This window comes from Nyctibius grandis, chromosome 2 (genome assembly GCF_013368605.1).
Source record: "Nyctibius grandis isolate bNycGra1 chromosome 2, bNycGra1.pri, whole genome shotgun sequence".
NCBI classification, from domain to species: Eukaryota; Metazoa; Chordata; class Aves; order Nyctibiiformes; family Nyctibiidae; genus Nyctibius; species Nyctibius grandis.
The window spans coordinates 57,195,858-57,484,215 of NC_090659.1; the positions used below are offsets into that span (position 1 = coordinate 57,195,858).

Consider the following 288,358-nt stretch of genomic DNA (forward strand, 5'->3'; position numbering starts at 1 on the left):
ATGAAGCAACAATATTGTGGCAAGAAATAGGTACGTAAAGAACGTAAGGCTATCAGCAGAGAACGATGTTGATCATACATGCTGTGGATCATTAGCTTACTAAGCCTTTTATAGTGGTGTAGAGACTGCACAATAACCACTTTCCATGTCATTGTCAGTAGAAGTATTACCAGGGTGTTTGGTAGCCTGTTTTCCTAATGGAACAAGTCTTATGCAATGATGTTGGCCATCAGCCTCACTGCTCAGTAACTTGTTGGCCAACATCAATCAAACTTGATAGCAGGGTAAGACATAAACAAACATGTAGTTACAGCTTCTGTAAAAGCTGGTATATAGACAGCCCAGACATTCAAATTAGTGTCGTCACTCAGGGAAATGTAGTCCATACCCAGCCTCTACGCATTTTGTTTGACAGAGCTGCTGTCCAACCAATCTGCACACAGTTCCAGATTAACCATGGCACACCTCCTGGCCCTGGAGAGCCACGGATGCAGAATGGCTGCTTATGGGGAAGAACGTGGGAAATACCCACAGGATCTAGGAGCCGTTACTACAATGCAAACTGTTCTGCAAAGTCGAGGCAGAGTACTAGCATGGAAGACAGGGAGTACAGGCTGGGAATTTTTACCAGGAAAGACTTTCCATGAAACATGACTCAGTTTTCCCTGTAGCCTTTTGCTGCATATTATCTGACCTCACTGGGTTATTTTCTTTGAAGAGACTTGCTAGGAATAGATAACCAAGGTTATAGTACAGAGTCTGCTCTCCCCAACACACCTCCCAAAGATCATAAACCTACATACAGGTCTATCTGCATAACACATCAACACACTAAAGTTCCCTGAAAGGTGTGTCATTTTTTTTTTTCCAAAGATGTACAGCACGAAGAAAGGAAGAAAGAAGCTGCAGCAGACCAAGGGAGTTAAATGATAAACCCAGGTTCAGGTAAAGGAATACAGGGGAAACTAAAATCTAGAACTAAGAAAACAGGAGACAAGCAGTGGGCAGGAAGGAGGCTGTTTGTGGCTGGTAAGGAGAGCTGTGATTGCCAGACTGGGGAAGCACCTGCAAGTCAGCCATCAGCCTGCATTCTCACACTTGCTTTCCCTCAGGAAAGGTTGGGCTAGATGACAGGGTGTCACATTTAGGAAAATTGCTTTTTAAATACATGTAACATGTCTGGATGAGGTATCTGAACGTTTAAAGTTAAACTGAGTTAAATGGGAAGGTTGAAGATTGGAGAGCTCCTACCTGTCTCTCAGATTCCTGCTGTTATTTTTGTCATTCCATAGAAGCTGCTATAGTTTGTTCCGAGGACGCTGAATTGCCAAGATCTGGGTGTTCAAAGTATCTTCCGAACATAGATGCACTACAGAGGAAATCTCTTTCTTTGCTACAGCCTGATGTCTTCCAACACCAGGTCATCTTCCAGGAAGAAATGTTTAGCAGCCTCCACCCTGTGGGCACAAATACACTCAAATACGTACATTGTGAAGCAAATGGCTCACATCAAACCAACAACTGGTTAAGACTGGAGGCTCAGCCAAATTCCATCACCAGCTATCAAAAAGCAATCAAATGCAGCTATTGTGCTATGAAGAAGTGATTACCATGGTGACTAATAAACTTACCTGTTTGGTTCAGCACATACAAAATCCCAGGAAGAGAAATTTGAGGAAATCAAATTAAAAATGAGGACCTGAGAAAAAGAGAGTCACGATCACAAGGCCTGTCGATCTCTCCCATAGCTTTTGATCCTCTGAAGATCCATTTCAGACCCATTTGGAAGACTAAAAATCTTCAGAGATCATTACATTCTCTGTAGGTTTGCGGGGTAAGGGGATGGGTGGAGATCAGCTGGATAAAGCAGAACAAAACCAACGCTCCCGTGAGCAGAAAGGCAGAACTGACTAGAAAAACCCTCTGCAGCAGAGCTGCTTGAGGTTATTTGGGGGTGATGATACAGTAGGGAACCAAAGTCACACATCACAGAAGGACAGGCTTCATTATTTCCACTGCTTGTGGAACAGCTCATTTTTAATTGCTACACCAGAGTAATTTGGCCAAAGAGTTCTAGTCTATGGCAATTAAGAAAAACTGCACATCTCAGCACTTTTAATCAATTAACATGGCTTCGTAAGGCAGAACCATTTCAATCATCTTCAGAATAACACCACTGCTTTTAATCTATTGTTTAAAACCGTTGAACCATGAAGCTGGGGTTCAGAAAGGGAAGGCATTAGAGAGTCACTGCTTGGTTTCAGTTACTGCATACCACTGCCAGCTTTCTGTGTGGATAAAGCCTTTGGCTGTTACATTTCTGTGAGGCACGTGCTCCTTTTTGTTTTAAAGGTGTAGTAAGATGGCTCTGATCAGCTTCCATATGCATAGAAAGTGAATTACAAGGTGAATGTATAATTAACACTAAAGAACAAACTACACAAACTGAAGTGCCACATTCTCACAAAGGCTAAGAAATTAATATTTAATATGCATCAAAGATTTTATTTGCATTAACTGAAGATTCAAATATTAAAATAAGTCTACATTAAATTACAATATTAAATATGTTTTAAATACAATAAACTAAACGTGTTTAGTTTCTAAACACAACGGGAACAAAAATAATTAAGAATGCAATACAATTAATGACCAGAGGACAGAATAAGGACTTTAATATGTAAATCCATGAGATGTCAACTCTTAGCAACGTTTAAGAAGAGGTGGTGGCCTTTTAATTGATGCACAAAACCCACGTTACATAAACTTAGCACGGTATCTCTCAAGAAAATATTGCTCAGTTAAATTCTCATTTATGCCATGATCAAAACTCCTTTGGTAGCTCTTTTTCAGAATGAAACACACCAGTATGCAAATCTGGAAAATAAACAGTCTTGTAAGTATTACCACAAAAGGTGTCTTCCTTATAGTTACAATTATCTAACAGTTCTACAGTGTCTTTCATTCTTTAATTCAAATCAACTTACATATGTACAATATGTAACAAAGTACTCACAAAATCCTTAGTCTTTCAAGACAAAAAACTACGCTTTCACAATATTGAGACCATAAAAGTCTTTTTAAAAAAAGGTTTTGTTTTTTTAAAGTGGAGCACGCTGTACAGTACGTTCCGTGTATGTTATTTTTCAAGGCAAAACTAAATGTTACGGCAATTACATAAACTGATATACACCGGTTGCCCTAAAATGAGGTAGGGCCTCGTGGACTCAGATCTAAACTTTGCCACCCAAGCCAGCAGAAGTAGTAATAAAATAATCCATATCTTAGCTAAATAATCCAACAACTCACTACACACATGAACACGGTTGTCCTCTTGGCACTTCAAGGATCTCACTTCAAAACCTGATTTATCCAAACCAGACTGAAGTTTATAATCATTAGAAAGAAACTTAACTGAACACAAGTTTAAGGGTTTTCATGGTACATAATTTCAAAAATTCAGTGTATTTCAACAACACTGCTTGTACATAAGTGTTCATCAATTAAGGGTTTTTAAAAAGTTACCCAAGTTGTCACTGTAGCTAAAGAATGCAGCATATAGGGTCTTCATGGATGCAGTTAGGAACACATAAATGAAGAAACCAGACTTGCATCCATCACAGAAGTATTTCTCACACACGTAATTTTACCTTTCCATCCAACTTCAATGACAGTGTTAAACAAAACTGTGAAACTAAATTCTGAAGAACCCAAAAGAACAAGAGAGTAATTAAAAGAAATAAAAACATGACGTTAAAAATTTGTAAGGGGTCTTGACAAGGACGATAAAATAACATGTTGTTTTGCTTCTCCTCCACAGCAGCGCATGCAGCTGGTTGAATAATATACATCAGCCTGATATCTGCTAAAAGGAAAGTCTGGAACAGCATAGGTATTTGGTGTCCTGAAGACATATGTGAATGATCTGGGGTTTTATTTTTTGGGTTTGTTTTTCTATTTTTTTAAAGTAAAAGTACTTCCTCTCCATTATGCAACATAGTGGTACTGATTGGGGTTGTCTTTGTCTCTCTCCATATAGTCTCTGTCAATGAGAGATTCAATCCTCTTTTTCAAGTCTCCAGGCTACAAGAAAAGATGAGATTAGTAAAACAGTTAGCAATATAAATGCAAATATATTTTATTTTAAGAAATAGGTCTGCTAACAGCTACATAAGAAAATGTGCCATAGTAAATATCTAAATATAATTTCCTACTGATACTCTGTCTCATTTCTGTTCACACACTCATTTTAATACCTTAATCTTTGGATTTGATTCAAAGATATTTCACATTTCTTACTCTTATGGACAAGCTGAATTGAAAAATATATTACGTATTTTTAGATAATCCTAGGATAGTTTGAAAAACAACATCAGTTACCTTTACGGGAAATTTCAGTTGATTATACAATTCAGAAACAAGGAGATTATGACCAAGAGTCTTTCTCATCTTCATTATTCGTACAATAGCAGCGTCAATCTGATACTGCCTGTCTTGAAATACTCTTTCAGTTGTGCTGACCTGTTCCTCGACCTAAAGAACAATACGACACCACAAATCATATCACCTTTTATTGCTATTTTTTTAATTATATTTCTGTAGTTAACCTTTCCAATGAGATGAAACTCATATATTCTTGATCATCTTTGAGACAGATGCATGCACTACTGCATGCAAAGAACTACGTGATTCTGAAGTGATTCTGAAGCAAGCCAAAGGTAAAATTAAGGATAATGTAAAGAAAAAAATAACATATATTTTATTTTAAATATATTTGATAAATTAAACTAAATCTTAAAAACTCACTTCAGATTTTGAGAGAACACATAACAGTTTGACAGCTCAAATACAGTAGTCTATCAAACTGCTCAACTCCAATTTGACTTTTAGGGATTTTAATATGCAAAGGCAAAAAGGAAACAACTCAATGTTGGTTAAAACATGTCACCTTGAGTCAAGAACTGGGACTGAAGTACAACAAAGACATCCACTGCAAAAACAGGGACAACACTGACTTTAATAACTCTTTTACCACTAAATAAAGAAGTGACATGGTGACATTTGATTGATGAGTTCAATATAGTACCAACACTTCAGCCATACCACGAAAACTTCTAAGATGGACTGAAACATCTACAAGATCGTATCAGTTTAATATATAAGCATTTGAATTTGCAAGCACAGGAAGGAACCTAAGTTGTTTCCATTTCAGTGAGTTTTAAAATCTTTATTGCCTCTGCGAGTTATCCTGACCACCAAAAAAATTAAATATCTGTTTCCTTTCTCCATACGCAAAAACTACGAGAGGAAATGCAGAGATTCTGTCTCTCCATGTGGGACATGTGGATAAACAGTTAACATGAACAGAATGAATGCAAAAAATAAATACATACTGTTTCTTTCATTTGGATTTGGTTGATCTTTATTCTAAACAATTTATGCTTGAAATCACCATTGAAGATGAATTTATCTCCATCTTCTACATCCTTGCCCTTTGGATTTTTTATCAATACTCGTGCTTTTCCACAAGCTAAAGACTGCAAGGTTCTCCTTAATTCACTGTCCTCTGTGAAGAAGTTCAAAGTATGGGAGAAAGCAGAAGAAAACATTAACATGAAGAGTTTTATGTGATTAATCTAGAAATACAATTGAGAAGTTACTGTTTTTATGTTAGTACCTCCTTCCAGCTAAGTTCCAATTAGGTAACAACTTACAGCCTTCAAGCTTAGTCTCACATCTTTCAGAGGTAAGTACTGAGAGCACGCACAGAATATTAGGAAGACAGACTCAGGCTCATCTCAGTGAGCTCTCAATCCAAAAGTAGTTTCAGAAAAGATTTCACATTAACATGAGTCTGGTTTTCACAGAATGGTAAGGGTTTTATTGCTTTAGTTTTGTTTGGTAGTAACAGGACTTTAAAGGAAAAAAAAAAAATCAGCTCATTATAAGAAACTCAAGCCACCCATTTTATGATTTCATCACTATTTTTAACACATACCAGAAAATATATAATAAAAAAAAAAAAACAGAAGAGAAGCCTAAATTGATAGGAAGATGTTTTGTGAGAAGGTACAGCTGACAGCTATTGTAACCACAAACTTCCCCCACAAAAGGAAAGTAGAAACAAGTGGGTGAGGAAAATTTTATCAAGTAAGATTTAAAGCTAAAAGCATTTGGACAAGTAGATAAAATAAAGTCTAAAACATTCTAATAATTACGTTGCAAAGTCTTGCATCAAGATTTTGCATTAAAGCAGCCTCTGCAATCTCTAGAATACTTTTATTCACAATATAAAATTATCACCAAATGTGTTGGATCTCCTGAACAGAGTTTTAGTCTAAAAATTATAAGAAAGGTTTTGCGTTCTAGTGCTGAAGTGCAGTGTAGCTGAGTAAAAGATTAACACTATTACTATTTCTAAAATACTTTCTAAAAACTTTCACACAGAGTGACCTTTTCCTTTTTTTTAAACCTCCAGCTGTTCCGTGATCACTAAAAAAAAGTTAAACCACATTGACTGAACAGGCATTTATGATGTTTCACACTTTTTTGGGTGTTTCACCTTCAGTAAATGCAGATTGTTGAGTGGTGGGGTTTTTTTTTCAAACAAAGGATGCTGTTAAAAACACTCGGGATACTTTGGAGCTTTGCTTCTGCCTTGCATGCAAAGTCGCAGGTTACAGTATGCCAAAAAGGGAAGGAATCTTCAATTACCTCTCAATCACTGAAGAAAAAGTAAAAACTACAGCTCCTAGAGGCTTTCCTGATAATGAGAAAGGCAGGTAAAAACATGGAGTGTATTTGGACAACACATCTCAAAGAAGCACGGTTACCGAAGAGAACGTAACCATTCTTTCTCTGAATGACAGTTTATGCATGTGCTAATGGTACTAATGTACCAGGGACAATCTCATCTCTTTAAAGAGACCTGGTGATAATTTATTGAAACAGTGACTGCAAACCACAAGTTCTGACTATGCCAGTTAATGCAGATGAAGACAGTGATATCCTAAAGGGGCAGCTTTAAGGCCTACCACTAATCTTAGGCAGCTAACTCGGTTTCAGTTGAGAACAACTACATTACATGTTACATGGATCGGATCAAAATGTCTGCGTCACCCAACACGGATTCTTTGACTTGGCTAGTAACAAATGGAGAAGCTAAAAGATGCCTCAATTCCTGTACTGTGGGGGTTAGTGAATTCACTATTCACCATCTCTAAGCCATTCATAATTCTACAGACTCTTGTCTTTCCTCCTTTTCACCCCCCTCCAAACTATCATGCCCCAAGTTTAAGAGATGAACTCTCCATCCTCTGCATAGGAACTGTCTGATAATGTCTGTATTTCTTCATCATCTTTGTCCTTATGTAATTCTACTCTACACTTTTAGAGATGGGATAACCTGAAATTTATGAAGTATCCAAACATAAGCACACACAAGGCACGATGATGCTTTCTGCTCTGTTCTCAGTAACTTCCCCAGAAGTTACCAGCACGCTGTTTGCCCTTCTGATCACTGATGAAACTTTCAGTTGATGTTTTCAGGGGACACAATGACTGTACAACTTCATTCTTGAGCAGTCATATCTAACCAAGCCAATCTCTTGACGTGTGGTTAAGGTTATTTCCCCACTACAGACATCCTTACATTAATCAACACTGGATGCAATTTGATCTCCTAATTGTTCAACAATGTGAGAGCCTTTTTAAACTTTTTTAGAAGTTTCAAATTTGACCTTCCTAAAGAATCAGCATCAAATTGTCACATCAGTATTCATCTTCTTCAGATCTTTGATGACTGTGTTGAATAATACCTGGGGATCCCAAACAGGAGCTTCCTTTCACTATGAAACCTGCCCATTCATTTCTACCTGTTGTTTTCTGTCTTTTAATCAATTATTCATCCCTAAGAGGAACTTCCCTCTCAAGCCATGAGAACTTAGTTTATTTTAGAGCTTGCGAGGAGCTCTTATCAAGAACTTTTTAAAACCCAAGTGCACAATTATGATTGTGCATATGCTTTCCGACTCCCTCAAAGAACTTGAAAGGGAAATTATGCATCACATAAATCATGCTAACTCTTCCCTAACACACAGTTATCCATGAGCCTACCAGTTCTAGTTCTTCCCAATACAGACCTGCTATCCTGCAGTAATCTACAGAATTACTCCATGAACTTAAAAAAAAAAAAAAAAAAAACAAACTAAAAAATTAGCATTGCTTTTGTCACTTGCCATTCTTAGCGCACCAAGGTTCACTTAAATTACAAACTAGACAAACTAATTCAGTATTTATATTGGACAGTTCCTGTAAAGCTTCTGGATTAATACTACCAGTTGTTGGTGGTCTAATTTACTGTTATTTACTGACCTATTCTAACCCCTTTACTGACACTTCAACTTGCAATATTTTATTCTGCCCCATGGCAGGGGCGTGGCTGGCTGCACTCTTCTGCAGTAAACACCAATGTGCAAAGACTGGTTAACACCTTGTAATGGGGTCTCAACACAAATGCATGTTAATTAAATAAAAACTGCACAAGGCTTTCACCGCCCCCCAGAACAAGCTGGCACATGTGAACACCAAAGTAAAGGAAGCAGTTAGATGCAATCCTTCAGAGCTGAGAGGTTCAGTTTAGAACTGAAGAACAGTCACCCTGGGTCAGAAGGTCCATCTAGCCCAGCATCCTGTCTCCAGCAGTGGTCACAAGTAGGTGAGCATAGGGCAGCATTTAAGAGCAAAGCTAATACAGCTTCACACTTCCCTGCTCTTCCTCCTCTCCTCATCCTACTGCTCTCTAAGTCCTCAATCACTTAGGGCTCAGGGACTTCCTTAGCCAGAGGTGGTTTCTATGCACTGAGAAACCTTCAGTGCTTTGCTCTTCCCTGAACCTGTCTCCTTGAATTCTGTAAACTTACAGCTTTTATAACATGGTCTTTGGTTTTTGTTTTATGCCCTTTAGCTTTTCTTTTTTTGAGTAAAAAAAAAAATCCCTATTCACCAGTTTCTATTTACCTTTTGGTCTATTTGGTTTAGTCCTAACATTTAGCTGTTTCTTCTAAAAAAGCTGCCACACGTCTTCCATCTTTATTCCCATTCTCTGAACTCTTCTTGGATCTACTGTTATTTTTAGATGATGGAGGAAGAAGTCTGACAAACCCTACAGACTTCCTAAAACATTTTAGTGTGCCAGCAGCTTCACTCCCTTTGGAGTTAGACAGAGCCCATCCTTCTTGTACAGGTTCCCCATTTCAAAGGCTTTCCTACTTCCTAACAAATCTAGACCCTCTTCCATATGTAATTTTTTCAAGCATACATTCCAATTCTGCCTGTCTAGCCCTGCACATGGTGTTCAGAACATTTAGAAGTTGTTTCTATGGCAACCCTAACACACAGGTTTTGCCCTCCAGGATTTCTACCATGTCCTATCTTATTTATATCCATGAGCTAGGATCTCTGGTTCATCCAGGTCGTCTTTGAGTCTGGCCGTCAGCATCTCTGCCCTTAGTGGTCAATTCACCAAGCAGCTGTATCACAAATTCAGCTACTTTTTCTAACTACTGTATGTCTGTTCTTTTCCAACTATCAGAGATACCAGCCTTCAGCAGGGTACCGATGAGGGAAAGTATCATCCAAGTAGCAGGAGGCAGGAAGGACGCAGTGTCAGACCTGTTTCTGAGATAATTTCTGATCATAACAGTTTCCTCTCCTTTAGAAGCAGAGAGATTGCTAGGTGGGAATGGGACCTCTCTAAAGCAGCTCTGAATGCCTTGCATAGGTAGAGCCTGGGAAGAGATTTTGTGTCATCCACTGTCCTGGTTTGGCCTAAACCAGGCCGATTTTCCTTTCAGTGATTTTTCAGTTCCCCTGGCCGTAGGGAACCCTGTGGGCCACGAACTGTCCTCACTACCTGCATTCCTACACTATTTCCCTATAAGGAAGAGAAAGAGAGACGTGGCACTCGTTGCAGTGACATAACATAACATAGGTAGCTCCCAACTATCAATCAAGTCTGGCTAGCTGCCTTAAAAAACAGTCTACTGAAATCCTTTCTATTGTGCTATAATGGAATGGATTTCCATGCAGCAGATTTTATCTGTTGCTGTCAGGCAGCCAGAATGCAAGCTCCGAGGTACAGCAATACAAGATGAGAAAGCAGGATCTGTTTAGTATCTTCATCAACAACACAGCCAGGAGGATGGAGCACACCCTCAGCAGGTTTGCAGACAACACCAGGCTGAGTGGTGCCGTTGACATGCCTGAGGGAAGAGATGCCATCCAGAGGGACCTGGACAAGCTCGAGAAGTGGGCCCATGTAAACCTCATGAGGTTCAACAAGGCCAAGTGCAAGGTCCTGCACCTGGGTCAGGGCAACCCCTGGTATCAGTATAGGCTGGGGGATGAAGAGGATTGAGAACAGCCCTGAGGAGAAGGACTTGGGGATACTGGTTGATGAAAAGCTGGACGTAAGCCGGCAATGTGTGCTCGCAGGCCAACCGTACCCTGGGCTGAATCAAAAGCAGCGTGGCCAGCAAGGTCAAGGGAGGTGATTCTGCCCCTCTACTCTGCGCTGGTGAGACCCCACCTGGAGTAGTGCGTCAAGCTCTGGGGCCCCCAACATAAGAAGGACATGGAGCTGTTGGAGCGAGTCCATAGGAGGGCCACGAAAATCATCAGAGGGATGGAACACCTCTCCTGTGAGAACAGGCTGAGAGAGTTGGGGTTGTTCAGCCTGGAGACCTTATTGTGGCCTTTCAATACTTAAATGGGGTTTATAAAAAAGATGGGGACAGACTTTTTAGTAGGGCCTGTTACGACAGGGCAAGGTAATGGTTTTAAACTAAAAGAGGGTAGATTTAGACTAGATAGAAGACATTTTTTATGATGAGGGTGGTGAAACACTGGAACAGGTTGCCCAGAGAGGTTGTAGATGCCCCATCCCTGGAAACATTCAAGGTCAGGTTGGACGGGGCTCTGAGCAACCTGATCTAGTTGAAGATGTCCCTGCTCACTGCAGCGGGGTTTGGACTAGATGACCTTTAAAGGTCACTTCTAACCCAAACTATTCTATGATTCCATGATCTAGATCAGGCTTGCGTGAACTTATGTTTGTTCTGTAATCATTGTGCTCTGACCTAATGAGCCTCTCCGGACTATCCTGATGCTTATCATTCATACTGGCATGAGTTTTCTTCAACTCCCTTAGCATTGATGGAGTGGATGACTAAGCAACCTGAAGCTTCGAGGCTGAGAAGCTGGAGCACCCGGGCTGCACTGCCTTCTGCAACGCATCATTCTGCCACAGGGATTCTTGATATCCCCATTTTACTGTACTTTAGTAAATATATTCACAATATTTTAATACTTGTGTATGTTTATACACAAATACTTTTTCAGCAGTTGCTGTACTGGGTCGACCTTAAGATTCAACATGTTAAGGGCTACTGGGTATGACCTGCTGATTGATACAGAAGTTCCAGAGAGTAAAGAGATGATAGCATTATCGTTTTTAATGCCAATGGCTTTAACTATTTCAAGCAAGTGTAAAAATTCAAAAGACATCACCCAAGAGCATAAAAACACAGAAGGTAGATACTACAGATGGCTAAAAAGAAAACTCTACTTTTCCCCAGTTTTCTATGTCCTTTCTGCCTTCAAGTTTCAAGTGCAGAGGGAGACAGCTACAAAGTACACACCCTAAAGGACACGGCTCTTCTTAACAAATCAGATCTGCTGTAAATGGGGCACTCCTGCAGCAGTAATGGAAAACGGGTGGGCAAGCTCTCAGTACAGCTCAATTGAAAATACTCTCAGTGACAGCATTCTACAACAGATAATTTTCAAAATATAATATTGAAACTGTAATAGAACAAAAATAACCTGTACATACAACAGCCTTTATCGCCACTTGAATTTTAAGAATTGCAATGATACATTTTGTAAATCTAATAGGTTGTTAGTAGTACCATACGCTACACACCTCTTACTCTTAATTTCCTGAAGCATCTATTTTATCTACACTAGGAAGTACCTGCAGTGTGTTTTCCTCACCTCTTTTCGTGTCTATATACTATTTTAGCTCATAAAGTCTAATGTTCATGGCAACTTTCTTAAAATTAGGCCTTTACATACCAAATCATAATTGGCAATCACTCGATGAATAAACTTAAGAATCAAAAAGTATTCTTCCTACCTACACCCGTGGCCATTTTAATTTCTTCAAAACTGAATTCATCTCCTTCATTAAACATAAGCAACACTAATGTCTGAAAGAGCGATACTTGAAATTCTTTCTTTCCCTAAAAAAAAAAATCAAATAATTATAAGGAATATTCAGAGCATTTTCTATTGTGTCCCCCAAATCTGACAAGTTACAGAAGCTATACATTCTTTTTTCTATTTCTAGAAGAAGAGATGAGCATTTTAGAATGCCGAGCACACAGAATAATCTGCCTGAATGCAGTATCGAGGAAACACGATATTTTTAAAACCTCTTTTTTTGCTTCTCTAACAGTAGCAATGCAGCACACAGCAGAAGCTCATTAGAATGGGCTTGTATTTACTTCACATCATTTACTTCATTTTAGTTACAATATATGAAATTCTGGCTTTGCCACCACCAATAGCAAATCTCTTCGTACTTCACCCAAGTTTCATTTTATAGAGATGAGCAAACCAATACAAAAGAATTCTTGGCATTGGATCAAATATGAAAGAAACAAAAGATAATTTTGGTTTACTATGATACAGAGTGACAGTATTATCAGTAGCAGAATGTTTCCACAAACAGGCAATGAAAAGGAAATAAAAACTCAAACTCTTCAGACAGCTGTAAACACTTCTGTCAATCGACAACTACAGTCCTATCCATCCTACCGTTACAAAATGCCTAAACCTCTAAGTTTCATATTCACAATGAGTTAGTAAAAGAATTCAGGTTTTTTTTGGTCTTTGCTCTGGCTCAATTAAGCTGCATTATTAGCAAGATATTCCATGAGACAAAACAAAACCACATTAAGAAACAATGTGGTTAAGACTTAAATAATTCAACAAGCATTTAAATTTTAACCACAGTCATTACATCACTAACACCCTTCAGTCTCTTTTTGCATCAGTAAAGCATTCTAAAAGTGTCACCAGTATTTCCATTATAGCAACAATTCCATATTAAAAAGATGCTGCATTTTTTTCCCTTTCATTAATTTCCTGCTTTATTGTAACTAACTTTATTTGAATGAGCACAATTCCTATCAAATACAAATGTTACCAAAAGGCATCGCATTGTTGTCTTCCATTAGCTATGTAGTATTTCAGTTTAATTATAAAAAGCCTACTTTCTATATAAAATAACAGTATTGAATTGTGATTGTTTCTCCACAAAACTGTTACTACCTTTATAAAAAAATACAATACATGGCTAGATTCCAAGTAATTGACTTAAATTTTATCCCAACAGGCTAAGCATTAAACAAGCAAACTTACTTCCTTAAATTCCGCCTTTAAGACAGCATGCCCTAAAGTGGTCTGCCACTGAAGCTTTCGACCGCTGTGTTTTCCCAGGTAAAAGGTTTTAAATACCTCTTGAAGCTTTATCATCTGTAAAGTAAAGAGAAAAAAAGTTTATTAGTGTTATACCAGTGCAGTGATGCCAGATGATTTCACACGTAATTTCTTTGGTTCTCCTCAACAATGTCTCATAATAAGTGTTTTTGTGTGAAAACCTAAATCCAAAGAGCAAAATTCTGCTCTCAAGTACACTGGTATTATTCTGCACAAAAAGTATATAGCTTTTAAATCAAATATAGCTTTTAATTTCCACCCCACCCTCTTTTTTTTTTGTCTGTCTGTTTGTTTTAAATAAAACAAACCCCCTATATAAAGGGTTTTAAACCTCAAAAATAAATTCTGTTTTTGTCCTGGACTTTTAATCTGACCAAGAAACCACAGGACAAAAAGCATACATCTCACATCTATACACTGACTCCTACCATCTGCTCCCAAGTTCTTCCTTTAGTTTGTCCTATACAGATTCAAGTCCGATTCCCGTACTTTATACCCTTTTATTTCCAAGTAAGGGGTTTTTACCCCTCCATTTTCATGACGTGTTGCTCAGGTTGGATCCTTCCAAAGTAGTCTGTTACTGAGGAAAAGATGCCACAGGAGCAAGAGCACAAAAGCTCCCACAGCTTCTGAACTGAATGAGAACCTTGCTGCCACCTTTGGCCTCTAAAGTGTTTCCCCTGACGCTGCATTTCAGATCAAGCCAGGTATTGCAGGAAATACGACTCCAAATACATATTTCAACTTAAATCGCTATTGATAGGAGCTTTGCAAAAATCAATTTGGAAGCAATCTTTTTTCAGGCAAATGCCATTTAAAGGCAGGGGCTAGTTTTCTGAGATACATTGCAGGGAACAGAGGAAGGATCTTACAGAAAAAAAGAACAGTGCAGTAACGTAACTATTGGCTAGATCAAAATGCCTAACCAATGTAGTTAAAGATTGACTAAATCAAGGTGAACTGGCCAGTTTTAAACTTTTAAGTGCTTGACTGTAAAATCAGTGTCCTATTTAACATTATTTTTATTAATTTTAGATTATTATTATTAAAAAGATGAAAAAAATTAAGTTAAACAATCACCACAAAAAAGTGGATTTTATCCATTACATTTTATTTTCTGCAATTTTGGAATCTTTAAAATGAGATAAACCTCTTAAATACCTAGCAGAAAAAACATTAAATGAAGGCATTAGTCCGCCCTATGAGAGTGATTATGATTCCACTCCATAAAGTGCGTTTTGAAGGAGAATTCGAATACTAACCTCTGAATTTAAGTGGACTTCCGTAGGTGTATAAGTTGGCCAATACCCCATAGTTAATATATTTACTGTCAGGTCTATATTTCCTGGGTCACTTTGGTTCTGCATATACTAAAATACAAGACACAAAAAATTATTCAAGTATACTGTTTGCATGCTAAATTAGAAAAGATATATACTTAAATTAGAAATTTAAAGTTGGTAGAATAATGAAAAATTTCTACAGGCCACATTCTTGGCTAGACACGCTCTACCAAGATTTTTTCGTTTCATGACTATTGCTCCCATCCCCAGTTTCAAAACACGGCAAGTGGCTGGAAGTAAAAAGAAAAGTACAACATGCCTTGAAGTATCCTAAACCACTGTCTTTACAGGATATTAAGGTCAAAGGAACTTCAATCACCCGCAAATAAAGCAAAAGAAAAACTTTTGATCAGAAGCCAGGGCAAGAACTGCCCTGGATCTTGCCTAAGATCAAAAGGATCCCCTTGGACTTCCACACGTCTGTTAAGACAACACTTTTTCTTATAATTTGAGCATAGCACCAGTCAAGCCAGGCTGCAAAGCCTGGGACAGAAAAGTCACTGGAGTATTTGATTACAGGAGCAGGTGTCCTCGGTCAGATCTCTAGCCCACTATCCGCTCTTCAATAAGGCCCCAAAACAGGCACCCAGGGAGAAGCGCAACAACAGGGCAAGCATATACATTATTTCCTCCAAGCATTCCCTCACTCACTGACAGGTTGGAAGCTTTGGGGCTGAGACATACATGGCTTCTGTGCACTTAGCAACCTTTAAAGAGTTTCTCTGATGTGTGTCATTCACAAAGAATTCATCAGAGCAGCAACAGTTTACAGAATTAATGGTTATGGACTTTAAAGGATGTCAGACAACTAAATTACTATGTGGTATTTAGACTATAATTTACTTAAAAAGGAATAAAATAAAACTTAAAGTAAGATTATCTCTGAATAGATATACAATAAATAAATTCTGTTCTATAAATAGAACAGTAAGTAGACTCTGCTACTATGAACAGGACCTGCTCAAAAGCTGTTTTGCTTAATTTTAGCTTAATCCAAGGTGTAACACCATTAAGTACTTCCCCATCAATACTGAAAATTTAGTATGCAAACAGAAGCTAAATGTACCTGCTTAAACTGAACCATGACATCTTTTGACAGTTCCATGTCCTTGAACATGCCCTCCAGTTTGCTGGTAAAAGCAGCGCCACATTCTGTCACACGAATTAAAGCAAAGATCTCACAATTACAAAGAAGCACAGAACAAGCAATAAGGGTTTATCCTGAGACAGTTGAGCCAGATTTGCCAGGGCACAGAGCACCCACAACTAGGTATATGTTTTAAGGATTTTGCTCCTCTGTAGGTACATTAAATGAACCAGTCACATATCTAAGAGGTCAGCCCAATAGTTCTCGCTGAGCACAATGAAAGCTGGGATATGCTCAGCTATTACTTAAAATCTGGCTTTTCACTTCTTAAAGGATGAGAAAATAAGGATTCCAATTTACATGCCAAAAAGTAATACAAATTTAACACATCTGAAGACGCCTACCATGTTTAAGCTTTGACAACATGGATTTCTCAGCATCTACTGATGCACTTTTTCCAACCAGCAGTCTTTTGGCCAAGTCTTTCTTATAAAATGCCTCAAACACATCTTTACCTGTATAGAAATTGGAACAAAAATAGAATACAAATGAAATCATACGTTCTATTTGCATCATTGTACTTCAGGTTTGTGACACAAGCCTTTCTCATGATGTGTTGATCAGCAGAACAATATTCACTACACAACAGCAAAGAACAACATGTAGACAACTAGTTCTTTCTATATGTGAATTATTTTCTTAATATATTTTGCAAGATTTTTACTTCTTCCCCCCACTCCGGAACATAGGCTGCCTTGTATTTCCCATTGGATCAGCTGCAAACCACATGAAATTATTCTGGGGTCCAGAACAGCATTCTCCCTCCAGTGGTCTGATTTATTAAAAATAAAAAAAGAAAAAGGGTTCCTATGTATTAAAGAAATAACCTTTAAAAGCCTAAGGTGAAGAAAAAGTGACAGAAGTCTTCTCACTTGGTTTGCCGATAGCCTTTTGAAATAAAGTCGTCATACAGGCACCCACAAACTTTCACACCTTAACCAGAGCTTCTGCAAATCTTTTCTATCAATAGTGCAAAGATATCAGCAAGTTGTTTCACTTTTAAGAGGAAGCAATTCACCATAACTCAAGGCGCTTTTTGTGCTGCCTACAGCTGCCCCTCCTAATTGCTTGTAAATGCCTTCCAATGCATCTGTAGCAGTATCTCTGGTGCTCTCCATCCTTCCCTCTAGTAACGTGCTGTTCCATGACACACCATCAAGATACTATCGAAAAGTCCAATGCCCAGAAACTAACTACTAATTATTATCTGCTCTTAAAAGGAGTCTTACACACTAGGTATCTCAAAATAAGTTTGCAATTTTAGCTCAGTACTACAAAAAATATTAAGAGAAAAAGACTTGGTCAAAGTTTCAGATTAACAGAAATTAATCTCTTAGGCTGACATGTTGCCAGAAATACTGTCTTCATTCACTATCTCCATCCAATACCCTTTGCATTTGACAAAAATCATTATGCAAATGATACTACTTTATGACTGGTTTCTTCTCCGCTTTCCCATTATATTGTACTTGTTTTGGATTTTAAGAGGAAAGAACCCCACAGATCTCAGAACAAACTAATACAGAATTGGGTAGTACCTGCTTATTCCACCCCAGCCCAGCATACATGTTCCACTTCCCTCAAAACAATGACCATGATCTCTATTGGACTCAACCACATACTTTTTCTGATATCCAACCTAGCAAAAAAAAAATTCTCCTAACACAATCAAGGGTTTTGCTCAGATAAGGACATACATTAGGGAAGTGCATTTCAAAGCCAGTAAAACACATCAATAACGTTTTTTCCCATCGTTCTGAGCCCTCCTCTGTGTTCATTCTCAGCTATGATGAGAAGAGACAAGTCATTAGTTGCTGGGTTTTCATGTACTTTGCACCTATGACGTTCTGAGATGGGCAGGGAAGAGAAAATCTGTACTAACCGTTCTGTTCTCTGTCATTAGAGGAGAGGTTGTGGTTACAGATATGGTTAATTTACGTGAAAAAAAACTTCCACCAACAGCTCTAACTCTTAGGTCTCCACTCACAGACTGTAAAAGGTCTGTAACTTTCCAGTCTCCATAGAACAGGTTTGTCCTCCTTGTTGTACTTATTGTGCTCCTTCAGATGTAAGGCAACCTGAATTCAAGACCAAGTCAAGCAGAAACTCATGCTAAAAAAAAGATCTCTTACATTCAGAGGAATGCAGTTCTGCTAGTAGCAAGGAAAACAGTTTCAGCTGCATCAACTGTGAACCAATTTTTCTTACCGTGAATGAATCTAAATATGATCATGATTTTGTCAAGGATTCTTTCCAACTCTTCATCTGTTGCTTCTTTATTACCAGCTCTCAACTTGGAATCCACATACTTTGCTACAAATAAACAAACAGTTTAACAGCTTTAAAAAATAACCTAAAATAACCAATTTAAGCATCTCCCACTTGAAATATTACTATATGTTAAAACATAGAATAAGTACTAAGTTTTTTATTTTCCCTTTTCCCATCCCTATGTTCAGTGGAATGATAGAGCTCTACTGTACTACTGCCATAATGGAAAAATATCACAAAAAGGAATCAAAAAAGGAAAAAAAATACAGTATAATCATTAAAATTAATGCATTAGAAATTCCCACATTTTGTGTTACAGTCATAGCAAGCACATTACTTGTTGAAAGATAATGTTTTGGAAGCGTACAATGTATATGAATGTATCTTATGAGAAACAGAAACAAACAACACAGAGAGGACTATATTTTTGTAGACCTTTACCATGTCCCTCATGCTCCCTTGGTAGGAGCATAACAAAATTTAAACAGAAACAATGCTTTCAAGTTAGTAGCTTCAGAATGCCAGAAATAAGGTTAAGCCATGAGTTTAGCTAAGTATTTATCAAGCCACATTAGTATCCTTATACAACTTTCTGCGTAAGAAGGAAACCTTTGCAGTAGCTGAGACACTACAATCCACAAATGAAAGCAGCCCGTATCATGGCTTTAACCTGTATCACTAAGTTGTCCAATTTGTGCTACATAAAGTTGGTTTCAGAAGGAAGCCACAAAACAAGTTGAATGAAGGCAAAAGAATGTACAGAAGAAAAAAGAAAACAAACTAGGAGTGGGATCCTCTCCTGGTGTAAAACGCCACAGCTCCAGTGGCTGCAGGCAAAACAGTCAGAACAGCTTTTGCCAGACCAGGGATAAACCCAGTAATAGTATTTTTAAGGAGGTTTTATTATTTCTCCTCTTAATGAGCGCTAGTTCCCGCTGCAAGGTAATGACTTTTTTTTTTTACTCTAAAACTCCTTGTATCTGAAGGCTTTCCAATTGTTCGCCCAATTTCAGCCTTCAAGGCAGATGGGCTGTATTTACTCCTTTCCAAGAGATCTGTAAGATTCAAAGAACTCCTCTACTACCACAATTAAAAAAGTTTACTTTTTTTTTTTTGCCACAGGTACTCTTCCCCCTAACCATTTACTCCACTCGTAGCATCAGCATTGCGCTCTCTGAGCAGTTGTTAGCACTAGGCACCGTGCAGGAAGCAGAGCGCAGGGACAGCAGAAGTTGGCATGCTCCGTCAGGACGCTGCGCGCACGCCTAACAGCACACCCGAGCTTTTCGAACCCGCAACGCTCCCAGGTTAACTTTTGCCTCATATCCCAAAAACGAGGCTCCTAAAGCAGAATGCGTACTGCATCACTATTGCACTAGCACACTCAGCAGCATTATCTTATCATGCTTTCTATAGATTTTTGAAATATTTTACAGAAAAATATTTGTGTACCTATCAATTCTGCAGGCTTATTTGGTCTCTTGTTGATAAATGTTTCAAAGGACTCCTTCATCAAGTTTATAAATTTTTCATTTTTCTGAAAGCACACTTCTATGATATGGTCCACTTTATCCTTAAAATCTAGTAGCTCTTGCACCATATCCTTGTCCTTTTCAGGATTAACCACTATTGTTGTCCCAAAGTTCTGTAAAACAAACACTTTTGATAATAAAATACTTTAGAGTGCTACCTATCTCCCCCAACAGACACATTCACCCTTATAAAATTTATCATTAGAAAGTAATTTTTTTTTACAGAGCTACTTATGTGACTTCAAGTTTTCAAAAAATGAGATGCATAGAAATTTAAAATAAAAACCCAGACATACATTAATGGATTTCAAACATTAGTGTTTGATTTAGAGATTATATACATTTAAGACAAAAGCTAAAAAAAAAAAACACAGTAGACATGACTGCATGAAGGGCAAGCTTACAGTTAGATATAGAACTATATGATTCATGTAAAAGAAAGTATATGGAAACTGCTTCAGAAATGTTAAGTGTAATGGGAAACTTTGCACTATTTTCCTTAAATCCACTAGAGAGCCCTACTGATGAAAGAGGTGGCGAAAATTCAACCGCTGCTCATCACTCCAAGATTTCTTTTTCAGCAAGGGCTTAAAAGCAAAAAACCTAGCTGACATGCAATGAAACAAAACTTTCCTATTTGGAAGAAGCAGCCACAGGCTTGACTTTCTTTTCTTGTTCCTACATTTATTATCTCAAAGTTAGAGATACATTACCCTTTGTCTAGCGAGCCAAAATATCCTGTAAGGGAGGATATCAGACAATTTTCAATTGCCTAGTAACACTGATCAGCGCCCTAGACAGAATGACCAGTTTTCCACTTCAGTATCTAATGATCCACTGTGATCTTTCACTGAGATCTTTCTCAAGTAACATTTCAGAGTGAAGCAAGACAAACACAAGGCTGCCCAAGGTCCTTAGATTCAGTATCACAGAATCATAGAATCATAGAATGGTTTGGGTTGGAAGGGACCTTAAAGATCATCTAGTTCCAACTGCCCTGCCACAGGCAGGGACACCTTTCCACTAGACCAGGTTGCTCAAAGCCCCATCCAACCTGGCCTTAAACACTGCCAGGGAGGGGGCAGCCACAACTTCTCTGGGCAACCAGTTCCAGTGTCTCACACCCTCACAGGAAAGTATTTCTTACTAATATCTGATCTAAATCTACCCTCTTTCAGTCTAAAACCATTCCCCCTCGTCCTATCACCACATGCCCTTGTAAAAAGCCCCTCTCCCGCTTTCCTGTAGGCCCCCTTCAGGTACTGGAAGGCTGCTAGAAGGTCTCCCCAGTGCCTTCTCCTCTCCAGGCTGAAGAACCCCAACTCTCTCAGCCTGTCTTCATAGGAGAGGTGCTCCAGCCCTCTGATCATCTTCGTGGCCCTCCTCTGGCCCCGCTCCAACAGCTCCATGTCCTTCTGGCTTCTTTCCTTCAGCCAGTTCACAATCCACCTCACTATCTGATCATCCAGACCACACTTCCTCAGTTTAGCTGCAAGGATGCTGTGGGAGACCGTGTCAAATGCTTTACTGAAATCAAGATAGACCACATCCACAGCTTTACCATCAAGCACAAGTATTTGTGCTTGGGATTGCCCCGACCCACATGCAGGACCTTGCACTTGGCCTTGTTGAACTTCATGCAGTTCGCACGGGCCCACCTCTCAAGCCTGTCAAGGTCCCTCTGGATGGCATCCCTTCCTTCCAGCGTGTCACCTACACCACACAGCTCGATGTCGTCAGCAAACTTGCTGAGGGCGCACTCAATCCACTGTCTATGTCGCCAACAAAGATGTTAAACAGGACCAGTCCCAATACCGACCCCTGAGGAACGCCACTCATCACTGGTGTTCACTTGGACATCGAGCCATTGACCGCAACTCTTTGAGTGCGACCATCCAGCCAATTCCTTATCCACCGAGTGGTCCATCTATCAAGTCCATGTCTCTCCAATTTAAAGACAAGAACGTCATGTGGGACAGTGTCAAATGCTTTGCACAAGTCCAGGTAGATGACATCAGTTGCTCTTCCCCTATCCACCAGCACTGTGTCGTAGAAGGCCACCAAATTTGTCGGGCATGATTTGCCCTTAGTGAAGCCATGTTGGCTGTCACCAGTCACCTCCTTGATTTCCATGTGCCTCAGTATAGTTTCCAGGAGGATCTGCTCCATGATCTTGTCAGGCACAGAGGTGAGACTGACTGGCCTGTAGCTCCCCAGGTCTTCCTTTTTTTCCCGTTCTTGAAGATGGGGGTTATGTTTCCCCCTTTCCAGTCAGTGGGAACTTCACCAGACTGCCACGACTTCTCAAAAATGATGGATAGCAGCTTAGCAACTTCATCTGCCAGTTCCCTGAGGACCCATTGATGCACCTCATCAGGTCCCAATATGTATATCACAGAATAATTTAGGTTGGAAGGGACCGCTGAAGATCACCCAGTCCATCACATCTTACACTTAGCACAATTTCCCCTTCATTAACACAGCATTTGGACATCCCACAGTCCTCATCAGTTACATTCATAAATTGAAGGGCATTCCCCCCCATTCTGCAAACAGCAAACCGAGCTACAGAAAGCTAAGTGGCACCTCTGAAATCAAAAAAAGATGACTATAGTAGAGCAGAGACCTTCACCCCAGTAATTTGTCACATGCTCTGTGCTTTTTCTTACACTGGCTCACAAGATAAACGTTAAGTTCTTGAAGCCTCACTTTAATGCATTCTGTCATACAAAATGTTTGAAAGGAGGAGATTTACTGACACTACAGAAAACCGTTTCCAGCTTTTTGAGTCTGTAAAAAAATTTCTTAAAAACAAGGCCATAAAAGGTCTGATTCTGTAAGATACAAGGTATGATAAGCCAATTTAACAACTTGCTGCTGTGAAAGGAGAGGTTCTGGTCCTCCTTCCCTTATTTTCCTACCTGTCCGAAACTCCTGCTTCTTTCCTTGGGCCAGCACCAGGACTTTTCTGCAAGCCTCTTTAGCTCACTAAACCTGGCATAAAACTGACCTTGCCCAGGTACTGTGTTAAAACAGATCACAAAAGAGTCTATGGAGTGGCAGGCAGCACAAGGGTTAAGTCAGCAGCGTGATCTGGGAGCAAGGAAGAAGAAAGTTTATTCCTTCCCACCCATTGCAAGCTGTTCAACTGGCCCAGCTCCCTATGGATCCACGGACTGCATATGGGGACACTGGATGACTCCCTGTGGAGCAAACTCCAACTCGGTTCTGGGGACAGAGGGGAGACTATGTCCCACTCATGTGGGCTGCACACTGGTGCGCCATGAAGAACTCCAGACATGGGTGTGCAGGAAAGGCACCTCTGAAATGAACTGCTGTTGTGCACTTAGTCCTGAAGGTTGATGAACACATGGGCAATTCAGGAGAGAACTACTGCACTGGGAATTATCAACTCGAGAGAGAAATATCTTCTGTGAAGCTTTCCTGCTCTCATCTTGCAAGAGCACTAGAGTGCAAGTTCTCTGGGGCAGTGTACTACATGCATATTATGCCTAGGAAAACAAACTTGAAGCATCTAAATACGACTTTGATGATGGATTATTTACAAGAGAAGTATTCCATTCAAAATAGCTTAAACATTCATCAGCATTGCTGTAGGCTAGTTACATCTAGCCCTGCTAACCTGCAGTGGAATAGCTATATTCTGATGTTCCACTGATTTTGCAGATATGTAAACAGTTGAGTATATTTGTAGCAAAACACAACACGTAGTACAATCCAGCACACTCTAAACGTGTGCATGTAGCTCTATTTAAAAGCAAAGCAAACCAAAATAACTTCTCGTGTAACATTCAAACCTATAAGGAAAGCAATTTCCAAGTAAAAATTTAAAACCAAAACTTAGGTGTTGCTGTTTCTCATCATGTGACTGTTATTGGCGGGAGGGGGAAGTATTAACATCCCTCCCCATACTTGCTTAAAATAGAACATTGATGCATATACCTACATATTATTCTTGTTTATGATAGAGGAAATATATAACATAATGAATTTTTACATTAGTAAGAGATCTTTGAAATACCTTGATGTATTCACTCCAGTGTTGCAAAAGGATCTGCTGCCCACCTTTTACCCGGCTGAACAGCTGGTATGTCTGGGTTAAATCTGATATTCTATTTTCATCAAGCAGGTTATCAAGTCCTAAAAAAATAAAATTAGAAGAAAGATAAAATTTGAATACAGTTGCATAAATACAGTAGAAATATATTAGAAAAACCTCTACGAAATACACCAAAAGACAAGACTCTCCAAGTGTGCTTAAAAAGTACGAACTTTTTAAGACTAAATTTCTGACAGGAAGTGATATGCTCAGGGTTAACCTGTCCCCTTGCTTAAACTGGCTGAAATGATTTACGGTATAATATTTTAAAACTATTTCAACTGAAGTACATTCCCAAAGTGTTGACTGTAAGCCTTCTGCAGAAGGTTTACGAACAGTGCTTGACCTGAAGGGTAGTTTTATCAAAGAGATCTCACAGAACCCCTAGAGAAAGTCAGAAAACAGTAAGCCACGTGAAGTGCCCCAGGTTTAAAGTAAAGATAAATACTTTGCAAGATTTTTTTCTGTGGAGCATGGTGAGCCATGTTTTTAGATTAAGAATGTGCTACAAATTGTCTATGCTCATACCGATGGAATAACACAAGACTACAAATTCCTTCCATGCAACTTTTGCCTTTATCAATTCACCCTACATGAGACTAGACCTTGGACTAATGAATGGAGAAGCGACACTCAAGGTAAAACATGCAGCATAACAACTACGTACACATTTTTACATTTGAGAATATGATGAATATAGTCCCAGTGTAATCAGAGATACATTGTCTGGTGTTGGTGACAGAGGCTTTAGTAACATGGGAGGGTAGCATCAAAGATTTATGGTATTTTTTAAAAACCAGAAAGCTTAATTTTACACAGGTTGACAATTCACATCACGAGTGTAGCTGACTGTACCACTGTCCTACTTCACAAAATATACTTCATTAATTCCATTTTTAAAATGGTATTAGATAACAAAGGATTTCCAATCACTACTGAATTATCCCATTTCTACTATATTTTTCATCTTAAAAATACTTTCACTGTATATTACAACTTACACGTTCAGAAAGGCAACCAAAGAATGATGGCAGGTAAACTCCTGCATGGTATTTTGAGATTTGCTAAACTCTGAGATATGCCTAAACTTTTGAGATATCAGAAGAATGGACATACTTTAGAAGTATGTAACATGACAGATTATAAAGTCTTCAATACATGTGACTGGTGTTATTTTGGCACTGAACAGGGAATTAAGAAATGCCCAAGCATCACCTCCTATTCCTTTAAAGACACCAATACACTAACTGCTTTGTCGTAACCTGGATTATAAAGTTTAACCTCCCTTCTTCCTCTGGCATATGAGCTGTGTGACTTAATTATTTTGTCACATACTTGACAAATGAAAAAGACCGATAGGAAAGTCCTCTGAGACAAGGCTTCACACAACTTCCAGAAAGTACTGCCACAGCCTTGGAAAATTTTATTATACTCACAATGAAAACACACCACCAATATCTAGTCAATGGCAGTTGTAATAATACAAGAAAAAAAGTTTCTTATAAATATCCCGCATTTGTAAGCCCCCCCCACTCCATATCAAACTGACTACATCACATGCTTTCTCCTAAGGAACAAAACCTACAAAAGGCAGTATCTTCTTCTGCTTTCACTGAATACTAGCATTTTACAAGGGGATTACAAAGTGCCCTGGATCAAACAAATGCAGAAAGTTGCATCAGTCAAGTGATGCTAGACTTAAAAAAAAAAAAAAAAAAAAAAGTAAGTACAGCCATAATGCAAAAGCTGGTCAAACAATACTACAGTCCTAAAATGTACTAACTAGAAAAATGTGCAACTCTCTCCGTATTTACATGGACTGTGCATATACTTTATAAACCAAGAAAAAGTTTAGATTAAAACAAGAACAGTTATTTTCTGGTTAAGCCAACTGATAAACAAACACATCTGTGGAAAAGTTATCTTAAAATAAGACTTGAATTAAAGAGCAAGCAAAATTGACAGATATCAACAAAAAATTAATTATCCTTTCCTTCTGTCTATGATAAGCTTAAGAATAGCTAAACTGGAGTGACCACACTTGTTTTTATAAATTTATTGAAAGCAGTGAAATAACTTATTCCCACAGTAGTTCAGAGAAAAATATGAGCACACCTCTATTTTTAAAAAGAGGGCAATGAAAGAAGTGAAAGTGGTATGTACAACCCAAAAGTATTAACAAACATGGACATGATGGAGCTCAAAGATACCAGACTGCTAGGGACATCTGTTTTGCAGCAGTAAAGGAAACAGAGATGTAAGGGTAATTTGCTAGAAGATCTAAAACTTTAAAAGATGCCTAGTGCAAGAAAAGAAAAGGATCATTTAAAGTTTTAAAAGATCAGGGAATACTGACCAAACCCAGAACCTCAGTAAAAAAACATTAAGAGGAACAAAGAAATGGTGACTTGAAGACACTGATGTCTGAATAAGGACTTCCTAGGAAGGCTGCAGCTCATATCTGAAATTGCCGGACAAAAGGTAAAATACGGACAAAAGCATATGAAAGTGCATTGCCTTGGAATGTTGTCAGTTCCAATAACTCATGATTCTCAAACTGTACAATCACAAGAATACGTGAAGCTATTGCTCGAGCTGTGCGATTATCACATAAAAGAAGGTACGACAGTAACTGCAGTTCTCATTTAGAAGTTTATATAACTCTAGGAAATCAGCAGTTCCAAAGGTTTAATTCCTAAGCCCCCTGCTGCAAGTCAGAGGAGATTTACAGGGTTTAGCAACCTTTAAAAATATGGAATTATATTTTACATATTTGTTTACACATATACAATTTACTTGTCACAGTGGGTGTAACAGTGTCATAGGGTTGGCTTTCTGTATCTGTGGAAGTTTTTTCTGTGACCAATAAACCTCCTTAAATAAAAGCTGTGTATTCTATAGTTATTGCAGAGTATGAGAATCTGTTGCTTATCAGAGATCACATAAATTTAAAAAAATACCTTTTTGCAAAATAGCTGATAAGTGTTCTCCTAGTAGCTGTTTCTCCACACAAGCAATGAGTGGTTTCCTAAATAAGGCAAGAAAAGTGTATTAGAAGTACTAGAGTATAAGGGAATTGCCTCCTGTCACAGCGTAGTTGTGAATAACTCACATTATAATACAAAAAATCATCATTTTTCTACTTAAAAGAGGCTACAAATTAAGACAAAAATGTCACATGTGATATAAGCCAAGAAAGAAAACATTAAACCACGTATGTAATTGAAAACGAAATTCAGTTTGAATACTAAAAACCAAGTTCTTACACAGTAGAAAAGAGAAGCTTAGATACCAAAAATCAGCACAAAAACGTTTCTGAAGAATAGTAAAACTGACATTTTCCTGGAAACAAACAAGTCAACAAACAAAACAGAATCCTCCAAGGGTTTGAACACCAAAACAACACAATACATGTTAGTGGTGTTCAAAACTCAAACTTTTCATCCAATTGTATTATGCACCTACAAAAGCATAAATTGAGCTAGAATCACAAGACTCAAATTTGCAAAACACTTTAAATTTGTCCTTGAATTTTCCCTACTTTTTACTATTACTAAAATATTTGTTTGATATATTCACTTTAGACAGGACTGAAAAATAATGGCAAGTTTTCCTTTCCATCCTTTGTATCGTAAAAGAAGAAAGAAATGCCTGAAGCGCAAAGGGATAACTGATTTAAACATTTAAACTTCTTCCATTGTTTACCATATGACAACAAAAGACCAACCACTTCTTTTTGCACTAAGTTTTATAAAACTGGTTGTCAGACCCTTAATTTAGATTTTCTAAAAGAGAGGTGCTCAGCTCGGATTGATGGAAGCCTTTTATGTAGCAGCATCCACTTTATATCCCTTCCTTTGCTAAAACACCACCTTCCCTGAAACAGCCCACTAATGATTTACCTGACCTTCCATACCGTATAGCTTTAGTCCCTTAATCTCAAAAGATTGAATTAGAATTTGGAAAGGTTCAGGGAAGGGAACAGGGATGATCAAAGTAGCAGCAGCTACAAGGGAAACAACTGCATGTGTTAGGACTCTTCTTTCTGGAAAAGAGATGACTTAGCAGGGACATAGTGCATTGATAGGCAGGGAAAAGGTGAAAGGGAACTGACTGATCCCTTCCCCTTCCAAAACAAGAGCTGGAGACATCAGTGATGGTATTGGGAGCCAGACTTAAACAAAGGGAGGCGATTTATCATGTGGTGGCTAGTGCACTGGTGGAACGCCTTGCCAAAGGCTGGCACAGGTGTAAAAGCCTATGTGAATGCCCGTGAGACACTGCAAGTATTAGAAAGAGATCCAAACAGATAAACCACATCAGCTTCAGAAAATACGCTGTGCTGAAAACAGGCAGATACTAGGAGAGTATCAGGGCATCACATATACTTACTCTGTTCCTTCCCTTCAGTGGTTGTAAGTGAACATGAAATACAAGTTAGACAGACCCCTAGTCTTAACACATACAGCCATTTTTATGGTTACTTTCATATTCCCTGAGATTTCCAACCGCTGCTATCTACAGCTGCTGTCTCCAACAGTAGAAGGAGTCAAGGTTGTATAAAATGCCATTCTTTGCCCCAGAAGACTTATTCTGCCTACAGAGGAAGAAAGAACAATTTGTCTGCTTGAGACTGAGAGACACTACTATTTCCTAGAAAGCAGACAGAATGAGTATTTACCCTGACTGCTAGCTGATGAATGAGCCTGAAGGTACCTTCTGTATGGCCTCAAAATCATCTACCTTGGTCATCTACTGACTGACCAGGAGACGCAGATATTCTGGTCAGCCATACACAAAGAGGCATGCACTGATGGGCTCAATAAATCCCTCTATGAGCTGCAACACCGCACACACTCCATGTGCTGCATAAATCTGGTTTGAAGTATTTTTAACAGTGTTTCCCATGACGGTTTTGTCCTAAAAGTATCATTTCCATCTCAAGATCAAACCTAGTAACTAAATTTAACATGCTTTCTGCTCTTTTCAAGCACACCTGGAGAGATAGTATGACCTGAGGACAACTCAAGGGCACTAATTTTAGGTGCTGCTGTTTTCTTAATGCAAAGAAAGGAAATTAGTGCAAAGCCTTCTAAAAGTAGGTTTCTAAGCCTTTAACTAAGGATTAGATTCAAAGCAAGGATGTGATGTACATCTAGACGCATTGAAAATATAATGATATCAACCTATTTTTTTACTTAAGTAGTAAATAAATATATTTATATGCTTTAACTTTATACATAGAAATAGTTCCATATATTTTAGTGCGTCTGATTTTGGCTGAAGAAGCTAGTCACCCTGCAATTAGCACCTACAGAAAAAAGAATCAAGTTCAAATCTGTACCACGACACGCAAGGCATGTGCAAGTGTGTATATATATGTATATATAACATATGTCTGAAGAAAATAGTACGTTAAAAAGATAATTTTCATTCAGTTATCCTTTTAACACCCAATGAAGTGCCAATATGTCATCTAGTAAATGAAAAAATAAAATAAAATGTTATGTTCTTTATTAAAAAAATGCAACAGCTTACTGCAGGACGAATTATATGTGGATTTATAGCACGTCATTGACTCTGCAGTACTTCCTGAATGCACATTCATAGCGTAGCAAAACACACACTATTTCTCAACACCTGAGTGAAAAAAGGACAAGCTACCTTGCACAATACATTGGCAGCAGCTGCACCAAAGCTGATGTACTGTAAATTCACATCCTGGACTGCTCATGAATGATGTTCATGGCCTGTATCCTTGCCGTAAGTTAACTTTTTCTTTCCTTTTTTTTTTTTTTCCTAATGAATCTTTCTTTCCCTTAAGTGATTTGTAGTTAATTTTATTATCAGCACATGAACGGTTAAAATAAGCTACTACTTTGATAATGCAAATTTGAGTTATTACATAATGTTAACTTCAATTTATACTGATAAATCTTTTTGGACAAATTTCTCCCCTCGCACTCAAAGTATATTTTGATTTTAAAGAAACCAGTTTTGATAAAAATAGTCTTACAAAACCCAAGCTCTATCACAAGTTCTGTCAACAAGATAATATCTGTAAGATAACATAGAAATAATCTCTCTGTCTCTACAACCATGGATAATCATGCTATTTTATGATGGATGCTTGACTTATGCTAAGAATGACAAAATTTGTACTCACTGTGTGCTATGGTCTAAATATGTTATTACTCTGTCTCCTTCTTCTTCCAAACGTTTATTAACATGGTGAAGATATTCTGGGACCTAGCAAGACAAGAGAATGACAAGTTAAACCTGAAAAGTATGAAAGGCAGATAATCTTGTTCCATTACAATTATTTTAAATTACAAATTTAACGAGAGTACAAATTGGAAAGGACTATTCCACCAGAATGTTGTTATATATTACATAATGTGTATTTTCATTAAACAATGTTAGTTCATACTAGAAGTATTATAACCACACCTGACATGAAGGAACAGAAAAAGAGAAATCTGAGAGTTTTTCAGACGAAGTTAACTTTTTCTCAGAACCCTACCTACTAAGTTAAGCTAACCCTTAAAATATCATGGAGCAGATTTTCAGTTGGTGTGAACTGTGTCATTCTATTATTTCAATGGCAGTTTCTCCAGCAGATTATCTGTCCCTATGGAGAGTTGGCACATTTATCACATATTATGACACAGGTATGAAACTCAGGCTTCAAATAATCAAAAAAGTTGTGCATACACATACATGTATGCACTGACATTCACATGCATGTACATATGCAGGTATATGCATATATGTGTATGCATTATGTGCATATGCATAAACATGTACATGTATACACTGTATAAGTTAGGGCCTCCTTTTGTGTTTTCCCACAGCTTTCCCCTAGGCATATAAAAGCAGTACGACTCCTGGTTTCAAAATCTCTGTTGAAGCATTTCACCTCAGGTCCCAGTGGAATGCCACGGAATGAGGTGACTGGAGCAGGATTAGACACAAGGATTCACCTCAGTGCAACATAAACAGGTGTTTTCAAAATGTCTGTAGTGACTCAGTATTAAAATGGAATTAATAAAAGCAGTCTTCTGTATTTTAGACCACCAAGAAACATGTCTTTTGATATACATTTTCAGAGATAACCACATTTGCAGGCTGCCCACTGCACAACATAATTTTATTTCAAGAGGACAGAAAACAAAAATGTCTTTAGTCTATTTAACTAGTAAGGGAAAGAAATAAACCAGCAAAATAAATGCAACAAAATAGTAAAAAGTAAACCATTTACTTAGGTATTAACCATATAGGAAAATGATGCTAGTGGATATTTGACAGCTCTTGGGCAAAAACAACATTGATGGCACACCTTTAAGCTTTATGTGGAAATTACTTTTTGGTAGTGTGACTTTACCTACACCACGTGTCTGGGTTTCTCCACCCTTAACTATATATTTCAAGCACCAAGGCAATCTGGAGTCTGCTCTTCCCTTTGACACAATACCGTGGCTCCCATCAAAACACGTGAATGTGTACATGTGTACCTGGGTACCAGTGAATTTCATTGAACATTAATACACCCTGGCACTACCAGAAGTTCTTACGTAGCAGATAAAACTAACATAAAAGCAGTCATCTGCAGCATGCACCTACCTCTCTTTCTTGCATTAACCTTTGGCCTTCTGCAGCATATAAGCAATTTGTCTCTTCCAGAAACCTCTGTTCAAATGATTCCTTGTAAACCTGCTCAAGAAATTAATTTAGTTACTTACATTAAGCTGCCAGAAAAGGTAGCATATTTTGGTTGTTATGCACAGAGGGCAAGTAAAATCTCAAGAACGCACACAGTTATGAGAAGTGTCTTAGTGACATTGCATTAACACAGAAGTTCTCTGTTTGCCCAGCGGTTTTAGAAAGACTGAGATCCAAGCTGACTGCCCAGCACAGCAATAGCGTGTTTCAGTCATCAGTACTCAAATAACCTAAATCGAAAGGCTTCTGTTTAAGGCACACAGCCCAACACCAGTACCCAACATCACAGCACAGCAATGACATCCAACCCACCTGAGCTCAAGACTCCCACTGATACTTCTGCGGCAAAAAAAGGTAATAAAATACTTCCAACTAGTGAAACATTGGCACAAAACAGGTAATTCCCATCAGCAAAATAATAATACTCTCAGTAATGTGTCTTCAGATCTGCCAGGTTTATCTCAGTGGCCCAGGAAAAAGGAATTATACCAAATAAGGTGAACTCTTTCTCCAGGGAAGGAGTAAGGTATGTAAAAAAGGGCACCAACAACAATCGCAGACATCAAAAAAATTCAGCATAATGATTAACAGTTTAGTATAGAAAGGAAGTAAGTTAGAAAGGACAACTATATAAAATAGTTAAAACAGTCTGAAGAAGGTAGCTGGGGAATAACATGTAAACAGAGGGACAGTTAGTGAAAAGAAAAAGGAGAAATTCTTTGCATGTGGTGGAAGAATAGAAGAAAATATTTCTTCCAAAAGATACAGCAGAGCTGTAAAACTCGTTACGTTCTGACCATTTTTTTCTCCTAAGGACTTTTAAAAGCTTAATTTGTTTTCAATGCAAACTTAAATATGAAACCTCTGGCTTGACAAGCATTCAGAGCATGATAGCTCACTAATTCAGCACCACAAGTAGACATCAACTCATTGTTTCAGCCTTCTCTTTACATTAGCTCTTTACACTAGAATCAAATACTAGATTTCATTTCTTACCTTCCTTTCCTTCAAGATAACTGGAAAAACATTAACATAACAGTATACGGAACTATTTTTTGCATAGAACCTCTACATAAAACCAAATCGCAGACATAAAACCTCTACAATAGGAAACAGCTATAGAACAGGACTTATGCAACCAGGAATGAGCTTTCAGCAGCTGGTCCTCAATTGCATAATTGCCTAAAAATCAGGAATAAGTAGGAGCTTAATTGTTTTCAAATTAAAGATAAGATTTGCTTTATTAATTAATCTTTCTCCAGGAGCTAATTTCTGTCGAAAGAGGGAGAAGTAGAGATCCTGGAGTAAAATTACAGGATTATAAGCACATCTCTATCTCAATGAAGTGACAGATATTATAAAAAACTAGATTAGAATAGGTTAGTTTCCCTAGTGAAAAAAGAAAACTACACTTTTGAACTAATGAAGGAGAATGCAGACCTAAACCCAATTCTGTAAGAAGGATCCAATAAAGGGGTATCTTTATCTTTAGCAGAGTACATTGCTAAAAAAATAATGTTAAAAGTCAACACCTACAAGAATCTGATGCAGTTAGAGAAGGCAAATAACAATGGGAAAAAAAAGTGGAAAAAAGCACACGAATCAGAACGGCACTTTCAGGTTATGTGAGCTGAAAAATCATTGGCAGAAGTTTGCCTTCTCTCTTGAACAGGATAATTAATTTTTTCTGGTACACTAGAGACAGTTATGGATGAAAGTCAGGACATTTAACATGAAAGGCAGAAAAGCAGGTAAGCTGCCTGACCAAAAGGGACTATTTAATAGTGTTCTATGCAGTCTTCCTCTTCGAACTCTTTTTTAAACCTTCAGCCACTTTTCTAACACGACACACCACTTGGGAACAGACCAACCTCAACAGTTTCTAAGAATGAAAAAGAGCTCCTAAGTTTTACTGCACATCACACAAAGCTGCAATGTTGACCAGAGAACAACATACACCAGAGTCAGAAGCACAACATTTTTAATTCTATTTGGTTGCTTAGTATCCATGCTAATACAAAGTTCCAGTAAGTTACAGATTGACCTTATCTATCTGAAAATGTTGGCCTTAACTTTGCATCTCATTCTATCCTTGGCATCTCTGCTAAGAAGTTGCCAATGCAGTGATGTTTTTGTGACGCAGACCCAGGATCTGGACTCCAAAAAGCCTTTTTACAGTGAGGGAGATGGTCTTTTTTGGTTGCTACATTTAACCAGCACTAGGATTAGAAAACCAGTGAATAAGACAGACAAACTATTACACATACTAAAAGACTTGCAAACCTGTTAAAGAGTCTGTAGGCCACTATGTCAGCTACGAAAAACAGGCAAAGAGGTCTCATTGACAAACAAAGAATGAAAGACTGTGCATCGGATAAAGAAAAGGCAACCTTATCAAGTCTAATAGCTAGATTTTTGAAGCACATTTACTAGAAGCATAAAATTATTTCTGTACAACACACAAACTAGAAGAGTCCAAATGCTGTTTCTAAATGTAGGTGTTATTAGTAAAGTTTGCTGTACTCACCTGCAGATCAGAGAGCATGCTCAACAAACTCCGCAGCAAACTTCTGTCCACAGCTTCACCATTCCGTTCTCGTTCGATCAACAGGAGGATTCCATCAATAGTCTTGTTTTGAACTTGCTTGTCACTAATGACGTGATTTCTAAATAACTCTAGCCCCATATCCCTGTGTGAATATTGAAAATTAATAAATCACACTGTTGATTCTTTCCAAAAAATCTGTATCTCAGTTTGAGAAAAATAAATACATATGAAATATATATAGTGTATATATGTTATACAGAAGGAGAATATGTATATTCTCCTGGCGCTGCTCACTAAGAAAAGTATAACAAGAGTTATCACAGTACCAGGCCACATGCTACCAGACGCATAAGGTTCAGCTAAGAACTACGACTAGCCTGACCGTATTTCACATAATACGGTGAGTGTAACATTCTCTGTTTATTAAAAAAGTAATAAAAAATCTGAACATACACCTTAAGATTCCCTGGATCAGCCAGTCTATGTGTAATGTATGTTTTGTTTTAAAGCATGAATTCTCTGTATGTTTAGGACCTTATGATCACCTGTATCAGATTCTTATTTCATTCTAAAAAGATGAGGAAGAGGGCCTCTATGCCATGAAGAAGCCAATTACTAAACGTTATCTTGCCAAAGCAAAACAGAGGAATCTTAGGTAAAACTTGTTATCTCCAATGTCCTCACATGCATCAGGATTTCAATAAAGGAAATTTTCCCAGTATGAGGAAGAAAGACACAAAGTATGAACAGACCCCTTCAACGACATTCAGTAAAAGGAAGCCTAACACAAAGAGTTGGAGGAAAATTACTGCAGATATCTGGAAGAAAGACATCCACAGGACAAGTGAGGGGCAGAAGAAGAATGCCAGGTTTCTCAGACAGCTGAGGAACTCCCAAGAGCACAGAAGCCAGCCAGGCAGGGAAAAGGCACGCTCTCACTTCAGTACTTTATCTACATGTTTTTTTTTGCTTTAGATGGAGTAATGATACCAGAAGTTTTTGGCAAAGCCTGGGTTTGTTTGCTGAGGCAATGATATAAAATGCCCCTCAGGAGGGATGCTGAAAAACAGAACGCCCAAAGACGTGACTGGGGTGTCCTGAAAGTACACCAGCATCTAGGGGAGCTGGCTTTCATCTCAATGCTGAGCCACAGGTCTCGACTCTCAAGAGGCCAGGGTTGGAAATATGATCTGCACTTTGTCAGTGTATCTGACTTAAAAAACAACTGAGCAAGCTGAACGTTGAATTTTGTCAAAACCAGGAGTACGTAAAGTAATGCTGGGCCCAGGGTTAAGGTAGAGAGTCATCAGCCCGAGGAGGGTCCCCACACAGCCAGCCTCACCCAGGCTGTGACAGCTACAGCTATATATATATGCCTTGACTTTTCAGCATATGTTCACAGACCTTTTTCTTCTTTTACTCTCACTTTACAATGAATATTCCTGGGGAATGAGGAAATGACACATGCACATGCCAACACATGTATTTCCATAAATTAACACAAAATTTTAGAGACCTATTACACAGATCAAATATCATGTGAAAAATTTATTTTCAACCCTTACAAATATAATAGCATGCTCAAGCTCTAAAGATTTGAGGAATACTTACATGGATACCTACCATATAGAAGGAAGCATTGAATTCTGAAGTACATATGTACGATCCAAAAATAAGAAAATGCTTCTGATCATGATCTGAAAATATATAAAGAAAATGTTTCTCTTCATCATCATGTGGTGTTTTAAATCATAAAGCAACTTCTGAAAAACTACATCACACAGACATGCACCTTAATTGCCGATGCATGTATTTTCCACTTTTGTAGTGACTTGTACAGCCAGTTATGTAATTTACTGATGTTAATACTATTATGAAGCAGTATTACCAAGTACATCCAAGACAGTTTTCAAATTCATAACCATTAACTAAATAGTTTTATTAGCCTATTATGAGTTTTAGTGCTACTGTGATACATAAGCCATTCAACCAGTACCACCAAGACATTCAGTAAACACCCTGAAATAGCATGCTGCCATGGGTTTTGCTTTTTAAAAAAAGAAGCTTTCAGCAGACAGTAATAAGCTGTGCAACAGATCATTTCACAATAAAAGTTAGCTGCCAAAATTCATGAGAAAAATAGAGATACATTAATTCTAACATGGAAAAGAAAGTATAAAAATGTATTTTTTTTTATTAAAAAAGTGGGAGAAGGAGGTGGTTTTTTAGCTTATTACTCTTTCACATTCAAAATCCATTTTTAACTTTGCTCATAAAAAGGCTGCCCAGCTTTCAGTTTAGCATAACTCAGGATGTCAGTAACGTAACTCGCCCCCAGGCCAGCTACAGAGATTTCTATCCCCAGCTGTCCACCTACTCCTCCCCTAAAAGATTTCATTGCTTCTGAAGCAATTCTCAAGCTGACACAGTTTCTGGCCAAGCATATTTAAGTAAAACAGCAGTGAGGCTGATTTTTTTTCTTAAATACCACAAGTGCTAACTCAGCACATGGGCAAGAAAGCCACTTGCTACAGGTTGTTGATTTGAGGAAAAAAAAAAAAAGAACACTGAAAAGTAAAGTGAGTAGAGTTCACAGTAAAAGCCTTTTTATAAAAACACAGGTCCAGTTTGATTACATTTTCAAGGCAATAAAATTCAACTCTATTTTCATCAGACCACTGAATTTGTTTTGAATGGTTTCCATAAAGCTTTCCATTTTTATTTCAGATAAAAAAACACATACCTCTGCCCATCCCCCAAAGGGGAGGAGAGGAGGGTGGATTCAAGGAATGAAAATAGAAATTCAACTATTTTGGGCATCTGTAGCCAAAGCTAAGTGACAATGAAATGAAAACTCATTGTAAAATGTTGGTTCAGAACTATAATGAAGCATTCTTAAAGGGACAATTCACATGAAGTGTCTCTGAGAGAGGATCTTTTTCTGTAACATAATTCATCATGGAGATAAGGGACAAGAAGGGCAGACATAAAGAGAGAGAGAGTTTTAGTTCTTTAATCTTCCCGTTTCTTAGCCCTATATTCAGGATAATCATCTCTGCCTTGCAAAAAAAAAAAAAAAGTCACAAATTAACCCAGCTTTTGGAGCGGTCTGAAAGCAAAGACTGTGGATTCTCCAATTACTTAAAATTACAAACAGCAAACAATTTCAACATAGCCTACTTAGTTTTTCTTTCCACCCATAGAAAACAGGTGTCAATATATTTCTGAGTGATATTCCAACTTCATATGAAACCTATGAAAGTCAAGAGTCAAAAGCACAGCAGAACATAAAACAACAAAACCACCCCCAGCTAGCAAGGGGAAAGTGAAAAGCTATGCTGAAACTTGGAGGAGGAGGTGCAAAGTAGTCTCAAGTTAAAACCATGACAAACTCCTTTTCGCCAGACTTCAAATCTCAAGGATGTGCAGTTTGAACAAACATTCAACTTACCATTTGTCTGCAATGATCTTGCCAGCATTTATTTATCTTCTTGAGAAATAAAAGACTATCCAGAGAATCTGTACAGCACCTATTAAGGAAAACTAGCTTGCCAGTATCTTTTGAGGCCAGATTCTGGAGATGATCTTTGCCAGCCATTAAGCGAAGCTGCTCCATGGATATTCCGATGTTACTGGGACCGCCCAGGGATAAATGGTTAATAGCAGAGCTTCTGCCCAGCAGAGGGGCTGTCAGTTCTCCAAAAGGCCCCACTATGTTTTCAAGGAATAAAACTCGATGCTCTTCAGTAATACCATCCAGTGGCTGTACTGTATAGCTCTGATATAGATACAAACAAGAAACCCCACCAGTGTCGAAAACAACCTTGTCACCAATTGAGGTGAGAGCGATAGAAAGGTTTGTTTTGTTTGTTTAATGAGTTCACACTGTGCACAACAGGAGTGACCCTAATCTCTTAAAAGCAGTTACTGTTCTAAATAATCCTCAACAAATCCAAGTGCCGCTCTTTTCCATATATCTTCAGGTCTCCCTAACTAAAGTATAGAGTTTTCTTCATCACACAACAGATCCGACTGTTATTTATGAATAACAGAATTCTAATGTACCATATGAGTAAATCCAAGTGTGGCTTTACCTTCCTTTCCTGCACAGTATCATGTCCAACTCCCTCTGGCCAAATCTGATTAATCTGATCTCATGCCCTTGGGATATAAAGTGGTACACCTGTAAAATATAAAATTCTCAACTCTCCAAACCACCAGTTCTGTCAGAGGTGGGGAGAAAAAGGTTTAAAATACCAGTTGTAAAACATCTCTTTAGAAGACCACCTGAAGTCTGAAAAGCCAGGGATGCGAAAATTGGTTGACTGTACTGCTTTAAAGTAGACTATAAGATTTGGTTCTTAGAGATCAGCTATGTTTAAGAGACTTCTGTACTGACTAATGTACTTTTTTAGTTAGATGTGATTTTAAATGCATCAAAGTAAATGTAATGAAAAAATCAGCTGCCATATAAAAGGTGAATTCACAATGCTGATTTATATACCAATGTTTCGTATATGCTATGTAGAAGCCACCCCCCTTAACTAGGACTCAAGAAAACCAAACCAAAACCATGTTGGGACTTAGCTACATAACAGGGGAAAAAAACATTAATAAATACACTTCTGAGTGTAGGCACTTACATGGGGAATGCAGTGAACTGAGAAACTGAGAGTCACAATCCAAAGCACATTTAAGGCCTTCACCTGGAAAGAAGGTTCTTTCTGGGCCCCAGTCCCTTGCTTCTCTATATTTTAACCTATCATTTTATTTTCTGCTAATAAAATACAGAGACCTAGGAAACACTGCTAGCACCCGAAGTACTGTAGTATCTGTTCAGTGTGGCACTCTCCAGCATCTGTTTGAAAAGGCACTTGCCAAGAACACAGGGACAGCCAGGTGGGCATAGACTCTATTTATCTACTGCCTGAGCAAGCACAACGCCTAGGCTATTACACAAAAGACAACTATCACATGAAGAAGGGTCTCAACATGAAAAGCACAATGGGATTCAGAAAACAGGGCTGGCTGTTCAGGGCTACCTGTTCAGGGCTGAAGTGTTCAGAGAAGATCTACAGGCACTTCTGCGACCAGTTCAGCCAGAAGAAAAGCCCAGCAATGTAACTTGAGAAAACTATGGGGAAACTTACCATAAAACTTCACGTTACTGTGCGTCCCAAGACAGCCAAGTGATCTCCTGAACTTAGAGCTCTCTCCCAAGAACCTCCCAAGGTATACATGAGACATCTGAAGGGCTTGTTGCATGCCTCCGTGACACATCGCTCCTGAGCAGTACTTATTACTGGTCAAATGGGTGTGCTTTATGTTTGAGAATTCTTTTACAGAAGACATGGTTGTTGACAACTACTGTGGTGATTTTTTTTTCCTTTTTTAAACCATTGCTGCTGTAAGCATCTCCATTACTCATCTGCCATAAAAATCCAATCCTGCTGTTAAATCTCATAGCGCTACTGAAAATTTCTAGATCAGGCGTAAAATTTTCGTTCCTATTAAAATGATAAATAAATTATTAATAGCATGCTACTTATCTGCACACAAAAACTATTCATCCAGATGACTAAAGTTGCTTATGCCTGACTCGAAAATACGCAAGTGATCAACAAAGAACCTCTTTAACACACTGGCAATTACTGGTGTTAATTTTACAAAGTGGTGTTTTAAAAAATAATGATTTAAACTAACCATTCTAACCATTTCTGTGCACGAGAAAAGGATATTCTCTAAATTGAAGGATTTGTGCTTTCACATGATCTTCACAGACTTGTCGCAGCTGTTTGTACAGCGTAGCAGAGACTTTGTAAGAACAGAGATTTTCAACAGCCTAAAAAACAAAAAAAAAGATTATGAATGATATAAAAAAAAAATTCAAATTTTTGTGCCTGTGTAACCAAGGCCAAAAACAAAGAGGAAAAAAAAATCAGCATTATCTGTCCAAGCAATGCCCAAAACCAAAATATCAAAAAGAAATTATCCAAAATATGTAGAAAAATTAAGACTTCATGATTCCTTTCTGATTTTGGTCTCTTCTTATACTGTCAAATTTTGTGTACAAACAAGGTCCACCGTCACCATCTGTATCATATTTCAGATGTGCTGTTAAACTTTACAAGAATTTTCATCCCATGAATACTGCTCAGCAGCAACACTCCTGCTGTAGGTCCATTTTGTGCATCCTCCAGCACATGCACTCACACACTTTTTTTGGGGAAACACAATCATACCAAATATTTTCATTTCTTAATAACTTTAAGGTAGACATTTCAACCACTGTCTCTAAAGGGTAAATGAAGCTTTTCATTCATATAGCTGTTTTCCTGTCATTTTATTAACTTATTTCTTTCCAAATATTTCCACTGATTCACACACTCATGCTAAGGTATATAAATTGAGGGAAAAAATAAAGAAAAACAAAAAACCCCCCACGTTAATCGTTAAATAAAGACCTGAATTGATTTATTAGGACCTCACGGGATTCAGTTGAGTATTTATCCATAGCTGACCAAGAAGACTGATTCTGCCCAAAACCAAACGTTCTTGTGGTCAGTAAATTAATGTAAATCGAGTTGTTATGCTGCTGACCTAGGCTACGCTGAGACAGCTCTGGCCATCTCTAGAATACTGCTGTTCAGCTATACAGTAATTATGTTGTCTTACACTAAGATTTTTTCCTCACAAGAAACTCAATGAGAATGCCAAAGAAAAAACGTAGCCTTGCTTGATACCACTGCCTATATTTAGACTTTGTTCTAAGCACACTTCATTTTAACTTGTGTGCTGTAGTCCAATAAATTATTTTATTAATAGACCACATCATCTGAAATGAATCACAATGAAGACAGCCAAAGGATCTGTGAGAACTGTAAAGTTTACAGTAAGTATTTTTGGCCATTCAGTGCTTTATACAAAATTATCCAAAGGAATTGGACATGATTTTCAGAACTAAAATTCCAGCTGTCTCTTCCTTTAACTTCACCTCAACAGCCTCTATGCTGTGAGGTGATACTGCAGAGAACATTGCCTAAGGCTTAAACCACTATTTCACCTGGGCAACTAAAACTGACCCAACAATGCCTTCCTTTGCTCCAGAGGATTTATAGTGTTATATTTTGTTGACAAATTTTCTGACAGCATCAATGAACTTGGACAAAGTTTCAGTATTTTCCCAGTGCTTGGCCTTTACTCAGTTTTCCCCAAATTTCAGCTTTTTCTGGTGTCTTATTTCTTTGTAATATGAAATGTTATAGGGCTTAATGCCAGCATGTAACTCCTTGTCAAACCATTAGGAAATGTTCTTCACTCCGTTTCAGTTTAAGACCACCCAAACACATGAGCTAGCAAGTGCATGGGCCGACAGGTGCGGGGGAAAGCAGGGCTGCTTCTTTGGGCAGCAGTGCTGGCTTAAAGTGTATTTCAAACTGCAGCCGTATCACCTCAGTGCCACCTCTACTAGCTGTTTCTGCTTTTTTTGATGGGGGAGGCGGGAATAAGATCCAGTAATTTCTCCTTCTTCACCTTCTGTTTTGTTCAGAGTTTTTGCTGCCTCTGTTTCTGAAGAAATTTGATTTGACTTTTATTCATCTCACACACAATTAGTCTGGAAAAAAGCTACAGTAATTATCACATCTACAAGGATACAAGACAGACAACACTTTTAGACTCTTCACCTACACAAATCTAGTAAAAGTTCTGTTTCAAATCAACCTTTTAATGGCTTGTTTTGAGCAGAGTCTTCTGTTTTAACATTTAGCACACAAATTATTTCTACACTTCTTCTATTATTTCCTCTATAAGTTCTAACATCCTGAATAGTTTGTCTTCCAAAACACAAAGTGAATCTGCTTCCCAAAGATCTCCCCATGGGGCACTTCTAACCTACCTGATGTCATTTTATTTAAATGCACATCAACTATGGCTTTATCAATTTTGATAGAATATTAAACCAAGCAAACAAAAAAACCATCAAGCAGTGCCTACGTTATGTTAGATAACAGGTAAGTAAAATGACATCTTCGACAAGCAGTATTCACACGTAATTTGCAGATAATTTGTTATGTTTCCTATGACATAGCCCTTCCTATCCATCCATCCAAATAAAAGTCTGGTCAGGACTCTCATAATTTTTTTTCCTTCACTACTACACAGTCCTACTCTATGTCCTCCAGAAGGACAGTGCTGCCCCATTTCGGGTTATTTAGGACCTTGCTGCAAAGGGAATTTTCTTTTTCCATTATTTTTATCACTCACTCCTCACTCGGCAATTCTTTGCACTGCCCCACTTTCTCTATCCCATCAAGCATATGCTACTTCTATCAAAATCTGTGCAATCTACCACCAATCCCAGACATCATTTCTATTTTAGTCACTAAAAATTGGCTGCCACCCTCCCATTGCTCACTGACTATGTCTTTGCCAAGCACCTTCATGCCTGATCCCACGCTGCCTCTAATGCCTGGAAAGGAGTATCCTTCGGGCCTCCCACAAAGCCTCGTCATTGTTCTTCAGTTTTTCCTCGGCCACCGTGCCAAATTAAATAAATAAATCAGAAAGTTCAAAGGCAGGCTGGTACACCAGCCTGCTCACCGCACTGAACTCTAGTAGGCCTCTCACTTCCTCCCATAATGTCAGATAAAAAGGCAAAAAAGAAAAAAAAAAAAAAAAAAAAGCCTGACAGTAAGAACTGATGCACACAGAGAAATTTTCCCCTGTGGATGACTCGGTGCTCATCAACAGGCAGCTAAAACGGATCTGTAAGTACAGATCAGGTTTCCGACGGATGCTGAACTTCACCTTTTATTCCTTTGGCAGGAGGGTAAGTACCTATGTATGCGTAGGCACACTGACCGCCACCACCCACTGTGCAGAAATCTTGCTGATTTGCACCGCTGCCTTACAGACCATCAGACTGGCCTTGCGCAGTTTTACCAATAAGCAGGCAAACAGAAAAAGCAAGAAGTACAGTTCTCCCTTCGCAGTTTATCTGAAATCTCTCTCCTCGTCTTCTGCCAAAACTCAAGTCTGTACCCTGGCGATTTTGTAGCCATATTACTATAATCTCATTTCTGAGCCTCTGAAAACAAGTTAGGTAACGCTCAAAGCATCTGTGGGTTTGTTTTTTTTTAACTAGGCATGAAAAAGCAGGATTTTTCAAATGCTGAGTTTAAAACCATACAATGTATTATGTAATTCAAACTCTGCAAACCTGCGAGTATTAATAGATGAATATATCACACAGTAAAGTTATCTGTTTAAAGGGAATAAATTATATTAAGTCAATATGCATTTACATAATCAGCCATTTTAGACCCATATATTATATACCCTAACTAATCCCAGAGACAAGTATACTCAGCTCTCAAATTCATCCTGATTTTCTTGAGCATGAACCCAATACGGACTGCTGGCTTTCTCTTCTCTCACAGTCTGCACTTTGCAGACAACATCAAACCTATCTCAGCTGAACATTTAGAAAATTTTAGGTAAGCACAGTAGTGTCTTACGTCCTGATCTGGCAATAAGATCCACATCTGCAGATCAAACACCTGCACCCACAGAAAACTCGTAACTAACTTAAGCTATGTAGTACAAATTAGTGCATCAGTAATTTTTTATAACATGATCACTGTAAAAACTTACTACTTCAGTTAAGTATCTCAAAGCACATACATTTAAACTAATACAAAACTAAACCATACAGAAAGGAAGAAATGGTTCATAAGTATTTGTCTCTTTTACCCTCCCTAGCCCCTGCTCTAGGAGTCCAGATGTTCCAGAAATACTTTTTCACCATTTTGATAAAAAATTTAAGATCCTGATTGTTATGAAAATGTAATAGTAATCTGAAGCACACGTAAACTGACAGTTTGTTGCCTGCTCAACCAAGATTCTTCTAATTCCCCAAAGGGTATTGATGCTGAAGTCTAACAGTTATTACCTAATAATAAATATTTCAACACTACTGTTCACAAGAGACCAAAGCACTACAGAAGATAAATCATCGTAAAATATGTATCTGCATAACCCAGCAAGAGTAACATCCTGTTTTCAGCATCTTGGGTAGGCACTGAGGAGACTGAGACTTAAATCTCAGCCCTGCCCAGGCGCAGCTTTCCACTTCTCCCAACATAAACTGCTTTTTCATGGGCCCAGATCCTGGTAGCTCTCCAAGGAACTGACTATATATAAAACTGCAAACTGACTAGAAACAGAGTATGGAGCAAACAGTTCAGAAAATATAATCAGCTTTTAACTAATCAAAATATATTAAGTCTATAGCTCTGTGAAAGTCCCAAAGCAGTTAATTCTCCTTCTGTTAAACTGAAAAAAACCCTACACGCCTTACCTGGTAGAGCTCTTCAAGATTGTATTTAATGGAAATGCTACTCTGTATTGCTCCCACTGCTTCGTGAAGTTTTTGCCAAGTGTCCTGAGTATAATTATCTGGTAATTTGGGTCTTTCTGTGAAGGAAGATACAGGTAGTTGAAAACCAGCCGCCCAACGGGAGTCTGTAGCCGTCCTTCTCGCCCTGCTTCACCGCGTTCTGCCAAGCCGTGTTGTGCCTGATCGTTTTAAGTTTGGCACAAGCAGAGGGTTACTCACCCCACCCAAGGCGACGAGACCTTTGCGCGGCGCGTTTGACCCCGCAGCCGGCCGGCCCCGCACCCGCCGGGGCGCCCGGGGCCGGAGCGCGGACCCTGCCCGGCAGGGGCAGAGCCGGCACCACCGCCCCGCCGGCGGCCTCGGGGCCGCTCCAGCCGCGGGGCTATTGTGTTTTACACCCCCCACCCCCCCCCCTCCCCCGTGTTACTTTTAGCAAGGTAACCCTCGCCTTGCTTTAATTAGTTGTGACACTAAGGTGGCTTTCTGCCCGCTGCCTACAGGACGCGAGTCGTCGCTGCGCTGCTCCTCCCGCTGCCCCCACGCACGGAGTCCCACGCGTGTCCCTGTAAGCCCTTAAACCAGGATGGTGACGGCAGTGGGGAGGGTTATCAGCCCGGCGGCAGCCTCCCCTCGCCCAGATAAGGCGGCGGGGCGGCTGACAGCACCGAGGCCCCCCCGGCCCGGCCCGGTCGCCGCCTGCCTGCCGCGGGGAAGGGGCGGGGAACAGCCGGGCCCGCAGTAAACAAAGGTCGGGAGAGGGCCGGGTGGCGGGGCAGGGCGCACCTGGGGGGCAGGGGGCCCGGCCCGCCCCGCACCCACCTCTGAAGTTCTTGATCACGAGTTTCTTGGAGGAGGCGGTCGCGCCTCCCCCTCCTCCTCCTCCTCCTCCCCCGGCACGGGTGGCGGCGGCCAGCGAAGCGGGCTTGGTGAGCCCGTTGGTGTGCCCTACCAAGGCCGACAAGTGCGGCTTCTTCTGGGGCTCGTCCGCCATCTCCGCCCCGGGCGCCGTCTCCGGCCGGGGCAAGGCTCTAGGCTGGGCTGGGCCAGGGCCGGCTGGTCCCCGCCTCCGCTCCCCTCCTCCTCCTCCTTCTCCACCACCCAGCCGCCCTCCCCCACCGCGCCGACTTCCCGGCCCTGCCCGCGGGTGGCTGCCAAGTGCCGCCGGGCCGGGAGTCACCGACAGCCGCCTGCCACCACCCTTTCCGGGGCGCCCCGGCGGCCGGCTCGCCGTCCGCACCGCCCAGCCTGGGTCCGGGCCGCCCGGGCAGCGCCAACCCCCGCTCACAAGATGGCTCCCGCGCCGGCCGGCGACCAGGGCAGCCTCCCGCGGGGCCGAGAGGGCAGCGGCTCCCCGCCATCGCCTCGCACGCCCCCGCTTCCCCGATTCGCCTGACTCTGTTCGTTGGTACCTGGCGCGAAGCGGCACCGCACCCAGGGGCGGCCGGAGCAGGAGCCGAGGCACAGCAGCGTTGCAGCCGCGTTTCCCACCCCTGACCTCGGTTACCCGCACAGAAGAGGCACCAGCCCCGAGAGGCCGCCCGCACCCTGGTCACCAGCGACCCCCGTTCCAGGCGGGGCACGCCCGGGCCTCACGCTTGGCCGAGCACAGGCTGCCAGGGCGCTGAGCGTGCCCCTCGCTTTACACGCCTCCCGTCAGCGCCTTTCAGAGCGGTGGTTTCAAGAGTTAAAATACTCGATACAACTTTTTGGACGCCAAGTTCACAGGGGCTCCCCGCGGGCACCGAGGTGCCCAAGAGCGCGGAAGCAGCCGGCAGGGCGGGGAGGCTGGTGGTCAAGCCCGGGTGCTCGCCGGGGAAGCTACTGTCACTGTGGCCCTCTCTCATGGGTAGCGCAGGGCCCGGGGCTCACGGCCGTTACCGCCCGCCTCCCTTACGCGGGGAGGGGACAATGGCGAGCTGGAGCGGCCGTCTCCGCACTGCCGATAACCACGGCGGGCGACGCACGACCGCCCGCCCGCGAACGTGCAGCACGCCCTACCGCACGAGGCTTATCGCTGACGCACGCCCTCGGCCCCGCCCATCGCGCTTTTCCATTGGCTACCGGGGCAAAGCCACGCTCCCCCGGGCGCCGCTGTGGGCGGGGAAGACGCGCGGCAGCAGCTATTGCGGGTGGGGGAGCTGGGAAGCGTCACGTGACTCGCCGGGTTTTTCCCACTGCCCCTCGGAGGCGGGGCGCGCGCGCCGGTTGGCGGCTGGTTCGCGCCCGTGCCTTGCTGGGTACCGGAAGTGCAGCGGAAGTTGCCGGAAGCGCCAGTACCGAGTGTCGGAAGTGCCGCACGGTGGCCTGAGGGTGGGCGTGAGATGGGGCAGGGCAGGGCCGGGCAGGCCGGGGCCGCCGGGGGTGAGGGGCGGGGGGGCCGCCGGGGGTGAGGGGCGGAGGGGCCGCCGGGGTATGCTGGAGGGTGCGGGCGAGGCCCGGGCGGGTGTCCATGTGTGCAGCCGTGTGCGAGTGGGGCCGCGTCCCCCCACCGCGCTTCTGCCGCTTCTAACGTCTGCCCTCCGCTTTCGGCAGCCGCCGTTTCCAGGGCGCTCCGCCCTCCTCGGGGCCATTGTGCTAGGGTTCCTCCTCCGCACGGAGGTTCCCCTCGGCAGGCAGCGTGTGTCTGTGCTCGGCTCTGCGTTCCCTGCGGCCGCGTCCCGGTATCCATAGGCTGGCAGCAGCTGCCCGCCAGCCGGAGGTTTGGTAAAGTCACCCTGTGTTTCCCCAGGGCGAGGAGGGAAAGTGCGTGAGATACTGTCGCTTCGCTGTTCTCCTAAACTCCTGTTCGTTTTGCAGAACGTGATGCAACTGCATTTTATTTGGGACTCCTGCCTCTTCAGCTTTAATTTTAATGGCACACATCACCATAAATCAGTATTTGCAGCAAGTAAGCAAAATTTATTTGTGGGCACTGTTAGATTATGTGGATGTGTTTTTCTTTGCTAGAAATTTGTTACCTTATTTAAGAAATAAATCAACCTAGAATGTGTGATGTGGTAAACAAATACACTTTTAAGGCTGTAGTAAGTATACCACTGTCTGCCAAGGATGTATTCCTGGAATTTCTGAAAAGTGTGATGGTTGCTGATATAATGGATAGTGAAGTAATTTTTCCATAAGGACTAACACATTGGGATTGTGTGTGCGTGTGTGGTAGCAAATGCAGCTCAGGGATTTAAGAAGAAGAGAAATGTGGAGACACTGTGTGTAAGACATAGAGGATGGAGAGACAAAAACAGGTCACAAAGGTACCAGCTGGACTGAACTTTCAGTGTCAGGCTTTTAGTGTGACCGCTCTGAAACATCACATTTTCATCCTTGTTACCATCTTAACCCGCTTCAGTCAAGATCAGTCAAGTCAGCTGAGTGAAGGGCACAAAAAGAGAGTAATTGTTTGGTTTCTAGTCTCAAAAAATGGAGTGACTGAGATCTCTCAGGACAGTGATCTGCTATGAAAAGTCAGCATCTTCTCCAGCTGACAATCCTTGTGATCCTCTGTCTCCACCCTCCATATCATATACAGTGTCTGTGCATTTAAACTGTTTGCATTTTCTTAAGTTTATGCACACCCCTCACCAATACCGTACCTCTTATGAAAAATTTTGCTCTGTGTCGAACTCGGACGCTTCACTGATGGAATGGACGCTCACTAGGTGAGGATGGAAATCTAAAGCAACGGGTAGTCCTGGCAGTGACAGGAGGATGCGTAACGCTTAAAAATGAAGACAGGCAAATTAAACACGTAGCTATCGTTCTAAAGGCAATGTCTGATATTAGACTGTCAAGACTGTAAATGTTATATTCTGTGGGAGAAAGGTTTAATTCTGCTTCCTGCTAAAGATAACTCTTTGTTTAAAATAATCTGTCTGAGCAGCTTATTGTGATATCAAGCTGGATATTTCTTCAGTTGTGGAAGTAGTTTTAGATATTACTTCTTAGGAGTTCCTTTCCCGCTGCTTGTGCTTTGTTTGTCATATTTTTGTGTCCTGATAGGAAAAAGATAAAATCTTTGCTGTACGTAAAGCCCATACCAAATGGGAAAAGTCATAGATTAAAATAGCAAGGGAAGCAGCAAAAGAGGGAAAATCAACTGCTTAAACTCTTTCAGAGATTGGTGGTTTTTTTCCCTAAGTCAAGGAGAGCTAATTTTGCATTTTGAAAGTAGTTTCTCTTATTCAATGTTAAATTCATATGAAATATATTTGCGAGTCCTGATTCATGACATGCAAATTCCATCTGCATCGTTACAAACAGTAATAATCAAAGGTTGTCCATGAGTTCAACGGGAATTTTAAAAAGCTTAACCAAATCTGGTTCACAACTGCTGTTTTACAATGCGAAACCCATCGAAGTTGTTTGGAGATTCTATGGTTTGCCCATATCCTACAAATAAAGAAAAAAACACAATAGTGTTCACCTCACCTTCTCCCTGTTACGTTTTTGTAAAACAGATATGTTGAAAGTACAATATTGATTCATTCAGTTTTAAACCTTTAAAAGCTCACATATGGGTTGGTATTAATGTGGATGAACAGTGATAACCAGCAGGTGGCTTCTGTAGTCATGTAAATATGTTGTACGGCTGTTGCTGGATTTTATTCTCTAATGTGGCTGTTTTCTTTGGTAGGTACAAGAAGCCATTGACAGCAGAGATGGACAGTTTTGTGCAGAATTGGTATCATTTAAACATCCGCATGTTGCAAACCCAAGGCTACAGGTGAGAATCTGTGTTTGACGTTTCTTTTGTTTTGCTTTCAGTTTTCTTAGCTGTCTCTATGAGTTCCTTTCTATTGGAGATAAACCTCAGAAATCTCTTTCACAGGCCAGAGCAGGATCCCCTTGTAGGTTTGTTTCCCTTTTCTTCTTAAAAGGATATTATTTACTTAATTTTTTTTCCTGGATGGCTTTTTGTGTTCCACTTTGAATTGTTTTCTGGAAAGTCTCTGCTGGCCAGATCTACATTAGTTGGTAACGTGGCACAGTGGAAGTGACTATAATGTTCTGTTTCTGGTGCATTGGATGTTCCTTTAATGTTTCATTGATTTATTCTATACTTAGCTTCCGTCTCCAGAGGAGAAGTGTCAGCAAGTTTTGGAACCACCATATGATGAAATGTTTGCAGCCCACTTAAGGTAAAGATGGACCAGGAATGTAAAATCAGTTGTGAGGCGTCCAAGCAGGGATGGGGAAGGATATCCTTAAGTTTACTTAGTTATTTGAAAGGCTTACATCTGAAAACTCGGTATTTATTACTCCTACAAATAATGCTAGAACTGCAGGAAATAAGACCACCTCTTTTCTCTCCACGTAAAGTTTGCTTTGTGTAGCTGGCAGTCATCTGCATATAGCCATTGACACAGCTTTGGTTTTGGTGTTTGCTGTTCCCTTTGCTCTTCATTTACTAGCTACACAAGAATTTAGAGTGAAATAAGTAAGGAAAATAAATATTTTTGAAAAGGAATTTTAGGCATAAAACTATTCTTAAGACAGCTTTAGGACCTAAGTAATTCTGTGAGGCTTTTATTTTAAAAAGTTCTGCGTTAATGCAGTCTTTAGTTCAGTTTCAACAGTCTTGGAATTTTTTTTATCTATGCCAATCTTGGTGACAGTTTCAATAAGCATTAACTTATTACAGTTGATACTGTACTTATTATAGAAACAAATCCCTGTTCTCTCAGATCAGTTTTCTACAATTATCAGGCTTAGTGCTGTGTTAAAATACTTGTGCCATTTTGTTAGGAACATTTCTAATCATATTTCTGTGTCTCTTTTAAATAAACTCTAAAGCTCTATGCCTGTTAAAAGGCAAAAAGAAATATTTGTCTTACGTATATGATATTTTCTGAGGTACTAATGCACTTTTTCTTTGACAGGTGTACTTATGCTGTTGGAAACCATGACTTTATAGAAGCATACAAATGCCAAACAGTTATTGTCCAATATCCTTTTCCATAAATCTTGTATATTGTTTTCACATAAACTGTGTGTCTTCTTGTAGAATAAGTTATCTTTATCCCTTTTAAACTTTAATAGAATGTGGTCTGCTTCCAAATACACTTCAGCTGTTTAGGTTCTTAAGCAAGGAAATACAGATACACTCTTCTTTCAACTTTCTGTAGGACCAAGAAGGAATCTGTCATTTGGCTCTAAAACAGAAAATGAATTTTTGCAGAGTATAGGAGACCCTCAGATCTTTAATATACATCCCAGTTTGTACTTGGCTGGAGAGGAAGGTACTGATAAAGCAAGCTGCTATCTTATCTCTAAGAGACCAATGTTTCTCACGGCTACTGCAGCACCAAGGAGTGCATGGCTGTGCTCGCATTCTTCCCTACTGCGTCTTTGTATCCTGACTCCTCATCTACTTGCTGCTTTGTTGACTTCTGCCCTTTTATGTAGTGATATGTGGTACTGTACAACTGCTGGTTTTTATATCTGTGCTTCTGGACAAACTGGCTGCCCGGGGCTTGGATGGGTGGACTCTTAAATGGGTTAAAAACTGGCTGGATGGCCGAGCCCAGAGAGTGGTGGTGAATGGGGCAAAGTCCAGCTGGCGGCCGGTCACTAGCGGTGTTCCCCAGGGCTCAGTTCTGGGGCCGGTGCTGTTCAATATCTTTATAGATGATCTAGATGTAGGGATTGAGTGCACCCTCAGTAAATTTGCAGATGATACCAAGCTGGGTGGGAGTGTCGATCTGCTGGAGGGTAGGAAGGCTCTACAGAGGGATCTGGACAGGTTAGATAGATGGGCCGAGACCAACGGCATGAGGTTCAACAAGAACAAGTGCCACGTCTTACACTTCAGCCACAACAACCCCATGCAGCGCTACAGGCTGGGGGAAGAGTGGTTAGAAAGCGGCCCGGCAGAAAGAGACCTGGGGGTGCTGATCGACAGCCGGCTAAACGTGAGCCAGCAGTGTGCCCAGGTGGCCAAGAAGGCCAATGGCATCCTGGCCTCTATTAGGAATAGTGTAGCCAGCCGGTCTAGGGAAGCGATCGTCCCTCTGTACTCGGCACTGGTGAGGCCGCACCTTGAGTACTGTGTTCAGTTCTGGGCCCCGCACTTCAAGAAAGATGTTGAGGTGTTGGAGCGAGTCCAGAGGAGGGCGACCAAGCTGGTGAAGGGTCTGGAGGGTCTGACCTACGAGGAACGGCTGAGGGAGCTGGGGTTGTTTAGCCTGGAGAAGAGGAGGCTCCGAGGTGACCTTATTGCAATCTACAACTACCTGAAGGGAGGTTGTAGTGGAGTGGGAGTCGGCCTCTTCTCCCGGGCAGCTAGCGATAGAACAAGAGGGCACAGCCTCAAGCTTTGCCAGGGGAGGTTCAGGTTGGACATCAGGAAGCATTTCTTTTCATAAAGGGTTATTAGACATTGGAATGGGCTGCCCAGGGAGGTGGTGGAGTCACCATCTCTGGATGTGTTTAAGAAAAGACTGGACATGGCACTTAGTGCCATGGTCTGGTTGATAGCGGTTGGACTCGATGATCCCTGAGGTCTCTTCCAACCTGATTGATTCTGTGATTCTGATTCATTTAATAGCATTTTAAATTCTCCTAAATACAATACATCTTTCCTGCGAGCGTTTCAGGCACATAAAGAGGAAAACTGGTGAGTATGCTGTAGAGAGCTGCTAGAAACTAGACTCTCATATTTCACTATCATAATACCATAGTAGTCAAACTAAAATTATGCCTATAGTTTTTATTTGTCCTCAGCAATACTTAAATGCAGCCTAATTGTTTTTGCTTCCTGTTTGAGTTTTTAGATTCAGAAGTGTGAAAGATTTAGTTGAAAACTAAATCTCTAGGCTTAATTATGTAGAATGGTCCATAAGTAAACATGTGAAGAATTTGTTCAAGGTGAGATGGTATTTTATTAAAGCCACTGTAAAAAATGTTTCTTAATTAATTATTCCTCCAGTGTAGGATTGCTGAAATGCTGAGATCTTGAAGACCTTTACATTTAAGAAGTGCATCCTACTTTATTTAAAGACTAATGTATACTTTTCTAGTTTTATGACCAGCTAGCAAAAAAAGTAATGCTTATTTCTCATGTCTTACTTATTGCATGATTTGCACATACTAAGTATACTATGTTTTACTTTTCCAGGGCTTTACCTATTATGTATGCTGTAGCCCTTGATCTTCGAATTTTTGCTAATAATGTAAGTAGATCTGATTAACAGCCTCATTACTTTTATCTGTTAGGCATTTCCATGGTGGAAATATTTTAGACTTTATTACATAGCCTAATTTTGCTCAGTACTGTTTAATTCCTTATTTAAGATTTTGTTGACACACTAAATTCATTCAGTCCTATTGAAAAACTAGGTTGCTTAGCGTGCCCACCTCCCATTTACAGCTTGAACTAGAAGGTTCTGAGGATCTGGACGCAACTCACAGCAGTTGCTTAGAGCATATGAAGTGATTAAGTACTGTCTTTATAGAGCAGTATGGTGGCACAGCTTACTATTTCCATGTGTTATCCTTGGGATTTAGTGGAATCTTTATAAGGGTGATATCCCAGACAACTGAGCTGATCCAACCGCTTACCACATCCGAAGAGGGAAGTTTCTGCCTCCTTTCCCCTCTGTATGTGCTGCTGTATGTGCTGCTGTATGTGCTGCTGTATGTGCTGCTTTTGATGCTCATTGGAGCCCCTGCTGAGCCCACACAACTGCTGACAAGCAAAAAATAACCAAACAAATTCACATTATTTTTCTCAGGCTAGTGAACTAGCTAGGCCAAGGTAAGTGGCAGGGTCGTGATCTTGCTCCTAGTCACTTTACCTGAAGAGGTGAAGCTAGAGTTCAAGTTATGTTAGAGTTTGACAATATCAAGTATTTTCAGTGTTTGTCCCCTCAGCACTTTCTTATGCCTGCCCACCCACAGAACAACACATTTGGCATGCTTGCAGAGAATACTTCGTGTGTGTGTGTGCTTGCTCCATAACAGGTCTCGATTCTCAGTCTGAATGAGGCAGATTTGTATATTGGAGATGTATGAGAAAGGGGAAAGGGGGATCAGTCATGTTGGAAGTGTTTGAATTCTGTCTTCTAAAGTTAGTATATTCAAAGGATGCGGATACAGGAAAGACTTCTGCAGCAAAGGATGCATTTCTGTTTCTTTTCCTTACATGTCAGCTAGTGAGAATGCAAGCATTACAATAAAACCTTTAGAAAGCACATAGCAAATACTCGCTATTTTTTCCCCCACTCTTCTTTGTTGTTTAAATTCTGCATAAATCAGTGCATGGATCTTTCCCACGTGTTGGCAACTCTTTTTTTTTCTCTTGCTGCTGTAATATATGTTTTCCATTTCTTTTGAAAATCCCAGCTCCTAGCAGTGTGTGTTTCTACTAGAAAATGTTGAATATGGTTTAGAAATAAAATCTAGCCCTCGTGGCTGTGGAGAGAAGCTTAATTATAATTTCTAAAACTCAGACTCCATAACTGGGGAATCATTTTAGTTTGCTTTTGTTCAAAAGACTTTTTTTGCCACACTCTTGGTCTTCAGAAACTTAAGTTGAAGTGTTAACGCTCCAGTTCAGCTATCAGATGATCCTGAATTTAGGTTTCTGAGAGCTGCTTTAAGCTTAGTGGTGCAAAAGGTAGTAGAGGTCAGTGCTATTTTCAAAGAACTGTCCTGTGTGTTAGGTTTGGTACATGTTCAGGAGCCTCTCTGAGTGTTTTCTTTTATTCTGGGAGCTTGACTACCTTCTAGGCAGGCATGACAAATACACCGTTATAAGACTTCATAAAATGCTGTATTAAGAAACTAAATTGTTTACAACCCAGGGAACCAGGATGTAGAGTTACACATTGTTTCTTGCTGTGTAACGATAGGCAGATCAACAGTTGGTGAAGAAGGGGAAAAGCAAAGTCGGTGACATGTTGGAAAAAGCAGCAGAACTACTGATGAGCTGTTTTCGAGTCTGTGCCAGTGACACGTAAGTGAAAGATCCTCTATAGAACTTGCACTATTAAATTGTTAAGAACTTAATGAACTTTACATAAGATTTTTCCAATTACTAAGACCATATCTGGGTAAGAACAAACACTTCTGAGGCTCATTTCCTCTCCTTTATAGTCTGGTCTCTCTTGACTGTTAACTACAGCTGGAGAGGCCTCCCTTCAGGTTTAGCATTCCTGGCAGATGTTGTTGGGAGGGACTGATTATGTCCCTGTTTCTCAAGAAAGATCATTAACACTTTTGTGCCCTGTTCAGTTGTGAAGTTTGCTTCATTATGGTTAAATGGAAAAGAGGTGACTCTCTGCTTTCCAGTCTTAGCAATTTTAACACTTCTGAAGTGGAGAAAATGCCTTTTCCATCTTTCTTTCACCTTCAATATTATAAGCAAGTGCTATGCTAGTGTGTGTGTTACCTGCAGACTGGAGTGAGGACCCTGATGCACATAAATAGTATTTCGCATGACATATTTTCATTATGTTGAGAAGAAATGTAGCAGAGCTGTTTAAAATTTAACATGGGAACACATGTTCTGTTTTAACAGTGCTGGTATGGTTTAAGAGAAGGAGTTTGGCCTTGACTTTTATTTTCAGACACCTATTTTTACCCTAAAAATCCATAAAATATCTATGGAGTGAATTTGCCATAAGGACAAAGTCATTTTTTTCTTACAATGTTCAGTACTAGTAGGTTTTTTAATTTTTTTTTTTTTTTTTTCTTATGACAGTCGAGCAGGCATTGAAGATTCCAAAAAGTGGGGCATGTTGTTTCTTGTGAATCAGCTGTTTAAAATTTATTTTAAGGTGGGGTTCAAGTCTGGTAAGCTGCGTTTTGTATTTCATCTTTTAAGTCAAACCCACGCTTTTTTATATGATGCCATGAATCTACACTCTGAATAAAATGCAATTAATTTTTTTTTAACAGATCAACAAGCTCCATCTATGTAAGCCCTTAATTAGAGCAATTGACAGCTCAAATCTGAAGGATGAATATAGCATGGCACAGCGAGTTACATACAGATATTATGTTGGACGCAAAGCCATGTTTGACAGTGACTTTAAGCAAGGTACTGTGTGCCAGTAAGTTTTAAAGTCTTGCTGTTTGGTGTGAAATCTGGCTGATGTCGTGTGTGTGCTACACTTCTACTACACTTCTAATTGTAGTATTGCCCAGTTTTAAAATATTTGTGTCAGTGAAATTCTCTGTAGTCTTATGCATTGTGTGCAAGCATGATAAAATGTATAAGCAGCCAAAAGAATAGGTTCGTAAAAGATTTCACAAAGGAGGCTTTGTGACTTTCTTGTCCTCTTCAAGTTGCTGTATGCCACGTAGGAAATCTTCAGCAAACTGTAGTGTAGAATTAGTTTCTCAGTGCATTGATTTTGGAAGATGTAGAAACCGTATTTCTGAGATTTCTTATTCACTAATAGAAATGCTTCTAGAGCTGAGGTGTACAACTTTCATTGCTAACCAAAGCCCCTGACCAAAATCTGTCCTGGAGTTGGTTTTGTTACTCTAAACAGTGTCTTCTGCCTGCCAGGCTTGTAATTTTTTCTTTCTCAGTGAAAACTGATGAGAGATTTTCATGTTGTCATATTGTGTGATCTCACTAGCACATTTCTGCAGCTCAGCAGATGTGTGCGTCACGTGCAGCTTACATCCACTAATCTGTGAATTTAGAAAAGAGAGTTCTGTTTCGTCAGTGCTTCTTGAGATTCTCCCCTCCTGCAGTAGTAACACAATAATGTTACTGAAATGAGCTGAAAATACCAATATTGCTTGTAACTGTTACCTCTGACGTCTAGATCTTGACAAGTTTTCTTTGACTTTCTGAAGGAGGACTTATTTTTCTGGTAATACTTTGTATTTTCTGTGAATCTCCAATAATTCGTACAGCATTTTTCTTAATGTATTTTGATTGGTGTATCTATATCTTTTTTGTATAATTTCAGATATGTGTTCAAGCTACAGATGGACATTGAGCACACAACTTGGGTTACAATTTTAATCCATTTTTGTTGTTGACTTATGTTACTAGCACTTTTATTTGTGTCTGCAGCTGAAGAGTATCTGTCATTTGCCTTTGAGCACTGTCACCGCTCAAGCCAGAAGAACAAAAGAATGATTTTGATCTACCTGCTGCCAGTAAAAATGTTGTTGGTGAGCAGATGTTACTCATCTAAATAGTTTTTTGGGGGCAGATAACCAAACGGACGCTCAGTATGGTTCTTGTTTTTCTTTATTGGAATTCAGAGGCTATCTGTGCCTGAACCCTGTAAGAGCCAGTGTATGCTCACTTTGTTGTGTGGGGACAAAACCTGTTGAATTGTCATTTATAGCAACACAGGAAAGGAGAAAGGGGAAAAAAACAACCAACCAAACAAAAACCCCACCCTCCTTTCCCCTTACCTTCCTCCCACCCCTCCTAAAGGTGCAACCTGGGGTTACTTCTGTAATAAAGATAACTTTGAGCTCTTTGGAGAAGCACTTAACAGTGTAATGTGTCGTGTAGCAGAGTGCCTGTCTGGTGATTAACTGCACAGATGGGCCAGGGAAAGCATGGATTCACTAGTACAAATGTGTCTGCTTCTTTCACCTGGTGAAAAGAAGGAGGATGTGCAAACAGATGGCTGAAGACTGTTGAGGGGGTTTGCCACAGGAGCGAAAGGATTCCTATCTTTGGGTTTTTTATTTGCACCTTGTGCATTTGCCCATTCGAGGCATGTCAGAAGGGTCATGAAGCAGAGCATTTTGGTTTTGAACAAATCAATGAAGAGTGGTTACTATTTGATCATTTCATCTTTCTATTAAAAGAATTAAGCAGGTCTCTGCTGGTTGTTCCTGTCCTTTCCCATGTGCTGTGCTAACGTTTGTGTATCCCCGAGTTAGTGGGCTCATGCTAACAATCAATTCAGTGTAACTGGCAAGAACTAGATTTTAGAGTTTCCTGTTCCTGGCCATATTACCAAAGTTATCCACGGAGAATGTTGTTATCACCTGCTTCTGTGAGTTGCCATCTTCCACCTTTGCCTCAACCTGTTTATGACCATCCTTCGTTTTCCATTCAGTGCTCCTTTTTCAGTCCTTTGCAGTATCAAGTGGGTAAAGGGGGAGCATCGTGGGTATGATAATTGGCTTCTGATTTTCATTTTTTATTTATTGACTTTCATACTGGTTGCTTTCAGATCAATCAATGGTAGGGTTGATAAAGGAAAACTAACAGTCTTCCTAAAAACTTTGTCCCAGTCCTGACTGGGTGCCTTAAACTGGTGGGTCCGTTAGGGCCTAGAATTACTGTGGCTTTTCTGGAGCAGCTCTAGTGTACAAGAGGCACTAAAGAAACTAGATAAAGGTCATTGATTTTACAGTTGCTGTTTTTAATCAGAGCCCAAACATTAGCACTAACCTTAATAAACTGTACTAAAATAGCTTGGATGGGTTTTTTTATTCCTAGCAGCTCTCAGTAAACATGCAGCTGAGTTCTGCTCTCAGCTAATCCTCCAACCAGGAAAGGAGTTACCAACAGCATAGCATAATGGTAACTAAATTTAAAGTCTGACCCAAGTCAGTGTGCAATCTGATCCCTGCTGTGCTGGGGGGTGAAAAAGCAAAGTTTCTTTTTGATAGCGTAGGTGGTTCAGTCTTACCTGATCTAGCAATGAGAGTTAATTCTGTTTCTTTAAATTTAAACTTTTTATTTTTTGTTTTGTTTTTTTGAGAGGACATTTTTATTTCTACACGGAGGTATAGTGAAGAAAAAATCTGGTACAGACTGAGGTAGCACTTGACAGTGCTGAAGCACTGATTGTATTATTAGTAATGCTTGGGATTCCCACGGTTCTTCTGTTTGCCGATTAGATCGTACAGCCATGACATAAAATTTGGACCTGCCTATGCCTCACATCACAGGATCTTGATTTTACAAGTTTGATAACTGTTCCCCAACATTAAGAAGTGCTAAGGCTCCCTAAACCATTATAAATAAGTAGTTACCATGAGTTGAACTACAAGGTGTTTGGCGGTAACAAAGGAGTTGTCTTACAAATACTTTTATTCATCTCTTGTTCTGTAGGGAAGGGAAAAACAAAAAGTGGTTAAACATTTGTCTTTTTCTCTAACAAATGTTTTTGTAGCTTACTACATTACATGTAAAATACATTACATGTAAAACCCTGGAAAACTTGGAAACCATTTATTTTTCAGGGCCATATGCCAACAGTTCAGCTCTTAAAAAAGTATGACCTTATGCAGTTTGCTGAAGTAACAAAGGCTGTGAGGTACGATGATTGTTTTATTGCGTTGCGCGTTAGTTCAAAAAGTATTAAGTAAAAGGTATTTATTTGGGATGATTGAGGAAGGCGGGGGAGGGATATTTCTACAAAGTTGGACAATTTCTTTTCTCATTTGGGTGAGACCTTCTCATGTTTTAATTTCTTCACCCTTGTAGTGAAGGCAATCTTCTCCTACTGAATGATGCTCTGACAAAGCACGAGACCTTCTTTATTCGGTGTGGAATCTTTCTTATCCTTGAGAAGCTGAAAATCATCACGTACAGAAATCTCTTTAAGAAAGTGTAAGCATAACAAAGTCTACATTTTTGCAAAAGCACATTTAATACGGTTTCACCTAGGACTGAGACAGAAACATATAAGATCCTTAGTTCTCCCTGAGAGCGCTGAATTCATGTTAAAGTGAATTTATTGTAGAAAGGCCATTTTTCTAAGAACCAGAATTGTTATTGAGAAACAACCACTTAAAAGATTTTTTCCTGTTGTTTCTTTCAGATATTTACTACTCAAAACCCATCAGCTATCTCTGGATGCCTTTCTGATTGCCCTGAAATTCATGCAAGTAGACGATGTTGATATTGATGAAGTCCAGTGCATTTTAGCTAACCTTATATATATGGTATGTGCTGACCACTTCTTGTCTGGTCCTGCAGACTTCGGACAGTAAAAAATATTAGATAGAGAAAAAAGTTTATTACAAAAACCATGTCAGTAATCCCAGGTTTTCTTGTGTAAAAAAGTTGATTCACTTGTGCCCAAAGTGAAACGTTTTCATTTGCCCTGAGGGCTTCCTCTAGTTCCTGCCTCTTTTGCGAGAACCAGTTAAAATTGAAGTTGCATTTTACATTACAAATCCAGTACTGACATTTCTACATATGCATAAATACTGTTTTAAAAATACAAAAATTGTAACTGGGACCAAAAGGGATTTATTCTGCATTTGAAGTAGGAGACTCGTGACATTCTAACATTAGAAAATATTAATACCAGATTTCTTTGGTTTTGTTTCACATTTTGTCTTTTACTCTAAGTGGATCTCAACTACTCATGAACAGATAAAGACTTGAAATCAAGATATTTCTAATAAATCGGAGGTTTTGGGACAGCATTGCAGTGTCAGTAAGAAAATGAACCACTTCTCTGTTTCTGAAACAGATTATTTGGTGTGGTCTAGGAGTAACAGGGGGGGATTAGGTGTGATTAATTAAAATCCTAATTTTAAAGTGAGCAAGAGTAAATTTGGAAACACTTCTGTAGAGCTCTGTCTCTTCAAGGCAATATAAGCAGAGCAGTAGTGGGCTCTGGCAACAGGCTCTCAGTCTGACAGCACTGTTAGTATGCAAACATGGTTATGGTTCCAACTTTCCGCTTACTCTGTGAGTTGGCCCACTTACATAAATTGGATCCTTATAGATGTTAAGTACAGTAGTGCAGTGGTGATTGGGTATACATACATAGCTTTGCTTGAAGTAGTCTGAAGACAGCTGAGGTTATAGGCATTGTGTTACCAGCTTCCAGTACTAACACTGTCTTTTTCTCCTTCTGCCAGGGTCACATTAAAGGCTATATATCTCATCAGCATCAAAAGCTTGTGGTCAGTAAGCAGAACCCTTTTCCTCTGCTGTCAACAGTGTGTTGAGTATTGCGTCTTATCCATGCAAGTACTTTTCAGATACTCAGCTTGCCCAGTGGAGCTGCTCCTAATTGCCCTGAGAACATTGTAAATGACCTGATTCGTGTCCAGGATTGGAATACCAAGAACTGTTTGTGGCTCCTTTCCCAGAATGACTGAGGCTGCCAGTGTTACAAAGTGCGTTGGAATGAAATGTGAACTTTTCAATGATAGTTTCCGCAGGCTTTCTACATCATTCAAAATATTTCATGAGGAAATAAAGCAAAGCATTCCAAATTCCTTCTAAACTACTAGGAAACTTAAAAGTTCAGTCAGTTTTTAGTAAAATAAGTAGGGTTACTGCATTATGACTTTCAGTACTGTGTGTCAACAAAAGCAGGAAAGACAAGTGGGCTTTTCTGTGTGAGTTGGAGTTATATACATATCGTCACTGCAACTTCCATTGCTGCAAATAGAGAACCAAATGGGTGCACTTCCTTCCAAGCTTTTATAACGTGCTTTGTGTTACTATTTCTGCATTTATCTTTCAGAGAGGAGAAGTATCATCCTTTGTTACTGATGTTTTCTTTCATGGTTTAAATTTTTTTTTAAGTCTCTTCAGTAATCTTGCTGGTATTAAATACTTTCGTCAAGCCTTCTCTAAAAACTAGAGAAGTGCTTGACACGAAAAGCTTTACTGTGTCAGTGATACTTACGGGTTCAAGTAAGTGTGGGATTTTTGTCCGTAGGAGCCCATAGATGGGTTTGGGTTTTTTTTAATTCTGGTAATAACTTGTTTCACTTTTGTTACGATGAACAAAAGCTTATCTAAGTAACTTGTCCATGGTCTGTTTCATTCTGATTCTGGGGAAAACACTGCCACTGGATCCATTATTTTAAGTGTTACTATCTTGGGGGTTTTGTTTATTTGGGAGTGGTACAACATAACTTTGTCCCTAGTGATGGGATGGTAGTTTTGGGGTTTAAAAAATATTTTTAAAGGAAATAAAACATTTTTTTTTTTCCCCTCTTTGAGAGTTGGGTTTTATTTCACCCACTGGCTGACGTGGACATGATGCATAAGGGAAAACACAGGTACCATGTATGAGGGGAAGCATGTTTTGGTGTGATGAGAGTGTTAAGTCCTACATCAACATAGGCATTTAAAGGCTTGGAGTTCCCCTGGTCTTTGTAAGTTGTACTTGTGTGGATGCTGAAATAAGAATATGAATTTGCTGAATCAAACCTCAGGATCACAAGAATTAAAAATACTCATTTCCTTCTAGCAACACTTAAAATCCCAGAAAAACATCAACGCTTTTTGAGTTTTAGGATGAACAGTTCTAGGAAATTTAAAAGTTCAGTCAGTTTACCACATCATGGCTTGCAGTACTGTGTGTCAACAGAAGCAGGAAAGACAAATGGGCGTTTCTGCGTGAGTTGGAGTTATATACATATCGTCATTGCAACTTCCATTGCTGCAAATAGAGAGTAAAACGGGTGTACTGGCTGCATCCAGATGTTTCCTTGCAGTGACTGGTAGGGGTCTGGTGCTGGAATGTTGGTTGTGTTTGTGTCTTATTTCATTTTTTGTTTAAACCATACCATATACCTCGCGGTGTTAGTGAATAGAAGTGTTTCCCAGTCAGTGTCTTCTAGCGGCCAAGATCCCAGGATACCAGTCAGAAACCAAGTGCCCTTGTACTCGGTAGCTAAAAAGCTGCCCCCAGCCAGTTGTTTGTCTACGGCCTCCTGAAGGTGTCCACAAAACTGCCTGTTTGTGAGGCTTATGTTGAGTATTTGTTTGCAGTCCTCAGCAGGAAGGTATGAAACCTGCAACTCATCACCTTGAAGTTCATCACCTCCTATTCTCCAGCCACTGACTGTACCAGCCAATTTTGGAATTAAAATGTGTTCTGCAAAGTCTCTTTCAGGGATGCATACAGGAAGCTGGTGGTTGTTGCACTCAACATGCTCTTGGAGTTGTAGTAATGCGACGTTGTTCTCACCAGTGTCTTCATCATACCGGATGTGTATGTGTTTCTCACTAACTTGCATGATTTTCTCAGTTCCACTTGTTCCATTAGACCCTGTGAAGCAATAACATTTCACTGCTCTTAGGAATAATTTATCAGAGGCCTGAAAACTGCATGCAAAATGGCAACTGCCTAGTCATGCTGAGAAATACGTGCAGCAGAGAAACTAAAGGCACTCTTGAAACTGCTGTGGTAAAGGTAAACTAGGAATGATGTCTTGGGAGCTTTTTAATGCTGTGTAGAAGCATGTGTAATTTCAGAGGGAAGGACAAATACCCAACAAGAGAAATGAATTTTGGCATGTAACAAAAGCCACCTCTAAATCCACCTGGTTTAGGTTATTCCTAGGTGCTGAGTTCTGAATTGCATTTGAAAGGCAGTTGTGTCTCCGCTTGGCTTGTAGGGGGAGTATGGGGCAGCTGTAGTTCTAGTTCAAGATACTTAACTGAGATGCTTAAATGAGATGACAGCAGATTGTTTCCTTTAACAATATTTTTATGCAGCAAACATTTTAATAAGTTTTTTTTAAAATTAATTTTTCAATACTAAAATGTGCTACAACAAGAGAAAATGTTTGATCACCTACCAGCACCAACCCTGATTTCCAGATGGCCGTGCAGAAGGGCGCACTCTGCGGTCGTCAATACAAAATTACTTTTTAGTAGTACTCCTCCACAGAAGCCCTTCCCTTCTGAATTTAGCAGCAGGACCTAAGAAAATGCAAAAAGATGATAGATAGCACTGTCCATGTGAGGCTGAGTGATGAGTTTCATCAATTGCTAGAAATACCTGCCAAGGAAATCGCTCATCATGTCTCTTCCTGGTTTCACTTATCAGATTATCAGTGTCTTGAAGTCTGCCACATGCACATTGATCTAGCAAATGAATTAAAAAAAAAAAATCAAAACCTCATGCTTTATCATTTCAAGATTACTACGACCTGCAAATATCTTATTGCTTCCATGTTGACTTTGGGGTGTTGTTTTTGCACCAAGGAAGAGGAGAAGGACAATTTCTCAACTGGTGAAAACTGGAATAATTCGCTTGGCAGCTGTAGTCTAATAGCTTAGGAGGGCGCTGAACATTCTGGGTCATTGCGTTAGGCTTGTGGTGACCAGCTTTCACTGTGTCTGTAACTGATGAAATGAGGCTTCAGCACAGCTTGCTTCCTCACCTTTGTATCCTATATCTGAATTGCGCCAAATACCCAATAGCCGTGGCCTAATCCGGACAAGGTAAATCCTGGGTTTTCCTTGTCAAAGCTGTTACTCTAGGGGCACGTATACTTTTCTGTCTGGGTCAGAGAGCAAGAACGCTTTTCAATTGAATACCCCAGTTATCTGCATTTATCACACTTTCTGTTGACCTTGTGGCATGGTCTTGGGTCACACAAACTGAATTCTGTTCAGGTGAAGCTAAACCAGAAGACACCCTCCAGGAGCACATATAACGTACTCTCATAGCTAATGGGTACTTAGTCCACAGGACCAAGCTAGAGGTAGTCTGAAGTAAAGCCCACCTGAAATGTGCATTGAGGGTGGACATAAAGCCTTCATCACCAAAAGTGTGGCTCTACAGCTCAACTCCTATTCAGCTGCCCTACTGGCTAATATAGACAAGGGCTTAAGTATACTACTGTGTTTTTGGTAGACTGAGTACATAAGGGGATGAGATTGAATGAGATACCTGGTATGAGACTGAAAAAATGAAGAGGGCTACTGCTTCAAACAAATTAATATGGCAGCAAGTGTTGCCCTTCATTTATCAGACCATCAGGTGCCTGATGTGAATCGAACCTCATTCACAGACACATCTTCAGTGGACTTACTCTTAAATGAGCACAGGAGTGGAAAACCTGTCTCAGTGAGTGGTATGCAGGATGATGCAAGTCCTCTCTGCAGACTCCTGTTTAAATGTTCAGATCAAATACTGTTTCTTTTACCACTGCTCTGGCATTGTGGATGGTGGTCCCTAGATTCCTCCTTTTTCTGCCCAGTTTGGAAGGTCTGTAATATTCTCATCGTTTGAATCTCCAAGCAGGCTGATCGCATCTGGATATCAGATGGTGGCCTGACCACCCCAGCACTGAGCACGTCCCCCCTGTGTTTCCATGCTCACACCTACCTAAGGCGATGCACTGTTTTTTGTCCTTCCCGAGCTCGTACCCATCAGCACAGGAACAATGGTAGGAATTACTTCCTGGGTAGCAGAAGTGGTGACATCCTTCTTTTGCTCTGTGGCGACATTCATTTTTAGCTAAACAGAACAAGCAGAGGAAAAACATTGGGATCAGCCCTCCAGAAAGGGATTTGGAGGTGCTGGTTGGCAGCAGGCTCAGTATGAGTCAGCAGTGTGCCCTGGCAGCCAAAAGGGCAAACCGCATCCTGGGGGGCATCAAACAGAGCACAACCAGCTGGTCAAGAGAGGTGATTATCCTGCTGTATTCGGCGTTGATGCAGCCTCACCTCGAGTACTGTGTGCAGTTCTGGGCCCCACGATTTAAGAAGGATGTGAAGGTCCTTGAACGTGTCCAGAGGAGGGCAGCAAAGCTGGTGAAAAGGTTGGAAGGAATGTCCTATGAGGAGCAGCTGAGGACTCTGGGTTTGTCTAGTCTGGAGAGGAGGAGGCTGAGGGGTGGCCTCATGGCTCTCTACAGCTTCCTGAGGAGGGGAAGGGGAGAGGGAGGTGCTGAGCTTTTCTCCCTTCCATCCAGTGATAGGACACGTGGAAATGGTTCAAAGCTGCGCCAGGGGAGGTTCAGACTGGACATTAGGAAGCATTTCTTTACTGAGAGGGTGGTCAAAGACTGGAACAGGCTTCCTAGAGAGGTGGTCGATGCCCCGAGTCTGTCAGTGTTTAAGAGACATTTGGGCAATGCCCTTAACAACATGCTTTAACTTTTGGTCAGCCCTGAATTGGCCAGGCAGTTGGACGAGATGATTGTTGTAGGTCCCTTCCAACTGAAATATTCTATTCTATTCTATTCTATTCTATTCTATTCTATTGGCATTTTCTTGCATAACTTGAGTCCTCTTTACTAAGCATTTTGAGTTTACTCGCTTTGTGTGGAGGTGGGTAGGGGCTCTGGCTTGGTTTTCCCCTTGTTAAGCACAAAATGGAGACAGCTGAGTCTCTGCACCTTCCACGGACTCATTGCAAACTGTGCTCACCCAGTTCCTCCCTGCACCAGACTGCCTACACCTCTTGAGTTTTGGGGAGCGTTAGTAGCCTAGGCCTTCCGTGTGAATCCATGAAAGGATGCCATGGGTTTTCTTTCTGCTCTCTTAAACAAAACACTAAGTATCTGCAGTGGGGGGAACTGTTGTACATGCTAGGAAGGCAGGTATTGCTTGAGGAAGAAGGTGGTTAACGCTTTCTGCTTTTCAGCAAAAACAAGCGCATAGCTCTTATTTCTCATGCTTCTGCTAAGAAAGTTAAAATTAACAGCTGCCAAATATAAGAAAAAAAGAACTGGAGTATTAATCACCTTTGAAACATGCTCAGTCAACTTTCCATAGCTGAGCAAACACTTAAGCTTCAGCACAAAGCAACAGGAGGAACAGCCATTTGATGGTGGATCTAGCTCACAGATGGAGAAGTAGCAAAAAACCCCACATAAAGTGGCTCTCTAAGGCTCATGCTGAACCAGTCTGGCTCCCAGTGCTGGTCCAAGCTGTGTCACCTTCTGTGCTCCCCAAGCAGCTGGTCTGTCTTTGTCCAGTCACACCCCTTATACAGAAAATGACCCTGCCTTGTGGCACCTGGGGCATCTCCCACCCCAGGGGACCTCCAAGCCAGCAGAAATACTGATGTAAGGGCTGGAATGTATGACCTGGCAGATGTAAAAATGTAAGATCTGGCCCAGGGTGTTTTACATGACAGAAAGCGTCCGTTTTGCTTTACTACTCTTACACTTCCACTGAAAATGGTTTGTTTTCTGGAGTCCCTCTGTCCTGAGGGACTGTCTTGTGGGCGCATGTGGCCTTGGAGGCAGTGGGGTGGCTGGGAAGCCACCACGGCACCACAGCCCTGGTTCTTCAGGCCACGTGGCGCCTGGGACCGTGGCAGGACAAGCGGCTAGGGAGCATGGGTGACAGTGGGCAAGGCTGCCTTTGGAGCCCACTCATGAGGGGGACTTGCTTCAGCCCTTTTGCTGCATCCCCAGAGAAAGGATGCTCAGGGGGAAGAGGCAGCTTGTGAAACCTCGGGGTGCCGTAACGTTTCAGTAGACAGGCAGCACACACCACCCCTGCTCTGCCAAGAACTGTGTGTTTTAACCTGAAAACTGGTAACTGGCCGTAATGGGAGAGCTGTGTATGGTTTCCCGGGGACCCCCTACAGCAGGAGGAGATAGGGCTTCTCAGAAGAGGGGGCGATGCCTTACCGAAAGCACAGTTCTCTCCCTCGTAGCCCTCGGCACAGGTGCAGGTGTAGCTGCGGATGCTGTCCTCGCACACGCCGTTGTGCTGGCAGGGGCTCGACGAGCACATCCTGCCGCCTGCAGAAATGCCGCAAGAGACGGACGAGTCACCGCCACCGCTGACCCGAAATACGCAGCTCCCTTCCCAGCACACGAGCCGCTCGCAGAAGCATTGCGAAAAGCAGTTTGGAAGGAAATGGGCTGTGTCTCATCAAACTGCTCCTCGGGAGTAATTTTAGCTCCTCAGGAGTAATTTTAGCCCAAGCCTCTGCTTCCAGAGGTGCGCCTGCAGCCCCTGGCAGGGAGGCTGGGAGGTGCCCAGAGGCAGAGCCCGCTTCTGGAGGATGGATGCTCTGCTTCAGGGAAAAGCACTGACTTACAGTTCATGGACTCGCTACAAACGTAATGAGACTGGTGGTTTAGGTCTCCCATGTTAAGTTGATATGCATATGGATAAAAAAATTATTACATGCATATGTGGATAAAAAAACGTGGAATCAAGATTATACAGTGAGAGACATCAAGCTAGGAGGAAATCTGGCTTTTACATATCCGTACAATTATGATACAGCAGCTTGGACACTAGCAAGCTTAGTCTTCCTGACGAACCAAACGTTGAAATGAGAGGATGCCTCACTACGGGTGAAGCACCAGGCAGAGCTGCCAGTTTCCCTTTAAGCTGCCCACTGGAAAGACTCCAAAAGAGTTTGGAAATGTTCTCCAAATAACATCTGCTTATTGAAGACATGAGCTATCAGGAAGCAAGCCAGAAAAGCGTAACCTGGGACATGCTCTCCAACCTTTCTTAAATTTAAAACTTCATCAGAGAGGTTAAGTTCAGTCAGCGGGCTGCCATAATTGGTAGCAGGGACAGAAAGGTGAAAACTCTGCCTGGTACTGGGGGAAAACCACCAACCACCATCTCATCAGGCTATGGCATGTGTATCTTTGAGTGTAGCTGTACTAAAATACCGGCTTAAAGTGGTTACCACCTTCAGCCCACCTGCCATCAGGTGCCACCAGCATACCCTGGCACAATTTAGGTCTCCTGGGAGGGTTTTTGGGTTGGTTAGGAGGGGTCTGAGCAGGCAGAGTTGAAGAGTGAGGACCTCCAGCAGCAGTGGTGGGTGGCTGGAGCTAAGGAAGGGCTATACCTACAGCCTTAAGCAAGTTGGGCGGTTTCAAGCCTCCGAAACGGATGCTCAAATATAGGTAAGGAAGTCTCAAAAAATGTCTGGGGTCAGGTGAGGTTCTGTAAGACTGGGAAAAAAGTAAACCTAGTGGCTAGCTTTACTAAAGAAGGAAAGAGAAGATTCAAGGAATTATAAAGAAATCAGCACGATTTCTGTTACTGGAAAGCCGCTGGAATGATTAAACTGTTTTTAAGCAACCAGCAAAATAAGAAGGTGATAAGTAACAACAAACATGCATTTTTCAAGATCAAATAATCCAAACCAGTTAAATCTAATTGTATTAGAGGATAAGGGACCTAGCGGGGAATCAGTTCACATCTTGGAATAGAAATGTCTCGGATGACATTGTTAAGTGAGCTAAGAAAACACAGACTACTATAAGGCATGCACAAAACTGGAAAATGTTTAAAAAGAGGTTATCAATAGTGAAGTTTATACTGTTAATAAAAGAGGGTCAGGGACAAGTGTGACCTCAGGCCAAGTGCCCTGAGAGCGTACATCCACGCTAGAGCAAGATGCTGCTAATCAGCTTTGACTTCAAGAGACCAAGGTGGAGCAGTACAAAACAGAGCCAAAGGGTGAGCCAGCAGTTAGGTGGGTGCTCAGCCTTTCTCCCCAGCCCTCTTTTATTCAGTATGCAGATTTACCCACTGTATGCTGGGCTATGGGGGGAAAGCAACACGCATGCCAGAGGTCTAGAGAATGAGACTTTGGAAGACAGAGTGAAAAAATGGGTCTGTTTAGTGAGGAGGAAAAAAGCCATGGAGATGCACAGCAACACTCTTCAAAATGTTAGAAAAGGTATAACGAAGATATGCACACTGCTGTTCTGTAGGAATAAGACAGGACACAATGGCTTTTAATTATTGCAAGGAAGCCACCCCTGAGGCCAAAGCCAGTAATGTGTCCTGATTGTGGCTGAGCTTGTTTGGATGGACCGTTCTCAACTGGTTGCCCCTCTCTCTTCATAGACTAGAGAGGAAACCTGCATGATGTGCTTAGTGCAAACATCCAATGACTGAAATTAGGAGAAGTGAATCCCACCCTCACAGAAGTAATGAAAGGCCAGATATTTAGCATAATTCTTCATAACATTTACATCACTGATGGGATTCTTCTATGTAACTGTTCCCTGGACTCAGTGTTTTAGCAGCTTCTACAGAAAATTAATACTAACTGCTGGTTTTGTCACCTCCTTATCCACTGTCTAAACCTAAGATTAGAAAGTAATAAAAGCCAAGTTAAAAACAAGAGAAAAACTTAGGACGAGGCATGCAGAAAAGAGGGAGGGAATAGGGCATAGTCACTGTAAGCTGGTGCCCCAGGCTCCTTGTTCAGGAGGCACCCAGCTACATCAGCCCTCAGCTTTTATAAGTTTGTTTCTTGCCTGGAAGGCTGCCAAGGGATGATGCAGTGCCAGCATCCAGAGTTTGCAGACAGCCCGGTAGCTTTTAACACCTATTTATCTCGCTCAGGGTTAAGTACTAGGTTTGTGTTTGGGAGGTTTTGCTGGTAAAGCGGTGCTGCTCTATTATATCAGCAAAGCAGACTTTCCCAGGTCCCAGGTTGTTTCAGAACAGCCTTAAGTTCAGGAAAAGAAGTAACCCATTTACTATGATAACATCTACTCACCTTCAACTTTTATTCACTTTGCAGTCTTAAATGTTTTCTCCTATTTATTACTTTTTTAAATCTTTCACATCAACACTTTTCCTCCTGCTTTATTAGAAATATGACAAATAGTAACTGGGTGTTTCTTGTAGGATAAACTGCTAAAAACTCTCAGAAAAAACCAGCATTGGACTGAATCATAATGTTCAAAGTGTGATACTGCTATGAAGGAGAGAAATCAAGAGGCCGACTTACCATAGTAGGCATCCCAAAATATTTTCTGGAAAAAAAAAAAGGGAAATTAGATTTTAATTCTCAAATAATAAAATCTTTCATAGATATTTTGGTAAAACAAAAACATTACATGAAAGAATACATACTATGGTTTAACGTTTACATGGTTGCACAATTACAAATTCTGTCCTGCCAGCAAAAATTGAATGGGATGGGAGGGGGTTTGCATCCTGCTTATTTTATTGTTTCTTAAAAGCTATAAGGGTAAAGAAACACTTCACAGGCAAGAGAGGAACAGCTGAATAGGGATGGCTTCCTGGAAAAGCTGCCTGGCCATTGTCTCTCCGGCGTGCAGTGGCCTGGGAAGTGACCCCGTCCCATCCTGTCCTGTCCCACTTGGCCCCAGCAGGTGCTGCTGGAAGCAGAGGGGACAGCAGAGAGTGGAGCTGCAGGTCACTAACACTGGTCACCCCCTTCATGTGCCCTGCTTTTCCCTGGGTACACGCAGCCAGCTCTGCTGCTGCTTTCCCCAAGGGGACATCTCTCTCCCCACTCCCTGTACCTCCCCTCCATCAGCTTTCCCCAAAGCACCCGGACCACCTGTGGGCAGCCTAATGGCTGCTTCCTCTGCTTTCCCTGCAAACAATCTCTGGACACATTCTGGTTAAAGATCACAGCATCCGGCTGTACGTGTCAGGAGGGCCTCTTGTACGAGGGGACTTGCAGCCACTGACCAAGTGAGCTTCTTTCTATAGGTGCCACTACTTGCTGGTGCATTGCTTCCCTCCAACCCAACACTTCCTTGCCCCTCCTGGTCCCTAATGGATGCTGAAGATGTATTTCTTTGTGTGGTCAGGATGGGACAACAGCCATATACTTTCACGACGTCATTTTCAGGAGGGGACTTTAACAGTGCCAGAGTTGACCTCTGCGTTTCCACCTTGACCACTGAAGACACCTGCTTTCTACCTGCTGAGGTGGAAAGTGCAAAGTTTTCACACGGAGAGAAACCCAAACAAATGAAGCAGGCTGTGGAGCTGTATTTGATAGTAATGGACCAAGGCAGTAATTTTTATTATGCACGCAGGAAAACAAAATACTTACAAGCATTTCTTCGTTTTCAAATACTTCTCTTGCTTCTTCATGTGTACATCTCTCTTCAAGGCATTCCCTTTCCAAGCTGCCTTGGAGGACTTCCTCCAAAAGGAGAGAACTGGCTCGCCTCTGTCTCTTGATAATGCTGTTTGCGTCATCAGCTGATATAAACACTGGAACGTTGTATGACAAAATGCTAACGTAAGTACTTAGATTCATTTCCTTATATACTTTTACCTCCTTTTTTTTAAAGAGAAATCCTTTTGGCCAATTCAGGGTTTCAGCCACATTAAACTTACGTGCTGAAAGAGCCCTACTTTCTAAGCCCAAACTCAGCTGAGGAGTCGTGACCTTTTACTTTTGGGGAGTGCCTGACTTCTTCCCCAAGCAGAGAAAATTTGAAGCCCTTCGTGACACTTTTTTTTCCTGCACCAGGCACACAGAGCAGCATTGCTGTGGCATGGCCAGGGAAAGGGGGAAGGTATTATCATAAAGGCAGAGGCTAATTTCTAAGACTGCACGGGGCTTTCAGACTCAGTAGAAGTGAAAATGATTTGTATTAATTTATGATGGTGGATCCAAACTGATGCCCTTCAGCCTTAGTTTACAGGGTTTTTTTTGCTGAGCAGCAAAACCATGACATGGCTGAGTTCTCAATCAAATCTCTCTTAAGGAGAATAAATAAATGCTACCCCTCAGCAATGCTCAGAGTTAAGAAGGCTATATCCCATACCATCCTTTGTGTGGAAGACGCCATAATCTTTTTGATTTGAGTAAAGAGGAGGAGAGATCAAAGACATGAGAGTTATCAGATCTTAAAACTCCTCTTTGCAATGGTGCCCGCAACAAAAACTGCCTGCCAGCGGGACGGCTGGTGCCGGAGCCTGTTGCCTTTGACATTGAGCAGGATGTGGCTGTGTGTGTCAGCACGTGTTTGTCAGTTCTCCTGTGCTTGGAAATTAAGCCTGTTGGGGTAGGGACTGTTTTGTTTTTTTTTTTATTTTATACAGTATTTGGGGGCCCAGCACCGCTAGGCACAAAGGCTGAAATAATAATATTAGAATTGGAAAAAGTGACAGCAATAACAAATTTATTCTCAAACTGCGTACAAATGCTTAGTTATGCTTTTGAAGGATATCCGATAAAAAACAGGCTTCCATGCAATATTAAAAAAGAAAAAAAAATAAGCTTCAGGCTTGTGTTTTGCAATTTAAAAAGTTATCTGACATCCCAGTGCATATTTGTGCTGTGCAGTGTTTCCGATGCATCCAGCATAACTGGCAGTGCGCTGCTGCTGCTGCTGCTGCTGCTGCCAGGGGTGTTTTGACCTTCTTAAGCTGTCACCATCCTTTCCTTCCTTGCCCAGCTCCTCCTTAATATTGACAAACCATGGAGGATTAATACAGAAACATAAATTGCTTCAAGCTATAACAAGCATGCGTCTCAGCCTCTTTCATAAGACTTATTTTTATTTCAGCAGCAACTAGAAATATAAGCCAAAATTCTCTTTAATGTCTGGGGCGCTCTTTAAGGATGATAAGAAAAGACAAAATATCACCCTGGTATAAATGATGATATTTCAAAATTACATTGCCTTAGTAACCTACTGCAGTTTTTACTTAGCTATATGAAAAAAAAAAAAAAGAAAAAAGCAGGAGAAATGTAAGAAAAATAAGGAACAGACCATTTTCAGTGGTGTCACCCTGTGCTACAAGTAAACAAGATACAAGATCTGAAACTACTGGTGTGTTTAGAAGAGCGGTAGCACAGATCAGAATTAAAGCCGCAACAAAACGAAGGCCATACCTGTCTGCTCTGTCTGAAGGAAAAGGGCAGAGAGAAGAACCAATATTGTCCAAGAGCACCTTGCCATTGTTACCCTCTGAGCCTAATGGCCGCCAGCCTGCATTCCTGCAGCTCTTGGGGGAAAGGGCTTCATGAGAGGTGGTGAAGTTTAAAGTCCAGCTGCTCATGAGAAAACAAAACCTCTAAGGGCAAAGCCTGGCCTCAATGTCAACACATGGAAAAAAAAGAAAGGTCAAAAAAAAACCTGCTTAGTGGTGCAGCCGTGCCTGTTCTCTTAACGCTCTGGCTGAAGGTGGAGCAGGTTTGCCAGCTCTGCTGAGAGCTGCTCCAAGATTTGGGTATTCCTCCCACCCCCCAGCCTTCACTTACTGTAACAAAAAATGGGGAGAGATGAACACTATGAACATTTCTTTGTACCATATCAAAGCACAAGCTGGATGATGACTACAGGGATCAGTTTTATGGTGTGGCTCTTTCATACGCTGTCCCAACAGAATATTTGCCAAGGCTTAGCTACACTGGTCAAATCCCATCGGCTTTTGGAGCAACCAAGCAAGGGATTTCCCCCGTAGGGATGTATGTGAACGGATATGGCATTATTCTTTTTGACTGTTAGGTTTGTACTGCGTGAAGGAGAGCATGGGAAACTCTTCCTGACTTCAGGGTCCCGGTCTCACACAGACACGCAGTCTGTGAAAGGAGGACTAAGTACGAAGCAGACGAGAGCACCTCCCTGGGCTGCTGTGACGCACACCCAGCAGCCAGGGCAGTCCTCCTCTCAGTCCTTGAGAGGAAGGATCCACGGGCTGGGCTCTGCCATGGCAATGTGCCGCAGGGAGTTATTTGGCTCCCAGCACAGATGGGCTCCTGGGAAGAGCAGGAAACCATTTCTACAGTCAGAGCAACAACCGGTGAGAGGAAAAGTGGTTTTTCTTCATCAGAGTTAGAAACATGGAGACCATTCTGTGTTTTCATGTCATAATCCCCAGCTATTATTTGAGTATGCAATTCTTGTAACAAAGTATAATTGATCTGAGCATTCATGGGTAAATCCCCAAATAAAACTTCACTTTACGTCAACTGCAGTTTTTAAAACCAGCTTCAGTGAGTACCGAGGCAGACGAGCAGGGCTGAAGCAGACCATGTGCCTCACGAAGGCCAGTCCCAGCCAACCCAGGGCTGATGTTGCAGCTCACGTCACGGACCCCGATGCCTTCAGCAAATAATTAACCTCCACATTAAAACTGCGTTGTTTTTCCTGCACAATCTCTGCTGGGACGTTGTTCCAGAAGTTCACTGAGAGTTAAAACCCTTCTAATGTCAAGCTTGATTTTATTCACAGCTGATTCATAACCTTACATATTTATTTTTCCCTCCTTGCTGTTTCTGCAGAACTAATTACTATAGCCTCCCATCCTCTTTGGTTAACTCCGTGTCAAGCTTTCTTTAGTAAATGAGCTCTCCGTGCTCTCCTCGGTTCCCTGAGGCCACCAAGCCCCATTGTACCCGTCCCAGCCAGGAGTTTCTTGGCTGGGGAAGCGGGGGGCTGTTGCCAGTGGTCACATCTGATGGGTGCTGGGGGGCTCAGCCAGCATCTCGTGTGCCCAGGAGCGGCTGCGGAGGCTCACCTCACCCTCCCTGCCTTGCATGGCGGCGACTGCATTGCTTTTCCATACTCCTCTGGCCAACCATCCCCATGGGAGCACCTGCCAGTGAGGCTGCTGCCGTAGCCCCCCTGCAGCCCCTCACTACTTGCCTTTACCTTCCCATAATAACTAATATCGTCCCGTGCACACGCAGTAGGGCAAGTCTGGCTGCCTTCGGCATGAAAAATATGTCACCACTTGATGTCAGCACAGGACTTCGCAGAACCCAGCACAAAAATGCAGATCTGCAGCTTTATTTTTTTTTTAAAAAACAGATGTTTACATGTCATGAACCTATGTCAATGCAGGAACTCCTGTAGGTATAAGGCAATTATTCAAATTAGGGTAATAATAACAGGACAGAACTACAGAAGCTGTATTCTCATCAGACCTTTGTTTATACGTTCATTTTTTCTTGCTGTGTTTTTTGTTTTTTAGAGTATTCTTTGACTGAGCAGCTGTGTCCTTGGGAATGGGCCACAGTGGTCTCAGTACGTTGTGGCACTGACTTTGTTTTTTCTGTATTGATATCAATACAACAATTGATATCAATTTTCATATTACTATGGAAAAATTGCAGAAGGAGAGGGTTTTAAAAGGGCAGTCCTTTCCTCACATCTTTCTTTATGAAGAATTACTGGGATTTCTTTGTCCATTCCTTTAATTATGGCAGTGAGCACATGGAGATGTGGTTCATTAAGGGGGTCCATTAAGGGGGTCCCGCACACTGTTTCCTGTAGCCCCCGTTAAGGATCGCCTCCTGCTTTGAAGGGTTACTCTTTCCAGCATGAAGCCTGCACGCAGGGTCAGATGCGAAATCTGTGGTTCCTCAGGATGGAGAAACTGAATTAGCTGGTCCTGCTTTAGCAACTGGTTCCCATGGAAGTCCCCCACCCCACAGCAGTGTGGCAAGCCAGGGGAAGTGGGCTTGCAGACCAGCTGTCCAGGCAGTGATGGGGCGGTGATGGGGACATGCAATGCCACCCCCCGCGTGCTGTGGCCGCTGGCTGGCCATCAGCCCTGCTGCAGTGGGGGCAGCCAGGGCAGCTGTCCTGAATAACTCTGTTACTGTCACGTGCTTTTGGGAAATGCACACCTCAGCTAGCGAAAGGGAACAGCAATTATTTTCCAGAAAATATCTCCCCCGCACTAAGCAAATAACAAAAGCTGATGGCTAGGCTTGCAGCCACGGTCCTCCCTGGGGGTGTCCTCCTGACCAGCGGCATGTGGGCACTGCAGTTTGTTGTGTGTTGTGGACACTGAAGATGGTTTAAAGTGAAGGGGACCGTAGTGTGCCTGCACCATGGCAGGAGGTGCAGGCTCACAGGAGAAGCTCCAGCCTCCCCTCTCCTCCGTCTCAGCTCTCTGCAGCCTCTTGTCTTTGTGTCAGCCCTCGACGGGGATCTGGGGGCCCTGGGATGAGGGAAAGCCCACAGCTGCTTGCCGCTGCAGGGCAGGGAGGAGGAGGAGGGACAGGGACTGGGCCCATGAGGAGCAGACCCCTCCAGTGTCATCTTGTGCCCCCCGCCCCAGTCCTGTGTACCTGTTGCCAGACCGCAGCTCTGGGAGCGCAGGGGCAGAAGAAAATGGGAGGGTGTGCTTTTTTCTGACATGCTTAGAAATGCATAAGTTTGTGGTTAGTGAACTGGCAATGCTCAACTCAGTAGAAGTGGGGGATAGGAGGGGCCCCTCCAAGACCCTCTGCTCTGAGCCATCTGTGCTGCAGATGGACCTGGTGAGTTTCTTGCTGCTGCCTCCCCTCCTGCCCCATTTTGCCTCTGCTACAGTCCTCAAAACCCCGCCTGGCTTCCTCTGTGCTCTCTCCTTGCTCCATGTTACCCAGAGCCGCAGCTGGCAGGGTGAGGAGGTAGGAGCGGAGGTGAGCGACTGAGGTACTTGCAGTCCTGCCTCAGCCCACCCTGGGCAACGCCTGTCCACTCCCAGGTGGCACAGGGCAGCAGACAAAGAGCTGCTGAACCCTACGGCCTGTCACTGCTTTTGCTGACTCCCCATGGCTACCGCCAGCCACCTCCTTGTTTTCCATGTCATCATCTTCCATGCAGGTCACTCATCACCCACCTTCTGCCCAACAAACTGAAGACAAAAACTGCCCTATGCTCTGAGTATTGATGGGTCCCCAAAGCACCGTCCCTTTGCCTGAAGCAGAGGAGGGGACCATGATCAGTGACCCCCTGCCCAGCTGGTCCCTCCCACCCCCTAGGGAAGAGCCCTGGAGAAGCTGCAGGTAAATCACAGCAATTGCTGCCAGCTCCAAAGAGATGGAGAGGGCAGAGGCCAGGTTTTACTGTGGTTTAATTCAGTAATTCCTCTGTCAGAGGGCGGATATATTGTGGAGCTTTAGTCTATTCTTTGCACAGAGAATATGGAAATGGAAGCAGCAGATTCAGGAATAAGGGAGAGCTTTTCCAAATTAAAGAAGAAATGCTCCCTTGCAGACAACAGGTTAGGAATAACAAAATGGGAGTGCATCTCTCAGCACTGACTACACACCGGTTGGTCCAAACCAGCTGAGTGTGGTCATGTGTAGTCTTGATCAAGGGCTAGCAATGAGTGACACGAGCTAACCCCATTTACATGCCAATGTACACTCTGCTCGTATGAAGCGTGGCTATCAGCATCCATGCTTATAAGCAGCACAGGTCTTTCTGTGTACAGAAGCTACAAAAATGTCAGCTGAACTTTGCCAGGCCAGCAGAGAGGAAGCACATACTCCGCAAAGGGTTAATCCTTACTGTGGTTAAAATGGGTTATAATTCAGTTAAACACCTGGACTGTCATCACCCAGTTCTGTTCACCACCTGCACAAAAAAAAGTTTTTCTTGCCAAATCCAAAGGCCATCACCATTTCCAAAAGCTGGAGGAACTTGCAGCCATTTTGGAGGAGCATCAGAACTGCTCTTTTGGTTTGGTTACAGAGTGCAAGTACTACTGAGAGAGTGGGCAGGGAGGAGGAATGTAACCCCAGGGATCTCTGATTCTCTCCCATGGATGCTGCACCCACGACAAGCACTTGAGTCTAGCCACAAGGTTGTGCAAGTCTCCTGACAGCCTGGCAGCGGAAACAAAAACCATCCTGGAACTACTCTGACATCTGTCCCGTCATTGGAAGTGTTCAAGGCCAGGCTGAATGGAGCTTTGAGCAACCTGATTGTTGTTTAGCCTGGAGAAAAGGAGGCTCAGGGGAGACGTTATTGCTGTATACAAGTACCTGAAAGGAGGTTGTAGCGAGGAGGGTGTTAGTCTCCTCTCCCAGGTAACAAGCAATAGAACGAGAGGAAACGGCCTCAAGTTGCATCAGGGGAGGTTTAGATTGGATATCAGGAAAAATTTCTTCACAGAAAGGGTTATCAAGCAGTGGAACAGGCTGCCCAGGGAAGTGGTGGAGTCACCGTCCCTGGAGGTATTTAAAAGACGAGTAGATGTGGTGCTTAGGGACATGGTTTAGGGATTTTGTTTAGTGGTTGACTTGGTAGTGTTGGGTTGATGGTTGAACTCGATGATCTTAAATGTCCTTTCCAACCAAGACGATTCTGTGATTCTGATCTAGTGGAAAATGTCCCTGCCCATGGCCAGGGCGTTGCACTAGAGGACCTTTGAAGGTCCCTTCCAACCCAAACCGTTCTATGATTCTGTGATATCTGTAGATGCAAGCTCTGACATTTTCTATTTCTGTGTACACAGTGCTAAAAATAGTAAAAGTTGCTAATATTTCAATTATTAAAATACATTCTTTCTTTATTTCCACCTTCTTGTTTCTTTACCTTTTTTTCCCACTTTTATCTTAATATCTTTTTCCCTACCAAAATTGTAACCAATAAACCTGGGTATGGAACAGCCAGAGGATGGCAGAGCACATGCTCAGACAATGCCATATCACTTAAGCTCCTAGATACAGTTTCAGTGATGGATAAGGGGTTTAGTGAGGTGGTTAGTTTTGCCCCAAGATGGACAATCTCCTAATCCCCTGTGAAAAATGCAGAAAAATCACTTCGGAGTCTGTGCCATTTGGATGAGGATTTTATTATTTTTTTCTCCAATTTTCTCTGATAACATCTCCCATTATCCTAGCCTGCACTTCAGGATAAAAATGGTTAAAGATGGCTCACAGAGAAACCTAAACAGAGGATTTCTCAGGCAAACTCCTGGAACACTGACACAGTCTGAAGTGAGCAATGAGGAGATAAGAAAGTGTTTGGAGTTTACCTGGAATTCAGACTTTTAAATGCTGTTTCCTGTTCCTCTCTCTTTCTGCCTGCTTCTCTCCCCTGAGGCTGTGGGGCAGCAGCCCTGCAGCTGTGTCCGGATGTTGTGATTTAAGGTGTTCCCGTGACCAGCTGGTCACTTCCTCTGCAACAGATTCAGCAGGAGGGAAGCCCTGACCTGACCTCAGCAGGGCCAGTGCAAAGTCAGTACCTGAGTTCTTCCACCTACAGCCCAGACAGATGTAACTGGGTGGTGGAAGCGGCTCCTGCCGTAAACCTGACTCCCAAGCTGTGGGACATGCAGACTCTGTGGGCTTGTGCAACTGCTACACTGCTGGATTGTTTTTGGCAGTTGACTTCTGCAGTTATGACAAGGAAAAAAATCCATCCACATTGAAAAATGATGGCAAAAAAGCTCATTCAAGTTTCAAAGTAAATCTTCCAGGATGACTTGAGTTAAAATTCTATCCTCTCTCTAAGGACTCAAATAGCATTTAGGCAGAGCACAGATGAGATGTTGTGTGCCTTGGTATGTATCTGGAGTGAGAATTGCAATTCTCTGTGCAATTAAGCAGCTGGGATAAGTGTCCCTGCAGACGGAATTTGTTCTTATCTGGTACTGAACCTCTGAGTAGGTTGATGATAGTGTTTCATGCCTGGAAATGCAAACTGGGAGGTGAGGAAGGAGAAGCTCAGATGACTGATTCCTCTGAATGCATGTGGAGCTAAAGATGGCAATTGAAGCCCATTTAAGGTTTTCATGCCTTTTGTAATCAGTTATGAATAAACTTGGAGTGCTGTGGAGCTGGTGTAATGCAGGGCTGGGTAGGAGGAGAGATGGATGGCAATGAGGGAATGGGTCAGCAAGCACAAGCCCTGTGCAATGGCCTCCTTATAGTCCCTGGGACTCATCTGAGCCTAGATGTGCCCCAGTTCCATACATCAGGTTCAGCTCTCTCAATTATATAGTTTAGGACTGAAGTATAACCAGAGGTTTCAACAGAGGTCCTATGGGAAGTCAAGCAGGGGTAAATCCTTTGGAGAGGTGATGTCAGGGAATCTCATATGCAGCCATCAGGGGCTGAACTTCTTTCTGTGGCTTGAATGCCATGACCTGCGATGTGCCATCACTCCAGGATTGAGTTCATTTAGCAGTTCTGAAGTTCAGGAGATGTGTCGGAGAAAACCAGGAGGAAATTATACAAATGAACTGACCCCAGCATGATTTTTCTGAGTTTTTTGTAGAGGAACAGGACAGTGGTCATCGCAGGACAAATTTAACCACCCTATTCCTTTCAAACTGATCAACACAATCCATATTAAAAATGACCCCAAAATGGTAACGGTCACACTTGCAAACTGAATATTGTGAAGCCAGGGAATAAGAAAAATATTGCACACTTTATGCCACAGTATCATTTGTAACATCTCTCTTTTCCCTCTCTTCCAAAATATGTACTGATACACTTTTTAAAGTACATCACAGACTACTTCACTTTTCTGTAGAGACTCAAACATCTTAATATCTAGGTCACCATTTTTATGTGCCACTGAACTGGCTGAAACACAAGTCTTTTTTTCCCTCTGGATTGAAATAAGGCAGATAGAGGATGTCAGGTTCAGCTGATTAGAGAGTCAGGCTTTTCTTAGTCTTGAAAGATTAATTATCCTTGTAGATTTAAAAACTCTTCAGTTGTGAATGATTTAAATAATGCTTTATATAAATGATGACATACAACAATATTGTAATTTGTAGGCTATGCAATACATTCCCTTTATTATAGCCAAAATCACAACATGAATAATGATGGTGAAGAAAGTATCTCAGAAAGAAAGTAAGAAATATCAGAAGAACACCAGTGATTTTGGTGATGATAAGCATGCCTTTCCAATTCAATATGAGCTTCATCTAACAACTTATTTCATTCAGTGACATGCCCAGTTATTTAGATTTGTGTGGATACCTGGATGGTATTCATATTTGCTAGCTTTTTCTGTGTACACATATATAAATCTGGAAAATTAGTTTTCCAGTGGCTTTTAAAATGATGTCCTACTCTGATACTGTCTTACTTCGATATTATCCTAGTCTGGTTTGTTTCTATAAAGCAGGTACTGCCACAGAAATGTTATTTCCAACTTCCATTGCAATGGGAGGGGGCTTATCAGCAGAGGCAAAACCTCCAATAGACAAATTTAGGTTATCACAGCAAGAGCAAAAGGAGTTCCTAAACTATCACATTTGAAGAAATTTCATTATTGTCCAAAACCAGCAAGCTCTGTTTGAAGTCCAAGCCCATCTTCTGAAAACCAGGCATTGGCTTATGAAGAAATAGACGGCATCTCTTAAGGGAAGTACAACCTATCAGAATTTTAGCAAGCATGTTTAAAAGAGGAAAATATTACTTAGGGATCAGATCTGATGGCTTAGACAATTAGGCTGGTTAAATGTCAAACCATTAAGAGTTTTCTGTCAAAACACTTCTTACCCAGGGTAGGAACTCTGCCAAGTTGGTGTATACTCCATATTTCCCTTGCCTTCCACACCCTTCTCCCCAGCTGATGATACCAGTAATAAAATAAGTACCATTGTATTGGGTAACGTGGGGGCCTCCTCCATCTCCTCGGCAGACATCTTTTCCATCTTTATCATAACCAGCACAGAACATCTTTTCTGTGATTGTTCTACGAAGGGCGAGCTTGCAAGTGTCCCTGTCCACGTAAGGGATTTGAAGCACTTTCATTCTTTTGGCTAGCTGTGCACGTTCAAACATGTTCCCAAAGCCACTGACAATTCCAAATGTTTGGTTCATCAGAACCTCATTAGCAAAGTCTTCATCTGGAAGGCATGCTGGGACAACATCCTCAGAAAATGTGATAGGTTTCTCTAATTTGAGAAGGGCTATGTCGTTGTCATAAGTTGCTGTATCAAAGTCAGCATGTGCAATTATTTTTTCCACTCTGTGCATCGCTCTGCTTGGCTCTTCTTTTTCTTTGTCCACCATCCCTGTGTCAGATTAGTAAGCCAGTTGTTAATAAGACAATACCAACAAGTCTAAACTGCATCTCAGTAAAAGAAGGGACCAAAGTTCCTTGCACTTTGTCTAGGTGTTGTACTGTACAAATAAAATAGACTAGTCCTGCATCATGATGCTACAGCATTTTATACCCCTTTCGCAGCAATTTAAAGGGTTGCCAAAATGCCAAGCATGTAGAAAATCAGAACTTCGCTATCAGAATAAGGCTCTCAATGAAAGCTTTGATAGAAAGTTTTGGGCTTCATTACAATGTTCCCAATGGCACTCTTGTGATACCCAACCAAAAGCCTCAACACAGAAGAAAAGGATCTTGCCCCTCTCTTTGTAGAGCAACATAGTCAAACAGACGTAAACAGGAAATAGATATTCATTGTCTTTTAAAACTTTAACATTCTGCATACAAAATCTTAGGAATTAATACATATATAGTCTTTCTCAATTTGTATGTAGTCTCTTTGGGAATTAAATGGACAGACAATTGGAGTTTAGGCAAACACAATTTTTGCTTTACTATCGTTGGCTGAGTACAATTTATGTGACTCAGAACACCATTTTTCAGTGCTGAGAACTTGTGATAAACTACTTTTTCATAAATGACAGTAATAAATAATAAATTTGTGGTTTCAAGTATGGAACAGTCTCAGACTAGTATCTACATGCTGTCAAAACAGTTATTGCTAACATCTGAATGAGGCATCTGGAATTCTTCAAGGTCTGGCCAACACAGGAAATTGCATGAAGATGTAATGTTAGACCAGTTTAACTACATCAGCTCAACCTTACTTGCCCACATACCTTTCCAGTTTATTCTCAGGTTCGATCACATACAAGCTGCACTAGGCAATGTCAAGCTTAAAGAAACTGTCCGTTCAACAAAGTCGAATGTGTATTTAGCCATTAGTCAAGGGACAAGATGAGGCAGTGAGAAATAACAAGAGGGTAAGAAAAACTCTGGCAGAGTTCAGTGTCTCGCATATGGAGACTAGAACACAGGACAATTTCTTGTTTTTGTAGGAAAGGGCAAAATGAGAAGCACTTACCAACAAGAACCTGTAAGTCTTCAAAGTGGCTAACGCAATGAGCTCCAGAAAGTATAAAATACTCGTTCAGAATTGTCCCCCCACAAAACCATTCATCGAACTCATCTGCTATTAGAACAGCCTGCAAAGAGAGAGAAAAAAGATAAAGCACAAAAACATATGTACAGAGAAATCCTGAACAGCTAGCTAAGATTCAAGCAGTTTTCTTGAAGTAGACATTTTCGTATGTATTTTCTACCAAAGACATCCTTCATTCAGAGGTGGTGAGAGTTACACTAAGGTGTAGCCACCGCAGTGGGAAACTTGTCAAGACAGACCTTTTTCCTGGCTCAAAGCAGAGTTTGTGCATTCAGTTATTTTACCAACAGCTTTTGGTTGTTATTTTTTAAACAAAATTTAGCTAATATTCTAATAGCACTATTCCTGTTTGGGTCTTGTGTTTTACTTCAGTCTTGGCCACAACACGAACTCCAGCTATTCTGAATCCGCCATGCTGCAACCTGAGTAACGGGGTGGCTGGCAGGGAAGGGGTCCTGTGGCTCACCCAGCTCTACATCCCATATCTGCAACCCTACTTCTCTCCTGGCCTCCCCCTCTCAGCATTTGCTTGATGCTGAAATGGAGACACGTCATTCATGGTAGGAGACCTGTGCAGAAACAGTACTCAGGAGAGTGGAACGACTACCCAAAATGTTGACACCAAATCAAGCTAGGTCCCCTTGGCAAGCGGGGACGAGTATGATGAAGAATAAATGGCTGCCAGTCCTGGTAAGCAGGGTCAGGTGTTGCACATCTCAGGACAAGGGCGCCTTACCTGCCATGGAGCCGTGCTGGGTACACTGCCAGCCTCCCCGGTGACCTCTGGATGGCTGCTCAGGGCCTCGGTGGTTTTCTCATTTTCAGGATGAGCATCTGGACTTGCTGTGGTTCCTGTAACTTTCTCTCGACCAGCTTCATGATTTCTCTGAAGCTTACCACATGGGAACTTGACTGTGAAGGCAAAACAGAAATGCTAATACTTGGTATCTGGGTGGTACTAGGACTTTGAGGCATATGTTGCATGCCGAGAGCAAGACATTCCCCTTCATAACCCTGAGCAAACATCTGTGAAGGCTCAGCTGCCGTCACCAGTCTTCACTTTAGCTCAGAGCTACCTTTCTTGCTGATTTAAGTAAATTTATAGGATGTGGAGGACCACGGTCCATCTCGGGGCAGGGGGACACACACAGTGCCTGTTCTGTCCCTGAAGTACCAAGCCAAGTGACAGGCAAGGGGTTGTGATCTCCAGAAGAGCAGAAGGACAGACAATTGCTGGTGAAAACAATTTCTCAGAAGGACAGACAGTTGCTGGTGAAAACAATTTCTATCACCGAAGTGTCATTCAACAGAGCTTGTCTGACAGAGCCCTCGATATAAAGGACAGTTTCATGGTCAGAAAAGTAAATCTAGTTTCAGGTGCACCGTTCTTCACCACAAGAAATGATTCAAACCTCCTGGAACATGGGTTTTGCAGTCAAAAGTAGCCTTTAGAGTTACAGATAGGTACCTACAGTGGAGGAAAACAGTTTGCAGGGAAACAGGTCACTTTCAGGAAATCAACTCTTCACGAAAATGAAAACTCTCTTAACAGTTCAAGGAAAACTCCTTGGCAGCAGCCTTTTGCAATTAGATACACAGGTGTCCTTATCAGTGTTAGTTCTTCAAGATTTTTCAAGATATTAACAAAAACTTCGCAAATGCAAAAGGGAGAGGGGGATCAGAATGGTTGAAAAATGGATATAATTTTCTAGTTCTAAAATTTGCCTGTTCTGGGCAAGTGGGCAAATTGGTTCAGCATTTTCAAAATATTTAAAAGTTAAACTTTTTCCATTTTTGGCATCATTATTTTTGTCTACTTGCTGTTATTAAAACTTTTGTAATTGGGAAACTGAGCAAAGTATTCTATATTAGGAATTATAAGCTCATGACAGCAATTTGGGATTAAAATGCAAAGGACATTATAAAAATATAATCAGACAGACAGAAGAATCGATTAAGATTAATAATTGTTAATGTTCACTTTCTCTGAATGCAGGCAAAACTGATGGGTTTAAACTCAATGTCAGTAGTTATTCATGTGTTAGATTACTATGTGTTAACTGCAGAAAACTAGCTTTTAGAACAAAGTAGAAAGGCAGGTTGAATTCTTTTTAAATGTAATAGGTGATATTCGAGGGTAAGCAAGTGAGGTATAACTGCAATCACATTATGTCATTACCGCTGAAATTATAATAAGTTCTCATGAACTGTATCTTGTAAAGGGAGAAGTTTCTTGAGTTCCTGTTCATTTGGCTCTGTAGGTGTTCAGCACACCCTGAAGGCCTTGACAATAAACACCAATTTTCACCAATGATAAATCTAACCTGTTCCTCTCTAATAAAATCTCCTGAAGCATGAGAGGCCTGTTTCAGTCTGTGAGAGAAGAGGAACCTGAGCCCCATTGTAACCACTGGTTTCTCATTTGGCTTCATACCTGCTGGGACATAGGTTTTGCTGTCTGCTCTGAGAACATACTCACTTGCACAGAACACTTCTGTGAGCTATTTTTGCCACTGCACATTGCTGACAATTGCACAATTTGATGTTACTTAAAATACGACCTTTAGCTAAGATCTTATTATCTTTGTTGGCAACACCTCAAGCAAGGCATGAACAGTTAACATTATTCCTTACGCTACAACGGCACTGCAACACACCAGCACTTCCCAAACGTGGTGAAGATGTGATGATTTCATTCCTATAGAATGAACTTTAAGTGTAGCTTCGTACCTACAGGAACGCAGGTTTTGTTGTCATTGCCCAGGGCATAGCCAGCAGCACAGGAACACACAACTCCTTCATCTTCAACTTTGCAGAACTGCTGACAGCTCCCGTTGTTGACCTTGCATGCATTTGGTATGACTGCAAAGGAAACAAATTTATAGGCAGGTTAAAAATATAAAAATTCATGGTGATTTCATAAAAGCAGAAGCAGCTCACAAAACCTCGCTTGCAAGCGTTAGTCAACCCCTCCCACCATTTTGGGAAATCCTGTGCAATTCCTGCCAAAGGCCTTAGTAATAACAGCAGTTGTAGCTATCATTATTTTAAAAATGCTAAGCTGCCAACATTTGGTAGACCACTATTGTATTACATCTTATGCTGTGTTTCCCAGCTATAACTGGCAGGTCTTTGAGGGCAAAGGAAGGGATAACCTGTACTCACCAGAATGGCCATCATACTAAGGCAAAGATGAACATGGGTGTGGGTAAGAGGCTAAAATGAGCAACAATTAAAGTATCAGTAATAAATGAAGTATTGGACTCTTGATAGACCCTTGCCATATTCGTTTTCCATCTGTATATGGCTCATACTACTCACCTTATCTCGGTCCCTGGCATTGCAAGATCACAGGCAGCATGGGAGAGCTTTTCCTGGCACTAACATTGTGAGAGCAAGGAGACGTAAACCAGTCCTAACAGATGCTGTTCCTACAGATTCACAGTGAGATTCCACAGCTCACCCACGCAGCTTAATCTGCTCCTTAACTAGCCTTATAATGTCCAAAAAGTGTTTCCTAATATCTAACCTGAGTATCCCTCAGAGTGCCGGGATCCCATTACTTCTTGTCCTAGCTGTTCATCCTCATGAAAATGGAGAAGACTTCCTGCTTTTATTACGTATTTTCCACATTTCCTTGGTTGTGTATGGTGGGATGGAGGGTGAAATTTTGGGTTTGTGTTTACTGAATTGCCTCCTATTTATGTTGTACCACTGTTCCAGATTCACAGGATTGTCTTGAACTCTCATCTTGACTTATGGTAGTCCTTCCAGTCTAGAATGAGCAACAAATGCAGTGAGTAAACGCTGTCTTCCATCTTGCATGTCACTGTGGAAAATACCAAGTATCAGAGGTCCTCAAGCTCACCTGTGTGGAGCCCTGCTCTCCATATAGTCTTTCAACCAATTAGCACAGTTTCTCAATCAGATGTGCACCAAACTTAGAGTAGTTTCATCCAGACCAGTGTTTCTCTTTCTGTTTCAATAGAAGCATTATATAAAATGATGTTAGAAGCCTCCCTTAGTGGAGACACCTGACATTACTGCATCTTTTGCAGCCACCCAGCCTGTTATCCTCTCCTTGGAGGAGATTGATGTGATTTGTTCCTGACTAGTGCAACTCAGCAGTTTCTTTCCTCCTTGTTGGACACAAATAATCTGGTATCTTAAGGAATAAAGATTTTCTTCTCCATTGGGAACAGACTAACATTCTTCTTGGTTTCTCTCTTCCAATATCCATATACTTAGATCAGCTCTGGATTTTAACATCATATTTATTTTATTGTATCTGCTCCTTAGTTTTTCTGGTTTTATGCCAGGATGTTTGCAATTCTTTTACACTGATCTAGGTTCTTCTATACTTCCTTGTGGAGGTCAGGTCATGAAGGAGCTCTTGATTTTAATTAATCCTCCCATCCTTTCTTGACCATGGGATAGTTTGGACATGTGCCTTAAACACTTTGTGTTTTTGTGGCATTTTTTTAGAAGTAACTAGATCTTTCTTTTAAAAGATGATACATTAATTTTATTCTCTTTTTCTTTTTCTTTACTTCCTTCAAGAGCTCTGTCATTTTACAGTTATTTTTATTAAAGTCATCTTCTGTCTTTGTATTGTCAGTCACTTCTAGTCCGTTGATTAAAATCAAATGTAGATGAGTGCACTCAAAATTGCTTTCTACATGTTTATTTGAGAACATTTTCCTTGAAATATGGGGCACTCCATGTCCCACTAAGTACCTTTCCTACCTCATCTCTGGGATGTCAAAATCCCCCTCTTACTCCCACCTCTTGTAATGTGGATGACTCAGGTGATTGTTCAGTTGTGTCCAACTAGTCCTCTGTAATCACCAAATGACTTTTACAGCAAAATTAAACAACAAAGCATGCATCACGTCTGCAGTATGATTCACACACTTACTCTGTAGAGAAGCATCTCAGACTCCAACCTCAAAGGCAGGTGGGGCGCTTCCTCATATGGAGGTGTGATGTTTTTGTTGAGACAGACAAGCACAGTGGGTGATGGCGTGGGGTTCTGGTTCCCCTCTGCACTGTTAAACCTTGTGGGGTTCATTTTGTCACCCAATAGTTTATGAATGGATAGTAAGGATTATTTAATTATCGCATCTCTTGAGGACATGAAGAATAGCACATGGTTTGTGCTGTCAGTTTGAAAGCCCTGCATATTGACATATTACCCTGTATTTTACATTGACACAATTGTTTCAGTCCAAAATGGTATTCCCCTAGTGACTAAGCCTGGATATTATTGCACTGCAGCAGACAAATAGGAGCAAGGTGGGTGAGAAAGCAAAGCTACCAGGTTTTCACTCATGTCACCCTGGTCTACAAAGCACAAATAATAGCAAATTACCTGTGTGGTTTAGATAAAGCAGCATGAAGCCAAGTTAAAGCAAAGGCTGTACCTGTCTGCACCATCTGAAGGAAAAGGAGGACAACGGGAAGAAGCCACACTGTCCCGCGATGACCTGCCATTGCCATCCTCCGAGCTCACTGTGTGTCTCCCACTGATTTCTCTGCAGGGCTCTGGGGCAGCGGCTAAATAAGAAACGCTACAGTGCAAAGGTCATTAATTCATGAGAAAACAAAACCTCTAAGAGCAAAGCCTAGGCTCAATATCAGCACAGGACAACCTTAAAAAAGAAAAAAGCCACTGTGCTGCATCAGTAACACCCTGAGAGCTTGCAGGTACCTCGTGTCAGCTAAGCCTCTCTCTCCTGCATGGGCAGCATGGAGCTGGGTTTGCCACTGAGGCTGTGACACCTGTGTATCTCAGACCCCTCAGAAAAAGTGGAGTCCATAAACCAGGGCAGGTTCTGCCTCCGCGGAATAACATGGGGTCACACGGCTAAACTTGGTTATGCTACCAAAACTCCAGATACCAGCCTGCCATTTGGTGATTTCCTCTGCAGAGCCACGGTCTACAGCTATTCCATTTCTCCTTGTATGTTGTGGGTGGCTCTACGTCATCAGCAAATATGAACAAAGCCTCCCTAAAAGAGCTTTACTATCCAGGCAGCAAGGAGCTAAAGTGACGTGGCTGTTGCCCATGCCCCAAGGAAGGCAGAACAACCAGAGACAGAGATTTGTGCCTCCTGCAGACTGGACGGGCACAGGAAAGTGGCTCAGAAGTGAGAAGCAGCTCAGAGCACCAAATTTGCAGAGTTCAGTAAGCGTATTGCAAAGATGTTGCCTCCCAGCTCTGGCAGTGCCTTAAGAAGCAAGTAAAGCATGGAGCTAATCAGAACAAGAGAAAAAAAGAGTGAAAATTCAGGCTTTTTTCTGGGTTAGGTCTATAAGGTATAGCAGAAGGTTTTGGTCTCTTTTATTCCAAACCACTGTAGGTTGAAGTGCTGTAGGTGGAGTGAAATTGATTGTCATGCTGGTACGTGAAGCCTTTGAATCCAGTGGAGCTGGTAAGCAGCTATCCTGTACAGATGCAGCAGGCTGGATGGGACCTCTGGGACACACAGAATCCAGTCTCTGTCACAAGCACCAGGCCAGACCACACTTTCACAAATTCATCAATTTCCACCTTATTCTGGATGGATTTTTTTTTTTTTTTTGGCTCACACTGCTCCATGGGGACAGCTGTTGACAGGGCCTTGTGGTCTGGGGCCCTGTCTATAGAAGACAATCCTGTCCAGTGAGTCACCTGTGTCAGGGAGCAGTAAAGAGGAAAGAAAACCTTGCCTCTTATTACTGCGCTAGCGCAGGTTGCAACTGCGTGACTGTAACAGTGACCCTTTGCTTGTGTTGCTCAGCTGGAAGCATATAAAACACAGGCTGGTGAGACCTCCAGGATCACCCAGCCCAGCTCACCAAGCCAACAAGGAATCAGGTTTATCTCTGCTGTTCTTGGCATGTTGGCCAAGGCTCCAGCAAAGGATCCTTCTGGGAAATTGGTTCCAGTTGGACACTGCACCTGAAAAAGCGTGTTTTCCTGCTGTACTGTAGGATATCATAATGAAGGCCAGCTTGTCCACCTTTGTTCCCTAGGGCGGCCCCCATCACGCTGCACGCCTGACAGATACTTACCTCTCCTGCTGTGAAAGATTACCAACATTGGAGACTTCACTGCCCCCAGACAAAACCTATTAGAGAGCTTTTCCAGTCACAGTGTTAGAAGGTTTTCTCTGAGACCTCCCTGAACCCTTCTCACTGGAACTGCAATGTGCTGTCTTTTTATCTTCACAACCGACATGAAGATCTGATTAGTACCTACACCTCTGCAGCAGCCTTTTGCGCACACAAAGGCTATTGCTATGCTTTTTCCCAGGCCTTCTCTATTTTAATCTAAAGAAGCCTCCGTTTTTCAAAGCCCAATGCCTCATGCACAAGAGTCTCTTGCCCGGATACATCATCTTGGACTAGGCCTGAGTGATGTCCTACCTTTTCTATTCTTCATGTTAGTCCTTTCCAAAGCCTCAAAGTGATTGCACTCTTTACTTACCATCCTTCCTTTCTTCTCTTTCTTCTCAGGACTGGCTTTTCCTTGAAGGCTGAGGAAGGCTGAGCACTACAGGGTAGCTTAAAGCTTCTCCTTCCACCATCCTTGGTAAATGTCAGCTCTTGCCTAAACCAGCAGTGTTTTCTTGCAGTGAGGAGTGCTGGTATTTTAAAACCCACCAGTTTACACAGGAGCTATGTGCTTTACCTCTTGCCTAGATTTTACAATCTGTTCAAATTTTGCTGTGTGAAATTACCCCAAAAACATTCGTCTACATAAAAAAGTGTGCTTTAACCCTTTCTTTTCTTGCAGGCCCTAGAGTTGGTTATGGGCTTTGGTAGGAGGCCAAGATGCAAGCAGATGTTTCACTCACATCCTCTCATCATGGCAGAGACACTGTTACAGAACGCGGAATGAACATGAAGCCCTTGAGCCTCGGGCACTATAGGCACCACAGCATAGGATGAAAGGCTCGCTAGGTACCAGTTTCATTTGTAAAAGACAAATAAACTCTGATTGCGAAGTACAAGAACAAAGTCCCTCATAGTCTGCAGAATAATGACACTTCTCTTCTAAGAACAGTCATGTTGTACAGAACAGTCATGTTCTACACATACAAACATGGACTTTCATCACCAGCTGTGCTTGCTCTCAACTTGCTACTTGGCTTGACAAAGATGTATATACACACCATCAAGTAAAATTCAGCAACTGCCACCATTGTCAAGAGGAAGGTCCTCTCCTCAGCCGTCTCAACACCTTATATAGTCCCATCTGAGTTTCACTTCAGCCCTCAAGCTTCACTGAAGCAGAAGAATGCCCTTAGCACAAGTAGGTAAATAGGATTTGGGTAGCACCTAGGCCTGAGGTTGTCCCTCTGAAGAGGGCTGTTTCACCCTGATGGAGCACAGGGCAGTCTAGTACCAGTGAATGTGGAACAAGGAAGGGATTAGAAGGTACAAACAGGAATCCAGTGGACAGAAGAAGTCAGGGAACAAACATTGCTGAGCAAACATTGAAGTAAGCCAGCTGAGGGTTTATACAGGTGGAGACCATCAAGTTGGGGTAACTGACCTGCAGTCCTTCTTGCCTGTGTTTACTGCTGACTGCAGCAATACCTTGCTGCTGTGCAGAGTTGTATTTCTAGTTTTTCAACCCAGTTTGCTCACAGCACCTGCTATATGAAACTAGCCAGTACCAGCTCAACCCCTAAGAGATAAGTAGCAGGTGTCTGGTGAAGTTCAGTGCACCTCAGACAACACGGGAGCATAACAGATAACATCAGGACTGTTAGGGGCCTAGAGCACATGATGTACAATAAAATGCTGAGGGATCTGGGTTTGTTCAGCCAGGGAAAGCCTGGGGATCTAACTAACTGCAGTCTTCCACTGGCTAAATGGGGATTACAGTGAAGACAAGGCCAACCATTTCCCAGAGGTACCCACAGAAAGAAGACAGGCAACAGTCAGAGACTGCAACAAGGAGAATTCCAACTGGACACGAGAGTGCTAAAGCACAGGAACAGGTTGCCCAGAGGGCAACAAAATCTCTGCCTCTGAAGTTTTTCAAAATTTGACTGGACCAGACCCTGCACAACCTGCTCTAACTTTGATGTTAGCCCTGCTTTGAGCATGGGGTTGGACCAGATCACTTTCATCTGTCCCTTCCATTGTAAATTCTTCCATGATTTCTGTAATTAGGACTGAGGCTGAGAAGGTTTAAAAAAGAATACATGAAGGAACACCACTCCACATACAAAAAAACATCAGAGTGCTGAGCTTCCACCTGGAAACCTTACAGCACAGACCAGATCATAGTACCTGAACAGACTATGTGTGGGAAAGCACTGTTTGAGTTTGTCACTTTCTAAGAAAACCAGTATCTTGGCATCTAACTTGCCATTTATGAACCTCTAGTCTTTTAATTACCCCCCTCCATTCTCTACCTCCTCATCAGCCTTGACATAGGGCAGGTGAAATTTGTCACACTTATTTGTTTAGGGACTTTCACTCTTTTTTCACTCTCAAATGAGACTTTGTCTTCATATATTTGTAAGCTGACTGGAGGGAAAAAATAAAAAAAAAGAACAAAAAAGAAAGAATGTTTTATTTCATATGCTGGTGTACATCAATATTGCACCTTACAGAAACACCCAGAACATGTACACATGCAAGGAGCTTTCCAATCCTCAGCCATACACAATCCAGAACATGATACAGAAAACAGTGAACATGCACATATTTATTTTTTTTTCTGACGAGCAGAACAGAAATGTTCAAATTAAACTAAAGTGAAGTATAATCCATATAAAGCAAAACCCCATTTTAATTAGCTGCTGTGACCTAAGCAGGCAATTTTGTGGAACATGTAGTTATTTAGCATCACATGTTGAATACTTACTTGTGTCTCAGCTTTTACCAAGCAAGCTTCCCTGCTCCCTTAATCTTCTAAATACATCTGTAGGTAGAAGCTAAACAGCTCTAGTAATAACAAACTTCCTACTGAGCCAGCTGGCTGCAATATGAGGATTAACTGAAGTCCTGTCCTTCCCTCTTTCATCATGATTAGTGGAGGCTCATATTATGTCCAGGAGCCTCTGGTGGAAACACTTGGGCAAACAGACAGGAACCACAATGGCAATATAAAAATAACCAAACAAGCAAACAAAAGACCCCACTGAGGAGCCATTTTGTTTGTGGAAGTCCCTCATTGTACAAATTGAAAACAATACCAGCAGTCTGCATATACATGCGTAAAGCCAGGAATAAAACAAAAAGAAGCAGCACCATAACTTTAAGGAATCAGCTTTCAAAACAAGTTTAGCAGATGTGGCTAAAAAAAAAAAAAAAAGAATAAAGTTTCCATTACAGAAACCGCACCTTGTTAGCTAACAGAAAGATCACGAGCCACAACACTACAAATTTTGTCTCATGGCCATTCTCACCCAGCGTAAGAACCTGGACATTTTGGTATAGACACCATATTTGCCTTTCTTTGCACATCCTTCTCCCCAGCTAACAATTCCAGTAACAAAATAAGTATCCTTATATCTGGTTACATGGGGGCCTCCACTGTCTCCTTGACAAGCATCTTTCTGCTCTGTTTCATAACCAGCACAGAACATGTTTTCTGTTATTGCAAAGTTAGTGGATTGCTTGCAAGTGTTCCTGTCAACATAGGGGACTTCAAGCACTTTCAGTTTTTTGGATAGTCGTCCACCTTCAAATTCACGCCCGAAGCCACTAACCATCCCAGATCTCTGGTTCATCAGAACTTCATTAGCAAAGTCCGCTTCTGGGAGGCACGCTGCGATAATGTACTCAGAAAATGTTATAGGTTCCTTCAGCTTTATTAAGGCTATGTCATTATCATAAGTCTCAGCAATGTATTTACTGTGAACAAGTATTTTGTCCACGGTATGCATCGTTTCGGACTGTTCTTTCTTTTCTCTGTCCACTTCACCTGTACAAGATTATTAAAAGGGTCATTAATATGGAGATAGTATAAGAAATTAAGAACAACCTCGATAAAGGAGAGTCGTATACCCATTCCTAACACTTCACCTAAGCCTTTATACCCTACAAGCAAACTGTAAAAATATGTTGCAATATTTATTAGCAGCACCTGGATCAGTTTCAGTCCCAAACTTTTGTCTATGGAGATTTTTCTACCAGTTTACATAAAGGCATAAACCGATTCAGCTAAACTAATGGAACTTGGGGTGGAAGCTCTTACAGGAGCTTAAGCCTGGCTTATATCAAGGAAGAGAAAATATAAAGTTGTGTTGATCTAGTATCATGCCTCAGAAATGAAGCAGTCACAATTTGAGTTCATTTCTTCTTCCTCTAGTCAGTGTGTCATAGCTTTCCTGAGTGTTCCTACAGAAACAAGCCTGTATGCTTCAGATGTGCCAGGAATTATAAGCTTTCTGAAGAAGCACTATGCTGATGAACACAATGATAGCCAACACTTCTAGAACATTTGTTCTTAATCACTTCCAACTAGCTGGCAAAGAAGGGATGGACCATTATCACCTTCCATATCAGCTGCCCCTGTTATTACAAAGCAGGAGTAAAATAAATAACCACTTACCAACAACAACTTTGATTTCTTTAGATTGGTTCATGCAATGAGCTGCAGTAAGTATAAAATTTTCATTTAAAATAGTTCCACCACAAAACTCTTCCCCTTCCTCGTTTAACAGAACAGCCTGCGAAAGAGAAGAGGTAAGTGCAGAATTAAGAGGAGCAGCTTAACTTCAATGAGCTACAAACAGGTAACTGATTTCTCTGCACACTACATATATGCTTATTACTACAACATGTACTACTCTGAAGGTGTCTCCTAATATTGCATACACACATGCATATGCTACAAATTGGCATGTACTGCTAGAGTCTCAATTGTCTTTACGTGACGTAGATGTTTGGCTTCCATGTCACCCCACAGTGCTTAGTAATGTCTTTTAGGAACAAGACACTGACTGCCTGAGCAGAGAGAGTGCAGCCCCCAAATCACCTCATCCCTTGGACTTACCACCCCAAAGAATTCCTGGCCAAGTTCTGTTCCTGTTTGACCCCCCCTTAGTGTCCCTAATACAGGAACTCATTTTGGCTGCTCCAAACTTAAGAGGAAAACTTAGATATGAAAGCATATTTGTGAAGCAAATGCATGCTTTATCTGACATGCTCTTAGGTAGACCCTACATGGACTGCTATCAGACAGAACTAGGAATATAACCTGCAAAAAATGACATTGCTGGGCCAGCATGACTCAAAAGCCCTCTCTGGTGACAGGTTAAGCCACACCACCTAGAATTGCATGAAGCCTTTCATTCTGACATTTTAAGTCTGCAGTTTGCAGAACAGCACATCTAAGTGCCTAGGTTCACGCAGTTCAGCTACCTCCAGCTACAAACGGCACACTACACGGGTGACATTCAGAAGGCAACCAGGTCAAAAGAACAATGGCACACCTTCCCTCAGAAACATGTTCCGCTTACATGCAGAGCACCAACACCAGATTTACCTGCCATGGACATTCGCCAAGAAGACACTCATCACCACCTACTATCCTGGTATTGACATATGGAGTCTTGCTACTTGTTTCATTGCCAGGACGGAGGGTTGGGCTTTCTGTGGTAATAACAATGTCCTCCTCCAAACTCGTGCCGTTTGTGGGAGGGACATCTTGATCACTAGTTACATTGCTATTATCAGCGGGTAAAATAATCGACCTTTTTTTTCTTTTCACAAAAACTTTTCCACAAGGATACTTTACTGTAAAGACAAGAATGTTAAAATTAGAGACAGACAGAAACACCATCACAAGAGGAAGCTCCTTGACAACACTGTCTCACAACAAATCAGTTAATGCAGCTGTCCTGTTTTATAAACACTAGCAAAACTTCGGCAGATGCAACAAAGGAGGAAGACCAGATAGTTTGAAAAATGAAAGCCATTTTGTAGTCCTAAAACTTGTCTGTAGGTTCAGTCTCCAGATAGTGTTTTCAAAGTATTTAAAATTTAAAACATAATCTTCAATTGTTTATATTGCTATATTCATGTACTTGCTCTTACCAAAACCATCTCAATTAGGAAACTGAGTGAAGTGTTTTATTTTAGGAGTAATATGGCTCATGACAGCAATTTATTACTAGTTATAATGGATATAAAAACTGACATCATGAGTATATGGCTGACTTATTCCTCCTCCCAGGTTTGCTGAAATACAACAAAAATGTACAAATGTAAATAGCATTAATCGTAATTATTTAATATAATCAGTTACTATTTGATTAGGCTAACTGAAATCTAAAGTAGAAAAGTTTTGGCAAGCTGCTATTTTATATGGAGTGTAAGTGTTTAAGTAAATGAGATGATAGAACTCCAATCACTTTTCTCCTGTCAACAGTGGAGTTTACTCAGGTAATTCCGTGAGAAGCACCTTGCAAAGGGTTCCAAATCAGCTAGATTTTGATAAGTCCATCACATCCCCTCATACATGGAAGGCCTTGGAAATACAAATCAGTTGTCCTCAGTGTTAAATTTGTGTCATGAAGAATGCTGATATAGTTCAAAAGACACTCTTTAACTGTGAAACAAGTCTCACCACTATTGCTATTAGTTTATTACGTGGCTTCATACCTGATGAAACACAGCGTTTGCCATCTTCTGCTAGAACATACCCTTTTGCACAGGAACACAAAACATCCTTCTGCACACTTTTTTTAATGCTGCAGAACTGCTCACAGTCACCATTGTTTATTTTGCAGTACTTTGGTATGACTATAAAAGAGGTAAGTTTGGAGAAAAACTGTAAATAAACACTAACTTCACGGAAGATCTCAAAGTTCACCAAATTCAACCGCACTCTTTAAACAGGATCTGTACCTCCACCTGTAAAATATCTGAAGCACATCTTGGTAACAACAGGAGTGGCTAGCATTAGCTTATGCGTTACAAAGCAGTCACATCCACTGCATGAAACATGCTTTCCAAGTCCAAGCGGGCCCAGTGGCCATGTCATGGTGAGCTTAAAAAAGCAGAGACAAAGTGACAGTGGAATAATGGATAAAACACTAACAGAGAAATCCAGCTATTGGTAAATCCTCACACAGTTCCTCCCTCCTGCCTTAAAAAACTCAACTCCTCTCCACTCCCCTCAGTTTCATGTCTGAACTTCAGTTCCACACGCTCTTACTCTGAGCTCACCACTCTTACTTCTGGGCTATCAATACACGCTCCAATGACATCATTAGGGTAGTAGCTGTAATGCCACAGAAGTGAGACTCGAGAAAGGTTTATATGCAAAAAATGATTCCTGGTAAGGCTGAAAAAGTCCGCGCTGTCTACTGACAAGCACTCATTTTCGTTCTTCACTGCTGTGAGCTGAGCAGGGAGGTTGTACTTCTGTACTTGGAGTAAAGGCTCCTTGATATCAGTTGTAAGACTCCTATGCTTCTTAGTTTTAGCATCATGTTTTGGGGATTCAAGCTCATGTAAAGAGGCACTATCATAATAAAGAGGGCTTCCTTTGGAGTAAGTGTAACTTCAGAACATTCATGGTTGGGTGGGGCTCTAAGCAACCTGTTGAAGATGTCCCTGCTCATTGCAGGGGGGTTGGACTAGATGACCTTTAAAGGTCCCATCTAACCCAAATTATTCTATGATTCTAACACTACCCAGCCGCAGAGCCACCAGGCCTTTGTGTTTCTTGCACTGTCCTCCAACTCAACTGTTGACTGCCATCCTATTCTATGCCTTTTTCCAAGAGGCAAATAATGCTCATTAAGAAAGAGTTAACTATGTTTCAGCTCCCTGGGAAATTCACTGCCACAGTTCTCGAAAGCAGAAACCTACCAAATTCGCAGTTCTTGCCTTGATAACCATCCAAGCATGAGCAAGTGTAGGAACCAATTCCATCTTTACAATGTCCACCATACTGACAAGGATTTGAGCTGCACTGGTTGCCATCTACAAAAACAAACCAAAACCCAAATTATTGTAAGACTGTAAGCATTTTCAGTGAACTCTGAAGGGGCATCAGTTTTAACAAGCAATCTTTCATCTTTCCTTTTAAGACATATGTCCTGTGAGTTGCCACATTCCAGATGGAACAAAGAGTATAAACGCAATCATTCTAAACCAGCAATGATTCATATACATATCCTCAGTTTTGCAATCTGGTTTTCATGGCTACTGAACGACAGTGCATACACATGCCTTTGTAGGAAGATAAAGTAAGTAATATATCATGATCAGAGTATACATCCTTTATAGTGAAGGCTGTAAAAGCAGACAGGACATTTCTACATTACAACTACTGTCTAAAGATACTAACCTTTTGGCCTCTTGCACTTCCCTACAATTTTCACATAATAATGACAACTCAACTTTTGTTTCTTTAAAGGTCATCTCATGCTTTGTGCATGTCTTTTACTTTCAGTGCTGTTTATTTAAAGAAACAGACACCAGCATATTAATCAGAAGATAAACAAAACAAAACAAAATGCTTTATAAAGCCCTGCTAAATTCATGTGTGCAGGCCAAACTCCTGTTTTATGCTGCTTAGAGTGCCAAAATTGTCCCATTGTATCTGATGAGGTATGAGCTCGAGCTTCAAAAAATTAGCTCTTTCCTCACGCTCCCCACATCTACGCTGGGATCTCCTACATTTGAAAGGTAGTTCTGCCACCTTTCTTCCTTTCCGTGACCTGGACACAACTGGCTGACCTGACTCCAGGACCCCAGCCACATGTATCTCACAAACTCAGTTACACGTAGGACAGTGAGGCTGCACCGCGCTTGGAGGCATGTTCCATGTAGCAGCCCTTTCTCCCACTCCCACAAAGGTATCTCACTCCTGCACTGATGCTCGCTGTCATGGTCTCTCCCATCTAGTGACCTGCTGTAACAAATGTGGTCCCCCATCACATGACCCTGCTGGGCTCTTCTGCACTGTTCGATAAGAAAAGGAGGATATCCGGAGAATTGACACTTGCTTAATACTTCATTGCTTTAGATAACACGTTCTTCAAATTTCTGTGTTTTACCACCTGTTCTGCCCCTGTTTGGAGCAGCTGGAAGAACAGCAATGCCCACAGAGGAGACAAGATGCAAGAAGCTGCTCATCCTAAGGATCCAGCTTACCACCTGCATGGTGGCTCTGGCCTGTCACCTCATCTGCTGCAGCTTTATCTGCCAAAGGGTGCACCTGCTGGGCTTTGTGTACTGCTTTCACACCTCAACATCCCTTCTATACCTGCACATGGCCAAAACCAAGAGTGCTCCAAATGCTGTGGTCCACCACAGAGGCATTGAAGACTGCTGCCCATCCTCAAGAGAGTGAAGGCGAGACCACCATTTACCGAAAGAAAGGCAGACCTGAGGCCTGCCGCACAGCTCCTGGTTTCTGCCTCCTCTGCAGTGCCAGAGCACTCCATTCTGTAGCAGTCATAGCTAAGCAGCATCCTACTGTTAGAGACTGTACTTGTTTAGTTTTTCCCTACACTGTAGTTGCCGCTGTGGTAATGAGTTTTATATCAATATTGCACAAAAGCATTGCAGAATCCTCTACTGAAAAAGGAAGCAAGAATGAATTGTTCTAGTAACTTGGCTGAGGGTAGCTGTGGTTTTCAATACTTCTGAACACCAATAAAGCATTTGTGAACTGTGGTTTAAAATGTATGAAATTGGCATTTCCGCTAAGAGCACTGGCACTGACGTTCCACTGCTTATATTCTCATGAGAAAATGGTTTGAAATTTTCCACTCCTGTTCACTGCAACACTGACGCAGGCTTTGCTCAAAATTTCAGCCTGTAGGTTGCAGAGTTCATCCCCTGCTTAGAGGATTGTGAAAGTCTGCATCTTCTTCGTGGCAACTGTCTTCAATTTTCTGCAGACTCCAAAAGACAAAGCTGTGCTGTCTTTGGGCAACATTTTTGAGGTACTCCTCCTAACACGCAAGCTGGACACATACTTTCAGGAGAACACATTACCAAACACTAATACATTAAAAATCCGTTCCTGCATAGTGGTTACAAACACTAGAACCCTAATAAATACAACTCAGACCTTCAGAAAAAAAACAGAAAAGCCTGATGGGTAGCATCTGCTGATCTACTGGCATGTCTTCCTTGAATGCCAAACAGTTCTGTAGAAAAGACATCCCACAAAATGCTCTATAATACAGGAGTCAACAACACTCTGGCATGGAAGGTGACATGAAACTGGCAAGTGACTGTGCAATACAGTTTAATAACTTTGGGTTGGCTACGGCATTTAAGCGCCACCCCCATCTATGACTCTTTGCATCTTGAATTCCCCTTCTGCTTCTCATTGTCCTTTGCGTGCAAAGGGTCATTGTTCTTTTTTTTTTGAGAGGACAAAGATCATCCCAGGAATTGGAGTCAGCTGAACCTTGCCTTCGAATGAAGTGACTAGGTTCAAGCAACAGCAAGGCAGTAAATCAGATTCCTTCTTCAGAGGAAACACAAAGTGAGGGTGTCCCACGGTGAAAAGAGAAGAAGCAAGGGAGCAGGAAGTGGTTACTTAAGAGGTGCATCTTTTTCAACTTTGCAGTAAGGAAGCTTAATTCTCTAAACAAATGCAGAGCATTTCTTACCTACATAGACGTTCCAGAATTCCTCCTACAGGTAGGTGTGGGGAAAAGGGAAATAAAAGGAGACAAAAAGAGTTTTATGAGAATTACTGAATTCTTCAGGAAAATATTGGTGCTTTCATGCAAAGGATACTTGCAGCTAACAACTGTTAAAACAAATACTTAAGTTACAGGCACATACAGTGCCTTGCAGCCTGCTATTACCATTTAATAAATTAAAACCATATGATCCATTTATAGTGCCCAGCTCGACAGAAAGAAGTCTCATGCATTTTTCAAAAATATCTAAAACTCCTTAGAGATTTCCTAATGCAACTCACTCAGCGTAAGGCACTTGATTTCTTGCACAACTGGATCTTCCCATCAGTTTTGACTGAATTTACTCACATTCCTGCAATGCCAAATTCTCAGTCTCCCTCCTCCTCTCTGTAGCCCCATGAATCAGGATCTCAGAAATCCTGAGATTTAAAAATACTGTGTCAGATTTGTGTTTGTCTTTCCCTCTGCACGGAGGACTCCAGGTGCACTGTCCAAGACAGTCCTTTTCAGTGACATCCAGTCACCAGGCAGAACAGGCTGTGCTGGTTCTGCTATAGATCAGCCAACCTATATGCTCTGAAATACTCTGGCAATGCACCCATGACTCCCCACCCAGGTCATCTCAGGGCTACTCCAAGACCATTCTGGCCAGCAAGTAATGTTAAAGTGAAATGAATCCGGCCTTCACTCCAGTTTCAGAGCTGTTCGTAACAGTCACATCATAGCTACAGCTGCTGTTCCTAATTCCCCTCCACCACCAAGCCACTTCAGGCTTTCAAATATCACCCTTTCTACTCACCCCAGTCCCCACAGTTGCCCCATCTCTTTATCTCTCCCTTGAACTTGGGAACAGATCGCATTTCTGTCTAAAGTTAAGCAGCCTTCAGGGTAGGGAAGGTGACACAAGAGTCACACATACAAACTTCATTCCACGTGGGAAATTTAACATAAAGGCATATAAGAAGCGTCCCCTGTATACATTCTGTCAATTCAAATGCTGGAAAGAGAGCCACAAAATGATAAGCACTGCGAAGCTGCTTGAGATAAGGTCGGCAAAATTCTCCCATGAAGTTCCGTGTCAGCATTTGCCTTCTCAACCTTCCCGTGGACTCTCCACCTAAGAACTCTTGAACATAGTCATGACACTCGGCTATGCCACCCAGATACGGTGAAGATATTTCTAACACGGGTAGTATCAAAGCATTTAAAAGTCAAATACTTTGCAATGGCAATTAAATAGATCAGAACAGGTAAAAGAATGGAGGCTTTAACATGGGCTGGCCTTGCAAGAGCTCAGGTAAGACTGTTATTGTATGTTTATGCCTTAGCAATTCCAACCACTGTCAAGCACACTATTTATTCTTTGCGTTAAATGATCGAGAGCAACTTGTAAGTTCTGATGCCCAGCTCAAAAGACCTTAATACTATTTTGTAAACACTAAATATATAGACCTATGTTTCATACTAGTTCATTCTTACAGTTTTCTCCTGATCTTCAAAGGCTTCTCTTGCTTCTTCTTTTGAACAGCGCTCCTCATTGCATTCTCTTTCAATATTCCCTTGCTTCAATTCCTCCAAAAAAGAGTTAGCACGTTTTGTTCTTTCCAAGAACTTGTCGGCATTTTCTTTCTTGATGAATACTAGACAGTAGAGAAAACAATACAGCTGACCAGTAACATTTGGGGCTGATAAAGAGTCATTAGAAATAAGTGAAGTAGAAACAAAGCCAAAACAGACCCTTTTACCACTCTACTCGTACACAACATTACCTGTGAGGTTAGTTCTCACACAGACTGATACATCTCAGGATTTCTCAGAGCAGTCTCTCTCTGAGAATCACCAACTCCAGGACAAACTGTAGGCCCTCAAAATTCTCTCCTGCTGTTTTTTAGTCTTGAAAATAAAAACATGCAGGTTGCCACTGAGGGCTTATATTTCTGTTGCTCCTGCTCAAGACTCCAGTCTTGAACAGAATGACTTTCCCTGAAGGCCACAGAGAGTGCATTCCTTGGTTTGGTTTTAAAGCTGACAACTAGGCAACACCACCAGCTGCTCCAGGGACTTGTGACGCAGAAACTAAATGCCACATGACCTCAAGATGCAGTAACATATCTGCTGACAAGTGGGGAAAGCTGTTTCACAGTCCAGCCCATTTATGAGCTCTACTGCCCTTCACTACTCCAAATCCCACTGCACCGCCCTGGGGTCTTCCTTCCCTCTTAACAACACTTCCCAATTGCCTGTAGAAATGTTCCTGCCTTACTGCTATGTGTGCGGGTAGAGCTAAGGCAGCTGCATTCTAAGATTTAACAAAGAGCAGAAGTAAATGAACATCAGCTTTAGCAGGGAAGTACAGCCTGAGGTCACTTTGCTGGGTTGTTCTATTTTTTAAAAGCTTCGTGTCATAGAAGCATGAGACCGGCTGCCTTCAAGTTCAAGATGCAGATAGCTGTTGATTTAAACTGAAGGATAAGAGGCATTAAACTCAGCTCAGCCACTTGGCCGCGTGAACAACAGTGTTACTCTCCAGTGACTTGTGCACACATTACCAGATAGGAAAAACAGAAACAACACTGGAGTCAATAAATTGCCAATTACTCTGTAAAAAGCATACACTCTAGGAAAGTTTGCAGAGTTTGGGAGCTGGCTTTGAATTATGTTCTGAACACCTGGAATTCAAAGAGAAAAAAAACTTCCCAGTCACAGATGGGCGTGTGGAAGACAGCACTGCAGATGGGACTGCAAGGCCAGTGGCTCACGCTCAGTGAGCAGCTTGCATGTACCTTCTGGAGCATTCTTCATGCAGCTCAATTCAGCAATAAATAAACTAGCTGATAGTAATCATATACCCTAATATTCCCTCAGCAAACACAGTGCCGACTTACTCTGCTTTTACTGAAACTGGTGCATCAGCAACAGGGAGCCAAACTCTGACAGTGCTATTTATATTAATCAATCCCATAGAGCCCATGAGTACTTTGGAGCCCCGCATATTCTGAAAGGCTCCTCGCAAGGAAGGCTTACAGAAAGTGCTTGTAACTTCTAGCTCAGCAACTGTTAGTTCATTCACCCACTATCTTATTTGCTGTTAAATCCCTCCCTGCAGTGACAGGAAAGTGACAGGACGCAGCCGGTGGGGTTATCGCCTCTGTATTCCTTTGCCTCCACATCACCCGCGTAAGAGGATGTTTTTGTAAACTTGAACTAGCCAATTAGTTTTCTGAGGCTGGCCATTCTCTTTCCCAAGCTTTCCATCATGCTTCCTTCTTCAGAGACATCAAGGAGCAACAGGTGTTGGTCAACTGAAGTAGGACGTGCCAGAAACGTGTAGAGGACCTAATTTTAAAGCCTAAGCAGGCTCACTCACTGAAGGAAGAGTTAATGGCTTTCGAAAAGCCACTTGCTGATGCTGCCTGGACTTTGGTGTTGACCCTAGCGGCACAAACAGAGGGCGGCGGGACGTGCTCCCCCTCTGCGTCCCTCCACGGCCAAAGGTACCCAAACGAGCCTTGGCCAGGCTTCCCCTCACGGGCATGAGCACCTCAGGCTGCAAGGGCAGTTGTCCTCCCGGTGCAAACAACGGGGAGGGCCAGCAATCCCATCTCATAGGGGTATGACAGGAAGGCACACCAGCCTGGGAAAGGCCACACGAGACCGCAGCGGGACACGGCACCCCCGGGGCTCAAGCACCCCGAGGTGCCCGCCCTGGCAGCTCCCTGCTCCCGAGATGGAGCTCGCCCGTCTTTCGGTGGGGTGCGGGGGGTGGCACAGGTGCAGACGAGCCCTCAGCCGTTTTGGAAACCGAGCCCCTCGGGGAAGACCCGAGTCCGGGGGTGCCCGCTGCCCTCCGCCGCCGCAGCTCCCCGCGCAGGCAGGGGCCGGCGGGACCCCCTCCCTCGGCCGTCCCACTCAGGCACCGACGGGTGCGAGCCCCCGGCCCGCAGCGGCGACCCGCCACCGCCTCCCGCGTTCCCCCGGCAGGCCCCCCCCCCGCCAAATGCTGTAAGGAGGGGGACACACACACCCCACCCTCCAAAATAAAGAAGGTGCCGCATTACCGCTTCCTTCAGCCCGGAGCTCGCCCGCCAGCGCCGCGCAGAGCAGGAGGAGCGGCAGGCAGCCGGCCATGGTGGCGGGGACCCCCCCCGCGCTGCTGCGGGACCGCGCCGCCCGGTGGGACGGGACGGGACGGGACTGGATGGAATGGACGGGACGGGAGCCGAAGCTTTCACCCGCCCCGGGCGGGGAGAGACTGAAGCGGCGTTGCTTCACCCTGCCCAGAAATAGCGGAAACGCCGGGGAAGAGGGGAAAAGCCGCCGCGGGATTTCTCATCTCTCCGATGATGAGGCTCTTCTTTCTTTTTTATTTATTCTTTTTTTTTAAAGCCGGCTTCTTTTAATTGTCCTTGTTATTTGCGGGGGAAGGGAAACGAACCGTCACGTCAATAAGCGAGCGCTGGCCGAGGTTGGTGTCGCCCCGGCCCGGCGCTGGCAGGTGTGGGGCCAAGCAGGGGCGAAGCCGGGCTCCCTCCACAAAACACCCGCCACCCTTGGCAGCTCCCACCCGTCTTTCCCGCATCCCAACACCATAACCTGCCGGCTCTCTGCCTTCGACACCCAGGGCCTGGGGACCTTGGCCTGGCGCTCGCTGGGAGCTGGCCTCTATCTCCCCTTTTTGGGGAGGTTTCCCTCGGCTGCACCTGCAGAGGTCTGTGCGCTGTGCAGGTCACGTCTTTGGTGCTTCCAGAGCCTGCTGTCAGGTCTCCTTCATCTTCTTGGCTTGTTTAAACAGGCTGTTATAGTAAAAATATACCTAAACTCCAGTTTTGTTTTGAAAAAGTCACTCTGTGCAGTCATTAGTACTGGTTGTTTTCTTTCATCATTTTACCCTTTTTTTCTGCACGATGATGATTTGTTCAGAAATGTCAATATTTACACTGGAACGTTACAGAGAGGAAATCACCCTATGGAGCATGGAAAACCCAGAACGATTCTAGCTTGAGGGGTTTCGCCATGCCGAGTGCCTCGTCTCAGTGAAAATGAGGGTTTGTTTGCTGGTTGCTGCTCCTAGTCACCTTCCTCCCTGGGAATATATTCTGCTGGCATATATGCCTTCCCTTAAGAGTAATGAGAACTTCTGGGGTATGTTTTCACACTGTCAGCCCTCAGGTCTCTGGAATTTGCTGCTTTTCCCAATTCAGTGTGCTACTTAAATGAATAGCATACCATTCTTCTATGTCAGAAGGCAGGTTGTAGGATGTTCAGTATTGCATGGTATATGTACCATATAATGTCAACGTTTTCCTCTGATAATAAGAGTATGGTCAATTGTAAGTGTCCTACTTGCTGATAAGCTTTTGTGATTGAGCTGATATTCAGCATGATTTGAATGAATCACAGAATCACAGAATCACAGAATGTTAGGGATTGGAAGGGACCTCAAAAGATCATCTAGTCCAATCCCCCTGCCGGAGCAGAATCCAAAGTGTAAGTTTTGCATAAGGTAATTAAACTGTTTTCTAATCTCCTGGTCAGTTTTATCTCCCTCACCTTTTCACAGTTTTCATGCTTAGATTAGAAGGTACATTTTTTCATGGTATAGTTGATGGTATTTTCAGACCCCTTCAGGTTCTACCACTTATGCATTAAGGCTTTAGAGAACGGTCTTTGACCAGTGTTTTGCAGATGGTCAGACAATTGTCCCATTCTGGTTTTAGAACTCAGAGATCACAATTTAGATTATACTGGACAACAAGTTAGTTAAACAAACACTCGCTTTCATTTGCCCTCTTCTGTATTGATGAGAATAAGATATAGAAGATATTATGGTATTATGGATATATCTTATATCCAAGGCAAAGATATATCAGTGGTATTCTTCACCACTCATAAATATAGGGTTAAATATTAGTAGCCTTACTTCAATAATGTTGGGTGCAAGAAGACTAAAATAAAGTTTTAATTGCAGACCTGTAAATGTGGAATTAAACTTTTCCCAGCTTTCTAGTCCTGGAGCCTATCTACAGTTCCTCCCCCTCAAATCTACCTGTTGCCACTGCAACTGCAGGAGAAGGCTACTTTAACATAAGCTAAAAGAAACACTTTTTCTATTTCTTCTTCTGTTGCGTCATTATATTGCAGGACCTATCAGCATAGGAAGTTGTGAAAACCAGAAGCATAACTGTGTTCAAAAGAGATTGCACACATTTGTGGACAACAGGTTCGTTCATGACTATTCAATGCTAATGCAACTTCTGGCTCAGGAAGTCTGTATATCACTGATTACCAGAAGCTGGGAGGGTAGCCTGAGGAAGGATCATGGTATGCTTGATGGGTTGCTGACAGTCTTTCTGTCAGCATCTAGCTCTGTCCCTTAGCAGAAATGGATGCAGAATGAGGGAGACTCCGAGTCCGACTCGTTAAGGCCATTCCGTGCCTGCTTGACAAGACACGCAAGTTTACAAACAATACTGATAAGGGAAGTTATTTTATATATTCAAGTAGGCATTAGGATCATTTCAAATCATTAATAGTGGTGTGGGTATCACATGTGTCTAAGATAACGAAGGAATGCTTCAATAGGAAAATGGCACAGATTGAGGGACAATCTGGAAATGCTCTGGTTCAGCATCATTAATCCATGTGCTTCTTCAACCAGTCGATGTATTTGGATACCCTTGTGTAAACTCCATAGCTGCCTTTAACAGCACAGCCCTTTCCCCAGCTGACAATCCCAGTCAGAAACCAAGTGTTCCTGTACTTTGTAGCATGAGGTCCACCACTGTCTCCCTTGCAGGAGTCTTTAATGCCGGTCAGGTCTCCTGCACAGAACATATTCTCTGTAATAGTTAAGTCGGTCTCCTTTTCACATTCTTGTGTCTTTACACGTGGCAAATCAACTCTCATCAGAACAGAAGAGGTGGCACCTCCATCTAGTAGGCGTCCCCATCCACTCACTGTGGAGAACTTGATGGAGGACAGTTCATACACTGCAAACCGTTTTTCAGGCAAACATATCGGCACCACGTAATCGGTGAGATTCACAGGTGTTTCCAGTCTCAGGAGGGCAATATCATTATTGACTTGTCCATTCGTGTATCCTTCATGAATGATTATCTTGGCAACTCCACTTTCTTGCTCGGTTTTCTCATCATAATTTGTTGCATGTTCACCTGGAAAAGTTATTAATCGCAGATTGTGTCAGGCAGATCTTTGATTCCTCAGAATTTTGAAGAGATAGAATCATAGAATTGTTTTGGTTGGAAAGGACCTTTAAGATCATCAAGTCCAACTGTTAACCTAGCACTGCCAAGTCCACCACTAAACCATGTCCCTAAGCACCACATCTGCATGTCTTTTAAATACCTCCAGAGACGGTGACTCAACCACTTCCCTGGGCAGCCTGTTCCAATGTTTGATAACCCTTTCGGTGAAGAATTTTTCCTGATATACAATCTAAACCTCCCCTGGCACAACTTGGGGCCGTTTTCTCTCATCCTATCATTTGTTACTTGGGAGAAGAGACCAACACCCGCCCCGCTACAACTTCCTTTCAGGTAGTTGTAGAGAGCAATAAGGTCTCCCCTCAGCCTCCTTTTCTCCAGGCTAAACAACCCCAGTTCCCTCAGCCGCTCCTCATAAGACTTGTGCTCTAGACCCTTCACTAGCTTCGTTGCCCTTCTTTGGACTCTCTCCAGCACCTCAACATCTTTCTTGTAGTGAGGGGCCCAGAACTGAACACAGTATTCCAGGTGCGGCCTCACCAGTGCTGAGTACAGGGGAATGATCACTTCCTTTGTCCTGCTGGCCACACTATTTCTGATACAAGCCAGGATGATAGGGGGTTTCTAGTCTGACCCTTCTTAAGGACAATTCCCTTATTCTACCAAAGCCTGCACTTTTTGTCTTTTATTCTGGTTTGTCAGGATGAGAAGTTGCCACCGCAGCCAAAGCTCAATGCCACCAGGAGGGGAAGATACATACCCAGTCTCACCCGAAGCTGTATAGGATGAGTATACTCCAAACAGTGAGCTGCGGTGACCACCCACTCTGGGGAAAGAAGGGTACCGCCACACTTTTCTATCTGATTCTCTATTATAAGGGCCTGCCAATACAAAACAAATTACATTAAACATGAGCTTGACCTGAATCTCAGTAGTCAGGTTTTATATTGCTTCTTTCTGTCACTTTATGCAATTGTGTTTGAGAATACAGTGCTGATTGTCTGGAGAATTTAGGAGGGGGAAATCTTTCCATTGACATTTTCTCCATCTTGTAGTATGGACCCTGCCTGTTCTGGCCAAGAGTGCATCCCTGCAAGCTGCAGCTAAAATTCTTGCTGGCAGTAAGGTAAAGGACTAAGGGGTCAGGATATAAAGGAAGTTCTATTACCACTCTGCTCCTATGAAAGCAGGCACTCCAGAACAAGGCTAAGATGAATCATTGAAACAGGCGGATCTGCTGGCTATGGATGAAGAGGGAATTTGGTTATCCAGATTTGGCACTTTTAATGGATTTTTTTAACATAATAGATTTAGAACAATGAATTTAAGATAGTGGTTTCATAAGGAAAAAAAAAAAGGCAATGAAAGATTTCTGAAGACTCACTTGCCATGGACATTCACCTGGAGGACAGATTAAACCACCTACTATTCTCCCTTGTGCAGTTGCATTTTTACTGGCCAGCACTGGTATTTTTCCACATGGGTATTTCACTGAAAAAAAAAAAAAAAAAAAAGAAAAAAAAAAACAAAGGGCAGCAAGTATGATTTTTGTTGCACTGAATTCACAGTAAAATATGCAAGGTCTTCAGTGAAGTTATCTTAGCTGAAAAACTGCTTTCTAGTCTGGGAGCATGAGTTCTCAAAAGTAATTTAAAGTAGCTCGGCAGGTAAGTAGTCTTTTTGTTTGGAAACAGCCAGAAATGCTTTTACAAATAGAGTGCAGGCCCATACATTGTCATTGACATCTATTCACCTGCCACAGGAGTTTGCAAACAATATACCTGCTTAAGATATATGTCAGCACGATGAGGTAGGCTGCGGGCTAGAGAGCAGAAGTGACTCTGTCAAGCTTTGTACCCTACATATTTTCAGTGACCCTGCTGACTTTAACTCAGTTGTACTAAGTGCACAGCAGCTGTAGCACGGTGAGACACAGGGTTAAGTATGGGACGTGCAGCTTGCTATCCCTTGTTTGGGTGGACCCAAAGATCTCCTACGAGCAGACACTATGTCTTCTGGTATGCGTCCTGGCAGACTGTGCCTAGGTTGCTTGGGTCCAGAGCATCCTTGATTCTTCTGGACTGCACATCTCAGTCTAAGGTCCGTTTGAAGCCTGGGCAAGCATGTGAAGATTGGCAGTAAGATAATCGAATCTTGAAGGACTGAACCTGTGACTGAACTGCAGTGCAGAGGAAGCCTTGGTGTTTTCAGTACATCCTTCACCCAATAGAGTTTTAATTTCAAGAAGAAGAAGGTCTACCTTTGGGGTTTTTTTGTGTGCCATGCGGCTGTGCTGTAACTGAACACACCGTTCCTTCCATCCAGCAGTCACTCTGCGATAACACTGTGAGGAGGAGTGCTCACTCCCTATCACTGTGGGAGCCAGGGCACTACAGTCTATGCTGAGTTGAATCCGACATCTCCATGGAACTGTAATAGCCTGAACGTGCCAATTACTTCGTCTGATGCAAAGACAGCATCAAGCTTTTGCAGGTACAGGCATGGTATGGAGAAACAGGACTAGCTCTTTGGTGGCAGCTGGTGAAAGATCAGCATGGAAGTAACACAAACCCATACCCTCTAAACTGTATTCAGGGCAACACAAGTTTGAGCACTTGAAAGGGACACTGTGAGAGACAGCAGATGGATGGTGAAGGGGCTGGCAGTCTGGCAGTTACAAAGTTTTGTCTCCTTGCAACACACAGTCAGTGCTATGGGTATTTTGGTGCCCAAGAAGCAAGCAGCAACAAATCTTCCTCACAGGGGAAGACATGCTGAAAAGCCTGTGGGGAATATTGAATTCATTGTTCTCAGCTTTTAACAAGAGCAGCTTCCCCATCACGTGATATTGCAGAATCTGCTAATAAGGGATAAGCCCATTACTACACAGTGTTTTCTAATGAAATTGCTGTTGTTGAGAGCAAGGTTGTCATTATCAGTTCTCTGCATGAGTGCTCCACTGAGGTGTGTGTAGGGGGGTGTTGTGCCTCAGAATTACTTCACATGCTCCCTGCAGCTCTGTCCTTTATTTTCATATCCCCAGGTGTCTCTTTTTCCCCTCTAATGAAGTAATTGAGGTAGGCATCTGCAATAGAGTCAGGTGTCAGCTTAGGTATTGGAAAAATAATTAACTTATGCTATCCTAGTCCCAGTTGAAATTTACCTTGTTAGATGAGTAAGAGAAATATCTAGCCGTAGTGTCTAAAGGAATACCAAAAGTGTATTGGTCTTACCAAATAGGAAAAAAAAAGAGAAAAAAAAATGACTGATTTTCTCTGGTGTTAATGGGCCTCTTCCTCTCTTGACTCCTGTGCTGAAATAAATATGGTAATAAAATCCATAGTCACAAATTCAGATTGGAGATCCAACAGTAAAACAATGCTGCCCCAAAAATACTTTCCCCAAATATTCCCCCTCTCTGGGGCCAGGAAGGAGGGGTCCAAAAAGCTCCCTGCTTGCTGTGCACACTTCCCTGCCTGCTTTTCTGGACTATCTAGCTTCCACCAGAAGCCCAAACCTACTGCTCTGGACTCTGCCCTTGAAGAAGAGGTGGAGAGCTGGTGGCTAAGGGTTATACCTTGCACTTCCTGATGTGTATGTGTTGAAAACTTTTCTTCCAGGGCTGGCTTACACTTAGCATGGGGCAGGTAGTATCTTACCTTGGGGAATGCAGGACACGCCATCACTCGCTAAAGCGTAATCGTCCGCACAGAAGCACACTCGTTTTTCAGACTGCTCATCAGTACAGTACTGTTCACAGCCACCATTGTCGTAAATGCACTTCAGTTTGTCAGCCACGGCTAATGACAGAGAAAGAGTATTTAAGTTTCTGAATGCAGACTTTGGTGCTTACCGTGAGTCAATAGCAACTAGAAATGCTGAGAGGGAAGCAAGGCAGTAAAGCAGATTCCTGTGATTTATGTACAGCGACTGCATCAAAAGTGCCTTCCATTTGGCAAAAGTAGGTAGGCCTGGATCTCCAGGGATTACAGAAGGCTATGCTTAAGAAATATACACCTAAAATTAAATTAGTCTGCTTTTATACAGTACCTGAGCTGTCTAAAGGATGGAGGCGGTGTAATTGTGTGGTAATGATCGTAATGTATGGCTGAAAAATTACAACTATTTTGCATTTTGTCATTTGGCAGAAGGATGCTCTGGGATGACTGTTGAAACTGCCTGGTTGGACTTGACGAGTGCCTAGTCCTTGTTTGGGCTCAGCGTGTTGTGAGGGTATAAATGGAGCAGTCAATATGCAGTGCCCACTGAAATAAATGGAAAGACTTATATTGACTTCATTAACCGCTGGATCTGTCCCCTCGGGCTTTGTATGATGCGTATGCAGCGTAGATCTCCTTCACCTACTGCACCGTGCTTCTAGGTCAAAGCAACTTCAGCACTTGGGTGGGAAAAAAAATAAACCCTCCTTTTCTCTCAGATGATGCACAAAAGGCAATTATTGTTTTTTTACAAAGTCATCATCATAGGGTAATAATTATCTTGCTGCCTTGCAGTGCCTGACTGACCGCTGGTTAGATCCATCACACACCACCACAGGCAGTGTGAACAGTAGCTGTCGCTGCTAGAATGATGCAGAAGGATAATGATTGGATTGCTATTGTTTATTTCAATGCCTCGCATTTCAGTTAATAATGACATTTTTATTTTGTTAAGCTATGCCATAGCTGACCTTTTTCACAGCTTTTGCCCTCATATGCGACGGGACAGCGGCACACGTAATCCTGAAACTGGTCATCACAACTCCCGCCGTTCTGACAGGGGTTGGAGTCACACTGGTTAGGGTCTGTAAAAACATTCAATGTCAGTCTGGCTCACATGAAGAGCTGCAGCAGCGGGAGTGTTTTCGCAGCTGCTGGAACATCCCAAATGATCGTACCGGAATAGATGTGCCAGAACTCTTTCTGGAAGAAAAAGATGTGAGATTTAATTAAAGAAAATTAACTTAGGTTTAAGTCCTACAGCCCTTGTAGCACAGGAGGGGTTACAGGCAGCCACAATGATGCCCCTTGTGCCTTTATAATTTATGACAGTTGGTATCCATAAAGTATTCTACATTATTATCTAGCTTCTACGTTATTTTCATATACCAAAGGGAAGGGCACTGTGTAACGCACACAAATATGTGACTTAGAGAGTCTTCCCCTCCATCCCCCAGATCGGTACTGCCTGGGGCAGCCCATGCAGTATGCCCTCCTCCTGCAACTCACTGCTGCTGCATGTCCCCCTATAAATATAAGAGAAAGGTACAAAGAGCAGGACACAAAGTGCTTTTTTGCTCTCGCAGTTTAAAGTGACAAAGCACACCGTTGAGTAGGGGGAGTCCATCTGACAGTGAGCGCTCACCCAGCCCCCTGTTACTTACTGTCCTTTCATCATCACGGTAAATCTCTCTTGCTTCCTCAAAGGAACACTTCTCTTCCATGCATTCTCGCTCTAATGACCCCAGTTTTATCTCTTCAAAGAAGCTGTTGGCTCGTCTTTGCCTTTTCAAAACGCTGCTTGCCTCTTCCTGCTTGAGAAAGACTGAAAAACAGCGGCATGTTCTGTTTGTCTTACAGCTGTGCTCTCCAGACAGAGAGGACAGGGGTACGATTGCCCCTGAAAGCTTTTCTGCTTCCCAAGATTTTTCTGAAATGCTTTGAAGAAGAAACAGGTAAATGGGAAAAAGCCTCCTTTCTCTGGCCTGCCTCACAGGTAAAGTGGCAGCACATGAGCTTAAGCCCAGCACTTAATGAAGATGGCATGCTACAGCAGTGTTGTACATCAGCGACTCCTAAGGTACCATCACACTTCAGATAGTAGGTCCAACACACACAGCACAGTTTCTTTCCATTCTAGAAGCTGAAAAGCATGTGTGGCTTTATCTAGCGCTGACGTTCTCCACTACATGACCTCTGAGAGAGCAGGAGTTACCTCCTACCTGCTGGAAGGGCCCTGAGGTGGCCACCAAAGGGCAAGACTCATGTGTGTCCTCACCGACATGCACACAAACATAAATCCTGAGATGGTTTGTTCCAGTCTGGTGAGGTGTCTCTAAACATTTGTGTCTAACCAGAACATTTGCTGAATTACATGCAAAATCGTAGTAATTCTCCCTATATTTCAAAGTTACTTGAAGGAATAAAATGTTGTGTGGCATGCATTGAATTCATCCCAAGGTGCTTCATAAACATTTGTCCATTGTAGGGATGTCAGCTGGGTCTTTCTGCCATGATTTCAAAGTCACGCTGTATGCATTTAATATGGCTTGCTTTAAAGGCTTTTCATTAACCTCACACTGCAGATACGTGACACGTATCAGTGCACAGGCACAGACTCCGACAGAAGAGCATGCCTGGTCGTGTGGCAGGGGACATCCTCCCACTTTTATTTCAGTATCCTCCGCTGATTTACATTGGAAAGCTTTTGACTTTGCTACATATTTTTCCAGCTTTGTTCACCGCAATGCAGGAGACCCAGTCAATGCCTAACTGGGAATCTGAAAGCACTGGGGCTGCTTTGTTAATTTGGGAGTCGATTTTCAGACGTGCACCGGAGCCCCTGAAGAGCTACCACCTCACTGCCTTCTACTGCTGGCGAAACAGGGTGGATCCTCACCTCCTTAATTTCTCATCAGCTGAATGACAGACTATCAATTCTTTGCTTTGAAAAATACCACAGTTCAATAGGAAATGACAATAAATCCAAGTTCCTTTTTTCACATAGTGGGCAGACAGCTGATGGTTTGCCTGCTGTCTGTGCAGTGAGATAATAGATTCATTTAGCAGTCTAGAGGTACTTTTCCTTAGCTGGCAAAATAAGTGTGTGGATGCCACCACTGAAAGCAAACAGAACCCTTAGAATACCCCACAGGCACAACTGGAGGCAGGACAAGCATGCAACAGTGCTCAAAACTTGCAATGAAAATTACGTTTGAGTAACAGGAGAGAGGTCTATTGCCAGGAAACATAATTACAGTCATATCCTACGACATACCTGCATCCAGAGAAAGAGGAATCAGTAGCAGAGGGCAGAAAAACAAAGCCACGCACTGCCTGGACACCATGATGAGCCCTGCGTGCCGGCGTCCCGGTAGGATATTGACATTTCAGTGAGGACTGTTTGGCCAAAGAGCTCAGCTTCAAATGCTCGGAGCCAGAGGAGGGGCCGTCGAGTCATGGAAACAGAAAAAGATCCATGACAGCCCAGCGAGCTGAGCAGAAGGGCACATGCAAATCCCGCAAGGTGCCCTTTTCACACAAGCGGGAAGCTTGGTTTTGAAGTACGCTCTCAGCCTGTGCAAATGCTCTGCTGGTTACACACGCTGCTGCCCCGGGCCTTCGTTTTCCATCTAACACGCCTTTTTCATGAGAAACATAAATGCCAGGACCTTGCATCCATATGACTGGCACTAACTTGGCCGCATAGCCCCGCGTGCGGAGAGCAACGATGTGATACTGATCTTGAACCGGCAGTCAAGATACGGCCTGTCAGTGCTTTGGAGTATGATCGAACTGCTGACATGTCTTTTCCCATTTCTCTGTCACCAGCTGAAACTCTGCACTTCTGGCTGAATTACCTTGGAGACACTAATTGACCAGCAAGAAACACCCTACACTGTTTTTCTTTGTGTTTATTGCAAGACCCATGTGGTCTGCACAAGTTGGACCAGCTGGAAGAGGCGCTGAGCTGATCCACGTTATATTTCATTAGCAGCGATAGGGGTTTGAGGGGCTGATCTGCAGCCAATGTTTTATCTGGAACACAGCAGTCCTCTGATTTAATGGAAATCAATTAAGGGCATCAGACTGGAGAGCTGACAACATTCTTGCAGAAATATTTACCTAAGATAGCAGCGAGGTAAAGATCATGTTTGCCTATGAGAAGTGACTTGTTGCCTGAGGGCTGGAGTATTTTCCAGGCTGTTCTCCCCATCCTGTGTGGAAAGGAAGGAGGGTCAGCTCTGCATCTGAATGCTACAGCAAAGAAAAGCAACAGCGGGATTTTTTCCTTTGCTGCCAAGGCTCAGCGTATCTCCCTGCAGAAGTTGTGATGGCTTAGGAAAGCCGGGCTCGCAGCCGTTCTTCACATGCGGTCCTGGTGTTCAGTGGCGGTGCGCACAGCTGGACGTCCTGCCTGGAAATGGCTTTCCCAAGACAGGGCATCCGGGCACTTCTCTGGATCACAGCCTGGATAATTCCCAGCAGCCCAGTTCCTGGGACGGTCAGGGACGGGTGGCAGGTCCTGTCCAGGGCAGAGGAAGGAGGCCAGTTACTGGAATACAAAAGGAGCTACAGCAGCCCCACGCTGTCCCCATTTCTGCTTTTTGGGAACCCTCTCCACACCTCGTAGCCTCCCAGCGTGATCCTTATTCCTTGTTCGCTTGGCTACGGCAGTGAGTTGAAAACAGCCAGGGCACATTCAGCTTAGTAAGACCAAAGCTAAGCTTGTTGGAGCTGCTTGAAAATTTCTCTTTGTCTCATCTTCTTGGGGAAAGATCTATCCCCGTCTATTTGAACGAGTCACGCAGGTCAGAGCATGAGGCTGTGCCTCCTGCACTTGAGGCCAGGCTGGGTCTGCACTATTGCCCCCCCCAGACACGTTTCCTTAGGCTGGATGGGCATCTCCCTGCCAGGGAGGGCAGGGTGTCCACCAGTCCACAGCAGCATCACAGCACCTCTGCACCATGGCACCCCTTTGTCTTCTTCCTTCGTAGTGTGCAGATCCTGTACATCCCTATGAGGAGCGTCTGAGGGAACTGGGGTTGTTTAGTCTGAAGAAAAGGAGGCTCAGGGGAGACGTTATTGCTGTATACAAGTACCTGAAAGGAGGTTGGAGCGAGGAGGGTGTCGGTCTCTTCTCCCAGGTAACAAGCAATAGGACGAGAGGAAACGGCCTCAAGTTGCATCAGGGGAGGTTTAGACTGGATATCAGGAAAAATTTCTTCACTGAAAGGGTTGTCAAGCATTGGAACAGGCTGCCCAGGGAAGTGGTGGAGTCACCATCCCTGGAGGTGTTTAAAAGATGAGTAAATGTGGTGCTTAGGGACATGGTTTAGTGGTGGACTTGGTAGTGTTAGGTTAATGGTTGCACTTGATGATCTTAAAGGTCCTTTCCAACCAAAATGATTCTATGATTCTATGATTGATGCAGTATGTTTTTCTGTCTTCCTTCCTCTGCTGACATCCCTTAAGCATGAAAGATTTTGCTTGTATTGGCTGGGGATACAGCCAAACACTCACTATTTTTAGACCCCAGGGAGAAGGCCAAGTGCAGGGAACAATGGTCAGTTCATATGGGGGCAGTCCTTCTTCCAAGAAAAATTCATGCAATTAAGTTCCATCAGAGATAACAGGGATGACCATGCCCATGAGGAGGGTCACTGGGGATTCAGCAGTCCCAGGACTTCATTACAACTCTTTGCTCATGAACTTCATATTCACAGGTCTCGTCTCAAAGTTATTTCCTACTAACTGTAGCTGGGCCACTTCTTTGGTTCAAGAGCTGTGTTTTTTAAGAAGAGCTCACCTTCCTTACTGTCTTAGACCCCAGCCAGAGGGGCAAATGTCAGCTCCTTAGCTTTTCTTCCCCAGAAGATCCCTAAGTCTTACGTCATTTTTCTTCTTGTGTGGTCTTGCGAATTGCCCTGGTATTCTGCTCCATGAATCTCCTTGCCAGTGCAGGCTGTAGATTCGGCTTGTTTTCTGAGCTTGGCCTATGTTTTCTGAGCAATTTCAAAAAAAATACTAATGCAAACATGTACCCCTGCTGCTCATGGATGCTACTAGAATCAGTTTGGGGAGAGCTGTTCAGAAAAAATTATTTAGGGTATTTTTTAGTGTATGCGTTGCATGTGCCAGAGTTCCTTTATTTCCAAAAAAAAAATGTTAAAAAAATTAAACATGAAAAATGTTAACTATGTGAAATAAAAAAATCTAAAGCAGAAACATTAGCCTGGAAGACATGATGAACTGATGTCTCAGAACATACTGTTCTTTATTCTTGTTTTGTTTCCTACTGACATTTTTCAAAGAAAAACTCTTATGCTTTTGCTATTTTTAGTTTGATCCTTTGGGTTGAAGAGAAGGCAGGTATGGAAGCTGTTGGGAACTGTGCAACTTGATCTGATCCAACAGGTCACTGGCCATTTAAACATGAGTTTTCTAGTCAGCACTCAGGAACAATTTAAAAAACTAAATCAATGATTTTTGTTTCAAAGAGGCCATAAGAGACCATTTGAGTCAGCTGCAAGGCTGTGTCTAGGTAAGAAAGGTTTAGGAACAAGCTGCCTCATGAATTTATGGAAAATTCAATTTAAATCTCCAATAACAATAGTAACTTCCCATTATTCATTTATCCGACTAACTTAAGCAAGCTGAGCCTGTGCTCAAGTTAATAATTTCCTGTTTCTGATGTATTAATCTATAAATATATGACTATCATGCTGCGAAGCTTTAAAGATAATGATTTCATTTTGAGACCTCAAAAGAGAACTATTTCTTTCCAGGAGAAAATTAATTGCCTCTTGACTGAGTTCTGTATCCTATATATGCTCCTCTATAGGAGCAAATATTTTCATAAAGAGGAAGTAGAAGATGGGGAGATGATATTTTTGAGAATTTCTTTGTGACCAGCTCTGAATACAAGTGCTTAACCTTTTGTTTTTTAATCTTGACATGGGTTATTTCTTCCTCTTCTTTTGCTGCCTGAGGAGAAGGATATCTGAAGATATCTGGCTATAAAGGAAACAAAAGATACAGAAAAATTAGATTTAAAATAAAGGCAGTGTGCCCCAAAGTATTTTTATGCCACCTATCTCGGTAACGAGAGATACTGACTCTACTACAGACCTTCTCTTGACTATGTCCCCAGACCATCACAGCTGCAGCAGCACCACTGGTAAATCTGTAGCCTTTTAAATGCAGCTGGAGACTTCACTGTCATGTCAACTGATGTGAAATGAGTAAACAGAAAAACCTGAAAGGCGATTAATCGATTCACTTCAATTGATTTGTCAAAGATAATATTTCAGCACCAAACCGGCTGAGTAAAAATCTTTCAGAATCAAAATGCAAAACTTGATCCTTGATTTTCTACCACCATCTTTAGGCTGCTGCTGGTACAGGCAGCGGCGGCGGCCGCAGCGGTACTTGGGAGAGGCCCAAAGATGCCCAGTGAGCATATTTTTGTACATCATCTCTCTGGTACCAATAGGGCTCTTACTGCTGTAGGGACTTAATGACGCGGGGGATTTTGGCCTGTCCCGCAGGGCTCAGAGCTGTGGAGGAGCTGGCAGAGCTCCTCATGGTTTCCTTTGCCCCAGCCGCAGCTCAACCTCTCCTTGCAAAGGGCTGAGGGACTCATCTTCTTGCTGTGCTGCTAGGTTGAATGAGGAAACGTTGCCGCTTTGTCCTGCAGCCTGCTTCTTGTGGACGCTGCGCTGCTTTTTTTCTCTCGAGAATTTGTCTAGACATAATGCTGCCCCCAGATTTCTCAAGAAAAGGCTTGAGCTTTGGGTGAGGACGCTTGGCTGTGACACCCTTTGGACTAAGCAAAATGGTTGGAGCCCACTGACATGGTGGGGGGGTGTGTGTGTGTGTGCACGCACGTGTTTATTTACATATGACAAGGTATTTTGAGCAGCCAAGGGAGGGAAGAGATGCTGAAAGAGCTGTGCCGGCCTTGCCCACGCTCCACCAGAGCCCTGGCAGCACCTCGCTGCCCTGGCACTCCTTGCCCCTGCCCTGCCGCCTTTGGAGCCGTCCCTGGTGGGGACATCGCAGAGGCTGCGGCCACAGGTGTGAGCATGGCTGCTACCACTCAGGGAGGGGAACGCTGCGCCTGTTCTGGGAGCTGATCTAGCCAAAAACTGTCAGGGAAAAGGTGGGGGGATAACTGAGTGTGTCCCTGGAGCTAGCAGGACCAAGGTGCAGCACTTCTGAGGCAGGAGGGGAGCAGGGAGGGGAGTTTGCTGCTGGACTGGGAGCAGCTCCGTGCAGCTTCTATTTCAGCATACAACTTGCAGCGTTTTTTTTGAGTTACATCATCTTTGTGCTGCTTGCCCCACTGCACCCACCAGCCCCATGCACTCCCCTCAAAAAATAACCCACCTGCTCTTCACTCTCCCCTCTCTGTCAGGGTGTTTGTAAGGGCAGGAGAAGCTGTTTATCAAGTGCTTTGCTATTACAGGTCAGAAAACTACTTCGCCCGCTGAGGGTCTTTACATAGCCATTCATTTCTTTCCACCTGCTTATGAATCTCTGAGAGGATCTCATCTTTATCTTCCTTAACAGCTGTTAAAATAAACAAGTTACTGCTAATGTGGCCATCATAGCTTACATGTCACCTATCCATCTCCTTTCAAATGAAAGCCCAGAGAAGCTACTTCCACATCTAAATGTCTTGTTTTGATCATAAGGTATCTAGACACAGTTTACACCAAATCCTAAGGGACAACAGAATCTGGCTCTTCTATTCCTACATCCTAAGTTAAGGGAATTGAATTTGGGTAGCTCCCTTGTACCAGGCAGATATGGCACTCACTCCCAAGCATCTAGGGAGACTGCTAATCCTGGGGGCTTGTGTGGACACTGTGCACATTACAGTGCAGTTCATGATAACAATCTGACGTAGGATACAGAAGGGGAATGGGAGTCCCTGTCATTTTGGGATAAGTGATGTAAATCATAGAATCGTTTTGGTTGGAAAGGGCCTTTAAGATCATCAAGTCCAACCGTTAACCTAACACTGCCAAGTCCACCACTAAAACATGTCCCTAAGCACCACATCTACTCATCTTTTAAACACCTCCAGGGATGGTGACTCAACCACTTCCCTGGGCAGCCTGTCCCACTGCTTGATAACCCTTTTGGTGAAGAAATTTTTCCTGATATCCAATCTAAACCTCCCCTGGCGCAACTCGGGGCCATTTCCTCTTGTCCTATTGCTTGTTACCTGGGAGAAGAGACCGACACCCACCTCACTACAACCTCCTTTCAGGTAGCTGTAGACAGCAATAAGGTCTCCCCTCAGCCTCCTTTTGTCCAGGCTAAAAAACCCCAGTTCCCTCAGCTGCTCCTCATAAGACTCGTGCTCTAAAATGAGTGGTCCAAAGTCCTCAGTTTTGCTCACTGACAACGTCTGTGCAGAGTGGAGAAAGGGTTTTGTATTTCAGCTAGCAAACTGCTTCTGTCTCTAGGAAAGACTGCTCCAACTTTGAGCCAGTTATCTAGGATATAAGAAACCCAAAATGAGTCCATAGTGTTTGCAATAGGAAATAAACATCGTTACAATTAAAAAGAAATCAATCACTATTAGGTTTTTATATAGAAAATTCTTTACTTCCCACTAAGGTAAATGCGGGCTAGAATTCTTTTATTCTTTTGCTCTAAGTATGGTGTGGCTCTGCTCAGAAAGGTTGGACCTCCTTTTGCTCAGAAAAGTAGGACTACCTACTATAGAGGTAGCTGTTATGTTAACAGGAACAAGAATAAATAAAAGCAATCAAATCCCAGTAACAGCTTAGCTGGATCGTGTAATTGCACATGGCCACCACCTCAGCCCAAATCACTCCAGTCAGTGTGAAATTCACCTCCTACCATGGCATGATGGTCCTTAAAGCCATTAATCAGTGAAGGCTCAAACATGTTCCTCTTCAGGTGCTGCAAGAGTGAATGTGGTTCCTTGTTTCTCACCCAGCTGTGGCCGTTGCCAGACATGGACCTCCAACTTGTTCTGCTGAGACCACAGGATCAAGAGGAGCTTGTGTACAGGAGGGAAACCACTGGGTACACAGCTTTCTTAGGGAAAGCCCAACAGCGATGTGCAGTCTTTCAAAAAAGGGTGTGTGGGAGAAAGGGAATCAATCTGATTACCTGGCACTGGCTTTCATTTTTTATCCTCAGCTTGCAGACATGATTTAATTCCCCAGTGCCAGGTAACTGAGACAAGGATCACAAGGGTAAAATGGCGTTTTTCTGAGACGGTCCAGAATGAGTAGGCAAAGGATTTGAACACACGGACCCTGACAAGCATCTCACTTTCTAGGCCTGCAACAGCTAGACAGACCTGGTTTTCTGTCCCAAATCCTTCAGCCTATCTCAGTTTTCACATGATACCCGTAAAGAGCTTTTAAGACTGTAAGACAAGGTAAAACACAGAGCATGTCTATATAAAGGTATTCAGCAAGAAGTGCTGAAATTTATTCAAATTTTCATAATTACAATAGAGACCTCTGACTTTGAACTTCTAATTCACAACAGCAGTAAAAAAGGAAATGGTGAAATGGGTTGTATTAAAGTGCAATGATGTGGAGAAAACCATTGAAATAACACAAATGAGGCTGCGGTGAGAAATGAAGGGACAGTCTCATCCTAGCAATGACAGCAATATTTAAGTAAATTATGTTACAGATAATTTACAAAATAACTTACATAGATGAAGATAAGCTAAATCTCATGTTGCCATTCCATTGTTAAATATCAGACTAAATATTCCCGGTCAGCACAATATTTTATGGGATAATTAAACAAAGATCAGAGGATTTCTGCGTTGGAAAAGATGCCTGAAGTAAAACCCTGATAAGCCTTTATACTGCAGTATTGCAAGAAACCTATGTATTTATGAATTGTAAAGTGACACATTCAGCAGCATGAAGACTATAAATACATCTTGTACATTGATACATTATATCTACACACATATACATATCTACACACACATATATATACACACAAGCACATACATGCACATATATATGTGCATAAATATATGTGTGTGTATATATATGTTTCAATTTGTACTGACCACGGTCAGCTGCACTTTGATTGCATCTGGGGTAGGGTTGCTTTTGCAACCCAGGAGTAAAATATTTCTTGAGGGTATTTGTCGTTTAAGTTTCCAAAGCTACAGCCTCTAAAATATAAAATTCTGGCATAAAGATAGACTTCAGGGCTCAGCCATCAGAGGGGCTGATGATGAACAGCAGTTCCTGTTGACATAATCTGCTGTGCTTAGTGCTTCTGAAAAATGATGCTCTTAATGTCCACATTATTTTTAAGTAATATGGTACATGAAAAAGTTAAAAACCTATTTTCATAAAAGTAAAAATAAAGAGATGGACAGGAATGAATACGGTATTCCATACATGCACACAGTTTTGGACTGTTTGTAAGGATGACGTGCAAAGAATGTCTGACAAGGTAAAAATTTACAACATTGGCTTACATCACACCTTGAAAAATGGCAAGTTTAGCATTATCCTTCCTTTAAAAACATTTAAAATACTTGTCTGTAGCTTAAGTCTGACTCTTCTCTAATAAAGATTTTTTTTTTTCCTCCCATGCTCCCCTTTTATAGAAAAATTATGTCATTGTGTTTTTCTCTTTTAATAAATCTACAACAAACACTACTGACTAAAAATACGTCTGGTTTCTAGCCCTCAGAGGTTTATTTGAAGGAAGGCTCTTGACCCATAGTGCAGCCACAATAGTTTCCTCTGCCTGTAACTGCATGTTAATCGTGAGAGCTGAAGGTAACCATGCAATTACCATTTAATTAAGAAATCATTTAGCAAATAAGAACATTTGTGTTTCATTGTGCACCTGCGTAAGGAAAAAGATACTACTAAATCGCCAAGACTATGTAAACACAGTGATCTTGGTAAAGAATTTGGTTGCGAGGCCAAAATACCTCAGAAAACAGCTATTTCATTGCACACATTATTAAATGTTGGAAAGGATAAAATAATATTTTCTTTTGATGCTGTTGTGGTCAGTGAATTGGTCATGTCTGCATCCCAGTCTCTACGGAGCACAAGAATATCCTGAAGACCCAAGAGAAGAGAAAAGGCTGGACCAAACCTCCTTCCTGGTTGCTCTAAGAGTCCCATTCACTGCACTGACTGAGGTACGTCCTTGGAGAAAGGGTTTTTTTTGGGAGGAGAAACTGTAAACTCAGATTTATTTTCCTCATACCTATCCTGTACAGTGATTGCTGTGTTACTAGTTTACAATGAGGATTTAGCACTGAACACATCTTGTTTGCTCACATCCAGATTCTGGCTGTTATGGAATGATACAGTTCTGCAGAAACCTGATTGTATATCAATGAGAAAATGCATTTTATGCTAACAGCTCTGCAGCTTCCGCCTTCAGAGCAGAAGCTTCTACAGCTTCAGACTTCAGAGCAGAAGCTTCTACAGCTTCAGACTTCAGAGCAGAAGCTTCTACAAGACTCTATTTCAAATTGTTTAACTTTATTTACAACTTCACATTCCATGCACTTTTCATTGGGATCTTCTGGGAGAACCTGTAAAAATCACCAGTGAAAATACTCAAAGCTGGCAACACAACTGGTGGTTCTCCTTTGGAGTCCAATGTCCAGAACTCTGCACAAAATGACAAACTCCGAATTTACCTTCCTTGGAGGTGGGGTGAAAATGTAACGTTAGCCCTTAATGTCCGAGAAGCTGATGCTGCTGGCATTGCAGCTATCACTGCAACTTGATGATGTGCTCAAAGTGCTGGAAGCAGTGCCTGATTCTGGGAAAGGAAAGAAAAAAAAACCCAAGAAAACATGATATGGTTGGGTTTTTTCCACAACTTTCTTTCATAATAGGACTTCAGAGAGACAATAATCTCATTTATAATAAATAGCCTACCAGAGCTGCTTAAAGATTGAGCTGATTTTGAATTGCCTATGAGCATCAGCAGATTGTTTGCTGGGATCCAACCTTCTCTACCAGTGCTCAGGTTCTTTACATACCTAAAAAAATATAAAAAATAAAAAGTCAAATTGCTTCATTTGATGCCTTTGAAAGTTTTGTGCCTTCCAAACACAGTTCTGCGTATAAAAATTTCCAAACACAGATCTGCATACCAAAGTCCATCCTCCCCTTCACGAATCAGTTGAACTAGATCTCCACTTTTCACTGTAAATTCTTCAGAAACTCCTTTCTCATAATCAGTCACAACTGTATATTTACCAGGAGTCTGAATGCACACAGAGGAAAAACATAAACAAATTATTTCTATTGAGTACTTCAAAGTAAGTTGCAGCTTTTGTTACGAAATTACAGTACTTTTCCCTTCTTTCTCACGCACGTACATGCTGAAGACAGTGTAAATATACACACTGAGAGGCAGTAAAACTTTGCTGTTCAGTTACATGCAAATTCAGTACATGAATTCTCACACCCTGAAAAACATTCAGTGAAATGTTTCCATTACAAAAATTAATTGAAATCTCTAAAAAAAACCCACCAAACCCCAAAATAAAACCAAAACAAAACCAAACTCGCAAACTAGTGACATGATCTATGTGTGGAAGTCTGTTGACACGGTAGCTGAGCATATCATCACTTGACTGCTGTACTCTGGCATAAGCAGTCACAGTCTCACTAGTATGCGGATACACAAAGGCACAGATGGACCTTCCCAAGGTACAAACACAAGGCTGATTTAAGAGGAGGGGATATTCCCCTTCGAATTTTGCCCAGCTGAGGATTTCAAGGCAGACACTTTCCTTCTTGCAAGCTTCAAAAGCATTCCTATATACTGCCACACACAATGTATCAGTAACATTTGCTTAGCTCAATAGCAAAGCATTTCTGGTTACCAGCTTCATCTCGCTTCCCCCTCCGCCTCCTTCTTCCTCCGCATCCGATGAATTCAGCGGATCTTCAGCACTAGACCAGCCATCATTTTCTTCAGATGCATCAAGAGAATGAGACGTTTTAGCCCAACCTTGGGGAATAAACAGCCAATGGTTAACTTTGCAGCAGTGAGCCACTGACTGGGAGAAATGTTCTTCCCACCGAAAAGCTCTTAAGTGATCAACATAAACAGGAGGAAAACCATACGTGGGGAAGTTATTACAGCCACTGGGTGAAATTCACAGCTGGCAAAACTTGGCCTGTTTCCATCAGAGTAAGTGGAGTTGTGGCAATGCACAGGAGTGAATTTGGCCCTTTGGATTTATATAGAGGGAAACAGATGGAAAGAACACAAACTCCCAACTAAAAAGCAGCTAATTCTCTTTTATACAAAGATGAACAATAGATAAATACTCTTTTTCTTGGGAGGAGGTAGAAGACAGAAATGGACATGCTATGGGAAGAGGATGAACACACAGGGTTGCCACTCAAAGCAACCTCACCAGTCTGCTGGAATGAGGGACAGATGCACATTGCCTCCTTCAAACTGTTGAGCACTTAGAGCTCTCAAGAAATTCAACACAAGCTACAGGCACTCCGTACTTCGCCTGACGAGGCAGCTTATTACTTAAGGGTATTCAGGTTGACACAAGGATACTTAATCACGCTGACTTATCTTGGTATTAAGTCACTGCACCAAACACCACAAGAACAATCTCCTGTCTGTCATTTATTGCCAAGTGTTCCTTTTTCTCTCTTAGGTGAAGCATTTCGTTTATTTACGAAGCTGAATCATGTCCAGAGGGCACGAAATCCTTTTCCAAATAAAACTACAGTATGTTTTACTAGTGGGATGCTTTTCACCAAGGTCAGCAGCTGCTAATAAATGTGTCAAGCTTGTAATGAAAAAAAGTCATAATAAAAGAGACAAATATTTGTAAGTAAGAAAGATTTTGGTTCAAGCCAAATGGTAACAACAATGAAACTCAATGAAAAGAATGAAAGGAAGAACAAATCTCCCAATTTTTATGTAAATATTAGTTAAGTTGAGAAAGCACCAGCATTTTTGCTCTTCACTGCTTCTGAGGCATTTGTTGCATGGCTGGTCATCCAGTTCATTAGGAAAAAAACTGAGCATCATCAGAGTAAAGCCAAAGCAATCTAAGAATCATAGAAAGAAATCACACCCAGAGCACACCAAATGGAGCAGGACTGTTACCTCGCCTGCGCTGCTGGATGACCTGCACAAGGTTAGAAGTACTGACCCATTTGGCCCTGTCCAGGGTTAAGAATGAACTTCCATCTGTGAAGAAACTGAGCAATAAATTTGTGCTGTATTCCATGCAAATTTCCTTGGAAGCTCACATCTTACAGTTGGCTCGTGGGACACAGCCGAAACCCTTTCTGTTATTTTCAAGTTAAGAACAATGCAACAAGAGAAAATTTGGTTTCTCCTAACTGTTCCAAGCTCTCGTTAGAAACAGAACCAATGAGTTGCACAAAAGAAAAAGAAAGTGAAATCACTGTAATTGCTCTGGCTGTAGCATCATACTCACTAGCCTGCTCATCTGGAACGTTTTGGATAACAGCTCACGTTCCTCAGCCTCTTTCTTTTCATATATTGTGCTGATGTGGGTAAGAGCAGACCTGCCTGATCCTGCCAGAGCAACAGTACTCCTACTCCTCATACAAGCTGGCACTCTACTATTACCAAGTCCGTATAAAAGCCCATATGTGCATTCTGCACCATGTGACTAAATCAGAACTCCCTTTAAAAGGCAGGAAATGTCAGAAAATGGCAGACAGTCTTGAGAAAAGCCAAGGTTATGCAGGAATGAGCTTAGATTTGATGGTGTGGAAAACCAATAACTCATTAACCACTTCTCTTCAGAAATGGGCCCACAGGTTTCTTCACAGAGATAGGATCTATCTGCAAGATGTGATTCCGTCACCAAATCATTTTCCTTGACCTCACTGCGATGTAAGTCGGAGCGAGGTAGCAGTGAAAGGAAATGAGTGGGGGCAATGCGCTCTGCACCAGGGAGCTGTGACCATCACCTGGTGCAGTTTCATCCTGAAATGAAACGTCAACTGCCTGCTTATCCCTCTTTGAGTTGGGGAAGGAGAAGAGATAAAGTGGCAGAAAAGAGATTGGAAGGTGCGAGGCAGAAACGGGAGTTACTAGATATTTTAAATTCATTTACTTGGTTTAGTGGTTTCATAAAGTGAGAGGCTGCTGGACAGGACAGCAAATCAGACAAGTCTGTTCTGAGGACACAACAATTTTACTGTAAATTAGCAATGATCAAGGACTCTCCACTCTGGAAAATTCCATCCTCCCTGAAAAAGGCCACAAAATACCCTTTGCTTTCTGATAGCATTTTTAGGCCCTCAGGATTTCCATGATACCTGGAGATCTCAGAGGATTGACTGCTACCTGCAGAAAATTTAACCTTGTGGAGTTTCTGCATATGTCCAGCCTGGGATTGCATTGCCTGCTGCTCAGACAAGCTGAATGATCTTGCATAAAGTTTCGCTAGCACAGCAGCTGAACCTGCATTGTTTCCACAGGTGAGGCAAAGACAAAGGCTGTGGAAACCTGGAAAGGAGGATGATGGTAGGGCTCAAAACAGCTTCATATTTAGAATAAGATTTTCTAAAAGAGATGGTGGTGGAAAGAGAGGCAGGAAGAGAAGGACTGCTATCCTTGTACTCTCTGGTTAACTAGCCCCAGGGATTTGTACTCAAGCCTTCACCAACAGTTTTGCTGGTTAGAAACAGGTCACAGAATCACAGAATCACAGAATGTTAGGGATTGGAAGGGACCTCGAAAGATCATCTAGTCCAATCCCCCTGCCGGGGCAGGATTGCCTAGACCATATCACACAGGAACGTGTCCAGGCGGGTTTTGAATGTCTCCAGAGAAGGAGACTCCACAACCTCTCTGGGCAGCCTGTTCCAGTGTTCGGTCACCCTCACCATAAAGAAGTTTTTCCTCATATTTAAGTGGAACCTCCTGTGTTCCAGCTTGCACCCATTGCCCCTTGTCCTGTCAAGGGATGTCACTGAGAAGAGCCTGGCTCCATGCTCTTGACACTTGCCCTTTACATATTTGTAAACATTAATGAGGTCACCCCTCAGTCTCCTCTTCTCCAAGCTAAAGAGACCCAGCTCCCTCAGCCTCTCCTCATAAGGGAGAGTTCCACCCCCTTAATCATCTTCTTGGCTCTGCGCTGGACTCTCTCTAGCAGTTCCCTGTCCTTCTTGAACTGAGGGGCCCAGAACTGGACACAATATTCCAGATGCGGCCTCACCAGGGCAGAGTAGAGGGGGAGGAGAACCTCTCTCGACCTGCTGACCACACCCCTTCTAATACACCCCAGGATGCCATTGGCCTTCTTGGCCACAAGGGCACACTGCTGGCTCATGGTCATCCTGTTGTCCACTAGGACCCCCAGGTCCCTTTCCCCTCCTCTGGTCTCCAACAGGTCTGCCCCCAACTTGTACTGGTACATGGGGTTGTTCTTGCCCAGATGCAGGACTCTACACTTGCCCTTGTTATATTTCATTAAATTTCTCCCCGCCCAACTCTCCAGCCTGTCCAGGTCTCTCTGAATGGCTGCGCAGCCTTCCGGCACATCAGCCACTCCTCCCAGTTTTGTGTCATTTAACTGAAATGCTTTTTTATTCTTTGCTTAGCTGTGGGTTGGGATGACAGGAGGCAAACTGCTACAAGGGGTTCAGTTAAATCACCTGGGGTTCACAGGGTGGTGAAAATTGCCTACTATCACCCAAAGAAAGATGCAACAGGCCTGCGACTACAGGAGTAAATGCAGATCTAAAATGGAAATTCCGCATGACAGGATGATCCCCACTCTGACTAGAGTACACTCATTTTGGATTTTTTTTTTTTCAAAAGTTAAATCCTCTCCACAAGGGGCACAGTGACGGGAGGATGCTAATTGGAAAACCAAGTGTCTCATAGCAACTGGATGCCACTATAGTTCCATTAAACATCTAGCTTCTGGTTATTTCTTCAGCAGAACATCCCTTTTCCACTGCTCTCTCCCAAAAAACTAGTTAGCCATATGCTACTTTATTCAATGCCAAGGTAAAACTTCAACCAGTTGTGCTATCAAGAACAGTATATACAGAAGCTGACAGACCTGCTTGGAAAAACTCAGCTGGTATCAGTAACGCTGCACGCAACAGTATCATACAGGTATCTCCAGTGCTCTGATGTAACAAATTATAGGAGGGATGAGTGGATATTTGTGGAGTACAAGATGTGGTATCACTCTACCTCTTAAACCAAAAGGAGTTGGGTCACTCACTACTTCATGACGTTTAGCTTTTTTGTCAGGACTGGTAGGAAAAGCTGCAGGAGGATGAATAGGCAAAAAACACAGAAGAGAGATATTGAAGAACTGGAAAAAAGAGAATAGGTGGATTGCATGCTAAATACCTTTGAGTTTACACTGGAAAACAAATGGATTTCTGTAACAACTCTAGTTTTAGCCATCATTGGTCACTTACAGTAGAAGGAATTAATTATTTACATATAGTTATTTGAAGATAAATTGACAAATGTATTTTACAGTAATAGATGGAAGTATGTGTAAACTTTTCTAAATGAACTAGACATCAACTGAATACAATTAATTTAAATTTTAGACAAACATTACCAAATTTAAACAATCATTTTTATATACATCTAGTGCTACAGCAATACCTGGTCCTGTAAGAAGGATCATTGGCAATGTCTGGCTTTTAGCAGAAGAAGATGGAGTTTCTGTCAAGGCAAGCATGGGATATTAGTGCTCACCCCATTAGCATTAGATACGCAACCCTAGAGCCTCTCCAGAAAGAACTCAAAGGTAATCAGGTTTTAAAAAGGCATTCTGAAAAGATGCTTGGGAAAAAAAAAAAATCATGCTCTTGAACAAGTGCCATCATCTTAATGCAATTCAGACTGTTCAAAAATAGCTGCTCAAAGCAAGAAGTGAATGTACCAGTGTGATTACTTGGCAGGAGGAAGCAAGAAAGGTCTCAGACCCCTGTTGCCTGTTTTGGCAAAAAAAGTAAAGACCATTTCTGGAAGCATAAGGAAATTTTTATTTATTTTTCTATCCAGCAAAACAACATTGTCATACACATTTTGCTGAGCCATGCTTTGGGAGTTCTGTTAGCAAGGATACCAATATAGAAATACTCTAGAAAACCTTGATTCCTTTTTGCCAAGTACAGGCACATTTGGGGCAGATCCACTGAAGCTAGAAGCAGGCCAGGTGTCTGATCTGAAGACAACTTCCTTCCTCTAGGATTCCTACAGGAATGGGGCACTATAAACTCCTTCCTTGACCTTGATAGTAAGACTGGAGGCATTGGAAACTGCACTTCTTCCCTTGCATCTCCAACAGCTCTTCTCCAAGCTGCATCTCCCTCTCCCACTCTGGAGCTGATTTCTCTCGAAATTTCCCTGTCAGGGTCAGTGACTCAGAAACCCAGCTTGAACTTAGGGGAACAGGCTAGTGCATACACTGAAAACCTGTTACACTACACACACACACAGAGTGATGCTTCAATTACAGCCTTAAACAGAAAACAATCTAGCTTTTTTAAAAAATTACCTTTCTGACTTTTGAGGTTAGTAAAGCCCTGCAGCGTAAAGCGCTTTTTTGACAGTACAGAGCATTCTGAGGTAGAGCTAGTGTCATCTACAAAGGAAGAGAAAGACACAAAGAAAGGGGAGAAGGCCATGAAGAGGTCAAGGCAAAAATTCGTTCACAGCCCTGCCAGGGAACCGGCACATTAGGATGAGAAAGGACAACTAAAAGTCCAGGTACAACAGAAGAACCCAAGTGGCCAGTTGTTCTCACCGTGCATGGGCTTGTATTGCCACTGGTCTAGTAAATAATCCCCGTGATGGGAATCAAAATTCAAGAGAAAAATAATACACTTCTGAACAGATAATGCCAAGAAATGTATGCAGAGGAAGAGAAATCTGAGAAGCTGGGCAGCTCTAAGAGAAGACCTACTGCATACTTGGGCCTCATAACCCCCATTACCACCTCCTGCTGGCTACCCTTCACCAAAGCAGCTTTGGGCCTGTCCACACCACACAGTGGAACACAGAAGCCCCCGAGGTAAGGGCAGATGGGACCAGCACGCTGGTGCAATGTGGGCAGCACTTTGTGGGTGGGCTGCCTTAGTGCTGAAAGCAGCACAGCCCTCCTCGTTCAGGTGGAACGCTGTGTTTGCCTGCACTACCGTGGCTGCTCTACTGGTGGATCTGCCTGTGCATCTGCAGCGCAGGCATGCTTTTGCAATTAAAGATAACAATACATACTTGTAAACTCACCTTTGCCTTTCTCAGGGTACTTTGGTGCTACTGTGGTGCCATAACCTTCTAGACTTGTGAGATCAGCTTTTCTTTCGTCCATTTTTCTGGTGTTTCTGATGTGGTTCCGTGAAGGACTGATTATTGGAAGAAAATTAAGACAATTAATCCATCTCCAGCAAATTTGGGTCTGAACAGGGGCGATGACCTTTGGTCACAGGCTGCTTTTTACATACAGATATATAGACTGAAAACCATTTATTAGCTACTTCCCAGATCATAGCTTCCAGGACTGAAAAAGTCATTGGTGATTGTGCATTTAAAGACCATGAGCACATACAAAAGAGAAAGGCTCCCCTAACTGACTGCAAACACATGTACTACTGAAAAGACAGCTCAGGACACTTCCACTCACTCTCACCTACAGGCACACATTCTGTGCTGACAGTTTCCTCCTGAACATACTAAGGAAAAAAAAGAAAAATAAAGGAATAAACTCCGCCCCTCAGAAGCTTTTAACACAGGAACAGATGAGGGATGAACAAAGAACATGGGCTGAATCTTGCAGTTGGATTCCCATCACACCTCCGACTGGGAATGGAGAAAGACATCCCACAAATATTATACATCTGGGAAATTCTCCCTGAGTGATAAGTAGATGCATAAAACATGCAAGGCAGAGAGCTACCGATACATATTCGAGCACACACCGTGTGGGAATGACTGAAGATATGAGCACATGGGCTTATGGGTACATACACATACACGTATCATGAAAAAAAGTGAGTAGCAGAGGATTGAAAAGAGGTGTCAGAGAAGGGCAGAACAGCAGGTGGGAGCAGACTAATATACAGGTTAGTAGGGTGAAGGATGAAAACCAGGAAAAGAAGAAAAGCTTGACTCAGAGCTTGGGACAGAGGAGGAATCAACACATCACTTGGTAAAAAAAAATGGGAGGAAAAGAAGGAACGTCAGCGAAAAGATAATGTCCTGAAAAGGACAAAAAGGTAATGTGAAATTGGAAGAGGAACAAAGAAAAAAATAATCCAGGTGATAGAAAAGAACAGAGAAGGAAGGAAAAGGCTGCTCCACATAACTCTGTTATCTGTGTGTAAAATATATAATTAGCTGTTCAACAAACAGAACCATAACACCACCAGGATTTTGGCTGGTGCAGAAAATTACTTTCCTGTGCTGTTCTTTATCAACTGGGAAAGCCCATGCCACTGCTTCTCAGTTTAACAGTTTGGGAGCTGTATAAACCCCAAGCTTTATAGCTTTATAGTAGCAAGAGACCTAAAAAACCCTAAGACGTAAGGGCCAGTATTAAGGGATAGCAGTAATGAAGAACTGCAAAGTGGATGTATTTGTATATTTGCAAGACAGCCAGGCTGATTTGATAACACACATACTTACCTTGTACAAGATGATGCTGGTAGAGGTAAACTCTGTGTGTGTTCTAGTGTCCTGTGCTGACTAGCTTCTGTAATGGAGGAAAGAAAAAGAATGATTAAATTGATTTGTATTTTGAACTTTTCATTTTTACAGTCCTACACAGTGAAGACATACAGGGCAGGTTTTGAAGTTCAAAGAGAAAAGAGATTTAAAAGACAGATATATGCAAAATCTTTACCTCTGCATGCCTGCAGTTGACTCGTCAGCACTTTTCTTATTTCATTTACCCAAGTAGCTTTAACTTCAGGGGTTGGTGCCTACCCGGAAATAAGTATAATCAGCCATCAAGCATAGAATACTTACTACACAAAGAGCTGCATGCCAAAGCACAGCCTCAGAGGAATTCTTCAAGAGGGACAGACAGAACCCCCTCTCTAGTCCTTCAGTGAAAAGAAACTAGTTTTGAGAAATAGAACACACCGAGGCAGAGGCTGTGCATGTGCTACACTCAAGCCCCAGCTCCCAGCAAACTACTGCTCCAGTGAGAGTAATAGCAATGGTGTATACAATATCCTCCACGGATTTGGTAAAACATTTTTTTTCCTCGCCCAGAAGACTCTGCCTTTGAAATATACCATTTAAGAAACTGCCTTATGACTTAATCTGTTCACTGTTCGGTTTTTAGGGGTGGGGGTGCTTGGGTGAGTTTTGTTGTTGCTTTTATATTTCCTCATCACTGTCTATGATATAGACTATGATATAGTGATATAATAAAGGAAAAAAACCCCAGATGATCTTAGAGTTAGACTTTTCTTTCCTTTCTCTCTTTTCCTCACCCCCTCTTTCTTTTTTTAGGCAGTGGCATGTTATTTACCTGTATGATGTAAACTTCTTCCCTTGCATTATACCAGATCTCAAATTTTTTTGCATCACCTTTGACATTTTCTGTTATTCCAACTGCTGCCATCTGGAAGCAAGAGAAGAGAAGCTGACCTACCAAATTTCAATTATTATAACAACAGAAGCAGGTGGCTACTGGTATTCTTCGGTACCCTATTTCTGAAAAGCAAAGCCACATTTAACTTCTTGCTCAAGGAAAAGAATAACTAATAACACACAATCTGTATGTTGGATGTAAGACATTTAGTGCTTTGTGTCAGCTTGGCTACCTCGGAAGGAAGAAAGGTTTAGGTACATTACATTGAGACTGACCCACAGGATGCCTTTTAAAATCCAGACCATCAAATCTTACATCTATTTTATATTACCCTGCTCTACTAATTTTTACATTTTCTGTGTGATTAATGCAACTGCCATTCAGCTGACTAGTATGTTTTGGATTTTCTCAAAGGATAATTTCCCCCTGCCCCGACTCTCTTAACAGACAGCAACACAAAGTGACACAGACCTGCATCACCAATTCAGTTTGCCTGAAAGGGTGAAGTTCCCAGTGCAAAACTATAACACATCTTCACAGACAAAAAACCAGAAGGTTGTATTACTGCAGGCTAAGCCCTCAGTACCTCGACCTTACTGGACTGCTCGGTGTCTTACATTTAAGGAGTGTTTGTAGCTGTAAGAAGGTGCTTTCTCATATCCCTCTCCGTTTTCTTCTCGCTTTTTACAGAACAGCACTGCTTTCTCATGGAGGAAGAGGTGTCGCTGCATTGGCTTGAAGCGTGCCAAATCTTTCACCTTCGAGTGACCCTTTTTATGATCAGTCCAGACATTGAAGGATCCCTGCATTAAAAGCTTGCCGAGCTCATTCAGGTTTCCCTGGAACAAAGAAAAGCAATATTTATAACTACAAAGAGATAACATCAGAGTAAAACACACGCTCTGAACAGGTCTTTACAAGTTCTGTTGTTCCAAGTACTCTCTCACATCAATGTTTATGTTGGGTTGGGAAATGTAACAAAAATAAAGTCAGTGCTGGATTTTTACCCATAGTTTTCCCTCTCCCCGCTGTTCAGGCAGGATTTTACAGTCAAGAGTACCAGTAGCAAAGATAGAGAGATCTACACAGAGAGGGGGAGGCACAATACACATATTTGGTTTTCTTCAAAACACTGCTCCAAAGCTCCTTACATTGTTGGGTTTTTTAACTGGAAGTTTTGGGTGTAGTTTTACACGTGGATATAAAAACTTAGTAGTGACTCCCATTTGGCAGTAGCCTAAACCAGACTTTTCAGGATTATTTTCTGTTTGTAACTTGGAGTCAAGTAGATCAAAGGAAGAAAACTTGGGTAGATGGAGCAAAATATTATTCATAGCAGGAAAACTTCAGAAGAGTATAGAGTGATCCATTTTCCATTATTTTCATTACACAATTCAGTCTAAAGGCACCCTTTGTAAAACATTCTTCTCATCATTAGTACACAGTATGGGGTATGCTGTACATATCTCTAAGAAATAAATGAAAATAAATTAAAAAATAAGTAAAAATACTGTTACTCACATCGTAGCCTGTAATGGCTATCTGGTGCATAGAATCATTAACTGCTTTGAGAATACCCAGTATAGAAGTTAATGCCTCCTGAAGATCTTCCGCACCTTCACAGTTCTTACTGTACTTCAGCATTTCCTGAGAGGGCAGGGAATGACAACATACTTAGGAACATTCAAATTTTAACACTGAATTTAGGTTTTTAAATTAAGCGTTTAAAGTTTTTAAAGTTATCCAGTAAAGTTTAATACCATATAATCTAGTGGGTTAAATACTGTCTGGAACTCAGAAGACCCTAAAGTTTTACTTCTCATCTCTGCTGCTAATTACCCAAATATATTTCATTCACCTAAATGTTTTATAAGCACTATCTAAGAATTTTAGAAGACTAACTTTACAAACATTTTTCATCATAATTGATAAAAAAACACCTACCCCAAAATTAGTAACTTTTTATATTCGTTACTTTTTAGAAGTGAACAAATGTAAAAACACAGGCAAATTTCATTTATTATTTGAATTATAGTGAGGCCTGGGATGCTAGTAACCAACTTAAACTTACTGCACTGAGCATTGTTTCCACATTTGAAAAGGCACATTCCTTCTCTGAAGGGCTTATTGGTGAAGCTGCATCTTCCGGTTTGAGGCAGATAAACATAGCTGCAAGTTCACATAGAATCCTCTAGACTTCACAGTATGAGAATAAGCATTTTCTGATGGACTGCAGGAACTAAAGTTACTTTAAATCGAAAACCTTTCAAATACTCCTCTCTTCATACAAGCTTAATGTAATTAATTCTTTAGAAGCAGTTAACTTTAACTCAGTTTTAACTCAAGAGTAAATTTGGTCTAAGGTAATTTTTTTAAACTACTGTTAAATTAAATTATTTAAATATGTGTCTAGGTGGGAAATGTTTCTTAAAACAAGGCAGCTTCAAACATTGCGAAAACTTAGACATCAATTTCAAAATTTGTAATAGTGTATTGCTCTCATTTTGCTCTCTCAGTATAGCACACTTAAGTGAATCACAATGGCATTCCTCCTAAAAATACCATACAGTGCTGTCAGTTAAGTACATTTCCTAGAACCCAGCAGGGCAAATTCCTGTAATATGCATGAGGTGACCATAACTGGCGAGTAACAAGTACTTCAGACGCTCTCTTTTCTTTGTTGCAAAGGTTTCTTGGTCCATCTGTTTCCCCTAATCAACTTTTGATTCTTCTCTTCAGCAGAAATATAAGGGGAAAAGAAGTTACATAAGGTGTCTCTGTGGTAACATTTGCCTGTCTACTAGTAGCTTTTTGGCTGAAAGGAACCAAGCTGGAAGTTGATAGACTGGGATTTGTCTCTGTTTCAATTTATACATCTGTCTTCTAACTTTCAGGTTTCTCTCCAGCAGGATGAGAGAAACAGCATTGAAAAAAAACAAAAGCACAAAATATACTTAGTGTTATAGTTTAGTAACACATACCTTTAGCAATAATTGGTATTTGGTTATTCTTTGAACAGGTTTCAGCAAGTATGAGTCCAAACTGAGCTTGTGATCGAGTTTTCTTTGACATTCCTGTAATCAGTGTTGGATTTCATCAGTACACTGATCAGTATTTCTGTTATTTATTCTTGACGTAAATGATGAAGTTTAAAAAAACCAACCAAAACAAACAACACCACCCCCCCCAAATATTTCAGAGACTCACAGAAGCATACCTGAAAGAATACAGAATCTGAAAACTGCCTCCACAAACTTTCAGATCGAGGTTTATTTTGACAGTATTTTTCATAAATCTGGAAATCTTCCATCTGAAATTGGGGATACAAGCAAGAAATTAATAAATTCTTGTGAATTTAATAGACAAAGTTCATAAGAATTTTTTCATAATCAATAATGCTAAGAAAAAACAAAAACAAAAAAATGCAATTCCTTGAGGCATCCCAAGCAAAAAGCAATTGTTCAGAATCACTGATTTTGTAATGGCTACTAATTTTGTACTTGGAACATCAGAATAAAATGTTCTTGTTAGTGTTTGCTTCAGCTGAATGTTAAGCACCTTATGAAGAAGCATATATTATATTTACAAATACATTTCTATTACAGTATGAAAATACTTCCATGAATGCCCAACCATGAGTCCCTCTGTGCAACTTATTTAAAAGTCTTTGCTTTTTTTTCTGTTGTACATTTTCATTTTATGAATGTGTTTTTCACTGGGAATTGAACTAAGGTAGACCAAGCAGTTTGTGGCCCTTATCACTTCAGCAACTAAACAGCATGAATTCAGCACTTGTTGAAAGCAAAAGGAAATAAGACTGTTGAAAATGTCATGGTAACTATAGATAGAAAGGAAAGACTAGGTAGGAAATCAGCAGGCACTGAAGTACCTCTGTCCCTCAGTTTTAGGAAACAGCATCTCCATGGATGTAACCAGGAAACAGAATGGGGAGAGATGGCTGCTCCCGGGAGTTTTAGAACGTCAATAGGTAGCAACAACAGGAGACTGATTTCCATAAACAGATTCCTATTTAGCCTTTGGTATATATTATGGGTGAGACTCATTGTTTAATAAATGCCAGATTAAAAAAGTTTCATTCTGTCATAGCTTTCTATTTTCAGAATAAAAATATTTTGTACTTACTCTGTTGAGGTATACTCTTCAAAGAAAATAGAAAAGAACAACAAAAAAATCCAGTAAAGAAATCTAACCAAGTAAACCAATCATTTATAGTGACGTGAAATGATGCAGTGCATGACTATTCTTCATGTTTTCCTAACTGCTACTTTAATAAAGCAGTTTTCTTTCAACAAGGTAGTAGCTCTTCCTAACAAAATTAATTACCCCACACAGCAGAAAATATCCCCAACTCTCAATTAACATGTACATTCTCAACCTGTTACGTGTTCAAGGCAAATGAAGGGGATGTGGTGGCAATTACTACATGAAAATCACTCTCACATGTTACAGTCCTAGAGGGGCTTATGAATGAAATGCCAGCAAAAGATGACACATACCTGATCCAGAAAGCACCGTCCTACTAGTTCTGGGTATTCTACGTAGTTTTCTAGTTCTCTCAAGAATATTCTATGAGGAAGAAGATTTTCTTAGACCATGTTAAAAAATTTGTACTAAATGTTCACATTCTTGCAATTAATTTTCTAAACTTTTGGAAACAGAGTTATAATTCTGTACTACAAAACTAAACAAACTCTTTTAGATCATGTACTTAAAAAAGGATAGCGAATAAAAATGAATATTCTGACCAATTTCTTTTAGCTTACTGTTGCTACAACTGAAATCAAATATAAGATTGGAGAGGAAAGGGGATTTTGTTTCCCTGCCTTATGTATTCAGCAGCAGGATTTGTACAGTTTAGTTTGGTTTTTCCTTCCAAATACTACCAAACACCACAAAGCAAACAAATGAACCAAACCCTACCTCCCCAAACCAAAAAAACCCACCCAAAAAAATCAGTGGCAAAACTTCCAGTCTAGTTTTGCCTGAATAAGTGACAGCTATTTAATATGCTTAACTTCTCTTGAAAATACTTCTCTTTTCTACCAATTTAACTATTATCCTGTGAAGAAACACTTCTTCACTTTGCTGCTAGAATCCTCTAGCAGCAAGGATTCAAACTTCAGAGAGGTCACTCAAGTATAAAATTAACCAGCATCAACCAGATGTAAGAGTTGAGAATTTGTGGTTTAGAATAATAATTTACTTTCCATAGCAAATTTCATAAAAAATAAAAGAAACCCACACAAACCTTGCTTTAATTAGCTTGTAACCAGATCCCAATCCCTTTCTTCAGGAAGAGGACCACAATGCAAAATTTTACCTGTGTACTGCAAACTTTTGAATAAAGTTTCACGCAGCTTTGCTTATCTTCTGTAGATATTTTGCTTTTCCTCCTCCATGCAATATGAATTTTGAGACGCCAGATAGCCAGGCGGGACTCATTAAGGATCTTTTAGCAATTTAAATCAGATTAAAAGAAAAAGTATAAGAATCCCCTTCAAATGCTACTTTTAGATCTGAATGCAAATCCTCACCTGTTATGAAAGTGATAAATTTCTTCCATATTCCCAAACAAGATATCCTTCTTATTTTGCAGTTCTGGTGACATAAGATGAGCCATTAAGGGGTTGTCCATCTCTGCAGCATACCCCTGCAACACAGGAGAGGTGCACACTAATTATCTCCCTTGATTTGCAGTACTTACCTCATTTGACAAGGCATTCTGCCTGCAGGCTGATAGATAATAAAGAACGAGCTCAGTACTAATCATGAGAAAAAGTATACAAATTCTGTTTTTCCATCAGTTCAGTAAGACACACCTATAAGCTTTAGCAAGACACTTGAATAGTTACTGCAATTTTAGTTAAACAAGGATGAAACAAAGTCTGAAATCATTTCCACTAAGCAAAGGCTATGTATTGCCATACTGCTTACAAATTATAGTTCACACTTTTTCTGTTAGGCTTTACACACCTGAGTTTAAAGCCACAATTCCAGTACACATGCAAACCTTCACGCTAGTCTTAGCTATTAGTATGAGGGAACAAGCTGACTGTAGTTATTTCTGCAGGTAACAGAAACCACTAAGCTGCAAATTCTATCTTTAAGACATTTTCATTAGCTTTGGTACCAAAAGTCATTATTTTAGATTCTGACCTCTTCCATTTGTCATATAAGGCTACACACTCTTGTCTGTGTATCTGGCACAGATAAGGAAAAGAGAGCGCACAGGTGGCGTTAGCCCAGGAATGTACTCCTCTGGTGCCAAGGTCACTAATCTGTGATTAAGTGATCTCCCAAAACACTAAAAAAAACCAAAACCAAACAAACCCCCAAAAACCCTCAAACGAAACAAACCCCCCCCAACCAATCAACCAGACAAAACTGCAAGAATGCTCTAGTACCTGTGTTATAAGCAGATTTCTTAGTGTACAGGCACTGAAGAAAGATAATGCAACCTACCTTAGGTTTGGATTAGATTTCTCTTTTTTTTAAAAAAAACCCACAATTATCATGGACAAGGTGGTCACTGCATTAGTGATATTGATTATAATAAACTACACGGAATTATTAAAAACTGACAGATTAAATGAAAGGATAAGCAAAAGTGCACCTACAACCAAGATTTTCAATTTCAAAGTGATGTCCAAACTACAAAAAGTAGGAGAACTAGCTGGTAAAGTCAGGTAGCCTGAAGAATTCAAGCATTTGGATAGGACAGTGATTAGATTTTTTTTTTTTAAATCAGAAACATTCCTTTAAAAATCTGGGTATTTTTTCCTCAAACACCAAAAAAAAAGAAAAAGTAACCATATAGGCAAAGATGCTGGAGCTCATGGATAGCTAACCATTGGTCCCTCTCCCATATCTCTTCCCTCCAAACAGGAAAATGCAGAGTCTTAAAGAGAAGGAAAAAAGAAGTGGCACAGCCTTAGAAAAAGATAAAAATCATTTACTTAAAATGGAGTTAAAAAAAATCAGCAGGGAAAGAACAACTGCAGCCACCATGCAGTTTAGATGCGTTGAAGAGATGCATGAAGAGAATAATTCATTTCCACTTGAGGCACAGATGATGCTGAACATAGCAACAAAACCAGGAACGTCCTAAAGAAGGGGTACTTAACCCAGCTGAGGTGAAGACAAACCTGACAGAGCTCAGTACTTTGGAATTCTGAAAGAACAAACACGTGAAATCCATACATTGACAAAAAGCTGCTGACACTTTTTTTTTTTTTCCACTTCAGGCTGACGTAGTACTTATTTTAGAAATTTACTGTAAAAATCCTTCATGTTTTACTACCTATGCAGTACTTATGTTTTAAGAAAGGAGAGGGAAAGCTATCCCATGCAGCCACAGGGATCATTTAATCTTACTTTAAGAATATATAAGGCTTTGCTTAGTTTTCCATTTGAAAGCTGTTCTAAAAGCATGGCATTAAATGGAAAAAGGAGTTTAATACAATGCCTAAAAATAGCCTAGACCAATATTTTTCCCCAGTAAAAATTACTGGATTTCACAGACTAGAGCAGGATGACCATGGTTATTAATGAAAGGAAAACTCTCAAGCTCATATAGGAGCAGCTATAGGAGTTTCCCAGTGATCAATCTTGGGAACTACCTTGTTTTTTTTCTATTGTAATCTGTGGCAGAGAGAAAATGCATGGCAATTAAATATGACACAATAATAGGAGACACTGTCCACATGAAGGAGTATCAGGTTATTTTACGGGAAAAATGGGAAGATTAATAGAATAGGAGAAACAAAGAAACTGGGAGAATAGCCAGAACTATGGATGAATAACTAGAATTACTCAAAAGCTGGAAGACTGCCATTGAACCATACCTCAGCAAGGATCTGATCCAGAATTACTGTTGGCAGTCCCAATCACTGAAGTTCAAGAGAGATGAATCCCAAACTGCAAAGAGGCACGGAGAAGTGTACCTGGCACGATCAGAGTACTGGAGAGTCTATCACATCGGCAGAAAACCAACACAGCTTGGCCTAGCAAGACAAGAGTTGTACTATGCTCTACGCAAAACAAGAGTAATACCAGAGGAACAGAAAGATTCTGCAACAACCCTTCAGTAGCAGCAGTAAGGACCAAAAATCCTTCAACTATTTGAGTCTTGATTTTATTAACAAAACTGTACAGATATCATTGCATACAAAAGCAGGGAATAAAGTGATCCTTAAGGTCCACTCCAGACCTACCTTGCTTTATTACCACACATCATAAGATCATAGAACTGTTTTGGTTGGAAAGGACCTTTAAAGATCATCAAGTCCAACCATGAACCTAGCACTGCCAAATCCACCACTAAACCATGTCCCTAAGCACCACCTACTGTCATCAACACTTCCTAGCACTTGGACAGGACCCAAAACATAAATGCTATAGGAAGCTGAGCACAAACTAGGCAAAAGCAAGACCAGAGTTCAAAACCCTCATACAGTACTCTTACTCGAAGGCATGTACTCAGAAATTATCACTCTCAGTCCATAACTTAAGACAGTTCCTCTTTAGGAGCTTAACATTGGCACGGACACCAAGAGTATGCACTTGGCTCAATTCCAGTTCATCCTAATTGAAATAATTCAACCTCAGTTATCTGCAACTTCATCATCTCCTGCAGTCAAACTGGACCACAACAAAATGACACATCCTTGTCTGAAGACTTAACAAACCTGAGGAACAACAGAGAATACTGCAGCGTATTTCTACAAGCAACTCAGCAGTACTGCAATTGTGTCTCCACAAGTGTGGAGCAAAGGGAACACCTTTGTTTCCTTTACAATTTCTAATTGAGATATTATTATTACAAAGCATTCTGTTGCCACAGTTGTACCCAAGACATTTGGAAGATGACTTAAAGATATGCAAAGAGGGATGCAAGAAAGAAGTTTTCTCCTCTGATGCAAGATTCTCTCAATGCAGATTCACATTCCTGTGTGACAGACAACCTTCGCGGAGTTGACCTAAGACTTTGGAATGACCTTTTGTAGGAATTAATTATCATTACAAATCTCACTATATTCCACCTAAATAGTTAGGCATATCTTATTTTCTGCCCAGTCTGTGTTTTCTGATACAAAATCCCAGTTGCATGAATATTTCTAGGAGAAAATTGCACATTCCTGCCTCTGTGAAAATACAATGGGAGAGCAGAGGTGTAACGATCACATTGCTTGACAGGACAAGCAGAGCCATTACAGTGATAAGGACAGCATAAGAGCATCCATGAAATGGAAGAGATAAATAGATTCACTAATAGCTGCAGTGAAATTTAATCTTTACCTCAAGAACACAGAGAAGTTCTTCCACATATGCTCGTTCAGTCTCAATAAGTTCATTCATCACATGCCTGTAGACAAAGAATGACAATTAAGGCAGGCCTATTCACTTATGCAAAGTAATGAGGCAACATTAACTTTGCGTTTCTACTTCACTTCAGACAATAAAAGAACACTTTCCAGGTAATGGATAATTTGATGTTTCATGGATATTTCTGTCAACAGTTTATATATCCTTATTGAGAAGCATGTATTCTTAAAACATTTAAAATTTTTAAAATATGTTTAAACAAGAAAAAAGTAAAATCTAGCATTTTAAGTGCTGTAGTAACAGAACAGAAGCCGTGAAGCACTTTATCATTGTACATTCAAAATCTAGTTGTGCTGTGTTCACAAGTATTACAGGAGCTGGAGTTAGAGCTGCACAGGATTATCACATACAGACTTAAAGTTACACCAGTCATTTTAAATTAGAGGCATTTAGGGTACACTTTAAATACTCCAATGCTGCTTTAAGTTCAATTTCCTTAATGGTCAAGCAAGCATGCTTCCCCCCAACCCACTTCCCCTTGTGATTTTGTATGATTTAACACATGGTTGTAACAGTGAAAACACAATAGAAGTATCCAGTTTACAGGTAGAAATGCAAGCTCTGCTATACACATTGAAGGTGGTACTAAGTTATTTTTGAGTACAAATGATGCTGTTTAGTCACTGTTTTGATAAATGTTACAAAAAAAAAAAATCACTTTCTTATATAAAAACTAAAGAGAGTCAAATAAAAAGATAAAGTCTTCTGAAGCATGGAGATCAAAACCTCCAACAGATTTACAGTAGGCTTATTACTCAAAACTGTGTCATCTTCAAAATGAAAATATGTAGCTATCCTGCCATAGCATCACCTCGCTGCAGTAAAGCTAGAGGCTGGTACTATATAAACTATAAAGAGTCCTGCAGACAGGCTGAAATATCTTCCTCTGTATCTTCCTCAGAGCATAGCCAATGCATTTCAAAAAGCACTGAGGCTTAATTCAGAGAAGCATACTTGTCTTATCAAATCCTTAGCCAAACTCAGCCTTTGCTGGAACCAAATCAGAGAAGCAGCGTTTTTTGTTTATCAAAATATACTTACTGCCGTAACACAGCTAGGTTTTCTTCATCATCCATCGTAGATCCTCCTCTGCTTTGATGGAGTTCAGTCATTTCACTCTAAAGAAGGAAACAAACAAACAACAAAAAAAGTCATCACAGCATCACAGATGGGGGGAAAAAACCCTTTAAAATACAGAGCCTTGCACTCAGGTCTACTTGCATGCGTTTTCACAGGAAAGACTGTACTCCATTAAAAATTAAGGCAATTTGCAAGAATGCTGCAAAAAAAATCCAAGTCAACCTGAAGATCTTGAAGCACACAAGAACATGTAGACACAGGGAGTTGTCCATGAAAGGCCAGCTTAGAAAAGACAGTGGTTCGAGGCCCCTTTCCAGGAAGACAACATCAGAGCATCAGCATAATCTTGGAGGCAACACCGGCCTTAGTCTGTTTTCCAAGCTGAAAATGAGGTACTATGCTAACTTTCTAGTAGCTTCCTAACTTGACACAGAAGTTTACTCTCACAACTTCTACTGTAATGGCTGACCTAATAACAGCTTGCTGAAAAAAAGGAGACGTTCTGCTTTCAATCCCCCCTTGAACCAACCCTCTTCTCCAACTGTTGTTCCTACTGCTCATGTGGTCTTGCCTTCCTCCTCGCATTGTCTCTTGCTGAATCTTCGCTGAGTTGATTCAACTCTCCAACCCAGTGGGAAACTATTTGTTTCTGTTGCTGCCGTCAGGTTACTTTCCTTGCTGGAGGCGGGGCAGGAAGACCATCCCCACTTGGGAATGGCAACCCATTAGGTCAGGTGAAGCTGTCTTGGAGCCAACAACAACTACCTCTTCACTTTCACCAGTTTTAAGAGTAGCCAGTTACTACTGGCAAATAATAAATGTTTCCTGTTCATAGATTTTATATTTTGCTGCCCCTAACATTTTTCCTAATATAGGCAACTATTTACTTTACCTTCCCTCATACCCAGCCCAGTGACAAAGCAGCCTCTATTTAAACCACATGACTGCTTCACTGGAGTTGCTTCGATAGGGACAATACCGTCACTTTTTCAGTGGAATCGCCTCATTCTTCTTGAAGTTCTTGAATATTCCACTGTATTATGACTTTCTCAAGCAGTACGTGCATGAAAAGCGCAAAGAAAAAAAAATTACCTTTCCTCTTCTGTAGTTTACCCTCCGAAGTGCACTGCTTTCTGAGCTGGATACACATTCTCTTTGAAGACCTAAGCACGTAAACCAGAATCAAACATCAGTTAGAACTTGAGCAGATCTCACACAGATGTTTGTGCAACCACAAATTACAGCTGAAAGTTTCTCCAAGTTTCTCAGCATAGCACAAAAAATTAGTTAAAGGTTACTACAGTTACTTACTTGGAGAGGTACAAGGAGATTTTACAAAGGCTTCAGGTCTTGGTGCAACTGGCTGAACAGGACGTGTCTGCTTAGCTGCCAGTTTCTTAAGACTTACTTGTCTCTTTTGAAACATTTCTTCCATACTTTCTTGCTTCTGGAAAACCTTTTGCACATGCTCCTACCGTTGCCACAGAAATAATAATGAAAAAAAAAATCCCCGTCAGAGACCTATCTACAAGCTACACTGCCATTTAGAGCACATTGATTTGAAATTGCGATAGCTTTTATACCACGTATAAAAATATTACCCTACTCTTCACTCCTAACAAGGCATAATTTACAGTCATTTAGTACACCTAAAAATTGGAACATCATTTCACAAAACATTTTGTGTGCTTGCTGTAGAGAAACCAATGGGGTTCAGGTTTCAATTTAAAAAGAAAAAAGACAGGGAAAAGTTTTTTTTGACAGTGCCTAATGGTTCTGTTATATGAAGAGATCAACCAAGAAGAAAAGCGACATATTCTCAAGTTCTAAAAAAAAGCAGTTACAAAGCAGAAGTCATACAAATATCAAGGACAGCATGTTTTTGCTACATAAAAAAGTTATTTCAAATACTCACTTGGGAGAATTTTTTGAAAAGCACTCCTACTATCTGAAAAATTGAAGTAGTTATTAAAAAGCTCTGAAGCCCTTGATGCTTATCCAAAGATATGATAGGACTAGCACCTCAGGTAGGGACATGTGTTGGCTTTCCAGTTCCCAGGTATAACTCCTAGTACTGATTATTTAGCTTTATCAATGGCCATGCAAGAGAGCAATTCTAAAATTAACGAATGGATGCATAGATACACATAAACGTCTTCTGGTACCTTTAGGTCCTCAGTGAGGATGTGTGCATACTCTCTGTAAATTTTATTCAACTCCTTGATTTTATTGCCTGCACCAGTGTCCAGGAATTTCTCGATCTCCTGTAATGCTGATTCTGCACCATCCTGAGACTGACACTTATCTACTGGCTGTGAAGCCAGCAGATAAATTCCTTCATCGCACCACTTCATAGACTAGAAACAGAGAAAAGAACAGGCTCAGAGTGCACCAATGTCAGCATCAAACACTAAGAGGACTAAAACGTTTCATACCTCTACTTGTGATGTATTCAGCTATTTAAGGAGAAAACTTCCAGCACACCCAGATATTTTTACCTGCCATCATGACAACTGGTTGACTGAGGTTTTAGCAAACAAGACAGGAAATAGAACTGTTTCATACAAAATTTACCTTTTCTAGTAAGCCATGCAGTTCTAGAGATTTGCTGAGAAGATTCCTCCTCCGTTCTGTCTCAGTAGCGAAGGCATCACAGAGATGATGAAGTTCACTGCATTTTGGAATAATGGAGTCCACAGCATAATGATTGCTTTGAATAAAAGCATCACCTTCTGAGGCTAGCATTCTGGCTTTTGCTATAGTTTCCTAAGAAAGCAAGCATTGATTTAGGTACATCTTTCCTTGGATCAGCATCAATGAAAAAAATTAAAAATTATACCATTTGTTTTTACAGAGTAAAATACACACGTTGATATAGAATACATCTTTAGTTAACCGCTGCCTTGTTTAATAAATCAAAGTGATTTCCTGTCTTCCCAGATGCCCAAGAACTTTTATGCCTCCTTCTTTATTGTATCAGAGTACTTCAGAAACATTAATGAGTTTAATCATATGGCCTCTGTGAAGGAACCACTATTAGTCCTTCTATGCCTTAGTTACTCAGCAGTGTGTTGTATGCAATTTGGAGTACAGCAGCAATGTAAACTCAAATTAAAAAATATCTAACTCCGGCACCTCACCCTCAAGAGCAACGACCTCGCTTATAGAGCTATATATTTTATTGTGATGCACAGATCATAAGGTTCCCTTTCTGCTTTGTTCAGAGTGTATGTTTCTGTTGGTCATCTTTTATCATATTGAACATTGAATACACAGCCTTCTCATTTCTGAGATTTAACGAAATAAGTGGCTTTAATAGGAATGGAAGTGGCCCCTTGATCACTAAGTGCAGAACTTGGCTATGTAGACACTTCACGCAATTCTTCCACGAACTGATCACATCGACTTTGTGACTGGTCACTCTGCTCTTCATTGAGGGATGCCCAAGCACCAGGTTGCTCCAATGGTTAAAAGACTTTATTGCAAAAATTCCGTCTGCACATTACTTGAGACACTGATTCTGCCCTGTTGTCAGCTTAAGCTCTGCTCGTAAGATATACTCAATAACCAAATACTGTTCCCTCCACACATGCATTGTCGTACTAGAAATTAAGGAGACTTGCAGAGTTCTTACACGTGATTTTTCTTCAAAGTTGGCAAGATCTTTCAAAATGTGCTCCACATGTGAACAGCTGTTTCCCACATCCGTGAAAGCAGACAGTCTCTCAGACACAATATCCAAAGCTGCTTTGACCTGAAATGAGACACAGCTATGTATCAATGAAGATGATTCCACCTCTCTAGAGACCCATCAGTTAAATAGTTGATAGCCACTATTTCCCGCCAGGTGACTCACATTATGGGGTTACTGGGGCACAGAGACAAATCACTTTTTTCTCAGCTTACTTTTACCCCTAATTCAAAATGAAAACAAATACAAAGAAAAGGCAGTCAAGTAATCCTGTTTCCTGGTACTGAAAAAAAAATGCAGGGAAACTAATGCTCAGGAAACTTTTATGATCTTGCTTTTACCAGAAGACAATAATACAAAGTGATATTAACATAAATAGCAAAACATGAGGGAGAGGTCCTCACCCTAACAATTGCTTGAGAGACGGACAGACAGACAGACACATGCACTTGTAAGAGGGTTTCTGAGCATTGCTCCCATGGAGACACAGGGGCCGTGCTCTGAGATCAGCTGCACCAGCATAAAGTAACTGTAGGTGCCATCAAGCATATGAGTTAAATAACATGAGATCAGAAACTGGCTGTAAAAATTTTAGTTCAGCCTCCACCCAGCTTGTAACAGTGTGGTTGCAACTTCCCACCCACAGCGTTGGAGACTGTTTTATAAAATTTCAGCCAGAAGGTTTAGGTAAGTCTTGCTTCCATAAAAGGGCCTATTGGCAAGATGAAAGGTTTGCAGCCAGCATATTATGCTTCTGCGGTGGAGAACAGGTTTCAAAGGAGTTTTTGAACGCTTATACACTGCTGGGTCCGTGGAAAAAAAAATCATAAGACTGCAGAAGAGAAGCTATTATGTCTCTATAGGCAAGTATTCAAGGTAGTAATGATAGCAGGATGTCAAGTAAAGACACAAACAAGAAAAAGGTTGGAGAAAGCTTTCAAGCACACACAAGAGCTGAAAAAACAAGAGGGGGAAGTATTTTCTTCTGAATCATTTCTATATTACCGAATATTGACTGCCACCAAGAAGTTCTCACCTCTCTAAAATTCTGTTCAAAATTTCGAAGGCGCAGACACTGCTCAAGTTTTTGCTGATGCTTAATCCAAAACTCATCAAAGGCAGTCTCCGTTTCATGTAATTGAGCCAGCAGCCTTTAAAAAAAAAAAAAAGAAATACTGTCCAGAATGATGGGTGCAACCTTCAAGGGACAATACAATCTTCCACAGTAAACAAAAAGCCTCCCCAAAGCAATATTTTCCAGAAAAAATAAACTGGATACAGGAAACTCTTTTTGAGTATTGCACAGAAATGTTTCCTAGAATAACATTGATGTAAAACTGAAACCCAACACAAACATTAAATTCTGAAAAATTGGCAAGTGCTGATTTGAAGCTAGCTGCTGCACATACGACTTCTCAGCTCTGGCCTGGGGACATGGCAACTTGGGCTAGCAAACATAAATAAAACATGCAAATATGTGTGGGCTAAGACACAGAGGAACCCAAGCCTTGGGCTATAAGTAAAAACGAAGGCAAAAATTCTTACTGCTGTGACCAGCCAGCTGCCCTTACATCTCATTCCTTGGAGCAAGGAATAATAAACCTGAAGGTCATTGCTCCTCCTCTTCTGAGCAGAGTTACTACTTAAATATCACAGGCAAGTGTACAGCAGTACTGAGATGAAAAGAATCTTCAATTATAATTTTGGACAATGCCTTAAGTCTTTTACTTTTGAACTTATCTTCCAATATTGCATTTTACAGTATGGTATCCTCTCAGCTTATCTTTACAGTGTGCTTTGCTTTACTTAGGCTACATCCAGGGAAGGACATACATCAGAATTTAAATGAATTTAAAATGTCTTTGATAGCACAGAAATGAATCCTGAATTTACAAGTTAAAACTGATTAGAAAAAAGGCGGGGGGACACCCACATAGGGTTCCAACTTCCATCAGATATTGTATTGAGTGGGAATATTTTGGATAAATTAGCAACCTCCACCCCAACTGTCCTTCGGATAGCTGATAGCAACAGCGACCAAAAAAAGTGACTTCTGCCAAGCTTTGTGGATTGGAATGGACAGTTATTTGGAAAAAGTTGGCCTGAGTGTAACAGAAACATGGAATGACAGACAAAAAAAGAATGCAGAATACTGCCTGGGGGAAATGAGCTATGCTTTCATAGCTTTGTGCAAATTTACATCTGTGCTATGGCGATATAATGTCTTCAAAACTGATAGTCATTTAAGGGGGGGGGGGGAGGTGAGGAGCAAAGGAAAACATCTATTACTTATATGCCTAAAGGAAGCATATAAGAAGTTTATGCATAGGTACTTCAAGAGTGGTGTACTCTCTAGTAGCCTTTTAAAGGCTGCTAACGACATTGAGAAGATATCAGCAATGTTAGAAGCTCCTTCAGGCAGGTTTAAAGAAAAAGAAACCTTCCACTTCAATTCAAAAGGACTTAACAAAAGTGGACCAATGTACTGAAAAGAAGGGATATATCACTTCTGTCTTCCCCTCCTGCTTTCCCTACAGCAGTGAAATTTCCTTGAATTGCATTTTAGTCTCTAAACAAAGCAGTGATAGTCATTAAAATAAGGAAAAGCTGCTCAACTATATAGTCCAAATCTGAGAAAAAGGAAAAAAAAAGAACAGCATTACTTTGTTGGTACTGGAACACAAACCACATCCCCTATTTCCTTATAGCCAAGTGACCTGGTAAATCAAAAGCAAATCAGGGGATTACTTTGCTCAGGACACATCTGACAACAGAAAGGTTGTTTCTGGAAGTACCTTTTATGTGTTCACATGTAACATTTGCTGATTTGCTAAGCATGCATATTGAACTAAGTAAAAGAGCTGGGGAGTGGTCAAAAAGCCCAGAAAAGCAGCATGTTCAGTATTTTGCTCCTCTCACCTTTCTACCGTTGTTTGATTGTCTAGCTGATCTTGATTCAGTTTGTATTCAGGATTCTCAGTAATTGGTTTTGTAATACTTCCAAGGATATCGTCTCCCTGTTCTACTGCTAACCTGATATCCTCCTACAAAAGAAAACAAAAAACCCACACACTGTAGTTGTGTGTTGCTGGTTTGTTTTTTTTTTAAGCAGACTTCATAAGGCACCAAACTGGAAAAAGGATTTTGTTTTAATATCAATAGAGCAAGCATAGTTTGATTAAAAGCAGTGTTTGACAACAGACAGTAAATGCTAAATACCAGCTTTTTCTACGTTTACCATCTTAAGATCCCCATGGAACTGAGCTGAATTTTCATGATAGGTAGCCTTCTAGGGTCTCTTTAGGCTACAAACATCTCAAGTTTTAGATGTATAGTTTTGAAAGCCCCAAATAGTTTTCATTTAAGCTGATTTGAAAGAACATTTGTCTATTCTTCAAAAGGTCATATCTTCATATGCATGCAAATACAATCAAATTTTTTGTTGCAAACAAAACTACAATTTAAACATACCACTACTTACAAAGAAATTTCTGTTTCCACATGCAAATCATTATGCATTTGTACATATCTAAACTTAGCCTCAAGAAACGTCATTTTTGAATGTTAAAAGGATTTTTAACATCAAACCAAGCAAAACAAATTCAATAAGATTTCACATTATTATTGTCTATTAATATCCTCTAGATTTTCTCTTAACATTATCAGCTATAAATTAAAACACAGTTTAACTAGAAGACAGCATCTTTACAAAAATTACGTACCTTCATTTTGTCCTTCTTTTCTGTGTGTGTTGCAAGAAGGGAGCTGGTTGATTGCACATCATTTGGTAGTTCTGTTTCGGCCAGTTCAGTCCCAAAGGACTGAAGAATCTGAGCTGTTTTCTTAACCTTTTGGGCAAAACCTTCTATAGCCTTTTGAAATAAAAACCATTAAAGATGTTTCATGCTCATCACATGCATATGTACAAACAGACACATACACACAAAATATAACTCTCAAAACAAACACGAACAGATGAATTACAAGACTGAAAAATGGTCAAAGTATAATTTTGCAAGCAACAGATACCGTCACCATTAATTCCTTAATTGTATATTTTTCCTAGGCTTGTATCAGGTGTATCTTCCTCATATTTTTATAATCTGGAGTTATTTTACAACTTGAGCTTTTTCTTTCTTGTAGCAAAACTAATAAACCTCAACACAATAATTTTGCTCCAAGTGTTCAGAAAACCACTCCCAAATTATTACTCATATTATTTCTCTAAGATGACTAAGTACCATTGGGAACATCTTCTCACTCAGAGCAAGTCAACTTGCATCACTTGGAATCTGTTTTATAAATGACAGCGTATAAAACAGAAGGGTTCATTAAACTGAAAAGTTAAAACAAAAACCAAGACTTACAGTGCGACGGGACAGCCATCTGTTATGGCAGTAATCCAGGGTGCCGCCAAGATCTTCTGTTAATTGTGTTTTATCAATGTAACTCTGAAGTTCTGATACTGAGCCTAGCATTATGATCTGCAGTGGCAATGAAAATAAGTGAACACAATCAGTGGTGACACGTCCCTTGTTAAAGATGCTAAGCCCCATCCATTCAGCCTCTGATAGAGAAATTACAGCTTAATACAGAAGAAAGTGATGGAACTATTTCTTTTGGGTATAGAAAAAACAAACTTAACAGTTGTTTCAGTTGAAGATGATGTAAATTATAAATAACTGCAAATGAGCATGAGCACCATGCTTAACAGTGCATATTAAAATAAAGCTTATGAATTATACAACATAAATGACTCCAAGGGGGTTTTTTATCCTGCTAAACCATACGTGGCTATTTTCTAAGAGGACTCTTTAACTCAAGAATCAAGAACTACCTTTAAGCATGTTTTTTTGTTGGGGATTTTTGCTTTTGTTTGGACCTGGCTTGCTAGATTAAGTACTTCAACAGATGCCTGATAATAAAGTGAAAACAGAGGATTACTTACAGGTACTTTCATTTTAAACTCATCTTTGTTGAACTTGAAAGCGATGTCTGAGAGAGCTCGATGAAAAAATCCTGTTGGGCGCAGAACAAGGACTAGTTGCAGGTTTCCTGGGAAAGATGCCTGCAAAACAAGTTTAGTCTGTTATTTTTGCATCTCAGCTCCAGAAAATATTTTTGAATAAGGAGAAGCCCCTGTTAAACCACAAACTAACCATATCAAAGGCCTCCCATAATGGGGTGACCAATTATAAACCTAGCAAGGCTTGCACAGAGAGCTTCATTCAAAGAGACATTTACTCATCTTTGGGAACAGGAATCTATTCTCCTGGAACTGAATTTTTCAGGGCTGGCTTGTACCGCTCTTCAGCTAAGATTACATCCCAGACAAGGAGGGTAATGAACAAACAGCAGTGGCTTAATACTTTTTCAACAGTAGTACTTTCACGGTTACCTTATCTTCTCTTTAATAGAGGGTTCCAAGAGAAACCTCCATTATTGTCTGAACACTTAACAGCATATTTCTAATTTGCGCACATACTACCTTGCCAGTTGCCTACACAAACTATTGCCACCAAGACTGAATTTCTCAGGCAGTAGCTTAGGAATAAGCTTTAATTTTGCAGACAAAAATAAAAATCAAGCATAATAATTCTCAGCTGTGGTTTTTCCGATTATCTTCCAACTAGTAGTCTGATGGATCTTTCCCAGTTCTACAAGTGATAGGGGGAAAACAGAAGAGAGGAGAAGGAAAACAAAGAAATAGCATTAAATTACTAAAAGTCAACCTCTGCTGTGGCAGAGGTTTGCATACTCGGCATTTAGCCGTTCTTGAAATCATGCAAGTCTTCTTCTCTACTCAGTATTTCCACTGTAGGGAGGCAGTGAAGCTCATTAAAGAAATGATTGTTATAATGATTAAGTATGCGATTTTCTTCATTATACTGTTGGAAATTATGTCACATTTCTAGCAAATTGAATTACTACCAAAAAAAAGCCAACCAAAAAACGAACACTGACTAAAGGAGCTGTTATGCTATGCTCTGTTTCCATGCCTAGTGGAACTGTTAGTATCTGGAAGGCTGGAGAGTGGTTTAATACTCATTTTGAGGGTTCCAAGTATTTAGCATTGGAAATGACAAACTTTCAAAGAGAAAAGTAGTTAAAAACGTTTCTGGAAGACTTCACAGATTCATTGTGGTTCCCCAGACATTCAGTATACAACTGAGGTCTCAATTTGATTAAGGAACCTTAAAGGCTTGATCTTCCAATCTGCCTCCACTTCACTGATGTCCAAATTTTCTAGAAAGCATGGTGATTCAGTCCCAAAGGCGTCTGCCTGAGGGCTGGGAACAGAATCCAGGTAATTCTGAGTGCCCTCACCAGCTTCTCATCCTTGCGCTGTAAACAATCTTTCTCTGTGTACTAAAAGTAGTACACCCTGTGGACTTACTAACCCACAGTTATCAAACAGAGGAAAAACTTTTTATAGAAAATTCCTATCTGTATTCAGAAGAAAAAGTTAAGAAAAGATGATTTTTCACCATTTTTTTCTGAATTATTTTACCAAGGACAACCACAAATTTAAGAAAATTATTTAACTCATACTAAAAAACATTGCAAGAATGGACAGAAGAATTTTTTAAATTAAATCTCTTGAATAATCTTTTTAGAATGATGGCCATGCAGTCTATTCATTTAAACATGCATCAATTTATTTTGTGCCTGTAACAGCAGTGTTCAGAGTCTGACTGAGCTGTTAATTTTCACCTTCAACTTCCAAAAGATGACGTGTATTCAATGGCAATGCCAACATTTCAGAAGAAAAAGCTCCAAGAAGAAATATCTTTTAGATAACACATTTTGGAAAAAATAAGGGGTCTTCATGTGAGATACCCACCTCACCACATGACATCCAGACATACAGTCTTTGGCAGCACATGTTTGCAACCCATTTAGCCTCACCCAGAATACTGGGAAATGCCTATCCTGTTAGCTTCGAGTTGAGCAGATACATTAGAAACACACAACGGCATGAAATGAGGAAGCATAAAAGACATCAAACAGTAAAATTAAATTTTAAGTTACATATATGAGTAATAAATTTCTTCATTCTAACTTTAAATTCTCACTTTTACACTTTGTGACTGTAGTCTAGATTTTTACACCAGAATTTCAGAGAAAGTAAGCTGAAAGGGACCTGAGGGTGCTGGTGGACAACAAGCTGAACATGAGTCAGCAGTGCACTCCTGCAGCAATCAAGGCAAATCGAATCCTGGGTGTATCCTCAGGGGCATGACTAGCAGAGACAGCAACGTGATCATCCTGCTCTACTCAGCACTTGTCCCACCGCACCTGCAGTACTGTCTCCAGTTCTGGTCCCCACAATTCAAGAAAGACATGGACAGGCTGGAGAGGGTCCAAAGGAGGACCATGAAGATGATCAAAGGGCTGGAGAACCTGCCCTGTGAGGAAAGATTGAAGGAGTTAGATCTCTTCTCCCTGGAGAAGTGACAGCTCAGGGGGGACCTCATCACAGTGTTCCAGCTGCCACCTAAAGGGCAGCTACAAAGAGGACAGAGGCTCTCTCTTCACAAGTTGCCATGTGGAGAGGACAAGGGGCAATGAGTACAAGTTGCACTGGGAGAGTTTTCATCTTGATACAAGAAATAAATTTTTTTATAGCGAGAACTATCATTCACTAGAACAACCTCCCCAGGGATGTGGCAGAGTCCCCATCACTGGAGGTTCTCAAGACGAGATTGGACACGGTGCTAGATAGTGTCATTGAGGCTCCCTTTCCCCACAAAAGGTTGGGCCTGATGATCTTTCAAGGTCCCTGCCAACCTGAGTCGTTATTCTGTGATTCTTTGATATTTAGGCTATTACTGAAGCAAACAGTAGTAGCCAAATGCAATGCAATAGTAAATTTTTCTAAACTGTGTATTAGCTCTTATGAAATAGAGAGTTTAATTGCATGACCAAATTAAGTAGGGTGTCTCATTAGTGTTCAATTCAAAGAAAACAGACAGAGAAATACACATTACAATTATTCTCCATCTCACTGTGTCTACCCAAAACAGAATCAGAGAATCGTTTTGGTTGGAAAGGACCTTTAAGATCAGAGTCCAACCATTAACCTAAAATTACCAAGTCCACCACTAAACAATATCCCTACACACCACATCTACTCGCCTTTTAAATACCTCTAGGGATGGTGACTCCACCACTTCCCTGGGCAGCCTGTTCCACTGTTTGATAACCCTTTCTGAAAACGATGCTGTTGAAGTCACTACAGTCTTGTACCAGTTAAACTAACTCCCATTCAAGGCTCGCCAGAAGTTTCCCCTCTCTCTCAACAAAAGCTCAAATTCTAGATTACTCTAACTTTGTCTGCAACACTGTTCTTGTCTCCACTACCCTGTCTCCTACACTTCCTGTTTGGTTTCGTTTTTTAAAAAAGCCCCAAGTCTTAAAAAATGATGCCTCCTCTCCTTGTTGTGGCTAGGAGTCAAATCTGCAAATTTATCTTTGTGAAACAACAAGAAAAGGGAGGATTGCTACAGTAAACAATGTTGGACCAGTGCCAGCTATTCCAGTTTATCTGAGCTTATATCTGCACTGCCCAAATATTACTATTTTCCTAACTTTTTTTTTTCCTAAAGCTCTGGTGAATTGCAGAGACAATGATAAGATGCAAGAGACACTCCTTAGATGCGTGTGAACTTCATCAACCAGTCAACTTCACCCTGAACATGAGAGAACGAAAGAAAAAAACTGTTCCAGTCCAGCAGCATATTTGTTTGAAGCCATTGTATGCTAAGCAGACAGAGCAAACAATGAATTCTCAATGATGCTGTGCCAAATGTGAAGTACAAAAATAAATATTCTTGTATGTTTAGTTGTGCCATAAAATAAAGTGCCTTCAGGGACTGTTTTAGTGAAGTCAATGAACATCACTGTGACTTGAAGAAGGGTTTGTGTGCTTAAACTGTTTTTTTCCAGAAGTGTCTTTCTTTACTAGATTGATTACTATTAACCGCTCCTCCAACATCTTGTCTCAAATATTGCACTTTAACTCATTTAATGCCTATACAAAAGAAACCAGGGGTCATGTTTCTGGTATCCTCTACAAAAATTAGGGTAGCCCCTATTCTATTCTAGCCCAACCCATATATTCCTTTGTCTTACTTGCATCAGCACTGGCACTTGTTTGATACTTCATGACGCTCATGGGATTAGTTTTCTATCTGCTTATCTCCTTCACTTCCCCATCCAGTCAGGCCAATGCAAATTCAAAAGATATAAAAAAAGATGTAGACATGCATGTAGTTATCAGCTTTGCAATAAATTTGACTAAACCAGGAATTTATATACGGCACAGCCCTTAAATCAAAGCTTTCCAATACATCGACATCTTTGCTGCCTGAACTTGGAACGTGGGAAGAACCTTCACTGGTGGACAAAACAGGAGCTACCTTAAATCCTCCAGGAAAACAGTTAACAAATACTTAGGAGCAGGTTGACCTGCCTGCTTTCAGGCCTCCGCTTTGGAGGGATGGGGAGCTTTCCACTGCATGCTCCAGGCCTCCAGAAAGGGGGAACTTATAGAGACTGAACCCAGCTGGGTTTTGGGCAAAATGTAAAATTAATTTAGTTCCATATAATCTTAATTACCATTTTCCTTCACAGAATACTAACAACAGAGAGGCTGTCTGTAGTGCCAGTGCTGACCCTGAAGTCAAGCAGCTGCTAACAGGGGGAAGTAAGGAGAGGCAGGCCATCTCACGAATGAAGATGACACAATACTGAATGGCTAGTAAGGAACCACAAAAGCTGAGCAGGAACAACCCCAGCCTGATGCTCAGCAAGGAGTTGTGACAGTTTATTTGCAGGGAAGGAAGGACAACATTTCCCCAAAGACAGGTAACTGAGATTCTTCCTCTCTTCGGTTTCCACTGCGTAATGTGGTCTTGCTCTGTTGGTGCAATTTTACCTGCACCAGTCAGGCAGAGCAGCACCGCCATGCAACTCCTGCCTGACAGCCACTGTAAACAGCACATACGTGATATAGGCTACTGGGCAGACTTATTCCTCCTTTGAAAATGCCATCTCATTAAATCGCATAGAATCATAGAATGGTTTGGGTTGGAAGGGACCTTAAAGATCATCTAGTTCCAACCCCCGCTGCCACAGGCAGGGACACCTTTCCACTAGACCAGGTTGCTCAAAGCCCCATCCAACCTGGCCTTAAACACTGCCAGGGAGGGGGCAGCCACAGCTTCTCTGGGCAACCTGTTCCAGTGTCTCACCACCCTCACAGGAAAGAATTTCTTCCTAATATCTAATCTAAATCTACCCTCTTGCAGTTTAAAACCATTCCCCCTCGTCCTATCACCACATGCCCTTGTAAAAAGTCCCTCTCCCGCTTTCATATAGGCCCCCTTCAGGTACTGGAAGGCTACTAGAAGGTCTCCCCGGAGCCTTCTCTTCTCCAGGCTGAACAGCCCCAACTCTCTCAGCCTCTCTTCCTAGGAGAGGTGCTCCAGCCCTCTGATCATCTCCATGGCCTTCCCCTGGACCCACTCCAGCAGCTTCAAGTCCTTCTTATGTTGGGGCCCCCAGAGCTGAACGCAGTACTCCAAGTGGGGTCTCACGAGAGCGGAGCAGATGGGCAGAATCACCTCCCTTGCCCTGCTGGCCACGCTGCTTTTGATGCAGCCCAGGATACGGTTGGCCTTCTGGGCTGCAAGCACACATTGCCAGCTCATGTTGCGGTTCTTGTCGACCATCACCCCCAAGTACTTCTCCTCAGGGCGGCTCTCAATCCATTCTCTGCCCAGCCTGTATTTGTGCTTGGGATTGCCCTGACCCACATGCAGGACCTTGCACTTGGACTTGTTGAACTTCATGCGGTTTGCACAGGCCCGGTTCTCAAGCCTGTCAAGGTCCCTCTGGATGGCATCCCTTCCCTCCAGCGTGTCAACCGCAGCACATAGGACCGGTCCCAATACCGAACCCTGAGGAATGCCACTCATCACTGGTCTCCACTTGGACATTGAGCCATTGACCGTAACTCTCTGAGCTCGACCATCCAGCCAAATCCTTATTCACCAAGTGGTCAATCCATCAAGTCCATGTTTCTCCAATTTAGAGACAAGGATGTCATGAGGGACAGTGTCAAATGCTTTGCACGAGTTCAGGTAGATGACATCAGTTGCTCTTTCCCTATCCACCAGCGCTGTAACCTTGTTGTCGCACACTTTACAATAGTCACCATATTTACTGAGACAGGATGCAGTGCTGCCAGGCTGCTGCTCCCTGAAGAGGCACCACAGGAGCAGAGAGATGGCTGTGGTCTACAACCAGAAGCTGGTCACTACAGCTTTCAGCAGTGAATACCCAGAGGTGAGCTTTTGGAAAAGAAAACCAACACTTCTGAGTTTTCATATCTCAGGTTTCCTCCTAGGGCTTACTTAGTATATAAAGGAATTATGTGGATAGACATGTATACCTTTCAGACTTAAAATAAAGTTGCTGTTTGCTGTTCAATCGCACAGAGCAATTCACTCAGCTGCCCCAGTGCTCAGGAGTCTTTTATACTCCTACACAGCAAAGGAAAGTTGTTCTGATAAACAATGAATCTACAGCCCTTTTTGTTCTGATAAACAGTGAACCTATAGCCCCAAGTAAACAGCCAGCTTTCAGAAATATATGAACCATGCAAGCCATCAAAGAGCTAATGCTTGACTCAGTTTTAGTAGTTCTGCCTTAAAATACTTGGAACAACACTATTTTTCATTTTATGAGGAGCTTCAGTATACCCACATTGCCAAACTCTGTGGTGGTGTTTTCCCTTCTGCACTTACTAGTATGCCATAAGCCACGGGGCACTTTTTTCCAAAATACCTCTTTATATAAAGGAGCTAATAAGTCGTCTTTTTTTTTTTTTTTTTTTTGCAAGACTGTTTATTCCTGGCAAGAAAGAATCTTGAACGAAATCGATTCATAAAAGGAGCAGTTTGAAACCTAGTTTTAAAAACATTGAGCTGTTTTGCGTTAGATCTCGGTTTAATGCTTATGATGTTATGATCCTGTTTTCAGAGTTTAAGTGATTCACTTTTCTCTTTTTATGTATTAAAAAAACATATAATAAAGAGGAAAAATGGCTGACTATACAAGGATAGCTGAAAGTGCCTGCGCATGTAATATTCTCAAAACATCCAAAGCAATAAGACAAAACTGTATAGCATGTCAAAATAACCTTTTTAGTTTATCATTTACTGGAATCATTTGTAGCAATAGCTACAAAACTAATACAAATACTGTTCTAGCCTCATCATACTGTCAAGTTTTTGGTGGTGTTTTGAACCTAGCGAAAATGAGAAACATGACTAGGGGCTGAAAGAAGAGCAGTTTTTCAAACTTAACCCATACAAATTCTTAGGTGTCATTACAGTTTTCAGGATGTGACACAAAGAACTAGCTAGAAACTGGGCTAGCGGGAAATACCTATCCATAACATAAAATAGTGCCTTTCATGGACATCACTTACTAAAGGCATCTTTTCTCCATCAACAACTCACTAAGAATGTCTCTCTACAAACAAGGCCAAAGAACTCAAGGTTGGATAACTGTAATTCACTGTTTCTCACTTTGGACATAAAACCAACGATAAGTCTCCAGATGGCACAAAAACGGGACTGCCTGGCTCCTGCAAGGTTTAGGCTGGTATTAGCACTCCAGTCTCTCCATTGGCTTTTGGTCTCCTCCTGCCAGCTAAAGGTCTTGGCCCTAATCTTCAAAGCAATTAATGGGCTAAGCTTCTGTTACAGTGAAGACTGCATTTTGATTTATGAAGTGCTAAGAAAAAACAGTGCTCTAGACAATGCAGTCCAAAACAGAAGGCATGAAACCTGCATGCAATGCATCCTTAGTCAAAGGTGGCAAATCACGAAGCAAACTTCTCCAGAAGGTTGGATAAAACCCAACTGTTGTCACATTTAGAAAGGGCTGCAAAGTTTCATAAGTGGATAAAACTTTCTCACTACCACCTGGGTGGCCTCCATACCAACTGCTTCCTCAAGAGCAGTTGCCCACTGGTACGTGGGCAACTTAAGCACCAAGTTTAAGGAAGTTTATTTTCTCTGGACTTTCAATACAAGGGTGATTGATGGCTATGGTGGAACTTTTAATGATATGCAGTTTTTTGTTTGTCTAAAAGGCTGAGTTCACACTTCAACGTTTCCCTCAAGATGGAGGAAGACAATGATGACAGCACAACAGAGACAAAGATATTGTATTGACATAGGCTTCATTTTTTTAAAACACACTGGAACTACGAACAGAACAGTGTGAAACCCCAGAACACACTGATTAGTAATGTGCTTTGCTCCTACAACGGTGGATTGAATATTGCTTGTTTGCGAATGATAACACTAGGAGAAAAAAGAAAAAAGAGAGTAATTTTTGACTGCATGGAAAGGAAAAGGGGATCAATCTGTCTGGTGTTTGTCATTCACCCGACTTCAGCTGGGACAGTATGGAGCCATTTTACCAAGCTATGTGACTCGTCCTCTTTGCACCCTCATTCAGGAACCATGACTTATTTCCATGAGCCTACCCACTTGCTCAGCCACAGGAGCTAAAAAGTTCAGCAAGGTCTTATGTGTCTCTGTATACTGTGTTTAACTGAAAACAGGACATTATAATACAAATTTAGAAGAATTTCAGCAGCTGACGGGGTAAAAAAATTATGATTTTTTGTATATTCAAACAACAGTGTAATAAGAGTGAACAATTTGCAACAGCTAACTTTGATATTTTTCTTGTAATACCTTTCAGTTTTCTAGGGCCTCTCAAGGAACATGATAATTTACTACCAAGACTTTACACTTCACAACATAAAGTTTGGCTTTTGGCACCTCTACCAGAACTCCACCTCTCAGCCTGGCTATCCCAGTAGGCCAGATTCCTCCCAGAGACTCAACAGTAGGGATGAATTCTGTCCAACTTACAGCCATCTAAAAGCTAAGCTTTCTATATAGAAATTCTTTCTTCATTAGTTTTGTTTCAAAACATACTTCTAACACCTACTAGTACAAACCAAACATTTGTGTGTGAAGAGTCTTGGAAATAACATAAAATAATAATTATTAAAAAAATACAAGTTAGTATGAGTTTCTGGTTAGCAGCTGCTCAGTGCTTACAAATATATTTCCTACAGTTGTCAGGATATTAGTGATGGGCAGACGCTCCAGCCAGCATATTCCTGTTGGGCAGTGCTCCTGGCAAAGCACCCTGCGCTGGTATCTCTGATTTCACAAATCAAAAGAGTCAACCCTCTTGGGGTGATTAGAGAAAAATTGGGAAAGATGGCTGGAAAGATGCTGCAGGACATAGTACAAATGAGCCAACAGCCAAAACTCTCTTCTCAAGTAATGCGAGACTCTCATCCTCACACACGGCAATAAGCTTAAGCAATCAAAACTGCTAGAGATACCAGACTTTATCATAGAATCATAGAATGGTTTGGGTTGGAAGGGACCTTAAAGATCATCTAGTTCCAACCCCCCTGCCACAGGCAGGGACACCTTTCACTAGACCAGGTTGCTCAAAGCCCCATCCAACCTGGCCTTGAACACTGCCAGGGAGGGGGCAGCCACAACTTCTCTGGGCAACCTGTTCCAGGGTCTCACCACCCTCACAGGAAAGAATTTCTTCCTAAGACCTAATCTAAATTTACCCTCTGTCAGTTTCAAACCATTCCCCCTTGTCCTGTCACTACTTGCCCTTGTAAAAAGTCCCTCTCCAGCTTTCCTGTAGTCCCCGTTCAGATACTAGAAGGCTGCTATGAGGTCTCCCCAGAGCCTTCTCTTCTCCAGGCTGAACAGCCCCAACTCTCTCAGCCTCTCTTCATAGGAGAGGTGCTCCAGCCCTCTGATCATCTTCGTGGCCTTCCCCTGGACCCACTCCAGCAGCTTCATGTCCTTCTTATGTTGGGGCCCCAGAGCTGGACGCAGTACTCCAGGTGGGGTCTCACGAGAGCGGAGCAGATGGGCAGAATCACCTCCCTTGCCCTGCTGGCCACGCTGCTTTTGATGCAGCCCAGGATACGGTTGGCCTTCTGGGCTGCAAGCACACATTGCCAGCTCATGTTGCGGTTCTTGTCGACCATCACCCCCAAGTACTTCTCCTCAGGGCGGCTCTCAATCCATTCTCTGCCCAGCCTGTACTTGTGCTTGGGATTGCCCTGACCCATATGCAGGACCTTGCACTTGGACTTGTTGAACTTCATGCAGTTTGCACAGGCCCGGTTCTCAAGCCTGTCAAGGTCCCTCTGGATAGCATCCCTTCCCTCCGGCGTGTCGACCACACCGCACAGCTTGGTGTCGTCAGCAAACTTGCTGAGGGTGAACTCAATCCCACTGTCCATGTTGCAGACAAATATGTTAAACAAGACCGGTCCCAATACCGACCCCTGAGGAACGCCACTCGTCACTGGTGTCCACTTGGACATTGAGCCGTTGACTGTAACTCTTTGAGTGTGACCATCCAGCCAATTCTTTCAGACATAAGGTTCAATCTGGACAGCCCAAATGACACTCAGATACTTGATCACCATCAAAAGACAACTTTGACGGCTAGGAAAACCAAAGTAGTGGAAAATAAGCCTCTTGCTACCCTTCAGCCATTTAAAAATCTTTGTCCATCAGCAGGGCCCAGACAAATCCTCGCAACTTTGGTGCAAGATATGTATCATGTATACTTGACTTTGGTTTTTTTTAAGTAACAGGCAGCAGAAACCTATTTAGAGTGCACTTATGGCAAACATTATAGTAAATTAATGGCAGAGATGGTAAACAAGGATTTGTCACCATATCTTGTTTTGGAATTGGAAGGCAAAATTTAAGTGGTCAGGGATGACATGACTATTGCAGAAGCCCAAGAGGAGTACCGCAACACGCATCCACGGACACAATACAAAGCCAACACTGAGCCAGTTCAGTGAAAAGAAACAGATATTAAAAAAAAAATCATGCCTCTAGCAGATTAGACTTCAGAAGGATGCATGATTTCTCTTTTAAATAAAGCTCACGGAACAATGAGAAAAGAAGAAAAAAGAAAAACAACCCACCATCAACAGTACTGCAACCCACAGAGCTCGCTGTGCGTAACACCCTTCTCCAGGCAAAGCCCTTAAGCACCACCACCATCACTACAATGATGGATCCCATATCACAGGGAACAGATACTCAGGTTCTGTATATTTTACTTCTAGGCAAAACACGTACATTGGAGGAATGTTACCATAAATGTTAATATTATGGCTATAAGTAACATGTCTGTAATTGCCCCCCACCAACTACCACCTCAATTATGTAAATAAAAGGACTGTCATATGTGGAATACTAATCTGTCTTTAAACAGAAATTACAGCATTGAATTTTGAAAAAGATTCAAAAAATCCAGAGATACAGTCCTTTTTCTTTAATCACCCCAAATTGCGCTGCTTTCAGTTTCCACTACTGGAATCTGTTCAATGCTGCACCTCAAAATGTGGACCCAAAGCTCTATGACATGCACGGGCTGCCCATGCAAATATTAATTCCCACTTGGGACAGCTGCGTGCTGCACATATTCACGTGCACACACACACACGTGCACACACACACACGTGCTCTCCAAGTGCCTTCTCAGGCTGATGTCCTGAGCTGCAAACTGCATTAAAAGCACATCATAGACACACGATGCTCGGTCCCAGTCAGCTGGGATACAAAAGCACTACTGGATACTTTTTGTCATATATCAGCTAACATTTTGTTGAAGAAATAAAGTCATTGCTGCTTTTCTACTCGTAAGAGGAAGGTTCAACATGGAAAATCTTTCTGAGGAGTTAATTTAAAACAGTACTCACTGCTATCCGCAGTATGGAAGCTTTCACAGAGGTCCATTTGTCCTGTCTGCGATCTATGACAAGAATAAATCCAATTCCAGCATCTCGTAAACTAAGTTTGGAGGAAGAAAAAAATAAGAGAAAGATTAGTTAAAAATACAAATGAAACTCCTCTGATACTCTCACTCAAAAAAGCAGTTAAAAGGTAGTTTTTAAAAAAAAGTAGCTTGACCTTTTTGTGTGGAATCTTCTTCATCTAAACATCTTAAATAAATATATACTATACTATCCACCATTGGAAAGATGCAGCAGTTCCAAATATATTCCACAGAGCTTCAAATCATATTCAAATAATGAATTCTTCTTTTTCACTGTTTCAAGGTAATTTTAAAATTTCTTGTACAGAGATTATTTCAGAGGAAAATAAAACCCTTTGATTCTCCATTGTTGTGGTACTGATATAATCCCTCCTTCATGCCTGTTTTCAGTATAATTTCAGGATCAAAACAAAGTCGTTTTCTTTTGCATCTGCTTTTAACCTTCTGTTTGAATTGTCGTCTTCCTCCTCACAGATATTTAAAACTTCTTAAAAATGCAGGTCTTTCAGATCATTCCACGATATTGCTCCGCGCATCTGAGATTCTCATATGCCTCCAGGTTGCAAACTTGTTCCCAGGTGCATTTTTACAGTCACGGAAACAAAACTGCGGCATTTAAACACTCCAAGTCAGAGATGAGAAAAATGAGATCAGACGCGCTTCTCTGGAACGGAAACATCTGTGAGAGAGATCCCGCTCAAAGCCTTGCGTACGGGTGACCTTTCTTTTTCGCCTGCGCTCAGCTGCATGTGCTACTGAGTCCCAGTCAAGGGATGTGCTCCTGTTTTGTAATTCCCCATCTAAGCCAATTGTGCAATGCCAGCAGCAGCCCTTGCCAGCCAATCGCAATCAAAATGGAAACGACAAGCAAATACAAGGCAGACAGGCTCGGATTTGTTATTTCCTCATATATTTGGTCATTTTTAATACATTTGCTGTATTTTCAGTCCGGATAATAATTTATGGCAAGGCCTGTTGTCTGCACTGTGTGACATTTAGAAATATTGTGCATCGATCTGTTATCATCGTACCTTAAAAGACAATATAAAAATCAACACAACAGAATGTCAGGATCCCTTATTCAAGATTGCTGAATCATGAAAACACCAGCTTTGCTTTGTAAGACTATGTCGGTAGCATAATAATAAGGGGATGTCGAGGAGGACGAAGAATGCAGATACCCAGATGTGTTATCTTAAGGAATTCCTCAAAATTACAGATTTAAACATGACTTACAGTCTATCCCCTCCCTTCTACAAACTGTAATATCTCTCAAATTTACAGACTAATTATTTAAAGACATGAATAATCATAAAAAAATGCAAAGGAACACTTGTTTTCTTTCCAAAGAAGCTAAGCAGTCATTTTAACATAGGAGAACATTAGAAACAACCCCTCATTCCCTACGTTCAGTGCATGTTACTTAACTCTTGCTTCTGGGTTAGGACAACACTGATAAACAACATCCGAGTACTTGCCTTGTAAGCCTGAATAACCCTTGCAGACAAACAGGGCTTTATATTAGCAATATGCTTCCCACTACAGTAAATTTCTGTGATTTACTAAAGCTTCCCCTCTTCTTTGTCTTTCTTTATTTGAAGGGCAAGAGGAGGAGAGAGGTCCAGATTGATTTTAGCATCTTCCTGTTCCCCATTTAAAGTTCCCACCATTTTAACCTTTAGTGACTGAGCAAGATAAAATGCTAATAGCAACCATGTTCCACAATAAGCAGGTAGCAAAACAAACTCCTGGGATCACACAGCCTAAATGTGGATGGAGTCAAAAAGATGCTACAGCTTTCCCCACTGCAGTTCATGTGGATTTTGAAGAGTATTAAGACTCTTAAAGAGCTGTTTCCCCTGCTCCGTAGAAGTCCTCGGGAGTCCTGAAATTTCTGCGTACTTCCTCAGTAGAAGCACGATCTCAGATCCCATAGAGCACCTAGATGCAACATCTGCATCATATTTCAAGAAACTATTGACATTTCTGCATAACAGGAATAAAATTAAAGCCTCTGACAGAACATCAATCAGATTTCTCTCCAGGAGCACAGGGAAAGACAGGCTCAGCTGGGATCCCGGAGAAGATCTAGATGTCAGCTCCACACAGTTAATGATCTGCTTCAACACCTGGCAATAAGCAGAGCTTAATATCATTCTCCTAGAAAAAAAGACAAAGCTTACTTAAGTGTTGACAAAAGAAAGCACATCTCTAAGACAGCCCAAAAGATGTCTGTAGCCAGCCTTCTTTTTCCACTGGATCAAATCAAGCAATCAAATATGTCAGGTGTTCGCATGATTCAGAATGCGGCCCCCTTCCAGGCTCAGCATAAAAGCCACAACTGCTGTCTAGAAGAGACCCAGTGACAAAGTCTTGCGCACCTGCCTTCAAACCGTTAACACTCCATTAATATAGATTGCTTAAAAAAAGTAAATGCTCTGTTCTGAACCGATCATGGTGGAAAAAGTATTTGTTATCTTGACAACAGTGTCTCGTTACAAAGGGCTGGCTATGGAGTCTGGGATCCAGCTCCAGCAAGTTGTAGGCAGGAAGCAACAAACCAAACTAAGACATTGTGTACAACAAAGTTGAGAACATTATGAAGACAACAGAGGCATGTATTCAAGAAAAGTAAATATTGGAAACAGGTCTGTTTGCCAGTGAACCCTTGCTCTACTGACCTCTCTTTGCTGCCACACACACCTGCGTATGTAGTTACAAGACAGTTTGCAAGACCCCCCCCCTCTTTTAGGGCATAGGATGAATGGTGCTCTGGTAACAAGCAGGTATTCAGTTTTCCTTTGGCTCCTGATTTAACTCTTGAGTATCAGCTGTCCCTCTTTCCCTCAACCATATTTATCACATTCTACCGAAATACTTATTTCCTCTCCCTTCCCACCTCTGCCATTTGCTTGAGTAAAGCATTTTGGCTTCTGCTCTGTGTCTCAGCAGAAGCATGCTCTGACGGACACAGCCTGTCCTGCTCATTAAGCTTTACCCACTGCCTTGCTCCAGTTGCATTGTGCTCATCAGCCTAACCCAGGTCTTCTCATGACTCTGTATCACTCTCCAATAAACTTGTCACCACCACCCACATTTGTCTCCCCCATTGATCCTTCAACCATTCTTGTTCCTTGCTGCCTTGTCCCAAGAACAGCTCAAAACCTCTTGGAGCTTTATTTTTTTTATTTTGCACTGTCAGGACAAATGACCAAATCGGTTCTCACCCCACCCCTACCCGAATATCGCAGTCCCCTCATTGTCCAACCCAAGTCTCCCTTACCTACGTCCCGCTCAATCTTTCAGTATCTCCCCTCAGGTGGACACTTCTCTTGGCTGGCATCCTGCCTGTTGAGTCAGGCAGCTTGCCTGCACTGTCCGCTTGTCAACAGGTGGCACTTACATCCCACAAGACAGTCTTCCTGCTCTCAGACCTTGTAGCGGACCTGACTCTAGAGCAGCTCATTCTGCAACCACAGAGAAGCCCCTGCGCAGCCCCAGGATGAAGCAGGACATTTTTGACAACAGACCTGAGTAGCTACTGAGCATCTGTGACCTGGGATTTAGGCAGATTTTTCTCAAGGAATTTTCTTGATACCAAGGCCATCATTCTTCTAAGTGTCAAGTTCGAGTCCTTGACCAAAGGATGGAGACACTTGAGCTTCTCAAACAAAAGCCTGTTTAAACATTTGAAAAGCACAGTGGATTTGTTCCCTGGCTTCTGGGGAACAACTCAGCTGTTTTGGCTGAACTTTAAACCAAAAACTCAGGTGAGACCTCACAGACGGAAAGAAAATTTGGCAGAGTTGTAAACGACTGGAAACCAACCCTTACAGTGAGAAACAGCAGACAACCTTAGCAGCAGCACCTGCCTATTAAGGATCCTTGACATTTCCCTTACAACCTCGGCTTTCTTTAATGCATTAACTTGTATCCGGTGTACTTTCTGAAACATAATTTATATAAGCTTGTAATTCAAATTTAGTATTTCCTTCCTTTGTTTCCCTCCTAACACACACACACACAAAAACCACCATCATGAGGTAAGCTCTGTTCTTCTGTTTATTCACCAGCACAAAGAGCAGGACATTTTTAGAAAGGCAGAGAAACCATCCTCGCTCTGCAGGAAATACATCCAGCACACTCACAAAGGCCAGATCAGAAAGGTAGAAAGCAGGGGAAGGGGAGGCAGGGCCCACAGAGGACAGGAGAAAATGCAGCAGAGGATAGACTTTCTGCTCAGTCCTCTCCCTCCATCTTGGGGAGCCAGTGTAACACCATTCGGAGAAGGTGAGGGAGTGAGGTTGAAGTACCTGCCCAACAAGCACAGAGTTCTCCACATAGACTGTAGAGCAGGAACTGAATTTTCCACTTAGTGACTCCTCAGCTTTAGATTATGGGGACATCTCCCTCTTTGTCTTGTTTACAAGACTTATGAGCTCATGCACCTGGGGGTAAGAGTGGGAAAGCTTATAGTACATAGGACTGCAGAAAGAAACTTCCCTCTGGGGTGTGTGGAAGCAATTACATAGTCATCATCTGAAAGATACTTGCATTTCTCCAAGGTATGGGTGGTGACAACTGTTACACAAATAAGTTCCTACTGCTTCTACACTGCTGTATGAAAACTGTTCATATACACTCCTCTCTACTACAAGCAAAGTTCAGGTTCATTGCAGAGACTCAAGAATATCAAGCTTTTGCATGTTTGAAATTCTGTGCAGCATTTTAGGTTAAATAATTCCAGTTTAATAGAAGTGAATTTCAGTCTTAAAGACTGAAATTAAACAGTTGGCTTACATTACACTCAGGATTGTTCTCTACCTTGACTACCTCTGTCTATACATACAGACTGACTAGAAATTCTTGCTCTCAATGGCTGAACCGCTATTTTGATACTAGAACTTCAGCAATACTCAGTGAAGAATTACTGCTTTGAGCATTGCACCAAGGCAATGCCTGCAGCAATCTGCATTATAAGCAGCTGAAGCCGTCTTTAGATGCCTGGTACCACCCACTCTTAAAGCTTACCCTCTGTAGCTCATCACTGACCATCAACGTGCATCAGTGATATGCACACACTGCTTGAAGAGATGCAGGGTCCCAGGCTGCTCACAAATCCTGATCTTTTTTGGCATGCAATACGTACGCCTATGTAGGAAGGACCATGGAATTGGCCTATCCACCCATCTTGGCCATACTACTGTACCACAAAAGGGCAAACATACAAGACACAGTGACAGATCATCTCAGGAATGATGTTGCCCATCCTGTCCATACAGGAGTTAGGTTTACGCTTGGGCATGCCGTAAGGGTTGTGTGGACCAGCTCTTTAAAAAAAAAAAAAACCTCAAAGGTAGAAAGGTAGAATTCTATCCACCGCAGAAAAAGCTGAAGCTCAAACAGGTTCAGCATATACAAGGAGACAGTCCAGTAGCCTGAGCACAGGGGTAAGGAACGCTTTGAACACCAAGCATTCCCATTGTACCCCCAGTGATAAAAATGCTTCCAGCAGCTATCACTCTTTGAAGTCAGAAGTCATCCTATATTCAGTCATCAGCAAACAAGCTATGGTAATCAAGAACAGCATTCTCTGTTACTGTGCTTAGGAACTGGCTATTGGAAACCAGACACTAACTAGTGAGGTTACTGTTTCCCAAAAGAAACTTTGCATCCTACATTTTCAGAGGCATTTCAACTGATTGAACCTGAGCCACTTCAAACACCATTTCTCCATCTCTCTTGCCGCTGCTAGCAATAACTTCTTGGGGGGTGAGGGGGAGACAAGAACTCTTTCTTAATTGTGTTTCACACATTTAAAAAAATGAAACCACTAATGCCTTGGCAATGAATGAAAGCAGAGAAGAGCCATCTCCTTAGTGGCCTTTATATGCTCTAGAAGACAGCCAGATAATATGGTAAAGGACATGGTATTAATGGTATTAACAAATCAAGATAGAAATCTCCAGTACAGCAACTATGAAAGAAAATAATTCAGCCAAGCCCTATGGTGACATTTCATGTTACCAATTTTATGCTGGTTTCCCAGCAAGGAGAAGGGCATATCCTTGCCCCACATCTCCCCTCCTTGTGTCCCTTATGTAGGATTACCAAGACTTCTATTTGATCATTATGTAAGTCCTAGAGTATGCAGTTTTTCCCAGAGCAGAAGAATTTAATGGTTTATGAATTCGACAAAGAAAAAAAAGTTAAAGTTCAAATGTAACATTAAACAAAATCTAGTACCCAGGCACTAACCAGTAATTAGACCTAAAACAGTTTCATTTCCTTACAATTCTTGATTGTTCATTATCATAAAGCCTACTTTATTTCAAAACTGGCCAATTTATCCACTTAATTCCAGAGCAAATCCACCAGCTGGGTATTTTAAAACAGAAACAAAATAATATGTATTTGACAATATATTTGACACATTCCCTTCATTTTAAAAAATGTATTTGACACATTATTTGACACAAAATGAGTAAACAATGGAAATAGGAGGATACACCACACTTCACAAAGCTCCAATTTGAAAGCTTCAGATATCACAGGCTTTTATAGCCCATGATACCCAGCCTCACTGTATAAGGTGCCTGATTAAATCAATTTAGAGACAGCAGGAACAGAAAAAGAACTATAAACCAGACATTATATATGAGCTCTACGTTGGACAATGAACTTTCTAGTTTCAATTGCTAAGTGACCCTGTAGGTTTTAACACAGTATCTAAGCTGAATACTGCTTTGTACTGCTGCTGCTATTTCAGATGTTACTTACGTGTTTTCTAGAAACCTGCACTTAAATTAGTACTTAAAAGCATTCAACTGAAGAATAGCCTGGAAAATAAAAAAGTGTTATAATCCTTTATAACACCAGTGTTACAAATGATATTCCAAATTTGCAATGTAAATGTACAAATCATAAAGTGATTACACACCTAAGACAAGTGGGAAACGTTCTAAAAGCTGGACAGTAATACCTTCCGACTAACTACACTTGCTCTAAATTAGCAAACTTTAAAATTATATTGTCCTATTTTTATGACAGAAAATTTGAGGTTTGCATTGGTATTGAGGTATCAGTGGCAAAGAAACAATCTGCCAAGGAAACAAATAGAATGAAAACATATTCCCAAAAGATGGCTGTATATACAATTGCATGATGCTGTCCTGACATGTAATGGGTTAGACAGAAAATAGCTGTTTGGTGCCAAATTCTGCCACAGATGTATATACGTGACTAACAGAGGTCAAAGAATATTGCACACATCTGAGAACAGAATTGTTCCTAACAAGGGTAACATTTAAGAACATAACATTTATGAACACCTAGATGAAGCTCTTTTGCTACCTAGCAGACCTCCTGAGCCCCTAGAGGAAACTGGCATGACATTTTGGCTCCGATTCAAACTGCAGGCCCGACATCTCAGTTCAGATTCCCACAAGCATCACTTTCAGTTGAGGTGTGTAACTGGTCTATCAGATATCAATTCTTATTCCAGTAACATTCATGAGAAAAAACAGAAGCGATGAGCACGCTCCACTTCTGGCACATGGCACTGTGTACGGGACAAAAATGGGAACACAATGATTAACGAATTCTACATAATTTCAGGTGGAATTAGTAATACAGTTTTGTCTTTAATTTGTGTAACCTGTATCTCTTCAGCTGAAAACACTGAAGAAGTCAGCTAGTGCAGGAAGAGCAGTTGGGAGGACACATCCATTGCTTCTGGTCTCCTTTGAAAACCATCCATAGAGCACAGACCCAAGGAACAGGATCACCTCAAGCTTCCCAAGGTGCTGAATTTAAAGCTGGCGCTTGGTGGTGTGAAAGTCACTGCACTGCACCTTTATCACTCCATATCCAAATCTCTGGAATCAGAGACAAAACCTGCCATCTACTCATCGTGTTTAACTACATAGTGCCTACACTCTGCTTCAACAAAAGGCTATTGATCGAGAAGAATTTGTTATATTTGACTATTGGGCCCTCTCACAGTCAGCTCAATGAACTTTAACTGCAGAAGGAAAAACCTACCCAACTCAAACTAAGGCTGACTATTGTTCATGAAGAAATATAGGAAAGAGAAGGAATTCCAGCAAAAGCAATTTAAAATGAGACAGTTGGAAGTGCTGCTATACAAGTGCAGCCTCTAGTGGTCTGTCCAAAATCACTGACTGCCAAGTAAAAATTATTATATATAAAGCTCCTGGCAGTAACAGCTGCATTTCACCCATCACAGCTGATGTTGTGACACTCCACAGCAGGAGCATAACCTGTAAGCAAGGAGGCACCATTTCTCATTGATTATGTTTAAAATCTGAGTTTGAAAATAAAAACTTCTCACCCCCCAAAAAATACCCCTCACCTAAATCACTATAAATACAACCATGTGCATACTATTCTACCATCTTTTTCATTCTACACTGGAATTCCGTGAATGGATGGATTTTTAAATGGACATTCAAAACACAGCATTTGACCTTCTCTTTACTTCAGTTTTGATAGTTAATGGCTTCCCTTCAGAGAAACAGATGAAGCTGCACAGGAAATGAGGAAAATCTGAGCCTTTGTGTTGGAGCTGAACCTGTTAAAGTTTCATCATTAGACAAGGTTCATTTAAGAAATTTCATACATTTCCCTCCCTCCCTCCACTGTGCACCTTTTTTGTCTTTCTTTTCACATTCCAGTTAACGCTCCCTAAATCTTATCCAGTGGAGCACTGATGAAAACCTTCTCTCTTCCTTTTCCTATTATGCTTACTTACAGTCTCAGCTGTTACTGGTTCATGTCCTACGTATGTCTGAAAACACTCATACTGTATTCCAGTTTTCTTGGGATTGGGGAATCATCAGATACACAAAATTGTAATTTAGGATCTCACAGCAAGCGGGCAAAGAAGAACTTAGATGAATGCTGGGTTGTGAGGTGGCATAAATAAAAACCATGATAGACAAGAGGTTATAATTTGCTCATGAAGCAGAAGAGATGAGCAGAATCATACAGCCTGGAAGAGCAACACCATGAAAACACTTTTTGAAACTTTATAACCACAGGCAAGATAATTACACATGAGGCTGTGTCAAATGACAGGAGATCTTAAAGGCCAGATAAACAGGAGACAAAAATAATGAAAGCAACTTCAGAGAGCTTTGTCTAAGGAGCTGATAATAATGCAAAACTTTGGAAATCTCAACCAAACTTCACAATGACTGTAGCCTCTTTCAGCCACCACAGGACTGTGACAGCAACAGCTCACCGCATCTGCCTGCAAAGCAAGAACCTGCAAGGAAGATGGGCTGCTATTGGAGACGTGCTGTCGACAAGGCGAGTGACAACCAGGAGAGTTGCTCTCAAGCCTTGGTCCCAAAGGCAACCAAATGCCTTTATCCAGCACAGCAGTAGGTCCCTTGAAATTTTGAGATACGAGTCCAAACATGTTTACTTGAGACATTTCTGTCTCAAGTACTGCTTGTGTCCCTCAGCCAAATAAGCAGCACTAGTACACATCTTATTTAATTTAAAGTATTCATGCCAATTTACATAGCATGCAAAGTCACATTTCTCTTTGCCCTCCCCACCCAGCTGCAGAGATATGGGCATCAGTATCTCCCTTGATTGGTCCCTACAGCTCTTCTTTATCTCCTATGCTACTCTAGGTCCTCATATAAGCCTCCTTCCCACTTTCAAGCCAATTCCTCCTTAAAATAAACACGACTGACGGGAGTACAGTAATGCTGGCTATATTCCATCATATATGCTGACATTCTTTCTGCTCCAAAAAGCTTATGCTGTTGGGAGGAAGCTGAGGGAAAGTAGGCAGTGTTAAAAATAAGAACTAAAATGCCCAGGCATCATCATCTGCCTGGGCCTGGACATCTGCTTGTACCAGATGCACTGATTTCCTTCCTGTGGTATCCATCAGCCTTTTTTTACGGTAACTTAGCAAGCTTTACCCCACCAAGGAACCCCACAGACTAAAATCAGAACAGCTTTGATGCATTTATGCAGGTAACAGAAATAATCATTAAAATACAGAGTTATTGCTTAACAGATCCTCTTTTAGTGTGTGAAATTAACTACAGTAAGTTTTTTTTAAAGAAAAGTTTTAATTTTCTAAATGGAAAATCCAGTGTAATTTCTTCAGGTCACCCAGAGCTGCTTTAGGAAGGACTGTCTGAAGAAAGACAACAACTCTGAGGACTCGTTTAGACTTAACTACAGATGGCTGAAGTAGGCCACATCATCCTTGAGGGACAATTAAGGATAAATAGGTCAATAAAGGCAAAAGGCTCCACATTGGTTAAGCTTAAGTAAATTTGAGCAACAGAAAGCTAGGTGATCCTTGCTTTAGAACTATTAAGTCAGACTCCATAAAAGCATTTTTGCACCTATTCAGAACTATGATATTGGAATTATACGTATTTCCAGTACACTTCAACAACCATTAATGCCACTGCACAAAGTATTGGTACAGCCTTATCTGGAATGCTGCATGTTGTGTTTTAGAAAGGTGAGTTTATACTTAAATAGGGTGTTAAATACTCTGAACTTAAGACTGGACTAATGAAAGCTCCTGCGTGAGGTCCAGCAGATTAAATTTACTACTGGACAGTGTGTGTCGTGCATACAGAGCCTATATACTACTCGAATCCTCTAAGCCCTGAAGCTCTAAGTGAGATTTAAATACTAGAAAGGCTTTGCCTGTACAGGGCTGAGCGGTAAAGCAAGTTTAAGACGTCAGCAAGGTGGACATCAAACAAGTGTAAATTGTTCCAAACCCAAACCCAGTAAAAATTCATACTTGGTAAGTAATGTGTTAAGCTTTGACCTAATCTTGTAAACCTATGTATCTGACACAAAAGCTTCAAACTACCACTTAACTTTAAGATGCAATGCTCTTACTTCAAACGTAAACCTTTACATTTCCTTTCTGCTTACAGGAACATATGGCATTTACAACTGTTTGGCAGCTGTGCTCTGAGAAAGGAAGGGCACACACAGCATGACAGATTTTGCTGGAAGTCCCGGGATGTTCTCACTGACGAATCTGAGGGGCTGCCAAGGTAACAGCAGGGTAGAGGTTCCACATCTTCAGCCTGGATTGTAATCTGACAAAGAGGAGAGCGTGGAAATGAAACACAGCTGACAGAAATAAACTCTGAAGCTGCAAAGCTGTTGCTCAGCATGTCACTGTGAACTGTCAGAGCATCTGTTTTTTTGGCACTTCCTACCCATTATGTGGTGACGTTCATCCCTGGCACTCCATAAAACAAAAGTGGTTAACTCTTAGCTAGTGGTGGGCTGCTTGTTTGGTTTGTAGATAAATGAGGCAACACGTGTGGTTACCCTCCCATACTGGCTTTTCGCAAGGTCATCCTGGACCGTGAGGGACTTACCAGCTCAAAACACAGCATTACCCCAACATGGCCGCCCCTGCTTCCAGAGTGCAGTGGTGGATCTCTGCCAAGGAGACTGGCCAGACCCAAGCTCTGTGCTCTCCAGTGCCTGTCACGCTGAGGTTTGTTAGCTCCAGCAACATCCATGCCATGCTGTGGCGCACTCTTCTGGTCCCTACCTAAATCCATCTCATTACTCTTTGCTGTGCCCACACTAGTGAAGTCTTCTTGGATCTGAACCCACTGGAAGGCTTAGCATAGACATTTCTTTTTCAGTTTTCCAGTTAACCTGGTGTTATCCAAAATGATGGGGAGCTGGTGCAGTTAACAAGGAAGCGTCTACCCAAAGCTTAGCAAACCTTAACAACTGAGCTTTCAAACTGTCGGACATTGACACTTTCAGAGGTCGTCTCGTTCTGTTTCGTTACTTGGACAGGATGGCTCCCTAGTTTCCAACACCAGACGGTACCACAAACAACAGGATTTCTTAGAAGGCCACATTGTGTTCAAGCATTTGTAAACCATCAGGATCAAAAAGAAGGGGACGTTCTCCCAGGCAGGAAACCGACAAGGACGGCTTTCAAAACAGGAAATTGCTGAACACGACAAGTTAACCTGAGATATGCTCAAGATCATGCAGTAGGACAGAAGAGCATTACAAAGAGAGGCTGTACAAGGCTCTCTCTAAATACAAGTACAAAAGGCCTGTGTATTGTATTTAATCAGCAGTGTGGAACTCCAACTGGCCATCAAAACCTGTTCTGAATTTTCTAATCTACACTATTTCTTATTTCTCTTGAAAGGGACTTTATACTTAAGACTCAGCTTTACACTTTTGAAATATTAATTTTCCAGTCTCTTGTGACCACAAGAATTGTAGCTTGCTTTCTTTGTTCAAAGAACCTATATAAGCAATTAATAAAAGCATTAAAACTATATCCTTTTGTTCTTTTGTACAGCATATTGTCTTCTGATTGCAGTAGAAACTGCTAATTAACCAGAAGCAAAACCATATGTTGAAAACTCCTGTCGTCTTTTTTTTTTTTTTTTTTTTTTTAAACCACTGCAATTATCTATTAATTTCTTTTGGAGCAAGTTTTCATGCTACACCCCACAACTGGTAAATTCATATTCCAAGAATGTGTACACACTTAATAAAATACGTTTAGAGTGACAGCTGTGATGGATAGAAATAAGTATGAATAGCACTTGCCTTCAGGGTACATCGCAAGTCTTAAAAATCTATTTAGTAGGATAAACAGAAAGAGGAAAAAAATACTTTCAAAACAGAGAAAAAAGAAGAGAATACCGAATGCTCTGAGATGACTTCTTAAGGGTACATTAGGCAGCTATTTCAGGAGCCTATTGCAAACCTGAATGGAATGTTCTTCCTCCACACTTTCACACGTGGCATGTAAAAGGTACATCCCACAGGTGCCTCTCCCACTTTGCACAGAATCACAGAATCAACCAGGTTGGAAGAGACCTCAGGGATCATCGAGCCCAACCATTGCCCTGACACCACCATGTCAACTAGATCATGGCACTAAGTGCCATGTCCAGTCTTTTCTTAAACACATCCAGAGATGGTGACTCCACCACCTCCCTGGGCAGCCCACTCCAATGGCTAATAACCCTTTCTGAAAAGAAATTCTTCCTAATGTCCAACCTCAACCTCCCCTGGCACAGCTTGAGGCTGTGTCCTCTTGTCCTATCGCTAGTTGCCTGGGAGAAGAGGCTGACTCCCACTTCACTACAACCTCCCTTCAGGTAGTTGTAGACTGCAATAAGGTCACCTCGGAGCCTCCTCTTCTCCAGGCTAAACAACCCCAGCTCCCTCAGCCGTTCCTCATAAGTCAGACCCTCCAGACCCTTCACCAGCTTGGTTGCCCTCCTCTGGACTCGCTCCAACACCTCAACATCTTTCTTGAAGTGCGGGGCCCAGAACTGAACACAGGATTCAAGGTGCGGCCTCACCAGTACCGAGTACAGAGGGACGATCACTTCCCTAGACCAGCTGGCTATACTATTCCTAATAGAGGCCAGGATGCCATTGGCCTTCTTGGCCACCTGGGCACACTGCTGGCTCATGTTTAGCCAGCTGTCGATCAGCACCCCCAGGTCTCTTTCCACCGGGCCGCTTTCTAACCACTCTTCCCCCAGCCTGTAGAGCTGCGTGGGGTTGTTGTGGCTGAAGTGTAAGACCCGGCACTTGTTCTTGTTGAACCTCATGTTACTGGTCTTGGCCCATCTATCTAACCTGTCCAGATCCCTCTGTAGGGCCTTCCTACCCTCCAGCAGATCGACACTCCCACCCAGCTTGGTGTCATCTGCAAATTTGCTGAGGGTGCACTCAATCCCTACATCTAGATCATCTATAAAGATATTGAACAGCACCAGCCCCAGAACTGAGCCATGGGGAACACCGCTAGTGACCGGCCGCCAGTTGGACTTTGCCCCATTCACCACCACTCTCTGGGCTCGGCCATCCAGCCAGTTTTTAACCCATCGAAGAGTCCACCCATCCAAGCCCCGGGCAGCTAGTTTGTCTAGGAGGATTGCAGTAAGAATGGTGGACACTACGTATGGAGATCGTCAGTTTTTTACTCAGCTAAGAGGTGAGACAACCTTATCCTGCATTACCTCCTCTTCCCACCCAGCTCAGCAGCAACCCCCATAGGACTCACCCAGTGAAGTATGAAGAGACATTCTTCTCTGCAGAAGGAGAAACAGACTAGCTACATGGACGTTATAAAATGTCCTCAAAGCATTTCAAATAAATGCAAGACTTGGCTCATTGTCCTCTGCTGCAACCCAGTTGAATTTACTGAGCTCACCTCTTACAGACACTTGTCTACAGATATGACTTCTTTCAGCAACTCCATAGATAAGAACTATTAATTCCTGTGGGTCCATATTTATATGTGAAGTACTTGTACAAATTCAACATTTTAGTTAAAATACTCTTCCTAGAAAGCACTGCCTTAAGTACACTACATACTGCCATGGATTCTCCTTCCTTCATCTTGGGTACTACATGTATAAAACCCCAAAATCACTTGACCTAAGCAAAATCTCTCCCTAAGAGAATCCCCACCTTTTTACTAAAACTTTACTTTGTACTTCAATAATAATAAAACAATTACTAGCTGCTAAAAGGAAAAACCTATTTCAGAAGTATTACACGTATACCTTTACAACATACATCTCATTACCAAAACAGTAGTTATAAAAGGATTAGCTATAATTTTCTGCTGTCTATAGTACTCACTGTTAATCCATCAGTTTTTCCTGATATAGCAGTGATCTTTAAGTACACACGGTACAGACTGTTGTCACACACTATGTCAACAACCCCATGCTGAATATTTAGAGATTATTACAAACCACAACATTAGACATCATATTTTATCCAGCTGTCTATAGAATATGAATTTACCTCGCAATGTTAACAACCTCCATCTGAAGGAGATGGTTCAACTTTAATGATACACAGTTGCACCAGGGTTAACAGACTATCTTAAACTGAAATGAGGTATTCCCTTTTCACCGTCTCCTTTCTAAACATCCTCATGTATCAGACATTTACACATCTGAGTACATGCTGATAGCTCTGCTATTTGCACTGTTCTACTCCATGGTCTTCTAAGCTGGTAACATGCAACTTGTAATAGTTGCATTCCTAAATGCAAGGTGCCCCATAAGACTTTTAACTCTTTGTGATTAAAGTTCACGATGAAAAAGACAAGAGACAGTTTACACAGGAAAAACTTGCAAAACCCGATATTTAGATAGTATAGAACAATAATACAATAAGAGGGGACAAGGTCATGTTTACACCTATAAAATTAGAGGGAATAATAAAGATAGGTTAAGAGGTTTCGGTCTTTCTCTTTCAACAGAAAGTCGTACGCTAGTCCTGTTACCAAGACTTCTAACTGGTACTTCTTTCACGTGGGAACAAATCTTGAAAACCTGATGCCGCTGCTAAGATTTACTATACTAGTAAATATTTTATTGGGCAAACTCTATTGCAGAGCACAGAAAGGTCCTTTCTTATGAGGCTCTTAGCAGCTCCTCACTGTCATTCCCATGAAATACCATTTCCCTTAACACGTGACTGCAGGCAGTCAGACAATGAGTTTTGAGTTATTGCTGCCAACCCCTTGCTGTGATCAGGACTCTCGTACGGGGCCAAGTAGCACAAGTAGTTTTCTCAGGAACTGCTGTGGCTCCAGACATGTCCATGCTCTACAAGGCTTTTCACAGAAAAGTCCATTTCCCCTCAGTCAGTCAGAAAGGGAGTGTTACGTATTTCATGAGCTAAATGACACTGATCTGGAGAGCAGTCCATACATAAAAGCTGTGGGCTACATATTTATCCTTCCTGTAAATCTGTATTCCTTATGCCTCTTTAATAAGCTTACAAAATAAACAAATGATTAACTAACTGCCTCTACTTCCCTCAAAAGCAGTTTCCAAAGCATCCAAAAGAGTCTTTGAAATGTTAGCCGTTGAAAACTAAGATAACAACAAAAATCCTACTTTATGACACTTTTAACAGCACTAGAAATATCACAATTCAAGGAAAATTACAATATTGCCCATCTTTGGGGTATAAGCAGTCAATAACTTATCATTAGCAAAACATACTTTATAAGGGGATGTCTGATGACATCTGGCTAGCGGCATTTCTGTAGTTTTTTGTTCCTATAAACCTGCACAAGGGCTCATAAACACAATTTTACACAGTAACCTCGTAACACTGCTAGAGAAGATGTCGGGGATGCCTTCAGCCCTTTGAGATTACAGCAATTCTCAGGCACAAAAAGGTCCTAGGTATCTTAACAGTGGCATTATTTTTACAAGGTTGACACTGAAATGTTATCATTCTAATACCTAAAATATTGTTACATCCACAAGAGTTAATACCTTACTCTTCATATCTAGCCAGTTGGACTATCTCCTTGATTTACACAGAACAGTGATCTCTTCCTAAAGAATTAGAAATTAAGAAACCAGAAGATCCTACAAGAACAGCCAGGCCTAAGGAATGGCCACTTCTTGCTCAATACACATAGAATAATTGTTGGAGGGCAGGGGAAATGAACAGAAAAACCCCCAGAAAAATCTGCTCTCAGACTTTTAATTAGTATAACCATGCTTCTGCCAAACTGATGCTCTGGGACATGCTCAGTCCTTCCCCCTGCACCAGATGCTGTTTGTTCGGATCAGAATTTCTCACATAAACCCCACTCTGTGCAGAAGTTCAATGGGCCACCATGAAGCACACCACCAAGGACTTTCAAAAGGAGAAGCAGATGTGAATTTAGTACATAGTTATTTGTAATAACAGTATTCAAGAAAGATACTATCAAGGGAGGCTTAGCACCACACAGTTTAATCAACACAGTGATAAACAAAGAAAATGAAGCTGGCTGTCAGCTTCACAGCTCCATTCCTTGATAAACTAGGGGTTAACAAGTACAACCAAAAAGGCACCTCACAGTACTGTGCTGCATATAACCAGTATTCCCCCACAGGGAATAGATCCTACAAAATAATTAAGAGGGAAGCCCTTTACAAGAACAACATTATTTCTCTTCATGCATGTACAGTAAAAAAAGCACACATACGCATGAAGGACATCTGCCACAATTAGTCCCAAATGTGAATTGAGCATGGTCCATGCTGAGTTGCACTGAATACTGTCAGTGAAAAGAATGCAGAATATAGCTGGAGATCAACATTTAATCATTGTTACACAACATGTGTTTCTAAGAGTTTTTAATCTGGGAGAGCCACACACCCCAGTTTGGGAAAGTCATAAAGGAGATCTCTTGATTCATACAATCCTTAAAAAACTTGCCATCTTTCCTCAGCAGATTTACTCTTCAGGGTTGACTTCCATTGAATGCCACCTACCAGTTCCCTGAATAAGCCAAAGTCTGCTCTTCTGAAATCTAGGGTCTGTACTTTTCTCTGCTGCTTGCCTTCCTCACCTTCATCGGGATCTTGAACTCCACTATTTCATTCCCTAACAGATCTTCAACAAAACCACAATTTTTATTGAGCACCCCATTGATAACACTACCATGCCCTTTAAGAGGACCAGGATTAATTGCTGGGCCTGCTTAGCACCCTCAGTCAAAGTTCTGGAAGTGCTGCAAAGACTGTACATTCAGCTGAGCTAGGGAAACGGAGCACAAATGGTTAGGACAAATCTCCATATGTAACTATGGAGTATTCCCTTACAGTGAGTAACATCTTGAGTAGCATCCAGGAATTAGCATGTTCTGCCAAAATTATACATGTTTTCAATTAAAATGCAGAACACTGCACTCTAAAATACTGCAAAGATAAGAAACGAGGACAATGTCCATCACAGAATCTGCATCCATACATACAAGGAAGTAGTTTTCTGATGAAACAGAAATAGCACTATATAATTCATCTAACTACATCAGGCAGCTGTCACTAATCAGCACTTATTGACACTGCACTATAAGCTGCATTTTCCTCTAATTAAATACCAAGCCTGACCCTTACACCATCACGTAAGTGACTAAACGTGAAAAATCACTAGCAGAGGAAAGGGTATTTTCTCCTAGACATGTGCTTACCTTGGGATGCTCGTCAGATAGGTCAGGACGTTCTGGAACTCCTTCTCGGGGATCTCGCTGAAAGCTGGATAGTCTGGAAAGGTGATAACAGGGCATCCATCTCCCCCTCTTCCACCTACAAAAGAAACAAGCACCAGGCACATTTACATGCAAGTCCCTTTACCTAGCCTGCAACTTCCCAGCAATGAAACTACCGTGTTTCTTCTCTTTTTTTTTTTTTTGGTGCAGGGCTCATCAGTGGACACTGTTTACTCTGAACAGTCTAGGCTCTTCTTCAGAACTTAGGAAGTTTTATAGAAAGGAACTTGTTACACCACATTAGATTTTTTCCTGTAGAAATGTCTTTGCTCGTGTGAACACAGTTTTGACACCAGATGGCAGTGCATCTTTCTTTTGATAAATGTCAACTGTATGTAAATATAACCAATTTGGAGACAGAAATGAACTGATTTAGGGAAAAAAAAGTTAATTTAGAGTTAAGTAGGTGAATCTCCATCTTGAACTGAACTCAACCTTCTTACCAGCTTGAACTCATTCCTACAACACCCCCCACCACCACTTCAGCTAGCTGCTCTGCTTCCAGGACAGTCTAAAAGAAGTGGCAGAACATTAAAAGACATAGGGGAAGGTGTTTCAAATGAGATTTCCTGTTCAACTTCTCAAATTACTGACAAAAGATAAAGCAGAGCCAAACACCTATGCTGCAGTATGGCTGCTGATGAGCTAGATACCTTCTGTATCTTTTTTGGCATTTGCACCACTGGGTAGAATTCACAAACGCACAACACTTTAAAAAGTGCTTCACACACAATTTTTATATACAAAATGTATTTTTTTAAAGGCAATGTTAATATTTCATGTCTTATGCAAGTATATTTTCATACAGATAGGCTGGATAAAGGACTTGTTGAGCCCTAGCAACTTCTTGAAGTTAACAGTTGAGAGGTGGCAGGGACACATTGCTGGAAAGTTATCTTTGCTTGACAGTTCAAAGAGAGAAGAAAAACAGCTAAAAATGACTGTGGCAAAATAATAAGGATATTTTCTCCAGCCCCAAAATCTGACAATTGTGCAGAAATCAGTTGTAAACTGTATTAACAACACCGGTCATGACAGCAGCAGTGATTTGTGAAAATTATAGTGTGCTATTACCCACTTCCAGTGCCTCTACATTTAACCTCACCAGAAAAAAGAAGAGAAATCTTTGAGCTCACATTCGTTTGATAATAGAAACCACCACTTCCCTCCAAAACCGCATGTAATTAGAAGAGCTCAAACAGTATCCTTATGTTAATTTGTGGTGAATCTGACTTCAGTCTACCAGCTTACAGGCAATATGGTGCTACCACTGTGTAGCTCTTGAAATCAAACTACATCAGAAAATAATGTGCTCTGGATGCATTTAAACAACAAGGACAAAATGAAACTATTATGCAAATATCACAAGTCTGCAAACATAACCTTTACGACACATCCAAATGTGGCAACGTTAAGTCAAGGGAGTTAATTTTAGCTACATAAATGTTCACAAAATAAATGTAAGTTAAGACCAATTTTGATTCTATTATTTTTTGTTTTACCCAGGCTCTCAGGACCAAAGCATTTTCCTCTCTTGTTAAAAACATTTTTCAAGCATGATAATGATTATTTCTGTTACTCACAAGGTTCTGCTCTCTCTAGAATATCTATTTTTAGGTACAATTATACATTATTTGCTGTATCCCCATTGGTTACTCGCTTTGTTCTACTTAATTTCTATAAATAGGACATACGAAACAAAAGAACAACAATACGCTTGCAGGACATGTCCTAAAAGCAGAAGCCCAGACAATGACCTTCAGGAAGTTCCCAGACCACCACCGATTGTCAAGGGCAAGTAGAGCCATCCTGCCTTGACATTGCCTATCAATTTTCAGTTTCTAGCACAGCCATTCGTGGTTATCTTGGGTGGAGACAACTCTGTCCTGCCATGTGCTGTTAGAAGACTGTTGTTCACTGATTATCTTTTTCTCCAGTATTTCTGCTGGGCACACATACACCTTCAAAGGCTGCTCAAGTGCTTTTCCTTATCAGGGCCTCGCTGCTGAAAAGAGTTTATGGCTGAGTGACCTAAAGCGCTATACACAATAAATTCTGTGTAATTTCAGCTTTAACACTGCTGGCCTATAGAAGTTGCTTTCTATATTGCAACTTTAAATACACAGCCATCCATGGCAGATGGGCCACTTGGCAAAGCAGTCACTACTTACAGATGAGTGCTTGTCACAGCGAGCTACAAAACCCACATGGGAAATATAACAAAGTAAAAAGCCTACACTTAAATTGTGTTTGTATTAAATAATAGTAAAAGCAGTAGGCGGGTTCACTTTTTAAAGCATCCTTTATTTCATAATGAAGCTAATGTAGCAAGGAGGGTTTTTTTTTTTCTCCCCTTTATTCAGAATCACTTTTTCTTGCTTTACCTCTACAAAAGCAGCATCACACAGTTTATTCCAAAATTAGCTGTGTAAAATGTGGTTTTCTTTCCTTCTCCCAGAAGGAAATCAAGCCACAGAATTTAGGGGGAGTAGATAAAAGGTAAATGGGAGTTTGGGAAGCTAGGTTGAGGTCTTCTGTTGTTGAGGATTTGGTTTTAGTGAGAGGGAAAGCAGGTCAGGGACGAAATGAACAATTTAACTTCTCTCATCCTTCTTGAAACACGGGCTTAAGGCAAAAATTTAAAACATCTTATTAAAACCAATTCACACAATAACCTTCCAGCATTTCAGAAGTATACACACCCAATTAAGAAAATGACACGAAACTTAGATGAACTCTACGAGTGCTACAACTCATGAAAAGAATTCAATTTGTACAGAGTAATTTTTAAAATGAGTAACTGGAATTTTGATCACCATCCAAAAAACCAGTGATTTAACTGTAATATTTTAATAAATTCAGGTCTGTTGGTAGAGTGAGTACGTCTAGTTACCTCATAGTCATATCCATTGGAAAACCATCTCTCTCCTTCTCCTCTAGTTTACGGTCCTGAAATTTCAGCTACAGCTGTGGAACAGCCTAAACTTATTTGCTGGACAAGTTCTGTCCACAATGGTGCGCACAAGCCTAGTCCTATTTCTAGGCTTAAGCAAAGATGCACTGACTTATCCAACTAGAATTTGGATGGGGCTTTGAGCAACCTGATCCAATGAAAGATGCCCCTACACATAGCAGCATGTTGGACTAGACGATCTTTAAAGGTCCCTTCCAACCCAAACCATTTTAGGATTCTGCGATTCCATGATTCTATGAAAATGTTGAAAAACATTCAGTATTATTTCTTTTTGAGATATTAAACACATGCTACTTGAGTGCCAGCTTTTGTTTTTGTTTAAATTGTAAAGAGCAGAAGAGAATGCATCAGTCCTTAAGCACATGCAATCAGTCCACACACTTTTTACCCAAAATGATTCCCGATAATTACTTGAGACTTGTCTCATAACATGCAGCTGTAAGGAACATTCTTCAAATGAGAGGATTATTATTTTTCAGGCTAAAAATGGAAACACTGTAGAAGTAAACGGCACTGAAGCGTATGACAGCAATTAAAAGTATAAAAACACAATACCACTTTAAATTAAGTAGATCTGCTTCCACCCTATTTCTGTGAGCCTTCATTAAAGCAAAACTTGGTTATTAATGCATTTATAATTGACTTTGGCAACCTATTCAACTGAAACTTATGTAACAGATTTAGTATCAAAGAAAACACAAATTACCTCTGTAAAAGGGAAATTTTTCAGTGGATAAATCTCTACAATTCTAGTAAACTTCCAGTTAGGTGGAGCTCTCGTCTAAATAGCTCTACATGCCCTTGTCTTTGGCCGGTTTCTACATCAGTGACAGCCCTGTGTTTTGCAGGAAATACACATTTAAAAACCATGTTGAATTGCATTAGCTCCACAGGTTAGGTAGTAAAATTACTTAACTGTGCTTATGACATAGCACTTCGTGTTCCTAACTTTTCTATACAATTATTTAAACAATAGTGCCAACCATTCCAATTATGTGGACTCAGAGCATCGTGATCTTGTGTATGAAGGGAGTGATCCTTGGAAATGACCCTTGGAAAACTAGCTGTGCTACTGTGACATGGGACTGGTAAAGTTTACCTTAAGTCTAGTTAATTTAGCATTTACTCTTTATATTCTGCTACATCTAAATTCTTCCACCACAGTTGCACTCTCTTTTGGGTTTGTTTTCTTTTTATTATTAAGCAGGTAGGGTACGTGCCAAGCCAAGGAAACTGCAACACTATTTTATGCAAATTCTAATATCTAAAAATGATCTCACATGAGAAATAATTAATACTCTTTTCAATTTAAAATGTCACTAATGGGGAAAATTATGAAAATGATGACTTGTACAGCTGCTAAAAAACACACACACATGTGCATGTGCCACACACAGAGAAAAGGACATTTTTCCACAACCCTGTGAAAGACATGCTAGGTTTTTTGGCAGGGCCAGCAAAATTTGGGAGCAGCAAAGGAGATTGCTCAGACTTCCAGAAAAGAAGAGCAGGAGATTTTTTTGTAATGTTTCCCTAGTTATTCTGCTCCTGTTTGCACAAGAAAAGGTATCCTCAAAAGCACTCTGCCCAACTCCACAAAAAGGAAGCAAGGTAGATGCATATAATTAGATAATGATGGAGCAAAGAGGTAGGTCTTCTATCCCGAATCTATAATGCAAATGAAATAGTATTCAGCCTTTAAGAAAAAAATAGGATCTCTCTGTTGATCAATATGCACACACAAGATTCAAAAGCATCATCATTGTTAAACGGCTTGGATCTACAACTTTGGCTCAAAAGTCGTAGCTTAAGTAAAAGTAATCTTGTTTGCAGTCATGTCAAAAGTGAGGTCCTCGTGTGAAGAAAAGCTTACTCGAGAGAAAAGCTTACTACACATTTTGCTTTACTGTTGTGGTCGTTCATCTATTATGTTCACATGTTTCTGATAAAGAATTTCTCCTTTCTGCTTGCATAATATACTTAAACTGGAGCACTCAGAGTATTTGAAATTACATGTAGACTTCAATAAGGTAGTGGATAAAAGCTTCACTGCATATCCTTTGCAAAGAAAAACAGAATCAAGATAAATTTATTAAAATATTCTTTCCTTGAAATGAGAGAGAAGATTTAGTCATATAACTTCACAAGCTGCATTTTGCTCAGGCTGATCAGCAGCAAGTATAATGACTTAGAAATCAGACTGCAATAACTAAATTTGTACCTGAATGTATTTGAACTGGAGATCTCTTAGGCAAGGATTCATTTTTTTTTATTTCTTTACTACCTTTTTTTTTTTAAATTTCTATAGACTGTGGGTCTAGCACAGTGAGTATAAAAGAGCGGTTAAGCCTATACCTGTGCAAGAGAGAAACTGCTAAATAATACCTCTTCCACTGTCAATACACAACATATACATTGACCATATTGTATTGGCAACAAAAATCAAGTTGATATTTTTAACTTAACTGATGCAACGTACGTGGTACAGGATCCACTCAGAAGTTCTCAAACACAATTTTAGAAACAGACTCAGCACCCGTGGATACTTCAAAGGGAACAGTTTAACCAGTGAGGTATTTTCAGGTCATTTCCACATAGGAGAGCAAGAGCACAGCCAAGAGAATAAAGTTACAGGGAGTGAGAAGTTTATTATTATTATTTAGAATGATAATTTAAAGGGCCAAAGATATAAGCATTTTGAAAGCTAGTACCAACGCTAACTTTTTCAACTGCAGGAAAAACAACTATGAATCGATAAGCAAAATGCAAGTAGCATGAACCTGTATTTCCTTTAATGGAAATATTTTGTTTGAAGTTGTTCAATGCATAAAGAGGCATTCAAAGGAAAGTAAGTTGAAATAATTGGTTCAGTACTCACAGTGGCCGAAAGTCTCATTTGCACATCACATAGCTTGTACGATTTAAGATGCATATAAACATACACACCTGTCTGTATGCTCTTCTTCATCTAGATTTATTTTAACATATTTGCATGCGGCAATGGCAGATAGTTGCAAACTTGGGTATGAAAGTCACACAGCAACTTTCCAATCAAGGAAAGATAAAAGAAAATACTTATAAAGTAAAATATAAAACGTGAATGAAAGACACTAAGGAATACATTTTCCAGAGACTTTTAAATGGACCTTTCAATGCCCTTCATAAGGATAAAAAAAAAAAAAAAAAAAAAAAGGCAGAAGACCCTTTGCAATGCAGAAGAAAAAGTGGTTGCACGAATACTAAATAAAGGAAGAAAAAAGTAAGACAGGTGACACAGTGAACTGTGTAGAGGGGACATTTAATACAGTCTAGCAACAACAGAAGAGTAATGACAATTCTTGCAAAGATAAGGACCTTGTTCCACAGAAAGAAAAAACTCCAAGGGAAAAAGTGAACACCTGGGCCTGAGGTAAAATATTAACTTTGGAGTTTATAAACTTGTTATGTGAATGATTGATTAAAAACCTCATCCACAGCTTGCTCCTCCATTAGATTTAAGCTGAACAGACAACTGCATACTCACTGCTGAGCAAGAGCTAGAGCCTTCCACATCTGTGGGAGTCTCTAGCACCTCGATCTAATTGCACTTTGTTCTATTTACCAACAAACTGAAGCATTAATGTAAGGTTTTGCTTTATTTTGCTTCATTTCAAGCCTACCTTGGCTGTTCCTATAGCACTTCCATTATAATCTAACAGAATGAGGGACACGAATTACTTTGTACCTGCAGAGAAAAAGAGACCAAGAGAAAGAAGTGACCCCAATTTACACCAAAACACATAAAGTAGTTTGGGAAGGGCTACAGCCTTTAGCCGTAGAAGCAGACTGGGCTTCATTCACTATTCAAGCAAGCGTCCCACGAGACCTAGATACATCCTATTAGAGAAAATAAAGCAATTCTCAAGTATATGTTGCATTGCTATTAAAAAGCCAAAAACTAAAAAATTAAATGCATCTAAGGTGTTAAGGATTCATCATACCTGCAAAGATGCTGTCTACCAAAAGTATCTGCAATCTATAGATTTAATTTTAATGAGTTTTATGCCATATCCTAATATTCTATTTCCAAGGCAACTTAGTAATAAGCAAGAAAGTTCCCTTCACACACACACCCCCCCCATGAATGTCTTAAGTGGCATTCCAGCAAAGCCACGCGTAAGCACAACTGCAAGAGCAAACAAATTGTACATAAATCGAGTATCAAAATATTAGCTCTGCTCCTTTGTTCACAGACCCCATAACACCACTGTTTGGTACAGCACAGAAAATTAACTGTCAGTGTCCTGCAGGAGAATATTAGGATAAAATAACTGAAGTCCAAAGTGAAATGGAAATGCCTAACAGTCCAATTGCCCAAGAATAATAAAATACAACAGAGAATATAGGCACAGTCCACAGTAATGCAGCCGTCCTACTATTTCAGGCAAACAAAACAGACTTCTAATACACACGAGGGTGAATAAATAGATGACAATAGAACGAGGAATGGCTGCTCTTACGAAGCTCCACTGCACAGTGGATGTAATGAGTGCTGAAGACCCTTGCGGCTGTGCAAACTCAACAATCTTAAGAAGTGAACAATCTCCAGTTTGACTCAATGAGATTTTATTCCTCTATTGTAGTCACCAGTTTTCCCCTCACTTCAGAGGGACTAAAATAATGTAAATGCTACATGCAGTTTCCTAGACAGGCAGATCCTTGTATAATGCTATTTTGAGCTTTTTTTGCTCCTGGATAAGAAGGAAGACCTTGGGAAGTCAAAAAAATAAACTGCCAGAAAAGAACTGTAGCATAAACACCATCATCTCACATGGAACATGAACATCCAACTTCATAAACAAGATAATCTTATTTCCAAGTGCTACCACCACCTCACAGGAAACAGTCTCTACCACAGACCCACACTTAGTGGAGCTTGTGTGGCAGGAATAAATCATAATTAATGACTATAAGTACAACAAGACTCAATGAGCTCTTGCCAAGCAAAGCAGTACATTGCTTCATTTTCTGGTGTCTCTTGATCTCATGCAAGGAGGAATTCAAAGGAAGAGGGAACAGTCATAAAGCCCAGCTTCAGCCTAGAGGTAAATCTCCTTTACACTGAAGGAGGCAGGGCAGCTCTGCAAAGCCACTGTCCTCTCCCTCTCTACGTACCAGAGGGAGGGCAGGGCAGGGCAGCAAGTTCCCTGCTGCACACCTGCAAGACCTTTACAGGCAGGAGGGCAGGAAAACAAACCTAGAAGCTTATCAGACACCTGACACAGCCTGATCAGTGAGCAAAGGCACTATTTCCCTTTACGCGTTAGCAGCCAGCCGTGGCCCCAGCATTGAGATGAACCAAGCCCAGCAACCAACACCTGCACAGCACAAACACAGGCCCCCATCCCCTACCTGGCGCAGGTTATCCAGGGGCATCAAAGACACTCTGCGCTGTGTGAACATGGCTGTGCTCCTTTTAGAGATGGCTTTATGCCTAAAAGCAGGCTTCTTTGCAAAAGACAGGTGGTGAAAGCAAGTCGAAAACCCCATCCATTTATTGTCCCCCATTTATTCTTTTATCTTACCCTCAATTCCATCCCGTTATCCTGGATACTGAAAAATGAACTATAATATAAAATTCCTGTTATACTTTAAAAAAAATCTTTTTATAAATCCTTGAATAACAGGTCTTGGTAGTCTGAATTTTGAGTTGCTCATAAAATATGAATTTCTCCTATACGAGACCTCAAAAACTATGAAAGCACAACATGCTCAACAATACGCCTGAGCAGTGTCTATAGAAGGGAACACCATAGTCTTACCTGACAGGTAAGCAAATTGTTTCTTTAACTGGTCCTGAATATCTGCAGCATAGAGGGGAATGATATCCTGATGCATGATTTCATCTGTGGAGGAAAAAAAATTTGCATTGCAAAGTCATTTTATGTAAAATTTCACAGCAGACATAAAAGAAAATCATCCTTAAAACACAAACACCCAGAAAACTATCCAAGTTTTAAAAAATACATGAAAATGTTTGGAGTCCTTCAAGTGTCTGTCAAGGGCAAACTTTTTTTTGAACAGCATATTGATATAAGAGTAAAGTAACGTGGATTTGCTGACACTCAGAAGCAGTATGGAATGTCACTGAACCAAACACTGTAGAGCTAATATTCGTCAGGAATTATGTTGAACAGTGGGTTTTTAACATATCAAATTCAATTTTTATTAAAACCTTCTCAACTCACGCAAAAAAAAGAGTAACTTACAATCCCTCTAGCCTGTTGTCTAGTGTTCATATACCCCAAAGCAACAGCGTTCAATAAGGTAGGTAGAACAGGCTTGAAAGGACATCGTCACCTTGAACACACATTCGTACCTCAACTGTGAAAAGCATTGCTTAATCTTTTATCTCAGCCCTTCCGCTTTAGCTTAATGACAACCATACTGCTTTCCTGAGTCTTCGTTTTCTGCCACAGTCTCTGGGCAGAGGTGTTTCCCACAGTATATTTCCAGAGGTCGATCAGAAACCTAAGTTTCACTGACCACGATAAAGACTGCATGACAGAGTCGCCTCGTTCATTAAAGTATGATCTCAATTTTTACAAGGAAACAAAAAGTTTTACTCTTTTGCAATTTCTAAAAATTAATTATTCTACATTTTTAGCCTCATTGAAAAGCAGTGAAGAGATAAATTTAGCATTTTCATTATTTGGTTTTGAAAATTTCTTTTAATCTCACATTGTATAAAGAAGTTTTGAGTTCTATGTACATTGAAATGACATTAAGATAGACTCAAATCTGACACTCGGAACTGTGAACATGCACATGAAAATAAGTAAAAAGCTAAAAATTATGTAAGGATAAGCATCATCACAAGCTGATCAAACAGAAGTAGAGCTCCGGCCCTCAAGGAAAGGACTTGCTATTACTGAGATCTTCCAAATGCCAGAACTTGAGTGGATGGCCACTCACTTTTACAAGCGATTCTCATTGTGTGTAAAATTCCGAGAACTGCAATTATTTGAGAACAGCAAAAAACCCCACTTTCAGTTACTTCTTCCAGATAAGCAACAAGTTATACCGGGAAACAGAACTTCTCTGTTCTCTTTCAGTCAGTCTGGCAGAGGAAGACCCACAACCACTTTCAAGGTCACACACTGATCAGAGCTATTTGTCTGCATCCGGTGAACTGCTGCTTGATCAGAAGACCTCTGCATACCATGCTGTCCAATCCATAAGTGGCTACATTTAACTGTTAACTCATATTTCACCCAGACCTTCAGTTATGTCATCGTCTTAATGGTTTTAACAGAAAACTGAACACAGATCTTTCAAAAGTCTAATCTCAGATGGCCAAGCCATTTCCAGAAGAGGGGAAAAGGGAAAGGAAAAAGAGATTTTTTTCCCAAGGGAAAAGGGATTTTAGATTTTATTTTTGCTGTCAGTGCTTTTTAATACAAGGAGCCCTCCTGCAGCAGTGTTTAAGAAACTAAAGACCCCTGCTTCTGCAAACCAATGCCTGCAGGCAGATCCATTTACCTGAATATAACATATTACAGGATCAATGCCTGATTTTTTTGTCGGGAGATGGGAAAAGGGAAAAGAACGTAATCACTTTGCAATACACCATCCAGCCTATGGTCACAGGAAGAAATAATTTTCATTATTGCAGCATAAGCGTGTAATAAAATAGGCGTGTTCTGCATACGTAAGTAAATACATGACACACACAGAATCACACAGAATCACAGAATCAACCAGGTTGGAAGAGACCTCAGGGATCATCGAGTCCAACCGTTGCCCTGACACCACTCTGTCAACTAGATCATGGCACTAAGTGCCATGTCCAGTCTTTTCTTAAACACATCCAGAGATGGTGACTCCACCACCACCCTGGGCAGCCCATTCCAATGTCTAATAACCCTTTCTGAAAAGAAATTCTTCCTAATGTCCAACCTGAACCTCCCCTGGTGAAGCACCATTCAAGCAAGCAAGACGTTCTCAAGTCAGGGAAACTCCTTACTTTATGTTTCCCAGATACGTAACGATCACTATTTCCTCATGTATCCATGTGATCAATCCCCTTGTGGTCCTGACTTGTGCCAGGTAAAGATGCAAGTCCACATTTGATTGTCCCATTGCTCTCTCCGATAGGAACAGCAGCTTTTGCAATGAGCACAGGGCAGCCCACAACCTTGCAGTCAAATAATGTTTCACTGAAAAGACAGTATTTTCCTCCCCCTGGTTTTAAACTCAGTTTTAACTCAAATTTAAGAGCCAGTGTGTTTGCAACTGCAGGAGCAGCACACTGTGCCTGTTCACAGACAGCAAACCTCCAGAAGCCCTTCCTGCTGCACTCTCCTCCACCAAGGCACGGCCCCCTTCTCACCTTGCTGATCTGTCCAGTTCTGGGCCCCGCAGTTCAAGAAGGACAGGGAACTGCTAGAGAGAGTCCAGCGCAGAGCCACAAAGATGATTAAGGGAGTGGAACATCTCGCTTATGAGGAGAGGCTGTGGGAGCTGGGTCTCTTTAGCTGGGAGAAGAGGAGACTGAGGGGTGACCTCATTAATGTTTATAAATATGTAAAGGGCAAGTGTCACTAGGATGGAGTCAGGTTCTTCTCAGTGACATCCACTGACAGGACAAGGGGCAACAGGTGCAAGCTGGAACACAAGAGGTTCCACATAAATATGAGGAAAAACTTCTTTACGGTGAGGGTGACTGAACACTGGAACAGGCTGCCCAGAGAGGTTGTGGAGTCTCCTTCTCTGGAGACACTCAAAACCCGCCTGGACGCGTTCCTGTGTGATGCGATCTAGGTAATCCTGCTCCGGCAGGGGAATTGGACTAGATGATCTTTCGAGGTCCCTTCCAATCCCTAACATTCTGTGATTCTGTGACCTGGTTTCACGACACTCTTCAGGAAGCAGAATATGTGTTAAGATCAGAGCTGATTTTCAATAATTTGAAACAACTGAGGTAACAAGTAGCAGTACAAAACAATGTGAGAAAATGCAACTGTTGGAACTGCTGAACAGTTTGCATCCAGCAGCCTGACAGGATACACCTGAGCCCAGTATCAGTACTCACAGGTTTAGGCAGAAACCCCTCTCCAAGACCCTGTCTCCCTTCAGAGAAGATGCAATTGTAAAAACTCATCGCTCTGCATAATTTCCTTTATATTTAGCATTCCTCTAGAAAAGAGAGTTCATCACAGTTTGTCTGGGACTGAATCTGATTTCATTTTAAGTTTGCCCATCATTACTTGAATATGCTAGCTCCTTAACAGGATAAGGCAACGAAAGGCACACATGCTAAACAGACTGCGAGGGCACACAGTCCTTACACTCACAGACTTTGGGGAAAATAATTTCTTGGAAATATTTTTTAAATAGAGAACCTGCCACCTGCTACAGTCTTTAGGGACAATTTCCATTTTAGTAAAGCTAATTAAGTGGATGTTAAAATACAGAATTACTGAAAATCTGTTCACTGTTTTCTAAGGAGTTTTTATAGGCTCAAGCTCTACTTCCACTTACATGGATTAAGATTTACACAGCCCGTGATTTTCCCTGTTCTACCTTGACTGCTTTACGTACTGTTTTCAAAACAGAGACCTAAGAGTTTGTCTGTTTTACTGTATCTAAAATTCATGGCTGAAAGGAGATGCTCACATCAAAACACACTAGAATATCCAGTCTTTCCTGAAGAGCCCATTTACAGAGTTTTCCAGAGTACTCTGCCTAAAATAAAGCCCCTGGGATTTATAATGCATGTGGTATTGCGGGTGCTAACAAACAGCAAAGTAAGGCTCTGTAAAGTGATTACTGCTTTTTTTTATCATTACATTTTAAACTGAACACGCATAATAGCTGGGAATGCACAAGGATTTTTTTTTTTCCTAAGCCAGCAACTGGATGTTCTTTAAAAGCCACGTTATCTAGTGTTTAAATTATGAGTGTAAGAGAGGACAGAAGTGTCATCTTGCTAACATAAAGGAACCCGTTAAATATGTGGTTCTCATTTTAAAAAGCCTTTATCTTTAAAAATGTGAACCACAGTCTTGCAGATACATAATCTTCTAATTCAATTTTAAATCTTGCTTTGATAGTCCTGTCTCTATGATGGAGGAAGATGGCTTAGAGAGGCCTGACCCCATCCCATCAAAGGCACCTGACTGCATTTCAAATGAAGCAGGATGACAGATTTAAGCACCAGGGCACAAAAGACAACTTGTGCTTCAATTACCTGGTGCCAGTAAGCCCTGAAGAAACCCAGATCTGAGAAAACAATCAATGTCACTCAATGTCCACTTATTGGTAAAAGGCTCCTCTTTCTTTTCCAATCAAACCGAAACTCATCAGAGTTCGCCTGACATGCCAAAGCAAAACCATTTTCACAGAAGACAACGCTGGAGGGGAGTGTGAACAGACCGTACCTACATTACGCAGAAGGAAGTCTGCGAACATGACTCATGAGTCTCTCCTAATGAGTTTAATCCAATTCCCACTGAGCCAGCTGGAATTACACCACCCTTTGAGTAGTTCTGCATGAAATTCTATGGCCATTACTTTATACCAACTTGAAAACTAACCTGTTTGTACACATATGGACACAATTATGCCTTTCAGCACAGATCCCAGTAGCACACCATACAGCAAACTAGAAATCATTTTTCCTCCTCCTCTTTCTTGCCGAGTCAGCAAGATATTCCTGAAAACGTGCCTATGGTTTCTCTATGAAATTCAAGCCTTAAATTGAAGAAATAATGTCTTTTTTTTCAATCAGTTTTGTTTTGCTTCTCCTCTGGAGCAGCCTACCCACTCAAAGAGTTGAATGCCTTTTGTGAAGGGGGTCTTCATTTGAAAAATCTCTTCATTAAAGCACCCTCCCATCCGGTAATTATAACTGCAAGATAATGACTTTCAGAGCAGTCACTTCATCTCTCTCAGCCCCAAGGCAAACCTTTCATTTCCTCATTCTTCCCTCTTCATGTTTGCGCCCCGACCACCATCACTAACAGTCAGGTCCTTTGTGTAGCCCCCGAAGGAGGAAGGGCCAGAGCAGCAGAGCTGGTGAAGATAGCCCTCTTCCACGCTAAGCCACATGAAACTAATGAGCTAGTCACAATGCCAAGAGAGATCTCCAGCTTTAATATTGAATTGTAAAAACTGCTGCTCAATAGTGATGATGCCTGCAAGCTCTGCTGCTGGGTGTGCTCAGGATCAAGAGCTGCAGACCAAGCTCCTCAGGTCCATGTGCTATTTGCAGCCACACTGGGCTGAATGACAGGAGTTCATGCAAGTGTTCATAGATGTCCTGGTTTGGACTAGGACAGAACCAATTTTTCTTTCAGTGATTTTTCCTTTCAGTTAAGTTTCTTCTCAGTAACTGCACTTTCTGAAGCTAACTACATGTTTTTCAAACAGCATCCACTTCTAGGATTGATAATGCTGGAAGTTTATAGTTATTACTAAGGGAACAGCATGAATGGCATGCAGAAAGGCTCTTGCTTAGACTTATTCCTATAGAAACCAAGGTCACTGCTAAGTTTCTTACGGTCCACAAGCAACAGGCTGTGAAAGAGTCGCACTTGTGGGGAGGAGCAGACAGGACAGGTGACCCTAAATTGATCAACGAAGTATTCCATCCCATACACATAATTCTCAGTTTAAAGCTGAGGGATCACAAGGGTCTCTCTCTCTTCTTCTATGGCCAGTGTCCAAAGAGGACTCTGTCCATTTCTACTGCCTTCGAACCCAACCTGTGTGTTCCTGAATCCAGTTCCCATCTGACATGAATTCCAGTCTGGGACGTCCCGGAGCCTGCCCTGCAGCGCCAGTGGTGACGTGATCATCATCAGGGAAGCTCAGTCTTGGTTTTGTACATATATGTATGTATTTAATTATTTCTTTTATTATTATTATGCTCTTTTTCATTGTTATTGTTTATTAAAACTGTTTTAACTTTCCAACCCATAAGTCTCTCTCCCTTTTCTCTTTTCCTTCCCCTTCCGGGGCGGGGGAGGAGGGTTAATAGAGAGCATCTGCCACGGGTTTAATAGCCAGCCCAGCTTTAAACCTTACCATAAACTAAGTATTGAAATCTCACCAGTTTGAAATATCTTCAGGAAGAGTTAATTTCTGTTTTATTTGACTACACTGCAATCAAAACAAGGGGCCAGGAAAAGTAAGTGATTAAACCTCCAGAATTTTCATGCAAAAGGCAGCTCTCTGCTAACGTGTAGCTAGGAAGGAAATTATCACCCAGGTAAAACAGTGCTCTCGCAACTTATTCATTTCTGGTGAGCTAAAATATGCCAAGCAAGCAGAAAATAAAAATTCTTCACCTTCACTAGCATCCCAATTGCTAGCACAAATAGAAATAAAGCAACCTAGTGCTCTGAACACTTTGTATGGCACTGAGTGTCCAAAAAATACTTTAAATGACACAGATGTGTAAGAATTTTACTTGTAAAAGCTTAACAGCCTACAGTCAAGCTACAGCTCCCATTTCCTCTCCGAGTCAGAAAAGACAGTTTCCTTTCAAGAGCCCTGGTGCATAAAAGAGATGCTCAAGTTGAGATACCTTTTCTTTTCAGAGAATCATGCTTTATATAAGTTCCTCTTCTGTGGCATCACTAACATTAGTTCATTTTCTAGGACTGCATAGCCTATTGCCCCAATACGCATAGAACAGCATGTCTATGTAGCCCATTGCTATAACAGGCTAGGCTGTAATCCCATACATTTTCAACGTTAAGTAAGGATCTAGTTGAGTCAAGACTTGGAAGAGGTATTGCCAAAGAAAATCTAAAAAACTTAGGAGTGATGTTCCCTTTATTATAAGCCCATGCACAATGGGCAGAGGCACTTACTGAGTGGTGTTTTTAATGACTCATGCATCAGAAGCCCTAAACATTCAGATCTTTCGCAGAGTCCATGATATTTCTGCAGCCCTTTTCATAATCCATAAGTTTTAGTAATATTTAAATGATTCCAATGAAATGAAACTTGCTAACTCTGCTCATTGAATCATACCTGAAGAACACCACAACTACTTAGAGGAGACATAAATTAATCCCGAAATGCTGCAATTCTAGTATTTACGTACAAGGTATGGGAACTTGTCATGTGTGAAATAACAGAAAAACAAAAAAACTTTGTATTATATAGATGCCTCCTGAGGTACCTGCTTTACCCAAGTAATTCCTGCTTCCTTTAAACTAAAGAAAAAAAAAGTCCATCTGTTTTTTCTTTGAGATCACAGGCTTGGAGTTTGCCACAGGACTATCTACATCCAAAAAAATGGATGATGGTTTGGTTTCATGTAGGGAGATTAACCACTGATCCTTCTTTTAAAAAAAGCTTTTGAGGTGTATAGCAAATGTAGTGCTGCTGGGCTGGCACAAGATGACAAGAGGTGTAACAGTCCCCATTTTCTTGCCTCAAATTATGAAACAGCTGCTCAAAAGCATACTTTGCAGCCAACCAAGATTTTTGTTCCTTTCAAACTCTACTCTAAATTTGATTTATCCACTTATTATGCATGTCAAAGGATGTATTTATCTTTGTTCTCTTCCTTCTTCCACCTCTACTTTTGTAAAAGGCAATAAAGTTCTCATTCTTAGTTTGCCTAAATAACATCACCTCAAATCACAAACGTCAGAGGCAATATAATCCTCTCACTTCCCTGTATAGTAGATGTACTCACAGGATACTATGAGTACTAAAGACTACGTCTTCTTCCTCTCCTGCTTCATTAATCACACCTTCTTAACACACATACTCTGTAGTCCCACAACGTCCCAGGGATCAGCATTAAGTTTGGATATGGCTTACAAGAGTAATCAAATACTAGCTGATCTGTAACTAGAAGAAAACTATGTAATAATTAGGAAAGCAATCTAGGGATCAACACAAGACCTAATATTTCTTCATACTTGAAGAAAATCTAAAACAAGACCAATCATATTAGGAGCTATGCAAAAAAAAAAAAAAGGGGTGGGAGGATATGCTGCAATTGTTGCAAGAAATCTGAAAGTGTTACCAGCTGTAGCATCTAATCTGTTTTGCCATGCTTTTGCTCCATGCAGTGTTTAACCCTATCTAATCTGTTTTGGTGAGAAAGAGATGTTCTTTGCGCTATTTCAAGTCATGATAATTACTCCCTTCCCAAACTGAGAAGGAAGGGTAACTTTGAATCATGCCACACAGTCATATTATAGCATAACTTTTTGTCAGCCGCAAAGAGGATTTAGAGATAAAGGGCAGCAACACCATCACACAGATTTACCATCTAAAAGCAAAAATTCACCTGGTATAGCATGTTCTTGCTATTGCAACAATAATATTCCTGTCATCCTCTTTCCAGGAAGTCCTGAAGAAACCCAAAGAAATTTTATTTGCCTACTGGTAAACCCTTTTCTGTTCTTGCAGGATAGTTTTAGACTGACTGGAACCATGCCTCCAAAATAGGGTTAACAAATATTGCCAAAACTGCACCATCATTAACTCCTTAATACCGCAAATCATGCTGAGTGTATAGTATAAAAATATTTCTAAAGTATTAGATGTACTTAGTCACCAACAAGAAGCAGATTTTGCAAAAAGCAAAGCTTTTTTTTTTTTTAAACGGAGAAATATTAGATACAGGCTGAGCAGCAGAAAATGTTCCCTTAGCAAGCACTCAAGTGATAAGAAGGCGATTGACCCACTTAGTACTTTAGCAAGCAAGCCTCCACGGAGTAACAAAAATGTTAGATTTTGCCAACTGCATTTAATAAGATTTAATGCTCTGAGAAAATGACAAGGGGAATTTTGCTTTCTAAGTACTAAAGCCTTGCAAAGAAAGGGAAGTCTTACAAATACAGAAAATAGAAAGATCAACTCTAAATAGAAGAACTACATGCAAATTACAGGACTCATCTTCAGCATGACTTAAAAACTAATGATGCAATCACACAGCTTAAACACATACACTAAAGTGGACACCTTTTCAGGACTAAACCAAAGATTCTTCTCTACTGAAACCTCCTGCAGAAAAACACATACCTCTCAAGGCATGCCTCAAAGCTTTGACTGAAAAGTCAACATGCACAGGATCAGCTGCCTGAGTACTTGCTAAATTCTACTAAATGGAATGCTACTTTTGTGTGGTATTTTGGAAGCAAGATAGGATTTTAAACAACACGTGGTTTTACTCTGTTCTGGAGAGAAATTATACTTCCTTTACTCAAGGAGGGCTACCAATACGCCTGGCTACAGTACAAGCCTGCACAGCACACTGCTTGAAACACTGGAAATAGGACTTGACGTTAATCACAGCATTAGGCTGCAGTGCTAACAATTGTGAGGTTGTCACAGAATGGTTTGGGTTGGACGGGACCTTCAAAGATCATCTAGTACATCCTCCCTGCTCATGGGCAGGGACATCTTTCACTAGATCAGGTTGCTCAAAACCCCATCCAACCTTGAACACTTCTGGGGATGGGGCATCCACAACTTCTCTGGGCAACCCGTTCTAGTGTCTCACCACTCTCACAGTTAAAAAAAAAAAAAAAGTCTTCCTTATGTCCAATCTAAAGCTACCCTCTCTCACTTTAAAACCCGCGCTACTTGTCCTGTCACTGCAGGCGCTGGTAAAAAGCCTTTCTTGAATTTTATCATTTCAGCAATATGGAAGATGGTTAGAATCACTTCTAACGAACAATATATTTTATGGCACTCTGACACAATCACGCTTTTCCATAGAACTGTACATCTATAAACTAATGTTTTGAAAGGGGATGTGAAGCACTTCACGGGTGTGAGAGAGAAGGAAGAGCTAAGTGTTCACTCAGCGGCTTTTATGGGGCCGAGTACTAGTTTTCAGCTAAGACACATTTACTGGCAGCTGTTTTTAAACTTCCCAGTTCTTGGGACTCTGACTACAGATGACTTACAAAAAAAGAGGTTGCTGAGTTCATAACCAACCTTGCTGCCCCACCTTACCACACAGATGACAGTGTTGTTAATGAAGCAGCTCTTGAAGCACTGTCGCCTACTGCCTAATACCATTAAAAAGATGAAACCCATCACATGTCTCTCTAAAGCACTGCTAATATTAACTGCTTGAGGTAACACGGAGGCAGGACATGGTTCAGTATCTCTCACAGGCAGCTAAAGAGTCCGTTAATGCAATACAGTCAGGTCTGCTGCTCACACCCAGTGTTCTGCAGGCAGCATGCTAGAGGTTTGGCAGGAGCCTCCCTTCCTTTGCTTTATAGACCCTAATTTTCACTTATTTTAGGCCTCAAATTAAGCATCCATTCATTATCCAATCTGAGAATTTGGCACATGGCTGCAATGATTAGTCAAGTTCTGCTAAATAAAGCTCTGGTCCTGTAAGCAAGGAGTTATTTTTGATGGAAACTGTGCAAAACAAATCAATGAAGATATAATTTCTTGGATTTATTTTAGTGTCTCATCTGCAATAAGCCACTAGATTCTGTTTCCATAAGCGCAACAGTCTAGCTGAACGTTACCTGTACTTTGAGAGGTTGTTTTGCTAGGCTTTTAAGTCCAAAGATTGTCAGCTTTCTCTTAAAAATCCGCCCTTTTGGACATACAAGGAAATTACTTAAGCTTCCTGGAACAACAACAACAACAACAAAAAAATCCCTATTTTGTGTGTGTCAAGTACAAAGTAGATGCATATTAAAAAAGTAACAACTTGCTGTTTGTTAAGAGAAGCCATGGTCCATAAATCATCTCAAGTGAAACACAAAATCCTTGCTTAGAACTTAAAACCAACAAGCCCTCTCAAGTTCAAAGTGAGAAGTGAATAGATACATCACTTATTCCAAATTAGATGACCTCCAAAATTTCTCTCATCTAACTGAGCATAAAAACAGAAAATGAGACTAAGTACAGCAGAGCTGAACTGTGTTTGTTACAATTCCATAGGCTCTGTGGAATGAGGGTTTTTAAAAGCCAGGGTCTTTAAAAAGCACTGTGAGATATTGCTCTTCCATTTTTGAAGGCTTTGGGTCTCCTGTGCAAAACAGAAATGCAGTAGGGCTGCATTTTGAAGAGAAAAGCCATGTAAATGAAAAAAGGTTCTGAACATTTCACACTTGAAGTGCCTGAGACACAGCATCTATAGAAGCATTTCAGGAAACAAACATATAAGGCTCCCTTCATTTCAGGGTAACACGGTAATGATGAGAGGCAGAATCTCTCATGCATCACGTCCAGTGACCAAACTTTGACCTTGAACTTCCCTGGGTATTCTCATCTGAAGTGTCATTTGACCTCACTGGATAGCCTGCTCCTTTGAGACTGAAGGCAGGTTAAAATAAACCAAAAAAATAAGCCAAATGAACAAAAAAAAGTCACATTAGTGGTGTTAAGCTGGGGATTTACTTTTAAAACCTGGCCCTAAGTCTCAGTAAGTACCAGGTTTCAATGACACCACTGAGGTGCTCTATAGAAGTTTAGAGCATTTATTTTAGTTTCTAAAGGACACTAACACTTATTAGAAAGGAGTGAATGTCTTCACCGAAATTTTGCCCAGCAAAGGGATCAGAGGCAACAGTCAGGCACTGCAGCATGGGAAAAAACTCACCATGAAAACAGAGAAGTGCTGGAACAGGCTGCCCAGCAAGGCTGAGAGATCTCCACCCTTGGAGATACACAAAACTCAGATGGACAAGTTTCCAAGAAACCTGCTTTAACACTAAAGTTAATCTTGCTTGGAGCAAGAGGCAGGACTAGGCAGCCTCCAGGGGTCCCTTCCAACTTAAGTTTTCCTGTAATTCTGAAGGAAGTCCCTGGTGAGAAGTCCACAAGCCCAACTCAAAATCCTGGAAAGAAAAGAGAAATTTCCAACACAGATATCACGGCCTTACAACAAATGAACATACAAAATAAGTTGTGTACTAAATCCAGTATATTGACTTTAAAAAATCAATGCAGAATAGGGTAAAATTTAGTTATGTTGACACACCTGCTGAATCTAATAAAAATCTGTCTACAACCATATGTTACATCATACATCAATTTTCTGGAAAACAAAATTAAAACAAAAAAAGGAAACTAAGGCAACCATTTTTCTAAAGGAAAGAAGAAATATCCCAGAGTCATGATGAAGTAGCTCTGGTTTCCAAAAAAATCCAACCAATAATTTGTTTCATAAGAACTGTTCACAACCCTCCAGAAGGGTCCCGTGTCAACAAATAACAGCTTTGCAGGATGCAAAACTATCACCTAGTAGCAGATTCCTTCCCGCCGCAGTACTATAGCTCTGAGAAGATCACACCATACCTGTCTCATACGCAAACAAGCATGGTACTGACTTGCCTTGCTCTCCTCCTTTCAGACAAAGCTTTGGCACATTCTTAACACCGAGACGTAGCAAACAATAGCGAATTCATCCACTGCACCATTTGTTCCCCAACATGTGACCCTCAAGTGCTGCACCTGACTCCAGCAGCTGAAGGGAATCCACCTTCATTGCAAATAAGGCTGAGACAGCCAGATTTTAAGGACAGTCCCCTCAATTACAAGCACACACAGAAGATCTCTGTGAGGACTCCAGCTATCCTCTTTCCACACTTCCCCTACCTACAAAGAAAACCAGGAGAACCTCCATGAGGGATTCTCATGGGATCCTGTCCCTTGGAGAGAGCCTGCTAACTCCTGGGGATCCACGACCACAGACAGGCAGCACTGGCTCCACACCCTGCTACTGCAACACCCAAATTGTGTCAGAAACTTTTTAGTCTTGCAATGTACCTACAAGACAGGAGGTGCTTTCACCCCCATTTGGATGTCAAAAACCAGAACCAACATTGCTCACAACCACCTGCAGTGTCTTTAAGCAAAACAGAGACTCAAGTCCTGCACCCACATCTCAAACCCATCCTCTCTTTTCAGTTTGTCCATCCTTTTTCCCACCTCCTCACCCTCAGTCCCTGACGTGGACTGACATAGGAATTCCCTAAGATGACATTGTTTTCCTTGGAAATTTTCACAGGGTTGAGAACAGAAAGACGGGTATCTTAGACCTCTCCTTTGCTTTCATTCCCTCCCCTCTGCTGACTGTAGGCACAAAGCCCCCCACCCCTGCATAGTGCTCAGGAGCAAGAAGAAAGAACAGTGCTGGGGAAAGGGACAAACCCCCTGCCCACTTTGAATACAATATCTTTCAACATATCTCCAGGAAGGAGCGATCTCTGGCACACTGAACATGCCCACAAGAAGTGGTGGCAGTCAACAGATGAAAATCAAGCCTTGGTACTTGCTAACAAAAGCAGCCCTGCTCACTTATTTCTCAGTAAACAAATTCAGATTAAAACCCCCTATTTTAAACTTGGCAATTTATACAAATAGTCCCAGCATGGCTACATATGCACCATCATCATTTGACACAAAACACTCCCTGGTTCTGCAGTTTAAAAGAGACATCCGCGCTCTCATACAATAATAACCTGTTTCCTAAATCCACCCCTACCCTCTCAGCACAGACATGGATGCACATGAAGACCAAAAGTTACTCAGACTGATTAATCCTTCCACCCTTCCCATCTGGCTAGCCTCACCTTTCTTAAATCTTTCATTCATTCCTCCTAAGCAGCATGCCTTTTGGTATTACCCTTAGGAGCATGGAGCACTACTGAGAAGCAGAGCACTCAGACTCACATGTTGATAATTTAATTAGCAATATTAATTAAAGATTAGTAAGAAGATCCACCCTTTACATACCTGTTTCATTTAAATTTGACATTTCAAAAGCAACAATGTTGGAAGGTTAGACACCAGTCCATGGACTCAGTGCTCTTTCTCTGGTCCTCCTCTGCTACAGTCACGCATACCAGAAGTAGAAAACAGAACTGGAAATGTGAATTCAGGCACCAGAATAAGGAAGCAATTTTTGCTTGTCCCTATTCCACAAAACACGCTTTCAGTTTTGCAATGGACTGTAGCTGCACTATTAACAGCAAATAATGTCTCAACTGTTTCATTATATCTTAACAGAAACAAGATTCCTATAGAAAGCTTTGACTGAAGGAATTTAAGAAATAATGAGGTTTAGATTAACCCTCCTATACTAACAACTGGGGGATGCCAAATTGTACCCTGCGAAAGAAACTATGCTTTTTCCCTACCTCAAATAGGGATCAGGAGAAATTATGTATCTGATATTTCCATAAAATGCAATGAATTGAAAATTAAAACACATTGTAATTCAGGAGCAGCAGGACAGCTCTCTGCAACAGCAAATTCTCCTTGTAAGCTTTAGCAGCGGTTCTGATCGCCATAATCACCGCGTGACTGAATCCTGAACAAAGTCCCTTCCATGTAAAATACAGGAATAGATTTAGTGGATATGTCTGATGTACCGAGAAACACATCCGCAAATAAAAGGATACACTGCAAGTTTACACAAGGACAGAACACACACACCCATAACAATAAATTATATTTGTATACGAATGTACACAAAAAGAGTACAACTTCTGCCTTTGTACTAAAAGACATCCCATTTTCCTCAGGAGGATAATGTTATCCGACAGAGTTCCTGCCTGACCTGCAATCAAGAAACTAAGAAAATTTGAAAGACACACCTGTGCTTTTCTTCAGAAGAAGCCACAATTCTGCAGTATCTTTGTAGAGCAAGGAGATCAGGCTTAAGGTCATGTTGCTTCTAATCGATTTAGTGCAAAATAGTTCCACAGACAGTGACCTATTTATCTGTGAGCCTGTCTTCAGTGCAAAATGAGAGCGCAAAACTCCATCTTTCAGTCAAAGCCAAGCCACCGGAGATACAATACCTTTCTTCAAATTACATGCAGAGCAACTGTGCCTGTCAGCAGGCTCAGACGTCCTCTGAAGGGCTCACCGGTGGCTGCTTACCACTTCTCCTCTTCCTGCATAAAGCGCTGGCATGCATTAGACGCAAGCTGTTTGCTTTAAATGTGAACACATGTACTGTTCAAACATTATCCGAGTAAGAACACATTAAAAAATTAATCCTAAGGGTGCCTGGTCAAGAACCTCCATTTAAGAGCCCTCATTTTAACAAATGATGATTCAGTAAATCCATCATCATAATCTTTTTCTACCACCCATCCCTTCTCCACACAGGGAAATTAACTCCCCAAGGGGCAGATGTCCTTTTCCAATGAACCTTTGGTTAGAAAGTTCCTCAGAAATGCATCCAGTGTTTCCTGTCCATGAGGGAAGTTTTACCCCCATGTCTTTGGCGGAACCAAACTGGGATGTTTTCCTTGGTGGTAGGAAAACACCCATCAAGCACCTGTTCCCTACGAAGGAGCCTACCCAAAGCAGCAGGAACTGCCAAAAGAACACGTATTTCAACTTACAAAGTCCCATTAGTAGAATACGTACAAATCTTATTCGTAAGAAAATGGGAAATAAGGCAACAGATAATAAAATCAACTATAACCAAAATATTCCATATCATCTTTCAGACACGAATGCTCTAACATCTTGCTTTATTTGATCCTTTAAAGTAATTGTCCAGTGATGGACTACTTGTTAATTAATACACTTGAGATTAGTTACCTGCCATCCATATTCACTAATACAAAGAGTGAACCAATGAGTGGGAGTGACAGCAACAACCGTATGGAAACAAATCGATTGTTTTTCCTCACTTCACAGTGTTATAAGAGCCCTTTCCCAACAAGAGGGGTCAAGGGAAGAGGCCAGTGACGACAAAAAGCTTGGACTGATGGTTACATCTGTTTGCAAAATCCCATTTACAGATGGCGAAAAGTTCAGCTTTAGCTTCAGCACTCCTAGTCATCAACCAATTCCATAAACGCAAACCCAGACAAACCCAGGTCACCCACAGACCACATGTGTTCTCACCACTCATCTGCCACAGGGATCTGCCACTGTTGATAACGGCAAACCAGTCAGCTGTATTGTAATAAATCTACCATCTATATAAGCAGCTCTATTCAGTGCAGAGCATTAAAATGTGACCTGAAAAATATAATTGAGGTAATTTATTTTAAATTCTGCTATTTCATTTTGGGGCCCGTTACATTTCGTGCTATACCAAAACACAAGAGTTTCCTAAGCAATATCAGGTGTTTCTAATTAAAGGTAGAGTCAAAAGAAATAACACTCCTTAGAAATGTTTTACTTAGCTGTTCTGTATTTTATGAGGTAATTACTAGCATACTTGATTTTGAAGAGACTTCAAAATTAGTGAATGAGTCTCCACACCGCTCCCACAAGTCATACTTACACACGTGAAAGTTGAGACAGAGTAAGTGACCTATCTTGGATCAGGCAACAGCATCTGTTGCAATGTCAGAAACAGGATCTATGTCTCGGCTCTAAGCCCATACTCCTCCCTCCTTTCCAGGACTGTCACCCAACCGGCTCTGTGGAGGTGCGTGCTCCTAGATCAGTATCTCGACTTGTAGTCCTCAGACAAAGATCACGATTCACAGCATTTTATTTCTAGCTCTTGCACTACAACGTGGCTCCAGGAAGAACAGGCTCAGAGCAGCGAGAAATCCTACTACATATGATATACCATATGCAAGTATACACACTGATATTCATTTCTTACTTAACACACCAAGCCAGTCTCAAATATTTGCTCGTGAGAGTGCTCAGCAATGGGCTTGGCTGACTAGATATGCCTGCTAATAGTAACAGGGATTTGCTGTCACCTGCATCACAGCATATTGAAAACCTAACTCTTGTTATCCAAAGTTCTATGCAATGATACAGGAGCACTTTCCAAACATGCGAAGAGAGGGAGAGGAAGCTTTATGGCTTTTCTTCAGAGATGAAAACCAACTGAAAGAGGAGACACCTTTCTGAGAAAGGGTGTATCACCCTCACCCACACCCATTCATTAAGATACAGGAACCTAGTATTTCAGCAAGCTGTCTACTTCCTTAAGAAAAAAACCCGAATAAAAGACATGAATGTAAAAGAGGAAAAAGAACCACCTACAGCGTGTTGGCTGTGCTTGCTCTCATTGGCAAGACAGAGGAAGTATAAAGCCGTGTATCAATCAACACCGCCTGTTCCAGAGCCTCTACATGTTGTACGTAACGTGGACAACCACATTTGGAGCAGAGGAAATAGTGGAGCAAGTCACTCAGGTGAAAACCAAGTACGAGTTTAAAAATAACCTAATTTCTGGGACTAGCACAACAGATACATATAACAACCATCCTACATGCGCCCACCTAGCTTCCTTCTAGCCTTCAGATCTCCTAAATCCACAGTTACATGTTTTTCCTGGACCAGTCAAGATCTAGTAATGACCATCGCTAAGAGCACCAAAATATAGCACTGTTTGTTTCAACCCTGCTATCCTTCAATGACACACCTTCACCTCTCATTTTCAGGAATCAGACCGCCCTTTAACTGAACAACACACGTGAAGAAATGGTATGGAGAGCTCAGCCTGTGCTGTACAGGAGACTGAGCCTGCTCCTGCTGGAGGGACAGGAGCTCACACAGAGTGTCCCTGTGGAAACTGGCCTCACCTGCCTGGCTAAACGGCATTTCAGGCAAAGGTGATTTTTTTTCCTAGCAGTTCCATTCTGCACAGAAAGCTTAAAATTTCACTGGGCTAGAGATGCAACAGGTTCCTGTGAAGCAAAATATGAAACACTCTCACGGGGAAAGAGGGCTCCAGCCAGTAATCAAATGCATTTTTATTTTAGCAGTCTGTTTTGGAGGTGCATGGGGGAAACCTTTGCTTCATGGTTATAATACCTGGTGTCCTTGCTGTGTGCTTCAGGGAACAGCAGCAAGAAAGAACAAATGAGTCGAAGCACAAAAACCCTTCTCTTGCCTTCATGATCCAGCTTGAAATACAACTGGAGAGGAAAACTCTGGTATGTGGGTATGCATGTTAGCAACAAGGCTTAGGGGCAAACTTAAGCTCTATTAAAACACACAGGAGCAAAAACCCTCCTGACAAAATCTGTGTGGGTACACGTGTATATATTTATAAATGCCAGCCGGTGTAGGGAAGTGATCGTCCCTCTGTACTCAGCACTGGTGAGGCCGCACCTCGAATACTGTGTCCAGTTCCGGGCCCCGCACTTCAAGAAAGATGTTGAGGTGCTGGAGCGAGTCCAGAGGAGGGCGACCAAGCTGGTGAAGGGTCTGGAGGGTATGACCTGTGAGGAACAGCTGAGGGAGCAGGGGTTGTTTAACCTGGAGAAGAGGAGGCTCAGAGGTGACCTTATTGCAGTCTACAACTACCTAAAGGGAGGTTGTAGTGGAGTGGGAGTCAGCCTCTTCTCCCAGGCAACTAGTGACAGGACAAGAGGACATAGCCTCAAGCTTCGCCAGGGGAGGTTCAGGTTGGACATTAGGAAACATTTCTTTACAGAAAGGGTCATTAGACATTGGAATGGGCTGCCCAGAGAGGTGGTGGAGTCACCATCTCTGGATGTGTTTAAGAAAAGACTGGACATGGCGCTTAGTGCCATGGTCTAGTTGACATGGTGGTGTCAGGGCAATGGTTGGACTCAATGATCCCTGAGGTCTCTTCCAACCTGATTGATTCTGTGATTCTGATTCTGTCATTCTGATTCTGTCATTCTGTGTGACATTCATTTCAACTCCGCTCATGCTCTGCGTTCAGGTTAAGCTCTCCCTGCCACATTAGCATGGGCTGTGAGTGACATACTGCAGCCCACAGAGCAGAGGAAAAGGCTGTGGGAGAAGCTGTTAAGGGATGCATGCAAAGTCAACTGTGGGTAAAAGGCTGTGTCATCTTAGTGTCATGAAACGCAGAGAAGGAAGCTAGGACTGTGGCTTAAATATATAAGATACTGTACCTTCTTAATAAAACACGTGCAAGCATGCAGCGTGAGGGTGGCAACGTTTGTGGTAAAGGATATTAGAGCTTGGTAAGTTCAACATTAAAGTATAATTATTAAATGTATTTTTCCTTCAGGGGTGCAGTACTTGGCAAAAACGCTCGTCAATAAAACAATGTGGTACTTCGTGGGATTCAGCATGACAAAAGCTGTCCTTACAGGATCATCTTTAGCATAATATAAATGTATACTGTTTCAAAAAAACCCTAGCAAAATGCACCTATCTCACACCTGTAACTGCAGAACTTATAACTGGGTGGAGTTTTGAAGACATTGAGGAATTTGAGGCATGTAGTTTAGCATAGTAGACTATTTTAAAACCCTATTCATTTTCTCCTTCTAATCCTTCTTGATGTTTTTTTTTTCAAAGAATGAATGCAAAAAAGGTTTCATTCTTTTTAAAGTCATCAAGCATTCAAAATTGCCAATTCTGTCTGGTTTACATCAAAAGATTCCAAAGCATTGAAAATGAGTTTATATACACATTATACACTCATACACACACACACACACATATGTGATTACATAAATCCATTATACAAAGCAGCTTGTTAAATCAAGCAGCAAAAAAACTAACCTATTTTGAATCTGCTTTGGCAGTTTTCAACTCAGATGCTAAGTCATCAAAAAAGGTCCCTGTATCATAGCCAAACCGAAATTTAAGCAAGCACAAGCAATCAAAGCTTGTGGTCAGAGAAGAACAATAAAAGCTGCCATCAATAAATAAAGACACTGCTTCCATGAAAATGAGCGTGCTGGTAATACCAACAGTTGTTGGAGCACTTCAAAGTGAAGGCTGCTGTTCAGTTAATAGGATGAACCCTGCAATCATTCAAAAAGATATTGCCAGGAAGAAACATAAGGAAAGCTACTGAGGAATTACATCTTAAAAGTACACTTCGCACTGTAAGACAATAACAGACTTCAAAGCTTTGAAGATTACACATCCCTTACACTGGGTATCTGGAAAGTACAACAAAAAAAAGAAAAGAAGTCTTCAGGAATTTTTAAGGAAGTGTAACACCCCATCAGGGATGGCACTTCTCCAACCTCATGACTACACTTAAAGTTCCTCCCCAAAACCATGACAGAAACCTGGTCACTGAATGCAGTTATCACACATCTGTTTCCATTTCTAATTTCAAAATTATATATTTTTGTTGTTCTGTGAATGGAATTTAAATCAGTTTATATTTTTCTAGTTACATATCCTTTCTAAACAAGCTCCCACAAGTATTTAATCATAGGCCTCTCCTTCACCATGCTGCAGGATTTACCAAGGTTTCTCATTTCAAAGAGACAGAAAAACTGGACATTTCTTCAGGTCGAATTTAACCACGCAGGAGTTAGTAGTAAAACACTTTATCCTGCAGCATTTGGTGACAGATCGGTCTGTCCACAGCTGCAAAAGCCAACAAAGAAATGGACGTGACCTTTTTAACTTCACAAGCAGCAGTGCTCCGTACAGCAGTGCCTGCAATGGGATGTGACTACTCAGACTGCACTGGGGTGAAGAAAAGAGGACTCCTGGCTCTGTGCTGAAGTTGTCTGCAGCAGTATGCAAAACTGAGTAGATAGGAGGTTGCAGTCTGGTAAGAATTGAAAACTGTAATTAAAGGTAGAAATCAAATCACCACTGATGTTAGACAGAAGGTAGGACTAAAATTCAGGAGAATCAAGAGGATGAGATGCATTTTTATAGTAGCAGTGGGATTAAAGGAGCAAGTGGAGGAGATAAGAAAAGAAATGGATGTGGAGTTTAGAGGCAACAGAAAGGATAACACAACAGTGAGTAACAAGAACAGAAACATGTGATGAAAGCAGCACAGTAACTGAACTCAGGAAAGGAAAAATAGGTTTATTTTGTATTCTGAAACAATATATATTAATAAAAACATTACTCCAGAAAGCAAGGAAAACCAACACAGACAACAAATGAAGTGTTGTGCCACAATCGCAACTATATTTATAGTCAAAATATAAAATAAAACTTTGTCAGCAATAGGAAACCCTTTTTGTGACTCTTAAAGGACACAGAATAATTTTTTCCCAGATTAACAAGATACTCAGGAAGCATAGAAACTTTCAGGTCAAAAGTTGTGGGAGAATTGGTTCCAAGAAAAATACCAGATGCTCCTATAACACCGATGAATGCAGATAAAGGCTGCAAAACTATTTATTACAAAGGAAGGAAAGGAAAAGAACATTTGCAGAAATCATCATTCCCCAAAATCCTGAAAAAGCAAACAGGACAGAGAGAATAGAAACCTGCTTTTGATCTGAGATAAAATTAAGGGACAGAAAACATTCATTCTATCACATCTCTAAAATAACCAGTTTGGGTGTTTTTCGACAAGTTAGTTGTGGTATTTCAGTACTGGAGGATCATTCATAGCTCTCAATGAAATAAAAAAATGTGGCTATTAGATCACCTCAGTTATCTGTCATTTTAGATTGGTAAGCATACGCAAAATCCTTCAGAGTTGGCCATTAACCTTAAGTCTGTCTTACCCTGCACCAATCCGACCCACATTATTGTGAGGTTACACTTGAAAATGGTCAGACTCAAATAACAGATAGGATAAAAATGCCACTGTCTTCCTAAAAGCTTCTTTCTTTTCAAGCCAGTTTTGATTTTGACTCATGATTTGGAATATTTGTGGCCAAGGCATGCATGCTGAAGCAGGCTGCCTGTAGCCGTGCAACCCACCAAGTCCCCACTCATGGCAAAAGTGTGAAAAAATGCAAGCAAATGCTTTGAGCAATCCTCAAAGTTCATCATTCCCTCCGCTTACAGGTTCCCAAAAATAGTATCTCAATTTCTCCCATTGCCAATCCTTTCCTCCTCCTGGGCTTCAACAAGCTCCACAGTTCACTCAAGAAAAGAGGTGACTCAACATCAGCAAAGAGTAACCAAAGCTCATCTTCCACAGATCAAAAAGAAAAAGAGCAGAAAATACACTTAGACAAGCTTCTTCTGGAGAGCCAACCTGGAGAACTGCTTCAGGTTCTGGACAGAAATTCACTTCCTTTCAAGAAAGAAAATCTTACTGCAACAAGAGAGCAAAATACCTTATCCTTTGTGCTTAGCAGTGTGATATTCTTGGTTAAATTTAGTCAATGGAGAAAAGAGAAAGCTCACGCTCTACGCTCTCTGTGGAAAGACATGATACACAATCACACCTGACCTTTTTACTTTGTAGATGCGTGATTTTTAAGAAAACGTTATTGTATCATTAAAAAAAGGCAGTGATCCCTTTAATAAAACACGTCTTAAACAAAAAAAAAATCTAACCCTGCAAAGAGCTGTTGTAACATCCATAAACAACTGCAGCAAAGATACACAGCAGCTGTAACTGTGTCCTGTTTCCAGTCTCCGGGAAGCAAACAGGAAACCTATACCCTTACCTGATTGAAAAAGCAGCCAGTCCCTGAGATTTTAATCAACCTAAAGCAACACACATTTTCCTTCTTTTCCAGTTTCCTGGGATGCTTCCTGGCCCGTTCAGGATAGCAATATGGAGAACAAGCTTTTTAACAGCAGCATTACCTTCATTTCCCACATTAACTATTGCTACTTGCCCTATTACTGTATTTACTTTTGGCCTAGGTGTGACAGCTCAGGCAGGGTTGTGGATTCAAACAACAAAACCACTCCTCTGCCATGAGCTGAGTATCAGCATTTCCCTCTGACTTCAGAAGACAGAATTTTTCAGCATGCCTCAAAAACCTTCACAGTATTTTGAGATGTGCAGTAACAAAAATAGATGCACCAGCCACGCAAGAGATGTAATTATGCAAATCTTTAGCTAACAAGGAGGAAAGATCTATAAAAACTTGGCAACGCATCACATCCACCTCCTAATCTCCACTGATTAGGACTTTGCAATTAACAGAAAGCAAAACTTGCTGAGTCCCCCACTTTTGCAGTTCTGGGGTAATGCCTCAACCTCCAAAAGCTTTCGAAACAGTTTTGTGTTTCTTCTGCTTTCCATAAGAAGAACAAAGATGTAAAGAAGGATGAAACGAAGGCCAAAGAGCAAATTCCACTTATTCTGACACATGCAGCAGCTGAACTAATGCCCATGAATCTCACAGGAGTATGAGACAACCCAGACACAACCCCCAGCCATTCTTTCTGCTCTGCTTCTTGTTGCTTTTCCAAAAAAATGCATGTAGTTTCCACCAGCTCCTGTCTTACCAAGTGGGCACCTGATTAGTTGAACATAATTTTAACTTAGCCTTTACCCTTGTAGTTTCATTAAGAGAAAAGCATGGGGCAAGCGGATCAAAGGTGAGGGCACTCTTTGTAGTTCCCTGCACTATGGTGGCAGCAAATATGACTTCTTCAATTAAAGTCTCATCCTTCAGCCAATCTTTGAAGTATTTAACAGCTTCTTTTTAACAGGACAGATTTTATGCCCTTGGTCAAAATCCTCCCTCTCCCCCTCCTCAAACACAGAACACCCTGTGACTGCTGCTCTTTTGATCCCCACACTACAGCAGTTTAGCCAATGCTGAACAGATACACACCTTTTCAGGACACTAAATGCATGATACCAAGGACAATAAATACAGATACCCAGTCAATTCTAAGGATCAGCAAAGAACCAAAGATACTGCTTAGACAAAGAGAACAACAGCAAAGTATCCCCACTCCCCAACGAGGATTTATTTGCTGCACAACATTTTGGAGGGAAACTTCAGGACAAGAAGTGAGATTTCTGTTTAAGAAATAACTTATACAGTCTTATTCAGAGCACTTGGGGAAATGAGGTATAAGGGGCCCTCAAATATTTCATTTTTTTTTCTACCCTGAGATTCTGGAAATGTTTTCCAGAAGCTTTCAGGGTTTCTTCTTCATTGGAATTTCTTTTCTCACACTACAAACAAATTTGAAGCAGCTTATACATAATACATATTCAAGTCCCTCCTGTTAGTTGCATATAATTCCTTAGAATAGAAAAAACAATCCACATCTTTTTAATCTCCCTAGTTTATTAGCTAGTGAAGGAAACAGCAGCTCAGCTACAAATAAGTAAGAGCTTATAAGTATATTAGTCTCTACAAACCAACAACAAAACCCCATGACTTCATCAAGCTTATTTCATGTTTTCTTCTTCAGGCAAGAAGGAAGAACCTCTTACTGTACCTGAATGGAAGGAAAAGACTCACAGCTCTATCACCAGCTTGCCCAAAAAAGCAGCATGCATCTGTCTAGCACCTCCTAGCAGCTGACGGGTATTCAGCTTCAGCTTCAGCCAGATCAGCTGGGGTAGATTCGCAGGCATTTAAAGATTCACAGGTGCAGCCACCAGCAGTCAGCTGACAAAGAGCTTGTGTGAATACTCCTTTTGCAAGCAGGTCTTCAAATCAAGTGTGGTGCTATAAAACCAGCAACTGAGGTTTCTCCTGAAGCCTGAACACTGAGAAATGCACTCAGGCCTAATGTGAGCCCGCTCCCACCTGCAGCAGCAGTCCCACTGAAATCACTGCCTCCCATGCAACACCAGAGATTAGGAGCTAATCAGGGTATTTCTGGTGTGCTTCACAATTTGGCAAACTGTAACCCAAAGCCTATTTTATCACATTTTCGCTGTTCTTACATTACTGGTTTACACCATATTGCCACTCCTCACGTGCTTTAACTGTTGATATTGTGCTCTAAAATGTGCCTTCTGCTTCTGAGCCACTAATGCTGTTTGCAGGTACCAACAGCAACCTCTGTTTTTTCCTTTCTGAAATAAACATAGTCACGTAGTTTAAATTTTTTAAAACAATTTCCTCTATCCAAGAGTGAACAAGCCCATTGTTTGGAGAGGAGACTTCAGGGCAGCAGTGCACTACCACGACTGTGTTGCAGAGCATCCGTAGAAATCCTGTAGAGCATGAGGGTTCGAGGTTGGTGTGTGCTGGGACAGGGAGAGAAGGGACAGAGCATTCTCATTGTTTAAATGCAAACAATAATAATGATAGGCTTTCGTAACTGAAAGAAGGAAGCAATCTAATGTGGAAACCAGTTGTTATTACTCTGTTTATGACTCCTTGTTCCTGAAAAATATGCTGGGTTACTTTGTAACACTGAAGGCGGCTAAACTGAGGTGACGTGAAATGGCTGAAAACCCATCTGATAAGATGGGCTTGGGAATACCTGTTCTCTTTTTTACACTGGAAGCATGCCAGAGTGGAAAATACTGGGTGGAGGATCCACAACTCTTGCAACTATAAGAGCTTCATCCTCAAACCCCCAGACAAATTCCAGTTGTTTAGGCAGCAAACTGGGTTCACTGCCAAACGGTGGCTTAGGCAGAGAAAGCTGATACCTGAGTCCAAGGGCACGATCCTCAAAACAATCTCCTAACACCTCAAAACCGCAAGGTTCATTAGAAATTTTTCCAACACAGCTGAAGTTCTCTGCATACAGTCTGATCTGTATTTAAGAGACAATTTAATATAGGAAGAAATTCCAAGAGCAGGGCCAAAACCCCGAGTCCCTCCTTTAGCAAGGAAATAGGCATTGTTTAGGGCCACAGAGACAGAGTTCTTAAGCTCTAGTATTAAAGGTCAGTACCATCAAACCTCCTCTACCACTTTCAGTGAAAATGGCAGCAGAGGTTGGTTTCGTGCTGAACTGCAGGTGCACATCACTTGTACTTGGAGCATGTTAACCAGACCAGGACACCTCACGGGACATAAGCAGAGGACCTCCTCACTTAAGGACGCCACTGCACTTTAGGGTGGCAAATCTGGCATCCCCAGAGGGATATTTTTGGGCACTGCGAAAATTGTACTCACAAAGCGGTGACACTTAGGGACCAAGCAAGGACTCTGAGGGTCCCACTTTTTAGCTGATGTACCCAACTTGCATTTACATCATTCTGTGTCTTTGAGCCTTGGTGGCTCATATGACGCTTAAGTAGCACTGTACAGCCCATCACCTGAGCCAAAGCAGCTCCTCTCTCAAACCATAAAAAAATATTAGTCCCTTTGTTTGACAACATAAATCTTAGAAGTTCCAGTCACATTCAGAAAAAAAACAGCAATCTCCCCTCAGGCTATCTTAAACACACATTTTGTCTTGCTGCTTAAGTTAAAAGATGATTAAATCAGTATTTTATTTCTCTGATGCCTTTTCTGCCATAGGGCATTCTGCTGTGTATACAAACTGTTTCATCTTCGCAGCATTACAAGATTTCATCACAAGCAATGTATATACTTTATTCAGTCAAAGGAGGTATCTTTTTATGAAATATTAAGTTAGCACTCTATCATTATGCAGCACGTGCAGCTGGAGACTATCACGTCTTACCTGACTGAAGTAAAAAAATTACACATTTCTGTAAGCAAACCATAGCATAAAGTGTTTTCATTTTACTGACATCAGAGAATTTTGCTTCTTAACTTTGAAATAACTTCTAATTACACAGGGAAACGCTCAAAATACTCAGTAGTTTGTTTTTTTTCTTCAAGGAATCTATCCCAAAAATAACTCTATAAAGTCACATCACAACATCTGCAAAAATTATTATTACAACTTACCTTGCAGACAAAGAACATAATTTTCAATAGCTGGAAGTCAGAAAAAATCAGAGGCGGAACCAAGGTCAAACGTTACCAATGAAAAGGGGAAAAGCTGACACTGAAGGTAGTAGACACCACTTGTACTTGCACCTGAAGTCCTTAAACAATCTTTGATAGCCATCGTGGTAGATGATACAGAAACAGACAGCAAAACGTTATCTGTGCCTCACGTGTACAGTCCAGTTAAGATGTCTGAACACACTACTGGAGTCCTAGATTTTTACATGGTAGAAGCTGGAGAGTTTGAAGTGAGTTGAGGAGAGCTGTGTGATTTTGGGCTCCCAAGAAGGACATGTTTTGAGTTTCTGTTTCAAAAACCCAGCTATGGCATGCAGTACTGGAAAGGTAAAGCTTCTCTAATGTAAAAGGATAGTGGCAGTATCTTGAATTCTTTGTTTCACATGCTAGCTCTCTCTAAAAACAACTGACCTACTGATCTGTATCCATTTTCTCATAGACACCTTTTGAATCCACTAAAGATGGTAAGAATTAGGTGTTTAGCTAAAACACAGAAAATGCTTGTTTTTCAACCATGAAGGCTTAGGAATTAAAGAGTAATTCTGCTCTGCAGACTGACTGCGTGAAACAAGTTGCTTGTGTTTCGTGAAAGTTTATCACTTTCACCTAGAAGAAGAAAAGGAAGGAATTACAGATGGCACCTTTCCTTCAAATGAAAGCCTGAAAAGCAAGTAGCTCCTTCTCCAGACGCCAAAGGACACATATAAACAAGTTCTTCAACTAGCCCTCTGACATATATTAATACAAACTACATGTCACATACTGTGGAGACTTCTAAAGTGATTTCTCAGCAAAGTAAATCAAAAGATGGAATTATTTAGAGAATTACCCATGACTAATGCAACTAAGAAACTATGTTAAGACTGTCCATCTGAAACTCCTAATGATTTTCAGAATACAGCTGCATCCGGATTAAGATTACTGTAGGTAATTCACAATTCCTGTATTGTAATCCAGGACAACTCTACGATAAATTGTCACCAAAATTGTACTAGTCAGAATTTTAAAAAATATACTCTTGACTAACCACTCACACCTGAAATTACAGGATCATTCTCTCCCAACTGCCCCACCAACTGCTACATGTTTGTTAAGTGGACAAGACTCCTTATTAAAAGACAACCGCAAGCTACTCTCACTGAGCCCTTCAAGGTCCTCTTCTAACTTCGTCCCTGGACTCACTTTTTTGTGGCCTCTATTTACAAAAGTTCCAAAACTGACTAGAAACCTTGAAATAGAAAGAAATGTAAGCCTGATTAAAATAATTAGATGAGGCTGAGACTCACTGCATGCTGACAGCAGTGCAGGTGGAAAAATCTCACATTTTTTCCACCTGGGGATAAGAAGGGATAAGAAGAAGAAGTCCCTATAGAAGACTCCTGTAGGGTCCTCCAGTTAGTTCTTTGGCCTCACTCCAAAAGGAAAGAATGAACCTATTCAACAGCCTGGTCCCTCGCCCTGAATTGTGTGCAAGTTGACAAACTCACCGTCAATGACACCAAAGATTGCTGACACATACTAAAGAAGAGTAAGTAAATGTGAAAACTAAGACTGTCAACAGCCCTTGTCCATTATTTTCAGAAAAAACACTGACCAACAAGATTGAGGAAGGTTTCATGCTGTACTCGGAGTCAAAGTGCGAGAAACAGAAGTCGTGTGTGAATTAACTACTGAATAAAATAGAATCTCTTTTGTGTTTTTTTTTTAAGTCACTGAGCAAGAAATGAAACACATAAAAGTTGCGTTGCTCTTCACTTCCTGCTTTGGAAGAAGACGTAGTGGCTCTGAAATAAGACAAAATAAATAAATAAATACAAGAGCTAGCTTCAGTCAGGAAGTGCTGGAAATCTTACAATAAACTTTGATCCTTTTAACTTAGCGTGCTTTAACATGAGGCCATGTATGTTCAACCTTTTCAGGTTAGCTTAACCTTTGAGGTTAATCTGAAGATCATGTGGGATTTTGTTAAACGCTACAAGCATACACAGTAAAAGGAAGTAGTGCAGGCCATCTTATTAAGCATGACTTCAGTACAGCTAAACAGATTGCAACAGCACATGAAATTGGAAACGTCTTGAAATAACAATGAAGAAGATAAAGGGAGTAAATAAAGTTACATCCTGGCTCCAGGACTGGTTCTGCCCAGAGAGTAAATACCTTCTTGTTGACAGTTCTCCACATGGAAAAGCAAAAGCATGCTGTAAGAACAGCAAGTCATTTTTACTCTAAATTATTTAAGCAAAGTGTCTCTGCTTATTCATCAGGGAAACCGTAACTTATTTTTTCCACTATTGCATTATTTTTCCCAATGTCCTTTCCTCATAAAGGCATATATTCTTAAGCAGCCATGAAAGCAGGAAAAATATAACTTCCTACTAACTCACTGCATACTATGGCATTAATGCCATATATGTTAGTGCCTCTAATTAAATGGGCTTCTAAAATAGTACTAATGGTCAGGAAGACATTTCTTCCCCATTTTAAAAGTCGCAGGCATAGTCAGATTTTGTGTTCTGATGATTCATTTTACAGGTATTGAAGTAACACAACTATTTTTGACATTTTTTTCTTCATCACATGGGTAATCCTTGACATCACACAACCAGAACACTTAGAAAAGGTCTGTTCCTTCTAAGGCGACTCACAGACAGCTTAAATCTTAGCCAACAGGGACAAAAAGAAAGTCATAGGCAGAGGTTGGGGAGGTCTGAGGGGCAAGGGAGCAGGTTCAAGGAGTTCAGAGTCAGCGTATCTCTTGGAACAGGAGCCTAGAGGCAAGGTCTTGTATTGCCCTTAATTCTGTTTGTGTGTGTGTGTCTCTCTAATTGGAAAGATTCTTAAAAGCCCATGTTTTCTTGGAGGAATCATCATCCAGGAGAATAAAAGTGGTGGCCTGTACATCAGTATCCCAGAACTTACATAGTCGTTATTATGCACACAGCTGGAGAAATAACATTTTTTTCCCCAAATTGATTAAGGCACCAAAAGTTTTAAAATATTAACTTTTATAACATTGTAATTTAGAATATTATAATTTTATGTTGTTTAAAAATGAATTCAAATCACTGTTTAACACAAGAAATGGGAAATAATAGTCAATTTCGGGGATCTTGAGTGGGACTACTCTCCAAAATCTGCTGATAATGTAACCCACTTTAGATATTTCTACCTTCTATCACAGCATGCATCTTACAGTGATTGTAAAATACACCCCTCAAATCATGCATTTCCTTCACTTTTACTTAAGTATAACAATCAAGATTTTAAAATAAAATTAAAAAAAAAAAAAACAAAATAAAAAACTGCAGAAAAAAGCAGTTAAAAAAGGAGGCTGGGATCCCTCAGTTTTATAGGACAAATCAATACAGACACCTAAGTGAAGGGAGAAAAACATTTGCCAGTGTTGCTGAATTGGTACCTCTGAACAGTAACAACCTCTTTATCAGAAACCATATACTGAACACACTGCAGCAGCAGAAACTGCCCTATAAAATTGTGTGACGATGCTCTGAAACCGATTTCTGAGGGAAGCAGCAGCTCATTCTTGAGGGACTTACTGCTTGGGAACTTTTCTGACAGCTGTGACTGTTTTTCCTAATGTGCTCACTTTTCACTGAGTAACTTAGCTGAGCCCAATAAATCATTTCATTTAAGCATATCACAGATATTAAATGGTAACAAGTTGGAAGTGGGGATGCTATTTGAGAGGAAAGGAAGTTCTATAAAAACCTTGTATGAAAATTTAGATCCTGAAATATCTAAATTCTTCCAAGAACACAGACCCAAGCCACACACCTAACCCACCCCTGAATTAGACTTCAGAGTCTGTTTACATTTACAAGATCTAGGAGTTATTACAAATGTAAGCCAACTTACCCTGCGCCACAAAATCCAGCCACGAACACCATTCTGAGAAAAAATAATAGCTCTTCATTTCTGATACAGAAATTCCTCTCTGATTCATCATCAGAGAAGAAAAACGTTCACTTTTCCCTTCCTCTGCTCAGAACAAACTACCCCGAGAAGGCAAGAGCTTTCATATTAATTGAACTTTGTTCCATAAATGCAACAGGTGGCATAAGATGACTTTACAAATATATTTTCCTCCAGTAATGCCAACATTCTTGTAATTATCTCTTTAATTACAGTGTTCTCCCCTCATGTCTCCACCCTGAATATTTACAGACTGCCGATATACCCAGTGTCTGATATAGTATATCTAAGCTATAGGCTCAAGCCCTAAGCATATTTTCACTCACGTTAGGCTTTAACAATGCAATGCAAAACTGTTTTTCACTCAGATATTCATAACACTATCTTGAACTAGTTCTATTGAATTGTTCACTCATAGTTTTAATGTTTTGGTGCAGTTTATCACCTCTGCTACGGATTCACACCCAACTCTCTTCTCCAACTTTCTGCTGGAAAAAGTACCAGGGCATTGCCAGCAGGGCAGGTAATGGACATCTCAAGAGCGGAAACTCCAAATCTCAAATAAATCCCTTTTCAACTCGTTTATCCAGCCAGAGAACGAAGGTGTGAATACAGCAAACAGTAAACACTGCCTTACACATCTGGACCTACCTAGCGTGGGGACTAACAGTAATAAAGTTGTAGTGGCAGACTTTAACACTGATCAGAAATCTCAGTGTTTACACAGGCTCCAGGCAGGCTTTGGCTATATTGAGGTACTTGTCTGCTATATTCATGTACTCAGTTCGACGTATGTTCAGTCTGACATTTCCTGAATCCATGCATTATGCTGTCCTGCCTGTAAGCTAACACCCTCTCCCCATACAAGAACGCCCATTATCCAACAGAAATACTCATACAACTCCAGGATAAGATGCACCACATCTCCATCCCCTCAGCTGACACAGAAGATGCAAGAGTGCTCTTCCTCTAGACTCCTCATCGCTATTTGTGGTGTATTACCCAGGTTGTGGATTAACCAAGCTTCACCTGACTCTTTCACTGCTGAAGTCTATTAGTATTATACATCCATGTTACAGGGCTGCCTCACTGCATCTCATCGCAGAACTTCTTTAGATTGGATTGGAAGTAGCTCGGGACATGGACAGTCTCCTCATCCATTCATTCATTACATGCCTAGAGCATACACACGAAAGCAAACCACCTCAGAGCTTCAGTCATACTAATCAGAAAACCAACCTGAATCCAGTGTGAAAAGACGCAGACTGCAGGATGCCTCCAAAGATACTCCTCGTCCATACTAAGCGCAGCACAGACTGAAGACGGATGTCTCTGGAGTCTCCACTTGCCAGACTTGTTTTACAGCTCTCAGTTCAAGCTGACCTACTGTTCCCATTTGCTCAGAGAAAGTAAGAAGAAGGAGACTTGCAAAGGATGGTCTGTGAGCACCACACCAGCAAGCCCATCATAAAGGGCCACAGCAGGTCAGCACACTGGAAAATCTTCCCTGCTCATGTGAGACAGGTGTCCCCACAGAAGACTGCTTGAAGCTACAGCTTTCCGGGGCTGAAATCCTCCACAACCTCTACAACTCCCGTCCCACCTGCCTGCAGTCAGAGATGCAGAAGCACACAGAAGATGTACGGTCAGGGACGGATGCAGAAACCACGATGCTGTCTCACACGAGCCTGGCTGTATCAGCCTGCACCCTGCCTGTCCAGGCAGGAGGGGTCACATGGCACCTGGTGTCAAACCTCTGCATTCCAAAGAGCAAGCGTCACCAGAGCCAGGGCTCAACCTCAGCGAGGGGATAAAGGCAACACACCCTACCCTGGGTAAAAGATACCCGCAGAGAGCAGCGCAATGAGGATCAGGCCAAGGAGGACAGATCCAACTGTCCACAGGCTGTAAGTAAATAAAGTCTGCTTTGTTAAAATGAAAATAAAACAGAGATGGATTTGATGAAGCACAAAGACTCTGGAAGCCAGCCCAGCTTCCCTTATTAAGGTAAATAAGGTAATGCAAAATCAATATACGAACTAGGACATTTATTGTTCATATAAAGATTTCTATAGCCTATGTTAAAGATTTTAACGTGCGGGGAAAGGGTGAAGTGACAGCGAGCAAACCTGCTCTTGGCAATTTCCAGAGATGCGAATGAAGAGAGAACAAAGCTCTGTGAGACCTGGGACAACAGGACAGAGTGGCTTAATTTTGTCACAAGGAGAAAAGAGATGCATACATCACGGGATTCACAGAATCACAAGCACATTTACTTTGGAAATACATGCTTGCCAAAACTGTAATTTTACCCAGCATAGCTACAGGACAGAAATGTTCCCAGGCTGCAGTACCTCTCCCCTTCCACATTCTAAACCCTTGATCCACCTTCTGTGTAACATTTGGTTTGGAAGTGACACTGAATGCTAACTGAGATCAGCCACCAGGAAGGCAGGAAAACTCTTATCAGTCCAAAAGGCCATAAAACGGCTTTGACCAAAACAATCGAATGATTCTTAACTGGATATATAAGGTTAACATTAAAAGCATGTAATTGCTTTCCTACTGTCAACATAAAATGGGTAACAGGAAGGAAAGGAAACAGAATTTTTGTATACTTGAAGACTTCAAACAGAAAAGGCTGCAACACAATCAAAAGGAGCTTTGGAATAATAATAAAGATAGGTGGGAGAGAAGACAGACAGCTTCTTACAGAAACATACTGTTTTCTGACTGTACACACCTATATATATTGAAAGGAATCTGTAAGTAAGAGATGATTGTATAGCATTACAAGTTTTATATTAAGGATCTGAGTCTGAAGGAAATTACGTTAATGAGGAAAACTATGTTAGAATGTGTTCAATATATTAAATTTGTCAAGGCTTTGCCTATACTTGGAATTAGCTCAAATCCATTCATGACTGGCCAGCAGGCGCCCACAACTCAGAAGGACATAAATGTTATAAAATAGTTGGTGCAAGTGGTAACTTTTCTGGCTATACTTTGAACTTGACTGCAGTGTGATTACTACCAAGTGATGGTTGAATCCTAAAGGAAGGTAAGACTGAAACTGGAGGTGGCCTTGTTTTGCTTCGCTTTGTAAGACTGCATCCCCATGTGTTTAAAATACAAGTAAATTTTTCCTGACTTTACTGTGACTACCAGCAATTAACATTAAACCTTTTTCTAGTCTGAGCTGAATGGAATTAATTGTTAAATCTTGATAATTCATTAGTTAGCACTCCTAAAGGTACCAAACCTTGGTCTCATGAATGCCCAGAACTGACAAGTCAGGAAAGGTAAAATCTTTACATTTCAGAAGTTATGAAAGAAAGGTTAACAAAAAATCTTACAATTTTCATTCCAAACAAAACAGATGACAAAAGACTCAGTGAGCACAGTACAAAAGACATGAGCGAAAGGAACCACCAGAGAGGCGTTTTTTTCTTGCTATTTTTTTTCTAAGAGTGTCAACATTAAAGAAAGGAATATTGAAAGGCCTTGAAAATTGTGTATTTTCCTATAAAGGTAGCTTAGCTTCTGTTGATTTCAGTTTCATATGCTTCAAATTAATTTAAAAAGAAAAAAAAAGTCCTCTTTTAAACCATAATAGGTCACTGTGCATATAAAACCAAGAAAGGGTTAATGAACTATTGGAAAAATCTGCTTCAGCTTATCTCAGCCAGTCAGGGTTAACTTCTTTCAGGAAAAACCCCAACAAAACATAGCTTTACTATATAAAAAGATTATGTAATTATCAGTCACAGTAACATATTATTACACTACATACTGTATGAAACAGACTTTGAGTAAATGGTGGCAAGTCCCAAATTTAGTACACTATACTCAAAGATCAGAAGCATCCTGACTTTTTTGAGTACAGTTAAAAGTATTTTTTTTGGTGCAATTAGTTATATTTTTTAAGAGCGGAGCACTCAGTGAAGTTCTTCTAGAGTATCGAAGGAGGGCTGGTGTAAAGCACTCAAATCTGTGTCTGTTAGATACTATCATACACCTGGAACTGCAAGGAAAACCAAGATACAATGTTTTTCCCCAGTAAGTACTGGTGACAGAGAGCAATCACGATCCATGAGTAATATCTAATACAGATAAAGATATATATATTTTTAACTATAACAGTTGCTGGATCCCTACATGAGTATGCTTTGAGAAAAAATACTAGTTCCTGCAAGAATCTTCAGAGTTGAGAAAATCAGTAAGGCCAATACTAGGCTACTTACTGCTCATATTCACCTCACACACTGCTCCCATTTAAGTGCAAGCATTCTATGTAGATAAAAATCACACTACAGGATCCCCTATACATTCACCTCACCAGAGCATATTTGGCGTGGGTTATTCCGTGAGTGCCGTCTGCCATGCAGGATTTGCATGAATCTTGGTAGGATCCTAAAATGACTTTCACGACCTTCCCTTAAAAGGCGGCGGTGAGACATGGATGTGTATCTCTGTATCTTCACCAAGTTATTCACCAAAGGAAATAAAAAATCAGCTCTTCAGAATTACACTCTTCTAACAGACTGAAAGATATTCTGGTTTTAAATGTCAATGGAATATAAAATTTCTTTGTCAAACTCAAATGCTATCAAAAAGATAAAAAAAGGGACACAGATTTAAAGAGCTGGAAATGGGCACAGTTCGGTTATTTGTATTGTATGTGGTTTTTCTCCGAAACCAATGCCTGGTTTTACTACAAAGAAAAAAGAAAAATCAGTGGTACTTAATGGACCAAAAATGCCAAGATAGTTTCTGCATCAAGCTGCAAGACCCTCTCATTTCCTAGCATGCTGCACCAAGCAGACAGGACATCTTGCCACAGCTTTCGATCCGCTTTCAGTGTGACTAGTATGAATAAAGGAGGCAGAGCTTCTCACATAAGCAGGTCAGACTAGCAGATCAAAGTTTCAAAAAAAAAAGTGTGAAACTGTCTGGTTTTCAGTGTTTCATCCAAACTAACAGCCCTGTGCCGTTTCCGCTGAAGAAAAGCCCTCACAAAACATGCAGTTTGTTAGTGCACTCCAGCCGCACACGGGTGATCCAAAGCTGCTGCTCAACCCAAGTAGCTGGTAGTATCGTCTCTGTCTTCACATCCTTCTCCTTAACGTGATAGATGTTCAGTTGTTGAAAGAGACATCCGAGGTTTCTCCTGAAGAAGGGCAAGTTGAAGGTCTTTCTTGTAACTTCACAGTCTTGCCAGTAAGTTCACAACTCAGCACTCCGAGGGCAGAAATCTCACGCGGACACTTGCTGCATTTGCTACCTCTGTGTCTGAAGCACTATGTATTCCTCTGGGGCCAGCACTATGCTCATGCCAGCAAATGAAAAGAAAATATCGTTGTCAATATAATGTTGTCAATCAGAAACTCCTCTTCAGTTTGCTTGCCCTAAGTCAGACTCTCACCCAACCCATCTCCTCTTCCTCCCCCTGAATTAGCACAGAATTGAGGACCGAGCCCCTCAAAGGCAAAGCCCGTTTCCAGAATATGTGAGCAGAAAGGTCTTACAAGAAAAACCTGAATCTTCCTGGGAGTTAACAAACAACTAATAGGAAGGAAGGGAGGGGAAATGAATCCCAGGCTTTCTTAAAACATATCAGGAAACCCTACACTGTCTGTTCCCCCTGTCTCTTTCAGTGCAGGAGAGAGGAAATTGATAATGCTGCTTTACTTGGCAGTCAACATTTCCCTCTTAATTCTGTTTAACTATGTCCTGTATGGCTGCAGATCTACCACAACCCCAATATATACCATTATGCACATCAAACTGAAGAAGTGTTTTGAAATATGGTGTACCAACTATCGTTACTGTGAAAGCAAAACAAAACAGTTAACCTTTAGTTAAGTCACACTGAAGTAAACATTAAGTAACTTATTACAAAATACTAGCATGACTATACCTTGCTAACAAAGGAGAATCATTACAGTTTTAGCTGGAAAACATTTGACTTCCAACATGAAATCACAGGCAAATGTGACAATCATCTTGAAATGTGATGATCAAGAAAGGTATAAAAATAAATAAGAACTGATGCATTTCATGCAAATATCACTTGTTTTCCAAATTCACTATACTAAGCAGATGGACCACTGCATAATGCAGCAATGCTACTCATCCTGGATCAAAGGCCTACCAAGCTTATTTAAGTAATAGAGGAATTAAAAGGAAGGAAGGAAGGAAGGAAGGAAGGAAGGAAGGAAGGAAGGAAGGGAACAGCTTAGTGGTGGAGAACCACCATGCTACACACTGCCACTGTACTATATACTCAGGGTTCAAGCAAAAGAGGAACTGAAGTAAGGCACAGCATCCGTATTAGACAAAATTCCACGTTTTCTTGTGCTGCTCATAACTGGGGGGCACAAAGCAGTGGTTCTGGTCAGATACAGTGGAACAGTAACATCTCCAGAGACAAGACTGCAACTTGCTCCTTGCTGCTGAGTTTCGAGAGTGGAGGCACCAAATGTGACCAGGAGATGCCTGCAGCAGATTGCCAACCATCAGGGCTCTCCTCCTGCCTGGCAGGCTGCTACTTGTTTGGGGCTTTTGGGGCACACCAGCCTCATGACCAAAGGACCTGGTCTGACAATTTAGTGCGATGCTGATGAAACTACACATCTTGCAGCAGCTAGAAAAGTGACTCTTTGTCCCAGCGGTGTTTTGAGTGTGCCACCTCACTAGTGACACACAGTGGAAATCTCACCACCAATTTGTGCAGAGGATTATTACAATGAAGCAAAAGGACGTTCTCCTTGCTTTCTTCATGTATCAAATGCACACAGAAGATTGATTACTTGAGTTGTAATGTTGTTAAATACACACAATCCTACTGAAAGCTAGCCATTAGCTACAACCCTGTCTGCAAAACAAGCTTTTAATCTTCTTTCGAGCACTCAAATTTGTGCCTAGAAGCAAAGAAATTAATCACAACAATGGCTATGGCGGTGCGCAATCAGAAGGAAACAGATGGTGTAATGCAGTGTTTTCCAAACAGCAGCAGCCTCTATCTCCAGGAAAATAATCTGAATGTTTTCCCTTGCCGTTGGCATTACTATAACAAAAGCTCCTATTAGAAAGATTTCTCCTCTGCTCTGTATGGCATCAGCAGACTACATAGCAGTCTCAAGAGAGTAATGTTCTTTGAGTGTTACTCAGCAAAACCAACTAGACTGCACCTATCTCTTCTTTCACGTCACATAAACAGTAACATTCAATGGGTAACACCTCCACGATTATCTTTAAATGACTACAAATCGCCTGATGGAACCAGCAAAATCGTGGCAATGAAACAGGACTTCTTTTTCTCATGCTTCATTTCCAGGTCCGTTTCTGACCACAGGCATACTGTTGCACATTGACAACAGAAGCAGCCACACTGACTTAACGTCTGTATTCTCTCTCTGATTCTTTTTTTGACTCCAGGGTATCTCGCAATATTTTAGTACAATAACATCAAGTTTTCTTGGGAATCATTAAATTAAACTGCCATCGCTTTCATCACTACTGGGTGTTCTCATCTTTCCTTTCATCTTTTTGTTTGTATAGGAGCCTTATCTTTATGGGACATCTCAAATGCCCTACTGTGATTTTTCCTCTAAACCCTAACAATTATTTACAGGCCCTTCCTTACATCCTCACACTCAATGTGGCGCTGAAATGCTCACATTATAGGACCATGTATCCCTCTTAACTGTACAGTGCAGAAGGCTCTGGTAGCAGAATCTACACTGCTCTCGCGTTTCTCCTGTGTTTCTTCCACTCCTCCAAACAAGTTTATCTTCATATCTGCTGATATGCCACTGCCACTGGTGTTACCATTTCTCTTTAATTGTAGATCTCATTTTTCAGGGAAAAGACTGCATCTCATGGACAAGAAAACATGGCACCTCTCATGCCTGGCACTTCAAGATCCCACCATGCACACACTGCACAGGAGTCCGCCTGTGAGATCTGTATCTACCTCTTCTCCTGCCTCTTCCCCTGGAGTCCATGCAGGGAGGAGCTTCTGCAGAGAAACTTCAATATCAGAAGTGCCATCACATCCCTGACAGAAACCCGGAGGACTGACTGCAAGAGAGATCTCACACGAAGAATACAAAAGACTATGAAAACTATATGGGGAATTGCGTCTAACACACACATATGCGGAGCTCAGAAATTATTGCTTCTTGAGTACATACAAGCTAAATCTCATTGTCTTTTCAAAAAGGTGCAAGTGCCACATGTATCTTTCAGCATCAGCACATTCACAATAACAGTGGAAATGAAATGAGGGGGAAGAAAAGTGAAATGTTGTTCAGATTTTTCTGTTTAAACCATGCTTCATCAATTATCTCTGCCCATATATTTATTTTGTTGAGAACAGTAGTACAAACAGAAAGCCAAATTGGTCTCATACTACGTTTTTTAAAAAAATTATCATTTTGCACTCATTAGAAATACAACATACAAGCTACATCTAATCTGAAATGTAGTCTGTTTTATAGAGTTGAACACCCATATACCGTAACAAGGGAGCACTGATTGCTGTTATGCTTAGTTCTGAGCTTTCTTATGACCATACATGAATGTTGAATTATTGCAAGTATTTTGCTTGTGTTGATTTTTTAAATTAAAAACAAGTTGACAAAAATTAATCCATGCCAGAGGCTAGTCACTAGGCTAAAACAGGAAAGAGTCAGCTAGAGGCTGATTTTAAATGAAAGAGTAGCTGAGACGTTAAAGACACAGAACTTGATATTTTTACATCCACAAATTCCACAGGGCTCTTGCAGAGGGAAAATGCTGAGAGAAAACCTGTCTGAAAACCCGAGAAATAAATCATTATTCCACGATGCCAAGTACATTGAAATACAAGAAAAGAATGAATCTTCCTTTTTCAATGTGGATGAGATGGACATAAAGTTTAGGTATATCTGCTGCCTATATTATTTTTATACTTGTTAGAATTAGATAGGTGTGCTTATATTTCACTTTTAGGCTACTCTGTCAGAAAATTCTCTCTAACAAAAAGTTTAGAAAGCGCTCCCATAGTGTAATCTAGAGAATCTGTCAACTGAAATTACATTTAATAAAATACCATGATATATAAGGAGAAGCTGGAGTGGGGAGAAATCTCAGAGATGGAGATATATCCCGGCAAACCTAAAAGCTATTACAAACAAACTTAGTATCTCCCCAAAACATAGACAGTGATAAACTTTCTCAATATTTTGATATTAATTTATTAAAGATTACGATTTAAAAGAATTACTTGGTTTCACGAGAAATCTACACAGAAACCCTGAATTAAGCTACAAGAGTGCATTAGGTTAGTTGTCCAAGCTTAATCCTAACTGGATGTATCTGCTCAGAGACAAACCATGATTGTAACAAGCCTCAGATGAATGTAAGTAGATCAGGACTGAGATAAATGGACAGCTTGCATTCTATTTATACTTGCACATTATGCTGCTTAACCACAGCTGCCAGTCTTTCTTTAAAGCAATCTCTCTCAAAAAAATTAAACTATTATCATATAAAATAAATCCTAAAACATAGAGCATTTCATAATTTAAATTTACAATAAGAAACAAAAAACTTTGCAAGATCTAAAATTAGGGTTTCAATATTCTGGAAGTGCTAATATTTAATTGTCAAGATAACAAAAAGCTTTTAAAGACTAACATCTGTCCCTCTAATTTAAGTAATCTTATATTGCATTGGGGGTTAGCAATAAATTTGACCCATGTCCAAAAGAACAAGTTCCTCCACCATTAGCGATAGAAAATACTCAGAATATCACGGTGGAACAAACAAATAACTAGAAGAGAACAGCTCTTTATTACCAGCCAAGCAAAGTGAGGCTTAACATCTAACAAGACAGCTCTTCTAGTTTGTCCTTCAACATAAATCCTGTAACTTTTGAAGGCAACTAGCCATCAATTTCAGAACTTCAGAGATGTTCTGGGAAGGAGCATGGAAACTGCACTTACAGTCATGAAGACCAGGAGGGCAGAACATGGGAAAAGCCTGATTAGCATCTTGTGCCAACCCAAAGCTGCAGGTAAAGGCTACTGAGATACTGAAGCTAATTAAGCAACCACCACCACCACCAGCAGCTCACTCATTTACTTAAATTCTACTAGGTAAAAGTGACCTGGCAAATGACAATTACAGGTTGGGGTTGAGCAGATTTGTCAGAGATATGAGGCCCACCTTTTTTGGTCAGAATTGAATGCATGTGAAGAACAGAAATCTGTTCAGATTAGGAAGCTCCTGGGAATTATTTCGGTTCTATGCTTGATACAGGCCCATGCTTTCACCCAACCACACCATCTCAGCTCTGTGTTCAGTACCCGACTGCTGCAAAGGAGAGAGACGACCACAGCAGGTGGTGGGCCTGTAGACAGGGGATTTTTGCAGCACGAGAAGGAGAAAGTAAGTGATGGGAGACCTTTGATGTCACTGCACTGCTGTGCCTGCACACCACGGACTCAAGGCAAGGGGAAGCTGCTGACATAAACCAGATAAAACAATTAGCAGCAAAAAGAAGTGGCTTTAAATGGTTTATCAAATATAGCTTTATTGACAATGTCCTGTAAAGATACTACAGTTTCAGGCATATCGGCCATTCCCAGCACGTACAGCCTGGGATATGGTGGTCGTTCCCATCATGTGCCAGTTACATCTATATAAATAATAATCAAACTGAGGGGCTGAGGGTAAGTAGTTGCCTTTATACATGAAGTTATGCTAGTGGAAACTCTGTTCAAAAATCATCTGCATCTAACAAGTGTGTATATATATGTGTATATACATATTTATGTGAACACATATGAACATATAAAAATGAATAATACACGCAGTCAACAACATTGACTGACCTTCCAGCAAACAGCTCTGTGCAGAATGAGCTGGGCAAGAGAAAGATGAAATTTGATATTGAAAAAACTTTTGCTGGAATTTAGGAATACTTTAATTATGCTCAAAGGAGACTTCTAGTTCAAATGTTATATCTCCTAACAGCTACAGCAGGTACACAGTACTTCCCCACCGAGTTGATTTCTGGCAGAAGCAGCCAGAGAGGAAAGAGGGGTCTGTATGCATTTACACTCTGGCCAGATACTGCTGCTCTCCCCAGCTGGGTCTGCCACATTTGAGATTAGTGACCAGCTCACTAATGAAACCTGCACTTCTTTCATTCCTCTGGAGAGGAGGACAGAGTGACCTCTTGCACTACTCAGGAAATTGTTCAGAAAGGCTGATTTTGCTGAGGTTCAGGACACTGCAGAATCTATGATTAGATGGGTGATTTTCAGGTGGTCTTTTCCTGAAGACAATACCTTTGACAATTACAAAGTGTGGAATATGGTATAGATGTCTGGTGGATCTACGCATCTAAACAGCTCCCAGCAGGGACATGTCCTGGCTATATAGCTTATGGTGCTCTCAATAATTTAATGTATACAGTGAGAAATGAGTGCTATGCACCTACATAAAGAGATGACAGTATCTTCCTGTGCTACCACAGACCAGAAGCACCCTTTGAGCCTTCGCTCTCTGCTACCACAATTTCCTTCCTCTGAAAAATGTTCTCTGTTGCCATGTGCTTTGGACCCAAGGGATGCTGTGCTCAGCTCTCACCTCTTCCCTGTTAGACTTTAATTCTTTTCCACATTCCACAATCCTCCCTCTTTAGTCTCTCCATGAATGGGGTATTAATAAAGCAAAATCGCTTCCAGTTGAGTAGCTGCTTTGAAATTCTTCTGCATGAACTGTTACACCGATTACAAATTTATATGGCAGTAATCCACTCAGCGCAAAAGAAACAGTACTATTAATACTTCACAAAGCTGAAATGCAGCTATAAGTGATACCTTTTAGGGACCTGTCGGAAATGCTGTAAAATTCTGTAAGCTGTAAGAACCTAACATGATTTTTCTCAGGCTACTGTTAGGATGCAGCACAGTAGGTTTTCTACTGCAACTTTCTGAAATGGCCATAGGGATGCAAGAGTGATAAATCTCCTAAGTGTTTGGAGAAGGAATGAGATTTTCATAATATTAATGAATACAAAGAATTCATGAACTGCTGATTTCGATGACTGCTCATGTAGGCCTCCAGCAAAATGGGATTTTCCCCATGTACAGGTAAGCACATTTAATTGAACTGGGATGAAGGGAGTTACTGATGGAACATTCACCAGCTTACTAGATAGTCAAGGTTTTAGTCTGTTCAGAGTTAGTTTGCCTCATTCTGCTCATCAGCTAGTCAGTTCTAATAGACATATTTTGATTACACAGTCATAATTAAAGACGTTCAAGCAAATAGATCTAAACATAGAGTAAGAGAGAGACCAAGGGTCTTTATGCCATCTGGAACTGCAAAGGACTAGGACAAGTCTGCGTTTAAGTTTAAAAATGAAAAAGCTCTTTGACAACTAAGAATCAACAGACAATTTCCTTCTGAAAACGTAAAACAAATGCTGTATGATACGCGGTTACTATGGCTGTAATTCTTAGAAAGACTGAGAAACTCATTCCATCTATAGCATCTTACCAGCAAGCACCAACACTGAATACAGCCACAATCACACAGGCACTTTGTTTGACCTGACTCCGTACTACTGCCAAGGGGAGGATTCCTGCCCCCAGTAACCTCTCCCTCTTGCTTCCCTGGGGTGGGCATCTGCATTTGTGCAGCCGCATGTTGGATTGTACACAGATATGTTCCAGGTACGACAAGCAGGACAGGAACACATGATGTGGCTGGTTGAAGAAGTCAATAACCCTGGCACGCAATGCTGCATGCGGAAAGCTGCTGAAATTATAAATACCTATCGATTTTCAGGTTGGGCATATTGTTCAATGATTATTTCCTAAAATGAGTACTGCAAGCTGTGCTTGTCTCTTTCGGATTATTCATCAGAGATCTTCACATAATTTAATAAAATAGTACTACTGATTACTATTTATGGCTGTACACTTAGAGACCCAAAAAAGGCACAATGGGCAAATGCATTATTGGAGTTACAGTCTCCAAATGAATTATTACATCAAAACATGTTGAAAGACACTGAAGATTTTGTGAATTAAATGTATGAAGTAGAAATAGGCAGTGATGAAATCATGGTTCCTCTTGCCATAGTCTCACTGCATGAAAACACTGAAGTAAATAACATTGTTAGTATGGGAACTACTGAGAAAGAAAAAGTCAAAAAATTACATAAAAAATTATACCTGAGCAAAGATATTTTCCTGTATATTCTCTCATGTAAATAGAGCCTAGAGAGGGTACAAAACGTGGATTTCCACAGCTGTAAAGCTGTACAACCAAAGGTCAGTTGCAGTCAGTAGCCCTTTCCTCCCTCTCAGATTTTGGTCTCATTTGTTACATTTGGATTCACAGATTATTTTTTTCTACCTAAATAGACAATATAAATGATGCTTCTCACTTGTCAGTTAAAGATAGCACTGTGACAGCAGTTTTTATTTGTCCCCATACAGAAGAAACGTTATGCAGGCATGCTCTGCTGTCCATCAAGGATGTGTTTCTGAAAAGTGCAACACATAAAATCATTACCCCCATTGCTTCACTCTTCATCCTCAACTGATTGCTTCACTCTTCATCCTCAACTGACTTGATCAATGCCAGTTTGTCTGAGGAAGATGATGATGACACTGAAAGTGCAACTATTCAGAAAGAGGCAGCAACGATGGTCACGCTAAAAGACTGATACTGGGGACGTGGTCTCAGGGATGAAGCAGCTGGGATCTTTGAGGAGGGTGATCTGCTGCAGAAAGCTGGCATCTCTTCCAGGTGACAATTTTGATCCTGCTCTCACTACTCCATCCACCATGCCATAAATACTGTCCCTGTGCATTTAAACTATGTGTATTTTAGTCCTTGCACACATCCCATCCTCCCCACAGAAAAACTGCTTTGCCCTCCAAACAACCTCTGGTGTTTCACCTGGGTCACTGACAACAGTTCACACAAGCAGGCTGTTCAACAATCACCAGTGGAACTCCAAACCCAAGGACAGGCTCATCTCAGGAACCAGGCCTTTCACTGTGCAATCAAACATAAATTGGAGACTTGGTCACAGGAGCAATCTTTGCTCAGATTTGTGATGTGTAGAGGCCACCAGCACTAGGCACCTCTATTAGTAAAGTACGGGTCTGCACGGGATGTTTTTTATCTTGTATCCTTATATACAGGCAGCGCATCTGGAAAGCATCACGCATATTGACCTTCCCCATCAGAAGAACATATGGGATTCCTAGATATACCCCAGGAGTGAGAAGCAGGCAGGAAAATGAAACAGAAAAGGCACAGATGCTCCAGTTCATGTTAAAGACATACAATAATCAAATATTTTAGAACTTCCCAGCTGCTCTCAAATCCAAATAAATCCAAATCAAACCAAAGTTATATCAGGAAAAATGCTGTTACTGAGTGCAGAAACTTTGCAGAATACAGGCTTAACTATCATTTATATAGCTCTTCATTAAACTGTGAATTATACCATGCAAGCTTTCTTGTGTCAAACTTCACCGGCAGAGCCCTCTGCTTTGCACCTACATGCCTGGACGTTGTTGCTATCCTGGATACTTATAATATCTTGTAACGTTTCTCTATGTACAACCATTTAATTCTCTTCAAGCATTTAAAACCAATCTGTGAAAACTATTACTGTGTACAGTATATGAATATGGCAAAACAAAGTAAAAACCAGTAAATAACTAAAAGAAACAACTGGCTACTATGAAAATTAACAAAACCAGATTATTTTAAATAGTAAGACCTAGAATCACATAATCACAGAATGTGAGGGATTGGAAGGGACCTCGAAAGATCATCTAGTCCAATCCCCCTGCCGGGGCAGGATTACCTAGATCATATCACACAGGAACGCGTCCAGGCAGGTTTTGAATGTCTCCAGAGAAGGAGACTCCACAACCTCTCTGGGCAGCCTCTTCCAGTGTTCAGCTACCCTCACTGTAAAGAAGTTTTTCCTCAAATTTAAGTGGAACCTCCTGTGTTCCAGCTTGCACCCATTGCCCCTTGTCCTGTCAAGGGATGTCACTGAGAAGAGCCTGGCTCCATGCTCTTGACACTTGCCCTTTACATATTTATAAACATTAGTGAGATCACCCCTCAGTCTCCTCTTCTCCAAGCTAAAGAGACCCAGCTCCCTCAGCCTCTCCTCATAAGGGAGATGTTCCACTCCCTTAATCATCTTCGTGGCTCTGCGCTGGACTCTCTCTAGCAGTTCCCTGTCCTTCTTGAACTGAGGGGCCCAGAACTGGACACAATATTCCAGGTGTGGCCTCACCAGGGCAGAGTAGAGGGGGAGGAGAACTTCTCTTGACCTACTAACCACACCCCTTCTAATACACCCCAGGATGCCATTGGCCTTCTTGGCCACAAGGGCACACTGCTGGCTCATGGTCTTCCTGCTGTCCACTAGGACCCCCAGGTCCCTTTCCCCTACGCTGCTCTCCAGCAGCTCTGCCCCCAACTTGTACTGGTACATGGGGTTGTTCTTGCCCAGATGCAGGACTCTACACTTGCCCTTGTTATATTTCATTAAATTTCTCCCCGCCCAACTCTCCAGCCTGTCTAGGTCTCTCTGAATGGCTGCGCAGCCTTCCGGTGTGTCAGCCACTCCTCCCAGTTTGGTGTCATCAGCGAACTTGCTGACAGTGCACTCTATTCCCTCATCCAAGTCATTAATGAATATATTGAATAGTACTGGTCCCAGTACCGACCCTTGAGGGACTCCACTAGATACAGGCCTCCAACTAGACTCTGTCCCATTGACCACCACTCTCTGGCTTCTTTCCTTCGGCCAGTTCACAATCCACCTCACTACCCGATCATCCAGACCACACTTCCTCAGTTTAGCTGCGAGGATGCTGTGGGAGACTGTGTCAAACGCTTTACTGAAATTGAGATATACCACATCCACAGCTTTACCATCATCTATCCACCAGGTTATGTCCTCATAAAAGGCTATCAAGTTGGTGAAGCGTGACTTCCCCTTTGTGTGAAGCCACGTTGGCTGCCCCTAATGATCCTCTTATCCTTGATATAAGGATATAAGATAGAAGCCTTCATAAAGTCACTGTGTTTTGATCTATTAAAGATCCATTTAGAATGAGAAGCAAAATTTTTTGCTCTGCCACAACAGCACTGGAGTGCCTATATGCTTTGCAGAAAGGTTTTAAGCAGTGGGAAAATTTTTAACACTGCAGGCTGCCACCAAATTCCACCAGCCAGCCAGGCAACAGGTCTCACATGCCATGCCCATGTACCCAAGGACATAGGAGACTCCTGGAACATCTCCATCCTGGAACATCTCCACCCTTGGAGGCATTCAAGACTCAACTGAGCACGTCCATAATAAGAGGATTGGCTTTGAGCAGGTGGTTGGACTAGATGACCCCAAAGAAGTCCTTTCCAATCTAAATTATTCTATCATCATCTTGCCCATTTATCTCCCTTGCTGTTATCCAGCTGCGTTCACTGCTTTGATTCCTAGAGAGAAAAAGGGAACCATTTTCAGTGCTTAATTTATATCGGTTGTTTCAATTTCCCAGTGAATTAATAATTTAGCAGAATTTTATCTTCCTCATTTTAGAGTTATGTGAAGAGGCCAAATGGTAAAGTAAAACATTAAATTATTTATAAGTTGTGCACACATGCAGGCAGATAAATGGTGTAGCATTATATATTTAACAGTTGTTAGAAAGTACAGAAACTATAAGCATGATAGCCAAACTCCTCTGTCAAAGGAGAGAAAAGTAGTCTTCAAGTCTGTGTTAATTTTTTTAGACATTAAAATGAGTTAAAGCAAATATATTTAAGGTAAATCTAAAGTCTGTGCAAACTTCAGAGCTACCAGAGGAAGCAGTTTCTGGCTGCAAATGAAGGAATGAGGCTCCATTTCCCTATTGGCACAATTCTTCACAGAAGGCAATTAAAGCCCTGCTCCATGTTTTAGCAGGATGGAATTGAATAAATCACAAGTGTGCAGAACTTCCAAGTGATGGCAGCTGATTAGGTTATCACAGACTAGGAGAATAAATTATACATTCATTTGTAATGGGTGGACAGTGCTATTAAACAACGAACAGATCCTAAATCCTCAGTCTCCAATTACCAACTCTATTCAGTTTGCTTAAAAGAAGGATTATGTCTTCTTATTTTGGTGCTCACGAAGTAAAGAACTGAGAAATAATATTAAACTGCTGAATTTTTATACCTTACAACTCCAAATAACCTCTACACATGATGAAGAACAGCAGAATTCCTCATAATTCAACCTTTCTAAATGTATTTACTGTCTTACACATGCAGCTGAACAACCTCTTTCAAATAAAATTTAACCAGAAATAGCTTTGAAAAATGGAAATAGGTTTGAAGCATCATCCTCTGAATATTTACTACAAAAGTAACCACGATACAGAACAAAATACTGCTATACTCTTTTTTTTCCCTGTAACTTCACATTTTTCTTGCAAACCGATTTAAAAGATATTTTGTTCTTAATGTCCATATATTTTACACAAAGCCTTTCTGTTAAAATTCATCTGGCTCTCTGACCCCCGCTTTCCCCCAAATGCACACAGACAGACATAGTCATTAAAGGATTGGCTGAACAAGATCTCCTTTCTTTTCTGAAGGGGCCCCTCTAACAAAGGACCTTGGAAAGTCGTCTTTATTGTTAGGCACCGGGTGATGCAATCTTTTACAGCAGTGAACATTTAGGATCCACTTCCTCTATGTCCTGACAAAGAGTCACGTCTCCTATCCACACTGTAGTAGCATCCTTCTACCCTCTGCCTTTGATAAACCATTATGGCTTGTCATTGATTTTAAGTTCAGCAGGAACCTGTTTGAGCACCTAATACAAGCTCCATCATACCCAGGAGGTTGTTTTCTATCCATAACGTGTTAAGCTCACAACCTGTGGTGTAACGACAGCAAGAGGAAAGGGTAAAGGCACCTCCAGCCTCGGGGCTTGCCACGGCTCCTCAAAAACACCCAGTCTGGCTGGGAGCTTGCTCCTTTCCCTGGTGCAAGCCCCTGCCTCTTCTCAGCAGCAGAAGACCACTAGGCACGGGAGGCAGAAGGATCCCCAGCAGAATGAACGTGGCTACTGGTGCAAGGTGGAGCCTGCCAGCTTGGGGAAGGCCGGTCAGTGAGGCTGCAGCATGAGGGGAAGGGAGGTTGGACTTGGGTGACGAAAGATGTTGGGCAAGTAGAGTCATCTTTTAGTGAGAGGAGACACCAGGAGGAGGCCTGTGGAAGGGAAGGGACTTGGTATAGGGGAGGCTGGGGAGGGGCAGTAGGGACTGAAGGAGAGTGAGGGCAGAGGAGACACAGGCACTGGGAGAGGAGGTGTAGTGTGAGGCTGGGTGCAGCAGATGAACCTCAGGCAGGAGACCAGATGAGGGACCTGCTTAGGACAGCAGCAACGTGGGGTTTGGCTACTTAGATCATGGGACTTGCTTTGAGAAACCTGTTCTACTGGGGGCTGATGGGGTCCATCTGTGAGAGAAGGGGAAGGGCATCTTTGGTCATAGGTTTGCCAAGCTGGTGAAGCAGACTTTAAACTAAAGTTGCCAGGGGAAGGGAACCTCAATCCATCCCACTCCTACCAGTTTGATGCCAGGGCCAGCAATAGAGAACCAGAGCCTGGAGAAGGATCACAGGTCATCAGGAGAGCACCAGAAGAGCAGCACAAAGGAATTCCAGCCAGTCAGCTTCATCAGGGGCCCAACTCCTGATGCCTCTATGCAAATGCACAGAGCACGAGGAATAAACAAGAGGAGTTAGAGACATGTGCATGCCTGCAGGGCTATGATCTTATTGGCACCACGGAGATGTGGTGGGACAGCTCCTATGACTGGAGTGTTGGAATGGAAGGATACAGGCTCTTTAGGAAGCACAGGCAGGAGAGATGAGGAGGGAGTGTCTCGCCCTCTATGTCAATGACCAACTGGAGTGCCTGGAGCTCTGCCTGGGGATGGAGGAGGAGCCGATGTAGAGCTTATGGGTAAGGATTAAAGGGAGGGCAAGGGCTGAAGACATTATAGTAGTGTCTGCTACAAGCCACCTGACCAGGAAGACCGAGCGGATGAGGCCCTCAACAGATAGATAGGTGTAGCCTCACATTCACAAGCCCTGATCCTCGTGAGGGACTTCAGCCACCCCGATAACTGTTGGAGGGATAAGACAGCAAAGCATAAGCAACCCAGGAGGTTCCTGGAATGTGTGAATGATAACTTCCTTCTCCAAGTGATATAGAGGAGCCAATGAGAAGAGGTGCCATGCTGGACCTTGTTCTCACCAACAAGGAAGGGCTGGTGGGAGTCGTGAAGCTCAAGGGCAGCCTTGGCTGCAGTGACCATGAAATGGCGGAGTTCAAGATCCTTAGGGCAGCAAGGAGAGCACGCAGCCAGCTCACCACCCTGGACTTCAGGAGAGCCGACTTTGGCCTCTTCAGGGACCTGCTTGGTAGAGTCTCTTGGGATAAAGCCCTGGAGGGAAGAGGGGCTGGTTAATATTCAAGGACCACCTCCTCCAGGCTCAGGAGCAATGCATCCCAACGAAGAGGAAGGCAGGCAAAAATGCCAGGAGGCCCACATGGATGAACAAGGAACTCCTGGACAAACTCAGACACAACAAGGAAGCCTACAGAGGGCGGAAGCAAGGGCAGGTAGCCTGGGAGGAATACAGAGAAATTGTCCAAGCAGCAAGGGATGAGGTCAGAAAACCTAAAGCCCTGATAGAATTAAATCTGGCCAGGGATGTCAAGGGCAACAAGAAAAGCTTCTATAGGTACATCAGTGATAAAAGAAAGACTAGGGAAAATGTGGGCCCTCTCCAGAAGGAGACAGGAGACCTGGCTACCCAGAATAGGGAGAAGGCTGAGGTACTCAATGACTTTTTTGCCTCAGTCTTCACCAGCAAGTGCTCAAGCCACACCGTCCAAGTCACAGAAGGCAAAGGCAGGGACTGGGAGGAGGAAGAAGCGCCCACTGCAGGAGAAGATCAGGTTCAAGACCATCTAAGGAACCTAAAGGTGTACAAGTCCATGGGACCTGATGAGGTGCGTCTGCGGGTCCCGAGGGAACTGGCAGATGAAGTTGCTAAGCTGCTATCCGTCATTTTTGAGAAGTTGTGGCAGTCTGGTAGTCCCCACTGACTGGAAAAGGGGAAACATAACCCCCATCTGCAAGAAGGGGAAAAAGGAAGACCCGAGGAACTACAGGCCAGTCAGTCTCACCTCTGTGCCTGAAAAGATCTTGGAGCAGATCCTCCTGGAAACTATACTGAGGCACACGGAAATCAAGGAGGTGACTGGTGACAGCCAACTTGGCTTCACTAAGGGCAAATCATACCTGACAAATTTGGTGGCCTTCTACAATGGGGTTATAGCGTTAGTGGACAGGGGAAGAGTGACTGATGTCATCTACCTGGACCTGTGCAAAGCATTTGACACTGTCCTGCATGACATCCTTGTCTCTAAATTGGAGAGAGATGGACGTGATGGATGGACCACTTAGTGGATAAGGAATTGGCTGGATGGTCGCACTCAAAGAGTTGAGGTCAACGGCTCAATGTCCAAGTGGAGACCAGTGACAAGTGGTGATCCTTAGGGGTCGGTATTGGGACCGGTGCTGTTCAACATCTTTGTCAGCAACATGGACAGTGGGATTGAGTGCGCCCTCAGCAAGTTTTCTGATGACATCAAGCTGTGTGGTGCGGTTGACATGCTGGAGGGAAGGGATGCCTTCCAGAGGGACCTTGACACGCTTGAGAAGTGGGCCCGTGTGAACTGCATGAAATTCAACAAGGCCAAGTGCAAAGTCCTACACGTGGTTTGGGGCAACCCCAAGCACAAATACAGGCTGGACGGAGAATGGATTGAGAGCAGCCCTGAGGAGAAGGACTTGGGGGTGATGGTCTATGAGAAGCTCAACATGAGCCAGCAATGTGTGCTTGCAGCCCAGAAGGCCAACCGTATCCTGGGCTGCATCAAAAGAAGTGTGACCAGCAGGTTGAGGGAGGTGATTCTGCCCCTGTACTCCGCTCTCCTGAGACCCCACCTGGAGTACTGCATTCACCTCTGGGGTCCCCAACATAAGAAGGACATGGACCAGTCAGAGTGAGTCCAGAGGAGGGCCATGAAGATGATCAGAGGGCTGGAGCACCTCTCCTATGAAGAGAGGCTGAGAGAGTTGGGGCTGTTCAGCCTGGAGAAGAGAAGGCTCCATGGAGACCTTCTAGCAGCCTTCCAGTACCTGAGGGGGGCCTACAGGAAAGCTGGAGAGGGGCTTTTTAGAAGGGCATGTGGTGACAGGACGAGGGGGAATGGTTTTAAACTGAAAGAGGGTAGATTTAGATTAGATATTAGGAAGAAATTCTTTACTGTGAGGGTGGTGAGACACTGGAACACGTTGCCCAGAGAAGTTGTGGATGCCCCCTCCCTGGCCATGTTCAAGGCCAGGTTGGATGGGGCTTTGAGCAATCTGGTCTAGTGGAAAGGTGTCCGTGCCTGTGGCACGGAGCTTGGAAGCAGATGATCTTTAAGGTCCTTTCCAACCCAAACCATTCTATCATTCTAAGTTAATTAATTTTGAGCTCACCAATTACCTTGGGGTTTATTTCAGTGGGTGTAGTATCAGGCTCTTAGTCTTCCATGTTGCATGAATTAGATATATGTGACATTTTTGCTCATTCGCTCCCCTGCCTGTAACTGAAGACTGCGGTACTTTAAGATGTGGTATCTGTACACGGTTTGTTTTTACACAAAATTTAAATTCACTGCTGCAAAAGGTAGCAATAGTTACACTTTATATGGCACCACTTATCCAAACGTTTTAGATACATGTAAATTTTTTGCTACATGAAATTATTTTTGGCAGGAAAACACAAATTTTTTTACAATGAACATTTCTCAGCAGTCAGTTGTAATTTTGCTTTTAGTAATAAAACATATTTTAATCAATTGTAGTTTGAAAAAAAATCACTGAAATTTGCTTTCTTCCTTTTTGCTCATAGCTTTAGCATTACAAACATGGCTAAAGCTCTAATAAGGAAAACATTCTAATCCACATACTGAGGGCAAACCTAAGGCAAAAGACATGCTTGCAAAGTGGTTTGGGACCAACTGTTTTCAAAAAAGCTTCAAAAATTAAAAACTATATTGAAAAATCATTGTTGATGGGTTTTGGTTTTGTCTTTTGAAACTGGCCTAATTTATTAGGTGGCAATAATGTGGTTTATTACTAGCAGTCAAACTACTGCTTGACATTAGAAACTTCTGTTTGTGGAAAGTGCAGTTTTGTTGACTAACCATCTAACATCTGTCAGAGCCTAACAAGCTAACCGAGTGTTGACTTTACACTGCATGAAACCATAATTCTGCGTTAAGCATTGTAAAATGTGGTATTTTATTCCGTTTCCAATTTCACAAAAAAAAAAATTAATGTTACAAAGATGAAAACTAAAACATTGGAGAAAAAATGTTATTTCGTATCTTAACTGTTCTTGACTTAACTTCAGTTGCTTACTGACAGAAGCAACTCAGATGAAGAACAAGACCAGCTAACAGCCCCGGATATCCAGGTTTACCTACAGTCATCGTCAAACAGATGCCACACAGGCTACCTCTGGATGAGACAACATGAGGGTCATTGCTATTTCCCTGGGCTCCCACCCTAGCCATGCCCTGACTTTATGAGGGGAAGAGTGCCAAGCCCTCCCTCGCCTTGCTCCCTCCCATCCCACCCCATCCCAAGGAAAGGAATCTGGGCAGGAACCACAAGAAGACACCAAAGCAGAGGTACAGACCTGCCAAGAGGTACTGTGGGGCACACAGCCCTTAGTCTCCCCAATAAGATCAGGCACAGCCAGAAAAACTGCTTGAAGACCACTGAAGGTACTGTGCAGTGATGCGCCTGACCTTATTTCTTGCTGGGAGTGTTGCCCCCTCATCAATTCCACCACACTTGTCTGACATTTCCTTTTTTGCTGTGTCTGATACAGATAACAAGCTACTTGAGGCAGGGAGCTGTCGAGTGCGGTATAGCTCATCTGCAAAGGGCTTGGCAGGCTGTGCAGCACAATACTCAATAACAAAAATAGAGCAGAGCAGATGACCAGCCTTTAAAATAAACACATTTTCGTTTATTCACAGCTTAATAACTTACTAATTCATTGCCTAATGTGTTATTAGCAACCACTTTAAAAATCAGGCTTTGACCCTCAAAAAACTCCTTTCTAAAGGCATAAATAGTTCAAACTAAGCTTTTTTTTCTTCCTAAGTATTTCATGAATGCAATGGTAATTTTCAAAGCCTGAGATCTCTGGTATTAATGATGCTATAAAATTAAATCTGATACTTTAAATAACTTCTTCCTGAGTACTTCACAACTCCAGTAAATTGCAGTCAGTGCAGCTGCCTGTGGAGCTCTCTGGGCTCAAGGGGAGGAAGGGTCCCAGATGGCCAGGGTGGCCCATGCAAACCTGGACAGGCTGTAGGGCAGGATCTGCAAGGGGGAGGCTCTGCAAACCCCTGGCACAGCACCCAGCATGGCCCAAGCCCCCCGCACAGGACAGCGATGCACACATGGCAGGAACCAAGCAGAGCTGTGGGCCTCCCTCTTCTTACACGTCTGCAAGGCTTGTGAGGCCCCACAGAGCCTAATGAACTAAAATAGCCCCCATTAAACTACCCTACAGCTGATCTGCTGCCAGGAGCAGGCAGAAAGGTTAGGAAAGAGTGGAGAGTGGGTGTACAAGTTGTCTTGCTTTCTTGTGTATCTTTAAACCTGAATACTATTTACTGCATTTACTCCTATTTAATGTCATAGGGCTAACTCACTATACCAGACACGCATCCCACGTCTCACGTCACAGAAACTCCCAGACTGGCTGCCAAATGAGCAAAGGCTGCTGGTCCAGGGTGGTGGTGATAATGAGCAAGCAGGAAAGCTCCTCTGTCTTGTACCACTGCCTGCTCCTGCTTTCCTCCTCAGGCAGGACTTACAACAGCGAGCCACCAATGACACCGCAGCTCACGCAGTGTCCACGTGCAAAAGGTCAGGAGCTACTTGATGGGAAAGGATGGGAGAGGAACTCCTGAGGGAATGTGGGGGAACAGGAGGGGCTTCTCCGCAATGTGAGTGCCAAACGGTAACACCCAGATCCCTTCCTGCTTTGGCAGCCGCACGTCAGGACTGTCTCAAATACCTGTATTTCCCTTCAAACCACTCTTGGATCTCACTAAACTCTCGCCCTCCTTAGGGGACAAGAATTTAAATCCTGCCTGTTCTCATCAGCTCTGATAAGAGTTCCCTGCAGCATCTTATCAATGTCAGGCAGAGTCTTTACTGAATTCAGTCCTAGACCATCACACTATAAGAACCATCTGGGGTTGAGAGGGTGTTGAAAAATAACGTCAAATAAAACCCAGAATAACTGTTCTGTTTCCATGTTTTAAGAGGCAGGTTGTAGGATGCAGAAAAGTTTGTTCCCCATTTTCTGAAGGCTGGATGGGAACTAGATGGGAAAGAGTTAGTACTACTTTAACTTAGACAACTGCTAAGCACACTGTGCAAAATTAACAACATAGCATTTAATGCACACCTTCATTCTCCTGATACAAAATGTATGGCAGCCCTCTGTGCCATCCAGTTTTCACCAGACCTAATTCCCTGTTAGATCTTCAAAAATGTAAACAATTGCTTTGAAAAACACCTTCACCTGCCACACTGAAATAATTCATCTTCTGTCTTCATGCAACAATAGAGAGAAGCTGTTTCTATTAATATCCCTCTCCTGCTCCGGGCTGCATGCTCTCAAAGCGATCCAGGTGTACTATTTTCAAGGGAACTGACTGTGAAACAACAATGCCACCGAAGTCAGAAGCAGACTGCAATGTCCTTGAAAGGCAAGTACAGCATGAGCTGGGGGTAAGAAACACTGAAGAGACTCAGCAGAAGGAAATTGAGAAATTATACAAATAGAAAGCTCAGAATTCTATGTGTCAGTTTATATTTTTTTCTTACCTTTACTTCATAAATTACTTCACAAGTGATTTGGCTGATGTAGAAATGATGATTTTTTTTCTGTAAGCTGCTGACACCATTTCAACCACCATAAACAACTTCAGTGGCTTCCTCTTGCTCTCTCCAATGCACTCAGACACTCTTTGCCTCTTTTTACTCTCAAATCTCTAGTATGAGAACTCCAAAGTGCATCCCACAGGTCACTTGTAGCCTCAGCAGCCTTTGCACAGAGCCCAGAAAGGGAGTTTTTGACTTTGTCTGTCCTCGGCCAAACCAGCTGTGCCAGGGTCACAGCAAATGTCTGGGTCTTGAGTAGACTGGAGCTGTCTTATAATTAGAGCCTAGCATCTACTCAAGCATGAATTAAGTAATGATGATGAATTTTCATCACACTTGTGATTCCATGTATGTAGGTCATATTCCATCATAACTATCAAACATAAAGCTATCGTGTTTCAGACACTGTATTATGGGGGCCCCAGCTTCATGTCCTACTAAATGACTATCTATGAGCAAAACATCCAGAGAATCTTTTTATACCATCTCGTTTCTGCCAGCTTTCTATACTCATCCAAGCTGCACAACCAAACACACCTGTTTTGCTCCCTTACCCCATCCCCTTCTCTTCTTCCACAGCCAAGTCCTCAAACTAAGCTGGGAAAGTTCCTCCCTCAGACACAAACATGCTTTTTTCTCTGCTTTGTTTCACTGAATGTGTGGGAGCTTTTATTTTGTTCTGAAGTATTTTTACAAGAATAGACCATCTTATATAAATGTACTTTGCCGTTACAAATATGCTGAATGACTGAGCAAAATGTGTCAAAAAAAGTGAAATGCTAAGTAAAGAAAGCATCAAGCTGCCTTTGTTAAATCCATTGTAAAGTAACAACCAAGTTACAGACTCATCTGGAAGCTGAAAACAACCCAGCAGAAGAATCACACAGTGTTTGGAGAGAGGAGTGCATGGTATATGGCAGCGAGAGGGGACAAGATGGGTAAGTTTTGCCCTGCCGCACAGCAGGCACCTGCCTGAGAGTTCAGGCACTTCTCAGAGGCGGGCAGGGAATCGGACAAACCCACTCTTAGTTTTCATCTATCCACGTGAATTCACTAAATGAGTCTCTCTCATTCTTCACTGCCGTAAATTTGAAAATTGAAAATGCTGAGATAATGGAAAAAGGGAATAATCATTTCAATTACAGATACTCAGTGGCAGCAGGATACAGAGCCATAGGGAACATTAAAGTTTGGCAGGGCCTTTCCACGGCAGTTGCTTCAGGAGGCGTCATGCCTGCGGTTACACACGCAAGGTAAACACGGAAAGAGGAAACAAATGAGTCACGCAACATGCTGTTCGTTTAGTGTACTCCATGGGCCAAAAGCTGATGCAAGGCTGGGTTTGCAAAGCCGTTGTTAAAACGCAGGCATGTGACATCAGGTAACCTCGACTGACCGGGTAAGTAACACAGGGTAACATGGAGTGACAACCAGCAGCCCAGGACAAAACACTGACCGAAGTAAAGCACTTCGACCAGCCCAGAGGCAAGACACAGAACTGTTTACAGAAAGGCTGTAATTTATCGTTTGATATTTTTAATAACAAAGGTTGTAGCCTGAAGAGTTATTTTTAAAATCAGCTATGTACATTCTCATTATTTTCTATTTATATCAGTTCTCCTCTTGTTTCATACGCAAAGCCTCCTTCCCTTTGAATTCATCAGGCTATAGGCAGGAGTTGAAAGAAAAGGAAGATACATTTCTCGCTCAACAAGAATTGAGACTATAGAAGAACTAGGTCAGTCACTTCTTGGTGCAAATTTTCTGCCTGCTACATGAAGTGCTGAAGACAGAAAGACTTTTAGTAAGACCAGCACTTAGCAAATGCCTCAAGCACATTAAGGGGGACAGCACTTACACCCCTGAAGTAACAGCACAGGTGGAAAGTGAAGGCCTATTTACTGCACAGCAGTGCGGGTCTCAACTCGCCAAATACCTACTTGCCCAGATTATCAATTTTAAGAAGTCAGACTGCTGCCAAGCCTCATTACACACCTCCATCCTCAAAACCAGGCAGTACCATGCTGCACTGTGCCTTATCAGCTTGCCACAACTTGCGCAGCATGTTCTGCCAGGCAGCCGTCTTCCCCTGCGTCCTCAAAGGGATTCAACTGCCTAAGGCTCCATCACATCATCTCCTCCCAAGCTCAAACACCATCAGCCTTCACATGAAGATAGAAATGTTTTGGGTGGGTATCACCAGGCTTCTCCATTTCAGCTTATTCTCATGCTGAAACTCGCAGTCAGTTCTGCCTTTTGAGTGACCAAGTTTAACATCTCTCCATCGTAGCACAGGATCCATCGTGCCTGACTCCCTGCTGCTCCAGGGAACCAGGTGGGAAGCCCAACAGCCAGCTCCATGCTCCTGGTACACCACAACCCAAATAGCACTTTCTATCAGTCATCAAGAAATTCAAAACATTAGTACAAAAACTCAAAGGCCACAAGAAGACCAGCAGCAACAGATTGAGGATATAACTAATATCCAAGATTGCTATAAGTGAGGGGATCTATTGTCTGAAACTGCCCAGACTGTGCATGCAGTAAGTCAACCTCCAAGATGATGATCCTGTCTCTACCTATGCCCAGGATTGTATGCTTATGCTCACTGATCCACAAGGCTTGAGTTGGCTGCACCCACAGTGCTGTTAGAAGCAATGTTAAAGGCTGGACTACCAGACAGTTTGCCTCAACCACAACGCCTACACTCCTATGTGCAGTGAGCCACGTGGCTCATGCTCAAGCTATGCAGCTACAGGGATAACTCGAGAATGTAAAGTGAGGACAAAAAAATCTAACGTGGTATTGCAGGCTTATCTCAAGAGATCTACAAGTGATTAATCCATATAAAAGCCTCCCAGATCATGCTCTCTGTCTGAAATAAAAGCGTATCTGGCTGATATTTAATAGGACAAGACAAAAGAAACAATGAAACAAAATTAAAGTGGCTTTGCCAGATACTGTAAAACAGCGGGCTCAAATTACCAGCTGAAATGCACTGTTTCAGATACTGAAAACCTTAAGAAGCTGTTGGGTTGACCCAGAAACAACAAAATCGCAAGCCTCTTCCGTAGCTCACTTGATCTGCTTCATTAAAGGAAAAGGTGAGTGACCCAAACGCCTCCTGCTCCTTGGCTTTGCTCGACACATCAGCTTAGAGCAAACACCTTGAAGACAACACAGCCTGTGTTACGTATCACACCGCTGTCCCGCTCCATGCTGTTCCTTTTCTGCTGAGGTTCCCTGTTACTTGATATGCACGAGGTGATCTTGCAGCTTGGCTCTCTGCAGCTGTAAGCGTGGCAGGCAGCTATGCCAGGCGCTCTTGCCAAGAAAGTATTCTGAGTCGCTATGGTAATAAAAATGCATCAAAGTAACAGGTTTTTTTCCTTTTTAATATTACTAAGTACATAAGTCCAGGCAGTGCTTTCCTGGCTCTGAAAGCTTTAAGTATATGTACCCGAAGTCCATAGAGTGAACGGGAGACTGATGATGCATCCTGCAATCCTCTGAAAAGCCACTCCAAATGTGCCACCGTTTACTGTTTAATGCCTATTTTGCCCCGATCTCCTGTTCGTCTGTTGAAAGATATCCGCAGAGATTGCAATTTTCCTATTGTAGTTCAGCAACCGCAATTAAGATCAGTGAAAGACTGGGGTAGATGATAAGAGAGGTCATTACTGTTGACAGTCCCAAAAAGAAATGCACTTGGATATAAAGTTAAGTGGGCATTTTTTCTTCTTTTTTTTTTCATTGTATGTAAAAAAAGAAAAAAACCCTACTGAGCTGAAATGTTTTGGGACACAATTTTTAAGTGACAATAGTTTGGTTAAAAATAAAATTTAACCAACCTTAATGTTGATCAAAATATTTTTCCTCAGATTACCAAAAAGGCAGATCTCTTTAAAAGGACAAGACTGCTGCCAACTCTGAACCCTACTCCCACCAGTTTCACTACACTCAGCCATTTCAGTACTAAAATAAAGATTTTAGTTTAGGCCAGAATATACTAAGAAACAGATGCCATGTAGATGCACACAGAAGCCATAACAGTTACATGCTCACAGAAAACACGAGCAATCCACTCCCAATTGCTTAATTGTGTCTGTTCAGATGCAGCTCCCACCCTTATTCTTGACACTTTAAACCTCAAGACAGAAGAGGATGCCTGCTCTATACCTTCTGGCCTGGGAAATCAGAGGCATCTTCCATGGTTAAGCTCCATGTGGGAGCAGGAGAGCTGAAATGCAGGGCCAGCAAGCTAACACCAGACAGAGGCATTCCCCACTACCATTAAATGGCACCTGGATGCAGTGGATGTACCAACAACCTGCTGATTCCAGGGCTCTCAGCTGCATCTCTTTGACACCACCAGCTACACCAAAAGCTGACAAAGTTGCCAAATAGTAATTTAATGCCCTTCACACTCAGATCTACCTGCCTGCCAAATTAACTCATGCACACAGAGCTCTCCGCCACATATAGAAAGATTTTTTGGGGTTCCCAAACTGGAAAATCAAGTGAACCAAGGACAGATGCTACAACGGTAAGAAAGAGGAGGTAAGCTTGCAAGAGAGTAGGAACGGGGAGGACACACAGAACAGGTCCTTCCAGCTGCCCACAATGTTATAATGTCCCTTCAGTGTGCCTGAGGGTGTCCCCATCACTCCTTGCAGTAAGCCAACTCGTTCCAGTGATGTTGGGCACCTGGAGGTGGTATGCGAGTCCATTCCTTCTGCATCTATTCTTAACCTGTTAAGACAGGTGAGCCAGCCTTCAAAACTTCAACAGCCTGCCTGTCTATAAGACAACGCCAGGGAAATGAAGTGTAAAGTTTTGGCCCAAATTGTGAATATGACAGAAAATCTGGAGCTACTGAAAACTGACTGAAGCTACTGAAGCTGAAATGGCTAAGGGACAGTACCTGTACTTAAAATACTAGCACTTCATACATTTTTATTAAGGAACTACATACTTGCTTTGCAGGTGTTTCTTCTTTTTGCAGAGTGCTAAAATTTTGTTCAAGGAGAGGAAACAGATGGTAGCTATAACAGTGGCACCTTTCCAAGGTGGAAAGAAACCATTAGTGGGGCTACCACAGGCTTAAGGCTGGGAAAGTCAGATTTATATTGCCTGTTCGCATGAATTAGACAACACCGTCACTGCAGGGCTTCCAAGCTCAGTGCTGATGCAAACGTGAGTAGTGACTGACAGAAAGAGCCAGTGCCTTAACACCATTTCTGTATCAGTCAGAGCAAATGAAGTCCTAAGCAGAAAACCCACAGCAGACAGTCATATGAACCATGTATGAGGTCCCAGACCAGAACTGTTTATAACCCGGGATTTCATTGTCTGAACCACTGTTCATGGGAAGGGGAAGTTCTGCCCGTAAACAGCAATTTGTGGAAGAGGGTCTAAGCTAACATAGCAACAGAACTGAAACAGAGGAAGAAAAGTAAAAACTATGGCCAAATGAACATAAATGATGCAATTATCCGTCAAAAAAATAAACACGGATAAAACGAGGATTTTTTTTTTGTATCAATAATCATTTCACAGCTTTCCTGAAAAAAACCACAATTCTAATGGGAAAAAAAACTTAGGTAGAAATAGAGAATTTCTTTAAATCACTTCTGCCTTGTTTTAAGCATTTATATGAAAACAGGGAAAGCAACAGTCTGCTCATCCAAGTCCAGGAGGCCATTTGACACAAGCGAAATAACCGGGAGGACTGAGGAGCATATGTGGGAGTAAACAGATGAAGATGTCATGGCAGGATCCTTATCAGCTGTTTGAGAGGGCAGGGTACAAGTTCATTTTGAACTGTGGAGCAGGAGTCCAAGAAGGAATATGAAGATGATGGTACTGTTAAACTAAAGAGCATGATTTTTATGACCTTAATAGCTAAACATGGCCAGAAGCAGAAGAAGATAATGTATCTGCGAGGTGTTGGAAGATAAAGTGAATGTGAGCAAGATGAGAAATAATCAAAGCTTTCCTAGAGAAAGCTGTCCAGATTCATAAAATGTAGCAGAGGAAGACTCTCGGGGGAGTCTGTGAGAGGATCACAAGTTCATAAGGGAGTAAGGAGAGAGGTCAGGAATTTACCATGGAGGCTGGGAGTGTGAGTAAATCTGAATTTAGTCAGAGCAGAGTGAGCAGAAGGACCACTGAGGAAAGTGCTGGTGTGTCCGTGTGGGACAAATAGACCAGAAAGGCTGTGTCAGTGCCAGACTGACACCAGGGACTTGCTAGTGGGAGAGCAGCCAGAGGCAGAAAGGCTGTTGTGGTAAAACAGCAAAATATTATGGGCTGCTACTCATATTTACCATACCTAACTTTTGGCACTGGGGAGATGCTAGGTTAGGAGCTGAGCTACTCCAGGCTTCCCCCCCCAGTCAAGGGAAGGACAAGTGCACCTCAGAAGGTGGAAGGACTTCCCTTCTGAATGTGCCCCCTTCTCTCCTTTCAGCACACATGGATTTTAGGGGAATTCCTCTTTCTTCTGACTTAAAATGCTTTAAACTACCTGGGATAAATCTCAGCCTGCTTATGGTATCGTTCAGAAAAACAAGCAAAAGAAGAGGAACAGTTTTTTTCCTCGGGTCCTACAAAGGAGAAAATCTTTGATTCCTGAAGGTGGATCGCTGCACTATGGGGGCAGCCAGGGGAACCTTCACATCTCAATTACTCCTGAGCAGGGAGCTATTGAAAAATGGGCTTGGAAAAATCCTGCACATGATCTTGGGCTGTTAAGGAAACCTCTGCTTACAAAAGGTTTCTGAGTCAACAGAAAGACAGCTGTGAAGGCAGACATTAGATAATTTGACCCAAGGACAGAGGATAGTACAAGAATGGGAGACAGCAACAGAGACATGGTCTATGCAATCTGAAAGGAACAAGGAAAAAAAAAAAGAGAAAAATACGAAAAAGAAAAACTGAAATTGTCACCTATAAATACAACTGCTGGCTGTAGAAAAGAGGTGCCTTTGGCTTGGGAATACCCTCACAGGGATTACAGAGAGGCAGAAAGAGAAAGAGAAGGGGGAGGAGAGGGACCAGCTAAACCTCATGAACATGAAATTGGCAGTAAAGTAACAGCTGCTTTTTTTGAAAAATATGTAAGTTTAACAAGCTAAATATCAGCACACAGTCAGAGCCTGCTGGCAAGTGTGAAAACAGCACTTGGAGCTGCTGGTGGCTTACACGAAGGTCATAGCGTACCTACATCTGCACAGCTGAGAGACAGGCAGTGTCACAGGCAAACCACAAGCCTGCTGCCAGGCTAGAGGCTCCTTCTACTTCAATTCCAGAAGAAAAGGCTCCCATATTCCCAACTAATTCTACTATATGTTTTTAAAATTTATCTTGCCTCAGAAAAACTACAGCAACAATTTTAAGGGAGTGGAAAAAACAATGCACGGATTATTAAAATAAACTGCAAAAGACAATATGCCCTAGCAAATATCAGGCTGGCTTTCTTCTTACTTAAACACTCAGAAAATCAAACCAGGCAATAAAACAAATATCCAAGCATTTAATAAAGACATGTTTTGAAAATAGGAAGATAATCAGAGGAAAAGCACATAGGAAAAACAAGGAAAGAGAAAATGGTATGCATGGTGACCTTTACTTGTAATTTAATGCTCGTTCTCATCGGACTAACTCTTGCTTTTCTCCCCCCCAAAATGTCACTAAGAAGGTAAAATACCTACTTCCCCTCTCCAGGAAAACTGATGCAGCTAATCTGTCCATACCACATTTCTCATGTAATCTATCTGTTCATTGAACTACAGCATCAGCCATCTTGCTAATTATCTCCTTGTAACACATGGAAATTGAAGAAGCTGAAAAAGTCACCCTTAGGAAACAGAGGACCAGGGAAACAGGAAGAAAAATTCCAAGTTTTGATGCTGCAATGAATAATACCATAAATATTCTGTATCAGCAAACCACTGGTTTACCTCAGATGACAAGAAGATGCAAGACTTCTGACATCTGTCAACAGACTAAGAATAAAGAGCAAAAGAAACAGTTTCAAAGGATGCAAAAACCACATCTCTTCTCTTCCCAGGCAACTTTTTATTCTGAAATATGTTTACATCTCTTCATGAGCAATAGCCAGGAAAACACTCCTAGATCTAATCACAAATCAGCTTATTGTACGCTACTGTTCAGTTCTAGTTTTGAACACACAAGCATTTACATTTTTAAGAAAATAAGAAAATCAGAAATCGTAATAATCTTTCTACACTGCTAAAACTATTTTAGCAGATCTGCTGCAATTGTTAATCCACTCAGGTGTAAAACTATGTTCACCACAATTAATGCATTCAACTCTTCATTCTCATGAAAGTGCAATTTAGACCCACCCAAAATACAGGCTGCAGTGCCTTACAGTTAGCCGGGCTTTTCACTGCTTCATATTAGACCCGATCTGCTAGACAAATCTGTAATTCCCCCCACTTCTTAGCTACAGTTGAGTCAGAGATAAAAAAGGAATCAAGACCCATTTAGAGTATTTGACTGGGCTAGCAGCTACCCAAAACTATTCAAGAGGACCTTCTAAAGCTTGCCTCATCAATATCTAAGCACTAAAAATGTTAATTAGTATTAATATAAACAAAAGTTTAACCTGGTGACAAAAGCTCTTAACGTTTTCTTTCCTATTAATGCGAGCATGCATAAAGAATGCTAGTCAGATTACCAGGATTTTCTGTAAATCCTACAAAATCACTAACAGCATCCACACAACACATTATTTAAGAGCAGCAGCTCCTCCTACCCGCACACTGAGAAACCGCATTTAATCTTTGCATCAATTCTTCTAGGGCCATTTCTTCGGTTTTCAGCCAGCATCTCATTCTCTGATAAAACAAAAAGAATCCACAGCAAACATACTCCCCCTGCTCCAAGAATGAAGGCGGGGGGGAGGGGGAACCCCCAAACCAGACCACTACAGCAGCGCTTCGCAGCCCTGCGTTTCAATTACTCCACCCGGATCCCCCTCGGCACAAAGGGAGGCAGGAGCCCACGTTCCCTCCTGGCAGTGCCTGGGTGAGCTGCTTGAAGCCAGAGCCGTGAATGTTAATGACAGCAAGACCGCTTAAAACTTCTCTCCCCTCCTCTGCGTTTGGGTTTGCCCGCAGTGGAGTCCTCAAATGGCAGAATTAATGCGAAGCGTTGATTAGCCGACGTGTCGCCGGTCTCTCCCAGCCTGCAGCGAGCGCTGGGAAGGGCTGCACTGCACCGACAGCGCGGCGAGGGAACGGCGAGCAGCTGGAGCTCGCAGAAAGCCCCATCCATCCTCACGCTTACGTGAACGCCAGGCTCCTTTCTACCTTCTTGCCGGTTTGCTGCGGGGTGAGTAGCTGTGGAGGAAAATGCCTTCCCACTCACAACGCGAAGGCTATTCCACTCTCTGCAGCCCACACAATGCCTTCGTGTTCGGTTTGAAATGGTCGTTTTTGAAGGCTGAGGACTTCAAATGTCCTTGAAACACCAAAATAACCACAGCCATCTGCTCTACTATTTGGGGGAGCTTGATTGCTTAAACGTTGTGCCACAGCAGCCTCCATAACTCTGTTTCCTCTTCCCTTAGGCAAAGGGTTTTTAGAGGTAGGATCTGCAGACCCCACAAGGTGTATGGACTATATATATATATATATATACAAGAGGACGGCTGCAGAGGTAACTAGGAAAAGCAAGCCTAAGAGCCAGTAAGCTTCCACTTGCTACAGAAGGCACATTACCACTGGAAAACTTTTAGGGATGTAGAAAATCCTACCAGACTGAAAGCTGTACAATGCTTCTCTGTACAACTGCTCCTTGTAATTGAGTTTCAGTGCTTTTATACAGACTGTTCTACAAGTTTCAAACGATGAGGCTTTTAACACTTTCCTTCATCAAGATTATCTCGATGCCTACTAAATCTCATTATTGGCATGTATTTGCTGATAGCTGAATTCTCTGTCTTCTAATCATCCTACTGGTTTTAGCTATGTCCTCTTATATTTCAGCCACTAAAATAAATAAATGGTTTTCTACGGCTAAAAGAAAAAGGGATGTTTTACTGTACGCTTAAAAGGACTGCACTCTGTTATTTAGGATAAAGATTCTTTTCTACAGATGACATACAGCAGGCAAAAAGCAGCAGTCCTTCCTAGGAAAACATGTGGATACCTATGATGACTTGTTCATAACTCTCAACAATAACATTAGGGAGAGCAAGAACTAGAAAAAAAATGTTAAGAGGACCCATCAATCTATCTGGGCTTCCTCTGTCAATAAAATTAATTGAGATCATATTTAAATATTCATTTATAAAAAGTCCCATATCATTTCCACTCCAGGATGACGGGCCTACAGCAGCTCCATCTATTATATATAACTAGAGTAACATATATTTTCATTTCTATACCAACAGAATTTAAAAAATTAAGTCTTCAGTCAAGCTTTTGCATAAAGAAGTATTACCACAGAAATACAGCATCTATAGCAACTTTATATGCAAAAAGTATTTTATTTATCTGACTACCATTGAAGATTGCATTTTTGCACAGGAACAAGTGATGTGCAGCAAGACCATGATTACCAAGTCAGTCTCTGGCCGTTCAGGTGGTGAACCAGGAGGAAAGGAACTAGAACAGGCGTGCAAGTCCGCAGGTGCACACGGATAGCTGAGGCTTCTTTTGAAACAAAGGCTGGGGACAGAACACTGCGTCCAAAGACAGCCCAGGGAGAAACTCCAGGTGTCAGGAAGTCAATGGGACTTGTTGACTGCAGCAAGCTAAAGGCCTAAGACATTTTAGTGCACGCAGAACAGCACAGTTCACTTGTAAGGTTACACTATTTCCTGGTGCAGCAAAAAGTCAGGAAACGTATTAATTCATAAGCATCTAGTGCACTAGAAGATGCTAGTTCAATCCCAGCTTTCTGTGAGTGTCCTGCCTCAATTCAACAGCAATTTCATATTTTCCTTGGAAAACTAGCAAACTACTTAAGCCTCCCATGTATCATAAGGTTCATCTTTCCATAGCATTTTCTCAGTGAAATAACAAATGATAAGTAAGATATAAATGTACTGATGAATTTTATCACATCAGCCACTCAACTTTCAGGATCACATGCACATAATATCTATTTCTACTTACGCAAAATGAATGGAGAACTCTAATATGCTAGTTAAAGCTCAGTTATACCAACATTGCCACTTTATATATACTTTCTACACCTTCAAAAAAATTCAAAACATGCAAGGCACAAGCAGACCATCAAAGCAAAACGTTTCAGTTAGCTGGACTGAAAGTCACAGAACCACAGAATGTGAGGGATTGGACGGGACCTCGAAAGATCATCTAGTCCAATCCCCCTGCCGGAGCAGGATTGCCTAGACCATATCACACAGGAACACATCCAGGCGGGTTTTGAATGTCTCCAGAGAAGGAGACTCCACAACCTCTCTGGGCAGCCTGTTCCAGTGTTCAGTTACCCTCACTGTAAAGAAGTTTTTCCCCATATTTATGTGGAATCTCCTGTGTTCCAGCTTGCACCCGTTGCCCCTTGTCCTATCAATGGATGTCACTGAGAAGAGCCTGACTCCATCCTCATGACACTCGCCCTTTACATATTTATAAACATTAATGAGGTCACTTTACCTAAAAGTGGGGGTTTTTTTGTACTCCTGTACTTGTTTAATCATGTTCATTCATGGAAATCAGGCAGCCTTGTCTGGAGAGATACAGTAACAAGCTTAGGCACATTTTCTCTACTGAAGGAAACAGAGATGCAGTATTTTCAAAATACTTAACCACAGACTGTGAGATTAGGATCCCTGCTGGTTTGAAACTGCAATCTAACCAGATCATCCATGGTTTCATGAATAACCTTGAGTCAGAGTAAAGAAACAGACCTTAAACTTATTAAAATAAACTCTTAACAAGAGGAGCCAACTGAGCCTCCCTGCAACAAAAATCAAACCACTATCTTACCATGTGCTACCTAAGGAATCAAAACAGTCCTGGAAATAACAGCATCAGTATAGCTCAGGGACAAGCTAGTGCAACTTTTGGCCTCTTGTAGTTTGTACCTGATGCTCCACACCTCTGCAGATCATCACAATGATCATATTAGGGAGTTAAACATGCCATTTCAGCCACACACATCTCATGCTGAACTAAAATTTGAGATTAAAAGAACTGATCTTCAGTTCTAGCACTGAGAGTCTGTAAACACAACAGGAGATGTTTTCATTTTTCAAGTAAAATGTGATTTTTTTTTCCATATATATTTTGGTTTTACTGAAAAATTCAAGCTGTTTCTAGAATTTTGATTTTTAACTTCTGCTAATGTATCACCTCTAGCAAAGAATCTTCAGTACTCCCAGGCAAGCCCTTGCTGCAAGAGAGGAATTCATACTGAAGTACAGCACTGTGTAAAAATACTTTCACAAAGAAATTTGAGGAACACACAGCCTTTCAGTTCTGTCTTAGATGTTTAAAATGCAGTGGAAACATTATTGTCAAATGGTCTGTACTCCTATTTCTTTCAGTGAAACTGCAAAGACAATAAGGAGAAAATGTATTGCAGAATTTAACCAATCAACTTCCAGGGCTACCTGGATCTAATTTTTGACCCGATTTCTGCAGGTTTGTATTAATTTTTTTTCTAAACTTCTATTGGGTTTGAAAGCCACAACAGCATTCTTTTTTTCCTTCAGTACTCTACTTTGCTCTGGTTTTGGCTGTGGTGTCCAGCAAAGCCTGTTCAAACACAGCAACATCACACCTCTCATTTTCAAACAGCTCCAGCCAAAAAAGCATTACCTAGTTTTTCAAGAAACTGTAGCTATTTTGAAAATGTTCCAGAAGTAATACACAACTATCCGCTCACGTGAGAAGCCAATACAGTAACCATAAATCATTAACATATAATCACGTAATTGGTTTTGCCTGAGCAAAAGATACTTGCAACAACATACCTAGAGATTTCTCTGCTAATTTTACTTTGATCTCCATAATATCAGTCGTCAATGAGTTCCAAAATTTAATGATGTGCTGTGTGAAAAACTGCTTTTGTTTAAACTACCTTACTGTAATTTTTCTGGGTGCCCCAGTTTGCCTTTTGTGAAGCAGTGGAAAAAAAAAACAGGAAATAAACACTCCCTATTCACTTCCCCAAGCCATTCATGACTATACAGACCTCCACTGTAGGTGATATTATGTCCCCTCCAATTGCCTTTTTTCCAGACAGAAAATTTCCTACACTAATTAGTTCCTATTTGTACAAAAGCAATCCCATACCTCTGACCGCCTTCGCCATGCCTCTGCGTACCCTAATTCTACTCTAACAAAGCGAACAAAACTTGAACATGGTACTCAAGAAGGAGGCACAGCAGAGATTACACAGTGACATAAGGATTTTGTTGTTCTCTGTTTCCCTCTCAGTGGTTTGTAATGCTCTGTTTGCCTTTCGGACTAACACTGAGTGCCGACTGAGCTGCTGCTGTTTTCAGGGAACTACCCACAACCAGTCAAGGTCTCTTACTGAGGGTATCAGCGAGCTTAGGGAATAGTGGTGTCTCTTCTCATATGTATCACTCTGTACAAACAATTAATTTCACCTACTCTACTGCTCGGTTACTTAGCATCGCCAATTTATCCTCAAACTGTTTGCATTCAGCATTGAATTTGACTGTTTTGAATAATTTCACATATTTGCAGATTTTGTCTTTCCATGCTTCCTTTCCATTTCCAGCTCATTTAGGATTATGTTAAACAGCTGGAGCTCCTGCAAATTCCTGCTTTACTGCACCAGTAACTCCCTCCCAGCCACAGAAAACTGACCACATAAAGCAACTCTCTGTTTCTTGTTTTTTAATCAATTATTAATCTAGAAGAGAGCTTCCATTTTAACCCATAGGAGCTTAGTTTCTCTAAGAGCCTGAGAGCAGCTGCAGTGGAAGAAAGACTATTTATAGAATATAAAGTAGGACTACAAGAAATTAAAACACATACAGGTTTCCCTGCTGCTTTGCATGGGCCCTACCACATCACTTGCTGCGAAGGGAACAGGCAAGCATATGGATGGTTATGCCTATGCAGCTGAACACTCTGCCAAACACCCCATACTGCTTTCCAGCGATACCACATGGCCAACATCAGGCAGGCAAGTCAGCCACGCTCTTTGCTGGATGGTCACAGAATCACAGAACCACAGAATGTTAGGGATTGGAAGGGACCTCGAAAGATCATCTAGTCCAATCCCCCTGCCGGGGCAGGATTGCCTAGACCATATCACACAGGAACGCGTCCAGGCGGGTTTTGAATGTCTCCAGAGAAGGAGACTCCACAACCTCTCTGGGCAGCCTGTTCCAGTGTTCAGTCACCCTCACCGTAAAGAAGTTTTTCCTCAAATTTAAGTGGAACCTCCTGTATTCCAGCTTGCACCCATTGCCCCTTGTCCTGTCAAGGGATGTCACTGAGAAGAGCCTGGCTCCATGCTCTTGACACTTGCCCTTTACATATTTATAAACGTTAATGAGGTCACCCCTCAGTCTCCTCTTCTCCAAGCTAAAGAGACCCAGCTCCCTCAGCCTCTCCTCATAAGGGAGATGTTCCACTCCCTTAATCATCTTCGTGGCTCTGCGCTGGACTCTCTCTAGCAGTTCCCTGTCCTTCTTGAACTGAGGGGCCCAGAACTGGACACAATATTCCAGATGCGGCCTCACCAGGGCAGAGTAGAGGGGGAGGAGAACCTCTCTCGACCTGCTGACCACACCCCTTCTAATACACCCCAGGATGCCATTGGCCTTCTTGGCCACAAGGGCACACTGCTGGCTCATGATCATCCTGTTGTCCACTAGGACCCCCAGGTCCCTTTCCCCTACGCTGCTCTCCACCAGGTCTGCCCCCAACTTGTACTGGTACATGGGGTTGTTCTTGCCCAGATGCAGGACTCTACACTTGCCCTTGTTATATTTCATTAAATTTCTCCCCGCCCAACTCTCCAGCCTGTCCAGGTCCCTCTGAATGGCTGCGCAGCCTTCCGGCGCGTCAGCCACTCCTCCCAGTTTTGTGTCATCAGCGAACTTGCTGACAGCGCACTCTAATCCCTCATCCACGTCATTAATGAATATATTGAATAGAACTGGTCCCAGAACCGACGCTTGCGGGACTCCGCTAGACACAGACCTCCAACTGGACTCTGTCCCACTGACCACTACTCTCTGGCTTCTTTCCTTCAGCCAGTTCACAATCCACCTCACTACCCGATCATCCAGACCACACTTCCCCAGTTTAGCTGCGAGGATGCTGTGGGACACCGTGTCAAACGCTTTACTGAAATCGAGATAGACCACATCCACAGCTTTACCATCATCAATCCACCGGGTAACATCCTCATAAAAGGCTATCAAGTTGGTTGAGCAAGACTTCCCGTTGGTGAAGCCATGCTGAGTGCCCCTAATGATCCCCCTATCCTTGATGTGCCTAGAGACAGCACCAAGAACAAGTTGCTCCATCACCTTTCCGGGGATGGAGGTGAGGCTGACCGGTCTATAGTTACCCGGGTCCTCCTTCTTGCCCTTTTTGAAGACTGGAGTGACATTCGCTTTCCTCCAGTCCTCAGGCACCTCTCCCGTTGCCCACGACTTAGCAAAGATGATGGAGAGTGGCCTAGCAATGACTTCCGCCAGCTCCCTCAGCACCTGCGGGTGCATCCCATCAGGGCCCAGGGATTTATGGACGTCCAGGTTGCTTAATTGGTCCCTGACCCAGCCCTCATCAACCAAGACAGATTCCTCCTCTATCCTGACTTCTTCTGAGGCCTCAGGGGTCCGGGGCTCCTCCAGACAGCCTCCAGCAGTATAGACAGAGGCAAAGAAGGCATTCAGTAACTCTGTCTTCTTTTTATCCTCTGTCTCCAGGGCCCCCACCTCATTCATCAGTGGGCCTACATTGCCTCTAGTGTTGGCTTTACCTGCAATGTATTTGAAGAAGCCCTTTCTGTTGTCCTTGACCTCTCTTGCAAGGTTTAATTCCAAGGAGGCCTTAGCTTTCCTAGTTGCCTCCCTACATCCTCTGACAACAGACTTATATTCCTCCCAAGTGGCCAGCCCCTCCTTCCACGATCTGTACACTTTCTTCTTCCACTTGAGTTTGCCCAGCAGTTCCCTGTTTAACCATGCAGGTCTCCTGGTACCCTTCCTTGACTTCCTACCTGCTGGGATGCTCTGATCTTGAGCTCGGAAGAAGCAGTCCTTGAATGCTAACCAACTATCTTGGGCCCCCTTACCTTCTAGTACCCTGTCCCATGGGATTTCCCCTAGCAATTGCTTGAAAAGGCCAAAGTTGGCCCTACTGAAGTCCAGGGTTGTGATTCTGCTAGCTATTCTGTTCCTGCCACATGAAATCCTGAACTCTACCATCTCATGGTCACTACAACCAAGGCTGCCCTCAACCTTCACCTCTACAACCAGACCCTCCTTGTTAGTGAGGATAAGATCCAGCAGCGCTCCTCTCCTAGTTGGCTCATCCACCATTTGCATCAGAAAGTTATCATCAACGCACTGGAGGAACCTCCTGGACTGGAGATGGCTGGCTGAGTAGGCCTCCCAGCAAACATCAGGGTAGTTGAAATCCCCCATGACAACCAGACCCTGTAATTGCGAGACTGCTCTCAGCTGCCTGTAGAAGGCCTCATCACCCTCCTCATCCTGATCCGGTGGCCTGTAATAGACACCCACAACAGTATCACCCCTGCCAGCCTGCCCCTTAATTCGCACCCACAAACTCTCAACTCGCTCCTGATCCGCCTCTGGACAGAACTCAATACATTCTAGCTGCTCACTCACATAAAGAGCAACTCCACCACCTCTCCTTAGCGGCCTGTCTTTCCTGAACAGGACATAGCCATCCATGACCACATTCCAGTCATGTGAGGCATCCCACCAAGTCTCTGTAATTGCCACTAGATCATAGGCCCCCGACCGAACACGGATTTCTAACTCCTCCTGCTTATTCCCCATGCTGCGTGCATTGGTGTACAGGCATTTCAGGGAGCGAGCTGGGCACACCGATTTCACCCCAGGGGGATGGGGGGCCTCCTGGTCTACCTCAACACTAGAGCGTTGCCCCAGTGGTGCAAGCCCAGCTACTACCCCATCCCCCATGGTCCCAACATCACATGCCACAAAACTCTATAGACTGTGTAAGCAATGAAGCTACAGGCATCCACGTCACCACTGCTGTCCTAAGACACTGCAGACGTAGCCAGGAAGACTTACCTAAGTTGAGCTCCTGCAGAGTGGGAAGAGACCCATTGAATGTGGTTTTCATAATCTAAGTCCTCACAGGTCCTACAAAAAAGTCCACATATACCCACTGCACAAAAGCAATACTGATCCCCAGCCTTCAATAAAAGGGGAAGGAAAGGGAGACAGGACAGTTGATATGAAAGATCCAAACAGAAAATGCATTTTTAACATTTCAACCTCCTCTTGGCACCAGTTCTTCCTTCACGAAGCAAAGGGATTTTTCCCTTTTATTTTTCTGAATGACTGAGTTCTCTTGGTAATCAGCCCAGTTAGGCTTTATTATGTAAAGCATCTGGGACTTGAAACTGGGATTCATAAGCAGAGATGGCAGTATTCTGTTTTTGGCAACACCTCACTCTTCCACAAGGAGAAAATTGTTCCTAGATTCACAATCTCAAGGAATACAGAGAACTTCATATTGTACAAGTCATTACCCTGCAAATACATGCAGGAAGGGGGGGGAAAAAAAGTGAAAAGTTTTTTCTTCTTAAAAACTTAACACTCAAACACTCATACAAAGCCAGAGTATAGGCAAGGTTCATATAGGAATAGAGACTAAAGAAGCCTTCAGATGTGCAGAAGCATTTAATAGAGGAATTCCACCAAAATTATGCCTTGTTTTATTAATATATTAATTTACCAAATCTCTGTTGAGTTCTCAGTGTCAGATCAACCTCCATAATATTCTCCTTTAAGAAAGTAAGGGCCATAAAAACAAAAAGGCCTAGCCGCTGCTCACCACATTCCCTCATCTGGGATGTGTGCTGGCCGCACACAGGGACCAGGCTGAGGTGGTACCTGGACCAAGCACTCAGCAGTAGCGGAAAAGCTTCACCCTCACCCCCTTTCTACATAGGTGCTCCCCTTCCCTTTCCATTATTGCTCATGCCCATGGCTGAGAAGTAGAAGATTGATGAAATGCAACATACTCATTTCTATTTGGTGGCCTCTTCCCCAGTTCCGTCCAATCTTGCTCCAGTCCAGCTCCCAGGACTTTCAGTCTTCTTCCCTAAACATCCATCTTTCCCTCTCATCAATTGCAATCTAGCCTCTCCTTAAAAAAAAAAATCTAGATTAGTTCTTAAGGCTTAGCTTAGCCACTAACTCTTCCATAATTCATTTCTTTCACATCAGGTATGAGTTTTACACGAGAGCAGCATTCCTCACACTTCTGTGAAGTTTTGTAGTTAGGCTCTTCAGCCTGAATGAACTTAAAACGATTGACCAGATCAAGAGTTTCAATACCTCCTAGCATAACAGGCAGGGTCTTCTTTTTCCTCAGCCTCCCTTGCTTGTATGAAGCAAGTGAATGAAATGTCATTTGAATCTCTTCCACTGATTTCCTGCATTTCTAAAGAGGGCCAAGTTTCTCAGTAACTGCTTCATTCACTTTTCTTCTTCATCCTCCTCTTTTGCCATATGGGATTAAGTAATCACTGTGAAGCCAACAGCCTTGAAAGAGTTTATTTAGTGTAACACCTCTAACTGACCCTGCTCAGCTGAGGGTTGCTCCAGTCTGAGGAGCTAAACTACCCAGGTATGCCAGCAGCTGCACTCCTCTAAAAGCAGGCATGGCAGCGAACAAATGTTGCCTTTTCGTCAGTGCAATGCCAAGTAAGACCCTACCTAAGTTTACTGAGATGTCTTTATAGATGAAGGAAATGCTTTCTGTAGGAAGTTAGAAAGACCAAAGGTGGGAAGCATACAGGTGAGTGGGGAAAGAATTTGCTGCAAACATAAGTAATATGGAAAGAAATTAAGTATCACTGTTATTTTCTTCTTTGGGGCGTTCCACAGGTATATATAATTAAAGGAAAGGCCACACAACGGAAACTGTACTCCAATCCCTAAAAAAAAATGAAACCACAGTACTTTAAACATAGAAAAAAGTGAAAATTGTGGAGCTCTTGTTTTAGAAGAGCAGATATTCAAAGGTACCATGACAATTAAACAGGTGGTAGAGTCTGGATGCAGAGATATCATAGTCACATTCTCCCCCAGTTAGTATTCTGTATTTAAATGCAGAAATGAAATTGATCCAGAAAACACACATCTTTTGTCTTCTCTTGTCATGGTGGTTTCCTTTTCAAAGGAAATGCAGTGTGAGGAGTCACAAAATTAATTTCTCCCCCCTCAAAAAGTCAGTCCAACATTTTTTAAAGCTCAAACATTTGAGGTCTCCTAAAAAGTATTAGACTTCAAATCAACCCCTTTTTGTACGTGTGTTCAGATTTGGAGTATTAAGAAAAGTCCAAATTTTATTACATGTCTCACTCCGTAAAAATCACTATTTCAAAAGAACTGGCCATACACATAAAAATTTAGCAGGTCTACCATTCAAGAGTCAGGGCTGATTTAAAACATTCTCAGGAAACTACTCTGTAACAAGATGTGATATTTAACTGTCACTTATAATTGTTAATTTTACATACAATCAGCAATCTAAAAAGTATTCAGAATAAAAAAAGTAGGGTATTTCCAGGACCATTCAACTTGATTGCACAGAATAAAACTGAAGTGCTTACCCCTGAGGAACAGGCTGACAAGTTTTATCACAGATAAAGGACAGAATAGAAGGATGTCAACTTTGATTTGGAACTTTTTTTAATGGGATGTACCTTAAAATTTGACTGCCCCTTTCCACTTCTACATCTTTTAAAATCTCACATTCACTGGAGCTTTAGGGTGACAAGAAAGCTTTTCCCTTTTCAGAAAAGGAAATAGTGCAATAGTCAGGGAAGGCACTGAGGACACAGGAAAACGAAGTTTGTGATTGGTCTGGCTGAGCTGCCCACCTCTGACAGACGTGCCCCCCACAAGGCTACTTACTATTCTGCCCTGGGTGCTGGCCTCTCTCCTGGACTGCACTGTTAAAGGACTTGGCTTGTTCTTGTTTTGCAGAACAGGAAAATTTAAGAAGTCTCAAAAAACATACGGGAATAGGAAAATCATTTGCAATAACCATAAGGGTATTTAGCCTGCAGCCAAAGAGGCCAGACCCTGAAGATCTCAGTCTTGCTGCAGAATACTCGGCCTCACCACAGGTCCTTCAATGGTGCCTTTGTGTCTTTCACAACAGAGCTTGAAAACTTCTCTGTGTATGTTTCCTTAACTGGCCAATTCCCCCATCTAATTGATTGCACACAATCCTCAGGAAATAAAATAGCATTATTTTTTTAGTCTGGTTATTTGTGTTGATGGATGCTTAACACAGGAGAGAAAAACGAGGTCAGATCTCGTCAAAAGTGGCAGGAGATTCCAGGTAGGGGAAAAAAATGCCTCTGAAAAAAAAGGCTTTTGCAGACAGTTACAACTTTCATTTATTGACAAGCAAAAATCACTATGTCCAGGTCACAATGATTTGTTGTGGGTTTGTTTTTTTTTTTAAATTAGAATATGAAATAGAGAACATTTTCCAATCCCATCATTTTTTTTTCCATTTAATATTCTTCACAGAAGATGCTACTTCCCAAATCAGCCAAATTAAATTGATCTTTCCTGGGAGCTGGTCTGCACAATACCTCAGTAGATGAGGGAAAACGACTGCTCTTCAGTTTATAGTTTCTCTGCCTTCATTATGGTAAAACTGTCAGAAAGGAAAATGTCATCTAAGCTTCTTTACATTGTAAGCCACGTCCAAACCACCATTTCATGCTTTCTTGGAACAGAAAGATTGAATTTTTGCTTTAATAGGCTTCTGAAAGTGGACCACAATCCTGAATAGTTACTGCTTTTGAAAGAAAAATGTAACCATGCCTGTATACATTTCCTTGTTATTTTGATTATGTACTGCTGTTTTTCTTTATTTTCCCTCCTTCACTCTTGCAGCTATTTCCAGTCCATAACAAGGATTCTTTTGTCAGTAAAAAGCTTAATGTGATGCTATTTTCACTTTCTTTGCCTTTAAAATGCAGAAAAATAAGTGCTTTTTGACAAACCATCTATTACGCATAAGAGGTTGCATGGGCTTCAATTTCAGATAATTTTTTAAGCTTTATAACATCTGGATACTTTAAAAAACATCTTTTGAGTTGAGTCGATCACAACCTCAACTAAGAGCTGGCTCCATAAATCCACAAAGATTAACAGAGAGGGACACGGTCACAGAGAGACTCATCCCCAGATCACAGTACAACCATTTCTTGTTCCAACTCATGAGACATGTTTGTTTCTAACCCTATCCAATGCTGTCAGGTCAGCTGCACTGTTATTGGTAACTAATGACCTCTAGGAAGCACCAACTGGTACACCAAAGTATCTTCAACGCTGGTATTCTCAACAGTTGCTTTGTAATTACACTGTTCTTGCACTGTATTCTGGTGTCCATTGAGTCACGTCACATTTTATGAAGTGAGATTTCCACAAAATTTCAGGTTCTGGACTCTTGCTATTTCTCAAGTTCTTCAAGTGTCTTTCTGCAAAATTTTGCTCTCAGAATTCTTTTTACGAGACCAGCTTCAATGGGCTAAAAATGACTCACTCCTTCAGCTTCCAGCTCCCCCCTAGAGACTCAGCAGAACGTCAATGCCATCTTGTCCCACACTTCTGCCACTTACCCATCTGTATTTACTTGCCAGATGTAACTACCACATCAAGACTGAACTGTAGCACAGAGTTCCCTCAAAAGCTCAGTAGCTGAATACCTACTGAAACACAGTTGTACAACTTCAATGTGCTGATTCAAAGGGCATATCTACAATGCTGGTTTTGGTTCAGCTCCAGTCTGATGTTAGTCACGACACCATTGAAAAAAAATTACGACTTATTAAAAAAGTTCAGAAGTACACAAAATTTCCAAGAAAGTAAAGGAAAAAGACATGAACGTGTCAGACAAAACCCACAGCATCTCACACTATTTCATTGTACATGGTCACATATTTGTCATAGCATACAATGCTTCTGCGTGATTATTGTCAGGAAGTGAGGTCTGGAAAGGACTTCAAGGAAAGAAAGAATTATGGTACCATATGCCCCTTTCCAAGACAGCAGATGTATAATGGACCAGTCTCCAATCATGTCCCTGTATATTTCATGACAATGCCTGGATCTCTGAAGGAGAACATTTTGATCCTCTTCACCATTCCTACCTGTGTACCCAAGAGGAAAGCATTTTCAGAGATGAATACTGTCAATGCATCAGCAGAGCACAGACAAGCAGCAGGGAGAACAGGTAGGCTAGAATTATGAAATATAATTTAAAAGTGGCGATTCCAAAGGGCAGCATATAGAGGAGGCTTGAGGATGCCAGATAGCATGCACTGGAAGGCCTGACTTGAAACTTTAGCTATACCACACCAACACACACAAAAGGAAAAGTCTCTTTGGTTCCTAGAGACTGATCTGCATTAGCATCCCCCTAAGAGCCATTTACTTCCTTCAAGACCTCAATCAACTCTTTAGAGAAACAAACAGGCATTAAGGAAATATAGTCACCTTTGCATCTGTGGTTATTAGTATGGGTGGATCTGCCATTGCTAGGATCACCTGCTACAAAAGCAAAAATCACTAAGTAACTTCGGCTGGAAGGGTCTACTGGGTAAAAACTAAGAAATACATAAAAATAAGCAAGCTAGCAAATAATGTTTGAAATTATGTTATCAAATACAGAAGTCAGATATTCTTTAGCTATCCAAAAGCTTTCCATAACACAATGTTACCTGTAAAAACTGTTATCCTACTTCATCTTTCTAAATATCAGATTTCTCTCCACTGTCACATGTATGTGCAAATGGGATGTCTTGTAGAGTAATTAGCAGTGGTGTGGTAACAGGCTGCAGGCAAACAGCTCTCAAAAAGTAGAAGTAGTTATGTTATTGAATCACAGAATCACAGATGGTTTAACTTCAATTTTATTGCTTTCATGGGATTAGGCAGCATGCTGTTTGTTCAAGGAACTGCACTGTTTGTTTTACAATAGGATAAATGTTTTTGTATTAATTTTCTAGGTTTTAAAATTTGTAATGGCAACAAGGAAGGGTAGGATATGATTCAGAAGATAGGTCATGAATAACAGCTGACATACAAGTAATTCTTTCACTCTACTTCCACCCCTTTCCTTCCTCTACCCCTGACATTTGCAAAAGAGTATTTAAAACTAAAGACTAGTTTCTCATGGGGAAGACAGTACCTGCCTATTCTCCCCACCTCCTCAATCCCCAAATAGGCTCAGTTTGTACACACAGAGCACATGGACCATTCTAATGTAATATTAGTAACTTAGAACACCCAAAGCAAATAGTAATAAAAGAAAGTCCATGAAAACTTCAAGTTCTTTCTAGAGAGAGAACAGTACAAAAAAAAAAACCACCCCTCAGCAATGACATGCAACATTATCCGTGGGGGGGAACACATAAGGTCTCATATTGAAAGGTTGTTAAAGATTCATGAATAAAATCCGAATGTTAAAGATTCATGAATAAAATCCGAATGTTAAAGATTCATGAATAAAATCCGAATGCAAAGGGCCTAGTGACTAAACTTATATATAATTTCATGTGAACAGCTGCCTCCTTTTAGAGAGGAAAAGGAGTTTATGAAACATTTTAAAGCCCATTTTAGCAAGCAATCCCACCATGGAATCATTGCCAGATGTCTCCATAATTCTTGACAAGCTACAGCCAATGTTTTGTCAGCGTGTTAATTTTTTCTATACAGCGTAGTCTTCTCAGTACTACATGTTATTTTTCCAATATATATGGGAAATCATTTTACTAACAGAAAGACAGTCACAAATGTGACTTCTACCTCGTGTACTTGTGACTCAGGCGCACACATGAAGCTATGTTAAATACACCTGCCAAAAAAAAATTCTTATGCAATACTTGCTTAACAGAGCTTTTGTTCTTAAAGTACAATAATGTATGTAAGTTTTAAATCAATTCTTCCTGATATAATTACACAACCACACTGTTGCACAGGTTTGTTTTTGGCTTGAACAGTGGAAGCTAATCATAAGCATCACTAAAATCTTCTAACACAATATATGAAATCATACTCCTCTCACAGCCAGAACAAAAATACTCATCTGTGAGAACACATACATGTATCCCATACTGAATTACTTAAATGAGCTACAAATAAAACCAATGTCCTGCCAAAATCCTATTACGAGGCAAATGTACCAGCAATTGCTTTCAGCAGCTCTCTGATCTCCAACTCCAAAACACAGCTAAGACTGCAACAATATGCAAGCAATAGCACTGAGCTTTAAAAGGCAAGACTTTAAAAATAAGTGTTCAGAAAACTAGATGCTGTAAGTAAATATATAGATACACAGAGTCCATGTCTAGACTTGTAAATACCAACCTTTCTTGTTGTTCTGTCCAAAATCCAAAGCATATTGCACATCTCCTCTGATCAGGTGTTTTATGCGAGAACAGCATAAATGACACAGCATTTGAGAAACAAATGTAGTAATAAGATCCAAGTGTGCATCTTAAACTCTTCTCAAATGCAGTAAAATTGACAGGCTCAGTGCAGTGCATTTAGCTTTTGCAGTGAAATTGTTTCCAGGGAAACCAATAGCTGCAGCTGTTTTCCCGTATAACAGGGAAAGAAAATGCAGCAGTGAGATTACTCAATATTTTATTCACACATTTTTTCTGATCAATAACAAACTATTCCTCAAATTCTGTTAGAAGGCCAGATCACATTAAAAAACAATTTTAAAAACTTCGTGTACACCTAACTTTACTGAACAGGTGCTGCTAAAGGAAGCACACCACTTTTAAACGTTTTCTTCTTTATCTTCTTTCAGTCTCCTCTCCCAAAGTGACCTGCCTCCCCTGCTTTGTCTCCTTCCATAAAAGCGTGCAAAACCCACCCTGTATCAAGGGTTTTCATCCTAAAAGGTGCTCCAACAACTTAGCAAGGCCCCAGCTTCCAAGGAACAACGTTAACTTGGAGAGGCTACAGGAATGCCTATTCTTACCATATGGCATAGCTTTGCAAAATTGTATCATGCTATAGAGATATCTCCATGACTGACATTAGTTATGCTTCTTAGGATGAGAATACAAAATATAAATATTTAGTAAAACCATAATGGAGATGCAAGGTAGAAAATCCACTTTCCCTGCAGTTCTTCCACAGGACATTAAACCTGTAACTCAAAGTTACACACACAGTGCTTACTTCTCATTTACGCTGCAGATTCTCAAGCTGATATATATAAATGAAAACATTATGGGCACAGCATTTTTTTAAGAAAATAGAATTCTTTTATCTGGATAAGATACTGGAATATTTACCATACCTTCTGAGCTCTGAAAGCTTTTTTCCCCCTCCTTGTCCTCTTTCGGTGTTACTGATTCAACAGCAACATCTACTGGGCACGGAAGGGCAAGATTCAATTTCTTAAAAGAGATTGAAGGGCCAGGCACAGTAGCAGAAAATACTTACAGTATCTACCTCTGGATGCTTTTGCATCCCAGTCACTGCAAAACCAGAACTGAAAGGAACAAAATTTAAATACGCATTTGCTCTCTATTCACCCCTCCAAAAGGAAAACAAACCCAACAAATAGATGAATAAAAGAATCGCAGTGACTTCTGGCTTCCATTTGGAGACAACATATTTATGTTACATCTTCTAGAAATACCAGATACACTGGGCTACCAGAACTAGTTGACTGGAATTCTGCTAGTAAAAGTATTCAAAGAATCTTCAAGTTCATGCAAGAAAGAGGTTTATTATACACCTTTTTGCTCTTTAAGTCTATTTTCCTTTTTGTTAAACAATTACACAGATTTAAAACAAACAGCAGTGACTAATAACTAGCCAGATCAGATCAAGCAGTTCTTCAAAACTTCAGAGAGAACAAGATGATCACATGTGTACCTATTAAACGCTAAGAACAAGGATCCCAAAGGACTTTGGCCTAATGACACCCAGCATTTGCCTTCTATAGTAGAATCTACTGGGATCTAAATTCCCTAAGTGGAGCACACGAAGAACTGAGGCCTCGTGAGAGGGACACAGGACAATCCACATTTCTGGCAGGCTCCATCTAAGCAAGCCAAAGAAAACGACAGAGAGGCAGCTCAGCTTCATCCCTCTTTCCGCCCTTCTGCAGACATTGGTGTTTCATCTGCCTGCTGAAAGGCACACGCCATGATCAGGGTTCACAATCACAGCCCTTGCCTGGCTTTCGATATCTATGCAATTCCTTCTTTTAAGATGAAATCAGATGAGAACAGGATCTCTGCTCCAAGCACTGATTATGCATCACATATCAAGTGATTATTTATTAGATGTATAAATACTACTGGAAAGAGAGCAAAACTCAAGACTCCCATTTTACGAGTTAGGGCCTCACTCAGTCAGCAGGGAACCAAGTTCCCCCTTACTACCACCCCCTCTGGTGTAGTGAACCTTGACTCCTTCAAGACAGTGTCTTCACCCAGGAAGGGCCCAGCAGCTGGTCGGCTGAGCATCCACCCAGCCCTCTAGGTTGAGGAAGAAACCGATGAGCACACTCTTTTTCTGGGTAAGTGCTCCAATCATTTTGCTATGACATATGTCAGGAACCCCAACATGTCTGTATCCAGCCTGTACGAAGCTGACCATCCTGCCTTTCGAGAAGCTCAGCAAGGTGTACACAGGGCACAAGTAGCAGCTCAAGAACATGGCACACACCAAACTGCAGACAGCCTTCTCCAGATGGCAGCAGCTCTGGGCAAAGTCAAGGGGACCCATCAACCCCAGGTAGCTCGATCCCCACCAGAAAAACTACTGAAGGAATTACAAAGAGAATAAGGGACACTCTCTTGGACTTAAACATCTAAACGCTACCGAAGTCGCCCGAACGTTGGCACTGTTCTCTCCTGCACGCTGCTGGTGAGCCTCTTCCTTTGCAGTGCAGTGAACAAAAGCAAGCCCAGCAGCCCTGCTGGAGCCCCACCAGTTGGTAAAATGGGAAAAAAAAAAAAAACAAACAGTTGCTCCCTTTTGGACTGGTTCTGGCTGCACAAATGTATGCCACTGTGATACCTTCTAGAGTCTCATTTATAGCCTTCCTATGTAAATGTGTTTTGCAACAGTGAAAAGGGCAGGCACCGACTATTTCTATGGAATGAAATATGCCAGGGTACGTGATACATCACATCATCCTATTGCTCAGAGCTGCAACACAAGCACGCTACAGCACACAGATGGAACAGCAAATTTCAAAATATAGTATGGTTCTAGAATATATAGTATATGTTCTAAAATGAGAGGTCCTTCTCAAAATAAGCAATAATAGGGAGGGGGAAAAAAGTAAGACAGCTTCCTTTAACATGTGTAATGGGGCATTTTTGCAGTATTTTTTCCCCCCACTTCTCTGACTGCAAGCCCTGCCTATGTAGAAAAAGAAACTTCTAGAATTTCTCCCGGAGAAAACCTTTCCTCAGCACACAGATTGCTAGTGAAGAGGACTTCAGGCAGCATTAAAACAGCCGTTTCTGCTTCTAGGCCCACCAGCCTTGTTCCAGTTGGATTTTTTTGGCAAGTCCCGACAGCATTACAAAGGTCCCCAATACCTTCTCTGCACGTACACAACCTCATGCATGTATCCACACACCTCACTGGAAACAGAAGCTGCTGGCAAAACTGCCTGTTTTTTCAAGGACCTGCTCCCCACCTCACAGAAACCTCAGCAGATGCAACACTGATGTGGTTTCCCTGGAACCTTCACCTTTTGGACAGATCTCCTTGGCAGCAGTTAATCCCAAGCAGCTTATTTTCCACTCGATCCATCATTTTCAGTGTAGCTGTTTTTCTGCCAGAGATCATTCTTGGATGGGAGTCACACATGCCGCAGGGCTACCACAGAGCCTTCCCTCCCTATCGCCACACACTCCGTAATTAGCAAAAGTACATTTCCCCAGGTAAGCCTTTGCAAAACAGGTCACACAAATTTGACAGCAGAAAGCTTAAAGTGACAGACTCCAGATGCAATATTAAATTTATTTTCCTGCTTTCTATATAAAAAGTTGTTTAGTAAAGGTCAATGGAAAATATATTAATCTGTTCAACAATTAGTTCAGATGACATTTTAAGACTACAAGCAATAATCTAATTATGCACAACAAATAATCTTAAAGAATCACAATTTTTCTAGTGTACCTTATGATCAACAAATAGGCTTAAGCAGATCTGATAAACTGAGCTGAGAAAACAAAACTGCTCACTAAGTAACTTAAACTGCATGTCCAAATTAAATAAACTCTCTTTAGCCTGTAGCAATTAAAACAAACACAGTATCTTTAGCTGGAGGAAAAGGTTTTCCTCTGACAGCTGGCCATTTAACCAATTCTAGTCAACCTTAAGCCAGCACAATTTTCAACAGCAAAGAAACCAAGCCATATCAGTATGCACCTAGTCTGTAGTCTGTACCTGTGAATAATGAACAAAGGGAGTTCTAGACAACTATTTTCAGCGGTAGGAAGATTTCTATGCACCTTACTTGTGGGCATAAACACCTGTTGTAGTTACAGCAAAATGCAAAAATAGACTTAAAAAAAACCCCCTTAAATAATTTCATTATTTTCCAGTATTTCTGTTATCAAAGCTTCCTCCTCCTATGTAGTGACAGTCTGACTTTCTAAACACTCAAAGAGAGTCCATTGATTAACCCCAGCAAATCTGTGCACTTGCATGAAACGGCTCTGAGTAATTCCTCAGTGCCGGAGGCAACAACTGGACCCAACATCTCATCTGGGTATTGGCTAGAACAGAGGCAAAGCAATTCATTTCCATGACAAAATGGTCCAGCCAGAAGCCAGTGAGTCAATCTAACCCACCACTTTTTACCTCACAGATGTGTAGGTGACATTGAAATGATATTAAGGCAGCATGTGAAACCATGTAGCTCAGATGGTTTCTATTGCGCCGATGCAAGACCTAATGTTTACATTCACAACTTCTCCATCTTCATGGCCTTAGGAGCCAGTGCCAAATCCAGCAAGCAATCTGCTGTTACAGAAGCAAAGGAGGCAACAAGCAATGAAGAACTCTAAACCCTCCACACAACTGTTCTTCATTACACAAGGGGCACATCGGAGGCATGAGATGTCTGAGGTCATGCACTACCCTGTCAGAAGAGTAAGTGAGTTTCTATAATAGAGTGTGTTTCTTCCTGTTTAGATATTATAATCCAGCAGATTTACAAAGATACACACTGCCTACAGATGCAGAAAAATGGGATTTACAGAATGCCTGAATAGGTTAGACATGCAACCCCTCCTGAATTTCAATTACACTGCTGCTTAGGCACTTTTCCAATTTCTTTGGAGCCACCTGAGGCACCAAAAGCACAAAGGTATTCATGTCAGGGACTAAACAGAATTGACAAAGCTTTCCTGCTTTAGTTTCAGCAATTATCTAATGTTTCATCCTGCATGGAGAATATCTGAAAAGTGATGTTTTAAATCAAAAGAGAAAGATTCATTACATTCAGAGGTATCACAAAAGCTATTAATTTTCATAATAAACTAAATGTTATTGCTTTCTCTTCTGATTAAATGGCTATATATTTCAATTAGATTATAAACAAAAGGACATTTATAACTACATAATATTAAAATATATAAACCCAAGAAAGTTGTATTAACTTTTACTAGCTTAATGTCGCTAGAGAATAAATTCATACCTCCCTTTGCAACATAAAAATGCCACTGTTTGAGGAAACTCCAAATTTCAGTTTACATGCATCACACCTTACTATGAAAGTGTTCTGAACACCACGCAGAACAGCACAGGTATAGCTTCCCCCTAACTTAATCTTAAAAAGTCCTTGCTGCTTTGTACAGATTGTTGGTGTTTGCCTCTCCCTCAGCAAGGAGCTCTCCAAGAACAGAACAGGCAGTGAAAAGAAGACAGACAGTCAGGCTGGCAGAGCTCCAGCTGCACCTCCCAGGTTCATGTGATCTCACAGCTAACAAGGAATCCCAGCCAAACTCTTTCTGAAAAGCAAAAGACTCTCTAGGAAATGGGAGAATAGAAAGGGAAAAATAACAAATGCTGTGGCTGGGCTGCTTATTACAACAGAAACCAGGGAAAAAGTAGAAGGAAGTGCAACAGTGCAGCAAAGGTATTTCCAATATACCTAATACACCATTAAAAGTTGCAATGGGTCAGTACAAGCCATAGCAGCAGGCAGGAAAGCAAACAGCAGTTGAACTGAAAATTCATCAAGTGTGGTACTGAAACAGACATACATATATGCACACATATGTACACAGACACACTCTGCATTTTATTGCTGACATTACTGAAATACCTCTCCATAGCTCATTTTTAGCTGGCAATGCCTTTTTACACTAACTGAGCTTTTCTGCTCTGACTTCTTGAACTGAATGCTACTAGCTGAACAAGAAGTTATTTTTATATATTCCATATTTGCAGTAATTCCCAGGAAAGAAGGAATTAGAGTAAGATGTTAAATATTAATTTCCTTTAAGAGGCTGGTTAACCTGCATAGCTTAAAAGTCTTAAGATGAAAATCCTGACAAGACTCTTATGGATTTTAATCAGGCTGGGATTTCATTGCTTTATTACTTGAAGCAGCAACACAATACAGATGAGGTTTACCATGCAAAGTTTCTCCTTTCCATGTTGTTAGATAGATTATTCCAATTAGCTTTAAACTTGTCTCATTTTGAGGAGTTAAGCTTGTAAGAGTTTGCCAAATTCCTTCAGTAGAAATTCAGTTTTAATAAAAAGCAGCTCTTTTAAGTAACACATAAAAACACTGGCTCATAAACATGTGTTGAGACTGATACCGGTCCTACAGCAGCCAGTAAAGGAACAGGCCTGTAAAGACATTTATTTACAAAATTGAGTCCCATTGTAAGCCAGTAGCTTCGAACACTGAGAAGTGCTAACTGTGCACACATAGTATCTGCTTTACCTTACTCCGACATGCACTTCACATCAAACTACTAGTACCAAACAGAAAGCTCAGCATGGATATACTTAAAAGCTCCCATAGTAAAATCCAGCCAGTCCTTTAGGGACAACCCACTGTCACCAAGTAGACAAAGAGAAGCATACAGCAAAACAAATACTTTTCCCTGCCAAAAGTTATGGTGATCCCAGATCTACGTTCATAAAAAACAAAATAAATCCCGATCCCCCCTCCTTGATCATTGTGACAGATGCCACCAGGAACAGCAATAGCTCCCATGTATGTGCTGGACCATGTATCACTAAGTGCCTTGTGTATTATAGCTTAGGGACTCCTGCCCTAGCTGGCTTGTTTTTAAAGGCAAAAGAGGTCATGGGCTATTTAGCATCTGCACGGACAGGCTGAGAAGTCTATAATACCATCTTCATTCCACAGAAGACGTACCAATGTTAATCAGATGACAGCACACTGTTGTCACTCCCATGAAAAAAGCAGTCTTGTTGCAGCTACATATGGAATTCTAACACAGAAGAAATCTCTGACTGCCTCACAAATTTTGTTCCCAACTTGACATTTTGATTATTTTTTTTTTTTGAGTATGCAAACAACCTCATCAATAATACCTGGTATGATATTCATAACCTCATTTTCTACATATACCTGCTAGCTGAATTAATCTAGTTTATAAGCAATCCCTTGAAAAGAGGTTTTCATGAAGTTGTTACTTGAGGTGTGCTGTAATGTACACAGTTTTGCAAATTAAAATTAAAATTCTAGTGAGATATTGAGTAGGACAAAGCTTCTTGGAGAACAGAAAACAGCTCCAAGAATCAAGGAACTTTCCAAACATATTGCCTAAATGGAGAACTTCTCCCCCAAAACGCACTGGATTAATCCTGGAACTCTTTTAGCTACCAATAAAAGCAGCTTCTAAGAGATCACTTTAAATTTCTCATTTTTTAGTTACGATTTTTAAACGGTTGTATTTGTACACATCAAGGAATAGAAAGGACTTTATCCAAACAGCATTAGCTATTGTTTTTCTCAAAAGCCACTTAATTTGAAACAGTATAATTATTATAACAATGAATGCCTACAATGTTTCCCTCAGACATTACTACTGAAATTTTATATTTATACAGTTGTGACTAGTGGAAATGACGGGTTAATGAGTATAACTGAAGTTATACTCTGGGTTCAGAGTATAACTGGAGTTACCAGGGTATACAAGTGTTTAATAGACAGCATGTTGTTGTTTTTTTCCCCCCTGATGCAGGTGATGAGCCATCAGTGGTCTTGATAATGTAACCTGGCCACACTGTTCCAGACTGATGTTGTAGCAGATATATAACTCAAAGCTGTCAGCTTCAGTAATGCCATTGAGCAGTACCTAAAAGGTGTTTATGTATGGAAAACAACGCAATTTAACATTTTGATATGATACCAAGCATGTTTCTTTCCAAGAGCATGTGAATATAACAGATGAGCACTCCAAGTGCCGGTGAGTGCAACTGCTGATGGTGTGTTCTGCAGCAGTGCTACAAGTGTCAGAATTAGCACATCACAGTCACTCAGCTGTCTTTTCAGCTGTCTTGTGATTTCTCAAGCAAAAATCCTAACAATCATGTAAAATGGTAAAAAGACACCCATTTTATAATTTAAATTTTAAAATTTTTTCTACTCATTAAGTGTGTTTTCTCAGGTAAGTTTGGACCATGGAGACTTCAGACTTCAGTCAGCAGTCACCTGTATCCTTGATTCCTCAAAACCTGGGCAGTCATGCTAGTCCCCTTACTTTTGTAAAAGCTTCGATTGTAGTACCCTCATGGCTGTTTACTACAACATCAGCAATTACAGTTCCCAAGATGTCACACTAGCAAATCTTGATACCACAAAAGGTTTCCTCTGCTTCCCTATTGCTTTAGCATCATGGCAGGACACTAAAAAACCCGATGTGAAAAGATTATATTCCAAACACAACTAAACCGAGCAAAGGAAAAACCAACCAAAGAAAGAAAAGGTGTCAACTGCTTCAAGGGGACCATCTCCAGAGCAGAAAAGCCCCATTCAAAAAAAACTGTCATTATGTAAACAGGCCTCCAAACACAGCACTCCTGAAGTCCAACCCCAACCAGGTAGAATAACATAACAGGCACTGAGAAATTATAGAAATACTGGCTTTTTTGTTTTTCTTTTTAAAGACTCATTACTGTCTTCCATGCCTTCATCCTTTCTCCACGATCTTTCCATTTCCCCGCCTCTTCTGAAAATAAGAGAGGGAAGGATGTATTGCACACACAATTTGAAATGAGGCAATAGCACACACGAGTTGGTCAGATGTTACCATGCTTTCATCTCGCTTGTGCTCTGCCTCAAGCTGAAGTTTGCATGCTGCTTCATCTATCGCTTTCAAGCTAGGCTTTTAAGCCTTCCCAGATGCAGTATGTTCTCAAGCAAAAAGAGTGTAAACTCACACACACAATGGAGACCTGATCTTGATTAAAACTTATAGGAAAACACTGCAGTAAAAATATTGCTATTAATATAGTATCAATAGCACAACAGATGAGTTCCTGGGGAGGGAACAGAGGCGTTAAAACTTCAGCAACAGCAACATACGGTTTAACTAAGAAGAGCAGCAAGATACTCTCCATCCTACAGTATTATTAGTCTGCATGACAGACTAAGACTGCTCACATTTGTTTACAGAAGCCAAAAATAGAGAAGGGTAAAGACTCCAACAACATTGCTGGAGTTTATTTTCCGCAGCAGCATTTCTCTTTCTGCCTTTTCCCACCAGAAGACTATAAGACTTAGCTTCACAGAACAAGGCACTATGGTTTTCTTTACCAATCACAAAAATACTTGCTGCTTTTCCTGAAAAAAGTACTCAAACAAGTATTAAAACTAGAGCAAAAAAAGTGCTTATCCCACAACATACCCAACATACAAATTGCCATTTTAAATATTCACCATGTTATGCTGCTGTAGTTCTTTTCTGAGCCGATTCTTTTCGGCAGTTCCTTGATAAAGTCAGAAAATATTAACATGCAGATCGTGTCAAATAAGAGCAATAATTTGTCAAAAATCAAAGCCCAATAAAATGGCCACAAACACAATGACACATTCAATCCCTGATACTCGCAACAGTATTAGTTATGACACAGAAAGAGCTTTCATACTGAATTTAATTTTCTGGTAAAGTTATTAAACTTTAAAACTATCTGCAACTGAGCTTCTCATACCTAGCTCTGGAAGAAAACAAACACACATTTTTTTAAAAAACTATGTCCCACTTTTTCCAGGCATAAAGAGTACTATCAGGTGCTTTTTACTTTTGATTCAGGTCTTGTAATTTAGCTGTCAAGCCAGGCATGGATGTAATCCTCAATCAAAAATCTGCTACACCTCTGGCAGGAAACTTAGTCCAGAACTCCTTTCACTAAACCTCGTGTTCCTTTCACACGGATTTCAGTGACAGGAGGACAGCAGCCACAGCTAAAGGTGAAATTCGCATAGCCAAGTATGTGCAGGTTATTACAGGCAGTCCCACACTTATTAAGTACGTATATACACTCAGTTCCTGGTCTGCCTTCACTGCATTCATTCTGATTTGTGCAGCTTACTAAGCTTCCTTTGTAGATCAACCAGTCAACCATTGATTCACTGTTACATCAAAAGAGAATACACACAAACCTTAGTCTGAACCTAACACGACTCTCTCCTGAATTTCTGGAGAGGAAGAGTAGCCATTTTCCATTTTAAATCCTCTGGATGACACAAGACAAAACCACCTTTCTTCTGACTTCATACTCCAGGTCTGCCTTCCCAGTACTTGTTTGTTTCTTCTTCCATCACAGAAGCAACGTACCAAAAAAACTTCTTGAAATCTCTTAGCCTATCTCAAAGCACTGAGATGGAATCACGTATGCCTACCTCACCTCCAGCAGTGGTTTGTTTCACTCGTGATTTCATTAAGAATAGGCTAGAGACCGCACAACTAAGTAGTCTGTTTGTCAATCCCCACCATTAGGTCTAAATCTTCTCCGCAGAAATCAAGTTTGCATTTTCTTTTCTTATTCTATTAGATATGCACAACAAGAAAATTAAAACAAGCAGATATCCACTTTCCTCCATAATTTACAAAGATCTCCACTAGAAAGTCAGAATATGGGTGCTCCCCCTTCTGTTTTCTCTTGTAGTCTAGATACACCCTCCTTATTTCCACAGAAGTTGTAGTTTGTCAACCTCTGACCAATCCTGACGTCCTCCTCTGGAATTTCTGCAGGGTTTTTTTGTGTCCTTCCTTGTTGCCCTCAAAAGAAATCTCGTATTCTGGCTGAGACCTCACTAGTACACAAGTAAAATGATTACTCTAATTCCCGTGAAGCCACTGCAGAATATGAATCATTCTGCAGTAGCATCAACATCATTATCTCATCCAGGCTGAAAGAATGAGTTTTTTCTTCTTTTATTACAAAGGAGTCATATCCTGCCTTGTAACTGGATATTAAATGCAAAACTGCAGTTTAGTGATTTTCACCTTTCCGGTTTTGGATCATCTTTCCAGCTTAGAGAGGTTTGCATGAATATGTGTAGATACTTTTTAATTATCTAGGAAGCTTTTAAAAAATTTATTCAACAAAATGAAATTAAGATGTTTTAATAAAGACCAATTGTATCAGATGCAACTGCTAATCAAATTATAGTCCATCTGCACTAGTACCAAGGCAAAGATCACATAGTTCATATATGAATGCAACAGCCTCCTGCATGGATAAATATAAGATTACATGGTATAGGAAAAAATGTATTCTTAATTCCTGTAACTATAAACTAGCACTCACTACAGTTTTTTGCTTACGGATCATGGCAACTAAAGCCATGTGATAAGGTGCAGAGGTATTTTGTACTTGCTTCTCAGCAGTTTCTCTTAAGAGTATGATTTTAAAGGTAGGTCAGGTTTCTATGGGATGACTATTTTTTGCTAATCAATTAATTTATGGAATTATTTTAATTACTTAGAATAAGCATCAGTTCTCCCGAGTACACGTCTTTACTCTTCATGGGCTGCTACTAAACGTTTGTTTTTGTGGTGACATCACCCTCCTCTTCAAGTGAATACTGAGCTATTCCTTTATTTGGGCTCCCTGCCCTACTCTCAGAGCTAGTGGTGATACACCATTGCTAAAATTCTTAAAGCCATCAGTCCTCCTCTTAACAGTCTGGCAGCCAGCTGGACAATTTTCAACATATACTGTATTTTTCTCACCGGCTGTGCTTTCTGGCACCTCCTGCTTATCTCGCACAAGCTGCAGGACATCTGACACCACAATCCAATGGTTTGTATCTTCTTCTTTCTCTTCATTAGACTGGTTGGCTGTTGTGAAACAGTTGCAGCTTCCGGTTTCTTTGCATGGGATCAACCTCCAATACCAGTAGTCAGACATTAAAATGCTGTAAATTGATTTCTGAAATTTAAAAACAAACAGAAAATCATTTTCTGAAAGAAGAACAAAACCTAGCTACTTTAAAGAAAAGGCTCAAATAATGTTAAGATTGACAGTTACATACAGATTATCATATCTTCAATTTATTTAAAGGAAAAATACGCAGTTTATAGTAGCCATTTATGGTATCATATGCAGTTCATAAAAGCCATCCATGGTATTGTACCCAAAATAAAAACTTCAAGAGTCCCCTGTAGTTTCTCAAAATGCTTATATCGTAGGTCTGGGAGCTAATCACAAAAAGCCCCAAACAATATACGAATATCAAGTTACATATGATCCTAATAACTGCATAAAGGCAAAAAATATCACTCTGTATTTTCAGCAGAACAAGTCAATATTTATCTTAAAAGTACCCTCTGAAACCCAGTTTAACTAGGTGAAAGAATACCCCAGAATATGGACTGTCAAAAAGTGAAATAATGTAAGGATTAAAAAAAAAAATATAGAATAAGATATTACGATTCCCATAACATGGGGGGCTGAAATTAGTTTGAAATTTTCATAAACAGATTAACTGAAGGAAACCTTGACACTGGAAACATGGCAGGAAGAAGAGATGCTTTGGTTTCTGACAGCACTCGGGTCCTTCAGGGCTGCCCTCTTCCTGAGCAGAAGAAAGAGGCAATGGTTCCCTTAGCCTAGATAGAGCCAATTACCAGGCTTATTTGTGCTTACAGGTAAGAGAGCGAGCATGTTCTTAAACACCTGCAGGTTTACCAATTTACACATACAAATGCCAGAGAACTACAGTGTTTTTACTCAAATCACCCCCTTCTTGAAATTACAACTAAATCACCATTAACTGTAAAAGATTTCTTCTACACAGGGAAGCAGCTTGAGATTTCCAAATACTTACAGTTGCTAAATAGTATTTGGGAATTCTGCAAAGTGTTAACAAGGTGTCATTTCTTCAGGAAATTACACTGCATCCAGAGACAGGTTTGTTCCCACTCTCCTCCAGAGGTCATGCGGGGAACAAAAAAATGGCCCAAACCTCCAAGCATGAGGGACCTGAACAAGCTTTTCCAAGTCTATCTGGAAAATGCCAAGGCCAAGCAGGAGAGGTGTACATCTCTGCAGGTAAATTTAATGCTTTTTGGATACAGAAGAGATGCACAATCTCCATTTACCTACAAGCATCACATTCAAGCGTTTCTAGCATATCTTTGTTTCTAGCTGCTGATTAGCTGGAGTAAAAGCATCACTCCAGACCGTGGACATTAACAATGATATATATAGAGATTCTCTATGTTACATTTGAAGGTGACAGTGTTATAGACCTGAAGAAAGTAAATGCCAGAATAAAAAAAAGCTTGCTTGATATAAAAGAGTTACCTATTTAAAAACAAACAGCCAAAAAAACCCCAGTTCACATTATTTAGTACCACAGCTCTCAGGAATCACCTGTGAAAGATTAAGTACTTGCTCTGTCACTTATTTCATCAACAAAAGAGAGGATTTCCAGATAAAACATTCTTCTTCAAATATTACCACAAGGTGCATCTTCTTACCAGCTTAAAGATAGTAATTTTGGTTTATTTTAGCCAACATACTGCCAGTTTCCTCAATTCGCCCTTTGCCTGTTCCCAGGCTTTTCAGGCTTTGCAACACTTGTCAGAGGACGGGTAATGGAGTTAAAAGCAAATTGCTCAACTCCTTCTATAGCTGCCAAACCCGACAGGTTCAGCGCACACATCCTCCTTGTCACACAGGTAGCAGCAAACAGTTACAGCTGTACTAAAACGCATGCTGCTTGTAAATAATGTACGTAGTACATATAATACACACTTTTAAGCTGCATCTGCCTCTGCAACTGACATGCCACATGCAACGACGGGTGCAAGCATGCACACGCAGGTACCCAAGCAGCATGTGCACAGAGGTCTTCAGGAAAGCAGCATTTCAGAGCACTTCAATAGATTTTTTGGGGGGGGGGGGAGGGGGGGTTTGTTTGGCTGGTTGTTTTTTTTTGGTTTTTTTTTTTTTTTTTTTTAGTTCTGTGGGAGCCGGGGGACTTCTTTCTACTACCTTTACACTTGATACATTAAATAAACAGATTTTTCTTCTTAAAGCCACTTACTAAAGTTTAAAGTTTTCCTGTCCAGAACTTCTCCTTTTTAGCCCAAGAAATGGGGCAGAGATGGGAAAGTCTCCTCTGAAGGAGACAAGAATCCCAGAAACTTCCAGTAGTTTTTCCCCTGCTCCTGTGCGAGGTGAACTGCAAAGCAGCTGGATCTATACTTCAGTAGTCAGCAAATTACTCGAGGAATAAAATTTTAATTTATTGCCTTTCCTTAAGGAGTGGAAACTCCTGAAGATCACCAGAAATAATTATATCCAAACATGCAATTAGAGACACACTTTTATGACCTTAATCCTACTTTAATTAATTAGTTTTCTGACCCACTCATCTTCTTTATTTTGATTTTAAGACCAGTAACGTGAACTTAAGTTTTTAAGCCGACAGCTCAGGGACTCAAAGGGCAAAGAAGTTGGGGAAAAAAAATACAGAAGGGCTGAGACATAATCACTATGTATGTTTTCCGTGCTTTCACGGAGTGAGGCAGCTCAGAGACATACACAAAATTGACTTGACCGCGATTGACTATAAAACAGAAAAAACATACAAAAAAGAAGGGGGGGGGATAAAAAACTTATTCTTTTGTCTTAAGAGCTAATGTAAAATGTTTCAAATAGTCACAGCATCCTTGATGGATATATGTCCACTTGGATCACTGCATTGATACTGCAGACACAAGTAGTTTTCCTTATTATTTCAAGACATACAAAGATAAACTAATGCCCTCAACTAGCATAAAATTAGTCTGATATACCAAGAAAAACAAAACAAGAATGAAACCTCCATTCGACATTTGCACATCTAAACAACTGCTCCCAGATCTCAATTTTGCATGCTGAAATCAATATTGCTTGTTGGGTTTTGTTTGGTTTGGGGGGCCGGGGACCTTGTTCTTTGTTTGAGGGTTTGTTTTTTTGTTTATTTTTGTTAGCTTGTTTGTTTTTAAACCAGATTGCAGACATCAAAGTTCATGAAGTACCCAGGGAAAAGCAAGGGCAGAATTTGGATCCATTTGTCAGGGCCTGAAGGCATTGGTAGACTTCACTGGCCCTGACCAGCCTCAGCTGGGACCTCTACCCACGGGCCCAAGAGCTGCACGTAAGTTCAGTCCCAGGCCTTTATCCCTGCGTAAGCTTTGCCATTGTCACGCCTGTCTGCAGCCCTGTCCCCTGGGCAGGCCTGTGTTGCAGCCTGCTCAGAGTCCTGGCTCTGGATCCTCTTGCTTCTGACTGGAGTCCCTGGAGGGACCAGGTTCATTGCACGCCAGGTCAGGGACTGCTGGCAGAGGCTGTTACCAGCACCCAGTTCTGCGCTTCAGCCCCTGCAAGCAGTGCCCTGGTCGGTGAGTCTGTGCTGGGGCCACCCCCAGCTCCTGCCTCAGTCCCCCTTGCGCAGCAGTCCTGCTCTTGCTTCTCCCTGACACCATTCATTAAATTTATCAAAATGTAATTCCAACAGGTATACAGCAAAGCACACAGGAACACGTGGGACTTGGCAGAGTACATCTGATGAACGTGGTAGTTCCTTACCGCTGTACGAAAACAGGTACAGATACATTACAGCTTTGGCACTTGCTCTAGGCTGGGAAGGAGGGAAGGTCTCCAGAACACAGCACATGTAACAGGTCACTGGGAATTCACAGTCTCCGTGTAAAAGCTCTGTTCTCCCCCCGGGATGCCAGTCTCCTCCAGAGGGAACGTCGGGTAGGGGTCACCATCT

The 288,358-nt window shown here is 41.4% G+C and overlaps 7 protein-coding genes across 16 annotated transcripts; 1 reads left to right on the forward strand and 6 right to left on the reverse strand.

Moving 5' to 3' along the window:
• Positions 1–2,484: 2,484 nt before the first annotated feature.
• On the reverse strand, positions 2,485–45,703 carry CUL4A (cullin 4A). Its single transcript, XM_068418802.1, has 20 exons — positions 45,465–45,703; positions 44,607–44,722; positions 39,984–40,088; positions 37,698–37,766; positions 35,870–35,943; positions 34,226–34,388; positions 31,600–31,689; positions 30,143–30,225; positions 26,937–27,004; positions 23,899–24,017; positions 19,777–19,969; positions 18,262–18,366; positions 16,398–16,508; positions 15,973–16,058; positions 14,826–14,933; positions 13,486–13,599; positions 12,197–12,302; positions 5,394–5,566; positions 4,381–4,533; positions 2,485–4,083 (listed from the first exon to the last, which is right to left on the reverse strand). Exons 1-20 carry the CDS (start codon positions 45,634–45,636, stop codon positions 3,988–3,990), a joined length of 2,304 nt encoding a protein of 767 aa, XP_068274903.1. The 5' UTR covers positions 45,637–45,703; the 3' UTR covers positions 2,485–3,987.
• A 1,126-nt stretch (positions 45,704–46,829) lies between these two features.
• PCID2 (PCI domain containing 2) lies at positions 46,830–61,538 on the forward strand. 5 transcript variants are annotated; one of them, XM_068425421.1, is made up of 15 exons: positions 46,830–46,955; positions 47,442–47,532; positions 49,273–49,362; positions 49,704–49,777; positions 50,519–50,584; positions 52,213–52,254; positions 52,756–52,810; positions 54,491–54,594; positions 55,342–55,417; positions 55,539–55,680; positions 56,653–56,774; positions 58,818–58,891; positions 59,062–59,187; positions 59,399–59,522; positions 60,453–61,538. In XM_068425421.1, exons 2-15 carry the CDS (start codon positions 47,497–47,499, stop codon positions 60,540–60,542), a joined length of 1,221 nt encoding a protein of 406 aa, XP_068281522.1. In that variant the 5' UTR covers positions 46,830–46,955; positions 47,442–47,496; the 3' UTR covers positions 60,543–61,538. The 5 variants fall into 5 exon arrangements, with proteins under 5 accessions (XP_068281522.1, XP_068281526.1, XP_068281525.1 ...); XM_068425424.1 differs by having other exon boundaries at positions 46,833–46,955; positions 56,674–56,774; XM_068425422.1 differs by having other exon boundaries at positions 46,939–47,006.
• A 555-nt stretch (positions 61,539–62,093) lies between these two features.
• On the reverse strand, positions 62,094–73,077 carry PROZ (protein Z, vitamin K dependent plasma glycoprotein). The gene is given in 9 exon segments (XM_068395388.1): positions 62,094–62,605; positions 63,138–63,261; positions 63,341–63,426; positions 64,676–64,807; positions 66,936–67,049; positions 70,031–70,055; positions 71,114–71,277; positions 72,911–73,004; positions 73,006–73,077. Coding segments are annotated over 9 exon segments (1,323 nt in total).
• Positions 73,078–81,238: 8,161 nt separating this feature from the next.
• LOC137660386 (coagulation factor X-like) lies at positions 81,239–88,434 on the reverse strand. Its single transcript, XM_068395231.1, has 5 exons — positions 88,359–88,434; positions 85,666–85,797; positions 83,672–83,847; positions 82,858–82,978; positions 81,239–81,786 (listed from the first exon to the last, which is right to left on the reverse strand). The coding sequence occupies exons 1-5, from the start codon at positions 88,432–88,434 to the stop codon at positions 81,239–81,241; spliced, it is 1,053 nt and encodes a 350-aa protein (XP_068251332.1).
• Positions 88,435–92,534: 4,100 nt separating this feature from the next.
• On the reverse strand, positions 92,535–104,856 carry LOC137675496 (coagulation factor X). The gene is made up of 8 exons (XM_068421630.1): positions 104,624–104,856; positions 102,045–102,205; positions 100,530–100,554; positions 97,765–97,878; positions 96,550–96,690; positions 95,432–95,682; positions 94,496–94,613; positions 92,535–93,865 (listed from the first exon to the last, which is right to left on the reverse strand). Exons 1-8 carry the CDS (start codon positions 104,691–104,693, stop codon positions 93,318–93,320), a joined length of 1,428 nt encoding a protein of 475 aa, XP_068277731.1. The 5' UTR covers positions 104,694–104,856; the 3' UTR covers positions 92,535–93,317.
• A 1,178-nt stretch (positions 104,857–106,034) lies between these two features.
• Positions 106,035–116,766, reverse strand: F7 (coagulation factor VII). The gene is made up of 8 exons (XM_068425174.1): positions 114,785–116,766; positions 113,172–113,332; positions 112,686–112,710; positions 112,479–112,592; positions 111,448–111,588; positions 109,173–109,279; positions 108,549–108,669; positions 106,035–107,737 (listed from the first exon to the last, which is right to left on the reverse strand). The coding sequence occupies exons 1-8, from the start codon at positions 114,852–114,854 to the stop codon at positions 107,199–107,201; spliced, it is 1,278 nt and encodes a 425-aa protein (XP_068281275.1). The 5' UTR covers positions 114,855–116,766; the 3' UTR covers positions 106,035–107,198.
• A 1,016-nt stretch (positions 116,767–117,782) lies between these two features.
• Positions 117,783–228,216, reverse strand: MCF2L (MCF.2 cell line derived transforming sequence like). 6 transcript variants are annotated; one of them, XM_068425173.1, is made up of 33 exons: positions 227,039–228,216; positions 192,109–192,192; positions 183,256–183,370; positions 165,151–165,241; positions 153,238–153,357; positions 152,657–152,773; positions 152,012–152,161; positions 151,209–151,333; positions 149,326–149,440; positions 148,233–148,352; positions 147,173–147,364; positions 146,764–146,955; positions 145,910–146,069; positions 145,691–145,761; positions 144,560–144,636; positions 143,432–143,498; positions 139,669–139,784; positions 138,631–138,700; positions 137,331–137,423; positions 137,095–137,187; positions 135,635–135,760; positions 134,731–134,952; positions 134,051–134,143; positions 133,415–133,493; positions 133,198–133,264; positions 131,803–131,918; positions 130,174–130,233; positions 129,745–129,819; positions 125,405–125,532; positions 124,667–124,779; positions 124,449–124,552; positions 120,767–124,329; positions 117,783–118,524 (listed from the first exon to the last, which is right to left on the reverse strand). In XM_068425173.1, exons 1-32 carry the CDS (start codon positions 227,157–227,159, stop codon positions 124,235–124,237), a joined length of 3,567 nt encoding a protein of 1,188 aa, XP_068281274.1. In that variant the 5' UTR covers positions 227,160–228,216; the 3' UTR covers positions 117,783–118,524; positions 120,767–124,234. The 6 variants fall into 6 exon arrangements, with proteins under 6 accessions (XP_068281274.1, XP_068281269.1, XP_068281272.1 ...); XM_068425168.1 differs by lacking the exons at positions 129,745–129,819; positions 130,174–130,233; XM_068425171.1 differs by lacking the exons at positions 129,745–129,819; positions 130,174–130,233; positions 227,039–228,216 and adding an exon at positions 223,939–224,408 and having other exon boundaries at positions 117,784–118,524.
• Positions 228,217–288,358: the final 60,142 nt, after the last annotated feature.

Excerpts from the sequence above, each read along its gene's own strand:
- F7 (XM_068425174.1), bottom strand. The coding sequence starts at position 114,854 with ATGGTGTCCAGGCAGTGCGTGGCTTTGTTTTTCTGCCCTCTGCTACTG. Across the intron at positions 112,711-113,171 it reads ACCGTGATGATGAAAGGACA|AAAGAGTTCTGGCACATCTA; the intron begins GTAAGTAACAGG and ends TTTTTCTTCCAG. Across the intron at positions 107,738-108,548 it reads ACAGCTTCGGGTGAGACTGG|GTGAACATGCAACAAATTAT; the intron begins GTATGTATCTTC and ends TAACTTTTCCAG.
- LOC137675496 (XM_068421630.1), bottom strand. The coding sequence starts at position 104,693 with ATGGCCGGCTGCCTGCCGCTCCTCCTGCTCTGCGCGGCGCTGGCGGGC. Across the intron at positions 102,206-104,623 it reads GCTCCGGGCTGAAGGAAGCG|TATTCATCAAGAAAGAAAAT; the intron begins GTAATGCGGCAC and ends TCTACTGTCTAG. Across the intron at positions 97,879-100,529 it reads ATTCTGGAACGTCTATGTAG|ATGGCAACCAGTGCAGCTCA; the intron begins GTAAGAAATGCT and ends TTGTTTTTGTAG.
- CUL4A (XM_068418802.1), bottom strand. The coding sequence starts at position 45,636 with ATGGCGGACGAGCCCCAGAAGAAGCCGCACTTGTCGGCCTTGGTAGGG. Across the intron at positions 31,690-34,225 it reads GCATGCTCTCTGATCTGCAG|GTTTACAAGGAATCATTTGA; the intron begins GTGAGTACAGCA and ends TTTCTTGAGCAG. Across the intron at positions 24,018-26,936 it reads ATCAGCTATTTTGCAAAAAG|GACTTGATAACCTGCTTGAT; the intron begins GTATTTTTTTAA and ends TTATTTTTTTAG.
- PCID2 (XM_068425421.1), top strand. The coding sequence starts at position 47,497 with ATGGCACACATCACCATAAATCAGTATTTGCAGCAA. Across the intron at positions 56,775-58,817 it reads TGCCAGTAAAAATGTTGTTG|GGCCATATGCCAACAGTTCA; the intron begins GTGAGCAGATGT and ends TTTATTTTTCAG. Across the intron at positions 58,892-59,061 it reads GAAGTAACAAAGGCTGTGAG|TGAAGGCAATCTTCTCCTAC; the intron begins GTACGATGATTG and ends TCACCCTTGTAG.
- LOC137660386 (XM_068395231.1), bottom strand. The coding sequence starts at position 88,434 with ATGGCAATGGCAGGTCATCGCGGGACAGTGTGGCTTCTTCCCGTTGTC. Across the intron at positions 85,798-88,358 it reads CCTTCAGATGGTGCAGACAG|TCATACCAAATGCATGCAAG; the intron begins GTACAGCCTTTG and ends TTTCCTTTGCAG. Across the intron at positions 82,979-83,671 it reads CCAGCACGGCTCCATGGCAG|GCTGTTCTAATAGCAGATGA; the intron begins GTAAGGCGCCCT and ends CTCTCTTTGCAG.
- MCF2L (XM_068425173.1), bottom strand. The coding sequence starts at position 227,159 with ATGTCTCACCGCCGCCTTTTAAGGGAAGGTCGTGAAAGTCATTTTAGG. Across the intron at positions 152,162-152,656 it reads GATGGCTGTCCCGTCGCACT|GCTATAGAAGGTTTTGCCCA; the intron begins GTAAGTCTTGGT and ends TTATTTCAAAAG. Across the intron at positions 151,334-152,011 it reads AAAAGAAGGACAAAATGAAG|GAGGATATCAGGTTAGCAGT; the intron begins GTACGTAATTTT and ends TTTCTTTTGTAG.